The sequence below is a fragment of the Castor canadensis genome, chromosome 7, assembly GCF_047511655.1.
Source record: "Castor canadensis chromosome 7, mCasCan1.hap1v2, whole genome shotgun sequence".
In the NCBI taxonomy this organism is placed as follows: Eukaryota; Metazoa; Chordata; class Mammalia; order Rodentia; family Castoridae; genus Castor; species Castor canadensis.
The window spans coordinates 21,946,854-22,235,211 of NC_133392.1; positions in this window are offsets into that span (position 1 = coordinate 21,946,854).

The window sequence follows — 288,358 nt, forward strand, 5'->3', positions numbered from 1 at the left end:
TAGTTATAATTCAACCACTGTAGCCTGTTGGCAGGATTCCTTCTGTCTATGAGAGGTCAATCTGCTTTATTAATGCCTTTGTTGGTTGAACAACAACATATAACATATGTTATGGAAGACAATCTTATGTATTTAAAGTCTGTGTATTTAAAAGTTAATTTCATCCAAAACATTTCTTCACAAGAATATCTAAGATAACATTTAACAAATATGTGGGCCTAGAAAAGTTAACATAAAATTAACCATTGTAGATACTGTGGTGAGACGATAACCTGGTCATGTATAGAAGAGAGAGAAGAAAAGTATTGGTATATGGAATATACTATCTAAAATCTTGTATAATGTTCTGGAAGAACATTGGTTATTTTATTTTGTACTTCTGGATAAATATAATTTACATTTATTATAAAGAATGCTATTACAGAAATATATCTTAGAATATAAAAGGTATGCAGGATCATGGTATGTCAACTGGGTTAAGGCTGAGTGCTGTGATCTTCTGAATCCCTTTCACCATTTAGTTTTCTGATCAAGTAGGTCAAAAGAAGAAGTCATATGAGCTTTAAAAGGCAAAAGTGAAATAAATCATTACTCCTTGGATATCATCACAGTTATATATGTTTGTGGGAAGCAGATGTGCTACTGGGTAGGTATGAGCCTCTCCTTATTCTTGTCTACTGCATATCTAGTACATCCTGTCACCAAACTTCTGTTCCTGTTGACAAGTAATGACCACAGGCCAATAGTCAGATGGATAACTACAGATTCAGAGACATATGTCATATGAAGGAATTATCTTTCCATACTACCTCTGAATCACAGCACCAGCTCATTCATTCTCCTAGATATGTATGATCCCTAAGATTTCCCTGAAGGTTTCAACTTACCCATCCACATTTATATTTCATGTAGTCTTGTTAGTGATTCCTTTCCTGAGCCACTGTATACCACTCAGGCTTCACTGTTACAATCATTCCTGAATTTATATCTAATATGTATTACACATTTCTCATTCCTATAGTAGTCAAAATGGATCTGCTTCCATAATTAAACTGACTGACATAAATCAACTTATAATTTACCCATTATTTTCATCTATGTCAACATGAAGTTAAGTATTCCTGTTGTGTTTCCATTGTTGCTTTTGTGAATCTCAGAGAATCATTTCACAAGTACACTGGTGAGATTTTATTCAATAAATAGGGACATCATTTTATTCACTTTGAAGTAATTTCAATTCTGACTCAAGTGATCCTTTTCAACTTAGCAAGGCTGGCATGGATAAGCAGACATCCAGCTTTTGGAAGTAAGCACATAGAGAAGTAAGGGAATAAGGGGTCGATTTATTTGTGGTTTGACTAAATCCAACAGTGTGGCCAATGGAACACATGATAGATAGAAATGATAGGTAAGATGTTTCTTTGTGTAATTTCATTTTTTTAATATGAAATCACAGATATTACATTAAGAAGTGAATTGTAGATTGTTTCAAGAAAGAAATTTTTCCAGAAGTGACATTTTGTGAATTTCTGAGACTAGGCATCTCTTTTTAAAAAATTTTACTGTCATATTACTGTTGTACTGAGGGTACATTGTGAAATTTACAAAAGTGCTTACAATATACCTTAATTAAATTCATCTTCTCCATTATTTTCCTTTTCCCCCATTTCCCTTTCTTAGAATAGTTTCAACAGGTCTCATTTTCCATTATCATACATGAGTGCTTAATATTTCCACTATCTCTTGATGTCCTGGGATGGTCATACAACAGAACCCGGCCACCTGCTTGAGGATGAAAGAGAAACTAGAAAGACTAACTCTAAGGATATGTGGAGATTTGTCTACCTTCTCAACTAATGCATTTTATTTTATTTATTTATTTTATAGTGCCAAAGATCAAATTCAGGGCCTTGCACATGACAAGCAAACATTCTATCACTGACCTACATTCTCATCCACAACATGGTAATCTTTTATCATTTCCTATTCTCCAGTCACCAATATACTACATTCATGTTTGGAATTTTTTTTTTGCGTTTTCTAGAATCAGGATTCCCATTTTCTATATTTTCTAGAAATGTTAAAATTATTAACAATTAATCCATAGAGAAAATTTTATGGTTTCTTCTTGCTACTGGATCCAGATTAAAATTGATTCTCAGTTCCAATTTGTTTTGCAATATTCCATTATCCCAAAAGGGTAACTGACAACAGCAGTCTTTTCTTCACTGCAGAAGATCATGTTACTCCAGGAATTACAACCACAGATCTCAGCTCACCAGGAAACACCTGTTCTTCAAGGATAGCACCATCAGGCACTAATGAAGAAGTGAGCTCTGCTCAATTCTTTGTATTCATCTGGGTAGAACCTCTCTTAAGTTTCTCTTTATTTTAAATATGAAATAATGTGCTGAAAACACGGTCTGAAAAATTAGTTTTGTGGAAGGCAACAAGCTAATTTGATCCTTTTCCTTCATTGAAATGCACTTTTCTAAGACCTTCACTTAGTTGAGGTCTAATGTGTGCTTGTATATTACTTTTGTGAGGAAATGAATATTATAGTTCTGAGCAAGTAGCTTGGAAATATATGTTTATCTATATTTCACCAACAGCTAATGGGCATAGGTATCCTGATCTAAATAATTGACTGGGAGGAGTATTTAAGGTAACATGCAATAAGTTGTATGCGTTACATGAGCTTTTATAGTACCTCTTAGAGAGGTGATTAATTTGCATTTATCCTTACCCTTGTCCCTGTTTAATAGTTACTTGAATTATTGATCAAATACATCAATTTTCTGAGAAGGCACAGGGACTCAAAGTTACAAGAGCATTTATCAACCAAGTCAGAGTTGTATACTGAAATGGCTATGGCTCAAACCACTAGCTAGCTAACTGACATTCAGTAAGTCAAGTAAGCATTCTGGATCTTAGTTTAATCATTGACAAATCTTTACTTGCACCTTGCCCACTTCTATCTTTCCAATCCCTGTGTTGTTATAATGCTTAAAGAAAACACTATATAAAAAACATATGGCAATCAGAAGGGTGTAATATTCATGTTACTATTATTCATTACATTTGCCTTTCTTTAACAGAATCTGGTAAAGAATGCTGGAACTCATTTTGTGTTTTTTGATACAGCTTGAGTAAAAGTTAAATTTTTGTGGATGATAAAACCAGTTTTAGAGGCGAATTATGTCATTCAATCTCACCTGCCCTAAAATGCCAGGTTCTGAAAACTTTCTTCTGCAGGTAATCACCATAGAGTTCACACCATACACTGGCTGTGCGGTTTAGTAAAGTGATTCTTCACCTTGGTTACCCACTGTAATCACCTGTGGCTTCTTAAAATATTACGGATGTCCATCTTCATCTGAATTGTAGTCCTTTAATATGAAGGGGGTAGTAATTGCATTACTGAAATATTCTCAAAGTGTTAAATCAGGATGAAGAAATAGTACCAGCTTTACAGTCAGACATCCTTGACTGTACCACTTTGCTTGTTGTATGATCTTGGGCTGAGATGTCTGAACCTCAATTTCTCATTCTATAAAACTGAGAAAATCATTGCTACATTGCTGGGTTGTTGTGAGGTTGGGAAGGCACTTACACAACATGCTTATTGTGCCTCTTGGGAACTCAATAGTGCTAGTCATAACAATTATACTCTACCATGTATTTTAGTCTATTGTTCCATGAGTGCTTGCCTTGCAGTGTAGCCTCAACTGAATTATGAAAGTTCCACAGGTGCTATTTGATGGCAAGTGTGTGGTTGACTCTCCTTTTGTATCCTCTGCATCACATAAGAAAGTTCTGAGTATATAGAGTGTAGGTACCTAAGAAAATTCATTGGTTGAAAAATATATACAAAATTACTTTCAACTTTGTTTAGTGCAATTAGAAACACACAAAACATGCATTCAAGCAGATTGATCAAAGGTATAGGTAAGGCTCTTAGCACATTCTCTCAACTATAACCTGACCACAGAGAATGTTTTATAAACTCAACCAATGGGATATATTGATTTAGTGATGCTTTGGGGAGAATATTTGCACTGAGTTCACCTATTTGACTAACAAGTATACTAAAATTGTGGATATATACTGAGGACAATGTTTATGTGACATTTCTAAAGGAGCCAAAGAAAAACAATTATCTATTTGAAAAACTGAAATAATGTTCCTGGTTAGTTGTGAAAGAGTCCAAAGAATAGATTAAGAATGTTTTGGAAGGGCTGGGGATATCACTAGTAGGTGCAAAACTCTTTGTTCAATCCCCAGAACTGAAAAAAAAAGAAGAAAAAGAAAATGAGAAAAGAAAAAAGTGTTCAGTTATAAAAGCAGTTTCACAGCTTGAGAAAGACTAAGACATTGGGGAAAATGTGGGGAACTAAAGGGAATTAATTGAAGAGTACAATAACAAGGATTGTGGCTAGGAAGAGCAGAAGTGTGAGGGTCAGCACTGGGTCCAACACTTATTTCCAAAATGGAAAAAGGCTGGAAGTTAAGCAATGTGCACTGACTTTAGGGAGGAGTATAAGAAGGAAAGCTAGGGATACTGGAAAGTCCTTCCTCCTTAGATCCCAGGCGTGTCTCTCATGTGATAGAATTTTGAGCTTGTTGGTGGATACACCACTTGTTTCAGCTATGGTGATCTAGAAAGAACTAAAGGAAGGAAGTGAGAGAGAGAGAGAGAGAGAGAGAGAGAGCGGCTGACATTCCATTTTATTATGCACACTGTATAACTGTGTGACATTCCTTGTTACCAACTCTGAAATAGGTAGCAGGTGAATATAAAGAAGACAGATGACTCAGAATGTTTTTGGTTTTCATGTGGTCAAGATTGTATTTTGAAAGAGATATCACTCAGGTAGGTGCTACTCTTGACCTTGCCTCCTGCATCTCTGTAATGTCAATCTATTATGCATCTATCTGATCTCTGAAGGTATTTAAGCTTACAGTTTCTGCATAAAATCATGTTCAAAAATCACAGGTCTTAGATGTGGTTTCATCTAAGAGATCATTCAGATACTCTTCACTTTTCATTAGACATCCCATGATTTAGTCATGTACTACTTTGTGATTTATTTCCTATATAAAATGGGCAATTGGATTAATTATTAAGATGCATTTAGGAAAGAAATGGGCATGTGAACTAAACAGAACTTTCTCAAAAGAAGAAATTCAAATGGCCAGAAAACACATGAAAAAATGCTCACCATCTCTAGCAATAAAGGAAATGCAAATTAAAACCACGCTAAGATTCCACCTCACCCCTGTTAGAATAGCCATCATCAGCAACACCACCACCAACAGGTGTTGGCGAGGATGCGGGGAAAAAGGAACCCTCTTACACTGTTGGTGGGAATATAGACTAGTACAACCACTCTGGAAAAAAATTTGGAGGCTACTTAAAGAGCTGGACATCGATCTACCATTTGATCCAGCAATACCACTCTTGGGGATATACCCAAAAGACTGTTACTCCAGAGGCACCTGCACATCAATGTTTATTGCGGCACTATTCACAATAGCCAGGTTATGGAAACAGCCAAGATGCCCCAGCACTGACGAATGGATTAAGAAAATGTGGTATCTATACACAATGGAATTTTATGCAGCCATGAAGAAGAAAGAAATGTTATCATTTGCTCGTAAATGGATGGAATTGGAGAACATCATTCTGAGTGAGGTTAGCCTGGCTCAAAAAACCAAAAATCGTATGTTCTCCCTCATATGTGGACATTAGATCAAGGGCAAACACAACAAGGGGATTGGACTATGAGCACATGAAAAAAGTGAGAGCACACAAAGGAAGGGTGAGGATAGGTAAGACACCTAAAAAACTAGCTAGCATTTGTTGCCCTTAATGCAGAGAAACTAAAGCAGATACCTTAAAGCAACTGAGGCCAATAGGAAAAGGGGACCAGGTACTAGAGAAAAGGTTAGATCAAAAAGAATTAACCTAGAAGGTAACACCCACGCACAGGAAATCAATGTGAGTCAATGCCCTGTATAGCTATCCTTATCTCAACCAGCAAAAACCCTTGTTCCTTCCTATTATTGCTCATACTCTCTCTACAACAAAATTAGAAATAAGGGCAAAATAGTTTCTGCTGGGTATTGAGTGGGGGGGAGAAGGAGGGGGCGAGTGCGTGGTAAGGGAGGGGGTGGGGGCAGGGGGGAGAAATGAACCAAGCCTTGTATGCACATATGAATAATAAAAGAAAAATGAAAAAAAAAAATAAAAAAATAAAATTACTTTAGACATAAAAAAAAAAAAAGATGCATTTAGGTTTTATCCCAAATAATCATAAGTTTCTGTGTTTCACAGGTACATATGGGGTTTCCGGATCTAGTTGTATAGAAGCATTCAGTTATAAGATGTTAAAAAAGCTGTTCAGAAATCAGAAAAACAAAATTACATTGAGGGTAGTCCTTATCATACATTATTGATTAGGTCTCAATGTATGTTTTATTATAATATTTTGAAGGGTGAGTATGAAAGGAGACAGGATAAATTTATCATATAGATTACATGATTATTGCCTTATAAAATCACAGAATAATAAAAATAATAAGAATAACTACTTTTATTGACTACTTCTTTCAATTTCACATCAATTACCTCATTTGATACAAATGTTGATTTTTTTCCAAAATAAAACCAAATTTTCCAGTTGAAGAGACTGAAGCCTGGAAAAGCTGATTAGTGTTCCAAGATTAGACAACAATCTTAGCAGATTTAAGATTTAAACACAATCATCTCATCCTAAGCCCCTTATGGTCAAACAAAACTCTATTGTATCCCTATATAATAAAACAGCAACAATGGCTGGAATATCACTGAGAGACAGATTGTGAATTTGGGTTTTGTATTCCTTATTTATCAAAAAGATAGATTATGAAGTTTAGATTATCAGCACATCACTGCCATTCAATAAAACTGTCCTCTGGGGCCAGTTTGTCTTATAATTACATACTTTTACCAAGGAGTCTAATGTCCTCAAAAGATGAATAAGGTGTCCAAAGTGACCAAGTGAGTCACTAGTAAGCATAGTCCTCCTCAGTTCATTACGGTGAACTACTTCTCATGATGGATAAACAAGGACCCAGCTCTTAACTCAGTTTTTTCTCATTTCAGCAATGCATTCTCATACAATATCACATTTCCTTATAATGAGCAATTGCAGTTTCCTTTAGGTAAATCTTTATCTTCCTGCTCTTTATGAGTGGGTTTGTGAATATCATTGCTCCTCTGACATGCCATCAATTACAGTGCCAGTTGCTCCTCTCTGCTTTTATTCCAAATGGTATTCATAATTACTTCTTTACTTGCTTTTTGCTAACTAAAATGAAAAATCATATTAAAAACAACATTGAAAGAACTTCAAAATATAGTTGGAAGGTAACTGAAGAAGCAGGATTTATTCATGTCTTAAACTGCTCCCTTGGGATTATCAACTTTAGTTACCTTCACCTTTTGCCTGAAGGTATGACCTTCAGGTCATATGTAATTATGACCACATAATTACATTGTATCTAGAGACTCCCAATGCAGGAAGTTATCAGATTCTCCTTTTGTGGATAGTTTTGTTTTTTTTTTACTATGGATATACATTCTTCACTTTTATTCTACCAATCAGTAGACCCTGTAATGTAGCCCTTGCTCTTTTTCAACATTCAATAGAAGTCATGCCATAAATCACCAGTGATTGACTATTCCTGCCTCTTTTGAAACACTGATTTAGAACTATCTGAATATGTGTCCTCCAAATTGCAGTTCTTAAGACCTCAATCAAACTGCAGGTCCTAAGACCTCACTGCTGCTTTATTTTTATAATTTTAACTTGGAATTACCCAACACTGTCTCCATATTTAACAATGATCTGTTAGAAGAATTTAGGCTGTTTTTCATTCTGATCATTTTTCATAAATATTTACTTCCACTTATGAACAGACTTTTAAGATACTTTCTAGAGTTGGTAATATTGAGCTAAATGGCATGACTATTTAGTTATTTGAAATATGTTACCAACTGCATATTCCCTTGCCCATTGACCAAGACCCCATGTGCATAATTTTTCATAATAAAATTTTTTAAAAATTATATGCTCAGGTTTATTTGGCACTGTTTTTAATGGATTACAACATTTATTTCCTGTAATTATCATTGATTTGATTGCTATTTATGCTTTCTGTTTGGATTTTGTCATTTTCTGGGTTATGTGGCATGCCCTTTGAACTGTAATAGAGGTAAATTTAATTTATCACTTTATGACGTCTCTTTAATCATCAGTTTTACTGTTGTCTGAGGTATTAGATCAGAGTCTTGAAATATGTCTCTATCTATCTATCTATCTATCTATCTATCTATTCATTTACTTATCTATCAAAGCAGGGTCTCTCTGTATAACACAAACTGACAACTCTCTAAATAGGTCAGATTGGCCTGGAAAACTTGATCTTCCTGACTCAGCCTCCTGAGTGCTGAAGAAATCTGGCTTTAGCCCAATGACTTTGACAATGGCTGGCTAGATAATTAGGAGAAAGTTTCTTCATCTCTAGGTATTTTTTCCCATTTAAATAATGAATATAAGACTTTAGCCACCATGCTTCATTGAACAGTCATTATATGAAGTGTGACAATAGTGCAGTCTCTCTAATACCTCCAAGATAACTGTCAAAGGTGAATCTATGTTTTCACAGCGTGTGTTTCTTACTGTTCACTTTCAAGTTACTTTTTAGACTCGTCATTTTTATACCTAGAATTTTGCTAAAGAAGATGTCAGAAGTCACTCTCAACTTTCAAATATTACCAATATGCAAATTAAGATAGGAATGTGGGAATGAATAAAACTTATCCTGGTATCAGGTTTAGCTTAACTTAACCTGAATTTTTTACAATTATTCTGTTCTCCTTAGAGCATGATGGCTGATATTTGACTCAAGGAAATACCCAACTGAAAAGGCATATGCAAAAGTTCAACTAATATATTCTAATATCAAGAATCTGAAAATGACCCACATTTTCTTGGTAGGAAATCTATGTTAAATAGAATGAAATAAGAGTCTTTGTTTAAAATTATAACTCAATTTGTTGTCTTAAATACACACCAGCACTAAAGAGAAACTGATCGTAAAATAGCATGTCTGGTATATTCCTCTATGTTTAAAATTACGTGTACTTGTAAGTATACAGATAAGAATACTGAGAGATGTCTGTAAATAAAACTTAAAATATTAAAAAATGCAATTATTTTGTGAGATTTTGCATATTTTCAAAGTTATTTTTTAACTCTGAGTATTCCAAATATTTCCAATTATTTTACAAAAACAAAATGTTATCTAAAATAGACATTGTTCTCATTTGACATGTTTTCTTTAACTGTCCAAATTGGTTTTTATTAACTTTCCTTTTCTTTCCATTTCTCACTCCATAGATAGTCACCAATATATTACTGATCAGAAGACTTTTTCTGTTTATTTTAGATCTATCTTGGTAAATGAAACACTGAAGTTTCTTATGTTTTATTAAAGTTAGAGGGCATATGTTTTGGAAGTCAGTTTCTAACATTTTCTAAAAGTTAAAACACACCATCTCACAACCAGGAGCACTGCTCAGTAATTGTCTCCCAGTAGAGAGCTTTTATCTTCTTACTGTTGACTGAAGATGTTCTCTGATTTTATGGCAATGTTATCTGTTTAAATATACGAACAACTTGGGAGTAATCGTGCTCCTCAAGAAACAGTGGCAATTGTCAAGACATTCTGTAACTGAACTTGAGGTCTTAGACTGTTAATTTTAAACACATTTCTTTTGTGTATTTTTATAAATAAAATGCCAACTTTGGGAGAACATTTCATTTTTCAGAGTTAATATGAAGTATTGAGGCATTCAAATATTTGCTTTAAATTAGTTTTAAGAATGACAACATATGGGAGTAGATTAACCTTGCATTGATAGATGATGCATAGGTAAGAACCAAGATTTAAGAAGAATGGCAGTTTGTTTTTATTCCTAGCAGGGGATTGATTAATTTCTTATATTTCTGCTTATCTTCACTATTCAATAATGATATGCTGGTGAGAATAAAAATAACTAACAGTTACTTAGCATTTCATATATATCAGTCCTGGTGCTACATTAATTTCCCATTTGAGACCATAATGATCATTCTTATATGATTAAAACTACAATTACTTCCATTAGAAGATGTTTTTCAGTAAGAATTAGAAAGGCTTATAACTTTCTCTCTATTAAAAAGATAACATAAATTGACAAATGAATGCTGTACTTTGACTCATATCTAACTGATTACGGATTCAAACCCTTAACTACTGTGCTATTATTGAATATATCCAAATAATGGTTTAGTTGTCACATTTTGTTCTTGCTTTTTTACAATAATTAATTTTACTCCTTAGAGAAACTAGTGACTATATAGTCACCTTTGTACTGTAAATTGGCAAAAGATTATATGCTTTCTACACTGTATTTGACCATTGTCCCTTTTTCACCAACTCTTGGATAACCACTTGTTTCCCACTTCTTTCTAGTTTAGCAATGGAAACTCATTGGTCTATCATTATTTCTGAATAACATCTCTATCTAACAGCAACTGGCAGGATCCACCACAGCAAGTCTCCAAAATGAGCAACCAATTAATAATTAAAATGATGTTAGCAATGAATATCATTATCATAGTCAAATAGTGAAAGTGAATAAGTGAGATTTAATCAGACAAACTTCACTTCATCTAAAGAATACAGGGTTGACAAGATCTTACATGATCATTTTGTGTTCTCATGCTTCATTAAGGGCTTGGCAATGATGGAAAATAAGTGGAACGTATCTGCGAATGTCTTTGGTCCTTCTCTCTCACATCCTTATTCTTCCTCTAGTATTGTGCTCTTTCTTCCTGTCAGGTTTTCCAAGTCCTGTTGTTTTTTCTTAGTAACTATGGACTGTTGGATGACATTGATTCTATTATGTGTTTTACTTTTTACCTAGTATAGGAAGTGACCATGCAGAGCTCAGAAAGGTTAAAATGATTTCCAAGGTCACAAGCTCAAAAAGAGCTAAAGTAAAATCTTAATTTAGGGTTGTTTTATGGTAATGACCATATTTTTCACTTCTATACAATGTTCTCAGAACTGAAACACCCTCTCAGGCAATGATCTGGTTCCAGGTGTTTGCCTGAAATGAAATTTCAGTAACATTATTATATTATTACTCTCATAGAAATTTGTTTATGTCTTGAAGGTTTCATGTTACTGGTTAATAAACATTTGTATCCTTCTCTGGATATTTTATGCAGCAATTGGCAATTGAGGAAGTATTGTTGGATCAGCATATCTCTCCCATGTTTTTGAAATGGCTTCAAATAGTAAAGCATCTCATTTTACATATACAGAAGAACAATATTGTTTTTTATCATGATATAAAAATTGTGAAACCTAGATTTTGGTGTAGCTCCTTCCATAAAGGATGTTGTACTTTTCCTTGGGAATAGAAAATTAGAATTCCCCAAAGATCCTTTGGATGGTTAAGTTAGTTGTATTATAACAAACCAGGCTTTTACTTCAACCACGTTCTTGCATGAAAATTCTATTGTCAAAATTGATCTGGAATAGAGGAGGTTCATTTTCTGTGTGTTGTACATATTTATGTATACATGTAGTATAAATGTATACATTAAGTCAATGTTATCATTCATTCATTGCAAGTTGGGAAATAAACAAATGACATATGGATTAGAAATAGAAAGATACAGAGCCTCCGACATAAGGAGCTTTGTGCCAACTTTACTCTTTCAATGTATCTCTAACTTATTAAAGAAGACAGGTGTTTCTGTTTATTATAATACTGCATACATCTTAACTGACATTTCCAAGAAAGTTAGGGACATTCTACTATTTTCAATTTGAATTCCTTTGTTAAAAATATAGTAGATTAATCAATGTTGACTCTTAAGGTAAATAAGGAATAAAGAAAATCAATAAATGAACTTTCTTTTGATGGAACATAACTTGATCTGATCATGAAAATATTCGGTGTGTGATCATGGAGTTGTTATAAAGTAATTCTATGACTAACCAATCCCATTTGGTAAATTATTTTGTCTTCACATATAGGGATATGGAAGTTCTGAGGCCCAGGAAAGGATAAGCCAGATGCTAAATGATGGTTTGTGGAATTATGGACTTAAGGTTCAGGAGGGGACGGGATCCTAGATGGCTACAGGGAGGAAGTAGCTAGCATGTGTTCCTTAAAGTAAAAATCTTGCCAAGATGCTGGAGACACACCTGGCAGGAAAAACCACCAAGAAGAGGCAAAACTCCAACACCCTCAGCCTGCACATAGTTTCCCCATGCCACGATATATGGAGAAAACAGGAGGGGTCCCACACCACCAGTTACCGGCTCCTAACCTGCTTGGGAGACACAGACCAACAGGTGAGCAAGTAAGTGGCATGCGGTATTCCCACAGCCACCCCTGGGATAAGTCAGCATAGCTCCCTGGACAGACTGACCCCCACCCCACAAAAAAAACCACCACCACCAACAAAAAAAACTAAGTAATAAACAAGCAACTGAAAAAAGACACATAGCAAAGAGGATGGGGCACCCTGAGTGCTGGAGAAGGGGATGGGCAATTCCCCATCGAACTCTAAATAAACAAAGCCTGCAACTGTAAATAGGATGGCAGGACTTTACACTGGAGAAAAGAGAAGGGGTAGGCATCCAGGAGAACTCTAAATAAACAAGCTGGATGGATTAGGTGAGTGTGATGACTTAGTCCTGTGAACTGCAATAAATAAAGCCTGCAGCTGCAGCCTGTTGACAGTAGGTGGCAGGTGAGTCACAGCCTCAAACAGACCAGTTAGAGGCTCACAAAGCTGTCTTCAGGCCCAACCATTAGGCGACACAACCACACTGTTACTGATTAAATACCAACACCAGGACTGGATGCCAAAGGATCAACACCACAACTACTAAGACTGAAACTGTGTGGTTTCTGGACCTGAAACTTTTATTCTTTTATAGTTTTGTATACCTTTTCTATTTTAATTTTTTTCTTTTGTTTTTGTGTTTCCTTTGATGAGACAACAGAACTACTACTCAAACACCAACACCAGGACTGGAGGCTGAAGGAGTAACACCAGAACTATTAAGACTGAAACTTTATTGCATTTGAACCTGGGATTTTTTTTGTCTCTGTTTTTCTCTCTTCTTTTTATCTTTCTCTGTCTCTCTAATGCCTGTTTAGCTCACTGTTGATTAGTACACTATCTCTCCCTGTTTATTTCTTTGGCTCTGTATTTTCTTTATCTTTTCTTTACCTTCTTTGCTTTCTTTCTCCTCTTACCCTTTCACTCCAGATATTATTTTTACTATTACAAGCTAGATAATACTAAATTACACATAATACAGGGACAGTAACAGCAGCAAGTGGAATGATGAGAAGACGGAGAAAAGATGGAAACCATTTTCCCCCAATAATAAATTAGTACAGAAACCAGAGAGAAATCAAGAAAACAGATTCCCAGATCCAGAGTCCAAGAAAACAAAGGTAAACTATATGAAAGAACCCAATGAAGCCCATAAGAACAACCTGAAAGAAGAAATCTTGCAAGTAATCAATGAGAATTTTATAGAGGTGATACTGGATATGGTCAACCAAAATGTACAGGAGACATGCAAGAAATTCCAAGACAGCAAAAATAGAGAATTTGAGAAAGCACAAGAACAAATAAAAGAAACTATAGGAGCACTATATAAACAACAAAGTGAAACAAAGGATACCACAAATAGAGAGATAAATGAACTCAGGGTGAAAATAGACAATATTAAAGAGGAAGTGACTCATGATATGGAAAACCTCAGAAAAAAGAACAAAATAGAAATGCAAAACAAAATGGAAGGCCAATTCAGCAGACTAGAACAAGCAGAAGACAGAATCTCAGAACTTGAAGATGAAATGTAATTAAAGGAAAAACTGAAGAACTACTAGTTAGACAACTCAAGACCTGTGAAAGGAACATGCAAGAATTCAATGACTCCATCAAAAGAGCAAACTTGAGAACCATGGGCATTGAGAAAGGAGAAGAGGTGCAAGCAAAAGGAATTTGTAATATATTCAACAAAATAATAACAGAAAATTTCCCAAATCTAGAGAAAACTATGCCCATACAGATACAGGAAACCTCCAGAACACCAAACAGACCTGACCAAAATAGAACTACCCCATGACATTATCATTAAAACAAGCACAGCATATAAAGCAAGAATATTGAAGGCTATAAGAGAGAAAAAACAAATAAGTCACAAAGGTTAACCCACCAAAATCACAGCAGATTTCTCAACAGAAACATTAAAAGCAAGAAGAGCATAGGGTGAGGTCTTCCAGGCACTGAATGAAAATAACTTCAACCCTATGATACTCTACCCAGCAAAACTATCATTCAAAGTAGATGGACCAATAAAAGTCTTTTATGATAAGCAGAAACTAAAACAATATATGATCACAAAGCCACCATTGCAAAATATTCTTCAAGGGATTCTGCACACAGAAAGTGAAAATCAACATAACCATGAAAGGACAAGCAGTACCAAATCACAGGAGAAGAAAAGGCAAGAAAGTAGAGAGTAACACTGATTCAGCTGCACACAATCAAACCCATAAACAACAACAAAAAACCAACTAAATGACAGGACTCACCACATACCTATCAATACTAACACTCAATGAATGTTAACGGACTTAATTCCCTCATCAAAAGACACCATTTGACAAACTGGATTAAAAAGGAAGATCAAACAATTTGTTGCTTACAGGAGACCCATCTCATCGATAGAAATAAGCATAGGCTTAGTGTGAATGGCTGGAAGATTTACCAAGCCAATGGTCCACGAAACAGGCAGGAGTAGCAATACTTATCTCAGACAAGTAACTTCAAACCTACATTAATCAAACGAGATAAAGAAGGACATTCCATACTAATAAAAGGGGTAATACACCAAATGGAAATAACAATTATCAACCTATATGCACCCAATGTCAACACACCAATTTCATCAAAAATATCCTGAAGGATGTAAAAATATATATAAACTCCAACACAGTGGTAATGGGAGACTTTAACACCCCACTATTGCCAATAGATAGGTCATCCAAACAAAAAATGAATAAAGAAACCCTAGATCTAAAACATACTATAGAGCAAATGGACCTAGTTGATGTCTACAGAACATTTCATCAAACTTCCACACAATATACATTTTTCTCAGCAGCCCACGGAACCTTCTCCAAAATTGATAATATCTTAGGGCACAAAGCAAGCCTCAGCAAATATAAGAAAATAGAAATAATACCATGCATTCTATCCGATCACAATGCATTAAAACTAGAACTCAACAACAAAAATAATAACAAAAAACATTTAAGCAGCTGGAAACTGAACAACACATTGCTCAATGACCAATGGGTCATCAATGAAATAAAAGAGGAAATTAAAAGATTCCTGGAAGTTAATGAAAATGAAAACATAACCTACAGGAACCTATGGGACACTGCAAAGGCAGTCCTGAGAGGAAAGTTTATAGCAATGACAGCATATATTAAAAAAGACAGAAAGATTGCAAATCAATGACCTAATGTTACATCTCAAACTCCTAGAAAAACAAGAACAAGCAAATCCCAAAATGACAGAAGGAGAGAAAGAATTAAAATAAGAGCTGAAATTAATGAAATAGAAACAAAAAAAAACATACAAAGCATTAATGAAACAGAAAATTGGTTCTTTGAAAAAATAAACAAGATCAACAGACCTCTGGCAAACCTGACTAAAATGAGGAGAGAAAAAACCCAAATCAGTAAAATCAGGAATCCAAAAGGGGAGATAACAACAAACACCATAGAAGCCCAGGAAATCATCAGAGACTACTTTGAGAACCTATAGCCTAATAAATTTGAAAATCTTGAAGAAATGGACAGATTTCTAGATATTTACAATCATCCAAAACTGAACCAAGAGGAAATTAATCATCTGAATAGATCTATAACACAAAATGAAATTGAAGCAGCAATCAAGAGTGTCCCCAAAAAGAAAAGTCCAGGACCTCATGGATTCTCTGCTGAATTCTACCAGACCTTTAAGGAAGAACTGATACCAACCCTCCTTAAACTGTTCCACGAAGTAGAAAGGGAAGGAAAATTGCCTAATACAGGCAGTATTACAATCACTCCAAAACCAGGCAAAGACACCTCCAAAAATTAGAACTATAGGCCAGTCTCCTTAATGAACATTAATGCAAAAATCCTTAATAAAATAATGGGAAAACGAATTCAACAACACATCAAAAAGATCATTCACCACGCCCATGTCAGCTTCATCCCAGGAATTCAGGGGTGGTTCAATGTACGCAAATCAATAAACATAATATAGCACATTAATAGAAGCAAAGACAAAAGCCACTTGATCATCTCAATAGATGCAGAAAAAGCCTTTGATAAGATCCAACACCATTTCATGATAAAAGCTCTAAGAAAACTAGGAATAGAAGGAAAGTACCCCAACATTATAAAAGCTATGTATGACAAACCCACAGCCAACATTATACTTAATGGTGAAAAACTGAAACCATTCCCTCTAAAATCAGGAACAAGACAAGGATGCCCACTATCCCCACCCTATTCAACATAGTCCTGGAATTCCTAGCCAGAGCAATTAGGCAAAAAGAAGGAATAAAAGGAATACAAACAGGTAATGAAACTGTCAAAATATCCCTATTTGCAGACAATATGATCCTATACTTTAAAGATCCAAAAAACTCTACCCAAAAACTCTTAGACACCATCAACAGCTACAGCAAGGTAGCAGGATATAAAATCAACATAGAAAAATCATTAGCTTTCCTATACACTAATAATGAACAAACAGAGAAAGAATACATGAAAACAATTCCACTTACAATAGTCTCAAAAAAATCAAATACCTAGGAGTAAACTTAACAAAGGATGCAAATGACCTGTACAAGGAAAACTACAAACCCCTGAAGAAAGAGATTGAGGAAGACTACAGAAGGTGGAAAGATCTCCCATGCTCAAGATTGATAGAATCAGCATAGTAAAAATGGCTATACTACCAAAAGAAATCTACATGTATAATGCAATTCCCATCAAAATCCCAATGTCATTCATCAAAGAGATGGAAAAATCTACCCTAAAATTCATTTGGAAACAAACGAGACCATGAAGAGCCAAGGCAATACTCAGCAAAAAGAACAATGCTGAAGCTATCACAATACCCAACTTCAAACTGTAGTACAAAGCAATAGCAACAAAAACAGCATGGTATTGGCAAAAAACAGACATGAAGACCAGTGGAACAGAATAGAGGACCTGGATATGAATCCACACAACTATACCCAACTTGTTTTTGAAAAAGGCACTAAAAATATAAGATGGAGAAAAGACAGCCTCTTCAACAAAAACTGTTGGGAAAACTGGTTAGCAGTCTGCAAAAAACTGAAACTAGATCCATGTTTATCACCCTGTACTAGTATAAACTCAAAATGGATCAAGGATCTTAATATCAGACACCAAACTCTAAAGTTGGTACAGGAAAGAGTAGGAAATACTTTGGAAGTAATAGGTGTAGGCAAGGACTTCCTCAATGGAACCCCAGCAGTTCAGCAACTAAGAGAAAGTATAGAAAATGGGACTTCATAAAACTAAAAAGCTTCTGCTCAACAAAATCAATGCTCTCTAAACTGAAGAGACCACCCACAAAGTGGGAGAAAATATTTGCCAGCTATACATCAGACAAAGGACTGATAACAGGAATATACAGGAACTCAAAAAACTAAATTCTCCCAAAATTAATGTACCAATAAAGAAATGGGCAAGTGAACTAAACAGAACTTTCTCAAAAGAAGAAATTCAAATGGCCAAAAAACACATGAAAAAATGCTCACCATCTCTATCAATAAAGGAAATGCAAATTAAAACCACACTAAGATTCCACCTCACCCCTGTTAGAATAGCCATCATTAGCAACACCACCACCAACAGATATTGACAAGGATGTGGGGAAAAAGGAACCCTCATACACTGCTGGTGGGAATGCAAACTAGTTCAACCACTCTTGAAAAATAATTGGAGGCTTCTTAAAAATGTAAACATAGATCTGGCATATGATCCAGCAATACCACTCTTGGGGATATACCAAAAAGAATGTGACACAGGTTACTCCAGAGGCACCTGCACACCCATGTTTATTGCAGCATTATTCACAACAGCCAAGTTATGGAAACAGCCAAGATGCCCCACTACTGGTGAATGGATTAAGAAAATGTGGTATTTATACACAATGGAATTTTATGCAGCCATGAAGAAGAATGAACTCTTATCATTTGCAAGTAAATGGATGGAACTGGAGAACATAATCCTGAGCGAGGTTAGCCAGGCCCAGAAGACCAAAAACTGTTTGTTCTCCCTCATATGTGGACTTTAGATCAAGGATAAACACAATAAGGGGTCCTTACTTTGATCACATGATTAGGCGAGAGCACACAAAGGAGGTATGAGGATAGGTAGGTAACCCAAAAAATCAAGATACCATTTGATGTCCTGAATTAAAAGGAATTAATGCAGAAACTTTAAAGCAATAGAGGCCAATAGAAGAATGGGACCAGGAACTAGAGAAAAGGTTAATCCAGAAGAATCAATTTAGAATGAAACACATATGTACATGAAAGCAATGTGAGGACTCTCCCTGTATAGCTATCCTTATCTCAACTAGCAAAAACCCTTGGTCCTCCTTATTAATGTTTATACTCTCTCTTCAACAAAATTAGACATAAGGGGAGAATAGTTTCTGCCCGGAAGTAAGGGGGTGGTGGGGAGAGGGAGGGGGCGGGGCTATGGGAGGGGGTAGGGGGAAGGGGGTAGAAATGACCCAAACTTGTATTCAAATAAGAATAAAAGAAATTTTTTAAAAAGGGTCAGGAGGTATCTTTGTGAAGATCAGATATTTTTCACAGATTTTTAATCACATGAATTAGAAAAGCAAGTGTAATGAAAACCTTGTTGCATATGTGGGGTTTGTAATATGAATATTTTGGCTAAAAATAACAGAAAAATATCTCAAAATTCTTTCAACAAGGCCAGAGGTAGAGTAGGATTTTGGTATCATTGAGTCAAGAAGCCATGTCAATCTACTTTGAGATTTTATCCCCTAAACTAGAGACTTTCTTTATGTGCCAGAACTCCTTTTCAGGATGCTTTCTTCATTGTTACACAGTGCACACCAGGAGACATTAGGTATGATCTTCCTTATCACCGAGCAGCGATGAGTGTTGTCTCATTCATATAAGCAAAAATTTATAAATTTCAGCATAATTATAAAGAAAAACAATACCAGAGCAATTTAGTGATCTGATTGTCTTAGTCCTGCATTATAAATCTCTGAAAACAATCAATATGGTAATTCAAATGAAATTATTCTCATTTTCCTTAATCCTTCAGGGAAAAATCTGACATTTTAAGAAAGTGGGGATTGTTCCTTCCTATTATTGCTTTTACTCTCTCTACAACAAAATTAGAGATAAGGGCAAAATAGTTTCTGCTGGGTATTGAGGGGGGGAGCGGGAGGGGGTGGAGTGGGTGGTAAGGGAGGGGGTGGGGGCAGGGGGGAGAAATGAACCAAGCCTTGTATGCACATATGAATAATAAAAGAAAAATGAAATAAAAAAAAAAATAAAAATAAAAGGAAGGAGGCTTTTAAAAAAAAAAAAAAGAAAATGAGGAATAGAAAGAATGTACCTCAACATTATAAAGGCCATATATGATAAATCTATAGCCAACATCATACTTAATGGAGAAAAACTGAAAGCATTTCCCCTAAACTCAGGAATGAGACAAGGGTACCCACTCTCCGTACTCCTATTCAACATAGTACTGGAATTCCTAGCCAGAGCAATTAGGCAAGAAGAAGAAGTAAAAGGAATAGAAATAGGTAAAAAAAAAAAAAAAAAAAAAAGAAAGTGGGGATTGTCCACTGTACTTTTAAAAAATATTTTTTCCTCTATTAGTTCATTATTCTGTCATATTAGCTTCATTTTCTTATTTACTGATTTATTGTGATAAAATAAAAATAACATAAAACTGAACATTTTAACCATATTTAATTTTATAATTCATTGGCATTATCTGTAGTAATAACAATGATTTAAAGCTGTCATTATTCTTCATTTCCAGAATATTTTTCATTGTCTCAAACAGAAACTCTTTACACATTAAGCAATAACTCCCATTTCTCCTCTCCTCTAGCCTCTGTGCTATATCTGTCTATGAATTAGACTATTGCATGTAGTTGATATAATTGGAATTGAACATTTGTGCCTTGTTTTTAAAGTTTTACACTTAGAATAAAGTTTTCAAGGTTCAAGGATGTTGTAGCATGTTTTAGAATATCATTCTTTTTAAGGTTATATGAAAGCCCATTATATTTGTAAAATATATATTGTTTTTTCATCCATCTGCTGATGATAGTTGAGACATTTCCACTTTTTATCTACCATTTATAATGCTGATAACAACATTGGTATACAAGTATCAGTTTTAGTCACAGTCATCAGTTTTTTTTCATATAACCTAGAAATTAAATTGATGGATCATGGGATAATAAAATGTTTAATTTTTTTTAAGTAGTGCCTGTGTGTTTTTCTTTCTTTCTTTTTTTTTTTTTTTTTTTGGCAGCAACTGGGGTTTGAACTCAGGGCCTTATGCTTGCTAGGCAGGTGCTCTACCACTTGAGCACAGATCTGCCAGCTCAAATGTTTACATTTTTGAGGAAACAGCAATGTGTTTCCCTCATTGGCTGAATGAGCTCACATTCTTATCTGTAATGCACAAAGCTTCCAACTTCTCTACATCCTCTCCAACACTTGATATTTTTTGGATTCTTTATTTGTTTTTGTTTTATCATAGCCATCCTAGTGGGTATAAAATGGTACATTCTTGTAGTTTTAATTTGCATTGTTGTAATGACTACTAATATTGAACATCTTTGCATAGGCTTATTGAACTCACATTTCTTTTCACTCTCTTATTGCTTTGGCTTTTTCTTCTTTCCTGTCTCTCTCCTTGATTTTCTCTCCTTTGCTTTTCTCTTTCCTCCTTTTCTACCCCTTTCTCCTTCCTTTCCCCTCCCCTTTTTTCCTTTTCTCTCTCTTTCTCCCTCCTTCTCTCCCTCCTTCCTTCCTTCTTTCTCATTTTCCCAATGTGGACTAACTCTCTCCACTTAAGGCTTTGTCCCTTCTGTATTCAATTAAAACCCTATCTAATCCAGAATTGCATGTGTGGTAGATGGTAATCTGTATCCATGTCTACTTGATTCTGACTTTAATCTCTTAAAATATATTAACCTGATTTCAACTGCATAAATCATTGATACATAGGATTTGTAAGTAATATCTATGTTTCAGATATTGTTCTAGGTGCTGGGATATTTACAAAGCAGGTATCTTCATTCTTAGGTTTCACTTTAACAAAATAAGGAGATAGAGTTTTATGGACTTTATAAATGTGTCACCTCTCCACCTTCAGTTTTGTCAACTATGGAGGTAGATTTTTATACTAAATAATAATCACATCTGACATTCAATATCCATAATCATCTTTTAAATGTCTTTTCTTGCCCTTCATTTCCTAATCACAACCAATGTAACTTTAGGCCACTTTTAGTTCCTTTCATTCCATGGCTTTTCCTGAATATCATTTATACTATTTTTTTGTTGGCCTTTGCTCCTAACAAAGCAAAGAAGAGCAGATATGAGAACTGGTCGAACTGCTGCTATGGATGGACTTGGGTTGATAGCAATGACATTTTTCCAGACCTAGTTTATCCATCCTCACCTACTACCTGTACAGGCTGGTGATGGCTTCCCACCTTGCTCAAGGGTTCCCTGCCATTCTCACAGATGGGCCTAGATGATAGGGTCAGGACATAATTTGTCAGAATCAAATGAAGTCATTAGAAATTACTGCTGGCAGCTCTTCATGAGTTTCCATGAAATGAATTGATCCACCCATGTTGGTCTCAAAAGATGTCATGAGTTAACATGCTTGAGTTTTTAAGCAGAATGCTATAATTAGGATATTTAAAATATAGATTTTTTCTCCCAATAAAAAGAATTTTGGAGATATTGTACGACCATGAGAATATTGTGGCTATGGATTTACTTCATGATACTTTTCATGAACATAAAAATTAGATATTTTAAGCCACTCTTAATTTCAACCATTAGTTTTTAATAAATAATTTGCCCACTCAATAATATACATTGATACATGTTTAATATCCATATTGAGAATGATAAATTATGAATAAAATGAGGCCTTAAGGCATTTACATAATTTACAGAAATACAGTTCTTGAGTAACTGTCTCCATTTTGGGTAGAAATTGAGCAAGGTACTTAGTGCCAAGAAATCCAAATTTTCAGGAGTGCACATAAAAGTGACAGTGAGCATACATTCTATGAAGACCTCGCTTTTAGTGCTTAATATATACAATATATAAAGCTTCCTGGTTTCAGATGAATAGAACACAATGGATAAGTTGGGGAAAGAAGAGCCAGTATTTTTTTCTTTGGTTTTATAAACCTTATACAATCTGGCAATTTATAGCTTGTTATAAATAGAGATAAGAACCTTATTCATTGGTTTCATCTACACAGGGACAAAAGGTCTTGAACCACCTCCAAAGCCATGTTCAGCTTTGTATCAAAATAGGACACAGCATTTACTTTTTCTTTCCTTTTGAGGAACACAGAGCATTGATGGGCTGCAAATAAGTAGATGATGGTGGCATGATAGGTCATAGGCTTGCCAGAAGTCCAAGAATGTTAAAATATGTCTACACTATTTCACACTTTTCTAGGAATAGGACATGAAACAACACATAAACTAGTAAATTGTGTCAATTTACCAGGAATAATTCAAACATGGAGGCATTTTCCAGATGCCCTGTCTAGTGACTCACTCTCCCAAACTGCCAGGTTGAATGGTATATGCATAGTTACTCTATATATCACCATCACATTTTACGTGTCTTTACAACTTCAAACCCTCAACAAAATGGTATTTTTGCATGTTCCAAGAGTTCTGACCAATAAGGGAGAAAACTTCATAACAGAAACTGTCTGTATATCTATTCCCTGTTAAAATCTCCTGACAGCTCAGATATTTTCATATACTCTGAGTACAACTAATATGAAATGTGTCTTATTACTTTAGAGGAAAGGGTTGGTGGAAAGAATTTAGACAGAAATAAAATAACAATAAAGCTCAATTGCTTGTTTAAATGGATTCCCATTTCTGGCACCGAAGGATAAGATAGGTATTTAATAGGCCATGGCTAAACATTATGTGGTCATCAGCAGAAAATTGCTGAAAACAGCAGAATGGAATATTCTTTTCCAGGTTGTAAGTATGGCAGCTGCTAGGAGGGATCAGAGAAAAAACGTACAAGAACTGTAAAGACACTTTCTTAAAAAAGACAACATAGTAACTAAGAGGGAAGAATAGAGCATGCACATTTGAGTTTGAATTTTGTCTTTAAATTAATTAGCTGTGTAATCTTAAACCTCATTTTTTAAGCCTCATTTCCTAATCCCTGTAATGTAGGTAATAAATCCATTTATTGAGTTGTCTGTGGATTAAATTAGATTATAGATTCCTACTGACCAATATCGTACCAAATAGTGACTAATATCTACTAAATGCTTGTTATATTTTCTAACTAATGCCACTTTTCTGATTGGAGCTGAAAGTGTCAGTTTTAGTTCTTCTGTTTATTTCTCCTTTTCTCCTTTGTTTACTTTTAGCCAAGTTCTAACAGAAAATGAAAACTTTTTTTTTTTTTTTTTTTTTTTTGCTGTGGGTAGCTTTAAAGCACATATCCAGCCATTTGAAAATGCCTGTGTGATTCATGTACGCAGGTGGGGCTCTGCTTTCTTGTCCCTTTTATGTCTCCATTCAACATAGATGGGTCACTTTACTTGGCAGTGTTCTCAAATTTTATTCTCAGGTGTGGATTTACTTTCTAAGATTATTATTCAATGTTTTCCTTGGGCACACAGCAGAAGAAAGCTTCTACATTTCAGAGGCCTTTTCTTCCATCTATTTCTTTGATTCTCATCCTGAGATATACTTCAGGCCCCCTCTTTGTCCTCCTTTGCCTGGATGTCATGCGAGCATAAACCTGTGATTACTGCTGTGTGAAATGAATTTAGAAATCTGCAGTTCTGTCTCCTCATGTAAAGGAGTAAATGTCAACAGCTTGGGTAAGAAGACAAAAGATAAATGAAGAAAGAAAGAATCCTCTGAACATCTTAATAAATAAATGAAAACTACAGAGTAAAGAAGGATTGTTTTATTTAAGCTACTTTGGAATTCAAGACAGTGCACAGCTTTGTTGAAGCTAAGGAAAATGGGAAAGGAAGCCAATATAATCTTGTGTGGAGCACTAAGCACAGTATATAATGTGGATTACTTTTTCCATTTCTGTTTAAGGTACTCGAGTTAAAATTCCTTTTGTCTACTTGTAAACCCAGTGATTTTAGGCAGCTTACTTATCCCCAATGTAACCTTGACTTCTTCACATGTGAAATACAGTAATTCCTATCCTGTCAGAATGGTCTGTGGAGTGGAGATAATTGAATATGATAAGTGCTCAACAAGTGATGGTTATGAGCAGTAATAATATGCATCATCTCTTGTTCTACACTCAGTCTTAGGTCACCATACACTATATGCATGATAGTATTTAATCCTTGCATTAAAATAGTAGAGATAATCAACACCCCCAATTATGATTAGACAACTAAAGATTCAAATGACTTAGGTAACGTGTGGAAGACCATATAGAATGTAAAGAAAACCCACAGGCTTTTCTGATGTTAAAGATTTCTTTTCTCATCAAGACACATGGCAGTTTTCAATATAAAATACCTACGTTCTTACTATACTAATAGTAGCTCTAAAACTGTTTGTTTCCTGAAAGCAAAAATAACAATATATAGATGGAATCTGAATAATGTAGACAGAATAGGCAGAGATATGAGCATTTAATATATTTAAACAAGAAGCTCTCTAAATGTTATTTATAACCATGCTAATACCAGTAAAACTAAACTGATCCAAATGTTTGATTAGGGAATATTCCTACACTCAGTTCTTATTTTATGGTCTTTCTTGGGAGCAAGAAAAAATAAAAGGGATCCCATTAAGTTATTGAATTTTTTTAGATAAATAATCATCTCTAAACAACTCTGAACTTGTTATTATTTTGCCTGAAGATCAAAATGGGTGAAGATGTCATGTAATTATTTTAAATGATATTTACATTGTACAGATATTCTACATTTCTGCACTGTGATTTCAGTATGAAATGTTCCCAAAGTGTTCATAAGCAGTTTGTTTAATATCTCTTTAAATTTTCTCCACTTACTCAAAAATACATAAGTACCTACTATATGAAAAGCACTGTTCTAAAAACTTGCAAATATACCACCAAATAAAATATACAAACACTCTGTCATTTATATTATATTCTAATGAGAAAGATGGTCAAAAAATGGTAGCATAGTAGATAAAAATGTGTTGTATTTTACAATAATGTGTTTTGTAAACAGCATCAATAATAACAAAAAAACTGGTCCAGGGTCAGGAGTACATGAATGAAGAGTCATTGCCCTTTCTAATGATGTGATAAAGGTAAGCCTCATTAAAGGTACTACTGGAGAAATACATTAAATAGGAGACATTAAATAGACTTCTTTCTGAAAAGTCTAGGGAAAGCCCAATGCCCAAACACTGAGGCCACCAGTGTAACTGCACTGAGTGACCAAAACGCAAAGTAGTGTGATCTGAGGTCAGAGAAATCACACCTGTCAGGTCATGTAAGGATAGTGAGTTTACATGAAGAATCACAAAGAGGCCTTGGAGATTTTGCGAAAAGAAGCAGCATGGTGTTTTGATCTTAATTTATGCTTTTCAAAATCAATCTGACTGTTGGGCAGCAATAAACTCAGTTTCCTGTTTCTTTGTTCCTTGTCCTCTGTGGTTGGCTGCCTCCATCCAGAATCTAGACAACTCCCACCTCACTCCTATAAGGGTTTGTGGAGTGAATGTTACTGCTTCAGAAAAGGATATTCCCTCACACCCACTGGTGGATATTAGAATAATGAGTGTGGGGACTACTCAGTTTTCTGTCACTATAATAAAATACCTGAGAAAATCAACTTAAAGGAGAAAAGGTTTATTTAGGCTCATGTTTTCAAAGATTTTAGCACATTGCTGGCTGACTCCATTGATTTAAGGCCTGTGGTGAGCAGAACATCATGGCAGAAGGACATGGAAGAGCAAAGCTACTCACCTCATGGTCAGGAAGCAGAGAGAGAGACACAGAGAGACAGAGTCAGAGACAGAGACAGAGAGACAGAGAGAGGCAGGACCCATGGGCATGTCCCCAAGGATCCACACACTTCAACTAGGTCTCCCTCCTAGATATCCCATCACATCCACATATCCCATCAAATGATGATCCTTTCAGGAGATTAATCCATTGATGAGTTCAGATCCCCAAGATCCAATCACTTCTCAAAAGCCCCAGCTGTGAGCATTACTACATGGTGACCCAAACCTTCAACACATGAACCTTTGGAAGACATTTCAGATTCAAATCCTAACAATGTAAAGTATGGTACTACTACTCAATATGGCATAATAAGCAACTTGAATATCAAAATATCACCCAGGACAGATCTTCTACTCTAAATGTCATATTATGCAATTACATCGAGGAGTTTCCTTTGTTTTTTATTTTCTCATATATAATTGCCACTGGAATCTGGATTTACTCACAATGAAAATACAAACAGCATTGAATATTCCTTAAAATACTGTGTATTTTTCATAATGAAGATGTCACTAAGATCCATTAGTCACATATAACAGAACTGAATACGCAGTATACCAAGAGAGAGAATGAACACACTGTTTAAAGGCATATTGTGCAATGCAATGTTTAAACAATGAATACTTTTAAATATAACAAAATGAACATTTAACTTTGACCAAAATAACAATTAATATGGACCTTTTTTTCTTGTCACCACAAAAATTTCTTTTCTTCCACTTACACTATAAATGAAGATTAGTTTTTCCTGTTCATAAACTTTACTAAAATCAAGTTATAGAATATGTATTGTTATTTGACTGATTTCTTTGATTTAGCATACTGATTTTTAGATACATTGAGCAAGTAATAGATCTTCATTTCTTTCTCATGTTTTTTTCTATGTGAATATATTTTGTTACAGGATGTACACATTTTGCTTATTCATTTTATTGCTGGGAAGTTTTTGGCTTGGGTATAGTTTGGGGTTACTATGATATATAAACATCAGTTAATGTACACATCCTATGTTGCAATCATAATCTTACATTTCTGGTGTTCTAATAACTAGGACTGGAAGTGTTTGGTTGTAGAGTAAATATGTGATTTATAAGGAACTGCTGAACAATTCACCAAAGTGATTGTAACATGGTACAGCTTTTCAATTCTTCGTGAACTTTTCAATTCTTTCAAAATTTACTTCATCTATTTTGAAGCTGTCTTATTAAGTGATTAAACATTTAAAAATATTATATCTTCTTGATAAATTCTCTATTTTATTATTTTGAAATGTTTTATCATTCAAAATATTCCTTAGTATTAAATATAATTCTCCATCTTACTTTAAATCTTACATTGTTTTCATATGAAAAATGTTTCTTGTATATATCGCATATTCTTTGCATTTTCTTTCTCTTTTTTTCTAAAACATTTTCTTTTAAACTTCAGTTAATAGTCCATTTATGTTTAATACAATTCTCAATATGGTTAGTTTTTAATCAACTTTTTATTTGTTTTGTATTGGTTCCTACTCTTCTTGATTTCTTCCTTTCACATTCTTCTTTATCCTAATTATTATTACTATTTTTAGTGTTCAATTACAGGAACTTTATTGAAATTTAACCTACACCTCATTGGATGATGTCTTTGTGATTTTAGTGATTATAACATGTGTTCTTAATTTATCTTGTATCTTAAACTAACATTAAACCACTTCATATATTATGGGAGAATCTTAAAATTGCATATCACTTACAAACTCATTGCAAAATTGATGGCATTGTGATTCATTTTCTTCTACCTCTGTTATAAATCCTGAAGTCTATCCTTTTAATTTCTGTTTTAAAAAGCCAGACTTGCAAGGTGTGGTGGGATACACCTGCAAGACTGTGCTTGTGGGGCTGGGACAGAAGGAACATTAGGCTGAGGCCAAATGGTCTACATAGTGAAAACCTGTTTTTCAAAAGAAAAAAAAAGACTCAGGCAAGTATTTAATGTTTTCCTTTATTTGTAGAATATAGAGAAAAGTGAAAATACATGAAAGAAAAGGGGGGGCTAATATAGATATGATGGATATGGAAGGGGATGATGGGGTTGGAGAGTGGGAAATGAATATGACCAAAGTAAGTTTTATATATATAAACTTTCACAATAAATCCCATTACTTTGTACAGTTAATTTTCACTAAGAGTCAATTATTTTTTGTAACTTTAAGGACAGAGGAAAAATATTTCCTGATGTACTTACCATTTCTATCTTTATTTCTTTTATAGGTTTAAATTCCCTTTCAACATTATTTCTCTTCAGCCTAGTAAACTTGCTTTAGCTTGTTCTGTGTGATACACATAGTCTCACAATGATTATTTGAGTTTGTTTTATTTATTAGGAATATTTTCTATTTTACAGAATTTTTTGCTGGATATACTTTAGTTTAGTTTGAGCCCTCCATTCATTTCTTTAAAGCCATTCTATTTTCTTTTAGTTTCCATTCTCTTACTATTTTTCCTTGTATGCAATGAGTGAAGATTTTATTTTTTTCTGGACACTTTTACAATGGTCTATTCATCTCTGGTATTCATTCACTGTATGTATTAACTGTGATCCAGGGGGTTTACTTTAAATTTATAAAAAGTGACCTACTTTCTTCTTGGATTTACTGAGTTTCTTGGGTCTGTGAGACTCTTCCCAATTTCAAATTTGCATTTTGTCCATTACATCTCAAAATAGAAATATATTTGACCTTTAACTATGGACACCACCCTTCCCCCAGCACAGCCAGACTTCTATACATTTTTCAAAATCTGTCAGACCCTTCCACATTCTGTCTTCTTTTGACTGTACTTCTGTGCTTTTGTATTCCATAGTATTTATAGTTTTGTCTTCTGGAGATTCTCATCAAGTACATGTTTCATTTCTATCACCAACACTAGAAATTTGGAAAATTTTTTTCATTTTAAATTCTCATTATTTCCTGTAGTATCTGGTATATGTTTGTTACTAAGTATTTAATGTGCTATGAATAAGTGCCTAAATATTTCTGCTATGTAGGAATTTTAGTATTCAAATAATTTTTCTCTCTCCTTTTTCTGCTAAATTCTAATATATCTCATAAAGACTGGCTAATTTCAAACTTAAGCTCATTTTTAGTTTTTGAAATATTTGATGGTTATCCTGGTGAATTTATGAATCTTTACATAGATAATTTCACGTTTTTATCCAAATATCACAGAACAATTATTTCTAGCCTTATCTTACCACTCTTCTTCATTTTTCCTTGACTTTATTTTAGCCTGTCTTCTTTTCATTAATGTCTATTTTCCAATTAAATTTATTTAAAAGTTTTTTGTTCCTTCTTTTCTCTGTCTTCTTAAGCTCAAATTCTAGTTCAAACTCTCCTCTTTTACTGTTCTTTGGAGTAGGTCTTAATGCCAGAACAGAAATTTTAGGTTAAAATTGTGGAAGGAAAATTCCATATTACACCTCATAAACATTACAAAAAATACACTAACATTGGATGGTCACTCTGACACCTGCCTGATGGATTGAATATTTTCCCTACAATTCATTTTGTCCTTTATGAACAAGGCCTGTTTATCTCTCCATCCTGAAGTTTGTCATTGGAAGAAAATAGTATTTTAGAAATTAAAGTGACTATTGCTATTACAATTGCATTTAGTCATTCTCCATATTGATTTTTAGATAAACTTTCTAAAATTTTGTAAAATGAGAAAAAATTTAACATAATGCTACTATACATTAACTAGCCTAACTCCAGCTTTCCTGAAGTCTTGTAAAAGCTTTCCTTTGTGGACTCCTGATGCCTTTGCTCCTGGTGACACGTGGGTGGAGGAAAGGGAGAATAAAATAATTTTCAGCAACATGAAAATAACTTTGAAAATGTATTTTGCAAATGAAGGCTTTATAATATTTCATCTTAACTGTGGAGATTTAATAAAGATTATCTACATCTGTTCTGAAATTTTGGGGTACAAAACATTAATATATGAATTATAGTCATTTATTATGTAAAGATACTGTAAATTTAGAATAGTAGAAAAGACTTTGATGTAATAAGTTTTTGATCTGGAACAAACATGGCAATGTTTGGAAAATAACCATTTTATTTAAAATTATGCTTCGAACATTTGAATGTCCAAAATGCAGATCGCAAATTTTAATGAAACTCACTAATAGCAAGACTGAGTATATCACTGATCTATTTGATGGCTAATGGAAAACTAACTTTTAAACTAGCTCTGTTGTTGGACATTTGCTTATTTTGGTCTGATCTAAAAGAAAATCTCTCACTTCATATAACATTCTTACAACTTTAGCATACATTTTAAATTAAATAATCCTATTGATTACCACAATCACTTTCCATGATAGTATCACTGATAATGTGAAATTTCCCCTTTTAAAGATTTCATATTCTTTATGTATATTAAAACTAATCAATGTTTCCTCTGTGAAATGGCCTAAGTTAGCAATGAAAAATACAGTGGGGGTTGACTGGATTATGCCACCACCTGCTAATCACCTGCCATGTTGGACTAAACTTCCAATTGTGTCACTAATCAATGATGTAATGAAATACATAAAGTAACATATTCTTTAGTAGACTCAAATGCTTTATAAAACCTCTAGTCTTCAAATGCACATGAAATGTAATATTTTTGATAATGTGTAAACACTGAATATGCTATATTTTGAAGGAGAAAATGATAGTTTTGAAAGGACAACAGGCTCCCAATTGTAGATGGTGATGATGATTAGTTCTCCAGGACTTTGTGAAGTAGTGGTAGAGGTTGTTGGTGTGCTTTTTATTTGTAAAAGAATGGTTTGGAAAATCTTCCCCATAAACAGACTAAAGTAACATGGTGGAATAGGTTATTGCATCTATATCTCTTCTCATTCTGAATAGAGCATTCTTTTACTTCTTGGCACTCAGAGCCTTGTAGTTTTCCTGTTGCTAACTGCCTTGTTAAGGCACCATTTGATCATTCCTTTATTTGATTTCTGAACTACTGTCCACAAATTTCTCTTCATATTTAACTTAGCCAAAGATGACATTCATTATCGCAACCAAAGAACACTGGAATCACACCGTTCATGATATTCCTTAACATGTAGATGCCACATATCTCACTTCATACTTCCCATCCTTAAATCTCTGGTTTATACTCATTTTCTCTAGCAACTACAGGACTCCACACCTGCTCCATCCTGCAGATGATTACCATTATTTTTATCTCTACTATTTATCCATGTTTCATGTATTCCTTGCATGGTTACTTTTCTTTGTATACAGTTGTCATTTTTGTTGCTGCGTAACAAAGAGCTTTGAATCTCAGTGCCTTAAGCATTTGATTCTATAAGTTGGAATATTGATCTAGGCTTATCTCTGAAGACTTTTATTGTGACTTTTATCCAGATATCAGTTCACATGAAAAATGTTCAATTATTCTGGTGATAGTGGAGGTCTATAGGTGAGGTTGCTTATCTCTTCTGTGTGGTCAACTCATCATCTGTCAGGGTACTATGGCTTTGTTAACACAATAGGTGTCTCCAAAAGCAGAAAGACAAGTCAGGCCCCACTGCTCAAGTCCTTTTCGTGTACTTGTTTACTTAGATCATTGGCTAAATCAAGCCACATGACCAATCCCACAATGCATGCTTACTAGGAGAGTAAAACTGCATGACTCATGGACTACAAAGTATTAGGGCCATTGTTCTAATCTGCTATGTATGTAGACTCTGCTGTATATGTGGATTCAACTCATATAAGAGATGCTGGGGAGATGGCTACTTAGCATTTACAATCAAGTCCAATGACAGTCCAATCATGTCCAATGATTCACTACTGCTATAAATAACCTACTCACATTTAGAGCAGCTCTAGTGATTCCATTCTTAGAATTCTAGACTCCTTTTTTTTTCTGATTTGTAGATGTGGTTCCAAGTTTCTGAAGGTTTAGAATAAACTTGCTTCTTTTCCTACAGAACAATGCTTCAGGTCTTTGTGAGGCGCTATTATGTCTGTATCGAACCTTTTCTTCCTTGAACTGAATACTTTTTTTATTCCATTAACTATGTCATGTAAGAGATAGTTTCCTTGTCAGCTTTGTCATAGTCTCTGGACACATTCCAATGAACTTCTCTTTCCAATTCACTTATAAAATGACAAAAGAAAGAACATCATTCAGGATATAGATTTGTCATATTATATTGCAGTAGCACTGTTTCTTAACATTTAGGAACTTTGTAATTTAAAGGAATCATTGTGTATACTACTGAAGAAAGTAAAGTGAAAGGGGATTGTTGCGAAAATGAGGTAAGATAAGAGTTTCCCAGGAACTCATTTTTAACAGACTCAAATTTCAATCTTCCATCACTATAACTAGGAATCTGTGTATGACTTTCTTTTCCCTTGACAAAATGGTATTGATGGGTGGTTTCATCAAAAAGTCCTCTTTTAAAATATATTATAATTTATATAAATTAGGAAGAGGTCATTTATTTCCCCAAAGTATGTGCCATAACTTTCTTCAAAGTCCATTGAAAATGCTGCATTCACAAAATCAACTTATATGTGAATTTCATGAATGTGTCAGATTTTTATTACGTGAAATGAAGCATTCTAGTAATCATTCTAATGTGACTTGAGATCAGAACTTCAGTATGATGGATTCATTGCCAGGTCTTTAAATGTCTAACTTCAGAATTCAAAAGAGCATCATCAGATATAATGTATTTTTAAAAGGACTCAATGAAGAAAGGTGTGGAGGTACAGTAGTGAGGCAGGGGGAACTACAGCTTGAATAGATGGTGTTTTCTGCTGGAATTTACATGTGCTTGAGCATAACTGAAGAAATGGTGAAGTGGAAATGTGAACTTTGATTCCTTTCTAAGGATAGTAATAGGGCAGGTACATAAAACAGACTTTTCAAAGAATAAATCAAGATTTATTGATTAGGAAAATACAGCTTAAAAATGTGTTGTAACATGCTTATTACTTTACTAGATATGTTCCCCCAATGTACTTCTATACATTCAATATACTATTAGAAAGTGTTTCATTTCATTTTTCAAATCCTTATAAAAAATTTTATTTACTAATAGAAATGAAAAAAATACATATTTAACAATTATTATCTCCTGCCTTGGTTAATAGTCAGTGTTTGGCCTTAACCAGTGACCTTTATATATCTCATATGAGGATTCAGATTTTCATTTTTATGCTTGATTATTAAAGAAAGACATGAAGATGGAATTTATCCAGCAAGGTATTTTAATATTGAGCAAAACAGATATGACCTGTCTAACTCAAGTATTCATTAAAAGGGAGATAAAGGATGTAACATAACCCAGGGCCTTATTACCTCTTACCTAAGTGACAATCAGAACCTTCTAGTGTTCTCTTAATTTAAAATTATATTTTTTCAAATCTATTCCATATGGCGAACATTTTATCTATTTAAAAAAGAAAGAAATTTCACCCTATCACTCACTCTGCAAATAACATTTTGTGCCATGAAAATTGTGCCTCCTAACCACACCAATTCAACAACATAAATTCTATTTTTTATTCTGTTTTATAAACCAAAATGCTTAGTAAATTTTACTTGATCAAAATAAACTGACTAAAAATAATATAAACAATGGCTCAAAAAATAAAGTATAGTTTGTTTACATAATTGATCAAGTCTTCTGGGACTTGACCTTCTTCCCTTCCAGCCTTTGCCTGTAATTCTTCCCCTTATTTACCTCTCACATTGTGGTTAGATTCTATGTCTTTGATCATTATGGTCATATATACTGGTATGCTCTTTTTGTTCTCCTTTATCAGACTAACTCTTAGTCATACTTAATGTAATTTAAGAAATATCTCTAGGGAACTTGTTTCTTAAAGTATTAAGGACACATCCTTATTATTCCCTAGGTATATTTCTATGGCAAAACCTTTATATGTATTATGCATATTCTTAGGAAATTTCCTGAGATTTATTAGAATTCCTGAGATTTGTTAGAATTTATAGCAAATATGCATAAACACATTTTCTATCAAGAGGTTCCATAATTTTTTTGTTTTCTTGAGATTCTAAACAGAATCCAAAGGTGGAAAAAGTTACTTTCTTTTACTAAAATCAGTTCTCAAATATTGACCTGTTTGTCTCTATCTTAGGGGAAAGAAGTGAGTTGCATTCTTTTCTCTGTCTTCAATTCCTAAAACAGTGCTTGTCAAGTGCATACTGAGATCACAGTAAGTCTCACTGAATGTGAAAAAAAGATAATTATTATTTCATAAGACTCTATTAGTTTGTGAATATTCACACTGATCACTATGTTCACTGTAGTCCAATTTTACCAAGAAAACCTTTCTTTTGTATGAATTGTAAACACTATTCCAAAATATGCATTTGCATTTGGATCATATAGAAGCCACTAGATGGCTGGAAATATATTCCTGGATGAAATCTCTCCTGTGAGTATAAGCATCAAATACCTTCCTCTTGATAACATCTGGTGGCTTAGTAGACAATGTCTACCCAGGTTTTTATGACACTTATATTTCCGAAATAATCTATAATTTCAGTGAAATTCCTCCTTCCTAACAATCAAACTATAGATTGGATTTACCAATATACGATGTAAGGATATTCAGAAATGTCACAATGAACCCCCTACATTAATTATCTTAATAAAAATGAAAAATATAGATAAATAAGAACTGAAAAAAATGAATATTTAAGGCATGAAAAATAAGCGTATTGGTACGAGCAAAATGTATCCAAAAACAACCCCTGAAGTAAAAGAAGGGGAAAGAAGAAGGAAAGAAGGAAGAAGGAAGGAAGGAAAGAAAGGAACAAAGGAACAAAGGAAGGAATGAAAGAAGGACAATAGAAGCACTGTCAGCTATTTGAAGTGTTAAATAGGTTTTTTTATTGCTTTTGTTTTTTTATTAGCATATATTTGTTGTACAGTGAGTTTCAGTGTGGCATTTATAATGTATTTTGATTATATTCACCCCCTCCATCATTTTCCATTGTCCCCCTCTCCTTCCTCTACTTTCATACATGTGTACAAAGTAAACTGACCATATTTGTTCTCTCTCCTTCACCCTCTCCATTTACCCTCTTCCCTCCCACTGATACCAAACCCTGAACAGGATCTATTTTATCTTCCTTTCTTCATTGTTTAAGTGTATATTGATTGTTAAATATGGTTTTGTCAGGGTATTGCGCACATGTATATAATGTACTTTTATCAGATAAACCCCCTGTATTACTTATTCTTTCTCTATTACCCTCATCTCCTATGCAATTTTCAGAGCATTTCATCATGCTATCTTCATACACAAATGCAATGTATTCCAACATTACTTTCACAAACTAATGGATATTTCCTAGTTGTAAACCAACAAAGTTCATTGGAAAGCCCTAAATATAGGTGAGAGTTGAAGTGTGATAAAATCTATTCTTTTTGGCAGGACTGGGGTTTGAACTCAGGTCTTCATGCTTGCAAAGCAGGCACTCTACCACTTGAGCCACACCTCCAGTCCAAAACAATTCATACTCACTTGTAAGCAGCTGTATAGATACAACTTCACTTAGTGACTCCAAATCTCAATGAAATTTCTATTTGGCCTCTGTCATTTTGGAACATGTCCTTAAAATAATGATCTATTGTTTTCTCAATTAAATTTCTATTTGGCCTCTGTCATTTTGGAACATGTCCTTATTAAAATAATGATCTATTGTTTATAGAGTTTATCAGTTTCATTGCACCAGTATGCATTTTGTTTCTCACTTAGCGGATTGTTGTTTCAACTCTATGTTTTCAAAGCATTCATTCTTTATTTATAAAGCTATATTTTGAAATTAAAATAAATAAACAAAATTGGTATGCAGGGCAGAATTTTTTTTTTGTTGTTATTCTTAAGCACTTGCTCCTTAAAATTAAAAATATATTTGTTCCTCGAAAAACTAAAAATAGATTTTCCACACAAAACAGCAATACCACTCCTAGAGATATACCTGAAGGAATGTGAGTCAGGTTACATGTAAGGCACCTGCATACCCACATTTATTTCAGCATTATTCACAAAGCTAAACTATAGAAACAGCCAAGATTGCCTCACTACTGGTGAATGGATTAAGAAAACGTGATGTTTGTATACCATGGAGTTTTACTAAGCCAAAAAGAATAATGAAATTTTGTCATTTACAGGTAAATGGATGGAACTGGAGAACATCATCTTGAGTGAAGTTAGCCAGGCTCAGAAGGCCAAAAGCCACATGTTCTCTCTCATATGTGGAATATAGATCCAATCAAATGTAGCAATATTATGATACGCTGATTACATTAAGGGGAGGTCACATACAAGAGGGGTAGGTTAAAAGAAGGAAACTAAGAAGTTGAGTATGATTGACATACTCTCTATACCAGAAAGAATATAGAAATCTTAAACCAGCTGAAACCACCATAAGAAAGGGACTAAGGTAGAATGATGAAAATTAGAGGAGATAAACCAGTTGGGGTTATAATACATATATACATGGAAATATTACAAGGAAACTCCCTGTGTAGCTACCTTTATCTCAATCAAGTAAAACTGCCATGTTTTTCTTTTTCTCTTTTTTCTTCTACAAAATTGGAGAACAAGGGGTTGAATCAAGTCCTGCCCAGGTTTGTTGGGGGTATTAGTACCAGTGGGGTGAGGAAGGGAAAGGGGGTAGGAAGGTGAATACAGTGCAAAAAATGTGTATACATGTATGCAAATGCAAAAAATGATACCTGTTGAAGCTATTCCAGGAATCGGGGGAGAGGGGCATAAAGGATAGTGGTGGAGGGGGTAAATTCAAGTATGATATATTTGATACATTGTAAGAGCCTTTGTAAATGCCACAATGTACCCCCACCCAGCACAACAATAAAGAAAAATAACAATAAATAAAAGCACATATATACTTCATTTTTACAAGTTTTCCAAATTATCACTAACAGCTTAAAAGTCAAAATCTGCATCCTGGAGGGTGAAACAGGAGGCTCAAGAGATTGAAGCCACCCTAAGCTACCATAATGAGACCTGGTCTCAAAAAAGAAAAAGAAAGGAAAAGAAATAGCTGTATATATTATTATGGGGGATAGGGGAGAGAGAGAGAGGGAGAGAGAGAGGCAGAGAGAGAGAGGCAGAGAGAGAGAAAGAGAGTCACGTCATTTGGCAAATAGCCAGATCTATAAACATAAGCCCCCTACACCCTATTCCATGTATATTGGCTGGTGATCACCTTTCACCCTTTCACTAGACCCAAGAGATGTGAGTGATCCATTACCTAAAAGCTCCCAAGATCTCAATCCCATAAGGGACTGACATCCATTTTGAGTGGTCAGTAGGTTCACCACTTTTACTATGAAACAGTTTGGCTCTCACTTTCCATCATTCCTTATAATTAGAAGAATGAAGCAACTTGAGCACCTTGGAATAAATCACCACTATTAACTCCCAATAGAAAACTTTCTAACCTCTCCCTAATTCACTCTTAACAAGGTGCAGCTGCCAGCTTTTGAAAAATAATTGAAGTCTTTGGTGACCCAATAGCATCTTCTATATCACAACTTTCCTGGTAATTTTCATGTATATCCACATTCTTCTTAGTGATTTACAGCAGTCTCCTCCATCTGCCACTTGTGGATACAAATGATCAGCAACTAATTTTGACCCTACTTCAATTTCTCTTTGTCTATTTTTTGGAAAATAAGGATGATTAAGAAAGAAAACTGGTGAATGTAATTCTGAATTGAAAATGGTTCTATCTTGGTGTATGAGAGCAGGAACAGAGAGGCTGAAAGACTACTTCCAGTAAGTTCTTCAGAAAAAGGAGAAAAAGAGGGGAAGCATGAAGCAGGCCTGAGTAGGAGGTATCTTAATAAGCCTTACATTACTTCAAATAGAACCTTTGGAACAAGTTTCCTTTGACACATCCACTTGCCACAAGTCTGCTAAAATTTCTGACCACTGGCTATCCATTCAGTTAGCCCCTGCTCATCTAGCTAAAAAGTGTATACTGTATACGCGTGGGAAATCAAATGCATATGTTGACCAATAATTTTCCAACTTCTTCAAACTAATATTTTATGTAAAAGGACTTATCCAATATTTTTTCTGATAATACTCAAAGATCATGTGGAAGAAGGCAGAAATTGGAACTGGAGACATGTATTAGAAACTTTTTTGTTATTCCGAGTAGTTCAGCTCTGCCAGAGTTTGGATGTTCTCATAAACAAAATCAGTGATCGCCAGTGCCCAGGCCCAACGTCCAAAAAAGGCACTTTGATTAACATCTGACGTCACCTCCTGATGCTTAGCTCCGAGAAGTTTCAGGTCCTACTGAAAGAACTTCTCTGGGAAGCTTTTTCACCCATACAGAGTCCTCCAGTTGAGATAAATTTTTCTCAATTTTTTTTTGTATTTCAAAGGTATGATAGCAAGCAATGATTAGGTAAGTATACTCTCATATAGGTATCAAGAGATAGTGACTGAATTGTTTTTTTAATATTCGAAACCAAACTCAACAGCATTTCATTGCTTTAATCAAGGAGTACTGATGAATAAACCATTTTTCCCCAGCAAGTATATGCAGAACAATATGAGAACACAGTTTGAGTAGAGATATTTATTACAGTTGTGATCTTCAAAAACTACTCATTGAAAGTAAAGTGGATATGTAATAGAAATAAAAACATGTGCCATTAAGTAAATATGTTAACTCATCCAACAGACATTCGTGATGTATTCTGCATGCTAAGTTTGATTCTAGATTTGGGGTGCAATGAGGAATTAAATAGTCCTTGCCCTCAAGGAGTTTTAAAACAAATGAGATGCAATTGATATTTCATTTTTTTAACTCACAATGACTTCCAGAACCTATTACCTTTCTTGTTACACATTATCCTTCTCTTATTAAAAATGTGTCTTAATATTTTTCCAGAAATTTATCAATAATCTCCATTAAAACTGGTTTCTAGGGATTTCCACATATTATCTGCACTGAACTATAGCACTAGTTCAAACAGTATTTCATTTTACCAAAAGAATTTACACTTAGAATGTCAGAAATTAACTATGAAAAAGAAAATCATGTCCATGATGGATGCTATCTAAAATGCTTTTAATGTGAAATCCACATAGTCCTCAAGTCTTTATCCTTACCTCTCCCTTTTCTGCTTTATTTTTGCTGTCAGGAATCTGATGCAATGCCTTGGTGAGCAGGAATTTCCTATTTTGTACAGAAAGTGTGTTAGGAGAAGGCATAGAAAATAGTCACAAAACTTACCTTGGTCATATAACTTTTAAGAAATGTTGATGAAAAATGTATTGCTCTATTGTATTGTTTAGGATTTTGGTTTTTTCCCTATGGCTTAATTACCAATGCAAGTATCTGGGCACTTGTAATTTGATTTGTGACTGAATCTCAGCACTGAAAGTTGTGATACCAAGATGCTATGGTGGAGTCCCCCAAATACATTCCTATTTTCAACAGAAATAAAAGTGATTTTTCCATAGATGAAACTCAAGCAGCTCAAAGAGTCCACATCCCATATTACTCAGATTGAACTTTATTTTGTTAGCTTTTCTGAGGAATAATGCCTATTTTACCCTCTGAGTTTAAGCATGAAGTGTTAGTGTAACCTCACCTACATTTTGGATATTGTTTATGATCTATGAATCAATTTTACATCTTGCCAAGCCACTTAACAAACTCCTTTCCATGTATTCCCTAACGGAAGATGAATGGGTAAGTAGAATGGTCATTACTGTTGAGAGAAGATAAGTTGAAAATAAGTTTAGGTGGAAGGAAGGAGCATTGAGGTCATTGTGCCCTCTTAGATATCAATTGTAAACCAGTCTTCCCAAACACCTTCAGAATAATTCTACATTAACAATAGACTGTCGCTGGTTCATGTGACTTATTGTTACTGGTCCATTTCCCCTTTTCTCACTTAAAAAATCCCATTATGATGAAAATGGTCTGGCTTAATGAGCTCCAGTTGCAACCAGTCTACAAAATTGATATTGTAACTGCTTTGAATCTATCCATTTAAAAGTAAAACCCTGTGCTGGTGGAGTGGCTCAAGTGGTAGAGCATCTGCTTAAAAGTAAAACCTTCATATAAATTTCTCAATCCATCTCCATTAAAAAACTATGGATTATTAATAGTAAAGAGATAATTATTTGTAATATCTCATCATATAGAATCATAAAATTATATCTCTCTAGAGTATTTAAGATATATTGTGCATATTTTCATAATTATAAATATACCCTTGACTTTTTCTTCATTTTGAAGAAAATTTCTCCAGACAGCACTTAATCTTTCTCATAATCAAATGTTCAAAGAATAAATGTAGGAAACATTTGAAAAATTCTAATAGGGTGGGCATATACAAATCCATGAGTTCAATCCCCTCTAGCACCAAAACCAAAACAAAACAAAACAAGAGTTCATGTAGCAAAGATCCTGGACAATACTTTCATATAGACTTTACAAATTACCATCTGTTTCTGGAAATGTTTTCTCCACTTTTACCTCCTTCGTTTCCTGCTTCTCATCTTGCTAAATTTGCCTTGACAGTAACTCACAGTTCAATTATTCTCTATATGCAATGCCACTTTTTCACACAAATGCACACATCTCTCTTTCTCTGTCTCTGTTTCTCTCTGTGTATATATAAATATATATTATAGCTATAGACATAGATACAGATATATCAGGGTATTGGCACTAGATCCTTTTGACAAGGGTCATCATCATATCAAATACTAAGGATCTTGAGATTTGTAAGCAAAGTAATAAATAATATAGGTCCTTGAGGCAATAGATTCAGCTTGCGTCTTTTCTAAGTTTAATTTCATGTTTGATTTGGCAACAACCAAAGCAGTCCCAGTAACAAGTATAGTTGAACCCTGCTCCATTTTGAAGAGGCAATGAGTATTAGTGTTCTAATAGAACAGGGCACATTGGCACAGGACACCATTATTGGACAAGAGAAATATCAGCATCTAGGGAAAATGCAGCATTCTATCAAGGACTTTTTTTGAAAATGCAGTTCCCATATCTCTAAAACCTCATCTCACTTAGGGGATATTTTGCACTGTAGAAGATAGTGGCTAATGAGTTTTTTAAATGAAAAATGCTAAATTAGAAAAGCATTCCATCTTCTATTAAAAAATCATCAAAGCATGGGTTCCTGCCTTGGCAATTAAACCCTAACACAGAATATTCATTATGGTAACAGTGCCTTCATTACCTGTGAATATGAGTCTGAGGATGTCTGTTTATACCCAGGGATCACCTTCAAGTTCATTGCAGTGATCTCACATTAAAAAATATTTTCTATACAAAGAATAACTAAGCATAACAAAAACTAGCCCCACCACTATTTATGAATCCCTAGAGCTATATGTGTGAGAAGAACCCCAAGGTGAATGACTTGAGGTTCAAGTTATTAAGGTTTCATTTTAATAATCACTTACTGCACAAATAAAACAATAAAATAATCATTATTAAGGTACATCACACATGTCTGGGCAGCTTATTTTTATCTTCTCTACTTGAAAATTTTGCACTTTGAATGGACTAACATGATGTTCTATGAAAAAAGCTGCAAGTATAAAGTTAAGCCATTATTATTAATTGCCACACTAAGTAATCAATTCAGAATGTCTTGTTTTATTTTGTTGATAAGTATTTGTAACTTATCCACCTATTCTTCAGTATATGTGTGTCTAGTTCCACAACCAGTTTGTAAGCTCTTTAAAGGAAATTATCTGACTTTGTTTGAAAATTCCCAAGTATGCCCAGAACTTAATACAAGTGCAAACTAGCCTCTTCACTAACCCAAGGCAAGAAATGGCATAGGAATTAATGTGAAAAAGTGTATTCACACACAGTATATAGGAGTAATAGATGATGATGTTCATGGAAACTCACAATTATAGAAAGAAAAAAGTAGAAATGAGATAATATGGTAATTTTTTGGTCTATCTTGCTTGTGGCTATGTCTTTCCACTTATAAAAGTTTATAAAAGTCTGTTTTGCTGTTTCTAAGTAAATAATGCATATAATTCATTTCAAAGACTGGAATCAGGGCTTTCCCACATTGTTTTAATAAAGTGTTTATATTCCAAGGTCCATGGCAATATGTTATGTATAATAAATGATGAATAGTAGATAAATAATAGTTATTGTCTGGTCCCAAAGGTATGATTCCTTATTATATCTATACACTTGTACTGGCCATCTTAAGAAGCAAGCAAATACTAGTATTTTGATGTTTCTTACTTTTATGATGAACAGAGTAATAAGAATGGAAGTTATATATGCAAATTGGTGTTGCATTAAAAAATTAGGACTATTTTTTCATCTTTATAAATACCTTAAGATACTTCACATGCACAAGGGAATGATTAAGTGTGCATAGGTTTATACCTATATAAATGTATATACATGTGTGTATGTACATAAACACGTATGTATACACATAGATTCATTGAGATTGTTTAATCTTGTCTCTTCTAGTGATAATGCTAAATTTTTCTGCTGACACAAAAGCAGTTGAAGACTGAGCATACGCTGCAAAGCTTGAAGCAACCGATTAGTACAGGGAAGCTGGAGAACATGAAATGCACAATTAATAGCTAACAGGGTATACAGATTCAGTTTTGGACACACAAGGAAGCTGAGTACCTCCTGCATTTGGTCCCAACTTTTATCCCCTGGTCTTCATAGCTGAACAGCACTGAACCTCATCAACTGAAGGGGAAATTAGTTTAAATGTGGAGACAGAAAGAAAATTTTACCCATCTCTGTCCATCACCACTTCTCAAAAGCTACGCAAATAGATGCTTACAACAGCAAATAATTGTCAGCAGCGATTTATCTGTTCACAATTTCTCTTTTCAAACTCTGCTCTGTACTCTGTTGGCTAATTCACCAGTTTCTCATAAGTGTCAACTCTCTACCAAGGGTGGTGTTGGGTATCAGGATTAATGTAAAATAATTTGTTTTAATCTTAAAAGTGTGTAGTGTGAGAAAAAATATATGAAGCACTTGACACAACAGTTACATATTTGGGGATTACTAATTCATCATTTTATTTTCATGAATATCAACATTGTTGGGCCCTACATTGAGTGCTGGTTATGAAAGCCATAAATAATGCTGTTTTGCCTTTAGGACCTTCACATACATTGTAAGTAAATTGGGTTCCCTGACACTGTTCTTCCTTTTCGAAATTATTCTTGGTATTCTAGATACTTTGTCCACATAACCTTTTCTTTTTTTTTTTTTTGTTTGGTAGCACTGGGGTCTGAACTCAGGGCCCCACATTTGCTAGGCAGGCACTCACCACTTGAGCCACTCCGCCAGCCTTTCCACATAACTTTTCAAAGTAGCTTAAATTAATATCTAACAAAATATCACTGGAATTTTTATCATGATTTCACTTGATTGGTAGATCAAATTCATAAGAATTGATATAGAGATAGAAACTATAAACATATAATATCAATTCATTTATCTAGATTTTGTTTGCTATTTTTAAAATCGGGGTTTTATTATTTTCAGTAAACAAATTTGCTCAGATTTGATGAAATATTCACCTAGGTAGTTTATGTGTTTTTGATATTGTAAGTATCCAAAAGTTATTTCTAGTATACAAAAATACAGTATCCTTGTTTCTATTGATCTTATCATGCTTGCCCTTGCTAAACTGATCTATTTGGTCTGATAATATTTTGTGGTTTCTTTGGAGTTTTTTCTAGATGTTCTCAACCTGACCACTATACTTCCTCCTTACAAATAGATGATTTGTTCTTCTTTTGTAAAAAACAATTGTCTAATTCTTTCTTTTAAGCTTTAGATTTTATTTTTGAATTATTACACACTAATAATATCAGGGGATTTCGTTGTGAAAATTCTATGCATGTGTGCAGTGTATCATGAACAAGTTCACCCAGTCCATGATACTTCATTCCCTCCTTCCTCTTCCCCCCTCCCACATTTCAGTGTTTGGTGTGTTTTATCATGCTGTCTTCATATATGCCTATTTGTTTTTCTTGCACTATTGAGATGAGAATTCCTTATGAATGATATTGAATAGGAGAGTAAATTTATCCTTTCCTTGCTCTGCCCTAGACCTAAGGAAGGAAGCATTTATCAGTCTTTAATAATTAAATATGATGCTATGTCTAGATATTCTGCAAGTGTCTTTTATCAGGTAGATAAGGTAATATGCTATTATTAGCTTGCTAAAATATTTTACAAAGATCATGGATGCTAACTTTCTTCAGATATGTTAAATCTTTTCAGTGTTAAAACACATTACTTTTTTGTACATAGCTGGGTTTAATGTGATATCATTTTGTTTAGTGTTCTCCTGCTATGTTTATAAGGGACATTGGTGCGTGATTTCTTTGTCTTGTATTATCAATGCCTGGATTGTTATTAGGAGGAACTTGGTCTTATCAACTAAATTAGAATTTGTTTTCTACACTTCCATTTTTTTGAAGAGTTTGCACAGGATTGGTATTTGTAAGAGAAGCCATCCAGGTCTAGAGTTTACTTTGTTGGAAATGTTTTTAAAAATTTATATTTAATTTATTTAACACTCCTTAGTTACTGTGTTTCTCTCTCAGATACAAATATAGTACTATATAGATTTTCAATTATTTCCCAAAGAAATACTAGCAATTTCAGCATTTCAATAAATTTGCCACTTTGTGTAAGCTGGCACATTTATAGGCATAACTAATTAGCAATATTCCTTCATAATTCTACTACTACCAATACAGTCTTATCATCTCCTTTATTCTTCATACTGGTGATTTTTGTACTCAGTTTATTTTTCATCAATACATATATGTTATATCAACTTTTATTTCTATACACTATATGTATTCCTTATTTCTTTTCCTATTTCATGTTCTATTGTTTTGTTATTTTTGTTAAAATACATAATTTTATTCTGATGGGTTGGTTAATCAACCATATTGTATATAAAACCATACACTCACTTACACACACGCATATTAGTGATGACTCAAAGATATGCACAGTTAAATCATATAGTTTTTAACTTATCACAGCCTGTGGTTAAAAATATTATACTTCTTCCTTTATCAAGTAAGAAATATGCAACATACTTTGTAATATTACCATATATTTTATTCTAATATGTTACAAATAATATAATAAATTTTTTATATTGTTAAATAGTTCCTTTATTTTGAGATAATGGAAATTTTAAAAACTATTTCATAAATATTTATACATTTAATATTTCAATATCTTTTACATATTTTTATTCTTATTTTCATCCAAATTTTATCTTTCATTATTTTTCTGTCATGTGAAGAATTTCATTTAACATTTCATATAGTGTAGGCTTGTTGACAATACAATTTCCCAGCTTTTTGTATGTGTAAAAAGTTTTACTTTCCCTTTTAAAATTAATTAATTAATTAATTATTTGGTAGTACTGGGGTTTGAACTCAAGCCATTGCACTTGCTACAAAGGTTCTCTACCACTTGAGCCACTCTGCCAGTTTTATTTGTGTGCTAAGAGCAGTTCAGTCTACTCTATCACAGTGGCTATCTCTTCTCACACTTGTGCAGTTCAATACTTACAAAAGATTCTGGGGGAACATAATATCTCCAGAACTATCTTTCCAAGAAGTACCCCCTCTATAGTAGCCTGCTCCACATATCCTCTCTGAGCCCTGAGCTCTCAGCTCTGTCTCATAAACTGAAAAAATATTTCTTGCCTCTTTTGGATTATGCTTCCCACACTGCACATTGGAAACTGCTTCAGGCAGAAAGTTAGGTTACCCTAAATCTAACCTCATATTTAATTTCTATTTAGCAATCACATTCCCATACTTTCTGTTGCTCAGTTTCTGAAAATCTTTCTTCCATATAATATATTTTATATTCCTAGTTGTTTTGTATGGAAGGCTAAAAGTGGAAACCCCTTTCTCACAAACACAGTACAGGAATTCCCAACTTGTTGGAGGACTTTCTATCATGGTGTCTAAATAACTACGTCCCCACAGTGCTTGACATTCTCTTTCAGTTCTGCTGTGCACTGGGGTATTCCCCAGCAGGCTCCTCTGTGCCCTCTATTGTGCTGCTGAGTCTCCTTCAACCAGACCTGGGTCTATTTCAGCCACATTTGCCCACCAGAGCTAATTCATGTGAGTGCCCAGGAGCAACAGATTACCTCCTAAGGAGCCTGCCACATCCAGGAGACTCCACTACCCTCTTAATAAATAGGATGAACATAAATTAAATATTGAAAATTACAGGATGCTGTAAAACAGGAAACTATTAAATTATCCACAGTTTATATCACTACAATAATATGATAAAGTAAAACAGTGTATTTAATGAAATTGTTCATAGGAAGGAAAAAATTCTTCCACAATTTTTATATGTATATTTGTCTTCCAATATCAATATCTATCATATTTTTCTGCTTGGAAAAACATGAAACATCAACATAAAGTCCACTAAGAAAGTTCTCTTCTTCAGCAGGAACTCTTCTGAAGCAGGTCATGAAATGGCTACTCGCTGATTAAAATCCCATGGGTAGACAAGGCTCATTAGACTAGTGATTTTAACACAACAGTGATATAGTCTTGCAATGTTTAGTGATTTTATTGGGCTGCTAAATAAAGAGGTTATTATAATAATTTTTCTTTAGTTTGGCTAAAGCACCCAGGCTATAAAATTAGGTGCTTTAGGTTAAGAATGTTAAATGAAGGAAAAGACACATGACTTGGTCTATAAAGCAAAGCCAAATAGGCTTATATTAGAAATGCTTTCTTTTCACAGTTAAATACTGTAAGCTTTTAGCAAATCAACAATGACTTATTTATAAAGGTTCTGTCATATGAGATAGAAATCATGTCTAAAGTTAGAAAATAGAGTTAAAAAGGCAGAGAAGTCACTGAAACCAAAACATCATGGGAAGAATTGATGTTTGTAGTCCCTGGATCTTAAAGGGAAAGTAGCATCAGAATTATTGGACTTGGAAGAGTCGTGTTCTTTGATCTTTATGATCTGTCACTTAAATCTACCTTTACTACTCACTGACAGATATCACCAAGAATGAGTGCAACCAAGAAAACTATTTCAACGACTGTTTGAAACATTAAAGCATCATTTCTCTCTTTTGGAATATATAAATTTGTGTTTCATCTCTCTATATTTGACATGTACTTTGAAACCATACTCTCTTTCTGCAATATAAGAACTTCCATCATTACTGCAATGTCTAGCATATTCCCACATACTAGGAATTCATTCTAACCAATTGAGTATTTGATTCTTTGCTACCCAAGTGTTTGCTTAGGTGGTCAGAGGTGACAGTTTGTCTTCTATTTGAGACAACTGCTATATGGCAGAGATAGTGATATACACAGGAAATGATTTGGTTTAGCTGTATGGTCTAGGCTTATGGGTCATTTCTAAACTAGAATGAACCACTTGGTAATAATCACAAAATGTTCATTATTATTTACTTCTATCAAGGTAATTTTACATAACTCTTCCTCTACTTAGGAGATCAATAAGTAGGGAATGAGATGAAGTAAAATCTAGGAAAGTGTAGTAGACTAGGAACGGGAATGTTAGAGGTGACTGTTAGCAGATGGGAAATAAGCAGCTAAAGACTCATGAGATTTAGATGTCCCTCCCCAGTTTATCCACTAGCCTGCCAGAAATTTATTCTCATGGGGCTATAGGGGTTCACAGGAGAGGATCCTCTGTAAGGAAAGAATGACTCAGTGACAAAGTTTTTACTGGGGAATTTCTACTGGGTAGAATTTGTCAATCATTTTTATCCAACCCTTAAATGACTCAATTTTAAGTTAAATTGAAGCAGAAGTATAAGAGTAAAATCAGAACACACTGTTACACTAAAATATCCATAATTTGCTAGAGAACAGTTTGTCATCATTGAATTCACTTCTGAAAGAATATGATCAAAGAGGATATGTAAACTCTTCTGATTCTCAACATAATTTATCCTACAATTTCAGCATTTAAATTGTCCCCATGATGCCATTGTTGCAGAAGTCAAAGGGCATGGCACTTTTTAGCAAACATCTAGCAAAACAGTATCACTTATGGCACAGGAGGACTTAAAAGGTGCCTAGAATAGACTGAAGGGCATAAATCAATAATGATGTCTAGTGGGAACTGACTTGTTTGTGAACACATTAAACATTCTCTATAAGGCTTTCATAATTTTTGGAACATGTCATAAAAATTGATAATAAATTACTTTACTGAGCATTAAAGATGGGACAACAGCCAAATAATTTGGGTTATTTATATCATGACCATATATAAACCTACAGCTAGGTAAGATAGGGATCTTGGATTACCATGATAACCTTTTAGGAATGTATGTTATCCTACAATAGTTTCAGGATAGGAAAGATGAAACCCTTCCTTATAGTGAATTTATGAACTTTGAGACTGAATTCACTAAGAGTGGTTTGTCTCAAGGTTTTAAAAAAATTGATCATGCATTATTGATTATTCCAATTATACCAGAACTTATTCTAAACAGTTAACATTTGTGTTAACAGTGTTCCAAACACTGGCATACAAGGTACATGAAGAAACAAGGTGTCACATCATCCTCAACAAGAAGCATCAAATTCTTGGCAAGAAGAAGAGATTCCCAGAGATAAGACTGTTCAATAGGACAGCATTTTTGCTTCTTTCTAAGTGTCAACTCTGAAACCACGTAAAGGGCATTGACCATATTTCTTTTATATACAGAATTTAAGTGCTAGAAAACATAAATACTTAAGCAATCCCTAAAAAGAATTATGTACTGATACATAAATTCAGTACAGAGCTTTATGTTTAAGAAATTTGCCTCTTCTACTTTGCAAAGGTTGTCAAGTTCTTCCAGAAATTCCTGGAGACAAAGCTAGCAATGGCTCACTTTACTTACAGTAATAGCTGTTATCATACTACTCCCTTGAACAAAAACCTTTGATAACTATTGACTACTTGCATATTGATGAAACAAATTGTTGAACCTAAAATTAAACAAAGTTTAGAGACTCCATATTCAATATATAATATGTTAATGTGTCTATTGTACACGATTTCCCTCATTGTAGTTGAATAGGACTTGCCTTAGTTTTCAAAATATGCTCATAAATTCTTGTTAATGAAACCCATGGGCCTACTGAGACTTTACCTGTAAGTCAACCTTTTACCTGTCTGTGGCAAAATTAAGGGATGACCTTACCTACATGAGATACTCTGTGATCCCATCACCACCAACAATTATAGCATTCACTCGCTCTCTCACTCTCTCTCTCCCCAATTATCTCCCTATATCCCTGTCTCCCATTATCCTCTGTTAATTGAATCATGGAATTTAATTATTTAATTTTTTAATTGTGTACAGTTGATTATGTACACCTTCTTCCACTGCATTTCATGTTCTTTAAATAGAAATATATATATATATATATATATATATATATATGTATACATACACACAGATTATTTCAAGTATTGGTGAAAGACTAGAAACAACAGAAAAAGATACAAGAATGCTTTTGACACCATGATTCCTCTATAGCATTTCCTCTCAGAAACTATTGATTCCTACCAATAGTTTTGGGGACTCTGCAGGTCCATGAACAATTTCACTACTATTGCTTAAAAACAATGGGCAAAAACTATATACACCGTGGAAAATGAAATTTAAGCAAACATGTGAGTCATAATTTAGGTTTTTAGTAATTGTATGAAATATATATATACATACATGTAGGTATATATATGTATATATGTAACATGTGCATTGGTATGTATGTATTTAGGCAAGGGAGTCATGTGAGGATCTTGCAATAGACCTGTGGATGTCAGATCTTTATTATTTATTATTTTTACATCAAAGACTCTAGTTTAATTATGCAACACTCAAGGATTGTCAGTGGAAAAGTAAACATAATTTGTAAGTAAAAATTAGCACATAACTCCTCCTGGCCACAATTTCCATGATCTTTACTGCAAGTTTTTTCTTTTTTCTTAAAAAGTGCCTATTGAATGCCAGCATTTTTTCTTTAAATATGTATTTCAAAGGAACTAGAGAAAAAGTCAGTTAGAGATGAATCAACTTGGGATGTAACACATTAGTACATGGAAGCAATGCTAGGAATTTCCCTGTATAGTTATCCTTATCTCATCTAGCAAAAAAGCTTCATCTTTTTTATTATTGCTTATGTCTTCTCTTCAACAAAATTAGAGATAAGGGCAGAACGGGTTCTGCTTAGAAGCGAGGGGGGGTGGGGGGGACAGCGACAGGCGGGAGGGGGTAGGGGCAGAAATGGCCCAAACACTGTATGTACATGTGAATAAATAATAAAAACAAACAAATAAATAAATAAATAGCTAAAATACAAAGTATTGAGTTTATTTAGTGTTTCCTTCACCTCGTATTAGCTAGACTTAACCAGCTCTAACAGAAAGAAACTTTAATAGATCAGTAAGATGGTATGTTTAGAACAACCCAAATTATGCAAATAAGATATGCTTATGTTTTGATGCTAAAGAGTCAAATGAATTTTTCCCTTACCTGAAACAGCCTTTGGTAGAAGGGTGAGATTCCTTTTCTTGTAAACAATTGGAGAAATAAGAATGAGCCGTCAGGTGATAAGTAAAAGATTCAATATAAGAAGCATCATGGTTTCAAAAAATGTATCTATCTTCTGTTACCTGCAACAGGAAAGAAAATATGCAAGAGAAAAGAACTCAGGAGTAAAAATGAAGCCCTTGCTTACTGAATAGGAGCAAAGAACACTGCGTTATCTCAGACTGTAGTATTTTCTTCTTCCTTTAATAAAGTCTAGATTTTATTTCATTTTTTTCATTTATTCATATGTGCATACAATGTTTGGGTCATTTCTCCCCCCTACTCTCTGCCCCCTTCCTTCCCCCCCCACCACTTTTAGGCAGAATCTATTCTGCCCTTATCTCTAATTTTGTTGAAGAGAAGACATAAGAAATAATAAGAAGGACAAAGCATTTTTGCTAGTTGAGATAAGGATAGCTATACAGGGAGATTCCTAGCATTGCTTCCATGTACATATGTGTTACATTCTAAGTTGATTCTTCTCAAACTGACCTCTTCTCCGGTTCCTGACCCCCAAGGCTAGATTTTAAATTGAGAGTTGTAGAGACAATTGCAAATTGGAGATCCCTCTGCTAGAGTGCGCTCAGTTATGAAGAGAGGAAAATGAGCATGGGATACAGGATGGGAATGGGTTGGTGGGCTATATCATGGTCATTCCGCCTGAGCCAGTGGGGCCTGATGGGTATTGTTGAACAAGAAATAATATTTTGTGATTTTGATGGATGCACAGGGGGTGTTTTAATATAAGTTTACTGCTTCATGTATATTAGGGGATAGTAAGATTGGGTAAGAAAAGGGATATTCTAACATTGTTATTTTTTTCTTTTAAAGTCTTCAATTGCTCATTACAAAAAATGTAGACATTGCTGAAAGTCTCTGTTAGGAGGATAAATTGAAGTTTTCATACCTGGTATAAACTAACTTTAAAATTCCAATAGTGTGTTAACATTTTCTCATCCATCTTCACACTCATAGAACAAATACATATTTGATCTAACTGTACAGGCTCTCACGAAGCAATGTATAGCATTTCTTTTTCTGCTGTGCTAAAAGTTGTATTTACAGGCTTCTATACACTTTTTAAAAAATTTATTACAACAGCTGTATCATTTGCCTAGAAAGTCAGTAGCTCATGGAAGCCTGGGACATGCCCATTGCAAAGTATCATCTAAGTTGAAAATTCTTAATATTATATCTTAGTATTCCTTCAAAGTGTTGGTGAGGTAAGTAACTGCAAACTTTTTACCTGTAACAATTCCAACATGAGGACACTTTTCAAGCCTGGAAAATGCTATGGTGATGCATGGTAACTCTAAGTTGACAGTAGTCTCTTAGTTAAGTTTAGCATGTGAGAAAAGAAAGCACTTTGTGTTATGATTTAATAAGCTCAGTTAGCTACAATGGTGCATTTTCCTCAGCAATCAAATGTAATTTCCATGATTATAGATTCAAGTGAATTTTATGCTTCTTTATTGCTTTTGCTTAAGTTTCTGTTGTTTGAACCACATACTGTCAATTTACATAAACCCAATTTTTTCTTATCTTCATCATGGAAATCAGTTATATTTTCTGCCACTGTTCTCTCAGTCCACTATACAGAAAGCAGATGCAAAACAGGCCTGATACTGTGGTATCATGGGGCAATTCCATATTGTCTTGATAAATTATGAAGGCAGAAGCCATTTGTCAAAAATACATTTAGTTGAATCAAATTTACTTTGTATGCAGGGAGTGCTGAATTCATATGTAGCTTGCCTTCAATAATTTATCAAACTCTGAATGTTTGAAACATAATAATAAAGCATAATAAAATTAATGCAAAATTTTATACCTGGAAATAGCTTATCAGGTGATATGTGCAGGTTATCACAACACCATTATGTTTATGTCACTAGTTAGGAGGTTGGTAGTGCATTTTAAAGTAGATACAACAAATTCAATTTCATATAAATGTATAAATTATTCTTGATTTTAAAATAATTGGTATTCACTACTTCCCTTTTTTTCATTTTGCTCCCTACTCCAGGCCTTTTTTCTATATGGAAATTAGGAGAAAATAATACAAATTTCCTGTGCCAAAGACAGAGGTTTGGGTTTTCTCTGGGTTCAAACTGAATTCTAGTACATGAGGAACCAGCACTCTTTGTCCACCAATGAAACACTCTACTGTACAAAGGGAATAGTAATTGCTATTCATGAAACATAAGAACATTTTTGGATTTCTAGAGACAGTACTTAGTTAAAGGGGTGGCTGTGCCTTTTGTGATAGTGAACTGATGTGTTTTCCTGACACCAGCTAATGATGTAACAACAAATTAAGGCACTCACTATAACATAGGATCTAAAATGTGCAGGCTCTATAATTTGGCTTTTCTATTTTGAATCATTGTTCACTCACCATCATGGACTTAACTGACTGTTTTTCAGTTTTTTCATTCAATACTCATCATAATAATGTCTGTGGCTTAAAATTAGTGGGAAAATTAAATCACTGAATCAAGTGCTGACCTATGGTAGGTACTCAGCTAGGAAAGATTAAGTGTAATTCTATCAGCTTAAAGTCATTTCATAAAAAAATAATAATAATAATAACATTGAATCCGTCTCTGTTTTCCTTGGTCCTTACCAGCTGGAATAGGACTTTCTACTTCTTCTTTTTCCTAACTAATTTCAGAGACATTCCAGAGTAGCTGAAATTTAGTTAGCTCCTTTAGTTGACCAGTAGTTCACAGGGTGTGTAATAATACAGCTTGTTAGTTAAATTAGTTTTGTCTGTTGTGTATTCTGAATATCCATGATAACATCACCTTATCAGCCTCATCACCTGCCACGTTGGTTTAATCCCCAGGACTGTCCATTTGTTTCTTGGGTACTTTGTATTAGACTTGAGTTCTCAGGTTAGGTTTCTGAATCCAAGTCTATTTAGTAAGTTCTTCAACATTCTATCCCGATCTTATCATTAAATCTCCTGCAAAGATGAATTTTCTCCTTATATCATCAGCCATAGGTTAGCTTCTTGTGGACGGATTGCCACAGTCATAGTAATTGTAGTTCAGAAATATCTCCCTTCTGGGATTCTTTAGACACTTCTGGATTAGATGTCCATTAATATCAGAACACATCTGAAACTTGTCCAAGTTTGCCACATACCTTTGAATACTTGTGCATTGCCAGGTATCTGGAGGGTGAACAATTCAGCCCCATCATTTTCAATAGACCCAATCAAGGCATCTTTCCACTGGCTATGGACCAGAGTGGTGACATCCCATCTTGCTTTCTAAGTTGTCAACACATAGACAATAAATTAATAAAGGATGCTGAATTGCTTTTTAATTCTCAATGGGGTATTTTACTTTTAGTCTGAGTTGACAAGAGTAAGATGAGGAAATCTGTGAACCTCAGCTTCTGAGAATCCCTTTGTTACTCTTTTTGCTCTCTATGCCACAAAAAATAGCATTATCAATGAGAATTCTAAGTGCTTTAGAATCTTAGATTCATTGCTCTATACTTATTCTACTGTAATTCTGCCATTGATAAATTATTTCCCTATTCATGTTTCTGAAAAGTTCTCTGTTTCACCCTTTTTTATCCATCTTATTAAAATACAAGTAATACAAATTAAATGAATATATTTAAGGTATGCAGTTTGATGCATTTTGGTATGCATCAAACAGTCAGAACTCATCACTGTTAGCAATTGGCAAACATACCATCATCGCTTACTCTTTAATATATTTCTCTCCTATCCTTAATATACTTCTCTCCTATCCTTCCCAACACACTCCAGACAACCTTGATCAGTGCTCTGCAGATTAAATTGCATTTCCTAGAATTTTATATAAAACAAATCTCTTTGTCTGACTCCTTTAGCTCAGTATGATTATTTTGATTTCCTCCACTTGTTGAATGTATCAATAGTTTATGCCTATCATTGCTGAGTAGTGTCCTATTGATTCCATTTTAAGAATATATTGCAACTTGTTCATTTAGCTGATGGTGAATAGTTGGGTTATTTTCAGTGTTTATTTTGTGTGTGTGTGTATGTGTGTGTTATAATTTAAGTTTCTATAAATAGTCTACAAAATTTGCATACGTATTTGCTTTCCTTGGATAAATATTGAATTGTTGATGACAGTGCCATATAGTAAGCACAAGTTCATCTTTCAATGAAAATGTCACACTTTTTTCTAAAGTTGTTACACCATTTTACAAGAGCAATGTATGACTTCCAGTTACACCAATTCCTTGACAATACTTGTTATGATTTGTCTTTTTGTTTCTATCATTAAAATAAACATTGAGTGCTTTAGCAAGTGACTATAGTTTTAATTTCCCAACTGAGTCATGACACTAAATATATTTTAATGGGCTTATTTGCCATCTACCTAACATCTTACTGAAATATGTCTTCAAATTGCCCATTTTTATTAATTTTTTCTTATTATGCAACTTTGAAAATTCTTTTCACATTATGAATATGAATTCTTTATCAGACATATTCTTTGTATTTTTGTGCTTGGACATTTTGTCCAAGTTTGTGACTCCTCTTCTTATTTTTTGACAGTGTATTTTGAAGAGTAGGCATTTTTAATTTGACAAAGCCTGATGAATAAAATTATTACCTTATAGCTAATACTTTCTATGTAATAGCTACTAAATATTTGGTCAGTCCAAAGTCACAAATATTTTTATCCTATGTTCTTTTAAAATCTTGGGTCTATGTCAGGCATGGTGATATATGCCTATAATTCCAGCTACTCTGGAGGTGGCCTCAGAATGATCATGGCTTGAGACTCGCCAGGACAAGGTTAGTGTAATACCTTATCAGGAAAAGAAAATATTTTATAAAAGCAAATATGACTTGAAGCATGGCTCAAATGATAAAATACTTGCCAGGTAAGAGTGAGGTCCTGAATTCAATCCCCTACAACACATATACACAAAAAAATCTATCAATAATGTCGAGTTTTTTATATGGTGTAGCATATCGAGCTTAATATCTGGAAAGTAAAGTAGTTTCTGTGAACAACCAAAGGTAATTCTTTATGCACAAAATTGCAGAATTCAGGTACAAAGAACAGAGCAAGACCAAAAATAACCACATTGCCATTTACTTAATGATTTGGCATATACCCAGACCATATCTAAGTGTACTATGGCTCTTTCCAAATACTACTTTCAGCACAATCCTAGGTTATAGGTATTATTTTCACTTGAATTATACATATGGGGGAAATCAAGTCTTATCTAAAGTCTTAGCATTATAAAATGGCAATGGAGATATATGCAACAAATTCCTTCCATAAGATAAGAATTTTCAATGTTGTGTTTTTAATTAAGATTCAAGTAGTGAAGAAAATAAAGATTATTTTGTGTATGTACTGATACTTTTAGAAGTGCAGGTTTTCCAATACTTTATTTTATGCAATCTATAATTTATGTTGTTTGCTTTTAACCAATGGTGAGTGCCCATAAAATTAGCTAGGTGCTATTGTAGCAAACCCTGGGTTTGAATCTAGGAGGTATGTGAAAAAATAGTTTTTGTATTTATAACCCAGAACTTCTTATCTGAATATTTAATTATTAATGAATTTGGACCAATGACCAAGCTGGTGGAAGCTTCAGACTCTGAAAATGTAAAAGGACAGAGGTAGATAGGTAATGACGGAGATAGAAACAGAAATAGATGATTAATGGTTGCAGGGGAGCCATGGCACAGTTCCAGCCCTAGTCAAATGGCCTGGGAAGCGAGAGAGATAATGAGGTATATGACAGTCTGATTCCAAATCCAAGTCAGGGAAGATCAATGCTCCCACTGGAAGACAAGAAAGAAAATTCTTTCTTGCTCAGGATTTTATTATAGTCAGGCCTTTGAAAGATTCGATGAAGCCCACCTACAGTAAAACAATGTACCTGATTTTGTCCTACAAACTCAAATGTTGATCTCATCCAGAAATACCCTTAATGATGTCCAAATACATAACTGTCACTCCATGCCCCAGTACTAAATTGGCATATACAATTAGTCATCATGTTTTAAATCACATTATTGTAGTTAAGAGTTATTATACATTTACTAGTGCCAGAATTTTGTGTTCATCTTAACTTTATCAAGCATGCTGATTTCCCTTTAAAAAATTAAAAAACAAAACACAAACACACTATAATTCAACAGGCTAGTTTGCCTTCTGTGACAGATTGGTAAAGAAGACAATGTAATGTACTCATCCAAACTATTGCTCTCTGAGTGAAGAACATGACATCGAAGGAGACACTTTTGAGTGACAGTCAGATAGAAAGGCCATAAAAGGGTGATAGAAAGTTAAGTGAGATTCCCCTAGTATCACACGACAATCTTGTTTCTTTCCTATGTATGGTGAACATTACTATTAAGTGGAGTAACAATACTTCCTGACCTTGACTTATTCTAAAGAAGGAAATCTGTCAGTCACTCAAGGAGCCTTCAGATCCAGCTTTCCTCAGACAAAATTATCACCCTCTCCTCCACTGCACTCAGTGGGGAATATCTTAGAAAAGATAAAAACAAGGTGTCCTACATGAGAACATAAAATAACCCTTTTAAAATAGAACATCAATTTAGTGTCAGGTACCATGCTAGAATCTTTCAATCAAATATATTTCACAGAAAGTGCCATCATTTTGCCATGATCAGTGTTTGATACCTAAACCCTGTTTGCGATGATTGTTTGGCTGGAAAACACAACCTGGATTACTCAGTCTAGTTTGTTCAAACATCACCATTTATGGAGTTTGCATGACCGTAATTACACAACAGAGGATATTAGAGAAATGCTGTTCTGAACGTGACCATTTTCACACTCTTCACTAGTTCCAGACAGAAGCTGCTAACTCTAAGAACAAACATTTTGCTGCCTGTTTCTTGGATGGTAGGTTTTAAGCCAATTTCCAGTGATTTCTCGAGGCACACTTTGTAGTTAAAATGATTGTCCCCTTGCCCTGCAGATGTGCAATCACTTGATTCTGAGTTCTTTTATTTCCAATCCCACCAAAAAGTGCAGTGAAAAAGAGCATAGTGTGTCTGAGTGGTTCTCAGTGCACACTGAGTTCTATGTTATTTTGTTATTTTAGAAGATGAACCCCATAAACGAAAACAGGGGCTGTGAAGGTCTAACTCATTTCTAACTGCAACGTGAGGACCATATGGCTATGAGAGACTTTAATGCAAAACATCACATGAGTGGTGGTGGTATGTCACCTTCAGTGCCACTGGGACTCAGAACCTCAGATTCCCACTGTTTGAACACTGAGTCAAATTTAATATGCTTCTCCTTGACAGATTTAATGTCCAAAAAGACCTGGGGAAAGAGCATCTGATAAGCCTGAGAATTAACTGTGTTCTAAGAAAAGTGAGTGAAAACGTTTTAGCAGAGGAGTGTTTAACAGTCTGAAACATGTAAATTTACTAGCAAACTTTACTCTCCATGTACATGAAATCACGCAAGGCTTTTTAATGCCATTTTGAATTTATACTCTGCAATATAGATATATCAACTGTTCCTCAATTGTTAGTCCATCATTTAAGAGACAAAGATGGATTATATTTTTATGTCAATCTGCTTCTGATTCAGTAGTTAGGGTGATATATTGTCAGGCATCACATTAAACATGAGATACAAGAACAAGTGCAAACTATTTTCCATTATGTCCACAGAGATAATTGATCCTGCTAACAATATACTGGATTTTTTTTCCTCCTTTAACTAAAAACGTGTAGCATACATTTTTTTTTCCTATATCAACCATCTTTCACATCTTAAAATAATTCCTAAGGAAAACCTATGTAATTATAATTTCATTATGTGTACTTAAGTTGTATTATTGAAAGAATTAACTTACACACAAATTATCAACTTTAAAAATACCTGCATTGCTTAAGGTCATCTTTTTCAAAAGTTCTTTGACTAACAATATTATTCTTATTTTTGAGATTATTTCAAGGGTTAAGCAATATACACAAGGGAGCACAGCTACAAAAGTTATATATTTACTCATTTAATGTAACTGTTAGTGACAAAAGACAACCTACTTGTTTCTCTAGTTGTTACAAAAACCTATGATTTCTATCTTCTAGATTATTAACATCTTATGTAAAGAACCACATGAATTTTTCATAAAACCAGCCTAATTGAAGCATAAGTCAAGGTCTTCAGTACTATTCTGCTGTCTTCTGCTTATTTTAAGATTGGTCTTCCAAAAATAGAATGTTGATCAGAATTATTTTTTCCTGATTAATGATGGAAATCATTACCTTTATAACAAGGTTACTCTGAAGCAATTGCCATTGTTAAAAGGAAAAAAAGCAGTCACCAGTGGCTCACACCTATAATCCTAGCTACTCTGGAGACAGAGATCAGGAGGGTCAAAGTTAGAAGCCAGTCTGGGCAAATAGTTCAGGAGACTCTATCTCAAAAAAAAAAAAAAAAAAAATCACAAAAAAGGGCTGGGGGAGTAGCTCAAGGTGTAGGCCCTGAGTTCTAACCCACTACTGAAAAACAAAAAACATGGGATCTTATGACCAGTTTTTGTTTTCCTGATAATTTTCATCATTTGTGGTGATTTGATAAATATAAGTAAAATCCCTCTGCACTGACATCTCTGTATTCTACCTACTTCTCCCTACTCCAAGACCAGAGAAGACTGTATAGTGAGTAAACCTCATATTTACACATTCAAAGCCTAATGTATTACATTATCTCTACTAAAGGAAGACTCAGAGAGCTCTCCATCATGATTGGGCAGGAAAAACAAAAGAGTTTCATTATCTTCTCTGCATATCCATGCTCCTCCTAACAAGGTGAAATATGTCACCACTAGTACACCAAGAAAAATCTTGACTTTTTCTAGAGAAATTTTTTTTCCTCTGGAAAGCAAAACAAATAAACCTACTGCTGTGCTTTGACACTTCATTAAATACCGTAAAATGTGAACCTTTCCTGTATGCTGCTTGCCTTATCTGTGGCAGTCTAGTCAGTCATTTCTAGCTCTGCTCCATTGCCCCCTTACACCCAACAATTCAAAAAAGGCCTTTAAAGAACATTAGACTCCAAATTACTATTAAAATAGATGTTGATTTTGCTTTTGCATAGGATTACTAACTCTTCCTTCCAAAAAAGAGCTAAGGTCTTCTGGCAGTTTCTTTTACACTTCATACACTTGGGATGTTAAAATAAGTACCCGTCATCTAAGTCATAGTGAGTAAGACCATGAGCTTTTGATAAGAATAATCTGGGTTTAAATTCTGGCACCCACAATAAATAATCATTTGGCCTTAGAGAAACCACTTTACCATTCTGGCTCTTAATTTCTTCAACTCCAAAATCCAAGAAACAGAGATGGTTATAATTTTCACTTCAGAGGATTGTGATTCAGTTTAATTGCTACAAGGGCCTGATGCAGAAAGGCCTCTCAAATTATCACACCATCACTGCTTTTATTAGCAGTTACAATGTTGATCCAAAATGGTTAAAATCATTTTGATCCAAGATTTTCAGTTAGCCACCATGTTTGAGCTAGCTCTGTATAATCCATGCCATAGTGAGTTCTCTCACAATGCTGGATGAAGTTAAGATTCCTTTAGAGGCTTCCTGAAGGCCAGGATATACTGTGTAGAGAACTGTCTTCCTCAATCAGTCAGTCTAAGCACAATGGCTTGTTAATTGAATTACATTAGAGCCAGGATCAAGAAGGCCAGAATTGATTGTCTGCTAACTAAGGATACCTGTGGCTGCAGACAAAGGAGCTTGACTGACTCATCTCTAGCTTTAGAGGGCACATCTTATTGTCTCCAGAAAGGAGGTCATTCATAATTGATAGGAATTGAAAACATCTCCATTTCCACCCTAATTTAATAAAATATCTTGTTAACTAAAACAATGGTGCCTGAAATAGCTATTGATTTCATCTTTCATTGGGAGCAAGCTAATTTCCTATGACCAGGGGTGAGAGTGGGAGCAGAATCACACTGGCAAATTAAGATGTTCACCCAAGCACTAACTCTCACCGTCCGTCCTAAGCCAGGTGCCTCTATTAGCCAAAGCTAATAGTCTCTGGTGACAGCTGCCAATCCTTGGCATTTCTTGGCTTGTGATGGCATTACTTCAGCCTTTGCCTCCATTGTCACATGGCATTTTTCTGTGCCTTCTCATTATCTTCCTTCTGGGCATGATTATCTCTCTGCTAAACTTGTCCCTGATAAGGACAGTAGTCTTATTGACCCATCCCTAATTAGACCTCACATTAACTTCATGATATCTGTACAGACCCTATTTTCAAATAAGTTCACTCTCAAGTATTTGAAGCCATAACTACAAATTTTATTTTTGGGGGGGTATCAAAACCATAATGAGGAGTAACAATATATTTGTTACACTGAAGAAACTCATTCTAGACTATTTCAAGACCAAATAAATGCAAAAGATTTTTCCCATGAACATATATTAAGTGGGTACTAGAATTAAAGCAGAATCATAATTTTAAAATAATGATAGCTAACAGGAGATGGTATAGTATTTCTAAGGTATAGTCCACAGATGAGCTGCAACAGAATCATCAAGATGAGGTTGGTTGATAAATATTAAAATCATAGCTATAGCAGAATCACTACAAAATTTCCTGAGAAAAGAACAGTCAACTGACATGTCTGGTTTTCCTTCAATCTATCTTCCTGCATCCTATTCAATCTGGTTGTCATGGTAACTATTGAATCTCCTTCTAAAAGGTTTTTTTGTTTGTTCATGTGGAGATTTTTTGTTTGTTTTGGGTTTTGTTTTTTACAATGACAGAGGGTAAGCTGGCATTTTTCTTACCTTCCAATAGGGAAGTCTTTGTGAATTCCTTTGCCAATTCTTCTTCCATTTGTCAAATCTTCTAAAAGTGATTTCTACCTATACTTTTACCAGCATTTATTAGTTATTTACTTATTTTATAGCATGAACAAATCCACATGTTCTTTAAACATAGACATATTTCCTATCTCATGTGGCTTTTAATTTGTTCATCAAAGATCATGCATGAGGGTTTTACCTGCCAGCCTTTTAGGGGAGTCCTGAGCTCCTCAGGCCACAGGGCACATTGTGAATTAGATCTTCTAAAGCTGAATGGAAGTACCTGTGAATTCCACAGAGCTTCCCATGTTTCTTTGCCAGACAAGTGATTGTTTCCTGTATTCAGTCTCCGTATTTTGTTACTTTCATCTTTGTTGACAATACTTTATGCATTGAGTATTTGTTTCTGTTTCTTATGTATCACCAAATTGTGATCTGCTTCAAAGTGGAAATCATGGGGGATCCAAGATAGTGGCTAGGATAGGGAATCAGAAATCCTAAGCTCCATGACACCAGAAAACTCCTTGAGATGTTGGAACTACACTTGGGTATTTCTGGTTGCTTCTATCCAAATTAATTATTCCCATCACATTAAGTACAGATAAAATTCAAAAACTGAACCTTAAATCAGCTTTTAATTGCACCTAACAGCCAGGAAAATCCTGCAAGGTACAGCCAGCAAGGCATGTCTGGACCTGGGATAAATAGCCCCTTGGCCATTTTTTCTTTCTTCTTTTTTTTTTTTTCTCTTTGTTTTTTTCTGCCAACAAGCAGAAGACCACGTGCAACTCCCTTAATCCCTTAAACACCCCCCGGGAAAATAATCCAGTGCAGCCCTTGGGCAGAATGAACCCCTCCCAGGAAAACTGAAAAATATAAACAAGAACTGTAATTTAACACCATAGTGGAGGTGGGGGTGGAATACTGAACCTGCCCAGAGAATGGGGGTGGGGCAAGGAGCCAAACTCTCAGTGAAATGCAGGCTGAAAGTGGTGACAGGGTAACAAGCCAACTTCCCAGAGGAGCTGCTAGCACCCAGCAGAGATTGGGAGAGGCATAAAGGCATAAAGGCTGAGAGTGGGAGTGGGGAGACTAGCCAACACCCCAGAGGAGCCATTAGCACCAAGCAGATTTAGGGAGAAGCACAAAGACTGAGAACAGGGGTGGAGCAACAAGCCAACCTCTCAAAGCAGGGGAAGGTGGTGGATCCTGGAGCTGATCTCTGGGACAAAGGGCAGCATTCAAAACTGAATTGCCCTACCTTGCTGGGGGAGGAGGTCACCAAACAGAGCTGCAGCTGAATGGAAACACAGATGCTGCCTAATGAAAACAGCAGCTCTGACCATCCGGCAAGAGCTGGCACTCTTATCTCACCTCACAATTCCAACTAATTTTGTGGCCAGAAGGAACCAAATACTACTCACAAGACAGTCACCTAGTGAGACCACATCAGAGCTTCTTCTTATATGCCAACACCAACACATAAGGAATAACTCCAGAACTTTTACCAAAGGACTAAACTTTTTGTGGTTCCTGGCATTTCTTATTGTGTGTCTTTTTGTTCCTACTGTAATATTAACTTCACCATAACTATTCTTTTTTCTCTATTCTTACCCTCTTCATTTTCCCTCCTTCTCCTGTGCTACAATCCATTATTCTCCTTCCCAACTACTATTTCTGCCCATTCTCATCCACTCTTTCTCCCACCTTCACATCCCCTTCTTATCCTCCCCCAATTTGTAACCACATTGTCCTCCACCCCACATACTCACCACTTGCTGACTAGCCTACTGTGCCAACTATACACAACCCCAACCTCCTGCAATCCCTGACGTAAGCACCCTCCACTACAACAACAGAAATACACCCAAACACACACAAGGGCCAGAAAACCTAGCAGTCCCCATTCCTTTTCCTCCATCCACCCACCCCTTTCAAACTTCCCCTTTTTAATGCCATCTTTATCAATTCCTGAAAATCTATGACTACCCTAATAACCATTACTCCCACAAACTCCCACTGTTTGTAGATATTATCATTGAAGGGTTTCCTATATAATGTGTAAACAACTGGTCTGGTATACAACCTGTTAACTTGTTGCCAAATTATACCTCCAGGCCAAGCACAGAAAGAGCACATCAACATAGCTAATAACCAAGTCAGTCACAACACAAAAATTAAATCAGGGAAAAAAAAAAACAGAACCACCAACTAGCCTATCAAGAACATAGTTGCAAGGCACCAAGGAGAGCAATGGGAAGAAGAAGAAGAGATAGAAACTACTGTCCTCAAAAAAAAAAAAAATTCAATGCAAGATTCAGTGGAAGATAAAGAAAATGGATCTTTATGGTCTGTTCCTGACCTCAACAGGATAGTGATAAATGTCACTAAGGAGCCCAATGACAGCCACATAAAAGTCCTCAAAGAAGAAATCACTATGAAAATCATGGAGAAGATACTACATATGGTTAACCAGAATGTGCAAGATGCACTCAAGAAATTTCAAGACACCAAAAATAAAGAACATGAGAAGACACAGAAACAAATAAATGAACTAAGAGAGGACTTCAGCAAACAACAAAGTGAAACAATGGACACTATAAGAAGAGAGATTTATGAATTAAAGATGACAACACAAAATATAAAAGAGGAGTTGAAAAAATGCAGAAAACCTCAGGAAAAAAATTAAATAAAAATTCTGGAAATAAAATGTTTCCTTAGTCAAACAAAAACACAGTGGAAGGCCACTCTAGCAAACTAGAACAAGTGGAAGACAGAATTTCAGAGCTCAAAGATAAGATAAAAATTAAAGAAAAAACAAAGAAATCTTGGTCAAACATCTCAGGAGCTGTGAAAGGAATATGAAAAAATTCAGCCATTCCATCAAAAGACCAAACCTGAGGATCATGGGCATTGAAGAAGTATAAGAGGTGTAAGCCAAAGGAATAAGTAATATATTCGATAAAATAATAGTCGAAAATTTCCCAAATCTCAAAAAAATTTCACCCATTGATATATAGGAAGCCTCCAGGATACCAAACAGACTTGACCAAAATAGAACTTCCCATGGATATTATCATTAAAACAACAAGCATAAAGAAAAGTGAAAGAATATTGGAGGCTTTAAGAGAGAAAAAGCAAATAATGTATAAAAGTAAAATCATCAAATAACAGCAGATTTCTCAACAGAAACATTAAAAGCAAGAAGGGCATGGAGTGAGGTATTTTCAGGCACTGAATGAAAATAACTTCAGCCTTGGGATACTCTACCCAGCAAAACTGATGGAGCAATACAAATCTTACATGATAAACAGAAACTAAAACAGTATATGACCACCAAGCTACCACTACAAAAGATTCTACAAGGAATTCTGCACACAGAAGATTAAAGCAAATAAAATCATGAGAGGACAAGAAGTATCAAACCACAGGAGAAGAAAAGAAAAGTAATCAGAGAGTAACATTGATTTGACTGCACACAACAAATCCTTTAACAACAAAAGCAACTAAATGGCAGGAATCACCACACAACTATCAATATTAACAAGGAATGTCAATAGACTCAACAATCCCATCAAAAGACACCCTTTGACAAACTGGATTAAAAAGGAAGATCCAACAGTCTTGTTTATAAGAGACCCATCTCATTGACAGAAATAAACACTGGCTAATGGTGAAAGGCTGGAAGAAGATTTAGCAAGCCAACATCTCCCGGAAATAGGCAGGAATAGCAATACTTATATGAGACAAAGTAGATTTCAAACTTACATTGGTCAAATGAGATAAAGAAGGATACTGCATACTAATAAAAAGGGCAATAAATCAAAAGGAAATAACAATTATCAACCTTTATGCACCCAATGTCAGTGCATCCAATTTCATCAAACATACACTAAAGGACTTAAAAGCACATATAGGCTCCAACACAGTGGTAGTGGGAGACTTTAATACCCCTCTATCACTGATAGATATGTCATCCAAACAAAAACTCAACAAGGAATTCCTAGAACTAAATGACACCATAAATCAAATGGACCTAACTGATGTCTACAGAATAATTCATTGGACAACAGCACAATATACATTCTTCTCAACACCCCAGGGAACTTTCTCCAAAACAGATCATATCTTAGGGCACAAAGCAAGCCTCAGCAAATATGAGAAAATAGAAATAACCTCATGCATTCTATCTGATCACAATGCATTAAAACTAGAACTCAGCAACTAAAACAAAAGCAGAAAATATGCAGATAATTGAAGGCTGAAGAACACATTGCTTAATGATCAGTGGGTCATAGAAGAAATAAGGGAGGAAATCAAAAGTTTCCTAGAAGCTAATGAAAATGAAAACATGACCTACCAGAACCTATGGGACACAGCAAAGGCAGTCCTAAGAGGAAAGTTTATATCCATTAGTGCATATATTAAAAGGACAGAAAGATCTCAAATAAATGGCCTAATGCCCCATCTCAAACTCCTAGAAAAACAACAAGCAAAACCCAAAACAAGCAGAAGGAGAGAAATAATAAAACTAAGGGCTAAAATTAATGAAACAGAGACAAAAAAAACCTATACAATGAATCAACTAGGCAAGTTCTTTGAAAAAATAAATATGATTGACAAACCCATAGCAAATCTGACTAAAATGAGGAGGGAAAAGACACAAATTAGTAAAATCAGAAATGAAAGAGGGGAGATAACAACAAACACCATGGAAATCCAGGGAAACATCAGGGACTACTTTGAGAACCTATATTCCAATAAATTGGAAAATCTTGAAGAAATGGACAAATTTCTAGATACTCTGACCATCCAAAACTAAACCAAGAAGATTTTAATCATGTAAACACATACTGTATTTGAAGCAGCAATAAAGATTCTCCCAACAAGGAAAAGTCCAGGACCTGACAGATTCTCTGCTGAATTCTACCAGACCATTAAAGAAAAACTAATACCAACACTCCTTAAACTTTTCCACAAAATAGAAAAGGAAGGAAAACTGCCTAATTCATTCTATGAAGGCAGTATTAGTCATCCCAAATCTGGACAAGGACACATCCAAAAAAGGAGAATTATAGACCAGTCTCCTTAACGAACATTGATGCAAAAATCCTTAATAAAATAATGGCAAACTGAATCCAACAACGTATCAGAAAGATCATTCAACATGACCAAGTATGTCTTCATCCCAGGGTTGCAGGTTTGGATCAACATATGCAAATCAATAAGTGTAATGCAGCACATTAATAGAAGCAAAGAGAAAAACCACTTGATCATCTCAGTAGATGCAGAAATAGTCTTTGATAAGATTTTGCACCACTTCATGATAAAAGCTCTAAGAAAACTAGGAATAGAAGGAACGTACCTCAACATTATAAAGGCTATGTATGACAAACCTATAGCCAACATCATACTTAATGAGGAAAAACTGAATCCATTTCCCCTAAAGTCAGGAACGAGACAAGGATGTCCACTCTCCCACTCCTATTTAACATGGTCCTGGAATTCATAGCCAGAGCAATAAGGCATGAAGAATACATAAAATGAATACAAATAGGGAAAGAAATAGAATATCCCTACTTGCAGACAATATGATCCTATACCTCAAAGACCCAAAACACTCTACCCAAAGACTCTTAGATACCATAAACAGCTTCAGCAATGTATCAGGATACAAAATAAACTTACAAAAATTAGTAGCCTTTCTATACACCAACAATGAACAAATTGAAAAAGAATATAGGAAAATAATTCCATTTACAATAGCCTCAAAAAAATCAAACACTTAGGAATAAACTTAGGAAAGGATGTAAATGGCCTCTACAAGGAGAACTACAAACCACTGAAGAAAGAGATGAAGGAAGACTACAGAAGGTAGAAAGATCTCAAATGCTCATGGATTGGCAGAATCAACATAGTAAAAATGGGTATACTACCAGAAGCAATCTACATGTTCAACAAAATTTCCAGCAAAATCCCAATCACCTTCATTACAGAAATTGAAAAATATACCCTGAAGTTCATTTGGAAACAAAAAAAGGCCACAAGTAGCCACAGCAATACTGCACAGAAACAGCAACACTGGAGGTGTCTCAATACCTGACTTCAAACTGTACTACTGAGCCATAGCAATAAAAACAGCATGGTACTAGCACAAAAACAGATAAGAAGACAGAATAGAGGACCAGGATATGAATCCACACAGGTTATTTTTGACAAGGTACCAAAAACATGAGATGGAGAAAAGATAGCTTCTTCAACAAATGTTGCTGGGTAAAGTGGTTATCTACCAGCAGAAAAATGAAACTAGATCCATGCCTGTCACCCTGTCCTAGTATCAACTTAAAATGGATTAAGGACCTTAATATCAGACCTGAAACCTTGCAGTCAGTATAGGGAAGAGCAGGGAATACTCTGGAAGAAATAGGTATAGGCAAGGACTTCCTCCACAGAATTCCAGCAGCCAAGCAGCTAAGATAAAGGAAGGACAAATAGGACCATATGAAATTAAATAGCTTCTGCTCAACCAAACAAATGTTCTCTAAGTTGAAGAGCACTCCTACAGTGTAGAAGAAAATATTTGCTAGCTATGCATCAGACAAAGAATTGACAATCAGAATATACAGGGAGCTCAAACAACTAAACTACCCTAAAATCAAAAACCCAATTTTGAAGTGGGCAACTGAACTAAACAGAACTTCTTCAAAGGAAGGAGTCCAAATACCCAAAATCATGAAAAAAAGCTCACCATTGCTGGCCATAAAGGAAATGCAAAGCAAAACCGCATGAAGATTTCATCTCACATCTGTTAAAATAGCTAACATCAAGAACACCAACAACAAATGTCAGTGAGGATGCAGGGAAAAAGGAGCTCTCATACACTGCTGGTGGGAATGTAAGTTAGTACAACCAATGTGGGAAACAATATGGAGACTTCTAAAAAACTAGACAGATCTGCTATATGATCCATCAATACCACTCCTAGGGATATACCCAAAGGAATGTGACTCAAGTTATTACAAAGGCACCTGCACACCATGTTTATTGCAGTACTATTCACAATAGCCAAGCTATGGAAACAGCCAACATGCCCCACTACTGACAAATGGATTAAGAAAATGTGGCATTTATACACAATGGAATTTTACTGAGCCACAAAGAAGAATGAAATTTTGTCATTCACAAGTAAATGGATGGAACTGGAGAACATCATCTTAAGTTCAGTTAAACAGGCTCAGATGGCCAAAAATTACATGTCCTCCCTTATGTGGATTATAGACCTAAGACAAATGCAGTAATATTGGACATGGGTCACACACTAAGGGGAGAACATGCATGGAAGGAATAGAGAAAGGGAAGGAAACCTAAAACTTGAATGTGGTTGATGTGATCACTGTATAGGACCAAATATAGTAATCTCAAACTTTCAGAGTCCACTCTGGGAAGGTGACTGCGAAGTAGTGGAGAGGTCTGGTAGAGATAAACCAATGTGTACTGCAATACACATGTGCATGCAAGCAATGCTAGGAATCCCTCTGTATAGCTATTTTTATCTCAAACTAGAAAAACACTATGTCTTTCTTATTATCTCCTATGTTTTCTCTTCAACAAAATCAGAGAACAAGAGGGTAGAACAGATTCTGCCCAGAAGCAGGGATGGAGGGGTGGGGAGAGAGGAGAGAAGGAGGGGGGAGGTGGCCCAAACAATGTATACACATGTAAGTAAATGTAAAAATGGTAAAATAAAAGAAAGTAAATAAATAAATAAATAGCATCAACCAAGGCAATTATAAAACACAATAATAATTTATTACCTATAACTAGTGATATCATAATTATACAGTTTTATATTATTATTTAGTGGCTAATGATTAATTAACAAAACTATCAACCCTATTCAGGAACTTTTTTAAAAAGTGGAATTCATATGTTATAAATTTGATTTGTGCAGTCTAGTTTCCAGTGAAACGTCACAGTTTATATATATGAAGTGAATTGTACTGACATAATATTTTAATACAAATAACACATATTGTTGTAAAAAATTGTGGAAATGAGAAAGTCTAAGAGGATATAAAGTAAAACTACCACCATAAACAACCTGCTTTATTTTTGGTATTTTTAAATCCATTTGAAATAAATATGACTGACTCTCAAGTTCTACATAAAATTTAATGCTTTTCATACTGATAACATTATATAAAAATTTCCCCATGGAATTATCTATGCTGCCTTATTAGCTACTATATGAACACAAGAAAAGTGGCTTATCGCTTCCTATTTTAATTGAATATAAATCATACCATAGTGAACATCTTTGCGTATAACTTTCTGAAGTTGATTGTATTTATTTTTTTAGTTTTGGAGTTGATTTTAAAAGTTCCAGAGATTGTGTTTCTATAAATAGAATTACCGAGGATTATTATTTCACACACAATTATGTTAGGAAACACTATGAGGTGTTCGTTTTCCCAGACATAAAATAAGAAGAGTAGTTTTCATCAGCTTCAAAAATATGCATACAGTCTTTGTGATTACACAAATATTTGAAAATTAGGAGAAATAAAAGTGTTCACACTATGATTAAGTGTGGGTTGTAGAATGTTGGGCAAATTCATTACTACTCCAAGGCCAGTGAGGATTCAGTAGAGACTGAAATCCAATTTTCATTCCACTGGCCTAGCTGAGCATTAAAAGCTGTGTCTGTCCAGGGACTTCATGTAACTTGTACAAAGATGCCATCTGCTTGGCAAACTGTGTGCCCATCTGGAGAGAGCGCTTTTCTCATTAGCACAAAACCTTCTTACAGGCCTGTTGTGACCCTTACAGGAGTTTCTCTAGTGGGGATTGGAGGAGAGGGTTGCAGTTTAAACCTTTCCTTTCTTGTTTCCTTTTTTAGCTGTACTGGGGTTTGAACTGAGTCCCCTTATTGCTAGGCAGGCACTTCTACCACCTGCACCATATTCCAGCCCTTTTTCCTTTAGTCATTTTTTGAATAGGGTTGGCCTGGACAACAATCCTGCTATTCCTCCCATGGGATTACAGGTACACACCATTATGTCCAGTTTATTGCTTCTTATGGATTCTCACTAACTTTTTGCTCAGGCAGAACTGAAACTGCAATCCTCCAGAGCGGCCTGAATTATAGACATGAGTCATGATGCCCAGGAAAGTCTTTTGTTTTCTTGAAGAATCAGATATCAGTCTCAGTAATAAGATAAACAAGGACCAGGTGAACAGCCCTATCTGTTTGGGGTGCGAGGTGGCAAGAATCTCTGAAGATTTTTTCTTTATTCACTCCCTCTATTACTCTTTCTTATTTTCCAGCACCATTTTAAAACAATTTTATCAAGTTTGATTTTTCTCTTTTCATGCATGTGTATGAAGTACTTTGATCATATTTACCCCCTTCAGCTTTCCTTTCACCTCCTGCTGGTTCCCACCCCTAAATAGTCAATAGTCCCACTGTTTAACTCTATTGGGTTTTTTTTTTTTTACAGGATTAGATTCCACATAAAAGGGAGAATATGTGCTATTTGTCTGGCTTATTTCATTTAACATGATGATGTTGAGTTCCATTCATTTTCCTACAAATGACATAATTTCACTTTTTTCTGGCTGAATAGCACTTTGATGTATATATGAGCTGCAAAAATTAAACACCAAAGAAAAAAACAATCCAATTAATAGATGGGGGGATGAATGGGACAGGCAGTTCTCAAAAGAAGTACAAATGTCCAATAAATAAATGAAGAAACGTTCAACATCCTTATCCATCAAGGAAAAACAATTCAAAATAACACTGAGATTCCATCCCACTCCTCATATGCTGTCATCAAGAAAACCTCTGAAGATTTTTTAGATAGTGATCAGAACTCATCACTCAATGAAGATTACCCTAGTCCTTTCTTCCTGCATCTTATGTCCACGTATATCCATGCTGACTTTTCTCTCTGATCCCCACATCTGCTCCTCTTTGCCTTTTAAATTTTCCCCAGTTTTGAATGCATGCATCACTCCTGCTGTGAAACTTTCTCTGGTTTCAGCAATTCTTCATAATCAATAATTTCCCTTCCTTTGAATCGTACCATTTGTTATTCTGAGAGTCGTAAGTGAGATTTTTATGTCCAAGCTTTAGATCTCTTTGTCCTTTAATTTAACTGGGTAAATCATTTGGCTGTAGGGAGGCCATGGCAATGCCTCAGTTTCCTTATAAGAAAACTAGAATAAAAACAGGTCATTGTCTCTTAGGACGCTGGTGAATTAAACATCTTAATGCGTAGCATTTGGTTAGTAGTGCTTCTATTTGTTGGTTACGTTTAGCTTTAATATTGTATTCCTTTTTTATTAAATGATTCTTACTTTTTGAAAACAAATTATCTCATTTTTAAAAATTCTTCAGCATTCTAGCAAAAGTTAGATTCTTTTGTCAAGGAACTGAAATCACATGAAGTTTTAGCGCTTGGTATAAGTAGCTGATTTGATATCTTTCCCTCTTTCCTTTTATTTTTTTATCCAGTAAAAATTTATACAGAACCCATTATAATCCAAGTATGAAATCCTGAAGAGGGTCATTTTCCTGGATTTAGGGACCCATATCTGATGAACAGATATGTGAGGAGTAGCACTACAAGAGTGAAGAAGACACACATCATTGAGCCTGCAGCTCAATGATGGACATCTGTTCCAGATCAGTATTGAGGAGGTTTGAGCCATAGCCAGGCTGACAATTGTCATGGCTTTTCTGACCGGGAAGATAGCTATCTAAAACTATGGAAAAGATAAAAATAGGAAATGTATGCTCTACAAATTTCCTTAAAGACTTGGCAACAATTTCCATCCCACAGATAAGATCAAATTATAAATGATGGTGTTTGTACAAGAGGGTGCAAGTGTGGCTAAGATTTACTTAACTCATCATATTCCTAGATTTCATGTATCACTAATGCATGTAGCAAGCAAACAAGCACAAAGCATCAGCAAAAGCCATCCTTTCATTCACAGTTAGTAGGCCCAGTTATCACTATCCCAGTGGAACAAAAGTATGGAGGTATTTTCATGAACATGTACTCTTAAGTCAAAAACCTTAATTTGTTATTTAGTAATGACAAATTTAGGAATGAGCCAGACATTGAACAAGGTATTGGGTGGTTACAGCATCATATTTAAGAAAGTCAATTTAGTTGCAATTAGTGTTAAAATAATTTATTTTAAGGATAAACATTTGATTATTTCATTCATTTACTTCCAATCTGGTGTTCTATGTGCCCAATTAAATTGTAAAATACTGTCATTAACTTGTGATTCTACTTGCAATCATGTTAAACCTGTGGTTATACTTGCAGTCATATTTATTTATATGTTTCTATTACTAACACACACACACACACACACACACACACACACACACACACACACACACACACACACCAGGAAGGATGAAAGCATGCAGAGCTTTAATAATGGAATGTAAAATAAAGTTAGGTTGTTTCTCTATTTGTCTTGTGTCTCTTTTCCCTTGTTGTGCTTTCCTTATAAGAAAAGTAGCCAATTTCCTATGAAAGGTCACTATACTATTACATTTCCTTTTATGCACTGTCTCTGTTTCAGGTCCTGGGTCTCTTAGTAGTAAGTAGGGATCAATTGTCCAAGGTCCCACAATATTGTGTTGCTGGTATCCAAGTTCATGTGTTTCTGGCTCCAAAAATAGAGCTTTCCCTTCTGTATCAAATATCTCATCCTAGGAAGAGTTCCTCACAGTCAAATACATAAAATATCCCATCTTCAAGATGGGATAGAAAAGAAGTTAAAATTTTCAATCTTAGGAGTGGGATTTGTGTCCAATTATTTTCTGTTATTTCATTATAGACTGAGAGTTGACCCATTTTAGAACCTCTGAAAATCTCTTCCTCCTCATCTCTAGATGTGGCTGATGATCATTTTTGCTTCCCACTGTTGTTGAGCAAAAAACTACTAAAGTAAAAATGTATAACTTGTTAAATTAAGTGAATACTTCCCATTATTTTAGATAATGGCTATTGTTTTGAGATCATTTTAAGGCAGTGCAAGGTCACTACTTGTGCAATTAGAAATATGTAAATGGCCTCGAATGAGCTAAAATGTAGGTGTCATTTTAATTTATAAAAAATAGACTTGATCAAAAACTTTATTTTTTAAAAATTTAAGATAAAATCTTGGCCAGTACAATGTCCTCATTCAGTATAATTTAAGTACAGTCTTGGCTATTTCAGTAGATTTTGTATCTTTTGGTTAAACCATCTCTTTTTTATTGTGGCAGTACTAGCATTTGAATGCAGGGTCTCCAGCTTTAACAGTCTCTTCTTTACTGAGATTTCCTCTCCATTTTCTTGCTTAAGAAAGGAATGGGGGAGAAAGGATGAGTATCCTGATATACCTGTTTTAAAGACTGGACAAGTTTCAGAGAGATTTGCAGGTTGACTGTGGTCACATAGTTTGTTGGTGATAGAGTCAAATCTCAAACTCAGCTCTGCAGATCCCAAGTCATACTTCATTTTTGATCCTGGTGTTTGGACTCAGGGGTCTAGAACTTGCTACAGAGGTGCTCTACCACTTGAGTCACACCCCCAATGCTTTTTAGGATAGGGTCTCCCGTATTTGCCCAGGACCAGCCACTGATTTCAGTCCTCTACCTATGCTTTCAAGTAGCTGGGATTATAGATATAAACCACCATGTTTGGTTCAAGTCATAGTTTTGTCACTCTGTTCTTGGGAACTCAGCCCTCCTATCTCTATCTCAACAGGAGAAAACTCTCACGCTTATGGACAGGTCAATTGTGAGGGTTCTTATTATTGTTTTAAGTAACACTGCAACTTCCCCTATTCCTATCCTGAGGATAGTGGAAAAGAAGTTTGCACTAACTTGGGTAGTAATTATTTCTCTTTTATCCAAGACAGAAAAAAAAAATTTGTTTCTGTGAAATTAAGAATCTCAGGTTTGATCTCGCAAATTCCATCTCCGTAATTCTTCTCATCTCTGACAGTGAGCTGTATAAAGTGCTGTATTAAAACAGTATTGACGTCATGTCACAAAATATTTATATAGCTTTTTGCTCCCATAATGAAGGAACATTCAATAATTGAGGATGGGTCCACTTCTTTTCCTCATTTGTGCGTAGAATGCAGGAATCCTCCAAAGAAGTACTGATGTTTAATATGTTACTTCTTTACTTGAGTAAGTTATTTATTTTTGTTTTTCTATTTTAACTTATTTTATAGATAATACTATCCAAATATTAAAGGAAAATAAAATGAAAAGAGAAACCTAAAACTTCACATGTTAATATTTGACTAAATTTTTTTCTATATAATTTCCATTTCCCACTTACAAATGTATTTAATTTTCTGTTTGGATTTTGAAAAATTGTTAATTTTGCATTATAGGTATTTACCTACTCTGTGGGCAACTCACTAGAGGCCAGGTACCCTGCTTTGCTTTGGAGAGTGCAAAGTCCATTTTGACGTGGTTATCAGCCCTTGAGAGACTCAAATTTCTTGACTCAGGCACACTCTGAGACAACAGTGTATAATGTAGGAAAAAGGGAAGGGCCACATCATCCAGAGGTGAGAAAGGATTGAGCAGCAGTCCTTACATGGCTAGAGTCTTCCTAGGGAATGGTGTCAGAAAAACTGGAAGATCTGTCCAGGATCAGCTGGGAAGGATATTTATATGTAAGACTTCTTAGAAAGTCACCCCTTTTGCTTCATAGTATCTGAAAATGATAATAAAATCTGAAATAACATTGAATTTGTCCTCAGAACAATAGCATATTATACTAGACACTTTAGGATATGGGGATTATTGTTGTAAGCCACGATCAAAACTACCGACTGAGCGCCAGCCAGGAAGCACACTTAAGTTAAGTTATTTGATCTCAATATCAGGCAGGGGCAGCAAAAAGAAAATGAAAAGCTGAGGGTGGTTGGCTAGCAATTAAATGTTAGGTGTGAATAGCAGAAGGCCTCCTTTGCCAGCATTTAGAGTGACTATAACTTCCTATATTCAGAAACCAGAAAAAGCCAGAGTAAGCACAGTACTTCAGAGTATTTGACCTCACAAAAAGTTTGAATTTTTAAACTAGCTAAAAATTATGCCAAGGTAATGACACAAATTAGAAAATTATTGGACCTGGAGATAGGGGATGAGAACATTTGGATTGATATAGGTAATCTCCCTTGATTACAATGAACTCTCTGGACTGATAAAAATGGATCATTGTTACAGGCAAGTGTTAGTGCCTACCTACCTGTTAGTGTCTGTTATTGCCTTTCCTCCTTTGCTCTTACCTAAAGGCCATACTCCCTTGCAAGGAAACACATTACCTCTTCCCTTTCCCCAGGGTAGGCCTTTATGTTTTTTCCTTGCAGCCAGACCAATAACTAAGGACCAAGTTGCAATATGATATGTTCAAGGAGATAGCAGATCTCCTGAAGAATAAAAGGTTCTATGCATTGAAGCATCCTCCAGACCTAGGCATTGAACCAGAAGAATTCTTATAGGACTGAATGCGGAGGGTTCTGAGGGTGAGTGGGTTTGAAAGATAAAGTTGGGTAAGTACTATTTTAATGATTTGGTTGTACTCAAAAGGAGTACCATATTAAACACTGTGGAAAGTACTGAGAGAGATAGTACTAACACACTGCTAGATACCTGTGTCATTATAACCTTGTTTGTGGTAGGTTAGGACATTCTGTTCAAATTAAAGGGCATATTATTGCTTCCCTCACCTCTTTCCACAATGATGGAAACAAACCATCTTGTTAAAATTGTTCCTCTTCAAGTTTTGGAGACAGCAAATGTCACTCATGAGAAAATTGCACCAGTCATACACCAGTTGACCCCAAAGGCTGCTGGTCTTGAAGTAGAACCAGATCACAGAAAGCTATGAAGTGGACTGAGCTGCAGTAAAAGTAGCCCTGCCATTTATTCCATGTGACTAAGCCAAGCCCAGGTTTTTGAAGGTGTCAGGATCAAACCAAGATGGCATTTAATTTATGACAAACTTCCTAGAGTTCTGGACAAGTCCATGCCAGCTATAGTACAGAACTATATCCTTTTCTAAGAAGTATGCTTCTTAGGACATGTTAAAATAGAGAATCATAGCGTCTTCTACAGTTACGTTCTCCCTGAGCTTATACCAGAGGCTACACCAGGGACAGGTGATCTTTATGAACCACTGAAAATGAAAAGCTCTACTTCTTCAAAATGAAAATTCACTAATGCATATAAAGTATCTTAACATAGAGATGATAGAATACAATCTCAATAAATGTTGCCATTAATTTCTGTCATTGATTAGTTCAGAGGATAAGATTAGATCTCTCCTTTCAGTTCTTACATGTTTTCTCAATTAATTGCTTTAGTTTCTTCTCCTTACTGTATCAGGATACACTGTTCATGGCAGCAAGTTGTAAATTGCTGTTTGTGGCTGAGGGATGATTAAGCCCAAATCAAGTCTCAGGTCTTCCCAGGCCTTGCCAGAGACCAATGCCACACTTTACATAAGACTCTCATGCATTGCACAGCTACTCTCACTCTTTATTCATGTGACTTCGCATTGGTGGCACTTTATATTCATGGCAAATTTCCTTAAGTTACCTCTTAAAAATAAAAATACCATTAGCATTAGTATTATATTTCCTTGATATGCAAAAATCAATTTTTGCATGAAAAGATGCTATCTTTATACCCTGATTTAGTTTTGTTTCTCTTATCTTGCAACAACTGGCTTTTAATGAGGATTTTATTTTCCATTGAAAGCCCACAGCCTGTCCTTAATTCCTGTTGTGGTTTGCTCATTATTGATTGACCCACCATGGCTTTGAGAGAACTCTTGCATTCTGTTTGTTGATCTCAATGTAGCTGAGAGATTTTTAGCTTTATCACTGAGTTAGAAGGCAATGTGATTAAGATTCAGACATTGTGAAGTACTTTGCACTTTCTGCACAGAAAGTTTTTTAGCCCACACAAAGTTAAAGGGTTGAAGGATGTTTCAGTTACATTGCCAGAGAGCTTTAGTATTTGTAATTATAAGCTCACCTCTCCAGTAGCTTCTTCAGCTCATGAACATGTGGAGGTGTGGGCTCAAATGCACATTCTGTGTGTATATCTCTAAAAAGTCAGAATGAACATATTGGTTTTGTTGTTAATAATGACAGAAAATCCCCCTGGAGTTGGAAAGGCCAGAGGCTGAGGAATTCTATATTTAGGAAAAAAACAATTGCACATACAGCAGTTGTACTTGCTACAGATCATTTTTTTCAGGACAGAACAATCCCTGGGGTGTGCTGGGTGAACAGCTTCATCAGAGAATTTTGTTGAATTCCTCCTAGCCAGTGAGTAATTGGGCCCCTACTTCTATACTATGGTACTACATTTAGAGAAATGAGTTGGTTCAGTTCCAGTACTGAATTCCTACTGGGCTTTGTTTTGTTTTGCTTTTAGTAAATACTTAATATTCTTTCTGCCCTTAGTTTTGATAGGATATTTAATGAATTGAACAGTCTAAAATCATTTTGTGCAAAAAATTATGTACAATTTAGAAATTACAGAAAATTTAAGTAAAGAACTTATTAATTTATTCATGTAACAGATACTCATTATAAACTTACTGCATTCTGAGCATGGTGTAAACACAGAGAATCCAGAGATTTATAGAACCGTATCCTGCCTTCAAGGAACTCATTGTTCAGACATGGAATAAGTAAGCAGTCATTTGTATTAGAGACAAAATTCTCGAGAGCTACATCACAGAGAAAATGTCTAGAAGGACCTAGGAAAGCTCTGAAAGGAAATTAACTGTGAAGTTAACATAAGAATTATTATGAATAATAATTATAATTGTTATTATTCATAATTATAATAATTATGAATAATAATGGAAAGGGGAGTTCTAACTAGACATGAGGAGACAAGAAGTGAGAGAGATTTTGGCAGAAGAGAACACTGGTAGTCACATGACAAGATCATGGAATCACTGAGGATATGAGTGGAGAGAATTGAGGTTTATGAGATGAGCAGGGCCTGGTGATGAAGGCAAAAGTGTGTGTGTGTGTGAGAGAGAGTGTGTATGTGACAGTATGTGGGTGGGTGTGAGTGTGTGTGTGTGTATGTGTGTTATGTGTGTGTTTGGGGGCTCTTTATGCTCATAGTTCAAAGCAGTGATGCTCTTCCACAAATTGGTGTTTATGCTAGGAAGGCCAACACTTCCCAAAGGACTTTCCCTTTTTCCTTGAAAAAGCATTGGTAAAATAGTAAGTGCTGGATTGAGTTTACTGGAGAAGGATGCTAATTTAATGATGAATCCTGGTTTATATTAAGAGTCTAGGCTTTATTCTCTGTGGATGATACACAACAGGTGAAGTTCTTTACAGCCATACCACCATTAATACAAGCTTCTTTCACTCATTATTGCTGTTGGAATGTTCTGAAAGTACTTCCCACTTTTCCATTCTGAACAGTTGTATCTATCAGGGATTGGAGAAAACAGGAGTGGGTGCCAGGCTGTTTGAATGACAGCTATTAATCTCTTCCCTATGCCTTGCTACTAGGCTGTTGCCACAGCTCCAAAACAGGGCCACATAGCAGTCACCTGGGGACTCTGCTATCATCCCTAGGATTCTCATGTCCAGGTTCGTTACGTGCCAACACTGACACCACTTTTGAAGTCACATAGGAGGGGGAAAAGGACAAAGTATCCTCTTAGAAGACAAGAGACCATGCACATGCATAATTCTTTCCTTCTTTGGCCATATATGCATCCTTCCTTTCAGTCTCATCTTGCAGTTGAGCTCTTCTGCCCATGAAGTCTCCTTGTGATGCAGCATAGGCTCCAATAAAGCCATGTTGTATGGTTTAATGCCTACTAGTTTTTTTCTATTCAGGTAGAGTGGGCTGATTCGGCTGTACTATTAGTAGATAACACCAAGGGCTGCTAGTCCTGACTATGCCTAGCAACCAGAGAGATGCTGAATTGCTTTGAAAGAGTCGCTAGAAGAAAAGAGCTGAGAGCTGCGGGAAATGGAGAGCTGAAGAGAGCAGAGAGTTGAGAGAGCAGAGAACTGTGAATTCTCTGTTCTGTAGTTATACTACAGAAAAGCCCTTGGGAATTGGTGGCCCTAGCCAGTGGTAGGTCTCCATCAAGCTACTGGGAGCTACTAGCTCTTGCTATGGCGTAGCTGCCAAGAGTAGCTAAAGAGCTGTTAACAAAAGCTTCTGGCTGCTGAGCTGCTGGCTCTAGGGGTGTAGTGTTGCACTGAGGGTTAAGAGTTACTGAATATCCAAGGTAACACAATGCAAGGAGCTGAGAGTCACTGACACTCAAAGCAAAGAACTGCTATCACTTAGGGTGCTGCATGTTGCCTATTCATAATTTCTATCCAAGTTGAGCAATGTACCCTCAGCTGATAGGTAATATGTACTATTACATGATTAATATCTCCAGTAAAAACAGCAGTGAAAGGTTCTATTGATCCAGCTTCTGCCCTTGGTGGAGAAACAATCAGTTGCCCCATCCTCATCCTCTTCCTTATGAGGAGACTCCCAACCTGAATTAGGAAGTGCTAGAGTTTACTGGAGGTTCCTCAACAATGTGTAGAGTTAATAGTTGGATTCTATTTTATTTGGTTTGCTCATTTTGTGGATGTGATATGAGAGGAAACAAACTATGTATATGCTAAAAGTATTCAAATTCCCAGGTATCTATGGAAATAACAAGAAATAGTTTCATGAAAAGTCTCGAGAAAGGTTTTATAATAGAAAAAATTCTCTATCATTTTGAGAGGATGATCATGTTTTTAAAGGCCATACTTCTTTGATTTCAAAGAAACATATGTATGATTATTAGTAAAAGCATGCACTGTGTATGAAAAGACATTTGATTCAGGACACATGCATGCTGCATCTTTTAGGACATTAGTAACACTTTAGTAGTCACATTAGAAAGATGCACATTCCTGAAAAAATCAAGTATTCCTCTACAAATACAGAATGTTTTCAGATAGAGGGATGGATTAATTAGAAAAAAATTAAGAGCAATATACACAACAGCACAAAAATTAAGCCATCCTCTCATTCTGGAGAAGATCAACATACTCTTAATGATGGGGAAGTATCCATATGGCATGATTGTACTTTGGACATCCTTCTCTGATCTTTTCCTGATTCTTATTCCCCATTGAATATTATTCAACCATAACTAAGGATGAATAAACCACTATCACAAAAGGGTCTTGAAGAGCTAAGCCCCAATATTCATTCTAGTCTTATAGAAAGATATTTACACTATTTGGAAGAAAATTAAAGTAATACATTCCATTTGAGTTTGTTTTGCACATTACAATCCATAGGACTTTTGGACAATTGAGATTGGCTACTCTTCCCTACTCTACTCTCATTTTTTCATACCAATGGTGAGACCTTGATTCTAGGGCTTCAAAGTAGCCAACAAATGCTAGTGTGCTCACAAAAGGAAACCCTCTGTATCCCCTTCTTTTCTAACCCATTTTCAACTAAGGCTCCCTTAATCTTAAATCCTCTTTAGCTTTTCATCCTCAGAAATCTGGTTTTTGATTTTTCACTTTGTCAGTAATACATTTCTCCTCACTACATAGAAGTGAGGCATCCACCTATGTTCTTAAAATGTTTACAAGAGGAAAGAGAGTTGTCAGGAGTCCAATGAGAACACTGAACAAAACTTTCATATGTAAATTGAATGAGAGGAGGGGAATTGTGAAAATGGTTGAATCTTGGTTAATCACATTAATGGATTATAAGCTGACAGTATAATGGAAGCCTCAACTTTTGTCGTCCAAAGACTTATACTCAAAATTTGACTCTAACACTCACTTACAATTCATTCATTTTATTTACAAAGTGATGCTATCAATCATAAGCCTATAGTTGAGATCAAATGGGAAAACCAATAATATATGTAAATAGTGGTTATCTTTTCCAATCAACATTGTGGGAATTGGTATCTGAAATTTGATAGTTATTTTAGAGAAAATCAGACCTCCCTGTCCCATGCAACCTTCCTTGAACCATGGAAATATGACTAGAGAAAGGGAGGATAGGACCAAAGTAATTTAAAAGTAAAGGACATGTGATATAAGAACTTCTTAAAATGCCACAAGGTACCCCCACCCAGTACAATAATAAAAATAAATAAACAATTCTAGAACTCTCAAAAAACCAAAAACAACCAAGCGAAAAGTGCAGTATAGTGATCTAATTAATGACAGAGGTAGCATCATCACTCAAGGCAGGGTAAAGTGACTGCTGTCGAACATATTTGTAATTTGTTATATATAATATTTTCATACTAAACATAGCCCTCTGTTATGGTAAATGTGTAGTTGTACATAAAGAGACTTGAATATTAATATTGAAGTTGAGATTTTAGTGGTAGTAATGTCATAGCAGTAAAAGTATTTGAGTTCCTTTTATATGCCAGCTATTGTGGTAAGCACTTTATATTCATGAGCTCATTTTATCTTTTAAAAAACTCTTTTCTGTAATTTAAACAACCAAAGCTCAGAAAAGTGAATTACATTGTATAAGTTTACACAAATGATTAATATTTGATGAAATCTAAACTTAGAATACTCTCGAGCCAAACTATGCTATTATACATCTTATTATTACTGCCTCTTTAAAGTTTACATTATGGAAATCGACACAGCTTTCTTGGCATAATAACAATGCTATTATTAATAAATTGAACTAATTAGTTTGAATGCATGTAAACTAACATTCTGGATAGTCAGAAACATAGAGAATATCATAGAAGCTTAGAGTTATATTGGATTTTCAAGGTCATTAAGCCAACCCATCTTTCTTTTCTACTTTATTCTAAGATATGTTTGAATTCACAGCTTTTTTTCAATAAAAGATAAGATTTTTATTTTTCATTTTAATGGACTGATACACTTTAGACCAAGGAAGAGAAAGAATGAACTACATCGATATTATTCTAATTTCTACTGCCAGATATGTCTGCTGACCTTCCTCTCTGAGTTTTTTAGAATTATTACCATACCAGCAATTAATTCTTCCCTGCTTTTTGTTTCATGAACTCATATGAATTGAGGCTCATTCACAATAGAAGGTATTACAAGTGTGGCATGAATTCTACCTTTCTAATTCTAAGCTCCCCAAAATCTCCAATTTATGTCATAGGTGGGAATAGAGGTTTTTGTTTCTTAACATCTCAACCTGAAATTCATGATATTTGCTTCCTGAATTTGCCTTCTCTCATATTACTATTTTGCTTTAATTGTAGTAATTTGCCTTTTGCTTATGTTCAGATCAAGGATGATTACAAATTTTCTCTGAGTATAAAAGCTTCATAATTTCTACACACACAAACACACACAGAGACACACACACACACTCACACACACACACACACACACAGCCAATTCTTACACATAAGTTTTGGGCATGGCTTTTCAAAACCATAATCGGACCTGCAGGGAATGGACCCACACTGTGACTTGCTTTTTCGAGTTATTTAAGCAAATACTCCACAACTACAATGCTTGTGTTTTCAGCATCTTCTGGATTTTTGCATTGAACATAACCAAGAGAAACACATTCATGGGTTCATTCAAGAGTTTTGGTCATGGTGACATATATGCCTTTCTTTGTCCTACAGAGACTTCCTATATTCTGTTACCCCTGATGAAGCATATTATATATCCTTATCACAGATTTTTGATAAAGGAGTTTTAGTAGAGGGGAATATTAATCCACTCAGAAACTTATGTTTAGAACCCTCTGTTTAACCTATACTTTGTTGGTTTTGGAATTTTGCCCCAAGCACAGATCTGTTATATTTTCAAAAGTAATTATAATACCTTTATTCCTCAATTCGGTATATTTATAATAATATTTCATAATTATGATTATTCATCACTCAAGTGTAAATTATTCATTTTCTTTACCTAGGTTGAATTTTATCAGTGTAATATAGAAAATAACCTGTTAATCTTTTACCTTCAAATATAGCTGGATGAGGAGATTGATTTACCAAGTTCATTTTCCAAAGTTTTACTGAGCTAGGAGAAAAACATCAAATATTAGGATTCTTGATTGAGTATAAATTTTTTCTGATTGGTAAATTAATTTATATGAAAATTTTCAAAGTAACAGCTTAACATATTCTTTTTATAGAAACTCATTAAGTAATTTTAAGTTGTGGGAAGTCACAAATATTTGTTTGTTAGCTTATATTCTGGCAAATTTCCTTCTAGTGTTTTTGTTGTTGTTCCTGTTTACATTTTCTGTAAATATATTAATGAACTGTTGTGGTACTGCCATGCAAATATGAGGCAATTAATTTATGTTCTATACAAATTACCAAAATGAATGGACTAAACATTAATCATGCTGACTTTAGAGCTACAGGCCCTCTACTAGTTTCTTAATCTGAGGGAACTGGGCTTTGTTAGCTCTCTAAGACCCCAGGGTTTGTGCCTGACTCTTGGACTAGTTTGGAGTACTTCACTGGTGCTTCTTTCAGTTAAAGTGCCTAAGACCAAGCAGGAGGAGACTGTGAGTACAGAGTTGCTCAACTTGCTTTTAGAACTTGGCTGTAGAGCTACTGTCAACTACTGTCCTGTGTGAAAGAGACAAGTTTAGCTTTTTCAGGCAAAAACAAAATCACTAATGTCAAAATAAACAAAGTTTCCTCTGTCCCCACCTCTGAGTAGCGGAATGTGTTGGACAATTTTCTGGTCCTAGATGCAGGAGGTTTAGTTTACAGGCTCTTCCTACCACTAGCTCCATTATGAGTTTTACTTATGAAGTCATTAGCCTTCTCTGTTATTTACAAAAGTAATAACACTACTAAAATGTATATTTTCCTGATATTGATAAAATTGTTTTGGGAAACCACCTCTCTGCATTTCACCATTTATGCTACCCTTGTTAATACAGTCTTCTTAAAAGTCTTTGTTAAATGAGAATCATGGGAGGCACATTGTAGAGAGAATTCTTGCCTTGGAGTAATGTGATAGGAATGAAACTTACATGACCATTGGAAACAGAGGAACCTGGGTGAAGTCCAACTCCATTAATAAAGTATTTGAGTTTTTGTTTAGTTCTTGTCACCTTATGATGAATATCTCTTTCTCTCTTTCCAATGCTACAGTTACCTACAAAAGAGGTGTCAGTTTTTCATTAATGGTATAAATTAATTGAGTTACACAAATGATTCAGTTTCTCAGTGCATCCTCTGTATTATTTGAGATAAACAAAATGGAAACTCTGTGCCCTGTATGGATTTTGAAGAAAACTTAAGACGTTCACATATTCATGTGATGAAGTGAGAAGAAAAATAAAATGAGTTAATGGTAGAAATGAACAGGTAGCAAATAGAGAACTAAAGGAAAAGTTAGCAATGGAGATCTGCTGTGTGTTGGTGGTTTTCTTCTGACCAACATTAACTTGGGGCAAACACGTAACAAATTTGAATTTCAGTTTCCTCCCTCACAAAAATGATGGGTGAATATAAAGCCTTTTGTATTTTTAGCATATTATAACTTTATGATTCTAAAATACCATTTCAAATCTTTGGTATAGCTGCAATCAGCTCCTAAGAGGGTATACATTATGACTAAATCCCAAAGAGCAGTCTGAATTATTGACCATTGGTCCAGCTTCCTTCTTGTTTTTTTGCTGAAATACACATCTTCTAGTGGCCACCTTCTCATGGCTCTGGTGAAAGGATCCCTGGTGGAACACCTTACACCTCAGCATTCAGCAATGTTCTTCCCACTGCCCCCCTTCTGCATAGGGGAATGTTGGTGGTGTTTTTTGGTCAGTTACAGTTAATTATTGACGCATTCATTTCAATCCTCCTGACCAGGAAGAGTCAACAGCAACAAAAACCAATGTAAAATCAAAACTCAAACAAAACAAAACAAACAAACAAAAGTTAGTCCTCCTTCACCTAGAATACCAGACTAAATTTAACCATAGCATGACCAATTCTCTAAAGTACTGGATTGAAAACTGCAAAAACTAACGAGTTTTATTAAATACATAAACAAGTTTTTCTTATTATTTGACAACCCTTACTTAAGTATAAAATGTGTCAGTTTCTCCCAGAAAGAAAGACTGGGGCCCTGTGGGAAAGAGGGAGAAAAGACATTTGTACTATTCAGGGCAAGTTGAAATTTGAATCCACCATTGTGATGGTCATGGTAACTGTGCTGCTTCCTTTCAGTTTGCCACTTTGGTCCCACTCAGTGGAAAACCAAGTAGTTGGAGAGAATGGGCTCAACATGAAAAGAGGTGCCAAACACCTTATAGTTCAGGAACGAAGATAGATCTGGGCTTGATAACTAGATGAAAAGTCAATAAGAGAAAGTGCCAGTCATGGGGGTCATCAACTGATCATCTGTATCTCAGTGGGCCTGAACTCTCTGATAATAAGCTAAGTAGAATTGAGTTTCTGTCATTTAAAAAAAGCAAATAAAAAGAATTCTAACATAACCACACATAATCATAAGTCATTTTTGAAAGTAGTCCTCAAAATGCAAATATATTCAGCCCTTCCATTGACCAAGATAGTCTGAGATTTTCCCTGAGTTGGAGAGAATTTTAGGCAGGTTTTTTTCTGACCTCCCAGATTCTTCTGGATCTTTCTTTTCTTAGAACATTTACTTGAGAAAACTTGTAATTATAAATTCTTTTTCTGCTCCTTTGAGATTTAAGTCTTCTATAACCTAGGACTGACTGTCTTTCCCAAGGACTTGGGGGGTATGTCTTTGAAATGTAATTATGAAAAGAAGGCATCCCTATCTCCCAGTCTTTGGAAGAGGATAGGAGCCTAACTTTGGTAAGTGCCAATTAATGAGCCTACATGCCCTAATCTCTCACTTAAACTACTCCATTACTTTTCCACTAGTCTACTCAGGTGCTTATGCTATGCCTCATAAATATGTATTCTTTAAATAGTAATAATAATAATAAAGAAACTCTCCCATCTTTTGTATAACCTTATCTGAATTCAACCTCTTTTCCCTTTTGTAATAGTCTTGAATAAAGTCTTTCTTGCTTATTTAGCAGGCTAGGCACAATTTTTCTTTTAGAATTCTCCATGACCTTCATGTTCAGGGGAGTCAGCCAAGAAGAGAATTTAATCAGAAGGCTTGGACCTCTGCCTACATACTGAGAATCTGTTCTATAATGGACTCAATTAACCTTCATATACTTACATTTTCTCATCCACAGAATGGGAGCCTGAAAGATTCTTGAGAAGATTATAGAAGATGGAAGATATAGATAGAATTGTAAATATATCTAAAGACAGACACAAATATTTGCAGATATGACCAAAAACTAAAAATACGTTCTATATCTCAAAGATGTTTGTAAATAACACTTAATCTGAAATGATGGTGATGTTATCCAGAATATAATCTGACCTACTATAAATCAATACAATTTAAATAACAGTTGTTGTATAGGAAGTAAATAGTTCAATTATAGATACAGATATAGAAATGAATAATGCACAAATGAAGAAATCTTAACATCATAAAGAACCAGAAAATAGTACTTTAAAATGACAATAAGTTATTTCTTCTAGTGGCATGGAAACTTAGCTATATTTAACTTAATGCTGAACTTAGAATTTAGTATAAACAATCTCCATTCCTGTTCCTTCTCCCTCTAATCTTGCTTTAAAGGTCTTAAGACCAATGCCAAAATATATGGGGAATATCAATTCTGCAGTAGAGAAGGTACCAACCTTGAAACAATAAAGGACAATGGAAATATGGGTTTCATGGAACAAAATTCAGATTTGAATTTAAAATTTTTGTTTTGCATTTTAAGTGTATATGTATTTTAGGTATTTTCACATATTGATTTATTATCTCAATAATAAGTGTTCTATTGATATTTATACAGCATTAAAACCTTAGCATAAAGCAGAATGGTTTAAACCTTATAGGCAAACATGAGCATTTTATTTATAATTTCTTCCATGTCTTTCTCACCGTAGGTACTTCTTAACTATCATAAAAATAAAATGAAATTGAGGTCTATCAGCCATTACTACTATTTTGTTTGTTTTTTGTTAATGGTCCCTTTTTCACTCAATGGTTTATATACTTCAAGGTACTTAAGAATGATCAAGACTAATCCCCTCCAAATCATACACACACACATTTTGACTTTGCAAGATAATTTTGCCTATATATATACATAATAGACATTATGTATTGACTTTAGACAGCAATCTCACTTAAAATACAACTGTATTACATGTTTGCCACTTAAAAAATTATATTAAGTATTGGTCAGGTGAGGACATGGAATTTCTCATGCACAATTGCAGGGGGTAAATCATATTTTTAGGGCATTTGTAATACTCATCAACTGATTAAATCTGTAAATCTTTTGAGTTGATAACTGTTTCTGCAAATTCATTATTCATAAGCATTGATAAATATACACTGTACAACTGGGTAAGAACATTCAATACAAAATTGAATTCAATTCAATACAAAAGTGGTGTGGTAGCAAAATCCAGTGTTGATGAACATATACTTAAATTCCTTAAATATCTATACACTTCATTTAAATGAAATAAAAATTCCTTACTTTGACCTCAAGACCCTGAATGAGTGCCTTTTCATTTTCTTTAGAGCCTCATATTGTTCTTACATTCATGTGTTCTCTATACTTTAACACATGATATTTTCCAGTACTTTATACATCCAACAACTGAGATGTTAAAAATGCATACAATTTAATAGTGCAGAGAAGTTAACAAGTTTGATGCAAATCAATATTTTTAATACAAAAATTAAGACAATATTTAAAATTGAATTCTGTTTGCATGTGTGTGTGCAAACAGACACATATCAATTGTGTAGCTTACACAATTATGTAGCTTACAGTCATGGTCCCTCTACAGATAACAAATAAAAAATAAAAACAATCTTCTTCTGACTTAAGAAACCTGGTTATTTCTCTCTGTTTTGTTTTGTTCCTATAAATTTCTCTGAAATCTTACTTAATGTTTTTTGAAATTAATAACAATGCTAAGGGTTTTGAAAGTGCTTTTTTTGGAAGGCACAGTAAGCTAAGTTCTTCACATTCATCATCTCATCTTTACTACACTGAAAACGTAAAACTATTATTTTAAGGTGATTTTCACAAAAGATAAGTATATGTTCAAAACCCACACAGCTTCTACATTGCAAAATTAGGTTTTCCATTCTATTAGGGTAACCACAGTGCCAACTTTCATTTGCAAAAGATTCATGGTTTGGGGATAAAATATATAGCATTCCTAAAAATGGGAAGACCACTGGTACAGACCTCATGGAAATAATACGAAGAATAAATGATGCAGCATTCTGTAGAGTTTGCTAGAACAGACTCTGGACTCAGATTGTTGAGGTGTGAAAAGTGGGTGTGGAGCTTCTTGGATGTTTACAAGTTACTTAACCTCTGAGACATGAGACATTGGAAGTAGAGCTGCCTCTTCCAGGAAGTGTGGAAAATTCAAGAACAAATCTGTCTGCCTGGGTGGTCTATGTCAAAACATCCCTAATGCACCTATCCATATCTCTAACAGATATGGATACAAATTTGGGAAAATTTTGAATTTTTAATCATGAGTATCATATAAAAACTGAGGTTTGAGAAATGATCATTGAACATTTACAATTGAAGGTTACGAAAATTACTCTGAGAAAAATCTTTTTTATAAAATTATTTTAACTCTATAAGTTCCTCACCAGTAGAAGTAATATTTGTTTTTTTTATAATAATGGGGATGGGGAAGTTTGATTCATCCATACTTTCTGGCATAGTCCTCTTTGTGATGCTTTGTGAAGTCTGCATGGGGTCACACCAAGATCATATTCATAGTACCGGTTTTATAATCATCCTTATTTTTCCCACAAGAGGAACTGATGGGATTTATGGGTAAATAAATGTTGCAAGTAAGAAAATTTCCAAGGAAAATGTATCTAGATTTGTAATATAGTTTTCTTTAATAATAGTAATGGCATTCAATTCAACTATTCTCTTAGCTAATAATAGTCACAGCCACATTCTAACCTATTTAGATAAGGAGGTTCCTGATGTCTGATGGTGAATTGTTTAGTATTGAATTATTACTTTTATCTGTGGAGGAAACAAGCCAAGACTTTCTTTGCTCTGGTGGATTGGTTGGTTTCTATATGGTTAATAATAAGGTTGGGATCAGTTCCACTCTTTGTTCTTAACTTGCTTCCACACCTCCTGCAGTCCACCAACCAGATGTTCATATGGATGGCATCCCAAGCTGTTTACAGTCTCCTTTGTACAGTTTTATCTTAACCCAATGACAGGTATGGAATCGAAGAAGCATAACTGTCACTGTTCCTGTGCCCCATTTATTTTGACTTGTCAGCCTTCTCATATTTACAAATAAGAAAGTGGTAGGTAGAGAAGCAAGTGTTTGGTTAAATATTGCTGAGTCACAAAGATAAAGGTGAATGTTACAGTGTGGATCTTGAATGTCTCCCAAATGGTCCATGTGTTAAAGACTTGGTTCCCAGACTATGACATTATTGCAAGGTGCTAGAAGTTTTAGGAAGTGGATCCTAGTGGAAGTAAGTTAGGTTGCTGCCTTGAAGGGGCTATTAAGACTTTGTTTCCTTCTCTTCTCTCTTTGGGTCATAGCTGCCATGAGGTGAACAGAGCTCATCTGTCATATACTTCTACCATGATGTTCTATGCTTCTTAAGGCCCAAAGCAATAACCAAGCAAGCGTGAACTGAAAAATTTGAAACCATGATTCAAAACAAGTCTTCCCTCCTTAAAAGTTGATTATTTCATGTATTTTGTTATAGTGCCAGAAAGTTGACTAATCCAGCTCTCTCAATTTTATAGAATGAATGACTTCTCAGTTCAATGAAGGGAAGTAGACAGAACATATGCTTTATATCCTGTAGGTATCATCTGGCTCAAATTCTTTCTTGAACATATGTTGTTGTGACCTTAGAGAAGTAACTTCATCTCCTTGAATCTGTTTCCTTCTCTCAGAATGGAAAATTATCAGAATAATCTACAAATGTTCTTAAGAGAATTTTCTACTTTCATTATTAGATTAAGACTACTAGAGATCACATTGGGTAATAAGGACATTTTAACATTAATTTTTCTGATTCATGTACCAAGGTATCTTTCCACATGTTTGTATCTTCTTCAATTTCTTTCATCAAGGTCTTATGCTTTTCTTTGTATAGATCTTTCATTGCCTCGGTTAAACATATTCCTATGCATTTTACTCTTTTGTGCTATCATAAACATAGTACTTGAAAATATCTCTTATAGATAACTTGCCATTAATGTAAAGATACACAGATGAATTTTTCAAGGGTCATTTTGAATCCTACAACTTTGCTGAATTTATTATTTCTAGTGGTTCTTTGTGGAGAATTTTTAGTGTTTATTATTTGAAGAAATAATCTAAATTTTTTTCTGATTTGATTCCTTTTACTTTTTCTTGTGTAATTTCTCTGGCTGGGAGTTTGGGTACTTTGTTGAAAAGAAGTGGAATAAATAAGCATCCTTGTTTATATTCTGATTTTTGTGGGAAAGTTCTTAGCTTTTCTTTATTTAGTATGATGTTAACTTTGGCTTTATCCTATAGAATCTTTATTGTTTAACATTGGTGTTAGTAATGATTTTTTTGGCCTTAACACTAAAAGCACAGGCAACAAAAGCAAGAATAAACAAGTAAGACTACATCAAACTAGAAAATTTCTGTAACAGAAAAAACCATAAAAAAGGAAGTCCGTGGAAATATTTAAATCAATGCAATATATGATGTTATCAATATTCAGAATATATAAGGAATTCACACAACTCAGTAGCACAAAGCAAACAAAAATCTAGCTCAATTTAAAACTGAGCAAAGGACCTGAATAGACAATTTTTCCCAAAGAAGACATACAAATGACCACTGAATGTTTTAAAAAGCATTCAAAATCACTAATCATCATAGAAATGCAAATCAATGCAAAATGAAATATTTCATACCTGTTAAGATGGCCATTATTAAGAAGACAAAACATAACACTCATTCGCAACTCTGTGAAGAAAAGCCCTGTCCACTCTTGGTGGGAATGTAAATTGGCACATTATATACCCCCCCTCACTAGCAGAGGATATGTTCTAAAATCCCCACTGGATGCTTGAAATTGCAGAGAAAATTGAATCATATATATATTTACTTATATGATTTTTGTCTCTGAATCTCTCATTCATCATACTTTACTCACTCTTCTTGGAATGATGTGATGTAATACTTAAAAGAAACAGGTCTTTGGCATATCTGATTTGCCAGCATCACTAGTCTTGCAGTTTTGAGGCATGATTAAGAAAACAAGGCTTCAAGCACTGCAAAACCATAATAGTTGACCTGATATCTGAGAAGGTCACTAGGTGACTAATGGGTGGATAGAATATTCTATGTGGACGCACTAGACAAAGAAATGATTCATGTCCCTGGTGGGATGGATCTTGCAATACAGATGGTGCATGATTTAAAACTTAAGGTTTTTTTCTGGAATTGTCTATTTAATACTTGGACCATGGTTGATCATTAATAAGTAAGACCATGGAAAGTAAAATCACGGATAAGCGGGAAGTACTGTACATTACCATGGAAAGCAGCATGGGGGTTCCTTAGAAAAGTTAAAAATAAAACTACCACACAATTCAACCTTCCCACTTCTGGGAATGTATCTAAAGGCAATGAGATAAGTATCTTAAAGTGATAGGTGTACTCCATTATCCATTGCAGCATTTTTCACAAAAGTCAAGATATAGAAACTGCTTGAGTGTTCATGAATGGGTGAATAGATAAGAAAATGCAACACACACACACACACACACAGAGAGAGAAATATTGTTCAGCTATTTAAAGGAGAAAATCCTACTTTTTCTAACAATATAGATGAACCTATGCCCAATTACAAAACTATAATGCCAATTTACAAAAAAGGCAGACATAGGAAAACAAATACTGTATGAAAATATTTGATTTCATTTATATGTGGAAGCTAAAAAAGTTGAACTCATAGAAGCAGAAAAATGGTTTCGGGAGGATGGGAGAAATGGAGTAATGTTAGTCAAAAGGTACAAACTTTCAGTAGAAAGATAAACAAGGTCTGGGTATGTGTGTTACAACATGGAAGGTGCATGGTGTGTCAATTAACTCGATTGTGAAAATCATACAAAATATATCAAATCATTAGACAGTGTACTTTACTACATACAATATTTTTAATTTATATTTAAAAATAAAATATAGTTTTCTTTATCTCTTAATAACAAATCAGGAGCAACATGTTATGTTTTCTCATATAACACAAAGGAATCCTTCCACTTTTCTCCAAGACTTCTCATCATTCCACATAGTATTTTTAGATACATTTTCTTAATTTTAAATAAGTTTACAAGAAGACATATTCTATCAAATCAACTCTAATTGCTTCCCAATATAATCTAATGACCTCATTTCAGTTGTATTGTTGGAGGAGTTAATTGGACCTGCACAGTCACCAGCTAAATATACTGGTTTATGCAAACAGCAACTCCAATTTGCTCTATAAGCATATCTCTGAAGGAAGAGGAGAGGCAGAGAAAAAACAGAGGATGTCAGATACAGCTTCAAATATCAATTAAATACAAGAAGAAAAGTCATTCGTTAATATATATAAATATAAATGATTGTGTATACATGATGCAAAATTATATTGGCATTATTTGTATGATAATTATAATACCATTTAGAAGAATTTATATATACATCATAATTTTATACAAAAATCTCTATGCACATATTTATAGATAACAAACCACATGCAAGTAGTCTTATATATGTATATTTAATTTGGGCTTATATCACTATTTTCTGATTATGTGAAGACATCAAACTGATTTCAGCCATTCCAGATATGTGCAAGGCATAGGTATGAGGGTCATGGTCCAGGCCAGTTCTGGGCAAACACATTAAACCCTATCCAAAATATAACTAAAGCAAAAAAATGGGTGGGGCATGCTCTCAATTGCCTAGCAATTGCAAGGTTCTGAGTTTAAGCCCAAGACAATAACAACAAAATGGCAAAAAGTATGACAAAAGGACACACAAAAGTGAGCTAGACAGGGCTAAACACACTTTCATAACAAACCCACTATCACTACTATATTAACCCATTCCTGTGGGCAGAGCCTTCAAGATTTAATTGTGCTGGGGATGTAGTTCAGTGGTGAAGGACTTGCCTAGCATGGGTAAGGCCCTACTTTCAATTCCCAGTATCATTAAAAAGAAAAAAATAACAAAAGGAAGGGAGGAGGAAAGAAAGAAAGAAAGAAAGAAAGAAAGAAAGAAAGAAAGAAAGAAAGAAAGAAAGAAAGAAAGAAAGAAAGAAAGAAAGAAAGAAAGAAAGAAAGAAAGAAAGAAAGGAGGAGAGAAAGGAGGAGAGAAAGAAAGGAGGAGAGAGACAGAGAGAGAGAAAGAGAGAGAGAGAGAAGGAAGGAAGAAAGAAAGAAAGAAGTAAGGAGGGAGGGAGGAAGATTGAGAGGGAGAGAGAGAGAGAGAGAGAGAGAGAGAGAGAGAGAGAGAGAGAGAAAGAGAGAATGAAAAAAAAGAAAGGAAGAAGAAAAAGATCTAATCACTTCCTAAATATTCTTCCTTTCAACAATGTTGCACTAAGAATTGTTTACAGCACATACATCATGAGGAACACCTTTCAACTATAAAGGAGTAAAGAATTTTGCTAGGTTTCATTGTTACTGTTTTATCATGTACTTTTCCTGTCTGTATATTAACACATCTCTAAATAAAATGTACTGTATTATGATTTCAGTATCTTGAAATATTTGCAATTGGCTTAGTGGTTACCTGGTGCTATAGTTTGGATCTAAAATTATTCTCAAAACTTGTGTGTTGAAAAGCTGATGGTGATATTAGGAGATGGTGAAAACTTTAGGAGGTGCAGCCCAGATGGATGAGTGAAAAAACATATTGGAATTGGAGTCTCTCTCTGTCTCTCTGTCTCTCTCTCCCTTTCTCTACCATCATGAGCTGAGCAGCTCTTCTCACATGATGTTATGCTACAACACAGATCCAGAAGCAGAGCCAAGTGACCTTGGTCTGAAACCTTTGCCTGTGAGCCAAAAGAAACTGTCCTTTAAGTTTTTTTCAGGTATTATACCACAGTAACAGAAAGATGACTGCCACACTTGGTATTTTAGAAGTGGCTTGACTGGCTTTCTTTCTTCTTTCCTTTTCTTTTTTCCTTTCTTTCTCTCTCTCTCTCTCTCTCTCTCTCTCTCTCTCTCTCTCTCTCTCTCTCTCCTTCTTTCTAAGATCTCACTATGCCGTCTAGGTTGACCTTGAACTCACTATGTAGCTCAGGCTGACCTCAAAATTAATCTTCCTGTCTCCACCTCCCATGTTCTGGACTGACAGACATGCATCATTAGGCCTAGCTCTAGTCTCTTGCTATTTTTTTTTGTTTTTCTGAAAATACTAAGACTTTTTTTTTTTATTGTGGTACTGGGGCTTGAACTCAGGTCCTACACCTTGAGCCACTCCACCAGCCCTTTTTTGTGATAGGTTTTTCTTTTCTTCTCTTTTTTTAATTCATTTACTCATATGTGCCTAAATTGTTTGGGCCATTTCTCCCCCCTGTCCCCCGCATCCTCCATCTTCCTCCCATGCCTTCCAGGCAGATTCTGTTCTGCCCTTTTCTCCATGCCATGACTCACTCATCTTAGATCTTTAGAAAGTTATGAAATTTCCCTTAAGCCTCACAGTTTTGTTTGTGGAAAAGTAGCAATTCTGTTTTACTAACCTTATAGTATATGGTTTATATGAGAAGGTATTTTTGAACTGCAAAGTACTACACAAAAATAAGAAATAATTTTGAGTTTAAATAAATAAAAATAATATAACAAGTACAAAAGAATATTTTACTTAGAAAGCTATTTTCTATCACTCTGGGATATTGTTTGCACCATTACAATGAATATGCTAATGACAAATCATGAAGTGTTCAGAAAACGAAGTGCTCTTTGGAAATTTTCAGTGTAACATTTTGCTAATAAAATTGCAATTATTGGGCTTCTTAAATATGCCTCAAAACTTTGTCTTTCCTCTAATTTAAATTGATTGTCATTTTAATTATTCCAACTTTGTGAGCTAGCATTCTAATTGCTTTCAGTACTGGACTTAACAAGCTTCACATCTGGAAGTCTATGTTGACGCACAAACTTCTCTGCCTACTAGAAAGAATGAAAAGTACTCCTGTTAGTTTTCTGAACTTACTCTTTCTCTAAAATGTTACTTTAAGTAGAAAAAAAGAAGAAACAAAATAACAGTCTGTTTCCTTCACTCATTTACTGCAATTTATAAAGGAAAAACATTGCAACTGATGGTACAAAAAATACTTATGTCTGACGTTCCAGCTTGAGATAACTCACTAGCATATATCTCTGGAATTCTAAGAAAGGAATAAGTTTGAAGGTTAATTTCAGGCATCAATTGCATTGGCTTTAGGGATATCTAGGTAGTTAGTAAAATATTATTTCTGAGCATATGTGTGAGAGTCTTTTTAGAAGACATTAGCTTACTAAGGGTCCATTCTGTCTTCTTTCCATAAACATTTTCCCAAGAACTGTTCCTAAATACAATTACAAAAAGCACATTCAGAGTTATGTCTCAACATGCAGGCAATAAAAGCTAGTGTTGCTAATTAGTAGTCCTATCTATACATCATAATGATTATGAAGGTTTCAAGTAAATTATATCTAATTAAATCTAAGTATGATAGAGGCAAATAACATGCAAAACAAGTTGTTAGTACGTCTTAAGAGGACAGATAGAAAGTTCAGTTAAAAGTATGACACTTGGGCAGGAAGAAATATAAACTGAGCTTTGGGGATGAGTGAGATTTAAGCAAGATAAAATCTAAGAGCATGATACAGGTTTCAATTGAGGTGTAAGTCTTTTGAGAACTTAGGTTAAGCATGTATATTTGGATTCTACTTTTTTGTATTTTGTTTTGTAGGGATTTAAGACAAAATCTGTGAGTAAAATATGGTCCTGGCTTTTTTAAATAATTGAGCGTCATCTTCTTGTATATGTGTTTTTCATTGTTTAAGTAGACAGCCCTCTCAGACCTTTCTCTTCAACTCATGTTTTCTAGAGATACAGCATTTTCATAGGACCTCATCTTCCTGGCTGTTTGACTACTTGAGCCAAACTGGGGCAATGTATCTCCTCCTTAGGAATTTTACACTTATGATCAGTGTCTAGGACAAAATTCAGAAAATACAAATCTAGGGGTCCTTAGCAGCTGTGTTTGGTGATGTGGAAGAAACTGCTCTGACATAGGAGGAAAGAATAAGGCTAACATAAGAAAGACAGGAGAGCATCATGATGGTTATTGTGTTTCTCAAGTCCGGCTACAAAAATGTTTAAATTCTGTTCTTTTAATAAATTCCTTTTGTGACTAAGCAAGCTCAAGGCTTTCTTTTCTTTTCCTTTTTTTTTTTTTGCTATATCTGTTTTTATCCATAAACTGTCCTAACTTATACTTTGCAAGTTTATAAGTGTAGCAAACTTAACAAAAGATCAAGGGCCTGGCCAATCTGTAAGTCCATACAGCTTTGAATTAGAGAGTGACACACTAGCAAGATGTAGTCTGTGTACTGTGTAATCTTGTGTGTACTGTGTGTGTGTTACAAGGTGTTTTCCATTCCCTGCCAGCCTCAAAGCCAAGTGTACACCACAGGAAGGAGCATTTAGCATGGACTGTTATCTCCACTGTGGTTTAAAGTTTCCCTCTATTTCCCAAATACTACATCCTGTTTTGTATCTATGTAAAGCATCCATGGATGGTCAGAGAAAATGTGCTTTGATAACGACCTCCCTAATAATCCACAAGCAGAAGAGCAAATGATAGTCCTCAAATGAGTACCTTAAGGAGGACAAGGGACTTATTTGTCTTTGCTCTTGATATTTGAATCTTCCAAATAGAAAAAATGTAGGTGGAGTCCTGGCTCATTAACAATTTTTTAATTACATTTACATTGAACTAGGGCACCAAATAATGTTCCCAGGAAAAATGCTAATTGTTATGTACAAATTGTATTACAAAAATAATTGAAGCCATATGTGAGGAAAAAGCTCACAGCAGGAATGGCTATATTGAACAGGTCTGGTTTTGCTTCGTGGTTTGCGCAAGCATGAACGCCCCAGTAGAGGGCGCCATTCCCTTGGCATGGTCTTGGTTTCTGAAGACTCCAGGTATCATGGCTGCAATTCTGTTAAGGTTGCCCCAAAAATTGTCTCTTAAAGTTGTTCCAAAGTAAAGAGTTAATTTTCTCTGAGTCTTAAGAAGCTGATTTTTCTTCTTAGGGACAAAAATATTCAGTATAAACAAATAATTATCTTTCTAAAAAATGTCCTTAAAGAATATAATTTAGATTATTCACTAAGAGAAGGAAGGATGATTTAGCCATTTGATTTTATCCAGGACTGAAGAGTTTTTAGCAGGAATGAATGTCAATGCTAAAACCAGAGAAGTCCTGTGCAAGTCAATTGGAGTTGGTCACACTACTGCCTACGGAAGTGATTCTTGAGCTTATTTTAGATATGAACATAATTCACATCACATCACAGATTTTATAGTACCACTGCTCAAATTCAGAGTTGCTGCAAATGGTATATACAAGAAGTAGGTAACTTATAAATTAAGTTACTAAGAAATCTATGAAGCAGTGCTTATGAAGTAAACAGGTAGGAATGTAGTTAAAGACACAACTCCACAATTAGGTTGTGTAATTGTGTAATATCAGTTCATCCCTGCAGACTTTTTCTGATCTTCTTCTTCTCTGTCCGAATAAAGACAAGTCATAGAAGCCTTTATAATACCCACGATGGACCTTGAGTGCTAAAGTTAATTAGTGTCTGTGCTCAAGTGTTAGCTGACTTGTTTGCTTACAATATGACCTCGGTCAAGTTAGTTAACCTCTCTGTGCTTTGGTTTTCTTGTCTTTGACGTCAGATTAATTATAATCAGAATTTTATGATATTTTGATGAAGTCAAAGGGACTTGGATGAGTTAAAAAACCAAGTAAATATTTAGTATCTGTTAGCTATTACTTTGATGTGATTCCCAGCATAAATATTCCAGAGCCTTGCAATTGCTGATCAAACTTTGGTGGGAGATACTTCAGTTTTAGCGAAATCTGGCATCAGACTTCCCTTTTATTCTCAGCTCTTGCCTTCATTCACCCCATCTGATTTCTTGATGTTGATTCGGTACATACAGAACTCCTCCATTCCTTCAACACATCATTATTTTTTACACTCTTCTGAGACGAATATATTCTGTTGATATCGTCCTTCTTTTCCCTCTAGGCTTCACACACCAATCTGAGGCCTTTCAGAGCCCAAAGTTTAGAGACTTCAAAATTAAAAGAGTATGGGTTTTGAGCAATGCCATTCACTCACTGGTGACTCTGGGAAAATTATAATTTTCTATTCCTTGGTTTTCTCATTTATGAAATGGACTTAAAAAAAATCACAAGGTAGTTACAGGATTAAAGGAAATGACATACATGAGTGCTTAGAAAAGTCACTGATATGTGTTAGCAGCCTAACAAAAGTAAACAAAAATATTATCATCTGACAAACTTTATCTTCCTTGAAGACTTCACTAGTACCTCAGACAAGGCTGGTAGTCCTGTTCTTGAATCTTCCAGATCACCTTTGCTTACAGCATTTTAATAGTATTTATTAAGTTCTGTGATAGCTATATGATTATAGGCCTATTTCTTTGTTGAATTAGTAGCTGTATGTGCAAGCGGCCATGTCTTATTAATTCCTGTTGTCTTAGTACATGGCACAGTTATTAAAGAGATAATTGCTTAATGTGTATTCAACGAAAGAATAAATGGACAAGGAAAGAAAGTAGATATACCCTAAATCACTTAGAGATAATTATCATGGTAATTTGCATTGTGTCAACTTGGCTAGGCTTGAACTACATATTTATTGTACACATAGCTATAGGGAACATTTTGTCCCCAGATCTGGTTGCAAATATGACCAGGAACAGCATTTTGGATTACACTAAGAAGCAGTGTACAAGAGCTTTTGTGGCTCCTGTGTGGCTCCCATTGGTGTGTTGTCACTCACTTTCTATAAGACCTAATACAGAGTCAAGATTCATATATGTCAATGTCATAGAGAAGCAGTGAAAAACAATGATTATGCCTTATGAAAACAGAAAGCTCATATGCTCTGTATGATTGTTTGTCCTGCCTTAGTAATGACAGATTTGTGACATATAATTGGCTCATAATGTCAGTACCCATACTGAAAAGACGAACCTGATGACTCAACTGGATAAACAGAGTAAGTGTTTTGTTTTCTTAGTAGCTCCCTGGTTTTGGCATCAACACATCTTGTTTGAGTCAATGATTTTTTTTTCTCCCTCATTCTAAGTCATTGACTTCCTCCTGTCCCAATGACATAGAACCATAAATTTTATACATCACAATCTAAATATTAAATAGGCCATTTTATGGACATATTTCTCTTTGTGAGTAACAAGGGCTGCATGGCCCAAAATAATTATCTATTGGTCTTAAGCTTGACATTATCATATTTCAAAGAACAGTTACCATCTAATCTAAAAAATATCTAATTATAATTTTTTTGTATTTTTTTCTAAAAATGCAATACCATTATTAATGCTAGCATGTGTTTAATTACTATTAACCAGTTCCTGAATAATCATTATTTGAATGTTATACAATTATTAATTGCATACCCCACTTTATTGGTGTTTTATATGTAAATCTTAAACTTAAGAGAATATGTAATTATTACAAAGTTGTAATGAACCAGTGGCCATAAGAGGTTAAATAATTTGCTCTAAGGATTTGAATTTGTGTTTTTCTGGCTCTAGAGGTCACAGTATTTATTATAGAACTAACTCATTTGGTCAAGAGTGCTAAAAAAATACCATATTGAAATGGTGAGTCTTCTTCAATCACCATGAGTGTGAAACTTCATATTTTTTCCCATGAGACCTAATGGAGGATCAAAATTCATATATCTAAATGTCATAGAGGAGGAGTGAGAAATGATGATTATGCCTTATGAAAACAGAAAGCTCATATGCTCTGTATGATTGTTAGGTCTGCCTTAGTAATGACAGATTTGTATCATATAATTGGCACCTAATGTCAGTACCCATACTGAAAAGACAAAGCTGATGACTCAAATGGATAAACAGAGTGAAAGTTTTAATGTTATGGGGCCCAGAAATGACTCAGGCTATTGTTCTTTGAAGTGGTACTAGTCTTTTTAAGGAATCAGAAAATACTTTCAGAGCTTGTTATGGGGTCAGTGTAGCATCTAAAGAGTCTTTTCACATTATTTTAAATCTTAACAAGAATTTACAATGTTACAATGGTTTTTTTCACTAAACTGACAGAAATGTTCATTATTCAAATTTAAATTTGAATGTTATTTCTAAAACTTGGTATCTGTGCTGCATGATAAAAATAATATGTTGCATTAATCCTGAAGTTGTCCTTTGAATAGGCTATTATACTGGAACTCTGATGGTGTGTTTATAAAAGTGTAATTGCATTTATAAAAATGTGGAGATAGTGAAATGTTTCTTCAGATATGGAGACGTCTTGGTTGTACCTCAAGATATGTGGAGATACGGAGAGTTTTATTTGTGTGCTCTTTTTAAAATACACTTCCTGCATCTTCAGAGCTTCCAGTTTTTGAGAGAAAGTGACTCTGAGTTCTGAGAACAGGTGACTCTGGCTTGCATTCTGTGGATCACATACCACTGTGAGAGGAAATCGTGGGAACCTGAGATGAAGAGAATAAAATTTAACTGTGCCACTATTTATATGCTATTTGTGCTATTATATACTCCAATAATAGCCTATTTTGAAAACTATCCTTTTCTGTTGTTCTAAGAGAAGTTATTTCTTAAAGGAATTATAATAGGCACTCATATTTTATATTCTTTTACTGCCATGTCTTGGAATTTGAACTCAGAAGAGTCTTAGAAACCACAATAAGTACTTGAATTTCTAAATGACTAAATGGTAATGGCTGAGGCCATCACTCTGCCCCAGGTGAGATGTGGCAGCAGTGAAATAATGATGCAGTAGATTAGTTCAACCTCCAAAATTGTGATTATCTCATTATCCTTTGAGGGGGAAGAAAATCTTATAATGCTCAGAACATCAGAATCAAAATGTTAGCTTGAGGACAGGAAATTGTGTCTTTCTGGGATGAATCTGGAATCTAAAATGCTGTTCTTTGTTGTTTTTCATCTGAAAGCACCATGGGGAGATATCAGGACTTGCCACTGGCATAAATTAACTTTGTGTTGTGTCCTAGTGAGAGTAGGGTTTACTAATGGCCATTAGTACACAGAAAGATTTTCTCAAATCAACATTCAAAACCATCAAAAGATTTTTGCAGAAAATCAGTGTCAAAGTTGGAAAGAAGAGGCAGAATTCTAATGGTTGAAATCTTTGCTATAATAACTGAATCATTGTTCTCTTACAATGCTTCCTTTTGAGCAATGGGTTTTTGTTATAGGGAAAATAAGATATTTATCCATGCTTATGTTTCACCTCACTTGTTTTATTTATTCAGTATGTTGCAGTTGCTTTATATTCCTTTTATTACTCTCACAGTGGTCATGCAAGTTAGATAATGGTATTCAACTTGGTAAAATGTATTACGGAAGTTCAGAAGGATCAAGTCATATCTCTAAGGTTGTTCCATATTTAAATGGAAGTGAGGATTCAAAGCAAAACTGAGATTTGGATGTCCCTACTTTGCTTTTGACCCAGTTGTGATTGGTGATTGTCCCCTTGATGTGAAAATATAGATTTAGATTAGGATAAAGAAGGGCATATTGCTTTTTTATCAAATACAGAGGGAGAGAAAATGTTGGGCTGAGAAAGAAATAAAATGACATATATCCAGATGGAAATTGTGGGCAAGTTAGAGAGGGGATGAACACAAGAGAAGTAGAAGCTAAGGTCAAGGGCTGGACAAGGAGAACTTTTCTTATTTGCCTCAAAAAAGGAAGCTTGATTTCATGCAGTGCTGCTTTTTTACTGCAGAAGTGCTCCTGTGCACTGTTAGCACAGCCTCTCTTCCTCTATACTCAGTGGCTTGGGAAATCACAGAAAAATGAGAGTGAATGTCAAAGAAAAAAGTGCAGCAGACACTACAAAATGGGCCAGGATGACTTTATTTTTATCTTTTAAGTTTTATTTTATTTTTACTTGACAAGTAATTGTATATTTTTGTTGGATGCAAAGTGATGTTTCAAAGCATATAAATCTGTAGTCATGTCTACTGTACCAGGGGACAGAGATAGAAGTCAACTCTACTGAAACAAGCAGAAACAGGATTTTAAGTACTGGGAAAATCTAGTGGAAAAGGATTGTAGGACATTAAGGGGAAGTTGGTTGGTACGATTAGACTACTTACCTGTGTTTGCTAATTGGTGATTATCAAACATAGGCCCCTACCTTTCCAGAGAGAGTAGGAAATGGGGTCCTATTTTACCTGATAATTGTATTTCAAAACTGATTAACAGGTCTTTGAGTAAGAAGTTTATAGGTTGTGAAACTGGTTAGAGGCTGTGAGACATTTTAAAATATCAAGGTGCCAAGAAATAATTGTCAATCACTTCTTTCTTTTAAAATTATTCATTTCATTTGGCCATTTCTTCATTGGATTGTCAATTCTTTGAGAGTTTAGTTTGTTAAGCTCCCTGTAAACTCTGTTTATTAATTCCTTGTCAGATGAATAGCTGGCAAAGATTGTCTCCCATTCTTTAGACTGCTTGTTCAGTCTTGTGGCTACTTCCTTTGCTGTACAGAGATTTTAAAAATTTTTATTCAGTTTCAATTGTCAATTCTTTTTATTTGCTGAGCTATTAGAGTTCCATTCAGGATGTTATTGTTTAAACCTATATGTTCTAGTGTTTTCCCTATTCTTTTCTATAGCAGTCTCAAATTTTTGGATCTTATATTGAGGTCTTTGATCCATTTTGAATTGATATTAGTACAGGTTCAGAGACAGGAATCTAGTTTCAGTCTTCTACATGTGGATATCCAGTGTCCCCAACACCATTTGTTGAAGGGGCTAAACTTTCTCCAATGTTAGTTTAAGACTTTTTTTTGACTAGTAAATGGGTGTAGCCATATGGATTTATCTCTGGATCTTCTGTCCTGTTCCATTGGTCTTCAAGTCTGTTTTTGAACCAGTACCATGTAGGTTTTATTGCTATGGCTGTAAATTTGAAGTCAGGTACTGTGACTCCTCCAGCATTGCTCTTTTTGCTCAGTATTGTTTTGCTATTTGAGGTCTTTTTTTTCTTCCATATGAACTTTAGGATTTTTTTTATCATTATGAAAAATGTCATTGGAATTTTTATGGGAATTGTATTGAGTAAGTGCTTTAGGTAGTGTAGGTATTTTCACAATGTTGGTTCTGAAGTTGGGAGATCTTTCCATGTTCTGATGTCTTCTTCATTTTCTTTATTGATTTATAGATTTTGTCATGGAAGTCTTTTATTTCCCTAGCACATATGGTCAATAAATACATGAAGAAATGCTCAACATTCTGGCCATAATGGAAATTAAAATCAGAACAACATTGAGATTTCACCTCACTTTAGTTAGAATGGCTATCATTAAGAATACAAGCAACAATAAATGTTGGCAAGGATAGAATGAAAAAAGAACCCATGTACACTGTTAGATAGAATGTAAGCTAGTACAACTTATATGAAAATCAGTATGAATAGTTCTCAGAAAACTAAAAGTAGAATTACCATATGACTCAGTGATACCACTCATGGGCATATATCCAAAGGAATATGAATTGGGATACGATAAAGACACTTGCAAACCCTTGTTTATTGCAACAATATTCACAATAGCCAAGCTATGGAAACATTCCAGATGCTCTAAACCTAATGACTGAATTTTTTAAGATGTGGTATATATACACAATGGAGTATTATTCAGTCATAAAGAGAATGAAATTATGTCATTTCTGGGTAAATAGATAGAATTGGAGATCATCATGTTAGCCAAATGAAGTCAAGTGCATAAAGATGATGATATCATATTTTTTATATGTGGAAGATGTATCCAAAAGATAAATGTATACACAAATGCAAACATGGCTATATAGGTAGAACTATTACAGAATAGTGAGACTGTTTGATAGGACTAGGGAGAAGAAGGAGAGACAAAAAGAATGGTAGAGATTTAATAATATAAAAACACATTACTTCTGTTCAGGTAGGTGGCACAATGAAACACTGAAAGCTGATGAATAGTAGTGGGTAGGAGGGAAATGGTAAGGGAGAGCAACAAAGGCTTACTTGATTAAAGTACAATATATCCATTGGTGAAATGCCATGATGAAAACCATTTGAACAATGAATATACACTTTAAAAAATGAAAGACAGAAATGTAAAGCAGGCCTGTTAGATGGTGGTTACAAATAGTAGGGGAGAAGATGATGGAAATGCTAAAGGAGGGTCAACGTGCTTTCTGTACTCATATGAAAACAAAACAATGAATCGTGCTGAAATTATTTTAAGTAGGAGAGGAGAGGGATGACAGAGAATGGTGATGAGGGTGAAGCTAATCAAGGTGCAATGTAAACATGTATGTAAATGTGACAGTGAAATTCCCTGTGCAAATAATATATGTTAATAAACACAGTTTTAAAAAGAATTGACCATCACAAGTTTTCTAAAGTAAGCATTCTAAGAAAAGAAGAGTTAGGGTTTATGGTCACGAATGACACTTTCTACAATTTTGTGAAGCTGAGGAGAATGTCAATGCTGTATTGGTCAATTTCTCCAACACAACATTTCTTATTTTGAAGGCTAGGAGAGATGATAGCAATAAGAATTCCTAGCATAAGTAGCTATGAGATAAAACAGTTTATTGACACAGAAGTGGCTGTCTCCTGGGAGCAAAGTATGGCATGGCATGGAGTGAGGTGGAGGAGGAATGGTTCAATTTGATATTATTGTTGCTAATAAATAAGAACAATTTGACTTCTTAAAATAAGTGCTTGAAATAATTGGTGAAATAATAACAGTAATAATAAGAGGAGCAACAACCAAATGCCAGACAGTTAGAGATGAATGAGGAACTCTACCAAAGGAAAGGGACAAAGAACTAGCTGTTTCTGCCTCAAAAGGTGTGGAGTCCTACTCATGGTCAAATTCCCAGTGTGGGCTGAACCCTCTGAGATGTGCCTATGGTAAGCACTCAGCTCTTGGTAGACAGGGATTCAAAGAATGTGTCTAGTGGACTTACCTTGTTCTCCTATAGCAACATATAATTGCCAGGATTATAGCCCCAGCAACCAAGTAAGATTTTGATTAAACTTCAACCATTTTAATTACATGTGGATATTTGAGAGCAAGAAGCCACTTCAAATTAGTTATAATGCAATTTGATTGGGTATGTAAATCTTCTATAAATAAAGAAGCTTCAAATCAAATAAGAAGTATATTTCTGATCTTAATAATTCATCCAAGTAAGCATGGGCTGTACCTCACAGTTGTTAGACTTAGAATCTGTAAGTCAATGTGAGTCCTCTCTCACATTTGCAAAAGAAAGTGGTTTGGGAGAACATAATAACGTATCTAGAATTATGTGAAAGAGCACATCAACTTGGAACCATTTACCTGAGTTTATCATTTTCTTCTTAGTTGGGTTACACAGAAGTATGCCTACATAAGAACTTTTGTGTAAGGAGTTTATATGGAAGGTTAAATGGACACTTTCAGGAGAATTGGTGAATGAGATAGGGAATGGAAAAGATCCAATAAGGGACTATCCTTTTGGGGGAAGTTGTCAAAAAGCAGACACAGAGATGAGAATGTTTGTGAAAGTGTTTTATTATAAAGCATGTTCAGAGAAAGAACAAACCAAATCAGCAACAACTAAACTCCCAAGTATATGGGGAAGTGGGACAGAAAGGGAGTTACATCAAACAATGTGTGATATTTTTTGTCCATGTTCATATACTTGCATGTCTGTGTTTGACTTCATGTTCTTATACTATTTCCGTCTTCATCTTTATTATTTCATCCCTGTGTGACGTCTCTCAGTTGTTTGAGTTTCTTTATAACACACTCACATAGATAAGATACTAGATAATGTTGGGTTCAGTACAATGTTTACAATAACTATAAGTATCTCAAATAAAATTGCCTATCATTAAGAGGCACTTTTAACATAGTTTGCTTTAATTTAATCTCAAGGTAATTTTTAAAGCCTAAACTTTCTTACCATGAAAGATAACAACAAAAATATATGAGTCTTGACATGACCTGTGGCTTCAGAGAAATGAATGGGGTGAAGGTGAGAATGAAAAGATTCTGGGACAGGAAGGAGTTGCATCCCATTGAGATGTTAAGTCCTAAAGCAGTGCATACAGACCAAGTGAAAACTACTCAAAAAAGTTCCATAACCAAGACCAGACTACCACCACAGCCAGTTTCCCACCAGGATTAAGATAATGGTTTTCCATTGCTTTAAGGCTACTGAATTATTGTGCTTGCACTTAGAGGCCATAATGAAAGTATAATTAATATATTTAAACTCTAAGATAATAGAACAACATGTTCACAAGGTAAGGAACACCTGTGAAGTTCTTGAAGGAAGCAGACAATTGAGTCAGGCCTTATTTCCTTCTACAATGAGAGAATGAACTAGCAAGATTGCTTTTACTGTTTAAATATTTTCCCTTTCCTGGCCTATTTCCTCTTATTCCTCCTCCTCCTCCATCTTTCTCTCTCCCTCTTTCTCCATGCATCTCCTCAAAATAGATTTTAGGGACAGTATATTCTCCACTTATTCATAATAGTTAAAACATATCAATTGCATTTGAATTCAGGATTCTTGATTTTCTTCTGATATCTCCTTAGGCAATCTCTTAATTTCTCCAAGTCTCAGTGTTCTCTACCAGTTTCTGAGACATTGAGCAAAACAGCAATTATATGGCAGTTAATACAGTGCATCTAACTTTGTAAGCAATCAATAAAGACCTGCTGCTATTAGAATCGGTCTCAGGTGGTCTACTGGAAAAGGACTTTGTGCTGAATGGATCTCCCACTCTTTTATTTCTCTTGAATTTATGTTTCAATGAATTCCTGTGTCTATCAAGGCCCGAGATTTCACACAGATCATCTAAAACATAGGTTCCTTTAATTCAGTTGGAAATATACTTTTTTTTAATTTTGCTGATGTGTGGTTAATATTCATAGAGTTATATTTTTGGAAAATCATTTGTAGTCTGATATGGTACTTATTTTCATATTGAAGGTGGTTCTTTTCCTCTCTAACAAGGCATGTTGTAAAAATGAATTAGTGGCTAAGGAAATAAGAGTCTTGTTGAAGTCCTTGAGGTCTTTCATAATCCTAACTGATTTAAGTTTTTCTTTTTTAAAATTTTCTTTGGCAGTACTGTGGTTTGAACTCAGTGCCTTGCACTTGCTGGGCAGGTATTCTACCACTTGAACTACAGTCCAAGCTCCCATTTTTCTTAATATTTCCAATTTCTGGTCCTTTTCTCTGTACTTTCCTGGATTTTGGTGAATAGGCACTGGGATCAGGGTGATAAATTGCAAAGCTGAAGGAAACCAAACTAAGTCTGTACACGAGTGGGATGTCCTTCTGTACACTAATCAAATAACTCCTCTGGGTAAATGCTATTACCTTGAAAATATAATATTGAAAAACAGATTTTGAAAAATGAGGATGCTATAGATTATGAGCAGTGAAAATGAACTGTAGGTATTATAAAAAAATTAGAGGAAAGAGCAAACATCTCAGTGACTGGGGACAGTATATTAGTATCTGTCAAGAGGCAGTGCTATCTATCTTAGTTATTAAGCAGAAGTGTAAACACTGAAACATTCATGAAGGCAGAGAAGCAGAATTACTACCTAGGGCTCTACTTTTCATGTATTCTATGCTGATAAGGTAAAGGGAAATGTACAAAAGGATAAACATAAGGGCCATTTCTCTTTGTTTTCTTTTCTGTGATTGTAAAATTTCACTTTCAACATTATAATTTTAGAAAATAAAAGTACTTATTCTCTTTTCTTGTCCAGTAGGAACCTTTTGAGACAAGGCACAAACTTGACCAGATCTGTCTGAGATTTCCATCAACCAGGAATGTAGCTACCTGATATTTATCTGTACATCAGTGGGGATCTACTGGTGGTGAACACAGTGAGAGAGGGAGTGGAGTAGTCCAGGGCTTCATGACTGATTTCAGTAAATCCTCAGAGCCTGATGATTTTAATTCCTCTCTTGCATGCTTGGTAGTTAGAATCCAGTTAGAATTGCATTTTGACAACAGAGCCCTTATTGCAATGAAAGCAGATGAGATACTTTGATCACAAAATGAGTGCCAGCAATACTAGTCTGAAAGTCTGGTGAAAGGCCATGAAAGGCTAGCCTCCAGGGTCCTTGAATGAGACTGTGTGTTTATCCAGACCTCTGTGGTCCTCTGTCATTTGTCTCTCCTAGGAATAAACTAAAGTGATTTGCTTTACTTTGCACAAAGAGAGCTAAAGTGACAGAGGGTTATGTGGAGAAATAGCAAGCCTATCAATTAAATGAACCAATGTTGCTATTGGATCCTGAAGATGTACAAAGAAAGATAAAAAGCTGTGCTTGGATGTATAGATTGGTTTGGAATGATGAAAATGGTAACAACCTTTGTTTAATAGCAATAAACAGAGGTGATACATGCTGCTTTCTACTGATCTGCTTTACTTTTCCATTTTATAACTGGACAATTCAAATTATCTTCAGCAACTTTGATTAAAAGAATCACTGTTCAGCTCATCTTTAAATTCAGGTCACCAATTATTGTTAAGCTGATACCTTAGCTAAGGTCTATGGGGAAAAAGAACATTTAATAATGATAAATTATCAAAATGGTATTATCAGGCTGAATTTTGTAATCACTTCTACTTCTATGGGGAACAATAATTTATTTAAATTATATTCCAAATTAAATATGTAAAAATAATCTAAGATTCTTGAAGTAAAATAATAAAATATATGAAATTAAAATAGAAGTATGGAAATAGGATAATATTTTACATTGCTATTGTCACTAGTTTCTTTAATCGAAGCAGAACATCTAAAAGTAAAAGTGGACTTGACCAATGAAAGTGCAATTACTGAATTTGCTTATTATTTGTCTTTGCCCAAAATTTGAGCTAGGTTTCTGACTGTAGCACACATCTGTGAACCAAATCACCTGCTCAGACTCAGCACATTGTACCCCTTAATTTCATATTGCCCAAAACAAGCTGTCCTTGTGCTTTCCCAGCTATCTTGGCTGAACCTCCATATTGGCATATTGGTGTCAGGATACTTTTAAGATATTACTGTTGGTTCTTCCTGTAGTTGCACCACAACTATTTGGTCATGAATGCAATGAAAACTGCAAGCATAACTCACAATACTATTGTGGATTTCACAACTGACCAATTTTTCCTGTTTTTTAATTAACTGCAAAGGGAACAGGGAACTGGAATGGCAACCCAGTTGTCACATCCCATGATAACCTTATCCAGGTTAAGATAGGATGAAAAATGTTACATAGATGAATATTACCACATTGAATTTGTACAATAACCTTTGTTTTTATAACTTTTTATGAATTTTTGGAAAAATTATTAGCAATTATTTGCAGAATTTGTTAGCAATTTTCCTTTTCCCCCCCACACACAGTTATTTAACAAGAAGGTAACAAGGCTGAGATGTGTCTAGCTATTGCGAACTATCTGTGCACTCAATAAAGACCTACTACCTCTGCTACACTCTCAGCTTTTTTGAAAAGTCTTGAGATGCCAGAAGGTTCATTATGTTGCTGAGGTTCAAGGACTTGGGTTAGCATTTATTTTCTTCCCAATCATCTTAATTTATCATGTTCTACTTCTAACATTCACTTCTAACATAATAATTGCAGGCCCTCTGAAAAATTATTTGGTTTCTTAACATGGCTTTTTTGTTCTGGGACTTTTGTTGGCTTTTCTCTGAATAACTTAAAACATAAAAGATCTGGATTTTAGGAAGGCTTAAATGGTATGCTCTACTAAGGTAGTTGAATTTCCATATTGGGCTTTAAAACTGACCAGGAAATTGAGAGAGAGGAAGAGAAAGAGAGAGAAAGAAAGAGAGAGAGAGAGAAATACATTGGGATAATTTCATACCATTGGCTAAGAACAGGCCCCTTTTTGGTGGGAATGTAAACTAGTACAACCACTCTGGAAAAAAATTTGGAGGCTACTTAAAAAGGTAAACATTGATCTACCATATGATCCAGCAATACCACTCTTGGGGATATACCCAAAAGACTGTGACACAGGTTACTCCAGAGGCACGTGCACACCCATGTTTATTGCAGCACTATTAACAATAACCAAGTTATGGAAACAGCCAAGATGCCCACTGACGAGTGGATTAGGAAAATGTGGTATTGATACACAATGGAATTTTATGCAGCCATGAAGAAGAATGAAATGTTATCATTCACCAGTAAATGGATGGAATTGGAGAACATCATTCTGAGTGAGGTTAGCCTGGCCCAAAACACCAAAAATCATATGCTCTCCCTCATAAGCAGACATTAGATCAAGGTCAAACACAACAAGGGGATTGGGCTTTGATCACATGATAAAAGCAAGAGCACACAAGGGAGGTATGAGGATAGGTAAGACACCTAAAAAACTAGATAGCATTTGTTGCCCCTCAATGCAGAAAAACTAAAGCAGATACTTTAAAGCAACTGAGGCCAATAGGAGAAGGGGACCAGGAACTAGAGAAAAGGTTAGATCAAGAAGAATTAACCTAGAAGGTAACACACATGCACAGGAAATCAATGTGAGTCAACTCCCTGTATAGCTATCCTTATCTCAACTAGCAAAAACCCTTGGTCCTTCTTATTATTGCTTATACTCTCTCTACAACAAAATTAGAGATAAGGGCAAAATAGTTTCTGCCTGGTATCAAGGGGTAAGGGGGGTAACGGAGGGGGTGGGGACAGGGGGGAGAAATGACCCAAGCATTGTATGCACATATGAATGAAAGAAAAAAGACTTTATTTAAATCCAAAACCACTCTGAAAACAATGAAATAAAACAATGGTATAATAAATTACAGCACTGTAAAGAAAAAAAAAGAAAATTTTCTTTTCATAAAGTAATAGTTGCATTGATTTCCCCCCAAAGAGACATCTCTTATATAGAATATATTCAAATACCTGTGGCTTTGCCAATCACCGTGCTGTAATCTTGCTTTTTTTTTATTGCTTTAGAGACTTTTGCTCTAAATGGGGCTTTTGCTAAAATCATTTATCCCTTCGTGGAGATGATTTGAGTTTCTGCTTCATAAGAACTGTGACAATGCTGTGGATCCAGAAGTCTTTGAGAAGCAATTCTTCTCAGCTCCCTCAAACTAAGGTTGAGATGAGAGGGGTGAAAAGAAATATTTATTGGAAGGGTAAGTGTTGAGTGCTTCAGGGTTGTGTGCTAATTTTGAGTGCCCTGTGTGTCAGGTATGGACCTTTCATTACAAGCAATACATAAACTGGCTATTTCTGGAAAAGAAAAAGAAAAAGAAAACAAAATTCTGAGGGAAATGAAATGATTATAAATCCAAAAATACGGCACAGAGCCCTGTGATTGAAATACACAAGGTGTATGAAGTAAGGACGACATGTCCTCATCTGAAACCATTCTGTAACACTCACATCCACCCTTGGCACACTTGGCTGTGCCACGTTTCCTACCTGATCTGCGTTCTCCTGCCCTTCACATGTGCTCTTTGCCCTCTCAATTCCTCCATATCATACATACCTGTCCTATTTGAAAATTCATCTTTGAAAAGTTGATTTAACTTATAATTCAGCTGAGCATGATAACCATTTCTCTCTCCGAAATTACTATCCAGGTACCATTACTGTAATTTACATACAGATAAAAGCAGAATTCAGAAACAAAAAGTAATTTGTCCCAAATAGTATAACTAATATATAGTCATCCTAGGATTCAAACAGGTGCCAGTGTCATTTCAAAGCCTTTTCTTTTTCAATGTAATAATCTTCAGAGACCTTGCAAAACAATTTCTTTTTGGAATATATTCTAATAATAATCACAGATACAAGTTAATGATAAGAAATTTTGAGAATCAAAGAGGTGACTGGAATACATTATTAATTCAAATACATAATCTTAATTTTTATTTAATGCTTAAAGTTACCCAAATAGCATATGACCGTTGTGGAAAATGGTACAGCAGGAGTAATAGTAAAAGTAGCAAAAGTAGTAGTACAAGTAGGAGAAGGGAGATGAAGAGAAGAAAAAAAAGGTATTTTAAAAAGCAGTCATTGTTAATATATTATTGCACATTTAAATTCATTTATTGATTTTCCACTTCAATAAATATTTATCACATACCACATATGTAACAGACAATGTTCTTGGATACAAGATTGAAAAATAATTTAATGCTTGCTCTCTGTACCACACTTGCTACCACACATGAATGATGGGAACCACATGGCTGTGTGCACAAAGCGTTGAATGGGAAAGGAGGAAGCAAATAGAATAGCTGGACAAATAAGCAAAAAGTTCATATATATATATATATATATATATATAAACTCTATGTATTCAATTAGAGATAAGTGCTTTGGAAGAAAATAAATTTGTAGCAGGGGGAGGAAGTGAAGTGAGGGAAAGCCACACTGTGCAGGTGACATGTAAGCAGAAACCTAAATGTAGAGGAAAACTGCATCATGGGAAATGAGAAAGGTATGTAAGAAGAGATAAAGACAAACCTTGGAGTCAAAGGATGAAGAAAAGACTGAACAGGTTCACTTTGTAATTTTGATCACCTTCACTATTCAGGAATCATGTATATGTTAAAATGCCTGGAGAAGTAAGTGTTTACAATCTTTTTTTTTTAAATCTTCCTAACATCATTTAGTAATCAAATTAAAAGTTGGGAACAAACAAAACTTAAAGAATAAAACAAAAGCTAGTTGTGTTTTCAAGGAATGTGTTGCCTTAGTCCCTTTTCCTGCTTCTGTTACAAGCTTCCTAAAGAGGATTAATTAATAGGCAGGCGGTCTTCTCTAATCTCGAGTTAATTAACCTTGAAAATTATACTGTATAATAAATTATTTAGCATTACAACTTTGGAAGAAAATGGGCAATTATCAAGTTCAATTTCTGCATTTTGTAAATGAGGAAATGAGGCCCAGAGACAGGCACTTATGTTTGCAAGGCTATATATCTGATCAGCAGCAAGTTTCAGACAAGTTTTCTTAGGTCCTTACCTCCCCAGTTTCTTACTTTTTTTTAATGGGAAAAAGAGTACTTAATTCATTTGCTTACATTAAAAATCAGAAAATAAAACCCAGATCCACCAAAAAAAATCAGAAAAAGCTCAAGAGATTCTAGTGGGTCCAACCAGAAGAAAATTAACAATAAAGTAAAAAATAATATTGAATTAAGACTAAAAAGATAAAAAAGATTGAATCCATATTATATAAAAAATAATTAAGAAGGAATAAGTTGTTTTATGGAAAATTTAAATTAATTCATGTAGAACAAATAAATCAAACAGTCAAATCACCAGTAGAAAAGCTCAGTAACAATTGTTTTAAGATCCTACTAATAAGTGCAAAAGAGAGTTAAAAAACTTTCAGGAGAAACAGGATATTTGCATAATATCAGAGAATTGACCCCAAAAGAATTATTCCTTAACAAAAGAGAGCTATAGTAACTTGATAAGTTAAACCATTCAGCCAAGTAATCAAAAAGAAAAAAACAAAAATAAAAACACCAATAAGAAGAAATTCAGACATAATGCACTCCCTGATATAATGACCTGGAGCACATCACCTCTATGTGTTCAGCCCCACAAAAAATAAAAACAACCTAATCATGAGAAAAATCAGAGCAACCCAATGACTGGCACATGCTATGAATACCTGACATTAATAATCTCAGTGGGTGAAAGAAACAGAATGACTGAGAAACTGTCAAAGTTGGGAAGAAACTATGGTAATATGATAACTAAATACACAGTGAGATCTTGAATTAAAGCCACTAGATCCTGAAATAGAATGAAAAGTACATTGGGCCAAGTGTGATAATTCACACCTATAATTTCAGCTACTTAACACAATGAGGCAGGAAGATCTCGATTTCAAGTCCAGCCCTGACAAAGGTAGTGAATTCAAGGTCATCCCTGGTAAAACAAAAATGAAAGGGATGGGAGTGCTGGTCAATTGGTACACCACTTACCTACCATGTAGGATGCCCTGGGTTCAATTCCCAGTAGTGCCAAACATAAACAAACTAACAGAAAAAAATAAGAATTGGTAGATCACACGCGTCCACGGAGACAGCATGGCCAGGGCCACCTGCACCTCTCCTGCCCACCGCGATCCGCTCTGGACAGGCATGGGCAGCTGGTGCAGTTAAGGCTGATGATGAGGATATCCGCAGTACGGAAGCTGACACTAGTTTTTCTCCAAATTGCCTGAAGGTAGAATGCAAGGGAGGTGGGGACCAGCTGGGTCCCTTTATGGCTGCACCAGGCAAAGCCCCAGCAGCTCTGCACTCAAGCTGGCCAGAAAGACCTTCCATGCAGAAATGTCAGACAGCAAAATCCAATGCACTTCCTGCCTCCTCCCACCTCCCTACAGCCCACTCCCCTGGGAGCTGGTCCCCCTGGACCCCTTAACCTTTGTCCCCACTAAAGAATCTAAGACTATTCAGCCGACCAGAGCAGGGTTTGGGGGATACTAAATGAATGCTCCATGGTCTACAAGCCTCCCAGGGCAAATTTACTTCTCCCAAAAGCCTCAAGGTGGAAAAGATTCTGCTACACAGTCCGCAAGGTGCTTGCACTTAAACCCATAACGCATACAGTTGTGGACAGATCCTTATGGAGTGGTGACCTCCCATAATCAAACAGCGCTATGGTTTGAAATGTTCATTATTGCAGAGGATTTGGTTAGAAGCATAGAGGCCTTTTTTCACTTTTAGCTATTGTCTTTCCTTCTCTTATGATTTTTTTGGGGGTGTTGTACAGCAGTATCATTTATTATTTATTTATTTATTTATTTATTCCATCAGTAGATTTGGTTTGTGCAATGTAAAATGGTTCCATTTCAGAAAATGAGGAAATTCAAATAAGGAAAAAAATTGGTGAAAAAACTGGTCAATTCCAAATTTTCTGGTTTAATTAATAGTATTATACCAGTGTCAATTTTTTAGTGCTGACAATTATACTATGGTTATATAAATGGCAAGATTAGAAGCAGCTGAACAGAGGTACAAATGGTCTACAGAAAATCTATGAACTATTTCTGCATCTCATTTGTAATTCTAAAGTGATCTCAAATTTAAAACTTTAAAACATTAAATATGTGACTTTAATATTTTACAGGTAGTTTTCCTTTTATAACAGTAAGGGATCATGTGCATCAAAAGGCATGACAACAGGAATTAGATGAAAGAGCAGAGAAAGTCAAAAGAAAGATGGTCATGTGGATTCCAAGATGGAAACCAAAGACAGAGCTCCTGAGGAAGCAGTGTGCACTGAGGTCACAGGATCTCATTGATGCCTTTACCCCAGCTCATCAACGTGTGTGTGTGTGTGTGTGTGTGTGTGTGTGTGTGTGTGCGTGCGCACGCACAGGTGTGTGTTGGGGGGTTAGATGTTAATAAGACAATTTCAGTTAGCAAGATTTGAATCAAGTTTGACTCAGTGGATTGATAGGGTTTCTGTTTAGGGAAATAAGAGTTGTTTCCTGCATATATTTTCTGATTGCAAAAAGCAAAGTGCAAAGAAATATCTATATGTTATATCCTGTGTAAAAAATAAGAGAAATAAAATGGGTAGAAATAATATCTACCCACTTGCACATGGAGAAACACCGGAAGGACAAATCAGAAAAATGTGGTTTTGGCTACCCAAAAAGGCTTGAGTGGGGACTGGGTAGAAAGGTGAACAGATGAAAATGTGGAGAAAAAATGGAAGGAGAGGACTAAGGTAGAGGAAAAGTGAGGCTTAACCTAACACTTCTCTAGTACACCATTTTAAAAATAGTTTCAGCTTTTAGGACCATATTCTATTCCACAATTTGGAAAAGAAACTAATAGGATCAGGAATATAGAGTTCAGGGATATATACAAGAACCTAAATTTGATCCCAGAACCACAGAAAGAAAAAATAAATAAGAAAATCAGTAAGAATGGGGAAAGTACACTCTGAATAGAAGCACATTAATCTCACTGCATTTTAAATAAATAAGAAAGGTTAAGGATGGGGGAAATAATTCTTTAGCACGGCATTTTGATTGTATGTCCTTCAGTTACAAAGTGGTTTTGAAAGTTATTATTTGGGGCTGGATTCAGTGACTCAAGCCTGTAATCCTAGCTACTCCGGTGGCAAAGATCAAAGGGATCAGTTTAAGACTAGTCCAGGCAAAAAGAGTTTCAGCTTGAGAAGTTTCTCAACCAAGGGTGGGGGTGATAGCAAGTGCCTGTCATCCCAGCTACATGGAGAAGCAGAGACAGAGGATCTTGTTCCAGGCTAGACAATGCATCATGTGAAACCTTATCCCCCAAACAGCCAATGCAAGAAAAACCTGCCTAGCAACCATAAGGCCCTGAGTTCAATCTCCAGTACTGCCAAAAAAAAAAAAGTAATGATTTTATTAGTAGGGTTATGTTTCACAAAGTTATGAGTCAGCCTTTCTCAAATGGCTAGAGGTATATTTTAGAACTGATCACATAAGTGAATGAATTGTGAACAGTGATTGTTCAGTTTCTATCTGACAGAGAAGGAAGTTAAAACTGTAGAAAACCCAAAAGTAGAATAATTGCAAGGGTATTAAAATGAAACTGGAGGCATTAATGTAAATATAATTGTAATATCTAAATATAGATATAGATGTGCATATAAATATAGATTCAGATTTAAGCATATAAATAGATATACGGAAATAAACTGAATAGTATTTATACCTTATCTCATGTAGTGTTTTTCAACCTTGCAAAAGATATTATTACACAATCCCACTATGTAAAAGAAAATTTCTAAAGAGCATTAGAACCTGTCAAAATCATTTTACGTAGGGGGAAGGGGTTGAGGGAGAATGGTGGTGGGAATGAACCTAACCAAAGTACATTGTGACATATATGAAAATGTTGCCATGAAAACACCTGTCTATCTAATAAATGCTAATAAAATGTTTTTAAAAAGAAAAGAACATTTCTAACATCTAATTTTTTCTCTCAATTTCTTGAGTGCCCCTTATTTTCTTTCAATTGTATATTTAACAGTTCTTAAGTCAGTCTTCAGATTCTGAAGACACAGTGAAAACCAGGAAATTCAAATAAACCAATATTTAAGGTAAAATAAAACTTAAGAACTTTCAGCAAATAAATTGTCTCCACAAGACAGTAGTCAATAGTTCTCTTGATGTTACATGAGTAAGAGGCACAGGGAAGGGACAGAAGCAGAGAGAGAGCTGACAATGGAATATTTGATGACTATATGATGCTCAGTGAAACAGGAGCTTAGGAGCTGAGTTTGTACATAAGCTATGGGAACACAATGTGTTCCTTTGATGAAGCCCTATTTTTTTGTTGTTGTGGTACTGGGATTTGAACTCAAAGTCTACACCTCGAGCCACTCTACCAGCCCTTTTTTTGTGAAGGTTTTTTTTGAGATATGGTCTGGCTTCGAACCACGATCCTCCTGATCTCTGCCTCCTGAGTTGCTAGGATTATAGGAATGAGCCTCGGTCCCCCACTGAAGCCCTAATACTTTTCATTCTGAAAGTCACATGCAAGATTGTAATCATGCAAGAATGGTTTTCTCATTTTTGTAAATGCTTGACAAGTCTTCATGTGCAAAAGCCGTTTAGCAAAATGCCAACATAGGCTACAGTGTTGGTAATTTTAAAAAGCATTAACAAAGATCTGCTGCAACATATGAAATATTTAATAAGGGGTTTTAAATAACATTGAAAAGTTTGAAACAAAATCCACATTCCCAGCAGGCAAAATATTACTGACATTTTTAATAATAATGAAACTTAAGACTTAGGTAGGGGAAAACAAAAGTACATTTGCATGTCAAAAACTTATTTGCAACAAATTTGGTTAGGTTACTTCACTAGATTTTATATCTTGGAGCAAGTTCAAATTTAGGAAAGTAAAATAAATGTCTATATGATCTCAGGGAGGTTAACTTTTGCAATCAGATTCTGAAAGATAAAAAATTTGTGCAAGAAATAACTTTTCTACTTTTGTTTCATGAATACAGTCTTTTTCACATTTAAGACAAAAAGGAAATTAAAATATTTCTTGATATTCCTTTAAAATAATCTAAATTCTCCTGGTTGACATAAATTTATTAGCTAAGATTCCCCTCCTAGCCAAGTTTTTCATCTTTTCTTAAGAAAATCATAATAATTCAAGTTCCCTAAAATTTAAATATGTAGTAAATTATTAGCAAATTGTTAAATCCTTCTATTGTGGAAAGAGTTAAGGAGAGATTTAGGGCTCCTTAGATCAGTGATTATAGTTGAAAAAGCACATTGAGTTTTACTTGGTCTACAACAATAGAATTTAATGATATTTTTAATAAAGTTAAATGAAATGTTAATCTTCATATATCTATGACTATTTTCTCTAAATTTCAGGGTGAGTGACTCTGTGAACAGATGATTGGCATGAGAGGAAAATATTTTCCATTTTTATCTTCCAATTAATTTAAAAGTCTTTTATTTAAGGAAGATCTTTGAGAGAATATTATTGATACTTAAAACATTATTTCTACTTAGTAAGAAAGCATGAGGCCCTTTGGGAAAACAATTCAATTAGTTGTGATAGCTTGAAGAAGCGAAAGCTGAGTTTTCATGAGCCTATACCTCATCAACAGACATTTCCCCCAAATTGATTTTAGGATCTATAGAGGCAATTTGCCAATTGTGGATATCGAGTCAGAATAATTCATGCTATGTTCAAAGCTGCTAGTCTTATGGATAACTTTCTATGTTTTGTTTGTAGACAGAAATTTAATATTTCAAGATGTATTTTCATTCATTGATGACTGAATTAGTTCAAAATCGGTTTATAAGAGCCAATTTCCTGACTGTGAAGTCAGGTGAAATTTCTTTTCATTCTTTGTTGGATACATTGTTGACTTCTCTTACTGCCTTGCTGTAGCTCTCATGCACCTCTACTCAGCATTTTCACGTCCCCATTTCCTCTGTTCTGTTCGGGTCTTGTTCTTGCTTTGCCTCCCACTTGTTTCAGGTAGTTATCTAATCTCTCCTACTAACATAAAAATGGTAGAAAATTCTGCCCTCAGCTTTTAAAAAATTAAATAAAATATGCAGGCAAAGTGTTTAGCATAAAGACTGGTGCATAAAAACCTTTCAAATTATGTTAGCTGTTATTGTTATTGCTATTGTTATTAACTATTGCTACCTCAATTGTGGATTAGCTGCTAAATTTATCTCAATGTTGGTTATTTACTTCAGGAGATAAAATGACATAGTGTATATACTTCCATTCTTTTTAAGTTTTTCTGTTTTGCACGCCAATAAATAATACTTGTATATAACTAGAAATTTATGAGATCATTTAAAAATAATATTCTTTGTAGTGTATGGTTTTATTTTGTACAATGAAATTGTACTAGAATGTTGTGATATAAGGAAACAGCATATTTTACTGTAACTGTTACAACAGCCCTAAAAAAGGCAAAAGAAAAATTTACTAATAAAGCCAATAAGTGGAAAAAAGCAGAAAAACATAAAAAAACTAGACCTCAATTCATGCCTAAATTTCTTCCATTTAAAAAATTCTTACAGAGTTTTGATGGAATTATTTTAGATAATTAAGAAAAAGTAATGTTTTAGTTTTAGGGCTAGGCTAAGTTCAGTATCAGTTTTGGTCCCCAAACTTTAATTATAAAGGAGATTTATTACATTAAATTTGAAATAATACATGCAGAAAGTAATGACTGAATGATTAGAAATGAAGGAGCCTCCACTCTTTTCCATGGTGGTTGTACTAGCTTACTTTCCACCAGCAGTGTGTGGGGGTCCTTTTCCCTGTATCCTCACCAGCATTTGCTGTCCTTTGTGTTCTTGATGGTAGCCATTCTAATAGGGGTGAAGAGGAGTCTAGAGTGTATCAACCTTATTCAAGTTCTTAGTTTCCCTACCCCTCCCATGCTTGACCTCCTGTTAGTGTAACCAGTGTTTCATGACATTACTGCATTTGTATTGGATCTATATTCCACATATGAGAGAGACCATGCAGCTTTTGGCCTTCTGAGCCTGCGAAATTTCACTCAAGATGTTCTCCAGTTCCATCCACTTACCTGCGAATGACAAAATTTCATTCTTCTTTGTGGCTGAGTAAAATTCCATTGCATATAAATACATTTTCTTAATCCATTCATCTGTAGTGGGGCATCTTGGCTGCTTCCTAGCCTGGCTATTGTGAATAGTGCTGCAAGAAACATGGGTGTACAGGTGCTTTTGTTGTAAGCTGACTTACAACACTTCAGGTATATCACTAGGAGGGTATTGCTGGATCATATGGCAGGTCTATTAAGTGTGAGTGAGAAATCTTAAACCAACTGAAACCACCATAAGAAAGGGACTAAGGTAGAATGATGAAAATTAGAGGAGATAAACCAGTTAGGGTTATAATACATATATACCTGAAAATATCACAAGGAAACTCCCTGTGTAGCTACCTTTATTTCAAACAAGCTAAAATGTCATGTTTTTCATTTTATCATTTCTCTTTTTTCTTCTACAAAATCAGAGAACAGGAAAGCAGAGCAAGTCCTGCCCAGGGGGCAGGGCTGGCACTGGTGGGAGGTGGAAGGTGATGGGGAAACCAGGTAGGAGGGTGAATACGGTAGAGAAAATGTGTACACACGTATGTAAATGTAGAATTTATGCCTTTTGAAACTACTCCAAGAATCAGGGGAAGGGAGAATAAAGGAGAATGGTAGAGCGAGTGAAATCATGTATGATCTATTTCACACATTGTAGGAACCTGTGTAAATACCACAATGTACTCCTACCCAGCACAAAAATAAAGGAACCCCCCCAAAAAAATACACAACACAAAAATGGAATAGCTGAGTGATTCAAGTGGTAGAGTGCCTGCCTAGAAAGCCTGATGCCCTGAGTTCAAACTTTAGTACACCAAAAAAAAAGAAAAAAAGAAGAAAAAGAAATAAGCCAGACCAAAAAAGACAAATATCACATGGTCTCTCTCATATGTGGAATCTAGTCCTTAAAAATGAATGACAGAAATGTGAAACAAGGAAAGGGTGTGGGAGGGTGAATATGGTGGAGATATTATACACACATGTATATAACTGGAAAATGAGTCCTGTTGAAACTATTCCAGGAATGGGGGAAGGGAGAATAGGGGAAAATGATGGAGGGGGTGAGGGTGAAGTCAACTATGACGTATTGTAAGAACTTTTGAAATTGTCATGTTGTACCCCCAGTACAACAATCCTTTTTTAAAAGTTTCAAAATAAATAAATATTTTAAGTAAAAAATTAGAAATTAAAATATTTCCTTTGAAACTTGAATTTGAGGAATGATATTGCTACTCAAATATTCCCTCCCATCCCCCCAAGTATCTAATATAGATATGCATGAAAATTAGGAATGATAGGAAACACTGATTCCCATTCTTTGTATCTTCTAAAAGAAAATAGTGTGAGACAATGAGCAGTTAATCTAGTGAATAATTAATAGCAAAGGAATGTTCTGTTATTTTCATGGAAAATGAGAGGAATAAATACAAGTGAACATTGAGAGTGAGGACTTTGCCTCACATGATTAAGTTATCAGCCATTGTAATGACAAAATTTCTAGTTTAATACACAAAATAAATTGCAAAATCTGTATCTTCATTGGAATGTGTCTGCTGATTGTGTGCCAGGTGGGGTTGAAAATGAGACAATTGTGGCAGAGATGTTGCTTCTTTAGAGCTCACATTTTAGAGAAGGGAGAACAGATGGAAACTGAGGAGATACAGATATTGGACAAGGAGAGAACCAGAAGGGTTTACTGATTTCAAGAAATGAAGCCAGCAGTGCAGTAAATGAAGCAAGGTCATGTGAGAAAGAGTGATGTGGTGTGTCCAGTAGTGGGAAGGAAAGGGTATTACTGAAAGTGTTTTCCCAGAAGACTCCATGTTTAGCATCTGCACAGGTGTCTCATAATATTGGGAGGTCTCACATAGAAAAATGAATAATGAAGTTCTCAGAAACCAGTCCAGGAAACAAGAAAGTATTGATAATTGGGTGTTCAGTGGTTGGGATTTAGATGTCTCACAATAATTTTCAGTGTTAACAAACAGAGTCTATGTTAAATATTAAATATATGCTACATTCTGTGGCAATTAAAGTCACCCCAAAACTATAATTCCATATTGTAATACATTCCACAGTTGTGAAACAGGAAGGCATTCCAGCAAATATATTCCACTAAATACTTGAGGAATTCATGATAAAGAAATGGTTGGCACACCTAGAACCCAGCTACTCAGAAGATGGAAGCCAGAAGGATCACAGTTTGAGGCCAGTCTGGTCAAAAAGTTAGCATGACTACAGCTCAACAAATAAGTCATGAGTGATGGTACATATCTGTAATCCCAACTATAGATAGCAGGCCCAAGGCAAAAACGAGAGACCATATATGAAAAATATCTAAAGTAAAAATGGGTTGGTATATGGCCCAAGTGAGACAGTACTTACCTAGCAAGTACAGTACCCTGAGTTCAAACCATAGTACTATCCCTTCAAAATAATGAATTAGCTAAAGAAACTTCCATTGATGTCATATCTGGTTCATATGACCACTGATGGCAGAGATTATATCTTATTTTACTTTATATATAAATATATCATAGCATATTGTTTATTACCATTTAAATAGCAATTGAAGTTATTTGAATGAAAACTCTTTCAACTATGTGTATTAGTTAATACAAAGAATTGAAGGCTGTACGCTTCATGAAGTCAGGTACCATCTTGAAATATTATTCTAGGATGTGAAACATCAGATGCTCAAAATTTACTTATGAAATGAATAGAATAATGAATTTAGGGTTATTAATTTGTAAGCATAAAATATCAAAGAACAGAAAAGTCTATTTCAAATATCTAAAAGTTTAGGTCTTTAGCATATCAATTAAATTTGATACATAAACTGTTAGAGCACTAACAAGGGACAATGGTTGGAAGTTACAAGCAAGCAATTCCAAGTAAGGATGAATATTTTAGTGCTGTGGATGTTAAATTGTATCTCTTATGAGAGTGTTAGATTTTTAATTTGTGGATCATATGATTGAACCAAATAAGAATACAACAGGGAAAAATACTCCTGGGCAAAGGTATATGTATGCATACATACACACTCACATTACTAGGGATTGATTTAGGACCTTGCACTTACTAGGCAAACATTGTATACTTGAACAATGGTCTTTTGTTTTTATTTTGTTTTTGAGATAGGTTCTCACTAATTTACCTGGGCTGACCTCTTTCCTACTTCTCTAGAGTAGTTGGCCTTATAGGTATGCACCACCATACCCCACTGAGAGTCAGTATTTCCTGAATAATAACCTAACTTCCTTGGCATAATGATGAATCAACTACCAGTATTCCAGGATTCCACTATATTTGACAGTGTTTTTCCTCTATGCAATAACGCCTCTTTAAATAGGTGGTAGGGAAGTCTATCTCCCCATCTTACAAGGAATTTTTTTTATTGTTGTGCTGGGTGAGGGTACATTGTGGCATTTTCAAACTTCTTACAACATATCAAATATATCATACTTGAATCCACCCTCTCTACTCTTCACCTTTATCCTCCCTCCCATTCCTGGAATAGTTTCACCAGGTATCATTTTTGCATTTACATACATCTGTACACAGTACTTGCATCCTTACCCTACCACTCCCCTTGTCATTGCTACCAACACCCTTGTGGGCAAGACCCATTCCACCATTCTTGTAGAAGAAAACAGAAAAAAAAAAAGACAATTTTGCTTGTTTAAATAGCTAAGCAGAGAGTTTCCTTGTGACATTTCCATGTATATATGTATTATAACACAAATTGGTTCATTTCCTCTATTTTTCTTCACTCTACTTTAGTCCCTTTCTTATGGTGGTTTCAACCAGTTTAAAAATTCTATATTCATTCTGCTTTTCTTTAATACATTAGACAAGGGACTGATAACTAGAATACACAGGGAGTACAAAATACTAAACTCCCCAAAAATCAATGACCCAATAAAGAAATGGACAACAGAACTAAACAGAACTTTGCGAAGAAAGATGCCTAAATGGCTAAAAAAATACATGAAAAAACGCTCACCATCCCTGGCCATAAAGGAAATGCAAATTAAAACCACACTAAGATTCTACCTCACTCCTGTGAGAATAGCTATGGTCAAGAACACCAACAACACATGTTAGCTAGGATGGGGGGAAAAGGAATCCTCATACACTGCTGGTGGGTATGTAAGCTAGTACAACCACTTTGGAAAACAATATGGAGGCTTCTCAAAAAAACACTAAAAATAGATCTGCCATACAATCCAGCAATACCACTCCTAGGGATATACTCAAAGGGATGCGAGTCAGGTTACTACAAAGGCACCTGCACACCCATGATTATTACACCGCTATTCACAATAACCAAGCTATGGAGATAGCCAAGATGCCCCACTACCAAAAATGGATTAAGAAAATGTGGTATTTATACATAATAGGATTTTACTCAGCCACAAAGAAGAATTAAATTTTGTCATTAGCAAGTAAGTGGATGGAACTGGAGAATATCATCTTAAGTGAAGTTACTCAGGCTCAGAAGGCCAAAATTTACATGTTCTCCCTCATATGCAGATTATAGATCTAAAACAAATGCAGCAATATTATTGGACATGGGTCACACAAGGGGGAGACCATGCACGGGAGGTATAGGGCAAGGGAAGGAAACCAAAAACTTGAATGTAGTTGATGTGCTTACGGTGTAGGACTGAATATAGTAATCTTAAGCTGGTTGAGGCCACTGTGGGAAGGAGACTAAGGAGTAGTGAAGAGGTCTGGTAGAGAAGAACCAATTTGGGTTGTAATACACATATGCATGGAAACAACAGAAAGAACCTTCCTATATAGCTATCTTTATCTCAAACTCAAAGCATCATGTTTTTCTTAATATCTTTATGGTTTTTTTCCTACAAAATCAGAGAACAGAAGGGCAGAACAGGTTCTGCCTGGAGGAGGAGGAGAGGGGTGACACTGGGATAGGGGGAGTGAGGTGGCACAAATAATGCATACACATGTAAGTAAATGCAAAAATGATACCTGTTGAAACTATCCCAGGAATTGGGGCATGGTTGATGAAAGAGAGCAGCAGACGGGTGAATTCAAGCATGGTATATTTGATAGTTTGTAAGAACTTTTGTAAATACTCCAATGTACCCCCACCCAGCACAATAATTTAAAAATGTACATTCATTCTCTAGGAGGAATTGTTTTAAAAAAGAAAAGAAATCCCCTGGTCTTTGTGAAGGTGATTTCTTTCTTCTTACATTTACAGGAAGAAATGTAGGATGGATAGCAACCAAGGGCTTCTACATTAATTCCCTTTTCCAATCAATGCCATTTTGACCATTCCATTCTGTGCTTAAATTGAAGATGAAGTTTCCCTCCACCTGTGGTAGGCCCTTCTCCCTTCAGAAGTAGAGACTGGTAGATGTTTCTCTTGATAGATACTGTTCTAAAACATCTTCAGGGATTTTGCCTGGGAGTCCAGGGTATAATCAATAGGATTTATGTTATTATATGGTCTCCATGGATAGTTTCTAGGTGTTATCCAAATGCTAAATGTAGCTCTAATGCATATGTGAGCTCTTTCTTTCAGGCATTTTTCTCTCAGACTCAGCTGAGTGAGAAAATGGGAGTGCTTTTTACTGCCTACTAGATTCCAAAGGGCGTCTTCTTTGGGAGTTTAACAAGACACCAGGAATACTTTCTACTATGCAGAAGTATTTCAGTATTTGGTATTTGGGGGACAACTTCAAAATATTGCCTGTCTCATTACAGGAGCTGGTCTGATTGAGAAATCACTCCTACTGAGATTGCTTTAATCTTCATGAAGATAGTGTTTGCTTGTTTACTTCTCTTATATAGAAATGCAGTATTTATTGGTCACATCTATTCTTTTTTATTGTTGTGCTGGGTGGGGATACATTTGTCATTTATAAAAGTTCTAACAATATATCAAATATATCATGCTTGAATTCACCCCTCCATTATTCTCCTTTATTCCCCTGGTTGCATCTATTCTTAACTTAAAACATTTATTGGACTTTGGAAGTGAATAAAAATAAATATTTTCAGTAATCAGTTAAGATACAGCACTAAAATATCTAAAAGAAGGGGAAATATAGAAATCATTCCAATAGAGTATTAAATGACACAAAATCAAGTTGCTCCCCCAAAGAACCATTGAGATACTGGATGTGAAATCTCATGCTTTTTTTAGCAGGGAACTAGAGAATGAGAAAACATTGACAGCTCTTCTTTATATAGTATTTATCAAATTTAACTGTTTACCTCTCTGTAGATAAAAAAGGCAATTGTGATGGTGGACCCATTTGACATATGGACTGATTGAGGTACATTTAGTAACTGAGCCCATTACAGTGATTTTGAGTTTTTCAGCCATGCAGGGCAAAACACATAATGTTAAATATGTGATTTGATGAGCTTTGATAAATGTTATGTGTATGCAGACAACTTACAGAACCCACAGAAAGAACTCAGCCCACATAAAGAACATTTCCATCAGCCCACAAAGTTTATTTGTACCTATTTAGTATTAATTTCATGTACCCATGGGCAACTGGTGTTATGACTCCTATCCCCAACATCAGTTTTGTCTTTACTCATAAACAAAAATTGAATCATGCAATATGAAAACTCTTTGGCCTCACTCTTTCCATTCATTCATGATTTGTGATCCATAATGCTATTGTGTTTATTAATATCACCTTTTTATTGCTGGATAATATCTCTCTATATGCATATGACAAAATATTTGTTCTCTGGTTATTAGAATTTTTGTTATATCATATTATGGGTAATTTAAATGAATGCACTTTAAAATTCCTCCACAGTTCTTACAGACAACACATACTTTCATTTCTCTTTGATAAATTCACAATAGTGAGTCATAGGATAGAGGTATGTTCAACAATTTGAGAAATGAAGAACAATTTTCTAAATGTGTTTCATTATTTTCTGAACCTCCAGCCTTACTGTCAGAGTTTCACTCATTCCACATCCTTATCAACATGTGCTGTTGTAAGATTTTGTTAGTATATATTGATGGTAAAAAGGGGATTCTTTGTGATATTTCCACTCATGCATACAATGTACTTTGGTCACATTCACCTTTCTTGTCCCCCCCTTAATTTTTACAGTTTAATGGTTTTCATAATTCTATGTTCATGCATGCATATAATGTACTTCAAACACACTCACCCTTATTAACCTTTCCTTTTACTATCCTCCCTTCTACTAGTTTCTTCTCAAACAGTACCCCTTTTATTTACATTCTTATTGTTTTTCATATAGATTCCACATATGGAAGGAAGCATGAAATATTTTCTTTCTGAATATGGCTTATATTTCTCAATATAATGATCTCAAGTTCCATCCATTTTCCTACAAGTGACAAATTTTAATTCTTTATGGTTGAGTAAAATTCATATATATAATGAAATACTTTGTGTGTGTGTGTGTGTGTGTATATATATATATATATATATATATATATATATACACATTTTCTTTATTCATTCATTGGATGAAGGGCACCTAGGCTAATTCCATTGTTTGACTCTTGTGAATAGTGCTGTAATATTGTAATATCATGGAGGTCCTGATATGTCTACTTTATACTGAATTACTTTCTTTCATATACATGCCTATGAATATGTAGTGGGATCATATCTATTTTAAGAGGAACCTCCATACTGATTTCCATAGTGGCTGCAACAATTTATATTCCTACCAACAATATATAAGTGTTCCTTTTCCTCAACATCTTTGCCAGCATTTGTTATTGTTTTTTTTCTTGATGATAACTATTCTTAGCATGGTGAAATAGAATACTTATGCTGGTTTTATTTTAATTTCCTTCATGACCAAGGATGGTGATGAACATTTCTTCATACATTTATTATTTTTACTTCCTAGTTTGAGAATTATCTATTCCATTCACTTGACCATTTATTAATTGGATTATTTGCTTTAGTGTTTAATATTTTAGGACTTTATTAATTTATTTATTAGACATTAATCCATGTCAGAAGAATAGATGATAAAGATTTTTTTCCCATTCTATAGGCTGTCTCTTCATTCTTGTCATTGTTTCCTTTAATGTGGAGAATCTTTTTAATTTGATGTAATCCTGCTTGTCAATTTTTACTCTTATTTCCTGAACTGCTGTGAGTCCAGGATTGGCTTTGGCTATTTGGATTCTTTCATGCTTCTATATGCAATACAGGATTAATTTTTCTATTTCTGTGAAGAAGGCATCGGGACTTTTGCTGAGGAGTTCATTGAATCTGTCCATTGCTTTCAGTAGTACAGTCATTTTCACAGTAGTGATTTTGCCAATCCATGAGCATAGGTAGTCAGTCTTTTCATCTTTTAGTATCTTCTTCAATTTATTCAATGTTTTGAAGTTTTCATTGTAAAGGTCTTTCATCTCCTTAGTTAACTTTATTCCTAGTTTTTTTCTTTTGAGGCTATTATGAATGGGATTATTTTTTCATGATTTCTTTCTCAGCCTATCCATTATGAGTATATAGTAAAGTCACTGATTTTGTATGTTGATTTTGTATCTTTATACTTTGCTAAAGTGATTATCAGAATTTGTGGTGGAGTCTTTAGGGTCTTTTAAGTAAAGTATCATATTAATAACAAATAGAGATAATAATTTGACTTCATTCTTTCCCAAATGTAGCCCCCTTATTTCTTTCTCTCAGCTTGTTGTTGTGGCTAAGGATTCAAGCACTGTGTTCAATAAGACTGGTGTGTGTGTGGACACCCTTGTCTTGCTCTTGACTTCAGAGGAAGTACTTTAGTTTTTCCACATTTTTTATAATATTGGTGATAGGTTTGCCATACACAGTCCTCATTATGTTGAAGTATGTTCCTTCAATTCCAAGTTTTTTCAGGGCTTATAACATAAAGAGTGTTGAATTTTGTCAAAGGATTTTCCACATCTATTGAGATAATCATATGCCTTTTGTGTTTTATTCTGTTTATGTGCTGTATGACATTTATTGATTTGCATATCAATAAATAAAAGAATGCAGGGATGCATTTTTGCATCCCTGGAATGAGAATCATGTGGTCATGGTGTATGAATTTTTAGGGTGTTGTTGGATTCAAGTATTTTATTGATAATTTTTACATCTATGTTGAACAAGGAAATAAAATGGTCTATAATTTTCTTTTTTGTTGTGTCCTTATCTGGCTTTTGTTTTCAAGTAATACTGGCCTCATAGAATGAATTTGGCAGTGTAACTTCCCTTTCTATTTTATGGAATTTAAGGATCATCAGTGTTAGTTCTTAATGGTCTGGCAGAATTCAGCATTGAACCATCTGGAATGGGTTCCTGGAATTTTCTTTGTTTGGAGTTTATTAATGCTTCAGTCTTATTACATGTCATAGGTTAATTTAAGTGGATTATATCCTCTTGGTTAATTTTTCTAATAAATTTGAGACTAGAACTATATTCCTTTCTTCTAGATTTTATTGAAATATAAGGTTTTAAAATATTCCCTAATTGTCCTCTGAATTTTGTTGATATTTGTTGTGGCATCACCTTTTTGATCTCTGATTTTATTAATTCAGTATTCTCCCTCATTCTTTTGTTTAGTTTGAATAGGATTTATTAATTTTGTTTATCTTCTCCAATAACCAACTTTTTTTTCATTGATTCTGTTTATTATTCTTTTGGTCTGCATGTAATTAATTTCTCCCCTAATCCTTCTTATTTATTTCTGTTTACTGATTTTGAGTTTGGCTTATTCTTATTTTTATGTGTTTGAGGTACATGATTAAATTATATATTTGAGAGTTCTCTGATTATTAATGTAGGAACTCATAGCTTAGACTTTCCTGTTAGCACTGCCTTTGTTGTGTGAAAAAAGTTCTGGTGAGTTGTGTTTTATATATATACATATATATATATATATATTTACAATTGTTATTTCCTCTTGACTTATTGCTCCATTGCTCAATATGACATGATTTTCTTTGTTTCTTTTGACTAATTTTGATTTGAAATCTGCTTTGTTAGGTAAGAGTATAGCTATTCCTATTCCATCTGCTTAGAAAAATCTTTTTCCATCCTTTCACTTTAAGCCTGTGTTTGTCTTTCCTGGTGAGATGCATTTCTTGTAGGCAATAGATAGTTAGGTCTTTAATCTACTCTGCCAGTCTGTGTCTTTTGATTGGGTAATTGAGAACATTTACATTCAGAGTTTTCATTAAAATGCATATAGCAATTCTTGTCATTTTCTTGTTTTTGTAATGTTGGTTTCTTTCCTACATCTCATTTGCTTCTCTACTTATCTCATGAGATCTATTGTTTACTATATATTATTGCTTGTACTTATCATTCTCTTCTCTGTGTAGGATTTCTTTAAGAATTTTCTTTGTATAGCTTTGCTGGATATAGTAATCTAGACTTGCAGATACCTTCTTGAGTACTCTTTCTTTCTTCACAATATTTTCTTGATTTTTAAAAAAATTCCCAAGTTTGTGAAAGCTCTGTCCATGCATTTTAAGCTTATTATTCATTGAGTTATTGGCCATTTAATTATTAATTTTTAGGTATTTTATGTATTATATGCACAAAACTGTTATCAGATATGTCTATTATAAGAATTCTCTTACACTCTTTCTCTTTTGTGTCACAGAAATATTTTTTGATAGATCAAATTTTAAACATAGACTAAGTCCAGCTTACATTTTTTTCTAACTTATTTTAATTGAAAAATTTCAACACATCTATCATGTATAATGTGTTTTCAGAACCCTTAAAATGTACTCTGTACACAATTTATACAAATATAATACACTTTTAATAATTACAGTCACTGTGTTGTGTAATAGCTCTCTTTTTAACTTATTCCTTCAGTAAAACAGAAACTGTACCTGTTTTTTATTTTTATTTTTCATTTATTCACATGTGCATACATTGTTTAGGCCATTTCTTCCCCCTAGCCCTCTGCCTCCTTCCACTTCCCCCATCTCCCCTTGCTTCCAGGCAGAACCTTTTCTACTCTTTTCTCCACTCTAATTTTGTTGAAGAGAAGACATAAGCAATAATATGAAAGACAAAGCATTTTTTCTAGTTGAGATAAAGATAGCTATACAGAGAGATTCCTAGCATTGCTTCCATGTACAAATGTGTTACAACCCAAGTTGATTCATCTCTACCTGACCTTTTCACTAATTCCTGATCACCTTCCCATATTGAGCTCTGTCGCTTTAAGATTTCTGTATTAGTTCTTCTGCAGTGGGGATATCAAACACTTTCATGTTTTGGGTTTCTTACCTATCCTCATGCCTCCTGTATGTGCTTTCCCCTTATCATGTGACCCAAGTCCAACAACATTGCTGTATTTACCCTAGATCTAAAGTCTGCATATAAGGGAGAACATACGATTTTTGGTCTTCTGACTCTGGTTAACCTCACTCAAAATGATGTTCTCCAGTTCCATCCATTTACTTGTGAATGATAGGATTTCATTCTTCATCATGGCTGAGTAAAACTCCATTGTGTATAAATACCACATTTTCCTAATCCATTCATCATTAGTGGGGCATCTTGGCTGTTTCCATAACTTGGCTATTGTCAATAGCACTGCAATAAACATGGGTGTGCAGGTGCTTTTGGAGTAACCTGTGTCACATTCCTTTGGGTATATCCCCAGGAGTGGGATTGCTGGATCATATGGCAGATCTATGTTTAGATTTTTAAGAAGCCTCCATCTTATTTTCCAGAGTGGTTGCACCAGATTGCATTCCCACCAGCAGTGTTATGAGGGTTCCTTTTTCCCCACATCCTCATCAATACCTGTTGTTGGTAGTGGTTTTGATGATAGGTATTCTAACAGGGGTGAGGTGGAATCTTAATGGAGTTTTGATTTGCATTTCTTTATGGCTAGGAATGATGAGCATTTTGTCATGTATTTTTTGGCCATTTGAATTTCTTCTTTTGAGAAAATTCTATTTAGTTTAGTTGCCCATTTCTTTATTGGTTTATTGATTTGGGGAGAGCTTAGTTTGCTACATTCCCTATATATTCTTGAGGTCAATTCTTTGTCTGATGTATAGCTGTCAAATATTTTCTCCCAATCTGTGGGTAGTCTCTTCAGTTTAGAGACCATTTCTTTTGTTGTGAGGAAGCTTTTTAATTTTATGAAGTCCCATTTGTCCATCTTTCTCTTAGTTCCTGAGCTGCTGGGATTCTATTGAGGAAGTCCTTGACTATACCTATTACTTCCAAAGTATTCCCTGCTCTTTCAGATTTTTGAGTCTGATATTAAGGTCCTAAATCCATTTTGAGTTGATACTAGTATAAGATGATAAACATGGATCTAGTTTCAGTTTCTTGCAGGTGGATAACCACTTTTCCCAGCAACATTTGTTAAGAGGCTGTCTTTTCTCCATCACATGTTTTTGGTGCCTTTGTAAAAAATAAGGTGGGCATAGCTGTGTGGATTCATGTCAGATCCTCTTTTCTGTTCCACTGGTCTTCATGTCTGTTTTTGTGCCAGCACCATGCTGTTTTTATTGCTGTTGCTTTGTAATATAGTTTGAAGTCAGGTATTATGATACCTCCACCATTGCTCTTTTTGCTGAGTATTGCCTTGGGTATTCTTGGTCTCTTGTGTTTCCAAATGAACTTTAGGATAGATTTTTCAAACTCTGTGATGAATGTCATTGGGATTTTTATGGGAATTGCATTGAGCATGTAGATTGCTTTTGGTAGTATAGCCATTTTTACTATGTTGATTCTACTAATCAATGAGCATGGGAGATCTCTCCACCTTCTGAGTCTTCCTCAATTTCTTTCTTCAGGAGTTTGTAGTTCTCCTTGTAGAGGTCATTCACATCCTTTGTTAGGTTTACTCCTAAGTATTTGATTTTTTTTTTTGAGGCTATAGTAAATGGAATTGTCTCAGTTTGTTATTGGTATATAGAAAAACTAATGATTTTTGTAAGTTGATTTTGTATCCTGCCACTTTGCTGTAGCTGTTTATGGTGTCTAGGACTTTTTGGGTAGAGTTTTTTGGGTTTTTATGATATAGGATTATGTCGTCTACAAATAGGGATATTTTGATAGTTTCTTTTGCTATTTGTATTCCTTTTATTTCTTCTTCTTGCTAAATTTCTATGGCTAGGAATTCTAGTACTGTGTTGAATAGGAGTGGGGATAATGGACACCCTTGTCTCATTCCTGATTTTAGAGGAAATGGTTTCAGTTTTTAACCATTAAGTATTGTGTTGGTTGTAGGTTTGTCATATATAGCCTTTACAATGTTGAGGTACTTTCTTTCTACTCCTAGTTTTCTTAGAGCTTTTATCATGAAGTGGTGTTGGATCTTATCAAAGGCTTTTTCTGCATCTATTGAGATGATCAAGTAGTTTTTGTCTTTGCTTCTGTTAATGTGTTGCATTACATTTATAGATCGATGTATGTTGAGCCACCCCTGTATTCCTGGGATGAAGCCTACTTGGTCATGGTAAATAATCTTTCTGATGTGTTGTTGGATTTGGTTTGCCATTATTTTATTGAGGATTTTTGCATCAATGTTCATTAAGGAGATTGTCCTATAGTTCTCCTTTTTGGAATTGTCTTTGTCTGGTTTTGGGATGAGTGTAATACTGGCTTATAAAATGAATTAGGCAGTTTCATTAATTTTGGAGCTTATTTTTATATTTCTCTCCTTCTGCTTGTTTTGGGATTTGCTTGTTCTTGTTTTTCTAGGAGTTTGAGATGTATCATTAGGTCATTGATTTGAGATCTTTCTGTCCTTTTAATATGTGCACTCATGGCTAAAAAATTTCCTCTAGGACACTTTTGCTGTGTCTCATAGGTTCCAGTAGGTCATGTTTTCATTTTCATTAACTTCCAGGAAACTTTTAAATTTCTCTTTTATTTCATCAATGACCCACTGATCATTGAGCAATGTGTTGTTCAGCTTCCAACTATTTGCATGTTTTCTACTGTTATTTTTGTTGTTGAGTTCTAGTTTTAATGCATTGTGATCAGATAGAATACATGGGTTTATTTCTATTTTTTTATATTTTTGAGGCTTGCTTTGTGCCCTAAGATATAATCAATTTTGAAGAAGGTTCCATGGGCTGCTGAGAAGAATGTGTACTGTGCAGAATTTGGATTAAATATTCTGTAGACATCAGCAAAGTCCAATTGATCTATCGTGTGATTTAGTTCTAGAATTTCTTTGTAGACTTTTTGTTTGTATGACCTAACTATTGGTGATAAGGGGATATTAAAATCTCCCACTACCACTGTGTTGAAGTTTATATATGTTTTTAGGTCCTTTTGAGTATGTTTGATGAAATTGGGTGCATTGATGTTGGATCCATATAGGTTGATAATTGTTATTTCTTTTTGGTGTATTTCCCCTTTTATTAGTATAGAATGTCCTTCTTTATCTCATTTCATCAATGTAAATTTGAAGTCTACTTTGTCTGAGATAAGTATTGCTACTCCCACATGTTTTTGGGGGCCATTGGCTTGGTAAATCTTCTTCCAGCCTTTCACCCTAAGCAGTGCTTGTTTCTGCCGATGAAATGGGTCTCCTGTAAGCAACAGATTGTTGGATCTTTCTTTTTAATCCAGTTTGCCAAATGGTGTCTTTTGATGGGGGAGTTTTCTGTTAACATTCAGTGTTAGTACTGATAGGTATGTGATTATTCCTGTCACTCAGTTGTTTTTGTTTTTTAAGGGTTTGATTGTGTGCAGCTGAATCAATGTTACTCTCTACTTTCTTGCCTTTTCTTCTCCTGTGGTTTGATACTGCCTATCTTTTCATGCTTTTATTTGCTTTCATTTTCTGTGTGTAGAATTCCTTGAAGAATCTTTTGTAGTGGTGGCTTTGTGGTCATATATTGTTTTAGTTTCTGCTTATCATGGAAGACTTTTATTGCTTCATCTATTTTGAATGATAGTTTTTCTGAGTAGAGTCTCCTAGGGTTGAAGTTATTTTCATTCAGTGCCCACAAGATCTCACTCCATGCTCTTCTTGCTTTTAAGGTTTCCATTGAGAAATCTGCTGTGATTTGATGGGTTTACCTATGTATGTTGTTTTTTCTCTTACAGCTTCAATATTCTTTTTGTATTCTCTGTGCTTGTTGTTTTAATGATAGCATGTCATGGGGTAGTTTTATTTTGGTCAAGTCTGTTTGCTATCCTGGAGGCTTCCTATACCTGAATGGGCATAGTTTTATCCAGATTTGGGAAATTTTCTGTTACTATTTTGTTAAATATATTATGGATCACTTTTGCTTGCATCTCTTCTCCTTCTTCAATGCCCATGATTCTCAGGTTTGGCCTTTGATGGAGTTGGTGAGTTCTTGCATATTCCTTTCACAGGTTTTCAGTTGTTTGAGCAATAATTCTTCAGTTTTTCCTTTAATTTCTACTTCATCTTCAAGTTCTGAGATTCTGTCTTCTGCTTGTTCTAGTCTGCTGGAGTGGTCTCCCATTGTGTTTTATATTTCTGTTTCCTTCTTTTTTCTGAGGTTTTCCATATCATGGGTCACTTCCTCTTTAATATTGTCAATTTTTGTCTTAATTCATTTATCTCTTTATTTATGGTGGTCTCTGTTTCACTTTGGTAGTTATTTAGGTCTCCTATGAATTCACTTATTTGTTTTTGTGTCTTCTCATATTCTTTATTTTTGTTGTCTTGGAATTTCTTGAGTGCCTTGTGTATGTTTCGGTTGACCATGGCTAGTAACATCTGCATGAAATTCTCAGTGATTACTTGCAAGATTTCTTCTTTCAGAGTGTTCTTGTGGGCTTCGTTGGTTTCCTTGGGATAGTGTATCTTTGTTTTGTTTGAGTCTGGAACTGGGTATCCATTTTCTTCATTTCCCTCTGAATTCTGTATTAAATTATTTTTGGGGGAAGAATGTTTTCCATCCCTTTTTAGTCTTCCCATTGCTGCACTTGGTACTGTGTAATTATGTTCTTGGTAGGCTATTGGTGGTTTGTTACCTGTTTTCTTTCCCTTGGTTTAATTTTGTTTTGTGGGCAGTTTGAGTTTTTATATTGTCCTCAGTTTCCAGAAAACAGCTCTGTACCCCTGCTTTGGAGTTAGGTTTTTGCTGTATTGGTTTATTGGGGGCTTGTTTCTTTGTCTCACCCCCTTTCTCTTGGGCAAGGTCAGAGATCCATCAGCAGGTTCCCTTCTGTCAGCATGTTATGCTGGTTTGCTCATTGTTTTTCAATTTTCCAGTGTCATTTGACTTTTGATGTTGCTCACTGTCTCAGGAGATGAGTTTTGTGGACCGGTATCTGCTCTATTTCAGGCAGTGGCTTATCACCTGCCCACTGTCAGCCCTTCTGCCTTTCTAGTCTTTGTTACTGAAAGTTCCTGTGGAGATCATCTCCTTGCTTCTCCCCCCTTCTCTGGTGTGCTTACAGCATCCACCCCCTCTGCAGTTTGTTCCTTTTCAGTTTCTTGTTTATTATTCAGTTTTGTGGGGGAAGGGGGCAGGGGGTCAGTCTGTCCATGGGGCTATGCTGGTTTATCCCAGGGGTGGCTGTGGGAATATCACATGATGCTTATGGGCTCACCTGTTGGTCTGCTGGATGTTTCCCAAGTAGGTTTGGAGCCAGTGTCTGGTGGCGTGGGACCCCTCCTGTTTTCTGTGTAATGTGGTATGGAGAAGCTTTGTATGGGCTGGGGGTTTCTGGGTGCCAAAGTTTTGATTCTTCTTTATGGTTTTTTCTCCAGCATCTCAGCAAGATTTTTGATTTACAGAGCTCACACTGTCTGCTTCTACACTCTAGTCACCAGATTGGATCCTCTCTAAAACTGTACCTTTTAACCAATATCTCCCTCATCTCTCAGCCCCTGCTAGCTACCATTCTACTCTCAAGTTCTTTATTAGTTCAATTTTCTTGGATGACATGTATAAATGATGAATGTGATATTGCTCTGTCTGTGCCTATACTATTCACTAAATATAATGTCCTCCAGATTCAACTGAGTTGCCTTCTTGAAAACTGTGTTTTTGCCATTGCTATCTCTCTTCTAATTTTTTTGTTTTGCAGTGCTGGGGATAGAACCTAAGTCTTCACAGGAACATTAAATAGTTTCAGGCTTTGTGTTTAAATTTAGGATTCATATTATTTAATACAATTAGTATACATAATGAGGTTCAGAAATAGATTCATACATATGTTGCCTCTTTTCTTCTTCTGATTAGACTCAAGAGTTCCTGTTTTTCTTTGAATTTTTGCAAATGAGAAAAATCAGGTTGTGGAATTATTTCCATTGTCTTTATTCTGCTGGTGATTTACTGAATTTTTAATGTGAGATGAACATTGTGAGTATTGTACCCCAAGCTGTAGTGTTTTGCAGATGCTATATTTTTTCTGTCAAGAATTTACATTTCTGTTCAATTCTTTTTGATTCTGTTATATTTGGTTTTATTTTTTGTTCAAATGTGCCTATTTTTCTTTTGCAGTTAATTTTGCATTATGATTGTTACTCTAGGACATGATCAATCCTTAACCAAAGATATAGCATTTTCAGTACCTTAACTGAATGCTTAATCTATTTGTCTTCTTCTGCCCACTATTGCTAAGTTCAGCATTCCAATCTATCCATGTATTGCATAAATTCTGATGTCACCAATCAACTTTCCACCTGTATAAACTTATTTCTACTTCAAATAATTTTGTTCTTCTTATAGCAGCTAAAATGTTCTCAAATACCCATCAAAGTGTCCAGAAAAGAGAATTAAGAATTGAACACAAAGAATACTACTATACTATGTTTTTTAGTTCTGTAATGTCAGTATTTAACAGGTCTGGTTAGTCACTTTTTTCCTCATACCATTTGACAGAAAGTTATGACAACTTCTAAAATTCCTGAAATATTCCACATAAAACCCAACATAAAAATGGCTTTATATAGCTGGTTTGCATTAAAAAAAAAACAGTTTTCTTCTATTCATCAAGGCTTATTTTTTCTATTTACACTGTTAAAGAAAAGAAGTGATCTAAGACAAAAACAGTGATAGGAGATTTGAATAATGATCTCTTACCTATTTTTCTAATATCAACTGCTGGCACTAAGCTTTGACTCTTGTTATATTTCTTTTAAGAAGCAGGAAACTATCAATGCAAAAGGTTAATTTGGAACGGGCAGCCCTTGTGTTGTCTTGGTCAACATTCCAGCACATTATTTTTCTGGCTTTGTGCCTCTAATTTTATCTGTATTGCACACAATACAATGGTGGCACAACTTAGAGAAATTAATCTTTTGATACTACAGCTTCAGAGAGCAACATCTGTTTTTTTCCCAGTATTAATTTCTATCCCACTTATATGACTACAGAGGGCACATTCTCATGGAAAAAGCATGACACACTCCAAGGTCAGGAACACAGTAAGTTTTTTGGCAGCACTATTATATCAACACCCAGAATTTGTGTATTTGATAGGTTGGCAGAAAAATGAATTTACAGATTGGTCCTTTGGATAGATATTGGGATAGCAAAATCATTAAATTAAAGCTAGGGTTTGGCAGATTTTATTAACTTTATTATTTGCAAGCTTTGTAGCTTAGACAATCTGCTACCTCTTAGTTTGCTTCCACAGATGGATAGCTAAATAACTGATACTGAAATCAAAGGAATTTAGGGGATAGGAAAGAAAGAACATGTATATAAGCAGTCTAGAAAAATTTTTTACTTTATACCAATAATCATAATCCTTCTTGTCATTGATTGGTTTGAGAGTCTTTATGCAAATGATCAGAGATGTGAGGAGCTTTAAGAAAACTGTCAGAAATAAAGTAAACATGAATCCAAATAACATAATAGTCTTGTTACCATCAACATAATCATGTTAACCTAATCATTTGGCATGTGGCCACTTATAATATTGACAATGCTAATGTATACTTATAGAAATGAAAAAAAATATTATTACCTGATCAGTTTATAATACATATTTATATAAAATTTTAGCAATTCTTCTTTATGTGATAAATGTACATATTTGTAGAGCTATAAACATCATATATATGTATAGGTACATACATTACAGTAAAGCATAATCTACTTATATAAATAAAAATTGTCTATAAAGATATCTAAAAGTTAAAATTCACATCATTATTTCCCCCAAAATGTCAGAAATATTGTGCTAGTTGCATTACTAAAGAAAAGGAAATCTTTCTTGAGCAGAGAAGTTTAAAACAAAATCCTTGAAATATTAAAAGTAATTGTTAGTTTTCTTTGTGGTACCATATGCTCTCTCAATGTGAGATAATTATAACAAGTCATGGGGGAAATTTTGTACAATTATATTTAATTACTTCTAAAGGCTATTGTCTATCTCATTCTTCATCTCTGAATAATATTAGCACAGAGATTTTATCAAAAGACATACCTGCACAATTTCCATTACTCATTTGGAACTGCTACAAGATAACAGATTAGATCATTGTTCTACTTCTTATATAATATGCTATTTTATCAATGTCTGTCAAATATTAATAAAAATAAAGCTCAATAGTATAGGCAAGATAAAAGGAAAGCTATTAATAAAGACAGTGTTCATCATAGTCATTAGATTTATAAGTATTGGTTATAGCTTCACAAGATTATAATGCAAGACTAATCATTTTCTACAAAAAATTTGTTAGTGAGTTAATAGTACTTTTTAAGAATGCTTACTACTCCTTATTCATGGATAATAAAGAAAATGGAGGCGATGACAAGAAGTAAAAAAACCATTTAATTCCTTTATCAACAACTGCTGACATTTAGTGTACAGAAATCTGAAAATCACTTTTGTTATTATTTGCACCTAATAATTATATTTATTACCAAATAACTAGATTATCTAATCAGAGAGGCATTTTTATAACAAACAATAATAAAAAAAACAAACCCTGCAAACAATGGAAGCCAAGGAGAGGGAAGTGACCCTTCTGAGTGCCACAGAGGAATAACCTAGGTAAAGTGGAAACTGTAGGCATTAGGGCTGATCAAAGAATCACATTTGCCTTCATTAATGGTTGGAATATTCCCTCTCATATGGTCTGCAAATAACAGAGAAACATTTCGAATTCCGTATGTGATTCTTAGCAGCAACTATGTATTGTAAATTATGATCCAATATATAAACCTTTAAGAGGGTTTACTACCTCCATTTCCCACTCCCTATGAAAATAGCAGTGTCACAGGGTTATGAGGGATATACTCAAAGCCAAGCTCTCATATTATATTTAAAAATTTTAAAGCATTACCCATTTAGCTAGAAGTTTCATTCTAAGCAAAAGGTCTTCCCAGCTGAGTGGTAGATGGCCATGCCATGAAACATATTCCTTAGTCTAGTTGTCTCTGTAACTTACCTTCATATCTTATATGGCTGCTGTGCCCATTCAAAAATGTCCATGACTACTGAATACCTCTGTGTATTGTCCAAATGAACCTCCTTTATTCAACAACTATCTCAGAAATGTTCAAAAACAATAAAAATAGCCATTTATTAATATCAGCTTGATGATTCTTTAGATGGAATGGCACCTATCATTGCAGCTCTTAGGTTGCAACCAATCCAGCACTAAGATGATCTCACTGGTTGTATGTAACCAAGCAATGGTCCTGTCATGACTTTCCTGTAGCATTTTTCCCTTCTATTAGGAAGAAGTCAAGTGTCAGAACCAATGTGAAATTATAACAAAAGGTGAGTCAAATATTAACCATTTCTCTGTATCTGTGTAAGCATCATAACAGAAAAGATGTTATTATCATAAGATCCAGGATCTCAGTTAACAAAGGTAATATGCATGGGAAAATAACACCTTGGTAAGATTTTAGATCAAAGTATGGGACCCAAGACTTTTAGTATCACATGGTACCAAGAACTTAGGGCTACTGAGTAAAACTACATGGAAAAGACAGAAATACTTTTGTTCAAAGGGAAAAATCAGAGAAGGGAAAGAGGACCAACGTCTGGGCCTCATGTGGGTACAGAACCTAAGAAAGATTGGAGATAAAGGATCCAGAATGTCCTTGAGAGATTAAAAAATGAATTTTTGCTATCAGATTTTTAGTATTGTGTTCAATAAAATATGATTTTTATATGACAAAATGCACCGGTCTTAATAGCACATTTTAGTAAGCTCAAAAACTGCATACATCCCTATGGGCTAAAACTCTATCAAAACATATAATGTTTCTTATCACCCCCAAAGATGGTTTGTGTATTTCACTGTGAATAGTTCTTCCTCCAAATCTGTCCAGGAGATCATCTCCATTTGAATATAATTCCATATAGATTAAATTTCCCTGTTGTAAAATTTCATATAAATTGAATCTTACAGCAGTACATACATGTTTATGCCTGGCTTCTTTACTCACTATGATGTTTTTTGAGATTTATATATGTTGTGGTGGTCATAATTATTTTGTGGGTTCTTTTAGTAGTATTTCATTTTATATTTGTTTATTCTTTGTCCTGCTGACAACCAAGGGTTGTCAGCTTTTTCAATTTTAACTTTTCTGAATAGAGTAGTAATGGGAATTCTTACACTACTGTTTTGGACATATATCATGCTTTGTATTGAGTTAATACCTAGAAGTTCTAGGTCACATTGGAGATTTAAACCTTATTAATTTATCATAGAAAAACAAATAAATTTAAAAGATGTGGGACTTATGTCAAATTGTGCTATTTTATACTCCATAAGTGTATGGCTATCTTAGTTGTTCTATATTCTTGATAATATTTGGTATCTTTGTAAAGCTATGCAATGTAAAAAGTACTAAGTGTATGTCATTTTGATTTTAATTCGTATTTCCCTAGTGACTAATAATGTAAAGAACCTTTCCATATCCTTTGTAGGCATTTGGCCCTTTTATTGGATTTAAATGCCTATGAAATTCTAGCCATACTTTTATTGGATTTGTATGACTTCTTATTATTGTTATACAAGTTGTTTTACATATTCTGAATACAAGAATGTTTAGTGTGCTACATTTTCTCCCAGGCTTTTTCTTGAATAGTGTTTTATTAAAGCATTTTCATTATTACTTTTAGCATTGCCTTTTTAGTTTTCAATTCAATCTTAATGATATTCTTGATAATTTTATTCCTGAATAATTTTAGTGTTCTATGAAAAATGATTTGCTTCTTTTGTGTTTAGTTTAGATGTATTTTGTGGCATACATACACATATATTACATATATGTCACAAATTTATATATATGGGATATGAAAGATTATTACATAATTTATATATTTACAATATGTTGATTATTGTTCTCTTTCAAATAATTTGTCAACTTAAACTCAGTTGTTGAATGCATTTGCAAAAATATACTTATAGCATTTTACTATTTCTTTGTACTCTGTAGTTATAATGCCCCCTCTTTCATTACAGGTATTTCTGACTGGAATGTTTCTATTTTTCTGTTTTGTTAATTTTTGCTTGGGTATTTTCTATTTCTTACATTTAATTTGACTTTGATTTTCTCTACTTTTAGATTCTTAGATGGAAGCTTATGTAACTGATTTTACAGTTTTCTTTTTTAAAGTAAGCATGTACACATAAGTTTTCAACCAAGAACCAGTAGAGCTGCTTCTCACAAATTTCTACTAGCTTTGCTTTTAGTGTTTCTTGGATTTCTTTTATCTATTGATTTTCAATTTGGTAGCATTATGATCAGATAACTATATGATTTCAATATTCAAAATATTTAGAGAAATTTTATATCCTAGAATATGGTCTCTTGGCAAATGTTCCACATGTACTTGAAAAGAATATGTTATAAAAGAAAAAGTGGTTGATAATGTTCAAATCTTTTATATACTTATTGGTTTTCTATCAACTTTTATCAATTATTGAGACAGAAATCTTGTAAGATCTGTTGATTTATCTATCTACCCTTTTAACTTTGTCAATATTTATTTTGTTTATTCTGAAGCTATTTTATTTGTAGATTATATATTTATAACTGTTATATTTCCTACTTTAATTAGCATTTTATGATTTTGAAATGTCCTTTGTTGTTTCTAGTAAGAGTTCTTATGTTGATCTCTTTTGTCTGATTTCAATACACCCATGTCTTTATCTTTACTGTCTGTATGTTGTAATTCCTTACTCACTCCTTTTAATTTTTCATATTTGCCTTGAACTTAAGGTACATCTCCTTTTGTGTAAAGCATATACTTCAGTGGACCTTAATTTCATCCATTCAGAAAATATCTCCCTCCGAATATTTTAGTCCTTCAAGTTTAATGTGATTATTTTAATTGTCTGTTTTAGAATAAATGTGGAAAAGCAAGCACTATGAAAATGTCTTAGAATAAATATGAAATGTCAAGTACTGCACAGTTCCATCACTATACAGTAATTCTTTGAACCTTACTAGGTAAAAATGTGTAAAGAGAAAATGAAGAAACAGTCAGTCAGAGGAGTTTTGATTCCAGGAATAGGTATAAGTAAGCATAAGTAAGCATACATGATTCTGGGCATAATTAAGAATACATTAGTGACTGTCTACTGTTGCTTCTTCCTGTGGTTGCAGTCATAAAAATGTTTCTATCACTAGGACAGACAGATGTACACACTGACTGAACTCAGCCAAGAATAACCAGATCAAGTCAGGACTATATTTTTTCACATTTTCTTCTTGTCTATCATAGTGCTTCAACAGTCCCAAATTATATTCCAATTGTGTGATTATTTTGTGCATGTTCCTCTCATTAAATATCCAAGTTCCCTGAAGTCATTTCTCAGCAATATAGATGTACACATTTCTCAGAAGTATCCATCCTCAGTGTGATCCTAACACTTAAGAATCAAATAGAAGTTACAGGAGAATTTTGGTTTAGTGGAATCTGTACTTCATATCTATATAATATCTCATAGTTTCAAAAGTATCTGAGTAGATCTTCATATCAACACTGTGAAATAAACAGAGCTAGTGGCTTTTAATTTTTAATCTAAACATGGGTAACTTGAAGCTCAGGAAAGTCAAATTATTTGTTATTAAGGGTAGAACTGGAACTAAAATTGACAGCTTCCAGTTTTCTTTTGTAATCTTCATTTGCCATCAATAATTATTTGTAACTCAAGTAGAAGTGAGGGTGTATGCTGAATAATGACATGTTGTTGAAGATCAAATACTTGCTGACAAGATTAGACTTGCTTTTTTACAATTATAAAAAGTTTCTTATGCTTTAATACAAATGACTTCTCTTTTCCTTTAATATACCAGGCAGATTTTGACATTTCTTCTGGCAAATACTGAGTCTAATTCTTTTAACTTAAGAGCCAAATTTAAAATTTTCCTTTTTACTACGCTACGTATACTTATTCTTCCATTCATCTTTTAAAGATGTATGTTTGAAATTCTTTTTATGAAGCATGTATTAACATCTACTGATATATCTTTGTTTATTGCAAAAATATGATTATAATAGCTCAACCAAATGACTGGACTCATGGATTTAGTATTCCCAGAGTAACATATGGCTAGTGGAGCTGCTCTGGGCTCCGTGTTTTGTTTTGTTTTTTTTTAAACCTTCCAGTTTTTTATTCTTCACCATGCTTAGAATGGAGACTTTATCTTCAAACTTATGACATGACTTTTTCTCATCCAGACTCAGGTTCACATTCTAGTCATAAAAAAGAGAGATGCACAAAGACAGTGGGGGTATGCTACCATCAGAAAAGTAGACATTTCTAGAGATTTCAACTGGCTTCAACCCATATTGATGGTCATTAGTCGTCAATGGCCTCTTACCTCCAAGGGAAGCCAATAAATACTTTGTTTTTGCTTTAATGTTTGCTTTGAAGTTTGGACATTGCTGTCAAATACAATTAGGGTTCTGTTAGAAGGGAAACAAAGACCTGTCATTGGATATGTAATGAGTTTTATCTAACCAGCTTGTTCTGCTGCATTGATTGTGGTCTTCACATAAACCAGTCTGCTGAGAAAGAAATTTAATTCATAGAACAATGAGCATCTATTCATTTCTTCTTCAAGCAAGGTTGAACTGGATAGTTAGACAGAAAAGGTGCAGAGAACAGTATGGTAGAGTTGCAGCATTCAATGTGCTATGGTTAAGTGGAGGACACATAATAGTTGTTCTGCAATGGGATAAGTGATCTGAGAGAAGAAAGCACAGAATGTTATTAGCAGCCACAGAAATAAGTCAGCAATCAGGGAGGCTTCCCAAAGGAGATGACCAGCTATAGGAGAATGACTCTAAGTGTTATACCTGTGAAATTTATGCTAGAAAATTCCAAAGCAGGAGAGGATCATAATCATTCATTCATTTACTGTATAATCATAAGAATATTGGTTTATCTATCCAAAGCTTGTTTCCTCTCATCTATAAAATAGGTAATAAATTAACAGCACTACCATGAAAATTAAATGGTTAATACAAAAGGGTCTTTGGACAATTTGTGGCACATGATAAGAATTTCATAAATACTATTTAAATGAATTCCTGTGTGTAGACTACAGATATTATCATCTTTATTTTAAAATAGGAGAAATTGGTTCTCAGAAATTTAAGAAACTTTACAAAGATCTCACAGTCAACAGGTGAAGAGCTGGGTTTCTGACCAGACATCTAACTCCAAATTCCACAAGCATAACACCTTCTTCTGGTTTGGGTAGCACAGCAGAGATTTTTCCACACCATTTCTGTGACAAGGGACATTCTCTTTACTCTCCCTCTTTCTTATATCTTAAGGCATTGCACCAATAGAATAACTTTCTCCTTTCAATGAAGTATCTATGTGAAAGCCATCATAACAGGCATGGTGCAAGATGAAGCAATAAATTATAGAAAATATAATCTTCTAATAGCCAAGCAATGTTGTCTGTGTGTATGTGACTTTTTATTTTGGTTGACTTATAGTCACTTACTAATACTTCTTCTCTAGAACCTTCAAAATATATTTAAGGGAACATAAACGCAATGCATATATGGCAAAGCAAAATAATATTCCCACAAATCAGTAACAACCAACAAGACATAACATAAACAAAAGTGAAAAGTAAGAAAAGCAAGAGTTATGTATGATTGAGAGAAAATTAAATTAATATGACTATATCACAAAATCCAAACTTATGGGATGTTTGTCATGGGACCTAACACTGAGCTATGAGAAACATGAGAACCAACAAAGAAGCGAATACAGGGTATGTTACATAGTTTCCCTTATGTGACTAAAGTAGCTTATTCCAAATTTTAATTATTCTATTGTATTTTTATAAACATTAGATAACCTAAATATAATATTTTATAGCACCAATTTATTCACAATTCAAATATTTACTACCTTTCTCAAATTTTTAAAAAATAATTCTACATTTACATAAATGCAGAACCCATAAAATTAATGAAATTTTGAAAAGTATATATATATCTATATATCTCTATGTCTATAGTATGTCTACAGACATAGAGATATATACCATTTTCTTTCTGGTAGATTACAAAAAAACTAAGAGACTGGTTTTGAGAAGTTTTCAGTCTGTCAGGAAGACAGAGATTGTTTATATTTAGAACTATGCAAATATGCACGACAGTGATTGTGCACAGATATGTATGAAAGGGATGTTTCAAAATATTCAGGAATAAGTAGAAACAAACTAGAAATTTACTACACAAAGAAATAAGAGGGGATTTGTGTTATTGTATAATAATATGAAGAGAAACTCAGGGTAAATTAAAACAACACAAAACAGAAGATTGGCAAGTATTCATTGATGGGAAAGAGCAAGGTATGTATGAGGAAATGTTTAGTGTGATTAGCAAATAAAGGACTGAGAAAAATAATAAGATCTGAGAAATAAGCAGGAGTTATGAAAACCAAAAGGAGGTAATAAATACCTAATAGTATGTGACAAAAGTAGCAAAAGTTCATGTTGATAATTTTATTATCTTTATTATTATTATTATTCCTGCAATGGACTTGCATTTTATATTTTGTTCACAATAGGCTTATAGGAAAAATAATTTCATCTAAGTTCGTTTACTGAAGAATGAGAAAAATTTTCATGCATTGTTTTCATATTTTGATCCCTTTCAGTGGGACATTGTGTTCTCCAGTTCTGGACCAGTATGAATCCACATTGCATTTATATAAGACATATGAAATGATAATATATAACATCATATAGTGTAAATTATGTTTTGTGGAGTCTAAAATTATCAGGACTTCACTATCTGTTATGATTTTCTCTTCAGTTCCATACAGGGAAGAAAATAAACTTCTTCTGAGTAAGGACCTGAGCTATTAAAAAAACATTAAATATTATTTCCAAATATTTTTATCCAAGTTCCTGTGTCTTTTAGAGGCCAAGCTTGTTTTAAATCAACCTCATTTGATTGAGGTGAGACAATAAATATATGAACTGTGATATATAATCACAATTATTTTCAAATATTGCTTTCTTTTATAACCCCTCCACTTGGTAACAGTGTCTTCTTAAAAAACATATTTACTCATTTTATTCAGGTCTCAGGGAGATGGATGATTGCCAAGTATAGGCCTCCACTGGAAGGAATAATGCTGTAAGTAAAAACCCTATGAGTTTTCATGAGTTTGTTCGGTGCATAGATTATGTGTTTCTACATGAAGGTTTGGAAAGCCATGGCAGGAACACGACAACAGAAAAACACCTTCCATACAGTCTATACTTGGAGGAGTGGATAGGAGAGATTTAGAAGCAATCTTATTTGTAAATAAGTTAAGGAAAGAGAATTAGAGGAAGTGTGTATTTTCATTAAAACATCTAACAAAAACTTTCTTTGCTGTACAGGCTCTGGCTTTCATTTACCTATTTATTTGCTGATTTTTATGTAGGTGAGAACCTTAGTTCAATTATCAGAATTTCCTCATGGCAGTTGATTTTACAATGTGCCTAATAATGACTGGCAAATTACTTTAAGAAATCTGTTGATATTCAGAAATTGTAGAAGGTCTTAAGGAAATTGCAGTGCAAAATTAGTGCCATGGGTACCCAGGAGAAGTGAACATAGAGACTTGAAAACTGTCTTTTAACAAAAGTGCAAGTAGAGAAGAGTGGACTTTGTGTGCAGGTTAGGAATCCTCAGGCCAAGTTGGCTCCTTTCCAGGCTCCCACTTCCTCAGCCTCCACTTCTTGGATCTCCAGCTCCTCATTCAATCCACTTTTTAACTTCATTTTCCATTCCATAATGACGTTAATAAAATCTCATTTTCTAGATAAGTAACTCTTCATTTCTCATCTGAGACTCTCCATCTCTTCTGAATACTACACATAAATCGCACTATCTTTTGAATCTATATACCAGGAACATGGAGTGTGCACTATTCTGGAACTCAGAAGCAGGAACATGCAGTTTTCAGCCCTCACCCTGTTTAAGTCCCAAGTGTTCTCAAGTCAAACCTCTGCAGTGTAGACTCCATAACTACGGGGACCCATAGTGATAATTTCTGTCCTTTGTGTTAATCTACTAACCTACTAACCAATGGAAATACATACATACATATCTTTAAATGATTTGTATACTTATGATTTTATAAATATTGATATGCTTTACTTGAATATAAATGTTTTACATACAAATTGTAATCTTGCCAAATTAAGTGATAACATTAACATTTTCTGAAGTGGCAACTAAATTCACATAGTGTTTTACCCATTTAGTGATTGCTTTTAATGAAATGCCTTAAGGAAAATCCATTGATTTTCACCAGAGTCAATTTCATCGCATTTCTTAATATCTTTGTATTAAAGATAAGAATGCATTTGTCTAAAGGTAACAATTATGACAATGGGTTTTAAATATAAATCATTATTTTTATTGAAGTTTTTTCTATAACTTTTAATTACCATTTTTTAAATCAAACACAGGTGCTACCTCATATAGGAGCTCAGAAATGTTTGTAATTGAATAAATAAATTTGGATATAAATAGCATTTGATAATAGTATTGCTATTTTTTGAGGTTATAAAATTTTATAAAGAAAACAAACTGGTACTACCGTCAAAATGCTATAGTCTTTCAGAGTCATATAATTATAAAGACCATAGCATAATAACATTCTTTAACACAACACATAACAGAGCATATTAAGTAAATTTGTAAGGCATAAATAATTGTTATAGGGTAGATATAAGTGTGGCAATGAATTCTCCCAAAGGGTACAGGGTAAAGCTTTACCAAAGAGATCACATTTTTAGAGTATTGTAGGACAAGTTGGAGTTTGCTGAGTGAACAAACAGGAATAGACATTACATATCAAAAGAAGAGTAAGTTCAGAAAGACAAGGATTTATAAAAAAAAAAAGGTAATATTGCATGCTCTGAGAAAGGTGAAAATTATGAAGGGTGAAAATTACTGCTTGCTTGAAGCCCAGAGGCCTGTGGGAAATTACAATATAAGGAAATGAGACTAGAGAAATAGGTTTGGGCCAAGTGGTAAAAAGATTTATGTCTCAAATAAAGGAGCTGATCTTGTAAAAGTCTGTTTTGAAACCTACTTTTGTTACCAGGGGAGCCACAAAATGCATTTTTTAAGTTATTAGCAGAAGAACTGCCAGTCATTGAGAGCTTCTTAAATCCCTTGGCCTTTTTTATAGGAGCGTCACAGTTGTAATCTTATAAAATTAATACTCCAGAACCACACAATGAAGTAGATAACATGAATTTCATTTTACAAGTGACCAATCCAAGCCCAAGAGAAGTGAAGAAACTTCCTCCTGTTCATAAGTCTGGTAGACACTGGGTTTTCTTTTGGGTGAAACTTCTAAGTTTCTATGGGGGATGGGACCAGGGCATGGATGCAAGGTGACTAGGATTTAACTTTTTAAATGTTAAATAGGCACTTACTTTCAGGGTTGTTCAAGAGTTAACCCTACACACACATAACCCTGATGTTGAGGACCTCCTTAAATTTTGCATCAATTCCACTTTCCCTAAATAAGTAGCTCTTCCCCTAAGAATACATAGAAAATGTTAGGAAATTTAAGCAGCAAAATAAGCAGCAAAAGCCTGATGCTCTAGACATTTCTAACATATTTTCCTGCCTCCACTTACCTTCCAATCTATTCTCCACAAACCTGACCCAGAATATTTTTTCAGTCTATTAAATCATGATCATGTGCCTCTTGTTGGAGCTTTCCAATTTTATTCATTTGATTTATGAATGAGCATACGATCCTTCATATAGCCATCAAATTCCTGCTGTTCTCTATCAATCACATGTCCATTTTCTTTTTATGGTTTGATACTTTCAATGTTAGTTTTCATCCAAGTCCACTATTGATGAATTCTTTCAGCCCTCAAGGTCTTTCAATGGGTTGATCCTTTTCCTGGATGTTCTTCCCCTTATTTTCATGACACACTAAGACTATAGTTTGTGTAACATAAGATTCACTTATTTAATGATTATAATTCAATGATTTTTAGTATATCACATGCTGTTATCACCATACTTTTAGAACATTTTCATCACTTTAAAGAGAAACCCTGTATCCTTTAGATACCAACTCGCCTATCTTCCCACCTACATTTCTATCATTAAGCTACTTTTGGTTACTATAACTTTCTTTGTTCTGGACTTTTGTATGTATAAAATCATAATATCTGGACTTCTATGGTCAGATCTTTCACTGACGTAGTATTGACAAGGCATGTTGTGACTAAATAATAGTCCATCACATTGATGTATCAAATTTTATTGGTTTAACTCTCCATTGGTGAACATTTGAGATATTTCCACCTTTTGGCTGTCATGAATAATATTATCATAAAGATTACACAAGTTGTTGTGTGCACAAATATTTTCAAAGATTTTTTTCCCTTGAAGAGATTTTTTTTATTTCTTCTATGCCCTTAGTAGCAATTCAAAAAGCTTTCAATTTAAAAAAAATTAATTTCCACTAGTTTCATAGGGGAGTGGACTATCAGGGTTCTTATTAATGTATTGTTAGGGGACAACTGAGAAATCTTTCTGATCCCCTCTTCTGAATTATAGCCCTTTGAAATACTATCTCATTTATTTTTATCAAGCATTCTTTTTTAGCTATTGCTTTGGTTTTAGTTTGGCTTTTTAAGACAACCTTGCTATGTGGTCCAGGCTGACTTGAACTCTTAATCCTCCTACTTAGCCTTCTGAATGCTGGTATTAGAGTTGTTCATTACCATGCTCCACTCTTGTTAAGCATTTACATATGTTATCATAGTGGTATCATAATTTTTATAATAATCCTTTAATGTTTTCTTCTTTCTTCACGTAACCCTAGTTTCTTGAGGTGATGATAATGTGTTTAGTTTGTAGGAAAATGTATCACTAATGAATAGACTGGTACCAGTTTGAATATGGTTTAACCCTAAGAAACTCATGTTGGAGCTTAATATTAATTTTGAGGTATCAAGAGGATGGAAATCTAATCTGTGTACTGTTTAGAGGTGGAGCCTTTAGAGGAGGTGTTTAGGATTAGATAAGGTCATGAAAGGGAAACCTTTAGCCAGGTGCCGGTGGCTCATGCCTGTTATCCTAAGTACACAGGAGGCAGAGATCAGGAGGATTTCAGTTCCAGGCCAGCCCAGACAAATAGTTTGCAAGATCCTATCTTAAAAATACCTAACACAAAAAAGCATGAGACCCTAAGTTCAAACCCCAGTAGTTTGAAAAAGAAAATAAAAATAACAATGGAAGCCTCATGACTGAACACTGAAATGTTTTGAGTGAGAGATCAGAATCCTCACGTGCGTGTATCCTGTCTCTTACCATGTGATGCTCTGTGCTGCATCAGAACTCTGCTATCAAGAAGGCCATCACAAGATGGAGCCCTTGACCTTGAACCAGAATCATGACCCAAAGCAAGCATCTTTTCTTTATAACTCACCATGTGTATGATAATATCATTAGCAACAAGAAACTGACTTATGCAATGGGATTTTATTAAACCTTTAAGCAATTCAAAAATTGCTCAATTGAATAAGTAAACACAAACCAGTTAGAGTGAGAAGACTGTATGATGGGGAATAGAGATGTTAGAGATTTTAAAACCAGTACACTGCCTCAAACTTGGTAAGTTGATAGTGACAATACTAAGTGGAACAGAGAACACTGAAGACAGATGTTTTTGACAGACTTCAGTATGAATTCTAGAATACATTTTTGAAATTTTTAATGTAATTTTAGGTATTAAAAATACTTATATCATAAAAGCCCAAAGTGAAAGAAATCCATGTTTGTGATTGAAAAAAAGAGGGCCCATTTGTGTCTCCCTACCTTATAGTGTCTTCTGAGTCCCATGGATCACACAATATAATCCCATTTTCTTGGCTTGCAAAGCCTCCTGCCACTTGATACATTTATATATTTTCATCTTTAATTTTGAGAGACAGAAGTCAACAGTTAAGAACCAGAAAGAAAAGGAAGGCAGAAAAAGTTCTTAATCCAGGACATGGAATTAAGTCAAGAGGCTGAATCAGGATGAAAATAAGAATGCAGTGAAGAATGTCAACAGTTTCTGAATGAAAAGATTTGGGGAAAGCAAAATAAGAGTTTGCTCCTTAAAATCCTCATTTACCTTATGAACAGAAGAATAAAGAGTAGGACAGTCCATTATCAAATAACCATATGGGCAGTTGGCTAATAGACACAGGATCTAAAAAGATGAAAGACTGTCATTTATCTGCAGCACAGAGTTACAGCCTCCTGGCCCTATCTATAGTTAATTTTCTGTTAGGGGAATTTCCAGTCATCTCTAATGAAGATAACCATGGTATATCAATGACAACAATTTCTTAATAAGATCAGTTGATAGCTCCTTAAGTTTATGGGCAACTGGATTTTTTTAAACATTTAAGAAAAAATGCTATTTTAAATGAGTTAACAGAATCCACAGAATATCCAATTTTAGGAGCTAGTGTTCATTTGTTCTATGTCAGGGTCCTGAAGACCACTGTCTGACATAGTGACCTACTAGAACAACTCCAAAGGACCTAGTACAGTTACGCTCAAAATTATAACTTATCACAAAATAAATAGAAATCAAATCAGCATGGGCCCAAGCCAGGAGCAAACTTACAAGTGTCACTCCCAGTAGAATCACATGAGACCTACTTTATTCTCCTTAAAACAATGTGTGACAAGATATACAAAGTATTACAAAGTGGAGTAGCTCACTTGATCTTTGGTGTCCAGAATTTTTAAAAGACATCAATCATGTAGGCATGCTGATACTGTCTTACTGACCTCCATTTCCAAAGCAAAAGTCAAGTGCTCACCAAAAATAACACTCTGAGCAAAAACTATTTGATAAAAGTGATCCAGCATATCTCAAAACCCAAGGCATGCACATGCACACACACACATAGACACACACACACCAGGTAATAGAACACTCACAGTGCTAAGAACTCAGTTGCTAGTAGCTCGGCAAGGGCCACTCTTGAAAACATGTCTTTCTTGGGAATGTGCTAGATCTCAGAACATTATCCTAAACTAACATTTTCCTTCATATCCTTTGCCTATTTTGGTTTCCCACCCAGATCCTTAACTTTCCTTTTACGCTTGAAGTAGAATCCCCGAAAGCTACATGTGACTATCTTTCTCTGGGTTTAGAAAGGAGCAAAAAACCAGAACTCTGTGTTTCACCTGGCTATTCCTTTCCCCAACTCCATTTTTCCTATGCTCATTTAATTTCTGCTAAGAATCAAAATTCTGTGGATAACATTTATTCATCGCTTATTTGCTATGTTTGGTTCTAAGAGCTTTATTTTATTATTATAGTTGTTATAAAAATCTTGTTGGCAAATGCTATTACTATTTCTATTTTATAAGTCATGAAGTAAAAGTAAAGAATTCCTAATCGCATTTCCAGTACAGTCCATGTATTATGTCTGGAGGTGGAGACGGGTTATAAAGCCAGATAAATTATGCTGCAGGGACTAAATTTTTCATCAATATATAAGCTATCTAAAAAGCATAATATTTTCTTGGTCAATATTGACATAGTATATCTCTAGTGCTATTATATAAAAAAGGTCTACATCTATTCCTACATCTTGTTTTGCATTCCCACATGCTACTTTAAGTTACCCAAGTATTGGTTTGTATATGTGTGTGTGTGTGTGTGTGTGTGTGTGTGTATTTGTAAAAGAGAAATTAGAGAGAGAGAGAGAAGAAAATTATTATCTTACCATATTCCTCAAATTATAGTACTAGACGTTATCTTCGAGCCTGTTTATTTTAGGAAGCTACTTAAAACGCATCAAATACAGTTTTTATGTCAGTACAAAGAAATATTCTTAACAACCACATCAACCACAATGGAAAGGAACTTCCCTTAGAGTGAGTTCCTTACGACTAAGAGTATTTACTCTGGAATTGGGGTAGAAATCCATTTTTTCAGTAGATAGAAGGAAAGTAACGACAGATGACTCATCAATTTTATTTTGATGTTTTATTCTATTTGAAGAGAGGGGCATGATGTGACATAATGTGGGGGTTTTCTTATTTGTTTGTTTCTCTAAAATTATCCAAATAACTACTTGATGAAGCCAGGTCAGTTTCTTCCACCTGTGCTTCCCCCTGACCTAATACTTACAGAAACTTAACAATTAGCACTTTAAAAGAAGGTAAAATGGATGTTGATTGTGCCAATTCTAAAATTAATATGCTTAGGAGGAGGGTACCTATCATCAGTATCATCAGTTTCTTTGTTTCCCAACAGTTTTTATCTATACAAGCAAAAGAGCCTTTGGAAATTTATTATCTATATTTTGTTCTTTCTTTGAAATATTTTAACTTTAGACAGTTGAGTTTTAACTCTGGATTACCACTTTATGGAATCAATGTTGATTGCATTTCCTCTATACAAAACATACAGACTTAGGCAGAGAAAGGGTCAACAAAATTGATTCTTCCCTCGGGTCCTGAACTGTCAACAAAGGAAAATGGGCCATGGAAAGAAAATGGGCAATGATTTCATGCTTTTACCACAAGTACCAAAAGAAACATTCAGCAGAAAATACTATGGAGCATTGAGTGGAAAGTCTGTAAAATTATTTCTTCAACAAACATTTATTAAATGGTTGCACTGTCTTGGGTTGTGTATAGCAGGTGCCTTAATGTAAAACCTGCGTGTGGTGTCTGATCTTTGAAAGTTCCAGTTAACTGAGAGAGATATTAAGTAAACATACAAACAAAAATGCATGGATTGAACAATTATCTAAGCATTGTAGAACAAAAGTACAAGTTCCTACAAAGAAACATTAAGAGATCCAAGTTATTTTAGGGAAATGGATATTCCCTTAGAGGTAACTAAGTTTAATGTGAAGGATATAAGGAAAACTTTTTGGTGAAAAGGAGAAAGGTGTGGGGATTTTTTTTGCTTTTTTAATATTTTATTTTTATAATTGTTATACAGGAGGTGTACTATGACATTTACAAACAAAGATGTGGCTTTAAAACAATTTTTAAGATGAAATTTCTTAGAAAAGGGAATACCTAATGCATAAGAACAGAGGTAAAAGTATGTTTTGAGCATGCACATGATAGAAAGAAGAATAATGAAACTAGTACAGGACAGGAAGAACACCAGACAAGCAAGACAAGAGTGGGATAGTATTCAAGGGTTTTGTGGAAGAAACAGGGCTTGAGAGCTGGTGCTATATTGAAGGTATTCTTAATATTAGAAGGTTGTGTAAGCTTGACTTACTTACCCTTGGGATGAAGGCATTAAATTTGTTTTCCTTTGAAACACCTCTGAGCTGAGCAGTAGCCTATGAGCTGGGCAAATTTTATTCATAAGTTATATTCCATCCATCCTAAGAAAATTTCCAAGAAGGCTCTTGCAAAAGCAGAATATGAAAAAGATTAAATCAAAATGTTTTTTGGAGAAGGTCAGGTATGTGGTTATAAATCTTCCTGTACTTCCCACATGAAAAAATATTTCAAACCATTTCTCTTCAAGTTCTCTTGTTCAAGGTAATATTGTTCTTTGAGAAAGAAAGGCCTGTGAGCATTACAGAAGTTGGTTTTTCCAATATCCAGTTTTTCAAGCTCCATGTAAAACTGTTAGTGAGTTGATTCAAGCTTACTATATTTCTGAGCACCAGAAACTAGAAGTAAGGAAAAGGCTTTGCATGAGCTAATTTACTATTGTTCAGCAGCCCCCTCACCATTCCCCAGAAAAGACCAAATATGAATATTAATACATGTGGCTCTCCCTGGAGCTCTTCGCAGAAAAAAAGCAAAAAAAAAAATCCCACAAAAAATTACTCTATGAGAAATCTAGATCACCTCAATTGCCCTTGCCTGACAAGGATCCCAAGTTTTGCCTCCAACCAATCTTCTTAAATTATTTCCCAAATCATTTGTGCAACTCCATTTCACAGATTCTACATTAGGAGTATTTTAGTTTGGAGAGGCCTATACACTGTTGTGATGGGGACATGGATGATGTCACTTTTTAGAAACAAATAAGGAATTACATTTGCTATTTACTCTTCTCACCCATGCATATTGGCTATTTGTAGTTCCCTTAAGGTTTTTCTTCCCTGACCATTGGTGAAAAAAGCCCAGAGATGCTATTAATAAACTCACTATAATTGTTCCACTCAAATTTCTCCAAAAAATTTAAAGTTTTCCCTAGAGTTTCAGAAAAAGTATATATATACCATCTATGACATTCACCTCCCAAGGCCAATTCACTTATTTCTCATCAATTCTAGCTGTCATCTTTTAATAGAATGTGTTTTGAGATTTTAAAAGATCTTTTTCCAGAGAAAGAACAATCATAGTTATTTGTCGAATATTTACTTTGTAATTTACTAACTACTTTGCATGCTTTATGTATTAAATTTCATAGCAATACTAGACATTGATATTATCTCTATTGTGTACAGAACATGTAAAATATAATTCTATAAATATATTAGATTTTCAAGGTTTATGAGATTAGTCAAGTTTCCCATGGTCACACAGACGATGTTTGGCAAAAATAATATTTGAAACTTGTCCATTGTCCCCAAAGCACCTAGCCTTCTGCACATTCGTGGGAAGGTGTGGGATGAGTGGGCGTGTGTGATGGGTGGAAAATACTTGTGGAGCAGGAATTAGAAGGAACAAATGTAAACCCTGGTTCTCCCTCTTAACTTTTTGACTCAAAGCAAACTCTTCTAAGTTTTCTCCCTTATCTGTGAAAAGGGGAAACCTATTCTTTTGTGGAATGTGATAAATGTCCATGAGTGTGATTAGAACATCAGGAACATTTGCCTGACTCCAAGCCCTGGAGACATCTAATAGATCTGACAATAAGCTATGCTTTCAGTTTACATCAGATAATTTTGCATTGGTGTAAAGGTGGTTTGTGAATGATTAAATGCCTTTCAAGTAACTGCATGATCCTGTCCTTAGACAAAGACAGTCAATGTCTAGCACATGGGATAGGAGGGTTACCTGTATATTGTGGATAATTGTATGGTCTATGAAGGAGGAGTCCACAGCAAGCTTGACTGATATTCCTTCAGGGGATTTTTTAGCTGAAAGATAGGTGTACACATAATTGTTTATTATATTGTTTTTTACACTTCTTTCATAGTTGAACAATTTGTTTTTAAATAAAAGAAACAATGATATATTTATTCAGAGACTTAAGATCTTCCTTGTCCAAGAAACCCACCTACAGGCAGATGCTTTCAATCCCTAGGACTCCAGTCCTTCTCTGCAATATTATGTTCATAGTTATAATGAGTTCTTCCTGTGTTTCCATCTGGAACATATGAGAAATTCTGTCACTATCTTTTTTCCTCAGGACATGAGGCATACTTCAAAGCACAGAATATTTAAACACTCATGAGAGTCAGTGATATGTTTGTGTTTTAACACTGGATAGCTAATACCTAAGACAATACCTGTACATAATAGTAATTTCTCAACGTATGTGTGGATAAGCTATCTTATTCAGTAAAAAGTATTAAAACTAATACTTCTGAGCTAAAGACTTGGGTCTTCTTAAGTGTAAAGGATAAACATTGGGGCTTGCTGATTTTGAATAAGACAGTCAATATAAGGCACGACTGTAGACTAACAAATGATACCACCACCACAACCATCAAAACACAGGTATTTACATTAAGTTAGAGTTTATCATGTGTCATATTCTATTAGGTGATACACCTTATTACCAAATTATAATTAAGTATGTAAGATGTATATAATTTAAATAAGTTGCTCAAAGCATAAAGCTGGTAAATGGTTTAGACAACTTTTCCCTAAGCAAATATTGTTTGATTTTCTCACAATTAATGACTCATTAGTGTCTATAATTAAGTCATCTAACTACATTCGGCAGATCCCCAAAATAGAAGTAGTAGAAACATCATATTTTCTCTGCTTCTTGTTCCATGTTACTCTGATATATCTGTAGAGTCTATAACTTGTCCTTGGGCAGCCTAGTCAGCTGGTGGATTGGATATTTAAATAGAGTTCCAAAGTGAATTGTATAAGAATCCTTAATCAGTCTTATTAACTATGTTAATATGGAAAGATGTTTAATGCCTCTAAGCTGTTTGATTTCTTGAATTTTAAAATCTTATCAGCCATACCCACTTTTAAAGTCTATTTGAAGATTGCTCCACAGAATATGTACAGACATCGCTTGGTTTTAGTGATCATGACAGTAACTTCTGTAATGCTCAGTGTTTTTGGAGAATGTCCCTCAATTTGCATTTGTATGACTTTTTTCTCATAATTAGGCAGGGATTATGGGTCTTTGGAAATAATACTACACAGGTAAAGTGCCATTTTTATTACATTGTTTCTGGAGTATGCACTAACAACATGACCAATTACTGATGATGTTAAACTTGGCCACCTAGATAAGGTAGCATTTGTCAGTTTTCTCCAGTGAAATTGCTTCCCCTCCCACTTGCATATTTGATTCTTTGGATGAAGTTCACTATCAAAACATACAGTAAAAAGAGAGTGCTATGTTCCACTCCCTGAGAGAAGAATAGCTACATAAATTACTGACATTTTTCTTTTTCTTTTTTCCCTTCTATCTTTCCTTTCTTTTTTTAGAAAAAATCTCACTATATAGTTCGGACTGTCCTGGAAGTCTGAGATTTTCCTGCCTCAGCCTTCAAGTTCTGTGATAATAGGTATATATTAGTATATCCTATATGATATTATTCTGTAAGAGAAATTTTTATGGTCTTCATTTATTTATTAAATAACTTTTATTATGTTAGTATTAGCATTAATTTTATGATTTTGGATTTTAATCCCATATTATTTGCATATATTATTGTTTAAATTATTCTAGCTTTGCCCACTGGAAATGCTTTCATTTAATTCTTGTGTCATGTCCCCATCAATTAGTGCATATGTGTGTGATTGTGCTTATGTGCATGCATGTGTGTGCCTGTGATAATATTTTGATCACTTCTTTAACCTCTCGAGTTCTAGAAGGACCTCCAAGTTCACCTTGTGTATATCCTCCCCAAATCTTAGAATAAGCTACTAAGAAAATTTTCCAAAGAGTCCTGGCACCTTTTTAGAGAACAGAATTGAAAATAAAGAACTTTGTGCTAAGGGCATTCATTTTTAATACAGTACCATTCTGTCTAGTCCCTCTCAACTGACAGAACAAGGAAATACGTTTATGTGCTAATCTATGCAAATGCACACATCTCCAAATATTATTAGGTGTATCTACAATCTTTATCGAGCAAACCAAGCATGTACTCTAATGTCTCCAATTCATGCATTTTGGGTATAATCCAGACTATTGTAGGGTCGCCTTCTTAACGTGATGGGAAGGCATTCAGCAGGGAAGTATTCTATAAACTTAGAACTGGGCCAGTGTCCAGGGTTCTGATACATGTGGTGCTTTAACTTCGTTCTATTATTTTTTCATTGGTATAACATTCCTTTCCTTAGGGCGCAGGAAAGCTAAGATTAGTTGCAATGGGTAAAATGTCCTCCTCCAGATGGGATAGGTTATCCCACAGACGTTTACTGCAGAGATTAGGTTTCATTCTGGAGAATTTTCTGCGTGTATCTCACAACTATTATTCTTTCCTTCCTCCAGAACCGTAGGCTTCTTTTGTTTTTGAATCTTCACAATGAGGACCTGGTGAAGGTTCTGTCTGGATCGACTGTGTCCCCACTGTTCCTGTGTTGGAAACATGCTCCCAATGCAGCAGTGATGAGAGGTGTTCGGTCATTAATGCCTGTTACCATGGGAGTAAGTTTGTTGTTGTAGAGTAAGTTTCTTATAATAGCAAGTTTGGCCCTCTCTTGATAACTGTAGCACTCTCTGTCACCAAGTGATGCCTTTCAGCAAGAATGCCCTCAGTAGATGTGGATCATAGATAATGGATTTTCCAACTTCCAGAACTGTGAGTCAAACAAGGTTATGCTCATGATAAATTTCCCAGACTTAAGTATTCTGTTATAGCAATACAGAAGAGACTAAAATGGGTTTCTATAGTTAAAATCCACAAGGGGTGGGAAGTTATTCTAAGTAAACAGCCACCAGGGCTTTCTCATTTTCAACCTAGGAAATATCTACACTAGAGATTTCATTAAAATCACCATTAAAGTGTTAATACAAGCTCCACTGGCTTGTGTCATAGAAAGCAGAAAGGTCACAACTGAGACTCCCTTAGTTTACTGGTCTCTCTAGCTTTTATCATGTTTTTTTTTTTCCTGTAAATCAATTATCTGATGGACCCAATATAAAAAAGATAAGCTACAGCCTGTAGGCAAAATTACTTTTTGTTGTAATTAATTTTTTGGAACATTGCCATGAGGAAGTTTGCATATGGTGTAGTGGTTTCACAGTGTGGTGGCAGAAATCAGTGATTCAGACAGAGATTGTACATCCTACAAAGCATAAAATATTAAAACCTTATCCTTTAGGTGAAAAGTTTTGCTACATAGTATACACCAAAACTTTTACTGATGGATGTTTTTGTGATTCCATTTATTTTTGTATGCTATCATGAACCACTTATCAGTGATCATCTCTGTGCATATATTTTTCATTTTGTGTATTTGTCCAATTATTCATTTAAAACATATTTTTTTAGAATTGAAATTTCTAGTTCAAAGAGCATATGCCTTCCTGTAGTATATATGAACCTATTACCTCTCTAAAAAGAAGATATAATTGACTCTTATTCAGGTTCAAAACTTAAAAATTACGAAGGCAGTAAACTCTCATTTCCAATGAATCTGAATATAGACATTCTATAGCTTGACAAGAAAGGGTGATATCTTCACAGGAAAGGTTTTTGCATCTACTCTGGCATCAGTCATGGACTTGTGGCTTCTCGGCCTGAGTCTGGACCAATGTGTTTCAGCTCCTGGTGCAGGCTGATTGCAGAGCAGGCTGACTTCTAAGAATAAACACAGGCAACTGCCTCATGCTGGTTCTAAATGGATTCTGATGCAGCAGGACAGTGTCACGAAGACACTGTTCACGAGGTTTACATGATACCTGGGAGAGGCTATCCAACCTCCCTAGTTAATGCATCCCAAACCTTAAATAATTTTCTTCTTTAGGCTACAACAATTTCCTAACCTCCTCTCTGATTTTTCCTCACTTATTAAAAATGAGCATCTGGGGATTGCCTGCATTATGTTTGTTTTTAAATAATTGTACTATACATGGTTGAGATGTTGATCTTCTAGCACTTGTCTTATCTGAGTTTGTGTTAATATTCTCCTAAAAAGACTCCAAACATCAGAGAGTCTAATATAGGCTAGATCCTGTAACAGGGAGACTATCATAAAGTTTTGACTCTGTCACCAGCAAACTACTCTACTTCTGACACATCAAGGTCATGACAGACTCTTAGATGAGGTTCTGGCGCTGGAAAAAACTAACCTTTTTAAGAACCTGCTGTTTGTGTTTGAGATGTTACCAAATGGGCTTTTAACATCCTATGTTTACAAATACACTGTGGGATAGGTCATAGTTTTATGTTCAAAACATTAGGAAAGCACTGGTTTGGTCAACTCAATGAGGTACAAATGTTGGCTTCAGCTCTGCCTTTGTGTCTTTCTATCACATTGTCAGTTCTCAGTTTTCTCCTTCATTGGAAGGGAGGAACTGTTTTCTTCAGGATGATCATCTATCAGTCTATGACTTATTATGTAAAAACACCCATGACAAATGTCCAGGGGTAGATAGTTCTCAATCTTAAAATTGGGAAGAGGCCTTCTAAGTCTTTACCTTCCCCCCAACTTTCTATATTTTAAATTAATATTGTGAAAAAAGACTGCTGTCATAGAAGCACATGTGGAGATGTAAGATTCCTAATGTCTGGGGAAAGGGAGTCTCTTTTTAGATATAGAAAATATAGTTGAGTCATCAAAAGTACATGCAGTGTTTCCCTATGTTGAAGATAGTTTTATGTATCTTTTGAGTTAAAAAAAATCACAAAAATAACATTTCAAAACACAAGTAAATTTTGAGCACTCAGAATAATTGAACTGCAAACTACCTGTTTCCAGGGTTACAACTAATGCAATAACATGACAATTTTCAATGTAACATTTTCAAAGCATAACTAGAAACACACATGTTCTCCTTCCACCCTCAACTTTGATTCCAGTGTATCACAATGGCTAGGTTGTGGATAGTCATTCAAGTGAACTATGCATGAGATAATTATAAACTTATGTCAAGATCTAGGAAGAACAACTTTTTCTATTTGTCTCTATTCACCAACATAGCGTGATCTAGGAAAATTTCATAATCATATTAACTACATAGATGATAGATAGATAGATATAAGTTGTTTTAAAGTCTTAGTTTTGTTTTGCCATTTTCTTATTATGTTTAACCTGTTTCCTATATGGAGTTATATAAACACCATCAGGTATTTCAATAATTGACTAGAATTTACTATTTATCTTCTTCCTCCCCATTCCTTCTCCTTTTCATCAATAATGAAAATATGAATTCATCACAATATTCAGTTAAGTTCTTTGATTTAAAAAATTACATCAAATGAACTCATGTATGGCATAAGTTGGCATTTGAAACCTTTAAGGTTATATGAAAGTAATGAAATTTTGACATTTCTTTCTAAAAGGAGGTTATCAACTCATGTAACACTTCCTTTTTACTGTCTACAAAACAATTAACATTTTTCCAGTAAATCTCCCTTCTTAGGCACATTTTTTTGCTTTGAATTTTAGCCTATATAAACACTAAAAACATACTTTTTCTCTAAAAAATAGCAATGAAAACTTTAACATATAGAATAAATATGTGTACCTAGTAAATGTTTAAATATATAAAACATTCAGATGGCTTTATTGTATTGCTAATATTGTATTTTAAATGATTTTATATCATGTTTCCATACTTTTCCTAATTCACTGGAATGAAATTGAGATATTGAAGTAATTTGGGCACTTTAAAGAAGTTAAGTAGTTGCGGTCTCTTTTCTCAGAGAGTATTTCAAAGGTACATTTTACATGGGTATTACAGTGGGATATGGGAAGGCAGTGTATTTTTGACAAAATATGCTTAGTAGTTGTATGTTTTAGGTAGTCATCTATGTTTTGGTACACAAGGAAATTGCAAATGCTAAAGTTTTCTGTCTTCTGAAACTAAAGCCAAGATATTGGGTTCAACATATCTTTAGGAGTTATCAGCTTACTTATGTGAACTTTTATCCTTTCTAACATGCTAAAAAGAGCAGATATAAAGATCAGGCTTAAAATCACAAGACATTCACAGACAGCAAATAGCTTCCATTTAGCACAGACCCGCTAGGTGACCCATGATTCAAATGTATTATCTTTAATCTTCAAAAAAACCCTCTTAGACTAGCTGTTATTATATTGATTTTAAAGTTCTAAAAAGAAAATCCACACAGATTATATAGCTTGATGAACAGCATCATCTGGATACAATGGCAAACTTGGACTAAACCCAGGCTTAACTGATTGCAGATGATGCTCTTAACTGCCTGTGCACCACTAACCACAAAAAAGGGGCATTAGCACAAGCACTCACACACATGAGGAAAGGTGTTCCCGTACTCACACTGAGTGCAAAATGGAAAAAGGAATGAAGTAGATGTAGAGAAATTAGTGAAAGCAGATATTTGTGATTTAAATATCTTTCTCAAACCAGACCCTATAGTATGTCTGTTAATTGCAAGAAAAATAATTTTAAGACTACAGTGGGAGCTCCAGTTTTAACTGCAGTACAAGTTCAAATTTTCTACGAATAGTTAAAGATGTTTTAATACTTGAATTGAATAAATACAATAAGAAAAGGGCCCTAACATAGACCTATTAAAATTTGGTTAAAGAACAATCATTTAGCTATTAATGACTAAGAACTCTTTGCATATTTATTAGTCATATTTTCTAGTGGCCATAATTTCCATAAGTCACTACTTCTGTAGACACTTTAGAACTTGCAGTACGCTCATGATTGAATTTTCAAAACTCAAATATATTATTTCATACTGAAAACTAATTGAAGTTATCACTTCATTTTGAAAAATAAATTTTATTTGGCTTGAAAATGATAGTTGCAAAAGCAAATATGGCCATTGTAGAAGCAGTAACTATAAAAGTAACCAGTACTATTACTAATTGTTTAACCTTTGATAAAATAGCCAATGAATGGCAACATCATTATATTAACCTCTAATTTTGTAGCCAGTGGGATAATTATTAAGTTTTAATAAAAAGCATATTATTTGTTAAGGTGGCTTATTATTGTAAGAATGGAATGAAAGTATTTTTGCATTTGCATCTTTTATTAAAACACTGGTTTTTAATGGACTGATATTGATTTTATTCTCAATAAAACCAAAACAGGATTAAACATTAGTATCTATTCCCCAAAAACTATTTATGAGAAGGCATAGTAAAGCTTCTCTCTACTTGGATTCCGTTTTAGAATATTTATTTTCTAAAACCTTATAGAAGATGTTCCAAACATTAATGGAGTTTTCATGAGCCTAAAGCTTTCTAAAGTAATTATATACTGAATTACATTAGGCACTGTAATGTTATTAACACCAATGAAAGGAAAAGACAGCAAAGGAAGGGGTTACTTGAGAGAGATCCAGAATCAATATTCTTTTAGTGGTGACTACACAGTGGTTTGCGTGAAATACAATTATACTTATTTTAGAACAACAGGAAGTAAATAATAGAAAACAAGGTTAAGTCAGATAGTAAAGTAAGACTGCATTGTTGCCTAGCTCATAATACCGTGGAAGAAAATGCCCACTTTCATTTTTATAAATTATTAATTTACTTCTTTCTCACAGTATTGTTTATATTATTGGAAGAAAGAGAGTCAGGTATTAGGCCTGACTTATATAGTCAGAAGCTTGGTCAAAGAATGAAATTACTCTGCCTCAGAATACAATTTGTTTGCTTGAGGAGCTTGTAATTTAAATAAAAATTTTATTTTTCATTTGAAAATTCTAGATTTTCAGACTTCAGGGCGAGTTAGCATGTGATAATATGTTTTAGAAACTAATTTTCAAATCACCAGTTTTCAATTCATTTCTAGATGAATTAAAATATGTTAAATATGGGTTAGTCTAATTCATATTTGTTTCTCAACTAAAACATATTAAATAATAGCTATATGCAAGTGTGGGCTAGAAATTGGAGATGTATAGAAACAAAAGGGATACGTATCTCAAATAATAGTCCTAGGCAGTATGAACTAAGACCTCAAGGTGAGGTACGCTTATTTTCCATGATCTGTAAGAGAAAAAGTCTGTGCTTGGACTGGAGAACTAAACCTTATCTACCACTATGGAGCTTGGCGCCCTTCAGAACCAAATTGAAAGGTGCACACCCCAGTCCTTACAAAAAGGCAAAGATTTTCCTCTTGCTTTCCCCTTGTTCTTGGGATTCCCTTACATTTAGTATCAAAATGTCCAATATATATCTTCAAAATCCTGGAATGTTCTCTCTGTAGTACATTTGCACCTAGATTTTGCCTCAAAGGTCAGCGAGAATAATGTAATCATTTGGCTTCTGTAATTGACTGAAGATGAATATAATTAGTTACAATTGAGGAAATGAGGATATATATATATATATATATACACACACACACATATAGCTTTCGCACATATATCATATATATGTATATCTTCCATGTAAGATATATATGAAACATGATTGTGTGTGTGTATTAAAATCAAAGTCCATTCCAAGAATAGGGCACAATTAATATTAAGTGACTTCAGCTTCACAAGATAAATGATCAAGAGGATCCAGGATGCTAATAATTGCACTTTACATCAGGTGAAAAGACTCAATTAATTCACATCTTATTTGTAGATTTACACAGACCTGTTCGTCTTCCTTTAAAATCAGCTATTGATCCTTAGAGATAGTACTGAGAGAGAATATAAAGCAAAAATGACAACTTAGACACTATAGTTGAATTAATGCCTCCAAAATTAATCTTGTCCAGTCCCTATCACTTCCACTATGTGAAGATTCACTCTAAATTACCAACATACATATTAAAAGTGATGATGGGATTTATATATTTTGTATTTCCTCAGTAGTGACTGAATAGTAGAATGTAAACAAGATTTTTCCATAAGGAAAATAAGAACAGGAAGGTAGAATAATTCTCTCAAAACCTGAATAAAATGAGGAAGTCTTTAACAGGTTAGTAATTAACTCTCTTAAAGGATTTAAGCAAAGGAAAAGCACCCACTCAGATATTTAGTTAAAAGCACTAAAAGATTGTATGTTAGTTTGGAATGTCAGCAGATACAAGAAATAAAATACCTGATTATCTGATTTATAGGGATTTAAGCCTTCAGGATATCATTTTCCACATAAAATGGAGTCCAGATATCAACCATCAGGCTCATAGAACTTCTCAGTGATATTATCACAAAAATGGGAAATGGGAATTTAGTTAGCCATCCTACAGTGTGCCTTTGCCCTCCAATATTTAATGTATTTTCTTTCATATAAGTAAAGAATGTTGTTATTAAACAACCTATACTTCTTGAAATAATATTTAATTGACACATACCATGCAGACACCTCCTCATGTCATCTCTTATATAAAGGAATTCCAAAACTCTTAATCATGTCACTGTCTTTTTTTCTCTCACTATAATTGCCTTTGTGAATCCAAACCCAAAGAACTTCTCAATTTGAAAAAAAATTGCAACTAACTTTTTCAGTTTTGTAATGTTTTATCCATTACCACGACTGGTTGCTCTCATCTTGTTGTCCATCTTACCTCTCCAGTTTCCATCAGAGTGTACCCAATTGTCCACTGTTGTTACAAGTTCCCATGAGGTACAAGACAGTGTCTATTGATATGATTTCACTTAGGAGTCTGAATCTACTCATAATAGTGATTAACTCATCTTGAGTTAGGCGTATTGCAATATTGATAATGGAGTATTCCCTGTCACCAATCCAGCCCCTCTATCAGAAATGCAGTTCTTGACTTTTCAAGAATTTTCTTCAATTTTTCTAGGTATAATTGAAATCCAATTCATTGTCTTCCTTTCTCCCCACTTCCTTCGCTGCCTCTTCATTGCTTCTCCTTCTGTGTTCTCTGCCTGTGTTTGTGGATTCTGATTTAGATTAGAGTCCCCACTGTCTTTCTCCTCCTGAATTTGGTTATTGACAGGCATCTGAGGACATCTGACAAGAAGAACTGAAGGGTTTCCTTCACTATCTTGGCCCTTTGTTGTTTTAGGCTCCCCTCAAGACATAGAAGGAAAGAGAAATATATTTTATTTTCAAATAAATAAACTTAAAAACCACAAAAAGAAACCCATGAAAGGAAGGGCCTTTGTGCATTTGAACAGTTAAGAACTTTTGGCAGATTGGCTATTGATGAAAGTGGAGTATTTTTGGTTTGTTCATGTTTTGCTTTGTTTTCAGTCAGGAATAAGGGTAAGAAGATTATTCACCAAGACAACTTTAAAATTCTACTTATTTTGACTAAACTTTACACCAGGGTTCTTCCTGTGTAATGGAGGTTCTTACCTCCCTTTCCTTAGAACATTTAATTTAGAAAAATTGCATTAGCAAATTATTTCTGTTTCTTTGAAGTATATATAAATATTAAAAGTCTTTTTCCAATTTTAGGACACAGAGGGTCTTTGTCAAGGACCTGAAAGTCATTCTTTTGTAATGTGATTATAAAGGATGACAGTTCTCCTCTCTCTCAGTCCCTAAGGAAGAATAGGTGTCTAGCTATTGAAATACTTTGCTCAAAGGAGGGAAACCATTGTAACCAAATGCAATGGATTCACATGTTAGTGTGTGCAAAGCCCAAAGAGGCACACGACAGAGATAAGAGTGAAGAAAAATTTGCTTCCTACATTGGGTAAGGAGAGCATGGGAGTTACTTCCAAAGCAATGTCTTCCTTCAACAAAAGAAGCCTGGGGATTTTATTCAGGAAACCTACACATATTCATATAGAAGAGCACTTTAGGGCAAGCATATTTGTAAGCATACTCAGTTCAAGGTCATATTTCAAAAAGGAAAAATGGTGGAAATGTTTTTAGGTGTGCACAACTCAAGGAGATGGAGCACATAGTCCAAAGCTTAAAACATCAGAGAGGAACCTCTCTAGGCATGCTAAAATTTTTCCAAAAAATATTATCTGAATCAAAAGTAAAGCGTACTTTTTTTGGAGGTGTGTTTTATAAAGGAGTTTGCCTGCCCCACTTAGCAGCTAACACTACATCTTGACATAAAAATATTAACAAGTTTCCTTTGGGCAATGCCAATTATCAAAGATGGTTGCCTATGACCTCTCACTCTCAACTTTTAAAAACCCTCCAGCCTTTTTTTTCAGCAGAGTAGATTCAATCTCTCTGCCTTATGGCAGTTGTTTTGGATTAAAGTCTTTCTTGACTGTTAAACATTGTGCAGTGAAATATTTTTTGATACAATCTATCCTCAAAGATTTCTGCAGTTTATAACTGCCAGTGACATAAGAAGTCAGTTTACCCAAGGTGCATTAAACAATATGATACCCAATAACAACAAATGAGCACAGAGCATTTGAAAGGTAGCTAATTCTGAACGTGTTGTGAGTGTAAAACATAGTCCATATTTCTAAAAGTTTATATTGGTTATATGTTTAAATGGTATTTTGACTATTGAGTTAAATAAAATAACTTATGGAAACTCATGTCACTTGTCTATTTTCACTCTTTTCAATGTACCCAGCATAAAAATTTAAATTGCATGTAATACTATTCTCATATTTCTATTGAATATATTCTCCTCATAGAATCTAGAAGCTGGTTTCATAACTAAGGGAAGATGACTACCAAGGAGAGAGAGCAATTAGTAGAAACAAATGAAGAATTTGCATTAAAGTGATACAAGTTTGAAATTCTGACCCAACCATTTCTTGGTGTGAAAATATGGAAAATTACCTAACCTCAATGAATCTCAGTTTTCCATCCCTAAAGTGAGAACATAAGATCTTTCAGTGAATTCTTAAGGTTATTAATTAAGACAATGCATCTAAAGTGTTTAACACAGTTTAATAAATAGTAATACTAAGAAAAGCATGTGCAAAGTGAGTCAGAATTCAATAGTACTACACAGCTACCAGGACCTAAGGACTTATGTTTACTGGGTATGGGTTAGGATAGAATCACTGCTTAGTGTTGGAGTCACAACCTGTTAAATAAAGGTGAACATATAAAGGTTTTCTACCAAGTATAATTTGGGTGGGGCAGGGTGTATATTTTAATTATCCCTCTATAACATTTATATTAACAAATTACACAATTTAGCTTTTAAATGATCTTTTTGCTTATAAAATTTACGTTGATAATTTTATTATAATAAATTCCTATCTCTTATGTTAAGACACTAAGTGTGCCTGGTGCTGGTGACTGGCACCTTTAATCTTAGGTACACAGGAGGCAGAGATCAAGAGGATCACAGTTTGAAGCCAGCTGGGGCAAATATCTCATGAGACCCTATCTCGAAAATACCCAACACATAAAAGAGCTGGTGGAATGACTCAAGTGGTTCAGCATCTTCCTAGCAAGCATGAAGCCCCGAGTTCAAACCCCAGTTCTGCAAAAAAAAAAAAAAAGAAAAAAAAGAAACTAAGTGATGCCACATCAAGTTGTTAATATTTATCAGCATGGAACATCAAATTGTGAACACGCTTAATCTGGAACCTGTCTACTGTAGCTATCTATTTTTTGAGGTGTTTCTTGTTAACATGTTTGTTACACATGTTAATACCTTAGATGTCACATTAATAGCACAAGGGCCAACTACAAATCTTCTGCGGAGCCTTCTTAGAAAATATTGCCTTCTGTTCTTAACCCAGCCCAAGAAATAAATTTCTTTTCTTTTTTCCCAGTCTTCCAGTTTCATACCACTGCCAAAATATAGTTCTAAAAATTAGGAGGCTTAAAAAACTGAAATTTGTTACATCGTCGCTCTGATGACTATAGATGGAACATGCAGAGCTACAGTACTCTTTTATAGCATATCCCAGGTCTGTCCTCTTGTCACAGAATGTGCTATTACAGAGCTTTGTTATCTAAATCTACATATCACTGAATCAGAACCTGTGTCTGGATTATTGAAGACCATAAGATGTATCAGGGGAAAGAAGTTCTTGTTCTTTCTCTAATCTTTGTGACACCAAAAATATTCTTTCACCCTCTTTGGTTCTTGTTTTATTTACATGTAAAATCAGATAAATCTTGATGCTGTTGAAATACTCTTATAATTCTATACTTATAGTTTTCATGTGGTTTATAAAACAACAACAACAACAAAAACTCTTATATTTTCTGGAAATTTGCCCCAGTAAATATACAAATCTGTGTTGATTAGAAAATATCAATGCTATCTCCTAGAATTATTTAATAAGCAATCTACACAAGAAAGCTTCTAGGAAGAGAATGTCTGGGAGGTAAAATAAAAAATAAGGGTAAGAAAATGTCACTGCTGGTCCACCCAAAGATTTGACATGGGTAGACAAATCAACTTTTAGGAAAAGAGTGAACTGCCAAGTTGGCCCAGGAAGGGAGAATTTGCAGAGCTCCACGCAAAAATATTTCTGTTCTAATGGGTTGGAGGCCACTTATGGTGAATTATATTTGGCTGTCAGAAAAACGAGTTGGTTGCCAGGCATATCTTCATCCATCCAGCACTGTATGTGAGTTTAGATACCATCTCTTGTTACCTCTGTTTTTCAAGTCAATGAAAAGTTTCTGTTTTCACCAATGATAATCTAGAACTATAGCATGAAACAATGAGCTATATTAGTTTCCTAGGGTCACCAAACAAATTACTATAAGTTTAGAGGCTAACAGCAGCAAAAATTTATACTGTTACAGATCTGAGACAAGAAATCTAAAATCAGGGTGTGGGGGCAGCCATATTACTTCTGATGTCACTAAGTGGAACCTCCTCCATGCCCCTTCCATCCTTGCATTGCTATAGTTTGTGCTTCAGTTTTCACAGGGTCTTGTCCTATGTCTTCTAATTATCCTCTCATATTTTTATACATACACTTGGATTTTGATCTATAGTCCTCAAGATAATCAAAGATGAAATCATTTTGGAGTCATAAACTTAATTGTGTTTGCAAAAACACTTTTTCCAAATAAAGTTATAGTCACAGGGTCCAGATGGTCATTTATTTTGAAAGGCTAACATTCATCCACTATGTGGGCCTTCTAGGAAATTAAGTTTCCACTTTACAAATTGGTGTAGTACAATCCATAATCAACAATCTCTTTTCAACTCATCATCCATATCTGTTTATTTTAAAGAAATTCTCTTCCAAACAAATTCAGTAGAAAAATCATGCTGCCCATTAAAAAAGAAAAAAACACTTAATAAAAAGCTATTCTTTGAAAAACTGAAAACACACCTTCTTTCCCAAGAAGATACACAAACTACCATTTACTGTGTTTTTCAAATTTATTTATCTTCTGGTATATTCTTTCCTCCTCTAATAAATTCACACTACTCCTGTGATGCTGTTAACCTAGAAGATAGAGACTCATTCTTAACATCACTTTTTACTAGATGTTTGATAAAAAGCAGAGGAAAAAATTAAACCAAAATTTGAAATGCCCATTTTAGTCAACTTTTGTCCCTGTAAGAAAGTACCAGTGAGAGATAATTTAAAAGAGGAAAAACTAATTTTGATTCCTGATCTCAGTTGGTTGGCTCCACTGCTTTCAGGTCTATGGTAAGGCTGAAACATGGCAAAAGGGTGCATAGAGGAAAGCTGCCCACAACATGACAGCAGGAAAGCAGAAAAAGAGAGAAAGGATACAGCTACAAGATATACCCTTCAAAGGCATGCCTGCAGTGATATATTCCCTCCAATTAGGCTCCACTCCCTAAAAGCCCATTAAGCAATGAACATATCAATGGTTTAGTCCATTAGCACCTTCGTGACCAAACAACTCTCCATAACTATATCAGCTGAGGATCAGGCCTTCAGCACATGAGCCTGTTTAGAACATTTCATATTCCAAATTGTTACAATGCCCATATAAAATGTTAATGTCAAAACTATCTTTTACTAAACGTTTTATTTCTGCAATTGGTCATATACTGATGCCTGGCATTCAGCTTATTGTGATTCCTTTACCAAACCTTTACTCCTGAGATATCTGTGCCATTTAAAGCACTTTTATCATTATTGAAGTTTATTATTAACATTTCAAAATAATAAATAAAGAATAATAAACAGGATTCTATAGTATATCATGTATTCCAGTCATAATTGTTCCTACATCTCAGTTTTAAAAACAATCCAATTTCCCTTGAGAATCAGGATCAATCACTCCCAAACAGTACAATTATCCCTATGTGTCTGCTGGCATGAAAAGCTTAAAAGTTGCCTAATGACAGCCTTAGCATCCATGTAAATACAACTATTCCATTGTTTTTCCTTTTGGAAGTATCTCTCCATTGGAAAGAAAAATTCTCTAAACTAAAAGAACCCAAATTTATGTATTAGCCATAAAAAACATTTCTAGTGAATCATTAGGAAAAATATTTAGATCAAAGTCCACTATTTGTATGTCTTGATCCCTGGGTCCATCAATCCTGGAAATGGGGGAAAGAGTAGTAATATTTCTCATAGAGCTTCAAAGTATAATCATCCCCTGGTGCCACAGTGTGTCTTAAAAGGCCATATTCTTCGAAGTCAGCACTTTATAGTGATGGAGACTGATAACACTAACAAATTCCATAAGTTTGAATCTACTTCTATACTTCATTTTTGATAAAATGATTTCCTTGCCCAGAAGCAATGCTAAGTTGCATGCATGATAGTGAATAAGACATTCTGTTAGGCGTCAGTGAGGGTTTGGGCAGAATCATTAGTGTCAGGAAGGCAAATCCATATTTAAAATAAGGGTCTATTGCAATGAGAACAAAGCATTTTCTCTTTCACAACAGAAACAGCCTGATGTAATCAACTCATCGCTTAGTGGCTTATTGTTCACTTCACTCTAGGGGAAAACAGGTGCTAATTGTAGCAATGCTTTGGCCATGGACTAATAGATGTTCCCAGTGTTCTGCTTCTGCCTTCCAACAGTGTGATTTGTCCTGTTAAATCTTGTCAGATGGGCAAACCAATTCCAAATTTCTCTTAAGGTATCATTCTATATACCTCTTCTGATGTTAGTATCTAAATATTCTGAAGTTTTATGTATGAAGGCAGAGTACAGTGTTAAGGAATGAAGTGATTTTCAGATTTTAGATCTATGGATAGAACTGGGGAGATAAAAGAAAGAGGACAGAAGATTAGAGGAAGCATTAGTGTGGTTGAATACGTCAGACTTTCAGTAAAACCTTAAAATCCAAACAAAGCCTATTTGCTAAATGAGGATAGCTTATTGCTTACTAAATTTTGATGCCCTGACCTTTGTTAGTTTATTTGCTATTGTTTTCTTCATCCATGAAGTTGGGTACCTTTGAAACTTTCTTGATGAGTAGCTTCCTAAGGAATGGTGAGAGAGAGAGAAAGAGAGAGAGAAGAAGAAGAAGAAGAAGAAGAGGAAGAGAAGGAGGAGGAGGAGGAAGAGGAGAGGTTATTAATGTCTGAAAATTCTCTATTCCAGATTAAGAGTTTTTCTAAATAGAAAAACCTATGCTTGATGGCAAGCTACTTTCTATTTTTAATTTAGCTCTCTGAAAGTACTGATGATGTTTTTTTGAACTTTGAAATTTGACAGAGTGTCCCATGGTTTGGATCCCCATTTCATTCACTGTGTGGACACAGTCCATTACTTATTCAACTTGGAAATAAATCAATGATTTCTTAAGTTTTTGTCTTTTGAAGCCATTATTTTAAATAGGAGATCAAGGTTGAATGTATTTTTTTCATTCCCGTTATGTCCAAATGAAACAAACTCAGTACTTATTCAAACTCATCTTTCCTGGCTTGATGATTTGGAGACATTACTAACGATGAACTTGAGCATTACCAAATCTACTACTGAGTGTTTCCAACCCAAGTTAAGTTCTTTGCCATCTATGCCATTTTTGCTCACGTTCTCTCTTCATTTTCATTCTATTTGTCCTCAGTATTCATTTAATATTTTTCTTTTCTTCCTTTAACTCTTGAGTACTGTACTCAATAGTACACACTATTAATAATAATTTATTAATAATAAGTTAAAGCAGAGTGCTACAATATTGTGGGAAATAGCTTTCAAATGTATAATAGTTTAGCCATTCTATTTATTTGAATATTTCAGGAAATTTTGTAGGAAATTACATTGTATTTGACTTAAAAATTTATTCGTATCTTCAGTTTTTTTACCTTAATTTTTAACTAATGATAACAGAGAAAATATAAACTTTTTAATATGTCGTTTCATAGTTATTATTCTTATTTTCCAGCTACAATATTTACTAGTCTCTTTTCTTAGTACATTGTTTTGAAAACACAGAAGAAAATTTGTTTTTTTGTGATTTCCTCTCGTTCTTTTATTCTTTTAGCTTGTTTTTAAAACAATTCAAATATTTTAAATGGAATGTAATCAAGCACCAGTGGTTCATACCTGTTATCCTAGCCATATGGAAAGCAGAGATCAGAAGGACCAAGGTTTGAGGCCCACCAGGGAAGGGGAGCTTCTGAAGAGCCTATCTCAACCAATGGCTGGGTACTTTAGTGTGTACCTGACATACCAGCTCTGGCAGGAAGCATACATAGGAGGATCATGGTCCAGGCTGGCCATGAGAACCTATGTCAAAAAAAAAAAAAGAAAACCTCAGAGAATAAAAGACCAGAAGTGTGATCAAGTGTTAGAACAAAGTCTAGCATGCACAAAGCCCTGAGTCCAAACCACAGTAATGCCAAAAACAAAACAAAAAAAAGCAAAGAAAATACAAGCTACTTATTAAAGAAATACTAGTCATAATACCTTAGGCAAAATTTATAGTCTAAAATGCCAACTATTTTAGTGAAAATTTCACAGGAGCATAAAAATGTTTAATCTGTTATTAAATAAGTAATCTATAAATAGCAATTATATCTAGTTGGCTAATAGTGTCCTTGAGTTCAAATACATTATTTCATTATTTGTGCCTGTTAGGTGGGTCCATTTCTGATAGAGGGGTCTTTTAAGTCTCTAGCTGTAAGAAGTGTATTCATCTATTCATTCCTCTTGTATTTCTTTCAGTTTTGCCTTACTCTGTTGGCAAGCACATACATATTAAGGATACATTTTTTGCCTCACTGGATGTCAAAATACGGTCTTTTTTGTTGTTTCTTCTTTTGTTTTTTTCTTTCCACAGTAAGAATTCTTATGTCTTTCTGGAGTATAGAACCTTTTTCCCTATATAATACTCCTATTTATCCCTGTTAACTTTCCTTGTCCTGAAGCCTGGTCTGTCAGGAATTAATATAGTTATCCCCCCTTTACTTTTAGTTAGTGAAGTATTGTATATCATTCTTTATGTATTTTGTTTTCATGTAAATGTGTGCCTTTAATATTTTTGTAGAAATTTTTTTTTGCTTTTTATATACTTTGACATCACTGAAATTTAATTGATATATTTAAACAATTGAGCTTTAAGATGAGTATTGACAAAGTTGGATTAATAGCAAATGTAATTCTTGCTGTTTCCTGTTTTTTGTTCTGGTTCTTTGTCATTTTTTTCTTCCATACTTTATCTTCCTTCTGTGGTTTTTGTTGGGCATGTCATATGACTATTTCTCTACTTTCTTAGTACATTAATCAGACTTCAAAAACTTTTTTAATGGTTGCCATAACACTGGAATATGTGATTACAATTACTCCAAATCCACTTTAAAGTAACATGATGCCATCTTACATGGCACTTTATAATAATAAAATTTCTTAATTCCTCCCTCCCTTCCCTTGCACCATTGCTGTTATATATTTCACTTAATAAATATCCATTAATAAGAATATATCAATATATAAATATTAATAAATATTAATAAGATAAATTAATAAATATTAATAAGAATATATCAATATATATTCAGATACATTATTGTCATTATTTTGAACAAAGCATTATCATTAAGAATTACAAAAATATTTTTCTATTTTATCTACTTATACTCAGATACTCTTTCTCTTTTTATGTAGAGTCAACTTTCAGACCTGCCATCATTTTATCTTCCTCTGAAGGACCTCCTTCAATATTTTTTGAAAAGCAGTCTACAGACAACAAATTCTCTCAGATTTTGATAAGTTCTTTTTTCTGTTCTACTTTTTAACTTTAGAGTGTACAGTATTCTAAATTGGTGGATTTTGTTGTTGTTGCTTTTCTCTCAAGGCTCTAAATATTTCACTCCATTCTCTTCTTGCTTGGATGGTTTCTGAGAAGTTGAATGTGATCTTATCTTTGCTCCTCTAGAGATAGGATTCTTATCTCCCACTCTGGTTTCTTTTAAGATTTTTTTGTCTTCATTTTTTCTCCAGTTTAGAAATGTAATGCCTATGTGGTGTTGTTTCTGTGTTGTTGTTGTTGCTGCTGCTATTTCCTGGAGAGGAGCACTTTGATAATCCTATTATAAGAAATCCTTAAATTTGTGACTATCTGCTTGTCTGTCTCTCTAACTATCAAAGTAGTGGTTTGTCTTAAGACTTCACTTCTCTGGCAGAGCTAAGAATCTAAAAAGAGTCGATTTTCAGATTGTCTCACATTTTTTTGTTGTTGTTGAAATGGAATGGCAACTTCTGTGCTTATTGCTTGTTGGTTTAGAAAGTAGAAGTGGTTAGCGCTTCAATTTTATAAGTAATTTAAATTTTTTCAAAGCATTTTCAATTGAAATGACCTTCTGCAATTTTACATCCATTACGAAATGCATTTACGTCAAATACTGTCATCAAAAATGTAGTCATTTTAAATGACATAGAAATCTCCTTGGGAGAGAAGGCCAACTATTTTTGAATGCTTAAATAAATATCTTGTTAGAAAATTAAGATCATGACTGAAATAAAGTTTTACTTCAATGAAAAGAAACTGAAACCAATTCTCCTGTTTTCATTGTGCTGCAAACTTTGGTTTTTGTTCTGCTAGTCCAAGGTGTCATAAGCCACGTTTAAATGTGTATAGGACATTTACTTGCCTGAGGGATTTTAGCCAGAGGAGGAATTGTAAGTGACAGTGTTATACCTTATAACTACATTTAATTTGAATGTGTTTTTAAACAAAGATTTAAAGAGTCTATTTCCTCACTGGATAGCCAAAGTGCTTTAATTTCCAAAGTAATAGCATGTTTTAAAAATCTATCTAAAATACTCTTAAGGTCTTTAAATATTCTACTTTTAATATTTTTAAGCTTATTTAATTGCCTCACGGTTCTATGGAGTTTCCAAGTAAAGGAGAAGAGGCAGCAGTTGCAAATTGCCCAGGCCTCATTCCATGTATATTATCAAAAGATTTCATAAACAGATTTATTTCCAGGGAAAATAGCTTTAAGACACCACCCAATGAAAAGCCAGTATATACAAACATCTGAAAATTAAAGGACAGAAAGGTAAATTTAATCATATGTAGGTAAATTGGGGTGAATATTAAAACAAAAGATGAGAAATTCTAATTTATAAGCAGTACATTGGAGGAAAATAAGTCAGCTGAAATTTAATACAAACTTCTTAATTTTCAAATTCAAGGTAAATGTCATACCAAAAAAGTCCTTTGAAAGACTCAGTAGTGTGATATTAAAGGGGGAAGAGATTTATTTTTTGAGTACCAAAGATATCTAGAAAGAATCGGATTTATTGATACATATTATCCCAAAAAAAGGAAAACTAATTTTCCTAAATTCTGCGCTGAACCAGGATGGTACCAATTCTACACAGAGAAACAAATCTCTTTCTCGGGGATCTCTCAGATGAGAAGTAGAGCTTGTGTAAAATAAAAGTAACGTTCAGAATTAAAGTATTATGCTAGAAAAAGACAAAGGAGATGATAAATCTGAGAATTGCTGAGAAATTAGTGTGGATTCTAGGTTAGACTTAGAAAAGCAAATGAGTGAAGTTAGTAAAAATCAGATGAATAATATTAGCCTATGCTTAAGTAGCACTTACTGTCACTGGCTACTGTATGTATCTCACACATGCTAACTTACTTAGTCCATTCAACAGTTCAGTGAGGTTGGTACTCTTCCCATCCTTCTAAGAAGAAAAAATGAGCCTTTTGGGGCACGTGAGTTTAAGTGCTCTCTCGATGCTGCAGTGCTGATAAGCAATGAACAAGGAGTAATGTTTGGCTGCAGAAAGTGAACCACTGACCCTCATAGAATATTTTCCCTTCTCCTGTAGGGTAGATTTCATAAAAATTATTTGATTTAATATAAAATTATTGTTTTGAAAGTTTTATTTTCCACTTTGTCTATAGCTAAGTAACAGTAGCTAGATCAGCTTTATGATACAAGCAATTAGAAAACTGTACAGAGTATCTGTATAAGAAAAAAATGTATCAGATGATATATTTGTCGATGTTGGATTTAAAGCAGCAGAAGGCCATACACTGAGAGATATAAAACAAGAAAAATAATTCCTATGATCATTTTGGCTTTCTGTTTGAGAACATTTACTGAACTGTGATCCAAGGAAGCAAGGAAGGAGAAATGAAGCAGAACATAAAGTTCTCACTAAGCTGAAGATTTGGAAATCAAGTTTGAGGAGGTAGAGGTAGCTAGAATATGTGGATGGAGTACCGGGAAAGTGTGCACTGTTCACAAAAGTTGATTAAGAAAGCTGCTTAAAATCTTTGAGTTAGTAGTAATTTGAGAACCAACACAAGGTGAGGTTACATGAACCTGTATGGGAGCAGGGGCAGCAGATGAAGAAAAATTATGAACAAGGAGCTGTAAACAGATACAGGACCACAGAAGTTTACAGTTTTTATTTCTGACCAACTAGAGTAGTAAGCAGTTCATAATCTCAAAACACCTTGCTTTAGAGTGTAGGCCCTAAATCGCTCTAGAGTAAAGGGTATTCCACATTCACTCTAATAAAGACTCAATCTCCTTAAAAGAATACAAGCTAGAAATTCAATGACATAATTAAAATGCCCTAAATACTATTGTAAGTTACTAGATGTACAGTGTAACAGGAAGATATCACCCCAGATCAGGAGTAAAATCAGAGAATATAATCAGAGAAAGGAATGATAGTGGTGACTAAACTAGCAGACAAGGAATCAGTATGTGGTGTGTTTATACATACACACAGCTATTGACATGTATTCAATTTGTATTCACATATATATATATTAATCTTATAATCATTCACATATATTTAAAATAAAAGATGAATATAATGTCAAAATGGAAATTATAAAAGGATAGAATTTCTGATAAATAAAATGTAAAATTCATTAGTAGGCTTAACAGCAAATTCAAAGTTGCAGAAAAACTATTAATAATGTTAAATTAATAGATCAAATTAACTATCCAAACTAAAGCATAGAAGAAAAGGGAACAGAGCCTAGGTTATCTGGAAGACAATATTAAATATCCTAATGAAGTAATTCATGTCACAGAAGGAAAAGTACAAAATAAATAATGATTAGACAATAATCAGATTTCAAGCTTAAAAAAATCTCATATTATTAAAAAATTCAGTTAATTGCAAACAGAATAAACAGAAAGAAAACTACAACAACACACTTCACAAATGGCTTTCTGAAAAGCAGTAATAATATTTAAAAATTTTTTTGAAACAGCCACAGAAAAGGAAACAGTGAGTACAAAGAACACAGGTAAGATTTTCCACTGAATTATCATCAGAAAATAATGTATTTATATCTTTGAAGTAATTGGAAGAGGGAGACAAAGGCCAACGTAGAATCCTGCATCTGTTGAAACTATCCTTTGGTTAATTAATAAATGAGGCCACTTTTAAGCAAGCAGGTCTGAGAGAGCGATCCCAGTGGAACTGCCTGACAGGAAACAGAAAAGGAAGTTCTGCAGGCCTCAGGCAGAGTGTCCTGGTTACAAGGGCAGATCTACACAAAAGAGTGGAGAGTTGCAGCTAGGTGGCATACAAGCATAAATTTATTAGGCAGTTTTCACATTAGAAACTGAATAACACTTTGCCCTTTAAAGTAAAAATAATAACACATAGTGAGGTCTGTAGCATACACAGGGGTCAACGTGTATGCAATCAAAAGCATTTACAACAGATGTTGTAAAATATTTTCATTGCAGTTAAGGAGAAGGATCTCTTTTGGGACAGACTGTCAGAAATGAAAATTTCATCACTGTATAAAGATGCATACTCCAGAGCAACTGCTAAATTTCCAAATTACAAGAGAAAGAACTAATAAGACAGCAGATGAAATAAAATGAAATATTGTATAACACTGTTTATCCAAAGGAAGGCAAGAAACATACCCTTGTTAATAGTGGAAAATTCTTTTCTTTTTCTTTATTTTATTGTTGTGCTGCGTAGGGATACATTATGGCATTTACAAAGGTTCTAACAATATATCAAATATATTATACTTGAATTCACCCCTCCACCATTTTCTTTTATTCCCCCCTTCGCCTGTTTGAGAAATAGTTTCAACAGGTATCTTTTATTCATTTACATTCATGTTTACACCGTATTTGCACGATAGTTACCCTTTTACACCCTTTCCCTATTTCCTCCCCACTCCCAATAATAAGACCTGTTCCTCCCTCCTGTTCTCTGATTTTGCAAAAGAAAGGAAAAAGAAATCACATTTTTGCTTGTTTAAGATAGCTACACAGGGAATTTCCTTATGGCACTTCCATGTATATATGTATTATAGCCAATTGGGTTCATTTCCTCTATTTTTATTGTTTCTATTTTAGTCTCTTTCTTATCGTTTCAACCTTACTTCAACCATATTCACCTTAGCTTTCTTCTATTACCCTCCCCCTCTTGTGTGTGACCTCCCTTTGGCTTAAACTATTTTTCCAGAAAATATGTGGCTTTGGCCTTCTAAACCTGAATAACTTCACTTAAGATGATCTCCAGTTCATCCATTTATAGCTATTTCCATAGTTTAGCTATTGTGAACAATGCCTCAATAAACATGGGTGTGCAGGTGCCTTTGTTGTAACTTACATTCCTTCAGGTATATCCCTACAAGTGGAATTGGTAGATCTTATGGAAGTCCTATTTTTAGTTTTTTTGAGGAGCCTCCATAATGTTTTCCATAATAGTTGTATTAATTTACATTCCCACCAGCAGTGTACGAGTGTTCCTTTTCCCCCTACCCTCACCACCATTTGTTGTTGTTCTTGATAGGAGCTATTCTAACACAAATGAGGTGAAATCTTTTTTATCATTATTGTTTTATTATTCATATGTGCATACAAGGCTTGGGTCATTTCTCCCCCCTGCACCCACCCCCTCCCTTACCACCCACTCCGCCCCCTCCCTCTCCCCCTGACCCCCTCAATACCCTGCAGAGACTATTTTGCCCTTATCTCTAATTTTGTTGTAGAGAGAGTATAAGCAATAATAGGAAGGAACAAGTGTTTTTGTTGGTTGAGATAAGGATAGCTATACAGAGAGTTGACTCACATTAATTTCCTGTGCGTGTGTGTTAATGTGTGGCTTTGATTTGCATTTCCTTTATGGCCAGGGATGTTGAGAATTTCTTCTTGTGTTTTTTTAGCCATTTTGATTTCTTCCTTTGGGAATGTTCTGTTCAGTTCTTTTGCCCATTCTCCACTGGGTCATTGAATTTTGGGGAGTTTGTTTTTTTGAGCCCCTGTATATTTTGGTTATCAAACCCTTGTCAGATGTAGAGCTGGCAAAGATTTTTCTCCTATTCTATGGACAGCCTCTTCAATTTAGAGATTATTTCTTTTGTTGTACAGAAGCTTTTCAATTTCATGTTGTCCTGTTTGTCAATCCCTTCTCTTAGTTGCTGAGCATTTGAGTTCTATTGTGGAAGTCATTGCCTATGCCTATTAATTTCAGGTATTCCCTGCTCTTTCCTGAACTAGCTTCAAAGTAAGTTTAAGAACCTTACATTAAGGTTCTTAATCTACTTTGAGTTTATACTTGTACAGGGTGACAAACTTGGATCTAGTTTTAGCTGTCTGCATGCAGATATCAAGTAGGGGAAATTCTTTTTTAAAAAATGGGGTTGGAAGAACTAGATAATGATACTAAGAAAAAAATCACTGGCATCACAGACAAGAAATACCATGTCTGGCCTTTTTGGGATCTCAAAAACTTTTTTTGCATAGGCTGGCTTGGATTGCGATCCTCTCATCATCCACTACCCATTGAATTTAGGATGACATTGCCTGAATTTTTAGTGAGTTTGTGTATTTTTTTTAGACAGGGTCTCACTGAGAAGCTCAAGCTGTCCTCCAACTCACCATCCTCATGCTTCAGCCTCCTGAGTGGTGGGATTACAGGCATGATCAACCATACCTGGCTTTCTTCTACATGTTAAAATAATTTTTTAAACTATAGCTCTTATATTTAGGTATATGATCTATTTTGTTATTTTCATATATGATGGTAGATAATGGACACAATTTGCATGCTTGTTTGTCTGTTTTAAATATAGGTTATCTAAGTATGCAAGAAACATTTACTGGGATAAATATGATCCATTCTGCATTGAATTGCCTCAGCATCTCCATCAAGTAACAATCTTACACATGTGAGTGGGTCTACTTGTGAACTTTCATCCTCTATCTTCGGGTTTTTTTTAATCTTTATATCAATACTTTCACTTCTAGAACATAATAACCCTTAATATTCAACAGTCTTTTTTCAAAATCTCCAATTTAAATAAGGATGCCTTTGGTTCTGAAAATTTATATTTATATAACGAAAATACTTAGTGCCACTTTCTTCTGCTCCCCCACAAAAAATCTTGACAGTTCAATCAAGATGACTGAATGAAACTGTTTGTGAAGGTGGAGTATGAGTTAGTTACTTTTGAACCCAGATTCTTCCTGAACTGAGAAGGCACTGAACCACCCAAAGGCTTTCCATTTTTGAATGATATTCAGTGAGGTGATGATTGAGGGAAAAGCTTCCCTACTGCATTAGGAAGACCAGTTAGCGATCTGTGCTCATGTTTATGGCCAAATATGTAGGTACATAAAAGAGTAATAAAATACCCTTGCTTCAATATATTAAAAATTACCATAGGATGTGACAATAAAATATTTCCTCATTAAACAGCACTGAGTAATTTTCTGATTTTCTCTAAACTTGGCATCTTGAGATAGCATTTATGTTGGAACAGAATTACTGGACTTATCTTTACAGATAAGAATTGACTAAGACCTCAGGAAAGCTAGGAAAAAATTTCAGTTGTAATCAAATAATTCTTAGATTATTCTTCATGGAAAAGACATTAATTATAATTTGTACTTGAGCTTCATTTTAGTTGTTGGAATTTTTTAAAAGATAATTAATGCCTAGCTAATATTAGCTTGTATTTATTTTTTGTTGCTTTCTTTTTTGTTCCTTGGTTAGTCTGTTGCTTTTGTTTTTACTTTTAAATCTTAGATTAGAAACAATATTTCCCTTGCTTTACCTTATATGGTTGTTAAAAAGATAACATCTAAACCAATTGTGTAAATTTTAAAATAGCTTATGCATGCAACAATACATGGAAAAAACCAAATAGGTATTCTAAAAACAGTGATAGGAAAGGTTCCAGGTAAATTATGAAAATGCAGGTTTTTGAAACTGAATTTTAATGTTCCCCACTATTCAGAAACATTATACTGGGGTGAGTGAAATATAAAACTGGGAGTGGCCCCAGGTTATAAACTGCACACAGGTTTCTATTTGAAAAGTTGGAAATGACTGCCCAAAAGTTTATGCTGCAAAAGATTTTGAGGTTTCTCAGTGCTCTGCATGAAATAGATTTTTGGCAGATTAATGATGTCTTATATGGGTGACAGATGGGAGTGCTATAGATTTTCCATTCATATCATAAGTTATTTTTACTCCTTTGGCGTTTCTCTTTTCTCATTCTGAAGTTCTTAATCCTATATTCTCAGTGTTAGTTCCACATCATTTCATGATATAGCTAGAATCCATCATTCCCCAAATTGCTGTACACCTAAATTAACAGGCTTTCTCTTGGCACAGTACCTTCTGAGTCTCTCTCTTTTAAAATTATGGTCCTTGTTCCTTCCTTTTATTGCTTATACTCTCTCTACAACAAAATTAGAGATAAGGGCAAAATAGTTTCTGCCGGGTATTGAGGGGAGGGGAGAGGGAGGGGGCGGAGTGGGTGGTAAGGGAGGGGGTGGGGGCAGGGGGGAGAAATGACCCAAGCCTTGTATGCACATATGAATAATAAAAGAAAAATGAAAAAAAATAAAATAAAATAAAATTATGGTCAGTCTACCAGCTCATCAGTGAGTGGCTTTTCTTTCATAGTACAAGCTGTTCTTTATACCATAGTAATTTTAGAAAGCACTGGAAATTATGAAGCTCCATTGGTGCCCATACCACTTGGGGACTGGATCATTTCTTATTACAGTATTATAAATGTCTCTGCCCTCTCTCTAGTACAATACAAATTCAAGTGGTTCTCTGTATAGAGACACAGAGAGCCTTCTGAACAGATGCTCAGCAGATGAAAGAAATAAGAGAGTAGTCAGTGTTCCTCTGGGAGAAATAACTCAAAATCTTCAGCTCTGTCTTGTATTGCTACCTTTAAATCCATCCCATATGCTCAGCAGATGAGAGGCTTTATAAGAGCATGGGATGAGGAGGGTACCTCAAGGGGTTCCCATGGATTTAGATAAGGAAAATAACTCTCTCTTCTCAAGAATCTTAATGTTTTCTTCCATTTCACATACCCCACCTTGTTTTGATTTGTTCCAAAGCCAATGATATAATCATGATTATAAAAGAATAATAGCAATATAAGCCCCATTTCTATGCCTTCTCTCTCTAATTTTGATGGTTCACAAAGATCCTGGCCCTAAGTCTCATTTTGGAATAAGCAGAAAACAGCACTTCCTTTTTTGGAATAGGCACAATGAGTGACTGAAGGAGATATAAAAATCACTCTCTGCTTTATGATGTGTGTATTAATGAAGGTATTAAACCATTCTAGTGAGAGATAGGAAATTATATTTACTGTGGCTGAAAGAAATAAAAGTGTTTTATCATAAATTAAAAGGTCTAAAATATTGCAAGCTCATCAATAGTGCATGGGTGACAAAGGTATGATTTTATAACCCATTATGTAGTGCCTTAATTTATTATCATCAATCACCTATTCAGTTTCATTACTGTTGGTGTTATTCTTAAAAATTTATGGGAAACACCAATTTTGAAGAACATAAGTAAATGCAGGTTAGGTTATTATAATATTTAAGAGGAACTCTGGAATTTATTTTTATTAACATGTTGCACTGTTAACATTTAGCTCATTGATATTCTCATGTACATAGCAGCTGTCCCCTAAATTTGAATAGGATGACTTAGTGTCCAAAGATTTAATCTGGATCTGTAATAAATGTTTATAGATTATGGATCCAGAGAATATAACTCTTAAAATGTCACAACAGGGGTATCACTGTCTCATATTTATAAAACCTGATGGAGTATGTTGATTATTCAGCACATGCTGTTGTAGAACACAGTGCCATAAAAAGTGGGTGGAGGAATACCTTTATCAGACATCTCTTGTCTACTTCTTCATTCATGTCTATTGCTATGGTGGTTGCTATTGTCCCTGACTTTCTGTTGGTGCAGACTAATGGTACTTTGCCAAAGGCTTTGCACCATATCCTTTCCACTTCTTGCTCAAGATCTTCTTCCATGGTAGAATGTAGGAGGCCTACAGAAGACTACTCAATACTCAGACATGTAAACTCTGAGAATTCAGGGTGTTGGCGCCCTCCAACTGTTCTCAACATTCATTCATTCTAGTGGATCAGGAAGATTTAGTGAAGAACCAAAGCTGCACTCACAGCATAGGTAATGCATTCATGTGAGTTAAGAGAGTATTCTAGGCATGCTCATTTATTTACAGACTATTTTCACTAATTCTATGGAAATTATGGAAAACAATTTTATGCTTCAATATAATTATAATCATTATTTAAGCATAAGGTTAAGTTGAAAATAGATTAAAGCACTAATATTGGGCTTGGACTGCTTTCCTCCAGCCCCTCCCACGCAGGAGTCTGTGCTCTTTCTCCTGCTTTCCTTCTTTTCCTAATAAAACTGTCATTTTGCACCTCAAAAAAACATTAATAATGATTGTGCAAATAGCACAATTTTAACATTCGAAGGTAATCAAGAACACTCATGGTTAGCATAAGTTGTCACTGTGGTTTTGTTCCCTTAATGTACCAATTTGACCTACTGTATTCCTTCTGTTTCCATGATTTTTAAAGAAAATTTGAATAGTAGTCACCCTATACCCACCAATCTTATTATATTCAGTACACAAGTGACTACTGTTCACTTTTGTTCCTTTTTTTGAGTAGTACTGAAAATGTCTCTAGCAGCGTTAATCAGCAATGGTCTACAGTAGTGATAATCTTGCCAGTATAAGCTTAAAATGGTTTTCTCTACTCCCCTGTTAATACCCAGTCCTCACCCAGTTCCTTCTGCTAATTTCCTAAAACAAACTACCCGCACACAGGCTTGTTGTCAGATACTGTTAAGAGGAATTACATAAGGCAAGTGTTTAGTGATTCACATGGTTCACAACTATTTTGAAGAATTTCTGAGACAAAAATTTAACTCAAACTAATATTTGAGTAAAGGCATATATGTATTTGCTTATACATAAGAAAAAATTGGGAAAAACTGGGTAGGGACTCAGACACATTTATTAGTAATCACCCCTCTTCATCTTTCAAATCTATTTTGTGTGTATGTATTTTGGCTTTAATTCCAAAAGAGATGCCTCAGCCACACAGAACTTTTTACGGCCACAGGTGTATACCTTGTAAATGTCTGAATTTTGCAAAACCATATGATGACTTCCCAATGCTTTCAGCAGCTGTAAAACTGAGGCTCTTTTTTCTCTTGTTGGTCTCACTCTATTTACATGTTATTACATAAGCAATAAGATGTGATATTCTGATTAGATACTTCTGAGTAAAATGTCAGTCTCTATGGTTAAAAATATGGGTACCTCTCCATCTTAACAATATGGTGTCCGAGTACAAAGTAGTTGTTCAGTAGCTTACCTTTAGAAATACCTGAAGGTGATTAGCATAAACAGTGAAGATGAATGTCATGCAGACAAAAGTGACAAATGACACTCATGGGTTTATACTTCTCTAACCTTGTACACACACATGCCCTAAAAATCACCTACAAATTGCTTTATTCTTTTGTCTCATTTCCCTTTTCTCTCAGACTAAATACACATCATTTTACAAATATCCCATACATTTTGACATTTGGCTTGGAGTTATGGCATATTTTAAAGTCTCTGTAAGGTCTGATGACATCTTCCATTTGCTCTTTGTTGGATTTATCTTTATCAATGGGTCCATCACTGTTAAAATCATCAATATTCCTTTTCACTGGTTACCTTTATTGAGATTATGTAAACACCAAAGGAAGAGTACTGAAGTTAGATGAATCATTTTTTTGTGTTTCACATACTAGGGACAATTCACGGTAAACAAAAGGACACATACATCCCCACAGCTCAGTTCATTAGAGAGAAGCGATGTGGTAGAATGATGATGGACTTATTGTGGTGAGAGGAAAGGAGCAAGTATAGGATAGGCAAGGCTCACTCTCCTACCCATTATCTCTATGAAAGAATATGATGTCTTGTTCAGACACCTGTATAATCATTTTAGCTTGGATATAAACTTTAAATAAACAGGAAGGGCCCATTGGGTGGCTGTGCAACTTTTGAAGGATTATACTTTCATACATCCTTGATTGTCCCAGACAATTCTCTACTGATACAAGTCAAAGGAATCTCAAAATTACGTGTCAAAAATGCTATGAAAATTAATTTGAACATTGCTACTTAATAGTGTGGGGTCTATGGGGATGAATTCAATTCGTGGGAAGCCTAATTAAATTTAGCATGTTCTCTGGTCCCAGAATTATTCTCAAATCTGTGCCATTTAATTTTCAATTGGATATTACATTGTCAACCCCAAAATGGAAAGACATACACAGTTCTACTGAGGACAGAAGTGAACCAGGAAAAACATCTTAAAAGGTAAGAAAAAAATAGAGTATAGGGACTCACTCAGTATAGGCAGATCATTAGCCTGCATCAAGTCCTAACAATTGACCAAAATATCTCATCTTCTTTTATTGTCATAGCAAAAGACAGATTCCTAAAAGATTAATATTATTTTTGTTTTTTACATGAACTTTCTAGGCTTCCCCTCTCCCATCAAATGACCTACAACACTTATTGTCAATGGTACTAGAAAAAATGAATCCTCTGTGTCATAAGTCTATAAACATTATAATGTCTAATGGTGCAATTTATTACATAAAATCAATTCTTTCAACCATGAAAATAAGTAGATACCATTTTCTCTGTGAGTCTGTTTGTATATTCCCTCCACAGAAATGATACAAAAATTTCTAAAGCAAATGCTGCAGGAAAAGGAATGTCAAGGACTTATTTTCAGGAAATTATGTGTAAAGTTTAGTTCAGCTGGCAGAAGAAGTAAGGCTGCCTTGCTCACCCCTCACTCTTTGATCCAGAGAGAAAGCAAGCTAAACTGCTCAGGGTCTTCACAGAATGCTATTCTCTCTTGTCATCCTTTTCTCCGATGCTGGATGTTTTTGTATTGCATTGGGATTAATTTTACTAAGTAGATTTCTCAGAGATTTAGAATAAATAAAGAGAAGTTGTGCCTATTTTCAACCCTCAGTTTCAAAGACTTTAGTGTGTTTCTTCACATCCTTTAGTTCTAATGTAGATCATGAAATTTGTTGTGAAAATTTTAGTGAAACTTGAAGGTATTATAAAGTTTAATGGAACTAATACTTTTTAAATTATTATTAATCATTGGTTTTAAGAAAGTCTCTGTGAAATTTGTTCTTACCCTAAAAATTCCTTGAGAGGAAGGTCATCCTGAGGATATGGTGTGATGACTGATATTATCATGAAGATTTTCAACAAATTTATTTGGTGCTTCTTACATTACCAGACACAATATGAGAGGTTTATATGCATTATCAGCTTTAGCTCTTTAATAATCTGGTAAAATAGTTTTCATGGATGTCTTAGTTTTGTTGATATTTTTAAAAGTAAAGCATAGGTAGAAGGTTTACCAATTTCACACATGTAGGGAGTAATTGAACATGTTTTCAATCAGATCTTTCTGACTTCCAAGAACATGGTCTTTTTTTCATATAATGCGTGTGATATTCATAAAAATTTTATGAAGTAGCTGCATTATTGTTCCCATTAAACAGAGATCATAGGTCCAAAAAAGTGGAATGACATTTCTTTCTTTCTTTTTTTTATTGTTGTGCTGGGTGGGGGTACATTGTAGCATTTATAAAGGTTCTTACAATATATCTAATAGAGCTGTACTTGAATTCACCCCCTCCCCTCTTCCCTGATTCCTGGAAAAGCTTCAACAGGTCTTTAGCAATATGACATACTTGTTTCCTGTGAACATGACAATAATCATACATGTCATTCTACCTCACTTCAAGAATGTTTTTTTGGTTCTCAACCTCCCCTGCTCCCATTCTATGTTTTCACAATGCTCCTTAAAACCAATCTTTTATATCTTACCCAGTCCATGAAAAAAAAGCCTAGCAACCTATGAATGTTAAAATTTCAATATCCAAGATTTAAAACTTCAAAATGTTTCCCTCAGATTCTCGAGTGATTTGAACTTTTCTCATTAGGAAATTACTAACTCTCTCTTCCCTCTCAGTGCTATTTAATCTCTGTGGATTTCCATGATACTGAATGCTTAGTGTACTCATAAGACCATGATAATACTCAGCCTAATCAATCTGTAGAAGCACACAGCACAAACAAATGAGCTTATGTCTATAATTTGAAGTGAATTTGAAAGTTACATGAGACTATTTTTTCCTGTAGACAAATAGAACATGATCATTATTTGCATTTGTTCACTGAAAGATAGACCTAGCTATTTTTTCATGGTCACCACCCAGAAAGAAGGAAGAAAAATTACCTTCAGACAGTGATCTGAAGTTCTCTGATGGGTGCACACCTATCTCCTGACTTTACCTAATGCCTTTCTTTGTTTTAACTCACAAAGATCCCCAGAGATCAGAACCATAGTAAAAGAACACTGGAAATATTTTCCTTTCATTCTATATTGTTTGCATGTATTTGTTACCAAACATTTCTTTTTGATTTTAAGTTTACACTTTTTTACTTACTTCATTGTGAGTAAAGAAATGTTCAAAGGAAGTTTTTATAACATCAATGTTTCTAATTATCATTGAAATGGTCAAATGGAAACTACAAAAGGAGTAAACATGAATATGGGAATTAATTGGATTGTCAGAGGTACTTATGCAGTAGCACTGTATGCCAACTCTGGCTTTACAATTTTCATCTTAATGACAGTGAAGAATTCTAGGCTGTCTTCTGCAGAGATTCTTCTGCAGAGAAGAATCATTTAGAGGTATGATATACGTGTGTGTGTATACTCATATGAACATACATTCATACGCTTTATAATGTATATTAGTGTTTCATGCTTTTTTAAAGCTTAAGCTATTTTAGTTAGATTTTTTTCACACGTAGTTATTCCCAATTGGCATAGTCTTGAAGAATGGAGAGTGGTTGTAATGTGGTGAAGTGAGAATAAAGGGCCCCTTAGCAGAGAAATGTAGGAAAAGATTGACAGTGAATATCCTCATTTGCAGAGAAGCAACTTTTTGCTTTAATTCCCTAACCAATAGAAGAGAAGTTGAAGTTTTTCTTCCATAAAGAGGACACTGAAAAGTTTTAACTAAGCGAAGCAAAGAGATGTGAAATCTTGGTGAAAGTTAAAGTCGGTACAGACTAATATTTTAATGAGACTTCCAAAGTGAATACATTCCATACTGTTTTATTTAGAGATATTAAAGTGTTGCGAGAGCTGGGAATAGATGAATAGAGATGCATTTTTCAATAACTAATCATCATTTATTTAACTTGCAGAGACTGTTTTATGATTTCATTTATATTTCTCTTTCTTTATTTCCTTGGTTAGTTCATCTGTATCTCTTCTCTGAGAATTTTACCTTCTTTATATCACCATTATTCACCTCAAAAAGCAAATAACCTTGTTCTGAATGGACATATTATCCAGGGATCAGTGGTCTTCATAATTACCCTCCTAAGGGAATATATTGCTCTGTAAATAAAATCATTTAATGACATACTTTCCAGTTCCTACTTATCTCACACTCAATTGTAAACAATCACTCACCTGTTTTTAGCTTAAGTAGTTATCCATTTCTATTCAGCTGTCTGCTTTCTAATGGTCACAAAGTATAGTAATAAAGGTGATGTAAAGGGTGTAAGTAGGTGAACTAGACTTTATAATAAGGATGCTCCTCTGTCATTCTCAGCATGGTTCCAAATCTGTATAGACAACAAAGAGTTTCCAGACACATAAACACATAACTAAATTTCCTATAGCAGATCCTTACTATTACAAGATTGACATTGTGCCCTGATTGCTCATGTTGGGTTTCTTATTCAGCAACTATTATAGTAGTCTTAAGGAGAAGATGTAGATTTGAAGAAGGATGGTACCCTTGTCCACAGGTGCCTCTATTCTAGGCATCCTTAGAAAGATAAGGAAAGATTGAAGAAACCCTCATAATTATTAAGCAATAAACAAAATGTATCTCTACAAAAGATATTGGATAATAGAGCTATTCAGATAAGTAATAGAATATGGAGTGAAGGAGAAATGAGAAAATGACTCAATGTGTAGGATTTCTACAACAGAAACTTATCATCGGCACTCAGTATTTCCCGAAATGGTTGCATGCCTGACTTTTGATTTGGCCACAGAAAAATCACTCTGGCATGAGAATCAGAGCTGTATAGTACGTAGCAGTTGATTGTTTCTGTAGCTACATCTCTCAATGGCTTGTCTGAAATAATTTTCAGTAGGAGTTAAGAATTTGCAATGTCATCACAGGATGTCTTCTAATTGCTGAAACCAGTATTTGAGGTATGTTTTTCACAAGAAAAAATTGGGTAGATCCATTTCTTTTTTTAGTGGGGAGGCAATAGGTTTGAACTCAGAGATTAGTGTTTACTAAACAGGCACTCTACCACTTAAGCCATACCTATAGTCCTTTTCTTCTTTAGTTATTTTTCAGGTAGAGTCTCACATTTTTGCCCAAGGCCATCCTTCAACTATAGTCTTCTTATCTAGGCCTCCTACATAGATTGAATTACAGGTGTATACCACCACACCCAGATTATTTATTGAGATGGGGTCTCAATAACTTTTTGGTCTGGGCTGGCCTCAAACGTTGATCCTCCTTTCTCTATCTACTGAGTAGCTGGGATTAAAGGTGTAAACCATCATACCAGACTCTGAGATCAGTCCTCTGTAAATGTATTTCATTGTCTTAGCTTCATTTCATAGAAAGGGAGAGGGAGAGGGAGAGGGGAAGGAGGAAGGAGAGAGAGCGAGAGAGAGAGAGAGAGAGAGAGAAAGAGAGAGAAATGTCTTTATGGTGGCAGTTACCACACAAATGGTGACCATTTGCTATCTAGAGAGATATGCTCAGACACTTCATCAAATCATTAGATTTTTTTTTTTTTTGGTTTACAAAATTAATATTTAATTTATTAAAGTTACAAAGTAAAACACTGCTTTTTTATGAATCATACGTTCAAACAACTAGTATTATTAATTTAATTAAATTTCTAGAAATTTTTTTCAAGGGAATCTGGAATAATGATTGGTCCTTTTAAAAACTTTGGTTAATTAAAATCTCTTTTTTTTTTTTCATTTTTCTTTTATTATTCATATGTGCATACAAGGCTTGGTTTATTTCTCCCCCCTGCCCCCACCCCCTCCCTTACCACCCACTCCACCCCCTCCCGCTCCCCCCCTCAATACCCAGCAGAAACTATTTTGCCCTTATCTCTAATTTTGTTGTAGAGAGAGTATAAGCAATAATAGGAAGGAACAAGGGGTTTTGCTGGTTGAGATAAAGATAGCTATACAGGCATTGACTCGCATTGATTTCCTGTGCGTGGGTGTTACCTTCTAGGTTAATTCTTTTTGATCTAACCTTTTCTCTAGTACCTGGTCCCCTTTTCCTATTGGCCTCAGTTGCTTTAAGGTATCTGCTTTAGTTTCTCTGCATTAAGGGCAACAAATGCTAGCTAGTTTTTTAGGTGTCTTACCTATCCTCACCCCTCCCTTGTGTGCTCACGCTTTTATCATGTGCTCATAGTCCAATCCCTTGTTGTGTTTGCCCTTGATCTAATGTCCACATATGAGGGAGAACATACGATTTTTGGTTTTTTGAGCCAGGCTAACCTCACTCAGAATGATGTTCTCCAATTCCATCCATTTACCAGCGAATGATAACATTTCGTTCTTCTTCATGGCTGCATAAAATTCCATTGTGTATAGATACCACATTTTCTTAATCCATTCGTCAGTGGTGGGGCATCTTGGCTGTTTCCATAACTTGGCTATTGTGAATAGTGCCGCAATAAACATGGATGTGCAGGTGCCTCTGGAGTAACAGTCTTTTGGGTATATCCCCAAGAGTGGTATTGCTGGATCAAATGGTAGATCGATGTCCAGCTTTTTAAGTAGCCTCCAAATTTTTTTCCAGAGTGGTTGTACTAGTCTACATTCCCACCAACAGTGTAAGAGGGTTCCTTTTTCCCCGCATCCTCGCCAACACCTGTTGTTGGTGGTGTTGCTGATGATGGCTATTCTAACAGGGGTGAGGTGGAATCTTAGTGTGGTTTTAATTTGCATTTTCTTTATTGCTAGAGATGGTGAGCATTTTTTCATGTGTTTTCTGGCCATTTGAATTTCTTCTTTTGAGAAAGTTCTGTTTAGTTCACATGCCCATTTCTTTATTGGTTCATTAGTTTTGGGAGAATTTAGTTTTTTAAGTTCCCTGTATATTCTGGTTATCAGTCCTTTGTCTGATGTATAATTGGCAAATATTTTCTCCCACTCTGTGGGTGTTCTCTTCAGTTTAGAGACCATTTCTTTTGATGAACAGAAGCTTTTTAGTTTTATGAGGTCCCATTTATCTATGCTATCTCTTAGTTGCTGTGCTGCTGGGGTTTCATTGAGAAAGTTCTTACCTATACCTACTAACTCCAGAGTATTTCCTACTCTTTCTTGTATCAACTTAAGAGTTTGGGGTCTGATATTAAGATCCTTGATCCATTTTGAGTTGATTTGATAAGAGATTACTCACTTTCCTAAGCACTTTCCTTATGTGCCATTAACTACTCTGAACATGACACATATTCCTTTCACACATATTCTTTTTTCATCTCCAAAACAAGCCAATAAATTCCATTTGCTTATGAGAAAACTGAACCATCAAAAAAATCAAGCAATGTGTTGATGATTGCACAGCCAGTAAGTAATGAAGCTCAGATTCAATTCCAAGCAGTCTTATGTAACAAGTCTTCACTCCAACTCTAATAGAAAGTTCATTCCATAGAGGACCTAAAATAATTGAGAAAGGACAACAGGGCCATTGCATAACTCACTCATTAGCTGCCAAACTTGCTTTTGTACAAGTCTCACAATTCCTTTCATTCTCCTTTGGCTGGATACCCTACACAGTCTTTTTTTAGCCCCACAACAAATTCATAGCATAGCTGTGATTTTTTTCCTAAACATTATTTAAGAGTATCTGGAAAATATTAAACACTTTGAAACCATAAGTATCAATGAACTATTGTAGCATACTATATCTTTCACCAGTTTGCAAATTAGATTAGCTCTGGATAACTCAACAGTATATAGAAACAGGCAGACTGTATTTACCTTCCCTTTCTTTTATCAACATGTTCTACTATGCTGTATATAATTTGTGTCTGCAATAAAATTCACATTTTATCTCTGCTTTGTAAGTTTTTTATTGTTTAATTTAAAGTGCCATTTTTATCAAACAAAAAGACAAAGAAATGTGAAAAAGCTGAGAAAAGGACTCCACTCCTCTCCAGATTGGGGAAATGCCCAGAGTTGTACTCTTGAGGTGGCACATAGGGCTGGAATAGGTCATCTCAGTGCAGAACAATGTTGATCTACTTTTGAAATATCTAATTGCTCCTTCTGGCTGCAATGTGAAATGATGTTAAAGCTAGAGAAGAAGGGAAGAGGATTGCTTCAGGGAAATTAATATTTAATTTTAAGGTTTAAATGATCTCTGCCTTAATAGAGTTGTCTGATTCATAATTCAAATATTGAACTCAGTCAGCTTTGGATGTATAATTGGATGTGGGCCAGCATAATTTCTTCATTGCTACATGCTATGAGATTTAAACATTAGCATTTGTTTATTTATGGGTATTTTTTCTTATTTTTGAATTTTCTCATTTTTGAAAGAGGAGATGGAATAGTAAATTAAAAGTCAGAGGATAGGCTTTTAGTCTCACTTTATCACCTTCTTATTTTATGATGGGAGAATTTTCTCAGCTTCTCTGCCTCAATACCAACCAAAAAGAAGAGGCTTAAAGCACTGCCCTTGTCTGTGTGAGGGAAATTGTGTGCATATATATATATATACACACGTGTATGCATTTATAGCTATTAATCTATCGCCTGTGTATCTATATGTATAAATTAGGCCTTTTAAGCATTGTGTGAGATGAGGAGGTAATTTTCCCTGCCCTGAACTCACAGAAATCATACTTTCCATTTTCTTTTTTGGCCCAAGCACATTCCATCATTTCCTCTCCTTTTCTGTGTAAAACTGCACATTGATTGAGAGTAGGATAGATATTTTTTTCATTCTCCTCTCAGCACTAAATATGTGTTTGATAAATGTACTTAGAAGGGATAGGGTAAATGAAGGATGCAAAGGTAATAAATTTATCTTCATTTCTTCATCCAATCATTTTATAAATTTTGTTCATAATTCATATGAGTGTCTATGCATGTACACATGTATGTATACACACATGTGAAAATGTCGTGTCATGTAAGAATCATATATCCTTATGATTTTCAGTGGTAAGTGAACATGATACAGACTTCATCTTCCAATAGAAAGTACTTTGTTTTCATAAATAACTTCTGAGTCTGTCCTTTGGTGAGCACCCATCCAGCATGTACCTAGGTACCCAGGTGGAGCTCACTTATTTCTCAAAAGCAAAGAAAAAGCCACATTGAAAGTGATCCCTTCAATATTTCACAGTGGATCCCCTAGCATTTTTTTTGTTTCTACCAACTACATGGAAAATAAGACAAGCGGAATATTATCCCCCACACCTGTGTCCATTTCCTAATTTGAGAACCTGTGAGTATTCTTGTATGACATCATAAAAGACTTTTTAAATTTGATTAAATTAAAGACTTTGGGGTGGGAAGATTATCCCAATAACTTATGTGGAGCTAGCCCAATTACAAGAGTCCTTATAAAAGGCAGAATGTTGCAGTCAGCAAAGGAGATGTGAATGCAGAAGCAAAGGTCAGAATGATGAGGGAAGAGGCAGGGCATGTGGGAAGCCACTAAAAGCTGGAAGGGATAAGGAATAGATTTTACCCTAGAGTTTACAAGTGGACCACAACTATGTCGACATAGGACTCATTTTGACTTCCTTACTTCCAGATATGACCCATTCTATTAGGCTGAATACTTTTTGAGGGCAGCATTCTGATGTGGTAAATCATTACATGCTCTCTAACTCCTAGCACAATGCTAAACAGAAGACAATTCAATAAATCATGAAAAGATCAATTATCAGTAAATATTTACAAGTGAGGATGAATGGACTGTTTTAGTTCTATTACAAAAAAAATCTTATACTGCTAACATTTTCATTCATACTTTCTAAAGTGTCCTCATATGCTTTCTGGCCTCCCTTTGGAAAAACATTCAAATTCCAACACCACTGGGTAATAGGTTTTGGTCCCTAGACTATTTTTCCTATTGGCCTGAATTTTATGTTGAATATAGTAGAGTATCTAGGAAAGATGAATCTAAAAATTTTACCAGCAAACAGTTCTGGTATGTTCATTAGTCATTTTAATATTACTTCATTTCCTCTGTATAAGTTTATTTAAGATAAATATCATCATTATCCTTATTTGACACATGAAGTTACAGTGACTCAGAGACATGAGGAGTGGCTTACCTACAGTCTCAACTAATAATGGGAATTAAACTCCTTTTTAGCCTTGCTGGCCTGTACTATCTCAGGTTCCCTAGAGATGCCTCTTAAAAGAATGTAGAGAAGGGGGACTTCCCAGTACTATCACAATGCAATATTAATAATAAATGCCAATATACTAATCATAATAACATTATCATAGTAAGCAATAATACTTATTAAATACTATATTCTAAACATTTTGCTAAGGTTTTTCATATATTGCATATTGTATAATAATGATGCTTTAAAATAGTTATTTTCATTTTCCATATTTTATAAAGGTGGGTATAGAGTGCTTTAGGTAAATTTCAAACCTATGTCTGTCTGTCTATAGTCTCAGAATTTATTTATGGATTAAGTATTTCCCCATAGTACAATATAGTAATTAAGAGCAATACAAAAGATTCCAGGAATTCTAAATCCATACTTTCATTGAAAATAGGGGATACTGAATAATTGTATTGATAATAGTAATAATAGATAATCTTTGTCATCTACTAACACCCTAAAGTATAAGAATTTCTGGAATCAGCGTGGTATACATTTCTCCAGTGGAAAAGTGTCTTTATCATTATGACATTGATTTTATTCTTATTTCATATCATGTTCTCTTACTATCACCTTAAATTTCACAGACAGGAAGTTTATCTGACATGATGTGCAATATCAGTCTGGTACAAAATTTGTTATTTTGCAAAGAAAGTTAATTACAAAAATGTATTTTCATCATTATTCACAAAAGACAAAAGGTAGAAACAAATCAAATATGCAAGAATAGATGAGTGGTAAATAAACAAAATATGACATATACATTCAGTGGACTATTATTTAACTTTAAAATGGAGTGACATTCTCATACACATTCCAATGTAAATAAATTATGAAGATAGAACACTACAGGAATAAACCAGACATGAAAGGAAAAATATTTCATGTTTTTCAGTAATATGAATTACCTAGAATAGTCAAATAATAGAGAGAGAAAAAAGAATTGTGATTACCAGGGGGTAAGGGGGAGATGAGTGGGGAGTCATTGTTTAATAGATACAGAGTTTCAATTTGGAGTGATGTGAAAGTTCTGGAGATGGATAGTCACCATAATTTCACAACAAAATGAATGTACTTAAAACCATTAAACTGTGTATTTTGCAAAGATTAAAATGGCAAAATTTGTGTAATATATATTTTACCATAATAAAAATGGTCAAAAAGACAGGCTAAATAATGCAAACCCACACCCAAACAGGCCATTGGATGTCAAAATCATTTATAAAACAGAAGACCAAGCCGCTAAGGAGGCATGGCTGGTGTGTCTGCCCACCCCTGTGACTCACCTGGTCTTTCCTAGACTAATATGCTCCAACAATACCTGCCTTATCTGTGTTTCTCACACTGATGCAGTTTATTCCTGCCCTAGGCTCCCAGTTTCAGTTTTCTCTGACATAATCACCATTTCTAAAGAATTTGGGTTGATTGAGTCCTTCTCATTCTGATCTATAGTTCAAAAATCATAAAACATAAACACCTTATGGATTTCTTCACTAGCCAGGTTTTTAAAAATGAGAGAGCTTTCATCTCACCTTTACCATTGCAAGGAATATCTATTACATTCCTCTGCCTTATTTTTTGCATTCCCATCTAATTATAATTTTTAATTACCCATGTGTTTATCTATGTATGCATGAGTGGAACATGCATAATAAGATCTGTACCTCCTTGTGTTACAACCCAGGATCCTCGAGGGCAAGAATGGTATCTTTCATGTCCATTATTGTTTCTTAATAACTGAAATGGTATCTAGCATTTGATGCTGGACTCCAGATGCTAGTACCTAGATTAGATGCTCAATAAATCTTGAAAGAAAGAAAACAAAAAGAAGGAAGGGAGGAAGGGAGATAGAACTTATGTTTCAATAAATAAGAAGCATTACATTTCAATATTTTCCTACAACAAGTAGATCAACACCAAGGACTCTAGGATGACAATATGTTATAGGTGGACACCTGCTCCAGAAAATTAAGCATATGAAAGACATTTACCTTGCTCATGCATTAGATGATGGAGTTCTACTTTCAAAACAATCGTAGTATTTTAGTGAGTTCTAACAAGTATATCCTTTAAGTGGCAGATGTATTTTTTAAAATAGGTTATGCACAAGAAAATTGTATGAGGGATCGCAAAAGAATAAAGTAAAATGATATTTTGTACTGCAATGGATCTAAATGAACGATTAGTGTTGCTGAAATGTTTGATATACTTCAGAAGAAGCTAATGCAAAACAGTCATTTTTATTAAAGAATGAAAGATTGATCTGAGCTCATGATTTCAGTCCATGTTCACTTGGCTGCTTTGCTTCTGTGTCATGGAAAGACAGAACATCATGGTGGAGCGTGTGATACAACAAAGCTGCTTCCTCATGGTGGCTAGGAGCATAGAGAGAACCAAATGTCCTTGATTATTGAAAATCAGCACATGAGGGAACTTAAGAAGCAGATAATGAAATCATACAAATGAATAAACAGACAATCAGAAGTATAAGGTTATTTTCATAGGAGAAAAAAATCCAGGCAAATGCTTCTACTTGTCACTAAAGATCCAAGCAATTTCCTCAACATACAAAACTGCACATGTGTCCTCACAACCATGTCTCAAACACCATCTTACTATTGACTATAGTTCTCTAGTAGTGTGAATGGCCAATAGTGACCTAATCAAGAGATGGAAGGAGAAAGGGCTAAGACATTACTCCTTTGGTTTTATTAAACCCAAGTACAAAATGCACATACTAATTTTGTGTGTATTCTAAACTATCCAGAGCTACTAAAAGTAATCCAAAATCTTGAGAAATAAAATGATTCTGTATTTTATACTTGATTAAAATGACTGAGGTTCCCAGTTTTCACTTCAGCATTTTATTCTGCTAAGCTTGTGGGTTGGTCCTTTACAGGTACAGATCTCCACAGAGGGAATCCTCTGGTTTCCAAAGTGGGGAAGTAACCCATCAGATCCAGCTAGAGAGAGAAAGAGAGGAAGGTACATCCATCTTTGCTTTCATCTTTCTTCCTTCTTGGCATTTTTCCTGCCCTTGGTGAAGATTTTGGTTGTCATCTCAGGGACTTCATTCTGCCTTGTCTGTTCCCATCTCTTTAGACCCAAAGTGGCAGTGGTCACTATAACTGGGAAGTCTTTGTGGGTCACATATCTCAACCAATTTCATGCTGGATGCACTGTAAATTGGATCCAGAGATTTCCACTGTCATAGACACTACAATGCATAAAGGATTCTTGCCAAGGCAATTTTTGGAAACAAAACATACATCCATAGTGTATTTCTAACCATTTGTATATCTTTCTCCATCATTCTTAAATAACACATTGTTAGCATCTCCCTCCAACCATCCATATTGTCCCTCATTTCATAAACAATGCTGTCCTTTTCTTTCCTTGCTTCAAAATCCTAACTGTATTTTAATGCCTATTTCAAATCTCACCCACCACACCCCACTTTACAGATTACTCTGGCTCACATTGAGGTCTTCATCACTGACTTCATGTGGCACACATCATCTGCATTCTCATTTAGTCATTTGTTTCTGGTTTAATTACAGGAGACAGGTTTAAATAAAGAACACACTCCTAAGGATTTAGCACACCAGGACTTCAAGGCCACCTTGTTAGGTCCTGAAATGATGCCAGAAGTTTCCTAATGTCTCTAATAGTTCTCAAACTGGTTTAAAAAAAAAGTGAAATAAATGTTTTTTTGATCACCTATTCAGGAATTCCCATAGTTCTGTGTGTTCATGTCATCAGGGACATATTACAAAAGCCAATTCCAGGGTTTTTTTCTACCAGAGACTGTCAAGTTTTTTTCTGTATGAACTTGAAATGCTTCCTTTATTTTTTTTCTTTCTCTCTTATTCATTATCTTTTCTTTTCTTTTTTCTTTTTTGGTGTGTTAATTTTGTTGTTTTTATAATTACATTAGATAACTCTGAGGCAGGTGAGCCAAGGATCACACTCGAGAAACACTGTCAGGAGTATCTTATTGATTTTAGGAAATACTGTCTCAAAAACATCTTTTGTCCTGAGCCTGAATTATGCATGCACTTTTTGGCCATTCAACTGACAAAGGCATATTGAAAAATTCAGGGTTAAATACCTAAAAGTGGAGAAAGAAAAAAGAATATTGAGAGTGCGAAGTCTGGCTGCCCCTAGGTATTAACTTCATTTGCCTGGCTTTAGGGTCCAGGAATTTTCTGCACATTATTGATATAACAGAAGTAACATCATCCACTTAGGTGGCCAATGAATTGTGCAAGGCCCTTAGAAGCATTTGAAAAGGAGATCAGCTGCACTTCCACATCCATTGATTTACCCAGTGAAGCATAAAATGTGATTATCTTCTCTTTTTACATTCTGTAACAGTCATGGCTAATTGGACATAAAACCATCGAGTCCAATTCAGGATTAAACTAAGTATATGACTCAGTGAGACACTGAGCACAATCTTCTGGTTCCCCATATAAAAATTTTGGGGGGTGGATTTGGTTAGCACAGAATGTTGAAAATGTTCAGTTGCTCATTAAGTGCTCAGATATAAGACCTTTCAGAATCTCCCTGCCACAAGAAACTTTTGCATTACAAATCAGCAGTAACTAGGAGCAAGGGTGACACATAGAGATGGTGGGTGTAAAAGAGTGGTATAATGGAAAAATCTCTGAACTAGAAGTCAGGAGGTTTTGGTTTCAGTTTCCAGCCTGCAAAAAAAATCTCAATAATGATTATTTATTGGGCACTTTGCTAAAACCTTCTTTGTTTTTTCCAGAAATGCTGTCATATGCATTTTTCAAATGAAGAAAATACATTTCAGTTGTTCAAAAGACTTCCCCAATTCCCACTGGCCACCAAGTTGTGAAACTGGAATTCGAGGTAGGCTGTTTAACTCCACAGACATCTGTAAGCCAATGTACTCCTCTACCACTACTTGAATCATGCAATATTCTCAGATAAGTTGATCTATACACACTCATGTATATGTAAGCATTTTCTGCATGTATATTCTCATTCTGCATTGCCTTAGTTGCCCTGTAGTAGAAACTAAATTGTTCATAAAAGTGTACGACACAATATGGTTGCCCTACAAACATAGGAGTCAGACAGGATGTATGGAAAGTTTTCTGACATAAAATTGAGAGGTACCACTGAGATGCTGACAGGAACAAAAGTGACAGCCTTTGTTGTACATGGAACATGGGGATAAATGTGCAAGATCGTTCCATTATTTCCAAGTAGCTATATACAAAGCCTTTTGATTTTAAAATATTATGTCAGTAAAAAAAATAAAAGAGAATTCTGTCCAAGAGAAAGTCTGCAATCTGCTGGCTTGATATGGCAGCACTATAAAAATGCAGATTTATTCTGACAAAGATCGCCTCTATTGAAGGCAAGAGAATGATAATTTTTGTATGAACTTGGAAAATACTATATCACTTACCATCATCTCAGGTGTCTTTTATATAAAATGAGTCTGAGGAGTTGCTTTAAATGTTTTTACCTGTTCTCCCAATCTATAAATTTAGATTTGCATAATATAAGTCATTACCTTGAATTTGATTACCTAACATAATGACTGAAGAGGTAGGAAATTCATAGATAAAAAAGATGTGAGGAACATTTAAAGCAACACATAGACAAGAGAACATTTGTTCTCAAAGACCAAGAGAAGAACTGATTAGGAAAAGCACTGCAAAAACTCAAAAGATAGGCCAGATCTGAAAGAAAACAGATGTGGGCAAATGGTATTCTAGCAGTAGGAATATACTTAATAAGACAGCATTTAACTAGGTAAGCATCAGGATGATATTAGTGTAGAATGGATCATCCCAGAAAAAGAAGATGCCAGAGAAGTTGTTATGTGTTTTCAAATAACTAAAAGTTCTTCAAGTTGGAATAAAGTTTAAATGTGCTTCTCATGAACCTGAGGAACATTGCTGAATGAAAGGTTCAAGAGACTGCTTGGTTAGGTAGAAGGAAGGTGATATATGAGAATTATCTAATCGGGATTTTACTATGATATAGTTATTTACACTTCTGAAGTATTTACCTTAATATATGCTCTTTTATTTCTTTGTATGGATCCAAGTTTACCTTAATTTTAGCCATAAAAATTAGTTTTAGTATGACTTGAAGGAAATGTTTACTAGCAATGAGTCATTGAAGATTTTCTTTTATCATTTTAAGTATGCCATCCAATTGTGTCTTGTCTCTATGGATTCTAATGATTATTTGTTTATGATGTGTCTAGGTGTGGATCTATTTGGCTTTATACTGCTTGAAGTTTATTATGTTTTTCAGTTGTGTATAATTATACTTGTCACTAAATTTGGCAAGCTTTCACACAATCAGATATTTATTTTTTCTGTCTTTTTCTTCCTTTCCTAACATTGGATTCCCTCGCATAGTATTGGTATGCTTAATGACGCCCTGCAGGACTAGAGCTCACTTTTTCTTGAATTTCTGTTTATATTCCTTAGACTAGATAGTCTAAATTGAGCTATACTGTAGTTGACTAATTTTTGTTTTACTGCCTGCTCACGTATAATTTTATGCTCCTCTATTAACTTTTTAATCTCAGTATTGAGTTTTCAACTTCAAAATTTCTGTTTGGTTCATTTTAAAGCTTCTGTCAGCTTCATTATAGTCTCTGTTTGGCAAGACATCATTTTTACACTTTCCTTTAGTTCTTTAGATATGGTTCCTTTAGTTCTTTGAATTTATTTATAACTGATTTGTCTAATAAGTCCAAGGTCTGTATTTCTTTAGGAACCAATTCTATTGACTTTATTTTTTCCTTCTGTATGTGTCATACTTTCTAATTTCTTTTCATGTTTCCATTTTTCTGTTGAAAACTACATGTTATATACAATACAGCCTGGCACCTCTGGAAATCAGCCTCTCCTCTCCCACAGGATTTGTTGTTACTGTTTGTTGTAATATTTGTTGGGCTTTTTTTTTTGATACTTTTTATCTAAATATGAAGTTTGTATTCATTGTTGTGTATAGACACTGAAGTCTGGGTTAGGTTACCGTAATGGTCAGCTAATGACTTCACAAGGACGCTCAGAAATATTTGAAGCCAGTGTCATAAATGAAATAGGCCTGAAGGGTTGTACACTTCAATTTCACAGAAGTTGAAGAAGCAGGCAGCTCAGCTGTGTTTACCTTTTTAGTTTATTTCTCCAGGACAGAAAAATAGAAATGTGAAAGCTATTTTATTTTTTAACATCAAGGATATCAATTTTTTCTAAATGAAAATGGCTTTCAATATGTAAAGATCTGCCGGTCTGGGCACTTTTTCTTTATTGTCAGCAAATCAGTATGCAACTACTATTGATTCAGCTATTTTACCAAACAGAAGCTTGGCAGTACCAACAGAAATGGTCAATGAAGCATATATTCAGCAGTGTATGGCACTGAAGGAAAAGGAATTATATAACTCAGAGACAGCATATAAATATGCATATATATATATTTATACAACATATAAATATGCATATGTATATATATTTATACATCTTGTATATATATTTATACATATATATCATGACATAGTAGACATACTTCAATGAATTAAATATCATACCATTAACCTAAAAGTAGAATAAGGATGATTGAAACAACTGTCTTACACAATTCTTACACAGATATTGGGGGCTAGCTCCAGGAACACTAAAGATAAAGCAAATTGGATGGTGACTAAGGATGTGCTACTTCTTCTATTAACCATGGTCTTGGACTGTGTTGAAATCTTTAAGTTATAAATTTTATATTGCCTTTCTAGAGATAATCACTAGAAGTTTGACAAAAACTAATCATTATGTGAAGTTTGCCTCAGAATTAGGATTTGCCTCTAGCACTATTACAGGTAAGCAGTACATTCTGAAATCTTTGCTGAACTGAATTGAGTTTAGTAAGAAATTTGATTAATGAAAGGTTAAAAATGATAAGCTACCAATGAAAAGGTATAAATATAGGGTAGGTAAAAACTGGTAAATTTGGCTTAAATTTATTGGTTCTGCAAATAGTAGATATCACTATAAGCTAAAAGGAAAATAAAAGTTGTGAAAGAAGCCAAAAATTATACTTCGTAATCTATATTGTACGATAATAAGATGATCTCTGTATTTAAAAAATGTCAAAAGACTTTTAAAAATGTTTCTGTGTGCTGTGCTTTTTTGTGGGATTTTTTGTTTTGTTTTGTTTTTCCAGAAAAGACACTGAAGGATTCAGGGATTCTAGATTCATGCCTTCTTCTCAATCCATCTCTTTTTCAAAGCTGAGTCTCTTACTTTCAACTGCTTCAACAATCACAAAGGGTTTTGACATCTGTCAACCACATTATCATGTTGCATGATACAATTTGAATTTATTGTTCAGATATGGTACAGAAAATAAGATATTAATTTCAGAATTATTTAGGCACTGAATTGATGTCAGAGATTAAAGGTCCAGGTTATTATTTCTCTCTAAAGTTGCTCCAGTACACTGAATATTGACCATGTTACTCGGGACATTTAGAGTCTTCATTACAACCAGAACAGTGAAATGTAGTTGTCATTTAGTGCTCAAGACACTTGCTCTGGTAGGAACTTTGTCACATTCACCCACAGGTGATAAAACTGCATTCCATGGTTTGCTAATTTCCCATTTTATTTTAGTAAAGTCACAGCCTTATGTTCAGTGACAAGGAATTCATTCCCAGAATCCATGATTAGAGTTTCTGTTGCCATTGAAGAAGCACAGCAAAGCTAGTTAGGGACTAACAAAAGAAACTGGATCTTGTAACATTGCAGCTTCTAAATATCACTGAGAGAAACTGTCACTATCACTGATAGAAACAGGAAAGGAACCATAAGAAGCAGTTTCTTTTTCCCTCCTTCTGACTTTTTGTCTTCTTTCTGTGCCTGTTTTGATTGGACGTAACAGGAATACATGTAATGAAAGAGGAAGTTTGTTTACACAGTCTCAGCTCTTGCATTATGAAGCAGAGTATTGAAGAATACTTATTTTTAGGAAAAGGAATGGCTTAGTATTGGCCCAGCTCTGTTGAAAGCAATAAATCATTCTTGGCAAGCATTTTTTTAGGTTTTGACTATTTCATGTATAAAATTGGGAGTGCATCCCTGAGTTTAAGTTCCAGCATGACATATATCATGTTGATATGTATATTAATATGGGTGGGTGGAAAGTGGAGAACTAGTGTAAACATATTATTGAAATAAAGAATCAGAAACTTAGTTTACCATGAAGCTGCTAAAGAAAATGCAATGTGTGTGTTGTATGTGTGTGTTGCATGTGTGTCGGTGTGTATCTTGAATTCTTATATTTCTAGGAAGGATTTGAGATTAAATGTAGAAATAAATTTTCATACATATTTACTTAAATCAGTTCTACACTTATTTTTGGAAAAGATGTTCATACTGAACTAAATAATGTAATGAAATAGAGCAAGTCTTTACCCAAGACAGATAAGATATAGAAAGAACAGACTGCAAGAAAATTAGAGGTAATCTACATTTAAAACATATTTTCCTTTTCTAAAAGTGTGCATAATTTACAATAGAATACTATATTGGAACCCAAATGCAATGAGCTATCCAATTTGACTGCTAATAAAAGAATAAGCCATTTTGGACCTCTCGGTTGGGTATTTCATTGCATGTCTTGTGTTGGGCCAATAAAATTCCTCTGGCCCTAACCTAATTTATTTTCACACAAACAGCAGTTGTATTCTCTTCTATAGGAAGTAAATGGAATCAGATATGTTTTTGCCAAACTTAAGGACTGTATAATACTCATGCCTTCTAGAATCCAGATGAAGCAGAAAAAGGTGCCTTTCAGGAAGGTATTTAAGAGAAATGAATAGGAAAGGTAGTAAAGAGAAGGGAGCAGATGGATTATGAAAGCCAAATTGTATATTGGCAGGCAAAAATTCTGATTTCCATTCAAGCATTTGCTTCTACAATCTCACTAAAAAAACTGAGCAAAAGAAGCGAGGCCTTTGGAGTTGTATGGTTTCAAGAGCAAGCATTTCAGAAAGTGACATTTGTTGTGCTAAGAATTTCTCTTAGAAAACCACAAAGCTAAGTATATTTTCTAAAGACTTGATCTTTCCCATGTATTACAAGATTAATAAGCAAGTTCAGAGTATTACAAAGAAAGTAATAAGAGTGAGTTTTAAAAGTGCAAATAATACCTATAGCTAAAAGAACCTATTTGCTACACAGAAAACAGTGACCTTTCTAGAATGCCTTATGTTCAAACCAGTGTGAATTCCTAGATAGAAAAATGGAAAATAGTTCTCACTTTCATATTTGTAACTTTTAGAATAGTAGAAGAAAAAAAACAGACTCAATAGAGGTGAGGCTTTTACACTATGATTGTCATGTTGACGAGGCATAATATTACATTTAAAATATTGGATACTTTGTTATAAGAATCTTCATAATAATTAGTAGCACATTTTGCCCAAGCAGGATTTCTTGGGCTACCAATTCACAGCCAGAAAAACACAAGTTACAAGCAAACAAATTTTCTACTGGTGAAATATGAGGTTTTGCTGATCATAGTTGGCTGGATCAACAGTACTTCAGATGTTTAAGGTACCAGCTCCTCATAGGAGTCAGAGCTTGGTTGACAGGATTATTCATCCAACAACTACTTTTTATACTAATTAAGTGAATAACTGCTACTGAGTCAAAAAAGTCATCTTAGTAGAAACTTCCCCTTCTGTGTATCGATCCCCATCCTTAAAAATGTCAGTAGGTTAATATACCCTAATGTCATTTTACCTATCAATAATAATGCGAATGATGGGGTTAGAGAAAACAAACTATGGCCACTCTATGAATTGGTTTTTTCCATGAAAAATGTTTACAAGAAATAAAACTATGAAAAGTTCTTGTTAGTTTTCAAGTACATTTGCCAATAATTGCATGTAGTTTGTGATCATTATGCATACAAATATTTATAAATTTCATATTTGCATAGTGAGGGGTTTGATACAGAGAAAGAGTGACATTCTTGGTTTTGTAAAAAGCAAACTGTTTTCTAGAATCTGAAGTTCTCATCACTTAGAACAAATGATAACCGTGTAGAACACCGATGCAACTGCTAAAGTTGAGAACAGGCTGCTTCTGTATCCCACATTTTTATCTATGTGCCTTTTTCTGCTCCTTTCACTAGGTGACATTCTTTTTTCCTACTTTTCTTTTATTAAATCTTTTTCCTACTTTTCTTTTATTCTTTTTTCTTTTTCTACTTTTCTTTTCTCATTATGAAAAAAAATTACTTAAAAGAGGTGATGACTCTCTGTGGAAAGATACAACTCTGTCACTTCACCCAACTCCATCACTGATTCTCTGAGCCCTTAAATAAGGTTCCTTGTCAAAGAGGCTACATTGATTACCAAGAAATATTTTTGCTCAAGAGTCAGAGGACCAGCACCTTGGTTTATAGGTCTTGGGAATTTTTTGTTGCTGTTGGTCCAGAAGTATATTTTAAAATCTTATTGGCATAAAAGATAGGAAGGTGAATTGCATTGGCAAATATTTTCAATCAAAATTTTTGAATCATAGAAATCTATTAGACAATAAACATGGAGTCCATTCTAATTCTTGTTAAAGGAAGTTAGTCAAATAAACCAGAGAAATCTAAAACTTACATTTCAAGCTGCATGAAGACTCACCACGCAAGGTTTTAGTCCATCCAAACTGGACTGCTGACATCCTGACAGCAGACTTGGCTCTAGGCATCCTTAGACCCCCAACCACCCCCCAGACCAGTCATTATTTCCTGAGATAGACTATTTCATTTCCTTTAAGAGGCTGGCTCTAACATGACCTCAAACTTTATTTTTAGCTCTTCTAACCAAAGTCTTGACTCCAGGCTCAGGGTTGACCTGGAGCACAGTCCTTACAACCTATCTTTGGAGGACCTAGATTCCCTTTGGAATTCTTGCCGATTTTCAGTATCTATTGTCATACTTCTAAGACTATATCACAGACTTCTAAAACAGTCAACAGTGCATTCTTTTTCCTACAATTTATGACCATTTTTAATATTATCTTAAGATTAAGATTAATCTTATCTTAATCTTACTTAAGAAGTGAGCTATCACACAAAAATATGAGAACGTTAAGGAATGCCATGTCTGTGGTTAGCTTAAAAATATCATAACTTTTGTCTTGCCAACATGATCTCTTAATTGTGTCTCAGTTTTGGTATGTTTTCATTTAGCCATTGTCATTTGAAGATATCACATTACAAGAGACTGGATAAAACCTCCAGCCAACAGCTGATTAGGAACTGAGGACTCTCAATCCAACAGACTTTGAGGTACTGATTCAGCAAACAAGCTCCTGAGCTAAGAGGAGGAATCTTCCCTAGTAATCCTTCAGATTAGAGCTCAGGCAGTTTTGTGGCAGACCCTGAAACATAAGATCTAGTTAAGTAATGCATAAATTTATGGATTTATGACCCACCGAAACTGAGATAATAGATAACTCTGGGTATGGGTGTGTGATATTGTGGTAAAATACGTGCAATAAACTTTACTATTTAACCATTTTTAGGTATGGAGGTCTGTGGTATTTAGTACATTTTATATTGTATGAACGTCACCAAATATTCATCTTCAGAACTTTTCCATCTTCTTCACTGACACTCTGTATCATTACACACAAATTTCACTTACCTTTCTCCCTTGTCTCTGGTAGCAGCCATCTCTCTATGATATTGTGTATTCTATCTACCTCACATATGTTGAATCACACATCATCTGTTCTTTTGTGGCTGGACTATTTCATTTAGCATATGTTGTCAAGATTCATCAGTGTTGTACCATGTGTCAGAAATGTCTTCTTTTTTGAAGCTAAATCATATCCCATTGTATGGTATATACCATGTTTTGTCTATCCTTTCATCTAAGAATGGATGCTTATGGCCTAGCAGGCAATACATAATTATAATACTCATGAATTGAATGTATATTAATAACTTTTATGAATATACAAAAAGAAAAGTGTTTGATATAACAGAATTTGTACAAATGAGTGTTACTCAGGATAGGGAGTCAAGATTAAGTTTATAATCAATTCAAGCAGCAGAAGTAGTTTCAGAGGAGCCAGTTGGCTAACAGCTTGTAGTCCAGATTGGACAGATGAAAGTTTCCTGCCTTGACTTCTCATTCTTCCGTTCCAGCAGAAGACACAAACCATTCAAGAGGAAAGGAAAACACATTATCCAGGCTTCCTATGCAACTAATTTGAATGCCAACTTCATAACCTTCTCATATGTAGCCATTGTAGTGACAAGGACTTACTGTATCTTCATAGCAAATAATTTTCTGGCTCATGTGTTACTGTTTTGTTTGTTTTTAAATAAACATTGTTTCCTGTTTTGTTTACTGTGACTAACAGATGTGAATATTAGTATCCATAAGAGACAATATTTAGAAATACTCAGTATTATTGTTGAATGTGAAAATCAACCTTGCATTGTTAGAATATCCTCTTATAAAAACTACTTTTGGTGTGTGGTTGTATCTCAGATGTATGGTACCTGCCTAGCATGTACAATGGCCTGAGCTCAGTCCTTACTACTGCAATAAATTAAATTTACAAACATCATTTAACTTTTAATCATTTCCTCATATAAACTGAAAAAATTGGGGTCTAAATGTATGACACAACTTTTCAACTTTTGATTGTACTTGTAACATACTTGAAAGTCATCTTTGTCCAGAGCATGTAGACATGGAATGTCAGATTTATAAGATGGACTTCCAGGGTAACAAAAGAGAGCTATTCTTGGCAAAGACTTCACATGTGAATAGTCAATGATTATAAAAAATGCTTCAAAAACTTATGAAACTAAAATCCTAAATATGTGGCAGCTAAGCTACAAAATAAAAATTAATAAAATAAATATTTGACTTCTTTGTTGAAATTTGCTATGCAAATATTTTGGATTTTATACTTAGGTATAATGATTGAGCAATGAATGTTATCCTGAATGTTTTTTATGATTATCTCCTTTCTATGAGAAACAAATAATGAAAAAGCCAAACAAATTTATTTAGAAAAACAAGTTTTGGAATTACCTCTGCACAGTAAGTTCAGATGCTGTTCTTATGCTCTTCACCCAAACCCTTAGGAAGGAGCAGACTCTTCACAGATGAGACTGGAGTGTTAGTAAGGACATGAGTATACAGCTTTGATCCATTTTTTTTCTCCTGTTATAAGGCTAACTTCAGTGCTAATTTGCTACATGATTTGAAACAGCTCATTTTAATATTCCATATTTAGCATGAAAATATGCAAGATGACAAACGAAGGAACTGATTTCAAGGAACAAAAAGGCATTGCAAAATGAAATTAACACTTAAAATGAAGTGCCTCCATAGTAATGATGAACAGAATTGAACTGAAAGCAATGCTACACCAGTACAAGAGTCTAAATTCAAAAACAAATCTACAAAATTTCAAGAGGCAAGATATTTCACAGGATAAAGAAAATATTTGAAGTCCCATGGGATTCATTGTAAGGTAACTTTAATATTGAGTTACTCTAATGCATTATAAATGGAATATTTATAAATTATAATGCAACTATGTAGGAGTGGGCCATTCCTCTTGTGTAAAGAAAGGTTCTACATAAGTGTAAGTAGGTTGATGGTAGTACACTTATGGCTTAGTGGGGACTCCTCTTCATGAAAAAGAAAGCCCATAAATCTTTCAAGCATTATTTATCATCATCCACTATTGAAGTGTCAAGTTGCTATCTAGGCCAAGAAAATTCTCTATGGTTACCTCTCTAGAAGTCAACATTTTACATGTTATATTTGACCTCTAAAAGTTCTAGACTAAGGAAGTGACACATCTCAAATACAATAATGAATGGCCAAAGAAAAAGTACATTCTCGCATGTTTGGTTTCTCTTTCCCTTTGTTATATGTTTTCAGAAGCTTTGTTGCTTATAATTCTTGAAAACAATGAAGATTATTGCCCAGGAAATACAAAGATTCTTCATAACATTCTTTTGTTCCTCAGGAAAAAACAGCATGGCTACTAGGGAAGCCATCATGTGCTGGAAGGTACACACATAAACTCTGTTCCCAACCCAACCTGATATACCATAGGGGATTAAACTTATTTTAATCTGTACATCTGAAGGTCCACTTTCTTATCTCTATTAAAAATATAAGGCAATGAAAGGAAAGAAAATGTTTCCTTTAAGTTTCCAAGGTAAACCTGGCTTTACTTAACATTGGAATTTAAAAGTTCACTTTGATTACTGTTTTAATTTACTGTGAAGTAGTCCAGTTTAATTCGATGCCATGAATATTTAGGTGTGCTACATAATGAGTTGTGAGTATAAAGGGACTAATTCTGGTTAACTTCTCCATCCATTAAGGAGTAAATAATCTCTGTCCCAATGTATCTAACATTATATCTTCTGTTATAAGGAGTTTTGAGTCTGACTGCCATGGTCATCAGCTTTGCATTTGATCCACTTTCCAAGAATTAGAAATAACTCTTGTGTTCTAATCAGACTTATATAGTATCATAAATCTCTGTCCCTACCCCAAAAGAGGTTACAGTCTATATTGAGAAGATATTTACCTATGCACAGATACCCATACACATACTGTCAACATTGACAATGTATCAATCAGTGTATTTGAAAACACACACACATAAATTAGTGGAAAAACATTTGAAGAAATGTGCTGGGTTTAAGGTATAAAAACTGAACTTGTAACCATGCTTACTAGAGGGTGATACAGAATGGGATTCCCTGTCTTATTTCATTCTGCATTTCTTAATCTGAAAAATTAATTATAATTTCCTTTACTTAAACTTCAAGTGACTGAGAACACTCCTTTAAAAATTTATTTCTCAAAGAATGGGTCCTCTCATGGATGAGCATGTGCTATGTATATGTAAATTTTAGCAACAAAGAAAGACATATCTTTGCTGCACATGCCATATAATGTCAGGGCAATGATTGAGACAATAATTTCTCTTGTTTTATGCATGCAACTTGTGAAATTGACAATGATCATCGGTTAGGAAATATAATGGAGATGGTAATTGTATATTATATCTGCGATTGTAGAGTTTGCCTTCTCAAAACTAGTTCTTTGAAAGGAAACAGGCAGACAGATGCACATACAATAAACATGAAAATTAAAATTGTAACTCCACATGCATATTATTAGGGGACTAGATAAGGGTCTCATAAAATGGGTTGACTTCGGGAAGTATAAGTTATCTGAAGAAGTGAAAAACAAACTGCAGGAGTGAAAATGATTTGAAGTTGGTAATGTGGTTAAGTAGGAGGGAGATGAGAGGATCAAGTGGGAAGTGAGATGAGTGTAAGGGATTTTTTATTTGGATACAAGAGAGAATAGGAAGTATGAAGTATGAGAAAGGGATAGAAAGGTAGGCAGCTTCTAGGCCACAGAAGCTCTTATAAGTCACGTACTTGTCCTAGGAGTTTTTAAATTATCTATCTAGGAATAAATGAGAATCTTTGAAGAACTGATATAAGACAGAGAGGAAGATGGCAGGGTCAGAGCTAAGTCTCATTCAGTAAATTATCTTACAATACAATGTGTAAAGTCAATTCGTTTGGAGGACAATATGGATTAGAGATACCAGTTTGTAGATTCTTGAAACATTTCTATAAAAAGACCATGACATCTTGAGCTAAAGTGCTGATGAAAGGGTGGATTAATTGTGCATGAATGCTATAACAAATTTCCACACATTTGGTAGCTTAAATAACAAAAATGAACTATCATAGTTCTGGAAGTCAAAAGTCTAATATAAATTCTATTGGGTCAAAAACAACATATGTGTCAATAGGACCACACTCCTTCTGGAATCTCGAAGGGAGAATCTGTTCCTTCATCGTCAAACTTCCAGTAAGTACTGGTGTTCCTTGGCTGTGGCCACATCACTTCATTCTCTGCCTTCATTGTTCCAGTTCCTTCTCCTCTTGTTATGTGTCACTCTCTCTTTCTTCTTTTTATGTGGTACATTTAATTGAATTTAGGCCCTACATGGATATTCCAGGATAATCACTTCATATTTGGATCCTTAACCATATCTGAGCAGTCTGTTTTGCCGCATAACTACTGTGAAATAGCCAAATGGTAATGTCTGAAAGTACAATCCCTCCAGTCTGACAGCAACTGCAAGTTTGGGAAGTCCCAAGTGTCACTTTCACTATCAGTTTTAATAATTTGCTAAAAAGATTTCCACACTTTATCAAAAAAAATTATATCATGATTTGGGTTTATTAAAGGGAAATGTTACAGTTCAAATGACCCAAGGGAAAAGGCACAGAGGGCATACTCTGGGAAATTTACAATTGAGAAACTCTCATTGTCCATATTATATTACCTTCCTGGCACTGAAAAGTGGCAATACAAATAAAGTTTGAATTGCCAATCAGGGACGCTCAACTGTGATTTGGCATCCAGAGTTTGGTGTGTGGTATTTTTGGTGTTCAGAGACACCCAGTTTTCGATATCATTGTCAGTTTTGATTGATTGATTGAGTGTGTTTAGATTTGAACTCAGTCTCTAGGTCAATTAATACTGCAGAACACAAACCCTTGATCCTATAACTATCACATATGATTGGCCCTACCTTAAGATCTACTGTGGTCAACTCCTATCTTAAATAAAGAAGCTTCTTACAAGTGTGAAATAAGTTACCTTCCAGAAGGAAAGGGCAAATCCAGTTCTTTCTATGGGCAAAGTCATTCTTTACCACACGCTAACACAGGTTCCAGGGATTAAGACATAGATGTCTTATGGGGGAGTCACTATCCCATCCATGATACATGTATATTATTAGTTCTTTTCATCAAATTCTTATTTGTTGTCTGTCATATGCAAGGTCTTATACTCGGGGCTGGAGATGGAAATGCTAGTACAGAGATATGAGTAGGAGCCAAAAGATAAATAGATGAGAGTTGATACAACACTGGATGTGGAATATAAGGGAAAAGGTGGTATTAATGCTTACTCTTAAATTTCAGGCTTAAAAAAAGGAATTGGTAGTGAAACTGGAAAATGATCAGGTTTGAGGAAGTAGACTACATATTTAGTCCTGGGTATGTCACAGTTGCAATTCATTTGAGACATCTGAATGCTAATTTTCTGTGACAATTGGTTAAGAGAATTCCAAATTCTGAGAGTTGTCTAGATCAGTGTGCCACTTATCAATATATTGCTTTAGCCATCTGAATCCATCTTACTGCCTCTTCTGCATAATGGCCATGGATCTGCAACACTTTTCCAGTTAGATTAATGATGTTTGTCAGCAGAGGGCTCCGAAGGAAAGCTAGAAGAGGGGGACTCTCTTCTAGCTCTAGCCATCTCTCTCAGCAGGTTTCTGTAGTGAACAGATCTTACAGTGCCATTATGTAGCTGGCAAGGGGGCCAGTCGTGTTCTCAGTAGCTTCTCTTGGTAGTTTTTGGAGTAATGTTTTTATGAGTTCTGATGAAGGAACCTCTCTTGGATAGTTCTCTAGACACTCCAGAAAATGGGGTCTAGCAGGTTCTTGGCAAGTGTTTATGGTACATCATTTCAGAATATCACTCTTCCACTCATTGAGCCACAATACAGCCTTCTTCTAGAGCTTGTGGGAGAGAAATTAGTGCTGATATGTCAAAAAAGAAAACGGTCAAAAATATTAACTTCCTTTACCTGCAGGAAAATCATTAAAGATCTTAAAGGGAAAAGTAGACAGAAACCATATTGGAGACAACAGAGGAAGAAGTGAACATAGAAAATGTTTCTTGTTCATGCAGGAAAATGTGAGGGTGGTTTTTAAAATCAGTTTGACTGTGAAAGTGGGAAGAGAAAGTGAGGAGCTGAGTGATTTCCTACTACACAATGTAGTTTACCTTTGGTTTTACAACTCTAAGATTTCTAATTCTATATTCCCTATTCTATTGAATCCCCCCCAAGGTCAGATCTCAGAAGGCCACTGAGGCAACCCTGGAGTATACCTCAAGGTATCCAGGCTGTTTCTGAAATACAAACAGTCCTACTGCAGGAGGTAATGCCTCATAAGGAATAAGTGCCATCATTCCCTCATCTCACAGTCAGGGAACTGGTGGAGGGGTTCCAAGAAGAAGAGGACAGCACTTGAACAATCCATAAAGTCTTTATCTTTATTAATAAAAGTGCAGCTCTTGGGAGCATCTCAATATGGACAAATGGTATTCTGTTAAAGTAACCAGCATTCAGCAATAATAAATCCACTACTATGCAGCAAGCAATTATCCTAGACGATCAGTTTTATTAGCACACTGTTTACTTCCTTAGCATTAACCCAATTAATATTTTGACTTGCATAAGCACAAAATGTTTTAAACAGTACATGCATTATATATTCTTTATGACCTCCAAATTCTGTTTTTCTATGCTTTTGTTTTCATGGAGTGAGCTTTATAATAACAAAAAGTTTACAAACTATCATTTGCCACCTTCTCCAGACAGTCATTTAGCATCTAAGAACAAAACAAATCACAAGCAGATGCTTGGCAACTTATGAAGGGGGTACACATAGAAGTGACTTTAGGAAGAAAGCAAATGCAGCTTAGAAATGGGAATCACACCAAAGAAATGGATCCTCACCTGGGTAGAAGGAAATAGAATGAAGAAAATTTAAAGGGATACTTCGAAGGTATTTGATTAAAGAGTGGCAGATATATTATGATTTAATCATGATTTGAATGTGTCACCTCCAAAACCCAGGTGTTGGCAATGTGGTAGTATTAAGAAATGATGCTTTTAAGAGGTGATTAGGTGATGAAGGTTCCTCTCCTCTTATGAATGGGATTAACGTCCTTATAAATGAGGCTTCACACAGCCTCAGTCCTCTTGTCCTTCTGCTTTCTGCCATATGAGGATAAAACATTCCTTCACTTTGGGGGCTGCAACAGCAAGGTATCATCTTGGAAGTAGATAGCATCCTTCATTAGACAATTAAATTTGTCACCACCTTGACCTTGGAATTCCCAGCCTCTGGAACTATGAGAAAATAAACTTCTGATCTTTATAAGTCTGTAGTATTCTATTATAGCTGCACAAACTGTACTCAAATAGTAATAGTAATCATCATTATGATGTTGATATTAGTCTTCTTTATCTAGTACTATGTACTGTGGTTCTATGCATTATATGAAGATATCATTTAATGAAAATTATTTGACTTTCCTGACTCTCAATTTATAAATACCAAAATCTAAATAAGGTAAAAAAGCTGGTTTATATTGGCAGACAGATTGCAAATCTAAGTTCAGCACACTCTTGAGACTGAACTGTTAGCCCTTTTGTCAAGTTTGGACTGATAATAGGACACACACGAACTCTTCATATGAACATGAATGAACTGTAAGTCTCATAATCAGAAAAAGCAACTTTCTGCTAGTTCCTGTACTTATAAAATGAAGAGTTCAAAACATTTGTCTGTGTGGTTCTCACTGAACTTAACATTTTATCATATTTCTTTCTGCAAGATGTTGTAAGAGAGGCATCTTTTATATTTCCTTCTGTGGTAATCAGGTAAAGAAAACTCTTAAATAGTCTTCTGCTATAGACCAAAATGGACCCATGAAAGAGTAGATGGAAGGATTATTTCTCACAGTCCTGCTTCAGATGTGGTTCAAACCACATTTGAAATGTGAGAGGGCAATGTGAGATACAGAATGAGTACTATCTTTCTTTGACATCCCTTGATTCTAGGTTATGTGTCTAAACAAATGTTTAGACTGGAAAGAATCTACAGTTCTCAGACAGAATCAGTCCCCAAATGCTTTTGCTGCAATACCTTGAATTGTTCTTCTGTCTTGTTTCCCCAATATTTAATGACTTTGAGTCCATAAAATCTACCAACAAATGTTCAGCATCATATAATCAGCCAACAAAGTGAAAAAGGAGGTGTTAGGAGGCTTCCTTCACTCTTCTCCTCTGTGGTGATTTTGGCCTCTCCAGGCAGAGTGCGCTGTCTCCTCAGTGAACTGCTCTCCATTTTCATCTAACCACTGCCACCCACATACAAAGCTTGTAATGTCTCAGACACACAGTTGTTGTATGAATACTGAATGCCAAGGCAGGTAGATCAATGAGAATCTGTGGCTACTGATTTATTTACAGAGGACTGCCACCAGGTTAAGAGAAGAAATTACTCAAGCAATTCTCAAAATGTACACTTGAATTTACATATTTATAGAAAACTTTATACTCTCTTGCATTTTGCACCCAGATTCTCTCTAAAGCCAATCTACAGCACTACCCAGGTGGTCCACTCTGTACTCGCCATTTTTTTTCAACAAATTAGGTCTGTCCAACTACTCATATTACCATGTTATCAAATATGAGGCTGCTTGAGGACTTAGGTAATCCTTATTTTTCACTGACTATAAACTTAATGCTGCTTGGTTTTCTTTCAAATATGTGCAAATCATATTTATGCTTGAGATAAAAATGAACACATATTTACTTTTTCATTATATTTTAAGAGTCACCAATGTGGTTAAACTTTTTCATTTCTATCTTTGCATTTTGGGCTTTGCTATTTTTCTTTCTTTCTGATTATTTATTTCTTTTTTCACAAGCCTTTTTCTCTTTGTAAAGTTTGCTGATTTCAAATTTTATGTTGACAAACTTTGAATTTTATTTTCTTCTTAATTAAATAATGCTCAGTCTAACAGGCAGTATATTTATTGTGGCTAAAATAAAAAGGAACTACTTAAGAACACAGAACACTAAACTACTTTGCAGTCTAAACACAATAGCTCTTTCCTTCAAGCCTTTGAATGCATGGTTAATATTTAAAAATATAATCAAAGTTCTTGTTTTGTAACTCACATATAACTAATAAATACATGTGCATTTTTACTTTTTGCATTCCATTTGAATTGATTATTAGAAATAATATGCAAGTATCCAAATTTAGTGTTGTTTTTGTTCTTCACATACAAAAAAATGCAAAATACTGAGAAGGCTGGAATTTGGGATGTAGCCAAATTTCCAGCTGCCCATTTTTGTTTAATTAACCAATTTTATAAAAGTATAAGGCTACCTTCTCTCTTAGAGTAAGGAACTTCAGGTAGGACACTAAGAATGTCACAGCTTTTTGTGCTTACTCCTCACTGTCCTTCATCTACTTTGTTTGGTAATAATCCTATCTGGAGAGACTGAGGCCTCTCACCAGTGCAGTGCATTTTACTTTCCCTCAGTCCTGCTTTGTCATGTCACTTAGATTTAGTTATTAGTTTATTAATTGAAACATGTGTTGTAGACTTTTGATTATGTCACATACTGAAAGAGTGAATGCTATGATTAAAACTGGATCATTCTCTATGACCCATGAAATTTTCTTTCATCCCTCATCCTTTCCTTGTCTCCAACATTCACATACTCCCTTTGCAACCACATGTATCTTCTAAATCTTTTACAGAAGGAGATGCTCCCATGACTAGGATTTGAAAGGTGAGTGTCTATTTACACTATGGGCTGGTGAAACTATATTTTCTTTAATTTCCTCCAATAAGAAATTAGTGATTTTCATCAGTGGGTTCCTTAACCTTAGAGTCCAAGATCCTGGGACTTCTGAAAATTCAGCTGTGACTTGAGTAATTTTCTCCTTCTATTCCTTTTCAGATATGACACTGAAAAGATGGTAATGAAAGCTTTTAAGCTTTTCTGCTATTGTGTCTTAAATCACAATGATTTGAAAATAGAGGGGAGGGGAGATATAGCTCCATATGATATTTGTTGTTGGTAATGATAGCTAACTAGCTTCATCTTTGTTGTCTTCCACTCATTTGCCTCTCTATCATCTTCTTTGAATATCACCCCCACTCCATGGTAGCATGGTCAAGGCTACCTTAAAGTCTGAATTTAATGATGGAGAAAATTCAGTTGAGGGGCATTAAGTGACTTACCCAAGGTTACACCACAAAGTAATACCTGGCCTCCGAGGTATGACATTCCTTGTTTTTCTGATATTATTTTCATTGAATGGAAATAAACTGAAGAAATAGTGATGAAACCTAGACTTGAACCATGGCCTGAGGTCACTAACTAGTTAGTGTAGGTGAGGAGATTAATACTCTAATTACATAATTTAAAAAGCTGATTTTTAAATATCCAAACCTCATCTGTCTGAACTTAGAGCCAAGATATCTGCCAAGTGAAATTTCACCTGCATCATTGACCATAAACTATTTAAATTCTTAATTATGATTTTATATTTGTACTACAATACTACAGTTTCCCAATCATAAGGGATTATTGCCATGACACTGGAATGTTTATGAAGTATAATTTGGGAAGAGTATTGTAGTAAAGATCCTGATCCTTTTCGAATGTTTACTAGATAATAGATGTTCCTAAATCTTTCAAGAACCCTAGAAGGCAGATTCTCCATCATTATCCCCATGTTATAAATGAAGAAACAGAGGCTTAGAGAGTTTAAGTCACCTAATACTTAAGGCTTTGGGAAATTAAAATAATTTATTATACAGAACACCTGTTATAATGATGGACCCAAGATTTTAAAGCAGGTATTTGACTCCAAAAGTAATTGTTCCACCACACTTTTCCTAAGTATTACCTCCAGAAAAGCAGTTGAAACACTTAAAAATAGTAAGAGGAGCATTTAAAAATGCACACACATATATGCAAGTGTTAGCAATTTCATACCTGTGATTGTACAGGAGTAATCCACGTTTGCTTTTCTATGTTGCTTGCAGACTCAAGACCAAGCCATCTGGATTTATTAGCAGATGAGGGCAGTCTTTGGTAATGTATGTTGTTTTGAAGGGAAGTACACACAGAAATGCTATTGAAAAAGAAAATGATAGAACATCAGTGATATCACATAACATAATATGTCAAGATTGGGGATATAAAGATGTGTACTAAAAGCTGTTGAAAAATGGGCAGGTGGGAAGTAAAGAGGTAAGGGGAAGTAATGGTAGGGGTTGAATGGACCAAAGTAAAGTAACTCCACAGTGGTATACACTGAAACACCCCTTTGTACATCAACTTAAATATTAATAGGTACAGTGTGTGTGGTTACTAGTGAAAGGGAGGAGGGTGAAGGAAGGAGATTAAGGTGATAATATATGGAAGATAGACTTCATATACCTATATGAAACAGAACTAAAAAACCTCCTACAATTGTTTTAAGTGGGGTGGGGAGGGGGTTAAGAGAGAGAAATAGTGGGGCCAATTAAAATGATGTACAATATAAGTCTAATCAGAATTGTAACTACAAATTCCCCCTGTATAATGAATATATCCTAATAAAATATTAAAAAAAGAAAGGCATCTGTGCTGTGTAAAGCGACATATGTGTGCAACCACATGTTTAGTTGTCTCTTTAGTTGTTAGAAAGCATTTTAAGAATTCAGGAAATATAATTACAAATGGGATTGCATCAAATTAAAAAGCTTTTGTACATCAAAGGAAACAATTACCAGCTTGAACTAACAGCCTACATAATGGGGAAATATCTTTCCCAGCTATTCATCTGACAAGGGATTAATATTCAGAATATATAAAGAACTCAAAAAATTAAACAGCCAAAGAATATGATCTAATCAATAATGGGTTAATGATTTGAATAGACAATTCTCGAAGAAATACAAGTGGACAATAAATGCAAGAAAAAATGTTCATCATTCTTAACTATAAAGAAATGCAAGTCAGAAGTATATTGTAACTCAATTTCACCTCAGTCAGAATGGCTATCATCAAGGAAACAAACTACAACAAATGCTGGCCAGGATGAGAAGAAAAAGGAAGCCTTACTTACTGGGTGGGAAAGTAAATTTGTCTAGACATAAAGGAAATCGGAATAGGGGTTCTTCAAAAAACTGAAAATATAAGTACTACCTGATCCTACTATACCAGAAGGGGTCAAAGAGAGTACACAACAGAGATATCTGAAGACCTACATTTATTGTTGCTCTATTCAAGATACCTATATCATAGAATCAGCCTAAGTGCCCATCAACAGAGGAATGGATAAAGGGAATATACTCAATGGGGTATTATTCAGTCATAAAGAATAAAAAAATTATGTGGTTTGGAAGAAAATGGATGAAACTGGTGATTACCATGTTAAGTGAAATACATCACACCAAGAAAGACAAATATTGTGTGTTTTTCTCATATGCAAAATCTAGATTAAAAAAAGATGAGAGAATAGAGAGCAAACTTTATGATGAAAGGCAAGAATACTAGAGCAAGGAGAGAGGGGGTGAAGAGAAGATGATAAGAGGGTGAATATTTCAAAGTACATAATACACATATATGTAAATGTAATAATTAAACTCATTATTTTGCATACTTAATTAAAATAAAAAATATTTTAATACTAGGAAGAAAAACAAATATATTTTATGAAGAAAAATGTTCTCTCAAAAGTGCTTTTAATTTAGTAACCAGAATTATAAAATTAACTTCAGCATCATACTTAAGATGAGAAGTTAGTTAAGATATCAATTTGTACCTCATGGCTACTGTGTATGTATTTTAGCATGTTTGTGCATGAATTATAGATATAGAGGTCATCAATGATAAAGTATTAAAATTACTAATTTACCATCTGTTTAGGCTTCATTTGCCTTGCTGCTACTTCAGTTGAAAATATGTCTAATACAATTTTGCTCAAGAATCCACCAAATAAGAATTTAACCAACTAAATGACTTTAAAACTTTTTTAAAAAATACAGATGTACAGGTATTTACAAGAGATTTGTTGCTAATATTAAAATACTAAACAGATTCTTGTGATGATTAATTTTGTTTGGCAACTTCACCAAGCTTAGGAGTACCCACATAGCTGGTGAACACTCTTTGAGCATGTTTCTGAGACTGACATTTGAATGGACAGATTCTGAAAGAAGATTGTCCTCATTAATCGTGCTTTCATCTAATACTTTGATGGTCTGTGTAGAACCAAAATTTGGAGGAGGGTAAACTTGCTGTCTGTTTAAGCTGAGACAACCACTGATTTTGGTTTTCAGATGTTTTTTGCAGCTGAGTTACAACTTTGTAGGCAATGTTCTGGCCAACGGGAAGTGAGTGGAAGTGCACAGTCTAGTTATTTCTTTGAGGGAAGACATGGGACCTTATCTTTCTCTTTTCCTTGCTTCCTGCTGGTTGAAATATGGACAATGCAGATGAAGACAATGGCCTCAAGGGTTGTGGAACAAGAAGATAGAGACTGGGCCACTGATACCCTGGATCTTCCATACTAGACCTGAAATTCTTACCAAGAAGGCACACTACCACTTGAGTAATGACCTAAGGAGGCTGGAACTTCTTAAACTGTGTATTGCAAAAGAGGGATAAATAGTTTGTTCCACTGGGAATAAATGGCTGTTATTCCAAGTCTGTATTGTAGTAAATTAATTTATGTTCTATTACAGAAGGTGACCTAACCCAGCTTAGAGAATCAGAAGAGCTTCAAGGATTAAAGCTAAAACATTTAGTTGAGTGCTGAAGAAAGTTCTCCAGATAAGTGTGCTGGAAGGCCAATTAAAAATTACAAATATTCCTGCTAGAAGGAACAGCATAAAATTAAGAACATTCCTGCTAAAAGGAATAGCATAAAAATTAAAAATATTTTCACTAAAAGGAACAGTGTAAAAATTAAGAATATTCCCACTAGAAGAAATAGCATAAAAATTAAGAATCTTCTTCCGAGAAGGAGCAGCATATTCAGTGACCCTAGCATTTCATTTTTAAGGACTTGTGTTTATTAGGTCAATGCAGTAGACCTGTGGATTAGAGGTTTGAGAGAGATGAGGTACAGAAAAAGAGAAATGAGGCAACCAAAGATTAACTGGTCCATCCTTGAAGGGCTGTATTTTGGCTATGTTAATGTACTCAGTCTTTATATTACATGTAAGCAATGAATTTCTTTCTCATATTATCACTTTTGACTGAAATTCAGCTGAATCTTAATAATGATACTATGTCTAGTAAATGTGTTAAAACTATTATGCACTAACCAGTCTAAGATCTTAAATAACACATAAGTAAATGTTAGGAAATAAATAAATGTTAGAAGAGTTAAAAGAAAATTCAACTTGACATGTATATGTCTCAACAACTCTGACAGTTTATATAACTCTGTCTCTATGCCACCTCTTCAGCTGTCTAAATGTAAACTTGAAGCATGCCTGTTATTACACTCACAGCAAGTCAGAGCATTAGGTCAGATGTGACTTTTCTGTTCACAATCCATGTGATAAAGAAATGGAGAGGTCCAGTTCATGACGAGGGCTAAAATTGTTCTAGCTGTGTTAGGTTTTCTGAGACCACAAGATCATCCTAGTCCTGGAATGTTTGAAACCACATTTATCTCTTTCACACATCAATTTGCCATTAGCCTTAGTTTTCTTACTAATTTACTATTTTTTCCTTATTCATCATTTTTTTGTTCCCTGCCATTTGATTCTGATTCTCTCTGTGTCAATGAATATGGGCTTATGGGCTACAGGTTCATATGATGAACTGTGCTTAGATGTATTTTCCACCCTTTTACCATCAGTATATCATCAGAACTTGTCTCTGTTCCTCAAATCCTATTTGACCTTGAAGGCTCAGTTGAATCCCACTTTGTGTATACTCCTCTGCTTCTGAAAGTCTATGCCACTGAGAACATGCACCACCTACCTGCTGGAACTTATGCAGAATTTGTATTATTATAATATGCATAGATGATAGCTCATATAAAGTACTTGCCAATAAATACATATTAATTAAATAGGTCTATTGAGTTTGTATTAATCAGATTTCTTGTCACTGTGACAAAATACCTAAGAGAAACAATTTGAAGGAGGAAAGATTTATTTGGTTCATAGTCTCAGAGGTTATAGTCGATGATCAACTGGCTCCATTGGTTCTGGGCCTGTGGTGGAGCAGAGCATCATGGCAGAAGGGTATGGAGGAACACAACTGCTCACCTCATGGAAGATAGGAAGCACAGATATAGGAAGGGGCCAGAGAGAGACAAGATATATTTTTCCAGGGCATGTCCCAAGTGCCCTATCTCCTCCAAGTAGGCCCCACCTACTAATTTCTACCCCTTCCAATGATGCCATCATGTTAGGAATTCATCAAGGAATGAATCTATCCCTGAAGTCAGAATGCTGATGATCCAATCACTTCCGCAAAGCCCCACCTCTGAGCACTGCTGTTTTGGGATCCAAGTCTTCAATACATGAGCTTTTTGGGAGAAACACTTCAAATCCAAACCACAGCTGAGTTATTCAGCAGAGAGAAAAGGCCATAACAGGATCACACTGATAAATACCTCTCCACTGGAAGCTCTTCCATTTCTTTCTATTCTATGTTTTAAATTATTTTCTTTCTCATTGTTCAATGTGCCTTGACACTGCATTTGGTCTTTTGACTACTATCAGCATCTTCCATATATTCTTTCTTTTCTCTCTTCTACATTTGGTAGTACTATAACTTTGTGGAAAACTCTTGAATTTCTGCTTACATTTTTCTTGTCTTTATTATACCATTTTTCTTCCAGGTTTACCCTCTTGCTCACTCACCATCTGAGTTCTTCAAGTTTTATTTGGAAAATGAAAAAGTAAAATTGCTTCAGAGCTTGGACAATGGAGGCAAGCTTAGCCTGCTGAAAAAATACATGGCTGAGTAATAAATTGAAATTATGATGAAAGTTTTGACAGCCTGTTAACTAATGCATCACTGGGGATACTTTCAATAGAATTGCTGAACTTGGGATAGTAAATGCTTAATAGCTGCTGTGTAAAAATAAAATAGCTATCAGCTACCATGTACAAGGGCTACTGTGGTCAGTTATCAAGTGAGAATTGGGATAAAGTTTGTCAGTGAAAACAAACTCTTAACTGATCCAGAGTTAGAACCCCTGAGTGTGACAGGGACTCTTTGAGTCCAGGAAGGTACTCAGCAACTAGTCTGCCAACTGATCTTTGGATTAAGGTCTCCTGAGATAGTTGGGCAGCCAGTGGTTCCTTCTTCATTAGTTATTAGTTATCAGTTGCCTGTCTTGAGGTACTAGTTACTAAAACTAGAACATAATATTTTTCTACATGAAATTAGTTGGGAGTATAGGGTCAGGGGCAAAAACGTTTATTGAACTATTCACTTTCGCTACTAAATCCAAGGGTAAATTACAATTTCCAGCCTTTCTACACTTCTACTTAGTATAAGAAAAAGTAGCACATGCCACTTTAAGATCTGTAGAGAAAGCTATTCCATGTATGATTCTGTACTCTTTTTCCTGTCTGATGGTATTTGTATGGTTCTTTAAAGATAAAAAAGCCCAAATAATGTATAAACATGTAATGTATAAACATGTAATAAAAAAATGATAACATTTTTTAAAAAGTAGCGCCAAAGATGCAAGAGGTCAGAGACTCCCAACACCCTGTGTGAAAGGCAGCTCTCCAGAAGATCTATCTAGTCAGACAAAATTGGATGGGTTTAATGATAAAACTGTCTTTGGATTAGCACTATGACATCTTGCATTACCATTGCTGTTACAGTAGTAAACATGTCAACCATAGTCTCCCTAGCTAATCCAAAGTCAGAATACAACTGGCAACAAGGTTTACTATGGTGGATGTGGATTTGTTTTGAATGTCTGGTATGACTTTTCCCCATGGTTCTGAAAAACATATTTCAGTATTCCTAAAAAATCATTCCCAATCTAAGTTTATGTGTTTCTGATAGGATGGGCACAGGTATTTAGCACATTCTGTTTCCTACCCCAGCAATAACAAATTGATATATAACACACTTTGGTCAAATAAGAGTGAATCTTGGAATTTGTAGTCTGGGGGTTTACAGGAAAGAAAAAGTCCCTTTTCAATGACTTATCTCCATGAGGTTACGACTTTGTAACTTCTTGGTCTTAATGAGTTGATCCCATATCTAAAAATAAAATGAAAGCGATTTTAAGTGAGGAATTAAAACAGTTCGTGATGACATTGATTAAGCACTAGGATCATCTATATCTGAAGCGAGGCCATGCTTGGTCTTTTCAGTTTTGTGAACAACTGTACAATCCCTATGTTAATCAGAATTTAATATCTGTTACATAGACCCCCAAATTTTTCTAACATATATGCAAAATTTGGGTAATAGTTCAACATAAGAGAAAAGAAAATTGTGTAAGTGTAAGTCGAGAAGGCAACTACTAAGCAGATATAAGTAAGATTGTTTCCATATAATATAGAACTTATTACACAGAAAACCTCACAAAATATTTTTATCAATAGGATTATAGTATATACAATCTAAATGATATCATGGTAGATTTGAGGCATTATTTGTAAACAAGAGTTATTCTTTCTCTTTCTCTTCTTTTTTTTTTTTTGGTGGCACTGGGGTTTGAACTCAAGACTTTATGCTTGCTAGGCAGATGCTCTTACCACTTGAGCCACTCTGCCAGCCCAAAAAGGGTTATTTTATATGTATGTCATAGCATACTAAACTTTGATTCCCTCTACCACCTTAAAGATAAAAATACTCTATAATAGAGTGAGCATATAATGCATAATTTTAATCAAAACCCTACTTAGAGTATAAGAGAGTTATAAAATAATTAAAATAAAGTGTTAGACTTATCAGGAAAATGTCCTGAACAAACTAGGAACTATGTCCACTCTACTGAAAACAAATCATTTTATATAACTTAATGTGTAACTTCCTTGAAAGGTATATTAGTTTTCTACTGCTATGTAATAAATTACCAGAAACTTAGCTGCTCAAAACTGCCCATTTTCTATTTTATCATTTCCATAGCCCAGTGCCTGGATACTATACTCACCTGACAATGAGGAGCCAGCTGGTGCTGTGACCTCATCTGAGGCAAGACTTCCTGGTTGTTTGCAGTATCCCATTCCTTGTGGTTGAGAGACTGAGATTTCTTTTTCACTCATGGTGTTGTTCTTATCTCCTAGAGGCCACCCTCAGGATTTATCCAAGTTTCAGGGTGACAGCTCAAAGGATGAAAGCTTACTTTGTCGGCACCAAGAGGAATTCCTTCTTCAGTGTTCTACAACAGAGTCTTATCTAATGTAACATAATCATGGGAGTGACTGTCCAATCACAGGCACAGGTCCATCTGAAATTCAAGGAGAAGGATTGATACAGAATGTCTGCACCAGAGAAGGGGAGGCAGAAAGACCATGTTATAATTTCATCTAAAACAAAAGGTATACTCATACTCTAAATTCTGCTTTGGAGAATAAATTTAAAATAACAGCAACAAAAACATCATCAACTAAACAAAGAAACACTGAGAAGTTTCAGTATGTAAAAACAATCACAAACTAGTGTCCAAAGTGTTTTCCTCCTGAATGGAAAGTAATTTAGAGATTATGAAAGGTATTAAACTTTCTTGAAAATCCATTAGAAAAAGGTAGTTTTTGAGGGTCAGCACTTTTTACAAAAATAAGCGTATATAATTCATGTATTGAAATATTTAGTAATCAAAATTTTAATTCTTCAATGCAGCTATAGGGCTTCTAAGGAATGGAACATATAGGATAGCATCTTCTGCTTTTAGGGCCTAGCACACAATGCAGTATCAAACTAATATCTTTTGATTTCTTTTCAATTCATGTTATTGAGTTATTGAGCAGAAGTGGACATTAAGGAGTTGAAACAAATGCAGACAAATCAGATTGACATATAATGACACAAGATGCTGATCACAGGAGAAATTTAAGTATTAACTTTATCCTCTGATCCTCAGTACTAGATTATTGTCTGAATCTATGTGACCTATGTGTGAAATTTCTGAGATAAGAAGGGGAGATGGCTGAGAAACCTTGAAATAAGCATAAAGCTTACCTTGGTGGGTGATTTACTTTGAGCTTCAATTCAGGGGAAACTTATAGGAAACTGGGCTTTTTGTCTTTCTACTATTAAAAGATAATCATCCTTTTTTTGTTACTACATCAGACAAGCACAGCAGGACTTTATAGCCTGCTCTCCAGAAAGTCAAGCCAGTCTCTTAATTGTGCACATTGTACATGTTAGTAATGTCATGGGTTCTGCACCCTTCTGAAAAGAAAGTGCCACATGTACGTTTTCCACAAAACGGCTGCCAGGGTGCAATTAAGAAAGAACTAAATCTGAACATTTGATGACAGCTTGTGAAACTGAAACCATGCAATATAGATTTCTCCAAGAAAATGGAAACTTGTATTCTTTGACAGTGTAATTATTACGCTCTGTCAAATTACTTGGCTTTTCTTCATAAAAATCACTTAATACTTCATGCAGATATTACTTTTGCCATTAAATATCACTTTAGGAAAAGTTAATAATTTAGCGACTTTTATATTTAAAAATGGCCAAATCCAGCAGATGCATGAGATGCTGAAACCAGATAGCTCTCATCCAGAACATTTGTGATGTTTAGAATCAAAATTAGGATCCAGAGAGTGCTACAGCATATTAAAGAGGTGTTTGGTATTTGGAGGTCAGAATGCCAAAGATACTATTAGAGATGTTTTGAGAGTGGTTTTTATTTCAAAAAGAGATATTATGTTTCCACAATAATCTTCTACTTAGATATTTTACTTAAATAATTCATTATTTTAAAAGTCTGTGCACTCTAAACTGGCATTCTGATAAGCAAAATTCATGTTTGTTTTTAGTACAAAGGTTATAATAATAATTATAATTTTAGTTGATATTCATTAAATGATTAATATATACCTGGCATTATCTAGACTTTTTTCCTTCATTTTAGCACATACTATCTTGTTTAACTTTCTTAATAATGTGAGAAAATTTATGTCATTATCCCATTTTACACACTAAGATAAAGGAGTTCAATGATACTAAAAACTTTTCTTTATACAATTAGTCACACAATTAGTAAGTGTCCTACTGTGAATTTTATGTAGACATTCTAAGTCAGAGATAACCAATGCAGCTATCACACTTTATGGCTTTTCTGAAGCAGTATCAATTATTGAGTTCTCCAGCACAAGGGGGAATTTCTTTTTTTCAATTTCAAACTTAAAACAAAGGAGACACGCCTTAAAATGACATTAGAAGTCACGTGTCTTAATTCTCATTCTATAAATGAGACTATAAATGAGACTGACAGTCCATTGTCAGTCTGCTGATGTTATTTAGTTTTCAGGTATATTTTGAAACCTCAGATTCAAAAGTTATAGGATATTTCATTTTAACTTTTGTAAATATCAATATACCATATTTTATTTTTAAAAATAATTACCCATTCATTTCAGCATGTATATAGTTTTTGCACACCTTTTTTGGACACTGGTAGAGGAAATACACACACACACATATATGTATACATATATATATATATATATATATATATACATGGCAATAAACCTATCTCTATCCTGATCTTTTTCCTATCTTGAGCTTTAAGAACTAATTTTTTTAAGAATCTAATTGCATGGGTTTGATATGTAGAGGGCAATTTTAGATGCTTTTCAACATTAAATTGTCACTTATGACTTTACACTTTTGCTACAGGATGAATATTTTAATTTTATCATAAAATTACAATGTTATATTAGTGATATTAATCTTTTTTTATGATTGCTGTAAAACTGGAAGTAACTACTATCTAAGAGTGATCTATAAAGGGAAGGTTTGGTTGATTTTTTTCAATTGTATTCTAAATGATTATATTGTATTTGCTTTTGTGACTTCAGTTAAAAAAGAATGCCTTGAAACAAGTTATGTAAGTATTTTAATTATTCCTCACTGTATTCAAGACATGGACATAACATTTGCATTGAGACACAGGGTACAACCTTCACATAGCCCAGATGTCCTTGGATGACAAAATCCTCAACATATTTTCATAAGAAAATATCCTGATTCCCTTCCCCATTGTCTTTTCTGTACTGAAATAGAGATATGAGGCTAAGGAGAGTATGCGGAAGCATGGATGGACTATCTCTTTTCTGACAGACCCTTAATGTTTCACTCAACTATCAAGACATTTCCAGGCAGACTATCAGGCACCTTTAGTTAGATCTTCCATATCTTTTTCCATCATGGGGGCCTGGCTAGGTGGCACACTTCTCACAACAATGCTGCAGTCTGTAACTGTGCCCAGCCGATCCTCCTTCCTTCCTTCTCTTCATTCAGAGGTTTTAGGCCGTCATTATAATCTGAAGTTTCTTCCCACCTCTCATTTTCCCACATGTTTAATCTTTGACAAGTATTTTTTTCATTAGCCTTCTCATACACTTCACTCCATGTTGACATCTGCTTCTCAGAGGACTGTCAATAACATCTAAGCTATCAGCTAGAATGATCAAAACTCTTTCTTGAAAATGTGAATGTTTGCTGTTAATTTTTCTGTTAATGATATACATAAGAATTAGCTAGACCAAGGACAGCATCTACCATTCAATTAAAGACTTTAAAAATAGAGGGATTATGGTATATCTCGATGTAGACCAAGGGTTTAGCATTCTCCAGACCCTGTGTTCAATCCCCAGCACAAAACCAAGAAGGATGGGGCAGAGAAAGAGGCAGAAGAGGAGGAGGAGTAAGAGAAGGAGGAGGAGGACGAGAATAAGAAATAGAAAAGAAAGAATAGAATAGAAAAGAAAGGAAGGAAAAGGAGGAAAGGGGAAGGGAAAGGGAAGGGGAAGGAAGGGAAGGAGAGTAGGAAAAGAAAAAAAAAAAAGCAAAGAAAGCCACTGGATCCATAAATGATTTCTCCATTTTCTCTACTTTCCTGACTACCATCAATGATTCAGCAATTGTGGAGTCTGCTCCCTGCTCTTTGCAGTAGCACTCAGCCTAATGTGTGAAACTGGAATTTTCTAAACAAGTGGAAAAAATTTCTGTCTTAATTTCTTCCCATCTAAAATATGGAATCAAGTGACAATAGTGTATAATATATTGTATACTTAAAATTTGATGAGAGTGGATTTTATGCATTCTTACCACCTACAAAAAGTTAACTATATGAAGTGATGGATTTGTTAGTTAGTTTGATTGTGGTAATAATCTCACACTTCTACATATATTAAAACATGTCATACAATTTAAATACATACATTTGCATTTGTCAATTATACCTCAATAAATCTGGGAAAAAAGAATCAAATGAAATAAGCTGTATAAAATACATGGCTAAATGATAGCAATTTTAGGGCTCAAGATCTATTATTGCTATTACTATATTAGCAATATAGTAAAATAGTAAGGCAATTGTAACTTTCAGCATAGAAATCTCAGAATTTCAAAATCTCATAACCATAACATTTTAAAGTTGGCTGAAACTCTTCATAAATCACCTGTCTGAACTCCTCACTTACAAATGAAGCATTTGCTGGTAATGAAGCAACTTACCACAGTTTAGCATTATCCCAGGGTGGACAATAACCTGGGTGTTCAGAATTCCTTTCACTTTCCTTACTGTTCTTCCTAGGATAGGCTATCCCTTGCCTCAACCTCAAGAGAATAGTCTCAACCAGCATGTAAGTGTAGTGGGATGTTCTTTTCTCCCACTTTATTCATTAGTTCTTAGTGTGACATTGTTTGGATGGATTTTGAGAGCAAAAAAAGAAGAACTAGGCATGCAATTGTGAAACAATCATGGTTAATTTCTTCTTATCCAGAAAATTCTCTAATAAATCGTGATTCATAATATTGTGGAAATAATGCTAGACCTACACATTAGGATACACAAGTTCTCGTTCTAGCTCTGTTTGTCACTACTGCCAAAAACAAGTCCCTGAATCTTTCCTAATCAAATGTCCCCTGAGGATGCTTAGAGATATTATTTTCTGTTCATTCACATAGCTTCCATCTACCTCTTGGTTTATTTTTCTCTGTGCAGGAAGTAGAATAAATTACTCTTTATAAACTTTTGGGGAGACAGGCATAACATTAAAGGCTCAAAACACTGTTTAGCTATCTGTGAAAGAAAATCTCATATGAACTTGGATCTTTAAGTCAAATATTAAGAGACAGCTCACCAGAAATATTTGTGACAGTATATTCTTAATTGAAAGGACTTATAGAAAGTCACATGTTTGGCAAAAAATTCTATGGTGTGAACTGTCAAGGTGCAAGAATGCTATGGATAATACAATGTCTGACTATGCTGGTGGATACAATCTGGACTATGAGGTTTATGGGCAGAGAATTAGAAAATAAATGACAATTGGTTTATAAATGTGAGTACAGGATCAAAGACAACTGTAGATGTCAGATGTATGTTTAATACTCAGAAAAGATGGCCACAGTTGGTGTTTCAAATGTGTTTGGATGTTTTATTGGTTTTTTTGAACAGTGTCCTATTTGAGTTTTTCGATTCTTTTGGTGTCTGGAGAACCTGAGGCTCACATATGCTTGTGACAAAGAGGCAGAGTTGGTGAGTGAGTGGACCACAGATGGTTTTGTTGAGCACTGTCTTTCTGCACAGTTCTTGTGCTGAGACAAAGTTAGAGATAGGACTTGTAAGGTTAAAAACACAGTAAAATAAAATATATAATGTAGTCTCTAAGAAAATTTCAAATTTCTAATTTAAAGTAATGATATACAGGGTCATGAGTCCATTTAAGAAATTTTGCCTGCCCTCCTTTATTTGGGGCTCCATGTGGATAGAGACTGAGGCTGATTATCTCTGCCTTCTTCATGACCAACATTGTGCTTGCCATATAACAAGGTTTCTAAAAGTTCATATTGATATAGTGAACCAAATGTTTCACATTTTTAAGCTGTGTTGGTACAAGAGGGAAAAGCATGATGGATTTTTGTATCTGATACAGTTGTACTGATGAGGGCAGTAAAATAACTGTGTTTACCCACAGTGGATAACTTTTAAAGGAAATGGGAAAGAAAGCTAATTGTGAGATTCATTTGCCACTATGAGAAGTGTTGAACTTTGAGAATTGATAAACAGTGACCAATTAAGAGACAGAACTTTAGAAGGGAGAGGAAAGATAAGTCTTCAGTTTATTATTCCTTATGATGGTGTTTAAGAGGGTAAAACCACAGAAGCTAGGAAATCAATTAGATAAAGAGCTAAAGGAAGATATCTTCCCAATTTGTCCAGTGAATCTCATGAGTAAGAAAGTAAGGATATGTCAAAATTATTGCTGACAGGGTGATGATCTTCATCACTAGATCTTCTTTCTTACTGAGTTCCATAGTCTTCATGATATTCTCTTCTCCTACTTGGAACATCATCACTTTCATAATTCTATAGATGATAGTTTCAGTCTTGAAGCTTTAGCATATGGGAGCCAGTTTTCACAAAGTAAGAAATTAGTAATATGTTTACCCTGCCACGCATTATTCTCTATCACAATCTTTTATTTCATCTTTAACAGATATCAATATCTAACTTTTAAAAAAATTTCACATAGTCTGTTGTCCAGTTTCTGTTTTTGTTTTTTTGATTTTACTAGGTTTTGAACTTAGGATCTCACTTTGCTAGGCAAGCACTCTATCACTCGAACCACTCCATGAGCCTTGTGGTTTTTTCTCATTTTATTTTTATTTATTTTTTATGATTATTGTTGTGCTGGGGGTATATTGTGAAATTTACAAAAGTTCTTACAATATATCATAGTTGGATTCACCCTCTCCATCATTCTCTTTTATCCCCCTTCTTACCGTAATTCCTGGAATAGTTTCAACAGATCTCATTTTTCCATTTACATACATGTGTGTACAGTATTGGCACCATATTCACCCTCCTACACTCTACCCCACCTCCCCTCCTCTCTCACTGGTACCAAACCTCTAGACAGGAGTATTGAGTATTTTCAAGATAAGGTCTCTCAAACTATTTGGCCAGGCTAGCCTTAAACAGCAATTCTCCTGATCTCTGCCTCCTGAGTGACTAGGATTATAGGAATGGGCCACCAACACCTGACTTGTCCATTAAATTTTAATTTTTATGCAAGAACTTCTTCCAAAATTTACTGGTATCCTCAGAATCATCTTATCTAGTACCTTAGATATAACCAGAATTCTTTTAAGTGAGTGAAGGAATGGCTAAAAGATGATATGTACTATTTCCTCTAGCAATTTAACACTCTGATTCCTCAGAGTATGAAGCAGTCCCTCATCTTCAGAGAACTCACAAATACTTTTGGAAAATTTTCCAAAAAAGGAAACATTGAAAAAAAGGAAAAGTGAAAATAATTGAAACACTATGTAATTTTCACATATAGTATTTTTAATAAGGACCAGTCACAAAGATAATGTACTGAATCATGCAATTTACATTAAAAAGGAAGAACTTATATATGATATGTAAAATCAGGATAGTGGTTGTTTTGATATGTGGGGGGAGTGCTAATAAAGGGGTAAGAAGAGTTTTGGTGGTACTGGTATAGTTCTGTTTTTGATCTGAGCCTGGTTAGCTTCATCAAGTTATGAATTTATGATGTGAACATTCGCCCATTTCTATATTACATGACAATATAAGGTTAAATGAAACACAAAATTATCATTTCTCTTTCTTTGTTCCTCCTTTACCATCATCTTCAAAACTAAAAGTAAATGTCAAGAAACTATAGGCTTTAGAACTTGGATGAAGTAAAGTTTTTTGGTTCCAAAGTCTTTTAAGAATTTTGTGCAGATATCAAGAAATTATCTAAGCATATTGAGAATACACATTCTTGTATGCTTTAGACTACAGGAGTAAGGACATTAACAATGTGTGAGCTGCAGACATGCATCTCATCTGGTTTTCTTTAAAACAGTAATATACTTTCATAGATCCATCCATCCTGTATGGACAACCTAAGTCCAAAGTCTACATCACAAGACTAGGGTACATAATAGAGCATAGATTGCTTGTGGGCAGGAGACAAATGATAAAACTTATGAATAAATCCATCCAATCATTCTTTCATTGATTAATTCTTTTACCAAAAACTAATTCCACTTTAAAGTGACAGAGGCCAATAGGAGAAGGGGACCAGGAACTAGAGAAAAGGTTACTTCGAGAAGAATTAATTTAGAATGTAACACATATGTACAGGAAAGCAATACGAGTAAACTCCCTGTATAACCATCTTTATCTCAACTAGCAAAAACCCTTGGTCCTTCCTATTATTGCTTATACTCTCTCTTCAACAAAATTAGAGCTAAGTGCAAAATAGTTTCTGCCTGGTAGTGAGGGAGTGGTGGGGGGGGGAAGAAGGGGGTGGGGAAAAGGGAGGGAGCGGTGGGGAAGGAGGGAGAAATGATCCAAACATTGTATGCACATATGAATAAAAGAAATTAAAAAAAAAACTAATTCCACCTGACCTGGGCTTTGTGCAGAAGACTGTGGTTACAGGAGCAAGTGAAAGCACACTGATGAATGGATTATGACTCAGCCTTGTAGTCTTAGCCAAGTGTGTAGGTTCTTTTCCCACTTAATATCATTTGCAAACAATAAAACAGTTATGGGAGAAAGCAGGAAATTGTATTCAATGGCCAAAATGAAGAAGGGTGCTGAAGATCTAAAGGCACCTTCTGCCTGAGAAGATCTGTGATCTGGATTTTAACTAAAGCTGGGTTATGACAGGGTGTGGTATGCATGCTGTCACCACAGCTTTTTACAAAGAAGGAAAGAGATTTCCAGAACTCAGGGTACCATTTCTTTTCTTCCTAGTTTGGACAAATTAGATCTGTCCTGACACTAATGGGTGTGTTTTTCATCATTATAATGAGATTTTAAGATAAGAATCCAAAGTCATCTGAAGTATCAACATATCCTATCAATCAGAGACCTCTCAGTGGTTGGAAGCATAGAATAACTCAGTAGTTCACAGCTGGGAGCATATGTTTATCAGCATCCAGGCTTTAGTTTTGTCAGTAAGTGTCATTTGGACATTCAATCTGATCACAGTGGTTAACATGTTGTCCTTGAAAGACAGTGAGCAGAGTCACCTAGTCTTGCTACTCCTTCATTTTGTAAGCTCGGTATACATCTGGATTCTGAGAAATAACTCTAGGGAATGCAGAAGGTAGGTAAACCTGTGCCCTTAGACACAGTCTCCCAAGGAAACTGAGTTTTTCGTATTTATTCCATTTTTCTAAATAGATGCAGTGTACTACCTAGAAAAGGTGAGATATATTATACAGTTACTTTCTGGGGAAAGTCAGTGATCCTCGAAAGGAGAGAAGTAAAAATGCAATTACTGCTATTCTTTGTGCTACCTACCAAAGAAAGTCACTGGTGCAAAGAAAGTACATAATAAAAGATATGGTCTAAGCATGTCAAAGGCTTTTTTAAACAAGTCATTGAACCAAGATTAAAAAAATTTATAGGACATAGCCAAATAAAGGGGAGCAAGGAAAAAGCTATGCAAGTACCCCAAAAGTGAAGAAGCATTGTATGCTCAAGATACTTAAAAGTGAAAAGTATTGTCAGAACATTAAGGGCGCCTTGTGACATGAGTCTTTCTAGTACAACAAGGGAGATTGTAAAGAATATATTAAGGATATTTATTTATATCCTAAGAACAGGAGAAATCATTAGAATTTTAAGAGAGAAGAAAACTTCCTCTGCTTAGTCAGATTGGGGAAAGTTAATCCTTGTACTGTGAAGAATGGTTGGAAAGTCCAAGAGTAGAAGGAGGAGACCAGTTAGAGAAGTAATCCAGAAAAGAGAAATGGGTGCTTTCACAAAGGTAATGGGAAAATTGAAGCAATGCAGCCAGTTGATGACAAACCAAGGGCTGGGTGTGACAGGGAAGGAAGAGTGAAAGTAGAAAGAATGCATACTGCTTTATCTTAGTCCAGTCATAACTCGTTGCATAAATGTGTTAGTGAGACTCCAGGCTGAGCAGATTTTCTTTCCAAATTTATCATGTACCCCTATGAAAATGAGCATGTAGAACCATAAAATCAATTTTAATTAATCTTTTTATTCCTTCCTAATAAAATTTGAACCCTTTATTTGACAAAGGAAAACTCTTAAAAACGTTCCTTTTAATTTCCATCTTAAAAAAGCCTTTTAATGTTCTAAGGAAAATAATTACTGAATAATGAAAAATGTATTCTTAATTCAACAATTACTTTATTAAGAATTATCTGCTTTAAATGCTAAAAGTCTGAGTTACATCTAAGGAAACATGTTATTTAATGTCTAGTGAAGTTTCCCCTAGGATTTATGGAGAAAATGAGCAGAGCTGAAAAAATCCAGAGAAAAGTTTTAATCCTGATCTCCTTGGCACAAATCTGGCAACAATGATTTGTATGAATTGAGGCAGAAGTCCCTTGCCCAAGTGTTGGTTATTGTATGTATATGTAACTGTTTACTTATCTATTCGTCTGTTGATTAGCACATTTCACTCTTTAGTTATTGTGAATTGTGCTGGAATGCACATGGATATACAAATATTTTTCAAGATCCTACTGTCAAATATTTAGATACATCTCCAGAAGCATAATTCTTTGATTGTGTTATTCTATTTTTAATTTTTTGAAGAACTGCCATACGATTTTCTACAGCAGCTGTACTATTTTATATGCCAACCAACAGTCCGCAGAGGTTCTAATTTATCCAAATCTTTTTCAACACTTATTATTTTCTATATTTCCTCAAAAGTGTTTAAGTTATGAAGTGTGCCAGGTTTATTTCATTTTAATTTTCTTTAGCTCTTATAACATTTAAGCAAGTAGAGGTGCATATTGGCCTTTTACATACATAGAAAATAGGAAAGAAGGCTGGGAAGCTAGAGACACTGATTTTTTTCCTGGTAGAAGATCATCATGCCATCAACATTTGTTGAAACAACTGTCTTTTCATTATTTATGGTTTCAGCACCCTTCTTGAAAATTCATGTGATTAGGTATGAAAGGATTTGTTTCTAGAATCTCTATCCTATTTCATTGTTTCTCCCTATGCAGTAGCACCACACTTTTAATTACTATATATTTGTATATAGTATGTTTTGAAATCTGGAAGTATAAGTCCCCAGGATTGTTTCAACTGTCAAGGTTTCTTGTGATCCCATATGAATTTTAAGATGGGTTCTTCTATTTTGAATAAAAATATCATTGAGGAATTAGATTAAATTATAAATAAGTTTGTATAATATTAATATCTTGATAATACTGTCTTCCAATTCATAAACATGAGACTTTTTATATTTATTGTTTTCCTTAATTTTTCTCAGGATATTTGGCAGTTCCTATTTTCTTTCTTTTCCTTTGCTAAATTACCAAGTATTTTATTCTTTCTAAGGCTACTGCTTATGGATTTTTTTCCCCTTAAATTTTTTTTGGATTGCTTATTGATCTTGTACAAAATGAAACTAGCTTTTAGGTGTTGACTTTGTACTGTACTACTTTGCTGAATTCACATATTAATTCTACTAGTTCTGATTGCAAGGTTATATTATCCACAAACAATGACAATGTTATGTCTTCCTTTATAGTTTGGATGCTTTTTATTTACTTTGTCTTACTCAATACCTTTGGCTAGTACCTAATTAAATAGAAGTGGTGAAAATAAGGATCCTTGCCTTGTTCTTCAGCTTACAGGAAAAGCTTTCAATCTTTAATTATGAGTCTGATGTTCACTGTGATTTTATTATATATTGTTTTGATTGCCCTGAGGAAATTTCTGTCTATTATTTATTTAAGTGGTTTTGTCATGAAATGGTACTGAATTTTTCCAAATGCTTTTTATGCATCAGTTGAAATGTTTATACATTTCTCTTTTCCTTTCATTCTGTAAATATGGTGTATCACACTGATCAGCTTTCATATATTCTAGAAATAAATTCCACTTATTCAAAGCTCGTAATACTTAAATTGTGCTGCTGATTTTGTTTGATAAGTTTTGTTGAGTATTAATTGGAGCCATGTTCATAAAGGATATTTGTCCATAGGTTTCTGTTCTTGTAGTATCATTATCTGCTTTTGACATCAGTGTACGTTGCCTTTTTAGAGTGACTGGAAGAGTGCCTTTGCTCTTCAATTGTTTTGAAAACTCTGAGAAAGAATTGGTAGAATTCACTTGTGAATTCATCAGGACTGGGGCTTTTATTTTTATTTTTATTTTATTTTATTTTTTATTTTTAGGAGAATTTTTAAAAATTTTTGTACTGGGATACATTGTGAAATTTATGAAGTTCTTATAATAATCATAATCATTTAGGAAGGCTTTTGATTACTGATTTAATTTCTTACTAGCTATAGGGTTATTAAAATTTTCTATTTTTCATGGGTTAGTCTTAGAGTTTATATTTCTAGGAATGTATCAATTTTATGTAAAATATTTAATGTGCTAGAATAAAATATGAAATAATTAACTTTTTTTCTTTCCTAGACAGTATCTGACATGATATTTTGCCTCTCCACCAGCCTGAAAGAAATTGGACTATCACAGTATAGAGGAAACCTCCAAAACACTCAGCCAAAATAAACCTATGCACTTTATAAATCGATTGTGTAAGATATTTTTTTGAGCACTGGAAAGATGAATAACATGCCATACTTTCAATTTCATTCTATTTGGATCTAAACTGAGTATCTTGTAGAAAGTATATATTTGGATCCCATGCTTTTAATCATTCTGACAATCTCTGCCATTTTTATTGGAAAGCTTCATCTATTTATATTTAATTATCAAAAGAAAAATAAATACATCTTTCCTCTTGCTAATCGTATTATCCTTCAACCTTGCATTACTGGTTTCTTTGATTTTAGCTTAATTTATTGAAATACTTGCTTCCTCAGTTCTTCTCATTTATATTCTTTAGCTATTTTCCTTGTGTTTACCAAGGGAATTCCACTTAAAAGTCTAAAGTTATCATACCCTAATTTGAAGTTATACTAATTTTACCACAAAACCTACAAAGAATTTGCTATTTTAACGGTTCCATAACTACATCTTTCAGAGGTTAATATCACAAAAATGAAAAACTGTAGGCAATATGTATCCCAAACTGTCAACTAACAATTTTATGTACTTATTTTTTAAACAATGTAGAAAGCAAAATGTGGAATTACAAACCAATATTAGCAATACTAAATGCCTGACATATAATTGTAAAATCCATATTAGTCTCTTAATTCTACAGAATTACATTTTTGCAACAACAATACTGGCTTTTATAATTGACCATGTATTTCCTTTTACTCAGATCCTTATTTCTTCATATGGCTTTGAATTACTGTTCATGTCCTTTCATTTCAACATGCAGAACATAACTGTATGCTTTTTATAAGCCTTTATTTATCTAAGGCAATCTTAATTTACCCCTTTCTTTTGAAGGACATTTTTGCCAGATATGAAATTTTTCTTTTTTCTTTTTTCCTTTTTTATCAGTACTAGGGGTTCAACTCAAGGCCTCAAGCTTGATAGGTAGGCACTCCACCCAGATATAAGATTCTTGATTGACAGTTTTTATTTTCTTTTATTAATTTATTTATCAGCCCATTACCTTCTGCACCCCAAGATTTTAAGAGAAATTTGCATGTAATCTTTTTGAGGATCCTATACATGGATGAGTTATTTCTACTGCTTTCCAGATTCTCTTTGTTTTAGGATTTTGATTTTATTTTGATGTATTTTGGTGTAGGTTTCTTTTGAGTTCATCTTATTTGGAATTCGTTTAGCTTTTTACTTGCTTATATATGTCTTTCATTTCATTACATTTGGAGACTTTTGTCAGTAATTCTGCCCTTTTCCTCCTCCTTCTCCTTTTCCTCCCCTTTTTCCTTCTTCTCTTACTCTTTCTCCTTCTAGAACTTCTAGAATGTATATGCTGGTATACTTGATAGCATTTTAAAGGTTCTCTAGTTTCTGTTTGCTTTACTTCACTCTTATTTTTTCTGTTCCTCTGATGTGGTAATTTCTATTGCTTTTTATTTAAGTTCTCTGATTATTTCTTCCTGCTCAAATCTGCCTTTTAATCCATTTTAACCATTTTTAAATTTTAGTTATTATGATTTTCAAATCCAAAATTTCTTTTGCTTTCTTTTTAAGTTTTATGTCTATTTAGGTTTGTGTTTTATTCATACATTATTTTCTTGACTTTATGTCTTCTTTTAGACTTTTTGAGCATTAAATTCCTGTCTAACAGACTTGCCATTGTTTTTTGGGGGGGGAAGTTTTTACTAATTTGTTTATTTTTCATTTGAGTGGTGACTAGTTTCCTGGTTCTTTGTATATGTTATTATTATTTTTTGTTGAAAACTGAGCACTTACAACTAATAATGTGAATTCTGAAATTAGGTCTTTCCCTTCGTTAATGTTTGTACCTTTTTTTTTTTGCAATGTTATAGGTTCTGCCTATACTAAGTACAAGTCTAATGTGTAAACTTACAGTGTTTCCAGTACTTCCCCCGGTCATACAGCCACCCATAGTGACTTTCTACTTTCATTCATATGTGAGGTTACTCAGACCTAGACTTCAAAATCTGTCTATCAAAAGGGGTAAAAGAGAGAAATGAAGAGGGAATAAGCTGCCAATTTTTTTAAATCTCTAAACCTCTCTTCAGCTATGGAGAGGGATGTAATGCATAGGGGAAGGTGCAACTACGGGAACATTGCCCATCAAGGTCCTCAATTATGATCAGAAGCAGCACTCAGTGATCAAAGACAACACTGCTGATAAATGTAGGAATGATTCCCTCCTGCCCACACTGGATCCCAACAATTGTACACACATTCTTCTGCAAACACATCCATGACTGCCTTCTATGGAGCTGAGGGTTGGAGGACAGTTTGACTGAAATTGACAGTAATTTGCCATACCAATCTTGCCTTTGAAAGTTTTAAGCATTAAATAGGTTCTAGAGTTAATAAAGAGTTATTTCAGACAGATTCTGCCAGTGCAATCATTATAAGATGGGGATTTCTTGTGTTTCCAGAAATCCCTATCTTATAATTTCTGGTGTTTCTTACTTTGCCATCTTCCAAGTGCTGTTGTCATTTCTTCTCTGCTGTTTGAAGGTGTATGTGGTCATGTACTTGTGCTGCAATCCTTATACTTTTGTGTGACCTTGAATGAATTATATTGTTCTGAGTTTTACTGATTCTTTATGCAAAATGTTTACTTGATACAGTGTATGTATTTAAAACCCAGGCAAACAGGTGTTACACAGTTACAGTTAGGTATTGGAGGTTAGAGATAAAACAAAGGAGGATGCAGGGGACCTCTATAAAGGTGTAAGTGTTCTGTTTATTGATATATGCTCTAGTCAAAAAATACATCATTTGGCAAAAGTTCATTAAACTATACACTTATGACTTGTTCACTTTCCTGTACGCATGTTTTGTTTCAATAAAATCATTTGCTTTAGAAGTATAATAAGTAACAATAACAAAAAAATCACATTTAAATTGCTCATTTGTTTTTTGAAAGAAAATTATAATAAATGCAGTTAGGAACTAAGCCAATAGAAAACAAAAAATTCAAACTTTCCATGATTCTTATTTCTCTGAGGGACTGCTATTTTCAGGAAAATGCTTATATGAAAAAATAACTGAGGATGAGAAAAATATGCCAGTAGATACCACGCTTCTACATGGTATAGGTTATTCTGGGCAGCAAATGTTTAGTTAAAAGATCACCTCATGTAAGATTCTCTTTGAAATATGCCTTGATTACTGAGACATTATAATATTTAATAAATCTAATAGATAGTAATTGAAGCCTGCAGTTACTAATATCTCAGAACTTTAATAGCCACCTTGTCACCCTATAATTCTGTTCATCTAAGCATGATGTGACAGTATACTAAAGCTCTTAAGACACAGGAAAACCATAACTGATGAATAGAAGCAACCATTTCTGTTAACACACCACATTTAGATAAATGTAACCATTTTTTGTCATTCATATTGACCTCTAATTATCACTGTGAATGTGGCACATAGGAAGTTGAAAGGAAATCTTACACAATGAACCCTGACTACCACTGTAACTTCAAGGTGTGAATTACAAATGCAATCTCTTCTGACCATCGTGGCTCCAATCCTGTTGAATTGAACAGATATAAAGCCTTTTAGGTTTGAGACACAGCTCCTGTGAAGACACTCCTATCTTACCCAAGAGGCAATTAGTTTGGAAAACTGATGTTGAGGATTAACTGGGGTATAAATTGAATAAAAATATAAGAACTATCTGGAAAATCCTAGTAAAGTTAAATAAAGTTGAATATGTGCATGCCTCATAATACAGAACCACATCACTAAGTCCATTCTCTAGATAATCCATTTTCTTGAGCAATGTAAAGCCCTATGGTGTTAATACTAAAAAACTGGGGGACAACCCCCAGATTTCTATCATGCATTGATGTCTAGTTAAGTCTGCTTTTATCAATCATGACAGTTGTGTTCCAAGACTTCTACAGAAATGTAAAATGATGAATAATACCAAACTCAATATACTATAATTTTCCAGTTTATACATATCTATGACAAAATTTAATTTATAAATTAGGCACAAAGAGAGTAATAATAATAAGTAAATAATCATAATGCATAGCAACAAAATTTGCAACATCATTACTTTTGTGCTTTTTGGCCAGTATAAAGTAAAACAAGGATTACTTGACCATTAGTAACTTGATATCACAGAAGTTAATCTGATATCCCAGATGACTCCTAAGTGATTAATCTGTAGGTAATATATATGGCATAGATACATTGGGCAAGAAGTGATTCGACATCCTGTATAGGACAGAGTGGGAGGGCACAGAATTTCATCATGCCACTCAGACAGAGTGCAATTTGAAAGTCATGAATTGTTTATTCCAAGAATTTTCCCTTAATGTTTCAGAGTGTCATTAACTATAGGTAACTGAAACCATGGGAAGTGAAACTGCAGATAAATTGGAGGTGATGACTGGATAAATTAATGTTATTTTTGTACAATAAAATACTCAAAACAGTGAAAAGAAATGTGTTAGAATCTCTCAAGTGAGTAAAAGAAAGATACAGAAGGAAAACTTGTGTAGACTTGAAAACATTTAAAACAATGCTATATATATTTTAGGGAGATAAGTAGTGTACATGGGATGGACTGTGGGGGTTAGTATGGTGATCATCTCTGAAAATTTTTGTAATTAATTTTAAAAATGAAATATGATAAATTTACATATTCATATGTACATTTATTCATATATTCAAGAAATACAGAGCTTTTTTATTGTGTTATGTTCTCTTCTAAGGGCTAAGAGACTCATAAAAGAAGGATATGATACAGTGCCCAGCTTCAAAAAAGTCATAGTCTTATTGAAAGGCACACAGGGGAATTTAGACTATATTCTAAGCATTTAATATCAGAGAAAACTGTCTGAAATGAAGATACAGTTTAAAGGAAAAGTGTACACAAATATTGACTCCTGAGACATAGCTGCAGATGGGTTGGGGGATAATGTGCATGAGGCAAAACCAGCTCTGTAAGCACAAGACTTAATTCTCATCACCAGATGCTTCCTTTTCTCTTTTCTGGATGCAGTGAAGTCCATTGATTTGACAAATAATCCCATGCAAACCTGGTCATTTCTAGCACTTCTTACAATAGCCTGAGTTTTGCACAGAAGATGTTTTTTGTTCTGTGTAGTATATAGTTTTTTATACATTATCTCTCTTCATGAAGTCAGATAATTGATAGGTGCCATATAAGTTAATCATTTTCATTTGAGGAGCACAGTGTGTTCAATAATTCTTTAATGTAAAAACCAAGTGTAACAGATTGGATTAGAGTGTGCTCCTCCAAAGAAACCAAGGGATATATTGTAGGAGAGAGCCATTTTATTTCTTGATGGTTGTGTGGGTATTATGTTTGTGGGGGCACGGTATGGGACAGGCTATGCCAGACCACCTAGAAACACCATCTTAAGTTTTGATATTGTCTAGTTTCTGTTTTCAAACATAAGAACATCTTTAAAATTAACTGTACATCTTTAAGAATCTTCTGCACTGGGGTGTCATTCATTGGTGTTTCTAATCTCTTGTTAAAGTTATATTGGCTTTATTAATATTGACTTAGCTACTGCTAAGTTAATTTTGAAAACAACATACTTACTGAAATTACTTCATTAAATTATCTTTTTGAAATGCAAGGAAGATTTCATACGTAGGTTTTTTCTTTCAAATATTAGTTTTAAAATAGTTTCTTTTCACATGAATTATTTATACTTTTCTGTGCTTTTTAATTTTTTTATTTTTAATTAGCATACATTAATATTATAAAGGAGTTTCATTGTGATAATTGTATAGATGGACACAGTGTTCGTTGAACAAGTTCATCCCCTCCCTTCTCTCTCTTTTTCAAACAGTGTTTGGTGGGTTTCATTATGCTGTCTTTATATACACATGACAAGAGTGGTATGGTAGGATCATAGGCAGGTATAATTTTAATTTTTTGGGGACTCCATACTGATTTCTATAGTGGCTATACTAGTTTACATTCCCCTCAACAGTGTATGAGGATTCCTTTTTCCCTACATCTTGCCAACATTTGTTGTTTGTTTTCTTGAAAATAGTTATCATGACTGGGGTAAGATGGAATGTTATTATAGTTTTGATTTACATTCCTTTTATATATTTATTAGCCATTTGCACTGCTTTTGGGAACTTGCTGTTTAATTCATTTGCCTATTTATTAATTGGGTATTTATTATTTTGCTTTTTAATTGTTTGTGCTCTTTGTATATTCTGGATATTAATCCTTTATCCATTGAATAACTCTTTCGTTATTCTGCCTTTATTTCTCTTGTATAAGAAGCTATTTAGCTTTTAACCCAATTTTATTTTCAGTTTCCTTATCAGTATGACTGAGAAGCATCTATTGAATCCACTTTCCAGATGAAGAAACTGACACAGAGGGAGGTCAATTTGCCTGGAGTGTCATGAGTCCATGACACGGTTCTGAGGAGATTGACTTCCACCTTCATGTTCTTTACTACCTAAACCTTAAATATAGGAACTTTTTATATAAACACATGCAAGCTCATGTATGCACACACACACACACACTCACACATACACACACACACACATGTCTAAGGGTAGGTAGAAGGAAACAGCTGTGTACTAATTCCTATGCCTTTTTATTTGCTCTAAAATAGGAAAGACAGACTAAGAAATCAAAATCAAAATGCAGATTTATGTTTTATAATTGGGCAGTCTCCTATTGCAGCCATACCATAGTTTTAATCCCCATGCAGAATCTAAGAAACATTGGAAATTATATACTTTAAAGTACCATTAATGAGAATTCAGAGATCATTGTATCTGACGAACTTTATGAAGTATGACTCAGATAAAAAAGGATTCCATAGTCAAAATCATCTGTGGTGAACTTGGAAAAATAAGGTCAGCAAGTTTCTGACCTGTAATACCTTAGAACCTTTGACATATTAATGCAAAAGGTGAATTTATAATAAAGAACATAGACTCCATCTATCTCAATCACAGCCTAGCTGTACTAGCGTAGTGTGTAGGGGGTAATGTGGGTCTGTAGGGGGTATAGACTGCCAAAAGACAGAAGAAAACCTCTGAAGACAGTGTGAAGAATACAAAGTTTATTGAAATTTACTAATAGGATGCTCTCAGGGGATGGTTCAGCAGTACCTGACTGCAAAATGCTGCTAAAGTTCAGTGGCATCAGGCTGAAAGAGTTGTACCACTGTCCCTCACTGTTCCTTTCCAGTAAGGCCTCTCCTCTGCATTGTGTTATCTTGTGGTCCAGTGGTGACTGGGTGACCAAGAGCACTTCTCTCTGGTGCTCCTTTACCACACTGCTTATAGCTGGGAAAGGGGTCCTATAGAGTAGTCTAAATAAGCAATGGCACTATTAGCTTTGTCCTTGTATGACCAGCATTCCAGAGAATAGCTGAATTAGCAGGCAGCAATAAGCAGGCCTTCCTCCAAATAACTAATTTGCCCCAGTCCCCAGTATTCATGAGAGGGAATCAATGACCCTCTACATAGCCTTTATCCCAACCAGCATTCCAACCTCAGGCTATGTTAATTGTTCCCTTGACTTAGCAAGAGACTTGGGAATGGAAAGGGATGTTTCAGGGTTATGATACTTGATTCTTGCACTCTTTCTCAGGCAATATACAGCAACAATTTCCAAACATTTAAAAGTAGAACCCTATATTCTATGATATATCTTACAAAAGCCATTTTACTCTAATATAACTGTTATTTTTACCAAAGAGGAAACTAAGTTGTACAGAGGTATCATTAGATATTATAGATGCAATCAAACAGCTTATATAATAGAACAAATATTTTCTCTAGAAAACTTAAAAAGTGATACTGATATATATGTATTTACATGTACTTAGTTTTAGTTAATTATGTTACATGTATATGTATACAAAAATAATTTATTTCACACTTTGAGGGACATTCCATCATCATTACACAGTATACAGAAGACAGGATTTTATTTTGGCAAGAATAATACTACTCTTACACTAAATAACTATCAAATATTTGGAATACCAATTGCTTCATAAGTCCATAGATGTTCAAGAAAGCCAGGATTTTGAGATGATTTAGACAAAGTTCATTTCCAGTAAACTGAGTACCAGGCTTAATTTGGATTAGTATGACTAAAGATTCTGTGTTCACACAGTGTTTCAATGTTAAATAAGCACATGTAATCATGCTAACTTTTTGGATATGGCTCAGAAGGTACCTCATTCTATATCCATTAAAACTTCCATTTGGGTTTGTGGCTAGAAGACATTTATGAAATAAGATGACTTGTTTTCTCTGAATGAACACTTTTTTCTGTTCAGGTAAAACAATGTATGAGCATGTTTTTCTCACTGAGGAGAGTGAAGAGAGAAAACCACTACTTTCTTTGTGCAGAATTCATTACTTAAAAACACTTGCTTTATTTAGAAATGTGCACTGTCTTCAAGGAGAATAGCTTTTCTTTCTTGTCTACAAATGTCATCTGTGCTGCAAAGCATAAATAAGAGAATACAAGAAATATCATTACTTCTAAGAGCAAAACAAACAACAACAAAAAACCTTTAACTTCCTCTGAAATATATGATGAAAAGAATATAGTTTCTTATTCCTTTTTTAATGCTGTTTAAAAATATAGTTTGTTACTCATTTCTTGTTGCTTGTTTTTTGCATCTAGGCAGGCTCAATGTTATTATAAATCCTCAGGTATTGATTACATCACTCACTTGAGAATCAGGCACTCATTCTTTCTTTTTAGGTTTGTCCATTGAAAGGTTGCCATGGATTTTCAACCCTTTAGAGTACAAAAATTTCCCATTCAGTAATAGAAATCTCCAACATCTAAATATCTAACTATAAATTCTTCTCTATTTAAGACTTTTCTGAGGGCTTAACAGTTCTGTCTTGCCTCAGTGTTCAGTAAAGTTTACTCACTGTCTGTCAGCTTCTAAAACCAAGCTATAGTGTAAAGGTTGGATCAACAGCCTGTGACCATGGGTATGATTTTGCCTTGAGTGCTCCCTTTTGCCTGGTTGGTTCTTCTTTTCCTGCTGTGTTGACAAAGGCTTTGGAACATCTGCCTACAAGACTAAGACACACCTCCTTAGTTGAAAGTCCACTCCCCATTTTTAGTTACTTACTGATCTGTTTCTTATGATCTTTGGAAATTGAGATGTTTCACTTTTGTTCGGATACTTTCAGTGTATGTTGGACAACTCCAGGCCATTCCAACTCTTTATCATTCTGCTTGTGCCTGGCTCAGGAATTTTAGGCCTGGAATTTTTGATGGGGAATCCCTTCTAGAAGTTGTGGGGATTTTCAGCTGATTTGAAACATCATAACAGAGCATAAGTACCTAGATGTCAAAGATAACATTTTCACTAAGATTACTTTATTTTGGTAACACCAATATTCACAAGAACCAATTCTACCAGTGAACATTGTAAAGATGAGATTTTACCTCACTAAGAAATAGTTTTTAAATCTCTGAGGTAAGATCAGTTGCAGACCTATGACACCATCAGAAATATATGAAATTCTTGTCTAAATTTTCACAATTTCTCTACTGCTATTGACTTTTTCCATCCCCATTGCTGAATAAAGCAGAATCACTCATCAGAATTCATCTACATCTGGATTGTGTCTATATTTCTTACTTTTTTTAGATCATTAGATAACAAAACATAGTATGCACTCATGGCACATAAGAATCACAACAAGAAACAGAAAACAAAATAATAGTGTGGCTTCAAGGTTTAGAATGTATATCACAATAGGTTCACTTTTTCTTTTTTATTAGTTAGGTAAATGAAAAGCAGGAGCTGTGCCTTTGACTTAGGCTTCCAGGAAAAATCCAAAGGAAGCTAAGTAATACTGCTCCACTGTTTGGGCAAGGGACTATAGACTCTTCAGCTCCTATAATACGCCTGTGAATTTGATTGGCCACACCTACCACATTGATGAACAGAAGTATCTTAATCTCAGAAAGATAGAAGATCTCCTTTCAACATGAAGACTTTGAATGCATACTCATAAATGTGGGTTTTCTGGGACTATCTCACCCTCAACAAGTGAATGATGACTTGCTGATGAATCACACCTATTAAGAAAGCAAAGAAGCAAGATCCCAGAAAATAGCTCTATGCAATGAAGAACTGGAATTCTTCTCTAGCCAGCTACTCTATGTAAAATAAGTGTATGGTAAAATTTGAGATGACAGAATCTTTCCTTGCTAGATGGCAAAGTTGCTGCTTCTCATCAATATTCTATAAATCTAAACTTTTGGTATTAGAAATATAGTCTGTTTTTATTTATTTTATTGTTGGCTAGGTAGGGGTACATTTTGGCATTACAAAGATTCTTACAATGTATCAAATACATCATACTTGAATTCACCCCCTCCACCATTCTCCTTTAACCTCCCCCTCCCCCCATATAGTCTTTAAATTAACAGGTATACTTACTTAGCATGAAAATTGATGAAATAGTGGGAAAAGGCTGAGTGTTTTAACTCAATTAATGTGATTTCATACCAGGCCTTTCTAGCTATAAATCTTGAGTTGAGTTGTTTAATTTTAAACAGCTGTGGACTAGCTGAATGTGGTCGTACATACCTACAATCTTGGATGCTTGGGAGACAGATATAGAAGGATCACAGTTTGAAGCCAGTATCAGTAAAAGTTAGGAGCCCCTATTTCAAAAGCAGCTGGGTGTGGTGGCACATGCCTCTAATCCCAGGTATTCAAGAGGAAGAGGCAGGATTGTTGTCTTCGGAAAGCCCGGGAAAAAATCATGAGACCCTACTTAAAAAACAAACTAAAACAAAAAAGAGCTGAAGGCATGATTTAAGTGGTAGAGTGCTTGCCTAAAAAGTGCAAGACCCTGAATTCAATTCCCAGTACTTCCAGAGGAAGAGGGAGAAGGAGGGTGAGAGTGATAGGGAGAGGGGGAGAGAAAGAGAGAGAGAGAGACAGACAGAGAGAGAGAGAAAGAGAGAGAGAGCACTGTGTGCCTTAAATTTAAATAAGGGCTATGTCATCTCCCATTCAGGTACAATAGATCACATTATTATTCAGAATAGGTCCTAATTATGTAATCTCTCTTCAAACTCAGAGGGCATCCAAAAGAAGACTAGCATCTAGATTCTCAGATTTCATAGCATTTGTATATCCCTGGAGTTATATAATCAATCTTCTGTCCAAAGCAAGGAGAGTGGTAGCAAGGCAGTCTGGCAGACACTGAGTGCTACTGTTGAAAGAAGGCAAAGAGGACAAGTTTATACAAGACTTAGAAACACAGAGTGAGAATTGGGGCCAATTTCAGAGATGCATCACTGACGCTGCAGGCTCTCTACTGACTTTGTGGGCCAAGGCTACTTTGAATTCCAGTACTCCAGAGGTAAAGGATCTGGAAATCCCTTTAGTTTCATAATAATTGATGGCATTTGCCTTGTCACTATGCAGCCACTATATCCTTAAAGAGAGCAAGATGGATAGTAACACAGATCATGCAGTAGATTCAATTCTGACATATAGGACACAATGACTATTTTGAAGCCACTTATAGTCACTTAACATCTCTCTGTATAAATGTAAATTACTACATATATGCAAATGTATAAGTATTCACTATTTGTACTTTATCGAACACATACCATGTACTTGGCTCCTAATTAAATTCTTTACAAGTATATTACAAAAGGAAGAGAACCTACTTGAGAGTTTTACCCAAGATCAGCTTCATCACAAACCATACAGGTTCCAGAGAATTAGCTGGAAAGTTTAACTGCCCTGATCTGACACATCAGCAAGATCAGCAGGACCCCTGCTCTGGTGCCCACAGGGTCACCTGCTATAAAGAAACAAATAGCTTCATGTAGAGATGACTCAGTCCCATAAAACATGGCCAACAGAATAGGAAGGCAGTCAGGGAGCAAAAGACCCCGGTGCTGATCCCAGGCCCATGCCTTCATGACTTTTGCTCTCTCTTTTATTAGCTATGTGGCTTAGCGTAGTTTTGTAATTTATATAAGCCTCAGAGCCATCATTTATAAAAGAGAATAATGAAGTCCATCTTAGTTCAATGAGGATTAATTAAAGTAACATATACAATACATTATTCAGTGTCATGCCTGGAATCAGTAAGCTTTATATAAAGTTGTTAACTTTCATAATTATAATAATAATTAATATTCATAATGATACTGGAATTATTGTTATTATAAATTTGTTCAGAAATATCTGGCACATACCTTAGCACCATAAGTATTTGTGGAAGAATGATGGTTTATACAGAATTTGTATTTTATACTTACACAAATATAGAGAAAAACAGATACAACTGTAAATATTAAATTTTTCATCTTCTTGAATTTTCTTTGTTGCCCCCTGTGTTTTATATTATATAGAATCTATGTAGTTGTTCTTGGGTCTGATGTTGAATGTTACGTGCTGGATTTATACTCATCTCCTTCATCCTTACAATTTCTCAATTGTGTTTCACCTCTACTTTGTTCATGAAGTTATCTAACCAATAAAGTATCAGAAAAAAAGCCTGTCTTCAGATTGTCCCATTCCTCACCACAATTCTGATTCCACTATTGCAACCTGTGTCTGTTTGATAGCCCAACTCTGCCCAAGCCTGTGATTCAGCTGATCAAAAGAAGTAATGTCGTCTGTAACTGCTTTACCTGTTACATGCTAGCTTGACCAAAGCCATTCAGCAGGTCATCAAGTGCCAACTATTAACAACGTCCACAAAGTACCAGTGGATAAGAGTGACACTGAAGCCCCATAAAGCTTTTCTCTACCTATAAAGGACCTTCTTGTTTCACTGGAGGTTAAAGCACAGGACTTACAAAGGAAGCAGAATAGGAAAAGATAAATTTTCACCATTCACAAAAAGGAATAAATACTTAAAGTATCAACTCCTGTGCTGGCACCTGGTTCTACAGGGAATAGACATCTAATTTTGCATAATTAATTCTTCTATGCTAAGTTTTAAGTTCCTCATAGAAACCTTTGATTTGTTTCTTAAACCTAAGAACCTATCAGAAAAGTATGGTTGAATGTTTTTGCCTGCTTAAAACTAATAAGGAAAGAGTTTCATCATAAAAAAAGAAAAACAATAAATACATCATATGAGTAAGCACTAATATATAGTAAATAAAACTAGTCTAAAATACTTGAAATGCATTTTTTTCTCTTTAATTGTTTTAATTTGCTAAGGTGAGAAACAATGAAATAACTATAAAAGTATTTGAGACTGGAACGCATGATTTATTTCCTTCATTCCCTGAATCTGATGATTAGATAAGGTGCCTTAATTTCCCAATGGCCATCTATATTCCTGTGATATGTTCAAGGTAGAAGGAGATCAACTTCTGAGAAAATACCTGTTAACGTGTTTGTAAGATGACACCCCACCAAGAATGTTAACATTAAGGATGAAAGTTTGAGGTCCTAGCTTCCAGTATCTCAGAATTGACCTTGTTTGTAACTAAGTTTGTTCCAAATACTTAAGAAGAGGTCATACTGAAGTAGGATGTGCCCATAAATTGAAAATAACTGATGACTTTTCAAAGGGGGAAAACTTAAACACAGATGTACACACAAGGAGAATGCCTTGTGAAGATGAAGGGGTGATGCTACCGTAACTAAAGGAATGGTCAGCACCCAATCAGAAGCTAGAGAAGAGGCTTGCAACTGACTTTTTCTAACAACACTTAGAAGGAGCCAATTCTTTTGACATCTTAATTTTGCATTTTTCTAGCTTCCAGAATCTTGACATTATAACTTTTTGTTATTTAAGTTACCAAGTTTGAGGCCCTGCATTTTGGCAGCCTTACAACTAATACAAAGGGGAATGGAATTTGTCAAGAATTCCTGGAAGCCACTAATATCTTTGAATTCCTTTGCAAAATAAATTGTTTTGTATATAAGAAAGATGCTGGGAAATATAAGCTCCTAAAAGTAGAAAGTCCTAATTACTCAAAGCTGTCTCATCTCAAAGTTTAGATTTTTCCCTAGAGACAGTTTTGGAATTTTACTCCCACTGAAAAATATAACTCATTCTATCGTATATTAATATTCTAGAAGGTAGAATTCATTGTAGAAAATTGGTTTCTGCAAAGAGATATGATTCATTCACTCACATGTCTGAATACTTAAATGAAGTTATCCACGAGATTCTATCCTTAGTTTCAAAGCTGCTGGAATTGTTTTTTGTGCCAGTATGATTTGACATTGTAAGAGCATTAGTAGAAAATACAAATTTGAAAAAGTGACTAATTCATTCCATTTTGTTAAAAATGCGATTCACAGATCATCTGCCTCTTTATTTGTGTCCCACCACATGAATATGGCTGAAAACAGAGCCATCCCTCTGTTTGTAAGGGCTGATTTCTCCCAATTTTACAGTTTCTATCTCTATGAGAAGCTTTTATATAGTCAAAAGGAAATGTCACCTCAGCCATCCCTGACTTAGAGGTGCTGAGATAAAAGTTCAGGAGCCTTTTCTTCTAACTACTTCTGAAAGTCTGCTTGTGGCTCGTGAGTCTTTGCATTCCATATACATCTTAACATATTTCTCCAAATTCCATGTAATCCTCAAGTCATTCCTCTAAATTACACAAGAAATTAATTTTCCTCCCTCAATGAAGGCACCAAGACGTCCTATCAAAGTGTGTTCCCCTTAATTAACCAGAAAAGTAGTAAGTATGTAACCATATCAAACTCCTTATCTATCTTTCAATGATAAAATTTAAGTGTCTGGAATACTCATTATGAAAAGGTCAAAACAAAACTAAAATGGACCATGGAAGGCAAACAGCCAGAGACAGACACTTGTATATCACAACCAAGGGAAAGGACATCTTTTGCTTCAGACAAATAATTTTTTTTCTGTTTTTAATGTGGTAAAACATGCATACTATTTACTATTATTTTAAGTATACAGTTGAATATTATTTATTACAGTCATAATGTACAAACAGCACAACCAGTAATCTCTGTAACATAATTTAGTCTTGTAAAACTGAAACTCTATAACCATTGGACAATAACTCTTCATTGCCCCTCTTCTCAGCAACTACCATTCCACCTCTGTGAGTCTAACCTCTCTAATTATTTTATGCAAATGAAATCTTAAACATTTGCCTTCTTGTAACTGGAATATTTCATTTAGCATAAAGTCCTTGAGGTTCATCCATGTTGGAAAGCATCAAAATTTCCTTCCTCTTTAAGACTGCATTGTATTTAAGCATGTGGATGCACCACATTTTACTAATCCACTCACTGATAGACACTGGGTCGCTTCCAATTTAGCTATTTTGAATAATGCTACAATGAAAAACAGTATACAAATATCTCTTCAAGAACTTGCTTTTGATTCCTTTGGGCAGGTACACTTAGATGTAGATGTAAAGTTGCTGGGTAATCAAGGTAAAATTGCTAGGTCCCATGGCAATCCTATTTTCAATTTTTTGAGATTTACACAGTGGTTATCCAATTTTACATTCCCAATATTCTAAAAGTCCTAAATTTTTCCACATCCTTGACAATGATTATTATTTTTCCTTTTATATAAAAGTTCAGAGTTCCAATTTCTACACATCTAAACAACACCTATTATATAAATATTTATAATAACCTGTCATATATTATATATAATGTGGAAAATATATGGCTACAGTTTAATTATAGTTTGATTCCTACATCTTTATTAATTGGTAATTTTAGAATTCTGTGCTTATCAACCACTTACATGTCCTTAGAGCTATTCCTGTTAAAATATTTTTCCCATTTTTAATAGTCAACTATTGATTTTTAACAATCAAATAAAATACCAAATAAACAAAAAGATAAATTCACTCTGTTTGCATAATTGTAAAGACTTTTGCCCCTGGATGCTCTATTGAAACATTTTTTATTAGATACTCATTTTCCATATAAATAAATTGTATGTTTACTTAGAATTCTAAACTACAAAATTAAAATAATTGGCTTATATTAGTAAAATATTTAGGCAGTCTGATAAAATATAAGCAATATTGTATTGTACATCTTTCTGAAAAATGTAAAGTACCTCTATAATGGATTTGTGTATTTATTTAAAAATAAATGTACTCTCTTTTGCCTTTAAAAAATGTTTTCCTCTTGTATGATAAGCACATACTTTCCCATTGTGCTACATCCAAGCTCCTCTATGATAGATTTAGTAAAATAAATTACTAGAGCTATTGCTACATCAACTGCTTTATATATATTTAAGAAGCATTCATTCACATTCATGATTTGCTTTCCAAAAATAGTATACCAATTTATTCTCTTTCCTGGGTACATAGGGATCACACTGGATATGTTCTTTAAAAATAATGTTGAAGCTGGTGGAATGGCTCAAGCAGCAGAGCACCTGCTTAGTAAGTGAGAAGCCCTTAGTTCAAATCCCAGTGCCACCAAAAAAAAAAAAAAGTTTGAGAGCTACCAGCTTCCAGGCTCCACTACTCTTCTCTAGCTGTAGCCTTTCCTTTCTCTCTAATAAATCTTACTTTATATACAAAAATAATAATAATAATAACAATGTTGAAAACATTATCATCCATTTGCTAATACAGTAAGTGAATATGTTTCCATCTTTAATGAACACATCTTAGATCAGTGAGATTTTTGTTGAGGATTAAAATATAACACATGTTATATAATAATAAGTAACTTGATATATATATACACCTTGACATTAGATCCATGAATTTTGGTATATGCATTTTGGACATTTGTATAATGAAAAACATAAGTATCTGTCCATGTTTTATACTTTGAGGAAAACTATTTTTGTTTCACAAATGTTTTAAATATTTTTCCTAGTATTCTCTATGTTTTTACATTGGTGAGTGATTGTGGATCTGTGTAAGTATTAAGAAACATATAGGTTTATTTGAGGTATATGTGAAAGGAATGTTTACTAAAATAAGTATTTCCAATATGGAAACTCAAAGTTCATATGCCAACATTTGTCAAACTCTTTACAGAAAGGGTTTCCACATGCAGTGCAGTTGTTTGATTCTTTATCTTTGTTATATTTCCTGACAAATAGCTAGACACCAGGTTGCCTCTGCCTAGCATTTGTAGAGGTAGACATGAAAGAATAATTTTACTGGAAAACTGCCTCAGCATCTTTTTAGAGGTCATTAGTGAGACAGAATTTGGGGATAATAGAACAATCAAACTGAGTAATTCCAAGCCTTTTGACTCCTTTTGTCTTATGGTTTCTTATGAAACTTGTAGTAAATTGGCCTTGAGTCAAATACGTGGAGTGTTCTCTTTTTTTCTAGACATGTGATCTATTTGTCCCCTGTAGCTAAGTGCTTTCTTCTTCAACTTGCAGAGCTCAGCTGGGTGGAGAAAGTAGAAAGGAATATTAGATTCAAAACAAACAAAATGAAACAAAGCAAACACACAGATAACTTATATATGAAAACTCTGCTTTGAATTCTAGTCTTCACTATTTTCAAAGGTAATTAGCATTCTTTGTTTTATATTCCTGACCTACAGGTGACTTTATATCTGTACAAATAAAACAGCCACATTACTGTGAGTTTTGTAGTGAATGCTGCACATGGTAATTTCATCACAAATATTCTCATCACAAAGAGAAAATCAACCAAACACCTCCATGGAATCTCCCCTACACGTTCCTACCAATCATTATTATCACAGACTCTGGGAGACAGAGATACTTCTCAGTCCTTTAAAGTGAAGTGAAATTTAAGTAAGCTTAAAAATTAGAATCACCTAAAATACACAGATTTTCCTCTGAAATGCAGGAGCATAAATCTTAAGCATACTGAATCTTAAGTGGTACAGTTGGGATCTGGGAAAATGTAAAAGAAAATATCCATGTTATTTATCTGAACACTCCATGATAACAAGCTATGAAAATAAGAATAATTTTCTTATTAAAACTGTTATCTTCAGAAATAATTTTCAATTTTTGCCTTTAGTCAGGAATAATACAAAACAATTACATCTATTTGCTGTTAATTGTGTACCTAGAAGCATGCTGAATGCTTTTTCTTAATTAGTTTTCACAGCAACCCTGCAAGGTAAAGAAACATGAGGCACTTTTATGTAGTAACTAAATCCCACAAGGCTCTCAATACTTAATGTGAAGCCTGAATTTCCACTATGAACAACTCTCATATTCTGTCACATTGTTATATAACTTATCCGAGTGACACAACCTGAGACAAAGCCAATACCCCTGCCTTTTCAAAATTGTCTCCATTATTTTCTGGATGGACAAATGTTTAAACATAAGAGTGTGGAATTTTACTTTTATAATTTTAAGTGGAATTTAGATCTTCTACTTTATTATTGTATTAAAAAGTCAATAGATAATATAGAACACTAGAAATATTTTTAAAATACAGAAAAAATAGAAAAACAAGAAGAAAAGTGTAGATAATCAGAAAATAGTCCCCAAAATGGTAGACTTAACTATAACTATATTACTAAATTAAACATTAATATTCTACAATATTCCACTTAAAAGACAGAGACTGAACACAAATCTAACATCGTGTTACCTGAAAAAGAGACGTATACATTAAGTCTAATTCATGGATTTATTACATGCAGTTTTGACCAACTGCTTTCAATAAAAATAATAAATTAAAAAATGAAATGAAATTTCCCAAACAATAACTTTAAATTTTCACACATACATCGTTGCTCAATTGATGCAGAGAAGCTCTCAGTCAGTCTTGCATTATTACCAGTGATGTTTAAATTACTACGTGATCTGCTGAGTGTTTCCTTTCCCTTCCTTTGTGAGAATTTGCAGCCCCAAAAGCAAGCAGTGGCCAAAAAGTGAGTGTGCTTAAATGTCAAAGTGAAAATTTGAGATTTGTCAAAATGCAGCATGTCTTTAGTGGAAGCTGGGCCATGTTATGGGGAAAACGAATCAGAAATCTGCATTAAAGTGCTGAATTCTATACATACTGACCATTTGCAGTTTTTCTTCAGTGGTGTTCTCCTTAGAAACACATACTGTGGGTACCACTGATCAGTGTAAAGCATAGATAGGATGAAAGTAAATAGAAGAAAAAGAATGCGCCATGAAAATGTTAAGTATAGGAAGCCTGGAGTAGCTTTATCAGCATCAGATATTTAGTTTGGAAGACAAAAAATATCATTATAGACATAGAGGAATATTTCAGAATGAATGATATAAAACATCATTCATCTGAAAGGATAACCATTATGGGTAGGTACTTGGTGAAGAGCTGCAAGATGCAGGAAGCAAACTTAAAAATAAAGAAAAGAGAGAGAGAAAGATAGAATATTCCTCCATGTTGGGAGATTTTTAATACTTTCCTTAGCAATTTTTAGAAACATCAGGTAAAAATTCAATGAAAAAACAGTAAATTTGAAAAACAATGTTTACCAAAGCTCTATTTTTCATTAATAGGACAGTATTTCCCACAGAAGGATACAGAAGCTTTTTAAGCATACAAGATATTTTCATTGAAATAGAATATTTTCTAGGCAGTATAATAGTAGTAAATATATTTAAAACAATGGAAATTATAGAAAGTTCTCCAAATGACCGTGAAAAAATTAAATTAGAGGAGAGGGAATCATGTCTATTTTCTATAAATAATCACAGCTACTTGGGAGGTAAAAGTAGGAGAATGACAGTCCAAGGCCTGTCTAGGCAAAAGCACAAGACCCTATCTTGGAAATAACTAAAGCAAAAAAAGATGTTGGCATAGCTGAAGTGATGCAGTGCTTGCATAGCAATTGTGAGGCCCTGAGTTCAAGCCACAGTACCACCAAAAATAAAGTTAATGAGAAGGAATATAAGGAAACAATTCCATCTACAATAGCCTCAAAAAAAATCAAATACCTAGGAATAACCTTAACAAAAGATATGAATGACTTCTACAAGAAGAACTACAAACCTCTGAAGAAAGAGATCGAGACAGACTACAGAAGGTGGAGAGATCTCCCGTGCTCATGGATTGGTAGAATCAACATAGTAAAAATGGCTATACTACCAAAAGTAATTTACATGTTCAATGCAATTCCCATCAAAATCCCAATGACTTTCATCATAGAGATTGAAAAATCTACCCTAAAGTTCACTTGGAAACACAAGAGACCACAAATAGCCAAGGCAATACTCAGCAAAAAGAACAATGCTGGAGGTATCACAATACCAAACTTCAAACTATATTACAAAGCAACAGCAATAAAAACAGCATGGTACTGGGACAAAAACAGACATGAAAACCAGTGGAACAGAATAGAGGACCCAGATATGAATCCACACAACTACACCCACCTTATTTTTGACAAAGGTGCCAAAAATATATGATGGAGAAAAGAGAGCCTCTTCAACAAATGTTGCAGGGAAAAATGGTTATCCATCTGCAAAAAACTGAAACTAGATCCATGTTTATCACCCTGTACTAGTATCAACTCAAAATGTATCAAGGACCTTAATATCAGACCTGAAACTGAAGTTACTACAGGAAGGAGCAGGAAACACTCTGGAACTAATAGGTATAGACAAGGACTTCCTCAATAGAATCCCAGCAGCTCAGCAACTAAAAGAAAGAATGGACAAATGAGACTTCTTAAAATTAAAAAGCATCTGCAAACAAAAGAAATGATCTCTAAACTGAAGAGACCACCCACAGAGTGGGAGAAAATATTTGCCAGCTATACATCAGACAAAGGACTGATAACCAGATTATACAGGGAACTTAAGAAGCTAAACTCTCCTAAAATCAATGAACCAATAAAGAAATGGGCAGCTGAACTAAACAGAACTTTCTCAAAAGAAGAAATTCAAATGGTCAAAACATATGAAAAAATGTTCACCATATCTAGCCACAAAGGAAATGCAAATTAAAACCACACTAAGGTTCCACTTCACCCCTGTTAGAATAGCCATCATCAAAAACACCACCAACAACATGTGTTGGTGAGGATGTGGGGAAAAAGGAACCCTCATACACTGCTGGTGGGAATGCAAGCTAGTGCAATCACTCTGGAAAACAAATTTGGAGGCTTCTTAAAAACCTAAACATAGATCTGCCATATGATCCAGCAATCCCACTCCTGGGAATATACCCAAAGTAATGCAACACAGGTTACTCCAGAGGCACCTGCACACCCATGTTTATTGCAGCACTATTCACAATAGCCAAGTTTTGGAAACAACTAAGATGCCCCACTACTGACAAATGGATCAAGAAAATGTGACATTTATACACAGTGGAATTTTACTCAGCCATGAAGAAGAATGAAGTCTACCCCTTGCAAGTAAATGGATAGAACTGGAGAACATCATTCTGAGCAATAATCAAATATTTTCGCTCATGTGTGGACTTTAGATTTAGGGCAAATGCAGCAATGTTGTTGGACTTGGTTCACATGACAAGAGGAGAGCACATAATGGGAGGTATAGAGATAAGTAGAAAACCCAAAATGTGAAAGTGTTTGATGTCCCCATTCCAGAGGAACTAATATAGAAATCTTAAAGCAACAGAGGTCAACACGAGAAGGGGATCAGGAACCATTGTGAAGATTAGTTAGAGATGAATCAACTTGGGTTGTAACACATTTGTACATGAAAGAAATGCTAGGAATCTCTCTGTGTAGCTATCCTTAACTCAACTAGCAAAAAGACTTTGTCTTCCTTATTATGTTTATGTCTTCTCTTCAACAAAATTAGAGATAAGGGCAGAACAGGTTCTGCTTGGAAGCAAGAGGGTATGGTGGAGCAAGGGTGAGAGTGGGGAGCAGGGGAGAGAAATGACCCAAACAGTGTATGCACATGTGAATAAATGAATTTTTAAAACATAATGTTAAATTATGCATTAAAAGCTATAACATACCTAGGAAAACTGCATATATAATAAACAATAATGCCTAAGTAATTAATGTGTCCAATATGAGAACGGATAATAAAAACATTTAGAAATGGTAAGAAAAACATCTAAGCTTTATTATAAGAATTTTTTGTCTGTTCATCCTCCTTGAAAGATTTTGGAGCATTTGGTAAAAACAAACATGGGAATATGAAAAAGTTCTGGGGGAAAATTCAGACCTCCAATAGGCAGTGTTGAATCGGTATGTTTTAAATCCTGAGGATCAGAGAAAATCTCTTGGGACACCTGGATTCAAAACTGAGCTAGAGAATACACACTCATTTTTATCAAAGCTCGTGCATATTGCCTGTGGAAGGGGCTCATGTTCAGTGTTCTGATGAATATGTATGTCGGGGACATACATAACTATATGGGGCAAAGGCTCTCAGTTCAAGGAAGGCATCTCTGCAATGAATAAATCGACAGTAATACAGTAACTGATGATACTTTTTAGCATTTATGCATATTGTTTATTTTATACAAGCAAATGTCTTTGTTCTTGCAACTGTGATTAATCTCATTTTATAGACAAGACGCTTGAAATTAAGAAAATGCTCATGTCCAACACAAGGTAGATGACTTTGTAAACTCAGGGAGTTTGACTCAAAGTTCTGGTACCTGTCTACTAGGCTTTTGAGGCCTCTATCCTATGATGAACAGTAGTGGAGAGAGCACTTGCCGATAACAATGCAGAGTGGCACAAAAGTGAACTGCCTTATTTTGCCCTCCGGGATCTAAAAGAGTGTCTGCACAAGTGACACTGGATGATAGAGTCCTTTGAACAGTTTCTAGAATTAATCACTACTCCCTAGCACAGGGTCATCTGTACTCCTCCTCCTAAGCAACAGTGGCCCTCTTAGAAGAAGAAGAAAAATATATTTATAACATTTATATTTATAACTTGCATTCTGAAAGGACAATTTACAATTGGTGTTTTATATTCCTTTTATATAGCATTGCTATCTCTGAGAGAAGAGACATGCTGTTTCTTAATCTTGCTGTAATTAATACATATGTGTGATGTCCTCTTTTATTGAATGTATAATTATTAAACTGCTGCCAAGATGCAATAAAAAAAATTAAAATGGCCAGGGAGGCATAATGCATGGCATTCCCCCCACCCTCCCCTCCAAGCATGCTTTGAAATAACATTCAGTCAGAACAGTGTCATCCATGGCATTTGGGAATTACACACTGTATTTTTAATAAATTGTTTGGCTGAGATGAATTGAACAAGCAGAGGAAATACAAGTTTGATGTATCTTTCAAACAGTATGAAGAAACCAATGCATAAGGAAGCATGTGGGAGTCACTTCATCTGAGGACACATTAACCCAAAAGAACACACTGAGTGAGAAGGAATAGGAAGTAGTCTACCCACTGTGTCCCTACTGGTTACCCATTACCCATTGGAAATGCAAACAACTTTCTTCAAGGCACATTTTCCTGCTGTACACAAAGATACTGGGAAGCTTTGTCCAAGTTGCAGAATAGGACCAAAGGTCATATTTTCCTACCTATACCAGCAGCTAGCAGGGTCATGATTTCAAAGAATCTGTCATAGTAACTTAAGTCATTGACCCTACTGGCAACTGATATTCTTATAGGTTTCTTTATAAAAATATGATAATGTGAGTAGGGTCCAAATTGTTCCTGCATTCATTTCCATGCTTCCTTGTAAGAAAATACAGAGTATATGAAGACGTACATGAAGAAACAAGGTCATATGCAGATGATGCATTTTCCTTCAATTTTTGCTAAGAATGAGAAGAGAAGAAGCAATCTGAGATGGTTAGGGAGCTACAAGTCAGTGATAAAAAGAAAGAAAGAAAAAGAGACAGCATCTCTTGTAAAAAACAGATGATATGAAAAGCAGAGGGAAAGTCAGTGAGCACCAAGCTGGGGCAAGGAGGCTTGTAGAGAGACTGTGCAAAGGTAAGATCAGCTTGAACAAGCACTGAGATATTTGTAAAGATTTGAAGTAAAACACAAAAGCAGGCAAAATCAATTCATGCTCTTAAATACCAGGATGACAGTTATTCTTGGTGGGATAAAAACTGTTATTAAGCAAGATGTGAACTTCTGAGTTGGCTTGGCTATCTATTAGAATTTAAGTAAATATAATAAGGAGTTTTTTCTGCAATTACCATTTCCCAAAAAAAATCACCAAGTATAGCATTTACTATAGATATTTTAACTTTGTTCTTAATTTTTTAATTTTGAGAAATTTTTGACAACTAGAGGCCAGTAACAAGAAACAACTTTATTTTCAAGCCCAAAAATTCCTAGGTCCTTGGTGCTTCCTCTAAATTTTTCTTGATAGCTGAACAGGTGTTTTGGTTTTGTTTGCTATTTTTTGCTTATCATATTTTTTTCTCATCTCTACATATACATATCTTATGTAAAAGAAACCAGCTGACACTTTATATCTTGCCAAGAATTTATTTTTCTAGCTCCAAAGTGATTAGGTTAATATTTTCTTTTTCACTTAAGTGTTCTACAACTTCTTACAGGAACCTAGTGGTCTCTGGGAACAGTATCCTGGCCTTTCTTGTTAGAAAAGGTTGATTTATGATTTCTTTAGTTGGTTGAGCCAAATCATGAAATGAAAGAATCTATAACTTTAGAAGAAAGTTGCATCCATTTTAATTCCCAAGGCCCTGGAATTAAAGAATAGCCATATTCTTCTTTCTACCTATTTTATTCAAGGATGGCCTCACTTTGTAGTCATCCATAGATACTGCGTTGATATTGGTTGTTGTGGCTTGGTAAACTGGTTTCGTGATGTCTCTATGGGACATCATATTCATAATACTCAAGCTTTCTATTGCATCGTTTTGTAAGTACTATATATATATAACAGGGAGTGTTATTATATTACATATGTGAATATATATTTTGCACTTATTCAACTCTGCATCTCCACATTAATATATATCCTGACTTATTCAAATATTCATCTCTATTGTTTCTGGAAGTTTTTTATAATACTATGTTTCACAAGCATTTTATAATCGCTATCATTAAAAGGATCATCTAGCTGAGAAGTCACACAACAAATACAACTTTACAAGAGATACATAAAAATTCAATATAACAAGGTAAAAGGATCATAAGATAATTCATGCTCAACAAGTTTTTACTGAATTGAACTGAATAGAATTATTAAGGTGCTAAAGGAATAGAATACCTACTCCTCTTTTTCATAGACTTTCCAAATGAATGAGAAGTGTACCAAACACAACCCTTCTACAAAATTCTGGAACATTTACAAGGAAAATTGAAAAGAGAAGGTTGTGGGAATTGTCAGACTACTTTTTATCCAGATATTTGGAATTGTAAGGTTTATCCACAGGCAGTTGATTTCTTGGTGAATTCTTAATGAGGCATGTACTGGGTTGGGGTTGGAGGCATGAATGATTTCTAGTAGCTAACAGGTACCTACTTGGAATTAATTCATGTTCCTAAATATCCTAAATATCCAGAATTGTTTTGGGATGATTCTGTTTTTATGCTTAATATTTATACTTTCTCATGGGGAGTAAGATATCAAGAGCCTCTCTTCTCTTTCCCTATCCCTTTACCAAAAACTAATATTATTTTATGCTAGATGTCATTTCCTTTTTTTTTTCTTTGTTACACTGGGGTTTGAACTCAGGGCCTACACCTTGAGCTACTCCACTAGCTCCTTTTTTGTGAAGCATTTTTTTGAGATAGAGCCTCACAAACATTTTGCCCTAGCTGGCTTGGAACTTCAATCCTATTGATGTCTGCCTCCTGAGTAGATAGGATTACAGGCATGAGCCACTGGCACCTGGACAGATATCATTTCAAATTTGACTATATGTCAACTGTTCATTAAGAATTGCTTTGTTAGCAGGTTGCTAGTGGCTCACACTTGAAATCCTAACTATTTGAGAAGCAGAGATCAGGAAGATCAAGTTTCAAAGCCAGCCTGGGTAAATAGTTCAGGAGACCCTGTCTCAAAAATACCCAACACACATACACAAACTAAAAAAAAAAAAAAGAAAAGAAAAGAAAAGAGAACTGAAAGAGTAGCTCAAGTGGTTGAGTGCCTGCCTCTAAAAAGCATGAGGTCCTGAGATCAATCCCCAGTACCATCAAAGTAAAAAAATTGCTTTTTAAAATAGCAATAAAGTGATTTACAATTTTAGTTGTTAATGATGGTTAAGAAAAAAAGAGCAGTCAGTAATGTAGTCACTGTGTTTTGTTTTATATCATTTAAAAATCTCCAGTCTTCTTGAGTGGTAAATTATCCACTTTTTCTTGTTTTAGAAAGTATTTCTCAAAATACAATTTTTCCATTTAACTTTTTCTATACGTAAGGGTTCAGTGACATTGTTGGGCTTCATGATACTGCTAAAACACTAACTTTGACCTATTTTTCTCACCATTATATCATCCATGATTCTACTCCATTTTGTAAACAATGCCTGATATTTTATCTAGACTACTATAATTTACAATGTGTTTGACTAATTTTCTCTTGGATTTTTTGCTGTTGTTGTTGTTTATATTTTTTTTTCAGCAACCCTGGGTAATCTTTTATTCCATGACTATAATTGCTAGTTACCAAGGAATTTGCATTATTTTCAGTAGAAACAGTTGTTTTGTAAGTAGGACAACTTAGTTATCTTACCAGTATCCTTAAATTGAAGCAGCTTACCTAGGTTGTGGCTATTCAGGGTTTTATTTTGTTTTATTGTTTTATCCCCTTATTTTTCTTTTCTATTTCTTTCTTTTTTTTATTTTTTATTTTTTAATTATTCAATTATTCACATGTGGATACATTGTTTGGGTCATTTCTCCCCCCAACCCCTCCCCCACTCTCTTTCTCCCTCCCCCCCTCACTTCCAGGCAGACCCTGCTCTGCCCTTAGCACTAATTTTGTTGAAGAGAAGACATAAGCATAATAAGGAAGACAAAGCATTTTTGCTAGTTGAGTTAAGAATAGTTATACAGAGAGATTCCTAGCATTGCTTTCGTGTACACATGTTACAACCCATGTTGATTCATCTTTAACTGATCTTTACAATGGTTGCTGATCCTCTTCTCATGTTAACGCTGTTGTTTTAAGATTTCTGTATTAATTCCTCTGGAGAGGGGACATCAAACACTTTCATGTTTTGGGTTTTCTACCTATTCCTATATCTCCCTTATGTGCTCTCCCCTTATGTGACCCAAGTCCAACCACATTGCTGCATTTGCCCTAGATCTAAAGTCCATATATGAGGGAGAACATATGATTTTTGGTCTTTTGAGCCTGGCTAACCTTGCTCAGAATGATGTTCTCCAATTCCATCCATTTACTTGTGAATGATAAGATTTCATTCTTCTTCATGGCTGGGTAAAATTCCATTGTGTATAAATATCACATTTTCTTGATCCATTTGTCAGTAGTGGGGCATCTTGGTTGTTTCCATAACTTGGCTATTGTGAATAGTGCTGCAATAAACATGGGTGTTCAGGTGCCTCTGGAGTAACCTGTGTTGCATTACTTTGGGTATATTCCCAGGAGTGGGATTGCTGGATCATATGGCAGATCTATGTTTAGATTTTTAAGAAGCCTCCAAATGTTTTTCCAGAGTGGTTGTACCAGCTTGCATTTCCACCATCAGTGGACTAGGGTTCCCTTTTCCCTACATCCTCACCAACACATGTTGTTGGTGGTGTTTTGGATGATGGCTATTCAAACAGGGGTGAAGTGGAATCTTAGTGTGGTTTTAATTTGCATTTCCTTTATTGTTAGAGATGGTGAGCATTTTTTCATGTGTTTTTTGACCATTTGAATTTCCTCTTTTGAGAAAGTTCTGTTTAGTTCAGCTGCCCATTTCTTAATTGGTTCATTGATTTTAGGAGAGTTTATTTTCTTAAGTTCCCTGTATATGCTGGTTATCAGTTCCTTGTCTGATATATAGCTGGCAAATATTTTCTCCCACTCTGTGGGTAGTCTCTTCAGTTGAGAAACCATTTCTTTTGTTGTTCTTTTTTAATTTTAGGAAGTCCCATTTGTCCATTCTTTCTCTTAGTTCCTGTGCTGCTGGGGTTCTATTGAGTACGTCTTTGCCTATACCTATTAGTTCCAGAGGGGTTCCTGTTTCTTCCTGTAGTAACTTCAGAGTTTCAGTTCTGATATTAAAGTCCTTAATCCATTTTGAGTTGTAACTAGTACAAGGTGATACACATGGATCTAGTTTCAGTTTCTTGTAGACGGATAATCATTTTTCCCACAACATTTGTTGAAGAGGCTGTCTTTTCTCCATTGTATATTTTTGACACCTTTGTCAAAAATGAGGTGGGTGTAGTTGTGTGGATTCATATCTGGGTCCTCTATTCTGTTCCACTGGTCTTCATGTCTGTTTTTGTGCAAGTACCATGCTGTTTTTGTTTCTATTGCTTTGTGATATAGTTTGAAGTCAGGTATTGTGATACCTCCAGCATTGCTCTTTTTGCTGACTATTGCCTTGCTTATTCATGGTCTCTTGTGTTTCCAAATGAACTTTAGGATATATTTTTCAATCTCTGTGATGAAAGTCATTGGGATTTTGATGGGAATTGCATTGAACATATAGATTACTTTTGGTAGTATAGACATTTTTACTATGTTGATTCTATTGATCCATGACCATGGGAGATCTTTCCATCTTCTGTAGTCTTCCTCTATCTCTTTTTTCAGGAGTTTGTAATTCTCCTTGCAGAGGTCATTCATATCCTTTGTTAAATTTACTCTTAGGTGTTTGATTTTTTTGAGGCTATTGTAAATGGAATTGTTTCCATATATTCCTTCCCAGTTTGTTCATTGTTGGTGTATAAAAAAGCTAATCACTTTTGTAAGTTGATTTTGTATCCTGCTACCTTACTGTAGCTGTTTATGGTGTCTAAGAGTTTTTGGGTAGAGTTTTTGGGTCTTTAAGGTATAGGATCATATCATCTGCAAATAAGAATATTTTGACAGTTTCTTTACCTTTTTATATTCTTTTCATTTCTTCTTCTTGTCTAGTTGCTCTGGCTAGAAGTTCCAGTACTGTGTTGAATAGGAGTGGGGAAGTTGGGCACCCTTGTCTTGTTCCTGATTTTAGGGGGAATGGTTTCAGTTTTTCACCATTAAATATGATGTTTGTCATATATAACCTTTACAGTGTTGAGGTACATTCCTTCTATTCCTTGTTTTCTTAGAGTTTTTATCATGATGTGGTGTTGGATTTTGTGGAAGACTTTTTCTGTATCTATTGAGATGATCAAGTGATTTTTGTCTTTGCTTCTACTGATGTGCTGTATTACATTTATAGATTTGCGTATGTTGAACCACCCCTACATTCCAGGGATGAAACCAACTTGGTAATGGTGTATGATCTTTCTGATGTGTTGTTGGATTCAGTTTGCCATTATTTTATTGAGGATTTTTGCATCAATGTTCATTAAGGAAATTGGCCTGTAGTTCTCCTTTTTGGAGGTGTCTTTTTCTAGTTTTGGGATGAGAGTAATATTAGCTTCATAAAATGAGTTAGGCAGTGTTCCTTCCCTTTCCATTTTGTGGAACAGTTTAAGGAGGGTTGGTATTAGTTCTTCTTTTTAAATGTTTGATAGAATTCAGTAGTGAATCCATGAAGTCCTGGACTTTCTTTATTGGGAGACTCTTGGTTGCTGCTTCAATTTCTTTTTGTGTTATAGATCTATTCAGGTGATTAATATCCTCTTAGTTTAGTTTTGGGTGGTTGTAAGTTTCTAGAAATCTGTCTATTTCTTCAAGATTTTCAAATTTATTAGAGTACAGGCTCTCAAAGTAGTCTCTGATGATTTCCTGGGTTTCCGTGGTGTTTGTTGTTATCTCCTCTTTTGCATTTATGATTTTACTGATTTGGGTTTTTTCTCTCCTCACTTTAGTCAGGTTTGCCAGGGGTCTGTCAACCTTGTTTATTTTTTCAAAGAACCAGCTTTTTGTTTCATTGATTCTTTGTATGGTTTTTTTTTTGTTGTTGTTTCTATTTCATTGATTTCAGCCCTTATAGTTATTTCTTTCCTTCTGCTTGTTTTGGGATTTGCTTGTTCTTGTTTTTCTAGGAGTTTGAGCTGCAGTATTATGTCATTGATTTGATATCTTTCTGTCCTTTTAATATATGCACTCATGGCTATAAACTTTCCTCTTAGGACTACCTTTGCTGTGTCCCATAGGTTCTGGTAGATTGTGTTTTCATTTTCATTAACTTCCAGGAATCTTTTAATTTCCTCTTTTATTTCATCAATGACCCATTCGTCATTGAGCAATGTGTTGTTCAGCTTTCAGTTGTTTGCATATTTTTTACTGTTGTTTTTGTTGTTGAGTTCTAGTTTTAATGCATTGTGGTCAGATAGAATGCATGGGATTATTTCTGTTTTCTTATATCTGCTGAGTCTTGCTTTGTGCCCTAAGATATGATCAATTTTGGAGAAGGTTCCATGGGCTGCTAAGAAGAACGTATATTGTGCAGCAGTTGGATGAAATATTATGTAGACATCAGCTAAGTCCATTTGATCTATGGTGTGATTTAGTTCTAAGATTTATTGATTTTTTTTGTTTGGAAGACCTATCTATCTGTGGTAGAGGGTATTAAGGTCTCCCACTACCACTGTGTTGGAGTTTATATATGTTTTTAGGTCCTTCAGATATGATTGATTACATTGGGTGCTTTGACGTTGGGTGCATATAGGTTGATAATTGTTATTTCTTTTTGGTGTATTTCCCCTTTTATTGGTATGGAATGTCCTTCTTTATCTCGTTTGATCAATGTAAGTTTGAAGTCTACTTTTTCTGCTTTCTCTTGCTTTGATGAGTGACACTTTACATTTCCAAGGACATTCAGGAGAATTAGAAAGTCTGGGAGAAATTATGGGAGCAGAGTCATTGTGCTATCTAAAGGTAGGGCAGGAAGAGTCCAAGCTTCATAGAGCCTTAATCTTAAAAATTTGGAGGAAGTCTGTTCAGAAAAACACATGCAAAATTTGAATACAAAATTAGATTAAAAGGAAAATAAATATTTCTTTATAATAGGGAAATATGATTTGGAATGTGGTTCTTGTTGGAAATGTAGGCCCCAAAATGACCATGTGGAGAGGAGTGATCTGGCCAAGAGATTCTTTATTGCTGGGTGGGAGAGGAAGAGAGCCAAGAGAGCCAAGAGAAAGAGTGAGAGAGGGAGAGAGGGGACTGAGTCCCCTTAGTGGGACTCAGCATGATCTGATTGGTTAGGATCTTATGGTTCATGCTGATTGGAGGTTGGGGCAGAAGGAAAATTCAAGCTAGACTTGAGGCAGGACCGTGACCCTGGAAACGGAAGCTTAAGTATGCAGTAAGAACCAAAACCTATTGGCGCCATTATTGTCAACAGTTTTTGCAAGTGCTGGCTCTGGAAATTATGACATATTGGCTCAGACTGAATCCTTTCATTAAGGAGAGAATAGTAGGGAATGAGATTTGAAGGAGTATCAGTATTTGTCTACCCATAGCTACAAAAAAAAGTCAGCTTAGAGTTGAGTCTAAATTGGTTATAATCTTTTTGCTACAAATCTAGAATAATTTTTAGAATGAGTAAATCTGAGTTCTAAGATTTAGAATGAGCAATAATACCTGAACTGGAACCTGAATTATCATAGTTTGTTCTCGGCAACAGAGAAATGTATAGATCCTGAGAACAAGGGTAGCAAAGATGAAATACAGATACTTAAAGAGAGGCCAGATGAAGATGCTAAGAAGGAATTTATGTTGTCCTAGGGAAATTCACAGAGTGGGACCCTGTTCAGGAACTCTAAACTTTGATTTTTTTTTTTTTTTTTGGTTTGTAATCCACACTTAGCCCCACTCCAGTACAGTTTTATTCCCTCCTTCTATATTGCTGGCTAATTCCTTAAAATTGTTTTATTTTGCCTGTATGTTACCAGTGATCCAAACAGGAGCAGTCTTGTTTCAGGTTTCAGGAATAACATAAAGTATAAGGTATTGAGGAACATGAAAACGTATCTTCACTTGCGTTTAATTTCAGAGTGTTTTTCTCATGTTCCATTTATTTTATTTATAGAAGGAAATGAAAACTAAGAAAATGTGCACTTTTTGCACTTTGTCTAGGTATGTTGGTACCAGACCACATATCTATTAGTGTTTAAGTCACAAACACTGAGCTTCCTGGCAGAAAAACACAAGTGCAGTGAAGTTACAACTTTCTGTTTGACTCCTTGACATCTGTGTGGTCTCTGATAACAGGACAGTCCCTTCATAAGTAGTGAAGTAACTTAAGGATGATAAGCACTCATGAAATTATCTTCTCTGATACTTTTCAAATTTAATGATTGGTGGAGGAAAAAGAGAAAAGATTATCCCATTTCTTTGACTTTGAATTTTTGTAAACAGAACTAATTTATTATTTATTTTACCCTCTTTAGGGTACCTAGCCATTTACTCGAACACAACTTCATGATAAGTCATCCTTCCATCTCTGTCATGTAACAAAACTCATCTTGGCACCTTGTAGCTTAACCATGGTGTTTTTTGGCACATCTATGTGAGTCTAGGGCTCATGAGATGCAGGCCACTCAAGGCTGTCCATTAACCAGAATCCAAGGGAATGAAGCAAAGTGTACCAGATTTGAGATGGCAGAGAACACATACAATTAACTTTGGGTAATGAACGTATCTGGGAAAAATTTGTAAGTAATCTTTTATTAGTAGACTATTGGTCAATTGCTTTTTGATGTTACCCAATTTTATTTGCATAAAGACTTGTTTAAATAAAAGTTATTTTTGCATATTTTAAGCCTTCAGCATTGTTTTATAAAATATGTAGAGATGATGTTGTTAATATGCAAATATATAGTAAAGTGGTTGCTATTGTGAAATGAATTAACAAATCCATTTTTCACTTTTGTATATGAGATTTAAAAATTTGAATGATTTTTAAACTTTCATAGTTAAATTTATGTCCATTCTTTATGCACAAAGCCACAATTCATTCTTTTCACATGCAGCTCTCTAGATTTTTTCTGTGTTAGGCTTCTAAAAATGGAAATCTTCTAAAACTTCCAAGACATTCTAATACCTAATTGGACTCTTTTGTTCATCTAGTGGGAACTGTAAGACACTATTTTAACACTTTCAGAGATAGTGTTTGACAAACTTGACATTTCTTAGGTTTTTGTCTTGATAATTGTGTCTTGACAGGAGTACTCTAGATTTTTTTTTTTTTTAGCATCTTAAAAGTCAGAGCCATGACTTCAGGCTACAATGAAAGTGTTACCCAAGGCTGAGGTCTCATCTGAAAGCTTGAATGGAGGGAGATCTAATTCCATACTCATTAGAATTCTGTACTTCCAAGGTTGTCAGACAAAGGACCTCAGGTCCTACTGGATATTGGCTGGAGGCCATCTATAGTCACTTGTAATAAGGATTTTTGCAGTGGGGCCAGGTACAAAGCTAGTAGGCAACAAAGAGATTCTGATAGCACAAATACTAAGGAGAGTGTATAATTGGAGTATTCCATTCTAAAGTATACCTGCCACAAGAACTATGCACTTATTATTTCAATAATGTGGTTAAATTACTATTATAAGTCATTGATTTTAAAGTATGAAAAGAGAGTTGTTGGTATAGAAACTTCCAATAATTTGTAAATACATGATAAAGAGAAGTTGCTAAAGATAGAAATTTTGACTTTGTATGACATAAACTACCATTAATACCAATAATAATCTATGATTATATCAGTGCATTTCTTCACATATCTAATTTTTTTCTACTTTACAGAATTGGAATTGGAATGATAGATGATCCATTATGGTGTGATTCATGTACTAAAGACAATGAAAAATGACAAACTCAGAAAGGTCACAAAACTGCATCAAAACATAAGCAGTCTCAAGTGTTTTGAACACACTGACTTTTGATGTGAATATGGAAAGAAATCATGATCAAGAGAGTACGTGCTAACTAGTAAAAATTACCTACTGAGGCAAATGTTCTTCAGTGATTTGCAGAAGAGTTAAAGGCATTCCTGTGTAGACAAATTTTGATTTAAATAACTTTACATGACATAAGAAATAAGTCTAGCAAGGTATGGTGGAACACGCCCCTAATCCCAGCAATTCAGGACGTGGAGAAAGGAGGAATGGGAATTCAAGGCCAGCCCAGGCAAAGTTCAGAAGACCCTATCTCAAAAATAATCAAACAAATAAAACAAAGGGTTGGGGCATGGCTAAAGCAGTAAGAGCTCTTGCCTAGCATGCATAAGATCCTGGACTCTATCCCAACCACTAAAGAAGGAGGAGGAGAAGGAGCAGAAGGAGGAGGAGAAAGAGGAGTAATTTAGAAAATAAGTCTAAATGAATAAACATACATTTACTTACAAAAATATAAAGATGTTAAAACAAGTAGCCTCGGCATTCAGAAATTCAAAATTTTAAATACAGAGAAAAATGATTTCAGAAAGATGATAGAATAAATCTCAGACACAAATGCACACAGAATCACACACTCACACATGCTCATGGCCTCACATATACACACACAATCTTCAATTATAACACAGAGAAGAGTATCTTTTTGAAAACCTTGGTGCTTACAAATAATCCTGAGATGCATACATAGTGTGTAGAACTGAATAAAATATAAATGAGATGGTAAAAAGAAGTCTTACATTGCCACTGTTCCTCATCCCCAACTCGGGACTTATTCCAGAAAGAGAAGATTTCCTTAGGTCCATGGTCTGTACAGGGGAAAAAGAGAGCAGGATATTGGTATCCAGCTTTCCTTGTATCTGTCTCCTAGGAAACCTACTGTGGTCTCATCTCACATGAAAGGGTAAGGATAGTGGTAGGAGTTAGATACAAGCAAACAAGGAGTCAAGAGTCATAGTGGTCAGTGCGTAGATTTTGATAATACATCTGTTTTCCTCTTAGCCATGGTGCCACACTGAATGTACTCACCAACCTCAAGCCCATGTCTCCTCCGGTTACCTTCAGAAGAACAGTAGAAATTCAACCTAGGGTCCCTAGATGGCTATTATCTATCTCCAGCCTCAGGCCTCACTGTGTAGGGAAATAGCTACCTCTGCTATTTTCAGAAAAGTCAAGGGGCTGGGCCAGCTTGACCAGGGAAATCAAGTACAAATTTTATTCAGTCAAAAATCTGGCCCAAAAACTCCATCCAGGCAAGAAGACTTGAGAATTCTACCTCTACTCATTCTATGGAAGGGAAGGACTAGGATGACTGGATCAGAGAAGCTAAGTAGTGACTCTATTTAGCCAAAAAGCCCACCTGACAATTTTATCCAGGTAAGTAAATTCCAACCTATGTATTTTGAAGAAGTATTGGGGCTAGACTCCCACCTCAGCACATTTCAGAGAAGTGTAGAGGATAGACCTGTTTGAACCAGGAAATCAAACAGCAATGTAAGCCTACCCTAATAGATAGGCAATCCTCAATCATGTATCTTGGAGAAGTCAGAGCCACTGGCTTTGATATAACCTGGAGCTACTAGCTGCTCCATTGTCTGATGAGACTACTGTCTGGGTTCTGCTATCAGGTGGAAGTGCCTACACAGTATTACAGTGGCTTCTGGTCAGCCAGATAACATGATATATTTCTGTTATTAGTGATCTGCAGTTGGCAAGGCTGTAGCTTGCCCTGAGATTTGGTGTTGCTGAAGCTTATAACAGGCTCTAGGCAAAACCAGAAGTAATGCTTCTTAGGTATAATTATTTACATACACAACTACTCATGAATAACTTTTACAACTAGTTGTATGTATGTTACTACTCATGTTTAAATAGTTGCATGATAGTCCTGTACAACTAGTTATGTGCACATCTCATCATGTACAATTTGTACAACTAATCATGTGTGACCTACCATGTATGACCAATCCCAAGAGCAGTGTATGATGGTTCCTTTTCCTCCACATCCTTGAGAACATTTGTTATTGGTGGAGTTCTTGATAGTAGCTATTCTAACAGGAGTGAGATGGAATCTTAATGTGGTTTTGTTTTGCACTTCCTCTATGACCAGTGATGGTGAATGTTTTTCATGTATTTTTTAGCCATTTGGACTTCTTCCTTTGAAAAATTCTGTTCAGTTCAGGTATCCATTTCTTTATTGGGTCATTGATTCTAGGGGAGTATAGTTTTTTGAGCTCCATATATATTCTTGTTGTCAGTTCCTTCTCTGATGTATAGCTACCAAAGATTTTCTCCCATTCTATAGGTGATCTCTTCAATTTAGAGACCATTTCTTTTGTTGTGAAGAAGTTTCTTAATTTCATTTAGTCCCATTTGTTGATCCTTTCTCTTATTTGCTGAGCCTCTTGTGTTCTACTGAGGAAGTCCTTGCCTATGCCTATTGCTTCCAGTGTATTCCCTGATTTTCCTGTACTAACTTTAAGGTTTCATGTCTGATATTAAGGTCCTTAATCCACTTTGAGTTGATATTAGTATAGGGTGATAGGCATGGATCTAGTTTCAGCTTCCTACAGACAGATAGCCACTTTTCCTAGAACATTTGTTGAAAAGGCTGTCTTTTCTTCATTGTATGTTTTTGGCACCTTTTTCAAAATTAAGGTGGACATAGCTGTGTAGATTCATATCCAGGTCCTCTATTCTATAACACTGGTCTACATATCTGTTCTTGTGCCAGTACCATACTGATTTTATTGCTATAGCTCTGTAGTATAGTTTGAAGTTGAATATTGTGATAACTCCAGCATTGCTCTTTTTCCCTAGTATTGCCTTGGCCATTCACAGTCTTTTGTGTATCCAAATGAATTTTATGGTAAATTTTTCAATCTCTGTGATGAATGCCATTGAGATTTTGATGGGAATTGGGTTGAACATGTAGATTGCTTTTGGTAGTACAACCATTTTTACTGTGTTGATTCTGCCAATCTATGAGCATAGGAGATCATTCCATCTTCTATAATCATCTTCAATTTCTTTTTTCAGTGGTTTGTAGTTTTCCTTATAGAGATCATTTTCATCCTTTGTTAAGGTTATTCCTGGGTATTTGATTTTTTTTGAGGCTATTATAAATGGAATTGTTTTCCTATATTCTTTCTCAATCTGTTCAGTGTTGGTGTATAGAAAGCCTACTGATTTTTTAAGTTGATTTTGTATCCTGCTACTTTGCTAAATTTCTTTATGGTGTCTGAGGAGTTTTTTGGTGAAGGTTTTTGGCTCTTTTAGGTATAAGATCATGTCACCTGCAAATAGGATAATTTGACTTCCTTACCTGTTTGTATTCCTTTTATTTCTTCTTCTTGCCTTACTGTTCTGGCTAGGAACTCCAAGACTATGTTTAATAGGAGTGAAGAGAGTAGCATCCTCGTCTTGTTCCTGACTTTAGAAGAAATGGTTTCAGTATTTCCCCATTATGTATGATGTTGGCTATAGGTTTGTCATATATAACCTTTGTAATGTTGAGGTACAAGCCTTCTATTCCTAGTTTCATCAGAGCTTTTATCATGAAATGGTGTTGAATTTTATTGAAGGCTTTTTCTGCATCTATTGAGATCATATTGCTTCTGTTAATATGCTGTATTACATTTGATGATTTATGTATGTAGAACCATCCCTGCACCCCTGGGATGAAGTCAACTTGGTCATGGTGAATGATCTTTCTGGTATGTTGTTGGATTCAATTTGCCATTATTTTATTGAGGATTTTTTGCATCAATATTCATTAAGGAGATTGGCCTATAGTTCTCCTTTTTGGATGTGTCCTTGCCTGGTTTGGGGATGTGTATAATATTGGCTTCATAGAATGAGTTAGGCAGTGTTCCATCCCTTTCTATTTCATGGAAAAGTTTAAGGAATGTTGGTATTAGTTCTTCTTTAAAAGTCTGGTGATGGATTCTGGAGAATCCATCAGGTCCTGGACTTTTCTTTTTGAGGAGACTCTATTGCTGATTCAATTTCATTGTGTTTTAGAGATCTGTTTAGGTGGTTAATACCCTCTTTATTCAGTTTTGGATGGTCATATGTATCTAGAAAATTTTCCATTTCTTCAAAATTTTCCAATTTATTGAAATACAGATTCTCAAAGTAGTAGCTGATAGTTTCCTTGATTTCCTTGGTGTTTGTTGTTATGTAAATTTTTTCATTTCTTGTTCTAGTCAGAATTGCCATGGGCTTGTCAATTTTATTTACTTTTTCAAAGAACCAGCTTTTTTTTCTTTGATTCTTCGTATGGGTTTTTGGTCTCTATTTTGTTATTCTGCCCTTTTATTATTTCTCTCCTTCTACTTGTTTTGGGTTTAGCTTGTTCTTGTTTTTCTGGGATTTTGAGATATAGTATTAGATGATTTATTTGAGATCTTGCTATGTTTTTAATATATGCACTTATGGCTGTAAACTTTTCTGTTAGGACTGCCTTTGCTGTGTCCCATAGGTTCTGGTAGGTTGTGTTTTCATATCCATTATATTCCAGGAACTTTTTGATTTTCTCTCTTATTTCTTCTGTGACCTGCTGATTATTGAGCAATGTGATGTTCAGCCTCCAATTGCTTGAGTATTTTCTGCTGCTGCTTTTGTTGTTGAGTTCTAGTTTTATTTTATTGTGATCAGATAGTATGTAAGGATTTATTTCAATTATCACATATTTGTTGAAACTTTCTTTGTGCCTTAAGATATGATCTATTTTGGAGAAAGTTCCATGGCCTGCTGAGAAGAACATATATTGTGAAGTTTCAGAATGGAATATTCTGTAGACATCTGTCAGTTCCATCAGATCTGTGGTGTCATTTAGTTCTAGGATTTCTTTGTTGGTTTTTTGTCTGGATGACTTATTTATTGTTGATAGAGGTGTAAGAAAGTCTCCCACTACACTGTTCTGGGGTCTATATGTGGTTTTAATTCTTTCAGTGTATGTTTAATGAAGTTAGGTGCACTGACTTTGAGTGCATATAAGTTGGTAATTGTTATTTCCTCTTGATGTATTGCTCCTCTGAAGTAAGTATTGCTACTCCTGCCTGTTTGCAGGGCCATTAGCTTGATAAATCATCTTCCAGCCTTTCACCCTAAGCCAGTGTTTGTGCCTGTCAATGAGGTGGGTCTCTTGTAAAACAAAATAGATTGCCGGGTCTTCCTTTTTAATCCAGTTTGACAGTGTCTTTTGATGGGGGAGTTGAGTACATTAACATACAGTGTTAGTATTGAGAGGTATGTTGTGATTCCTGCCATTTAGTTGTTTTGTTGTTTATGGATTTGAGTGTGTGCAGCCAATTCAATGCTATCTCTGTGTGGTTGTCTGTTTTTCTCATGAAGATTTAATACTTCCTGATCTTTCATGGTTATATTTGTTTTCATCTTCTGTATGTAGAATTCCTTTCAGAATCTTCTGTAGTGGTGGCTTGGTGGTCATATATTGTTACAGTTTCTGTTTATTGTGGAAGACATTTACTCTGTAATCAATTTTTAGTGATAGTTTTGCTGGGTAGAGTATCCTAGGGCTGAAATTGTTTTCTTTCAGTGCTCAAAATACCTCACTCAATGATCTTCTTGCTTTTAAGGTTTCAGTTGAGAAGTCTGCTGCTATATTGATGGATTTACCTTTTTATGTTATTTGATTTTTTCTCTCTCACAGCCTTCAATATTCTTTCTCTGTTCTCTGTGCTTGTTGTTTTAACAATAACATGCCAGGGAGAGGTTCTATTTTGCCCAGTCCTATCTGATATCCTGGTGGTATCATGTACCTGAATGTACAACTGTTTCTTAAGATTTGGGAATTTTTCTGCTATTATTTTGTTGAGTATATTACATATTAATTTGGCTTGCACCTCTTCTCCTTCTTTGATGCTCATGATTCATAGTTTTGGTCTTTGGATGGAGTCACTGAGTTCTTGTGTATTCCTTTAACAACTTTTGAGTTTTGTCTAATAGTTCTTCTGGTTTTTCTTTAATATCTATTTTGTCTTCAAGTCCTGCGATTCTGTCTTTCACTTGTTCTAGTCTACTGGAGTGGCTTTCCTCTGTGTTTTTTATTTGATTTAAGGAAATTTTTATTTCCAGGATTTCTGTTTGTTTCCCTTTCCTGATGTTTTTCATATCCTTATTAATTTCCTCTTTCATATCTTGTGTTGTCCTCCTTATTTCATATGTCTCCTTTTTCATAGTCTCCTTTGTTTCACTTTGGAGTTTGTCAGAGTCCTCTCTGAGTTCATTTAGTCCTTTCTGTGTCTTCTCAAGTTTTTTATTTGCGATGTCTTGATATTTTGTGAGTGCATCTTATACTTTCTGGTTAACCATGTCTTGTAGCTTCTCCATGAGTTTGTCAGTGATCTCATCCATAATTTCCTCTTTGAGAGATTTTTTTGTGGGCATCACTGAGCTCATTGGTATATATGTATCATTGTTCTGTTGGGGGGGGTCATCATTTTCTTCATTTCCTACTAAATCCTCTTTTGAATTTTTGATCTTTTGGGAGGTAGAATTTCCTGGTCTCCTTCTTCTCCCCATGTTTCCATGATGTGCTGTACTCCTATGTTGTTGAGTGACTAATTGGGGATTTTAATCACCTGCTATATTCCCTTGAATTCAATTACTGTGCTATGACTGGCTTTGTTGTTAGCTAGGTTGATGTACTCTCTCTGTTCCCTGACTAGGCAGTATAAATTAGCAATAACAAATTCTCTGATTCAGTGCTGGACCAGTTATTTACAAAATATGTAGTGAGTCCCTTGGTGATATTATCTACAAGCCATGGAGATTGGGGAGATAATGGTTGTTTGGGTAGAGGTGGATACTTAGGTACTGAAAGAGCTGGCACTGGAAGAAGGGGTAGGAAGGGGAGATGGGGTAAGTGGGGGAAGGGTTTGAGGTGTGAGAGTTTCTAGGGCATAAGTCCCTAGTGTGTGTTGAGGTGTAGTTCAGTCATTGTGGATGAGGGTGCTACTGTCAGGGTTGCCAAGGGATAGGATGGATGGATGGAGTAATGTGTTAAGTTGGTATAAAAGACTATTCAGTGGGTGGTGTGTTTTGAGGAGGTCAAGGTAGTATACAGAGAGGAAAGGGGAGGAGTGGGAAGTCAGGAGGGGGAAAAGAAAAGGGAGAAGATGGAAAGAGATGAGAAGGAAAAAGTTGGGGTAGAGAAAATAAAGTGGGGCAATAGAGGAATGAGTGAGTTAGTATTAGGACACAATGGAGAAGGGAGTTAGGTAACAGTAAAATGGAAGAAAAAAATGAAGAGAACAGTTAAAATTTTAAAAAGTACAAAAAAATAGAAAAATAAAAAATTAAAGTAAAATAAAAATTAAGAGATATATGTGGGCTTTTATTTTTTTGTAGGGACTTTGGCCAAGATTTTCCCTGCTTAAGGTTGGTATGTTGGGTTGCATTATGGGGTGGAGCCTCTGGAGCAAGCACGTTCTCAGAAGTGGTCCAGTGATGGGTTGGTAAATAAGCAGTTGCCAGCCGCTTCCCTCACAGGCTAAGCCAGTGAGTTAGAAATTAGCTTTTTTTCTTGGTGAGACTGTCAGTTTCAATTTGCTCCCAGTTTCTCCAAGGCAGTGAAGTGCCTGGTTTTCCCCACAGTGGCTGCTGAGTCGCCTCATCCCCACAGGAGCTTTTTCAACTCTGTGTTCTGCTCCTCCCCTCCAGGCAGAGGGGAAGTGGTCCCTCTGTGTGTCTGACAAACAATTTTGTCCAGAAGGGGTGTAATTGCTCCCCAGCTGTTGTAGAATATGAGGTTCTGTCCCAAACACTGAATTGCACTCACTTGGTGAGTTAGCAGATTCCTCTGGTTGAAAACAGATCAGCTACAGGGTAGCACAGGTAAGCAGCAGACAGAGGTTTTGTGTCTGCTTGTGTTTGGTGGGTCCCAGTCATCTCACATGCTTGCAGCAGCTTTCTGAGGTTCTCTGCATTGTGTAATTGTTGGCAAAGTTGCAGACACACTACAGCGGACAGAGATTTGTGCAGGCAGATTACAGTCGCAAGTTCTGTATCCACACTTATTATGACAGGTCCAGGTACTTCCAAATGCTTGCAGGTCTCTGCTGCTCTCTGTGTTATGTTTTACCTTTACTGACCCAGGTGGGAGGGAATTAAGAGGAAGAGAAAAAGAAAAGAAAAAGGAAGAAAAAAGCAATGGATTAGCTGGGGCTATCTGACCCTGCTGCCAGCTGTTCCTAGCTGAAGAACAGACAGGCGGCCAGCAGCAGCTGCCTGACCTTGCTCTGGACTGTTAGGTGCTTTAAAAAGTTAATTTAAGAGTAGGTCAAAAATACTATGTGCCCCTCTGTGTTGGTGGTATCTTGCTTGTCAAAAAAGCAGTGTTGTCCAATCCTTGCTGCCACAAAAATCTGGAGTAAATGTTTGAAATTGTGCAGGCCAAGGTCCCAGGATCCCTCAGCTAGCCTACTATCTTGATTTCTCTTATATTCATTTTTGTATAATAGAGAGTATACCAATCATATTCAAGTTCTTAATTTCCTTCTTTTACCCTACCTCTCCTGTATATGATCTCCCCTTAGTGTGACCAGTGTTTCATAATATTGCTGCATTTGTATTAGGTCTGTATTCCACATATGAGAGAGAAAATGCAACTTTTAGCCTTCTGAGTCGGGCTAACTTAACATAAGATGATATTCTTCAGTTCCAAACATCTACCTGCAAATGACAAAATTTCTTTCTTCTTTGAGGCTGAGTAAAATTCCACTGTATATGAATACCACATTTAGAAAATGTGGTATTTATCATTTATCAGTAGTGGGGCATCTTGGCTATTTCCAAAGATTAGCTATTGTGAATAATGCTGCAATAAACATAGGTGTGCTGGTGTCTTTATTGTAAGCTGACTCACATTCCTTTGGGGATATCCCTAGAAGTGGTATTGCTGAGTCATACTACAGATTTATTTTTAGCTTTTTAATGAGCCTCCATACTGTTTTCCGTAATGGTTGTGGTAGCTTACATTCCCACCAGCAGTTTATGAGGGTTCCTTTTTCCCCACATCCTCACCAACATTTGTTGTTGTGTTTTTGATGGTAGTCATCCTAATAGGGGTGAAGTGGGATCTTAATATGGTTTTCAATTTCATTTCCTTTATGGCCAGAATGGTGAGCAATTTCTCATGATTTTTAGCCATTTGAACTTCTTCCTTTCAAAAAGCTCTATTCAGTTCATTTACCCATTTCTAAATTGGGTAATTGTTTTGGGGGGAATTTAGTTTTTTGAGCTTCTTGTTTATTCTGGTTATCAGTCCCTTGTCTGATGTATAGCTGGAAAAGATTTTCTCCCACTCTGTGGGTGGACTCTTCAATTTAGAGACCATTTCTTGTTGTGCAGAAGATTTTAATTTCATGTAGTCCCATTTGTCAGTCCTTTCTCTTAGTTGTGGAGCCAACAGAGTTCTACTGAGTATGTCAGTGCCTGTGCATATTTCTTCCAGTGTATTCCCTGCTCTTTCCTGTACTAGCTTCAAAGTTTCAGGTCTTATATTAAGGTCCTTAATCCACTTTGAGTTGATTCCTGTGCAGGGTGACAAACATGGATCTAATTTCAGTATTCTGTATGCAAATATTCAGTTTTCCCAGCAAGATTTGTTGAAGATGCTGTCTTTTCTCCATCATACATTTTTGGCAACTTTGTCAAGAATCAGGTAGGCATAGCTTGTGGATTCATATCCAGGTGTTCTAATCTGTTCCATTGGTCATCATACACTTGTTTTTCTTACCTGTTAAATTGCAAATATTAAAACTTTGTTCTTAAAGTTGTTATAAGGATGATACTAAGGTGCTATGGGAAATTTTTAGCACAATGTCTAGGTAGTAATAGGTACAATATTTTACATTTCTTATGACTGCTTTATCATCATTTACTTGGATTGTAAAGTAATATGGCAAATAAATGCCTTGTTAGTGAAAACTAATCTTTGCAGGTAGAAATGAAGGATATTACCTAATAATATTCCATTTTTTATTTATCTGTATTTCATTCCTATGCAGATTGCCCTTTTACATTTCATGGGGTATATGTACATCAGCTAATGTTGAACTTCAAATTGCAATTTAGGACAATTAGAATAGGTGCCTAAGTGTTCCAATATCTGCTCTAGAAGCCTTTTCTCAATGAAAACTTAACCCAAAAGCAAGCAGTGCTCCTCTTTTTCCCATGTACATACATTCTGAACCCTTTGTTCTTCCTCCCAGGAACCTTGCCACCACCCATTCTCTCCGAGTTTTCCTCATTTTAATATATGTTTACCTTTAACAATGCTTCTGGAACAGTCTTATTTCCTCCCCAAAAGAAGCATTGCTTATTTGTACATGATCCATTGGAATTTCTATTTACTTTTTCCCTTCACTCATAAATTTGAACAAAATAGCTTCTGAATGACACATGATTCTTGCCTTTGTATGAAATATCAGTGAATCTCTTCACTCTTGTAATACACTTGTCAACTTGGATTTAAATATCACAGTTATCTACCCACTATATAAGATAAAAGCACTCTGAGAGCCTCTTAAATTTCCCAAGACATATGTGGTGGTTGTTATTCTTAAGCAGTATTCTAAGCATTATTTAATACTGCACTGACTGTTTTAAAAACAAAAAAAAAAGTTTGTTCCTTTCTCAATACATTTATAATTTAAGCTACAAAAAATTGTAAGACATAGGAATAACACAGAACGTGAGTAGAAAGGATGCTGAAAAGTGAAATCACCATGGAGGGATATTTTAGCTACACATAGCTAATATTCCTGTGGAATATTGCTTTGATGACTTAAGCAGGTAATAAAATAGTTTACATTTAGAAAAGGCTTTGTTCACTCTTTTTCAAGCAGGTAGTTATTAATGGTGAGGCAGGAGAATAGGGAAGTATATGTTTGCCAAGAAGGGGTTTGTGAGTGCTATATCCACATTTTTCCTTAGGACACAGTCGAGGTTCCTCCCAGGACATGCCCCCTTCAAAAAGCATCTAGTTAGGAATTTCCTCGAAACCCCCTTTGTGTGATCAAGTCAGTAGCTGTTTATCCTGATTAAGGAAGATATTTGCCCAACAGAAAGAAAACCCAAACCTAGCATATGAACCGAGAGTTTGGAACCTGTTCTCATATGAACTTTTGGGACAACCCCCTACTTAAAGCTTCATATAGATGGACTGCAGCTTATGCATGTAACTATATTACAATACATTACAGATAGGGGACATGTGCAGTCAAAAATAAGTTACATAATATCCTCTTGTCAATCAAAGCTGGCCATCATAAGAGAAATAACCTTCTTAGCCCCCTTTCAGTCACCATCAGCCCCAGCTTCTGCCTTAAAATACATTACAAAGAAGAGAATCAGGGTCTTTGAGCTTCTTTTCTCTAATGATTAGGGTTGTGAGACTTTGATCTGATGA